At 41.9% G+C, this 247792-nt stretch overlaps 4 protein-coding genes, 1 non-coding gene and 1 pseudogene across 14 annotated transcripts; 4 read left to right on the plus strand and 2 right to left on the minus strand.

Moving 5' to 3' along the window:
• The first annotated feature begins 4486 nt into the window (after nucleotides 1–4486).
• On the plus strand, nucleotides 4487–30014 carry GINM1 (glycosylated integral membrane protein 1). Its single transcript, XM_034963062.3, has 8 exons — nucleotides 4487–4826; nucleotides 10564–10623; nucleotides 10786–10882; nucleotides 17101–17252; nucleotides 18117–18273; nucleotides 18880–19010; nucleotides 20728–20891; nucleotides 28993–30014. The coding sequence occupies exons 1-8, from the start codon at nucleotides 4707–4709 to the stop codon at nucleotides 29102–29104; spliced, it is 993 nt and encodes a 330-aa protein (XP_034818953.1). The 5' UTR covers nucleotides 4487–4706; the 3' UTR covers nucleotides 29105–30014.
• A 774-nt stretch (nucleotides 30015–30788) lies between these two features.
• Nucleotides 30789–32902, plus strand: LOC100985732 (small ribosomal subunit protein uS13-like; annotated as a pseudogene).
• Nucleotides 32903–32921: 19 nt separating this feature from the next.
• On the plus strand, nucleotides 32922–33056 carry LOC112440255 (small nucleolar RNA SNORA2/SNORA34 family). Its single transcript, XR_003028430.1, has one exon. It is a non-coding gene; the product is annotated as a small nucleolar RNA SNORA2/SNORA34 family (small nucleolar RNA).
• A 112-nt stretch (nucleotides 33057–33168) lies between these two features.
• Nucleotides 33169–152756, minus strand: LOC100991443 (katanin p60 ATPase-containing subunit A1). 6 transcript variants are annotated; one of them, XM_063605016.1, is made up of 17 exons: nucleotides 152351–152756; nucleotides 136360–136847; nucleotides 129675–129822; nucleotides 121018–122531; nucleotides 117814–118396; nucleotides 114546–114728; nucleotides 114241–114352; nucleotides 76482–76656; nucleotides 70872–71029; nucleotides 61516–61696; nucleotides 43035–43156; nucleotides 41645–41750; nucleotides 39979–40137; nucleotides 36521–36647; nucleotides 35804–35938; nucleotides 35360–35486; nucleotides 33169–33531 (listed from the first exon to the last, which is right to left on the minus strand). In XM_063605016.1, exons 2-17 carry the CDS (start codon nucleotides 136705–136707, stop codon nucleotides 33333–33335), a joined length of 4377 nt encoding a protein of 1458 aa, XP_063461086.1. In that variant the 5' UTR covers nucleotides 136708–136847; nucleotides 152351–152756; the 3' UTR covers nucleotides 33169–33332. The 6 variants fall into 6 exon arrangements, with proteins under 6 accessions (XP_063461086.1, XP_063461087.1, XP_003811568.1 ...); XM_063605017.1 differs by lacking the exon at nucleotides 39979–40137; XM_003811520.4 differs by lacking the exons at nucleotides 114241–114352; nucleotides 114546–114728; nucleotides 117814–118396; ... (2 more) ...; nucleotides 136360–136847; nucleotides 152351–152756 and adding an exon at nucleotides 86564–86706.
• Nucleotides 152757–158850: 6094 nt separating this feature from the next.
• NUP43 (nucleoporin 43) lies at nucleotides 158851–181397 on the minus strand. 2 transcript variants are annotated; one of them, XM_003811518.4, is made up of 8 exons: nucleotides 181202–181397; nucleotides 180766–180888; nucleotides 178463–178540; nucleotides 177208–177388; nucleotides 173464–173599; nucleotides 171044–171195; nucleotides 166166–166288; nucleotides 158851–161731 (listed from the first exon to the last, which is right to left on the minus strand). In XM_003811518.4, the coding sequence occupies exons 1-8, from the start codon at nucleotides 181319–181321 to the stop codon at nucleotides 161502–161504; spliced, it is 1143 nt and encodes a 380-aa protein (XP_003811566.1). In that variant the 5' UTR covers nucleotides 181322–181397; the 3' UTR covers nucleotides 158851–161501. The 2 variants fall into 2 exon arrangements, with proteins under 2 accessions (XP_003811566.1, XP_034818956.1); XM_034963065.3 differs by lacking the exon at nucleotides 158851–161731 and adding an exon at nucleotides 161748–162014 and having other exon boundaries at nucleotides 181202–181396.
• Nucleotides 181398–183532: 2135 nt separating this feature from the next.
• On the plus strand, nucleotides 183533–242660 carry PCMT1 (protein-L-isoaspartate (D-aspartate) O-methyltransferase). 4 transcript variants are annotated; one of them, XM_034963067.3, is made up of 8 exons: nucleotides 183533–184749; nucleotides 205185–205289; nucleotides 207163–207194; nucleotides 222076–222180; nucleotides 225677–225797; nucleotides 228544–228629; nucleotides 234344–234513; nucleotides 241855–242660. In XM_034963067.3, the coding sequence occupies exons 1-8, from the start codon at nucleotides 184521–184523 to the stop codon at nucleotides 241865–241867; spliced, it is 861 nt and encodes a 286-aa protein (XP_034818958.1). In that variant the 5' UTR covers nucleotides 183533–184520; the 3' UTR covers nucleotides 241868–242660. The 4 variants fall into 4 exon arrangements, with proteins under 4 accessions (XP_034818958.1, XP_034818960.1, XP_063461092.1 ...); XM_034963069.3 differs by having other exon boundaries at nucleotides 234344–234568; nucleotides 241855–241992; XM_063605022.1 differs by lacking the exon at nucleotides 234344–234513.
• Nucleotides 242661–247792: the final 5132 nt, after the last annotated feature.

Here is a 247792-nt window from a genome sequence, read left to right on the forward strand (position 1 = left end):
AACCTGAAACCTGATAAGATTTCTTATTCCTTAGGATACTTATTTTAATCTTTTTTTTTTTTTTTCAAGGCGGAGTCTCGCTGTGTCGCCCAGGCTGGAGTACAGTGGCTAGATCTCGGCTCACTGCAAGCTCTGCCTCCCGAGTTCGAGTTCATGCCATTCTCCTGCCTCAGCCTCCTGAGTAGCTGGGACTACAGGCGCCTGCCACCACGCCCGGCTAATTTTTTGTATTTTTAGTAAAGACAGGGTTTCACCGTGTTAGCCAGCATGGTCTCGACCTCCTGACCTCGTGATCTGCCTGCCTCAGCCTCCCAAAGTTCTGGGATTACAGGGGTGAGCCACCGCGCCTGGCCCTTTAATCTTTTATCTTCAGGATTTTTATTAGGGTACCAAATATTAAATTATAGTATGATTTTTAGCATCCTTGAGTACAAACGTCTCTGCAGATTTTCAGGTTGTTGAAACTAGTTAGCTGAGGGAGCAGAGAGCAGGGTCTGCATCTTGGCCCTGGAGCCCCTCTAGCTCCTGTGATGGTGGAGAAGGCATAGCTCTCTTACACTTTACTGTTTCTCCATTTCTCCCAACACAGCTCATATATATATATATATATTTTTTTTTTAAGACGAAGTTTCACTCTTGTTGCCCAGGCTGGAGTGCAATGGCGCGATCTCGGCTCACCGCAACCTCTGCCTCCAGGGTTCAAGCGATTCTCCCGCCCCAGCCTCCCGAGTACCTGGGATTACAGGCATGCGCCACCACGCCCAGCTAATTTTTGTGTTGTTAATAGAGACGGGGTTTCTTGAACTCCCGGCTGGCCTCGAACTCCCGACCTCAGGTGATCCGCCTGCCTCCGCCTCCCAAAGTGCAACCCAGCTCATATTTTTAGAAAGCTAATGAGTGGAATAATTTATAATCATCTCTATAAATGTATATAAATTAACTAAATGCCTTTTGTTTCATTATACTGTGTTGGCTTAGAATGCCAGAGTTTAAAACCACAGCTTCATCATTTACTGTTCTGTAACTCAGAGAAAAACACTTAATTTCTATAAATTTCTGTTTTGTATATAAAAATGGGATAATAAATTGTAATCATGTCATTAGGCTGTTATAAGGTTTAAATAATATACATAAAGCACTTAACACAATTAGCATAATAAATGCTGGCTACTACAATGATAATATTTCTATGAGTTGTTCTTCATATGAGAGGCATCACCCATCATTATGAGCTAATTAAATTCATTCATAAATATATGGACAAGAAAGTTACAGCAAAAGCAGTTTTAAAATATTTTAGGCCAGGCACAGTGGCTCATGACTGTAATCCCAGCACTTTGGGAGGCCGAGGCAGGTGGATCACCTGATTTCAGGAGTTTGAGACCAGCCTGGCCAACGTGGTGAAACCCCGTCTCTATTAAAAATACAAAAATTAGCTGGGCGTGGTGGTGGGCGCCTGTTATCCCAGCTACTTGGGAGGCTGAGGCAGGAGAATCGCTTGAACCTGGGAGGAGGAGGTTGCGTGAGCCGAGATTGTGCCATTGCACCCTAGCCTTGGTGACAAGAATGAAACTCTTGTCTCAAAAAAAAAAAAAAAAAAAAATTTAGGCCAGGCACAATGGCTCATGCCTGTAATCCCAACATTTTGGAAGGCCGAGGCAGGAGGATTGCTTCAGCTCAGGAATTCAAGACCAACCTGGGCAAGCTAGCAAGCCCTCGTCTCCACTTAAAAAAAAAAAAAAATTAGCAGGGCATGGGGGCACGTGCCTACAGTCCCAGGTACTCAGGAGTCTGAGGTAGGAAGATGGCTTCAGCTCAGGAGGTCAAGGCTGCAGTGAGCCATGATCTATCTTGCCATGGCACTCCAGCCTGGGTGTCAAAGCAAGACCCTGTCTCAAAAAAATAAAATATAGTATCTTTGTTTCTTGCTCTCCCTCTTGTCATCTTCTAGGGGTCTTTCAAAAAGTTCAAAAATATGTAGATGACTAACTCTGGAAAATACTGGAGTAGACTGTGTTGTAATAGAAGTGCAGTGACTCACTCACTCCCAGAAACTGGAAACAGATACAAATCAGGTCCCAGATTTCCTTTTGGCATCAAGCCTGCTTTAAATTGCAGAAAAAGATGGACTCAAATTTTGATTGTGGGAATGATGAAAATGACAATGAAATCGGCTACTGAAAAAGGAAATATATCAAGGTTTGGAATCAAAAGGTATTATCTGGTGAAAGAATAAAGACATTTTAATATATACTTTGTTTTCTGTAGTATTAGAAATATTTTAGAATATCTTCTTCTATATGAAAGATTACCTTCAAAGAAGAGAAAGCATCTAATGTGCACAGAACCGCAGTGGGTTGCTGTCAGGCAAGTTGAACTCTTTTTATGATAGAAGATATCAAGTTGACATGAGCTGACTCAAAGGAACATCAAAGTACTCACCGTATTAACATTGACAGATTTATTTGTCGTGTAAGCAACTGCCAAGTTAATTCTGTCTTTTGTTTCTCAGATTAATGTGAAGGCTCAGTAAACCAAGCTGAGTTTTCCAATGGACAAGTGGAACTCAGCCACAAAGCTTGTTTAAAGTTTTGTTGTAACTCATTAGAGTTGTGGTATGGTGCTTTTTCCCCAAATGATGGGGTTTTTTAACATGAAATTCCATAGCGCTCATGGGTGCATGTAGCAAAACAATGGCCCAAAGAGAACCATTTCATACAAAACAGTAAAATTTTTGATTATTAAATAATACTGTCAACCACTTAGACATTATTTGTCCAACAAACCCCCACTGAGGGCTTACTCTAGCAAGCTGTTTGCTTTAAGGTTTGGCCACCCGCTTCCTGGAGCTCACATCTATCTGACGAGACAGATAAACAATAAAGAATAATGGACAGTTAGACCATGGGAAAGGCTTTGTAAGAAAACAGAGAGCCTCAACTTTACCTATTATCTTTTCATATAGACGTACTTTGTAACCTTATATTACTAATTCAAATTATACAGATCCACATGTCATGTTTTCTGACTTCCAGATTCTTTTTTTTTTTTTGGAGACAGAGTCTCGCTCCACCGCGCAGGCTGGAGTGCAATGGCGCGATCTTGGCTCACTGCAACCTTCGCCTCCTGGGTTCAAGCGATTCTCCTGCCTCAGCCTCCCTAGTAGCTGGAATTACAGGTGCGTGCCAGTATGCCTGGATAATTTTTGTATTTTTAGTAGAGATGGGGTTCCACCATGTTGGCCAGGCTATTCTCGAACTCCTGACCTCAAGTGATCCACCCGCCTCGGCCTCCCAAAGTGTTGGAATTACAGGCGTGAGCCACTGCACCCGGCTTCTAGATTCCTTTTTTTTTTTTTTTTTAATAGACTCAGGCGATCCTCCTGCCTGCGTTTGCTGCATAGCTGGGAGTACAGGCACAAATGACCACGCCCATCTCCAAATTCATTTTTAATTCCAGCAGTAGGAAAAAAAGGAAAAGGCCAAGTTTGCAGATGGAACCCAGAAGTGTGTGGGGCTTCGCTGTGAAATCACTTGTAGCTTAACAATGGCGTGGGGAATCTCAGAGTAAGCCCGGAGTTAGTTGAAAGGAGTCTTTAGCCAAAACTTTTATAATTTATTCTGGGGCGGGGCGGGGGGGGCGGTGGCGGTCAGCAGGCCTGTGGGAGGAGGGTGTTCAAAGGAGTAAAGGGGGCTCAAAGAGAGAAATAGATTCTTGTTTCCTTTTTCATGTCAAAAGTTTTATTTCATGTCAAAAGTTTTATTTCAAAGGAAGACTAAATATTACTCTTATTCTGCCTGAATGGCCAAGTTTCCAAGTTTTTCTCAATCAACATGCAATCCTGTTAATCTAAAATGCTTGAATTTCTTGCTACTCTGCTTTACAGGGTTCCGTAACTTTTTTTTTTTTTTTAATCTGAAAGGTGGAAGAAAAGTCTAACACTTTCACTTTAGAGTTACGATACTGACCAAAAAGGCGCTGACAGCCCAGGTGCGCTGGCTTCCAGCTGAGCGCTGTCCCCGCGCCGCCTCCAGGGGTCGGCAGAATGCTGAACAGTAAGCATGGCGCATCCTCAACCTTGGCCCCACAATGAATCACCCGAGAAAATTAAAAAACCACCAGGGCCCAAGCCGCAGCCCAGGCTGGAAAGTGGGGTGTTCAGGAAGACCCCAGTACTTTTTAAAGCTGCCCGGGAGAGTCCCACGTGCAGCCAAGGGTGGGGAATTACCCACTTAATAAAAACTTCCCCTGTAAATGCGATGTTTCATTTTTAATGTATAACAGTTTTCTGAAATATTACCGTTGTTTTCATCGTATAGGTACATGTACATGTGCACACACAGACACATGCATGTGTGTAAATACTAATTTTAAAAATAATGGTTACGAGGACATTTACATCGCTCCAGTTGGAGTCCTGTCCAATCCTGAGGGCGGGTCTAATGAGGGGCCGTACCTTCCAAGACTTCACTCCGCCCCTCGACGCCGCGCGGCGCTGCGCGTGCGCAAACGCCTTTCCCAGGAGAGCCGGATCTCGGAGCGTCCCCGCGCCTCTCCGCGGCCGCCCGGGGAGGGGAGGGCCCGTCCCGCCCCTCCCCGCCTCTCCCCGCCCCTCCCCGTCCCTCCCGCCGAAGCTCCGTCCCGCCCGCGGGCCGGCTCCGCCCTCACCTCCCGGCCGCGGCTGCCCTCTGCCCGGGTTGTCCAAGATGGAGGGCGCTCCACCGGGGTCGCTCGCCCTCCGGCTCCTGCTGTTCGTGGCGCTACCCGCCTCCGGCTGGCTGACGACGGGCGCCCCCGAGCCGCCGCCGCTGTCCGGAGCCCCACAGGTAGGGCAGGGCGGGCCCGGCTGGCCGCTTTACGACTCCGACCCTCCGGGAGGCCCGGGCCGTCCACATTGACGCTTCCCACATCCCACCGGCGGGCAGGGGCGGGGGTCCGGGCCCCCTAAGGAGGTGTGGGGAGAAGCACCCCAGGAAATGGGGGCGGCGTGGGAGGCCGAGGTAAGAGGAAAGGGACCCACTGGGGCTGCGTCGCTGTGAGTGAGCCTCGAGCCACTCCACACCGACTCTCCGGCGGCCCAAGCCGGCGCGCGACCTGACGGGGCTTTGCCGTCGAAGCGCGCGGTTGCCGGTGATCAGGCCTTCGTAATGGCGCCTTCCCGGGGTAGAGCCAGCGCTTGGGCAGGGAATGTTTGTGTGCTCGGGAAGTGTGGAAGTTGCCCACTTCGCGCATTTCCAGGCCACCTGTGCCTGCTCGGCCTGCGATCGCGAGGGTCCGCCGTTCCGAGGCTGCGGGGCTCCGCCGGGCTCAGGTGGGCAGAGGCAGAGACCTGGCCCTCGCGCGACGTAGTGTTTTTGTCGGATGTTGGAGGAGAAGTTCTCACGGCGGGGCGCGATCGGCGGTGTCCGCATCCCCTGGGAACTCAGCCCGGCCTCTGGGGGCGGGGCCCAGCAGTCCGGGTTGGCGAGTCCTGCAGGTGCTTCTGATGCCAGCTGAGGTGGGAGAATCGAGGCATCCTAACATTAAAACGTGACTGATGCTCACCATTCCTGCCGTAGAGTCGTGCCTACCTAGGCCAGTATCAGCCTTTTTTCAGTAGAATGGTAGGGAAAAGTTTGAATATTTTAAAGTGCAAGTGTTCTGAGAATGACAAGAAACTATGTCGGTACACCTCTTCCTAGTCAAGACTTGAATATGAACACTCTAAATACAAAGGCGAAGGGCACGATAAGTGTCACTTTGACCAACAAGGTGAAACCCCGTCTCTACTAAAAATAGAAAAATTAGCCGGGCGTGGTTGCAGGTGCCTGTAGTCCCAGCTACTCGGGAGGCGGAGACAGGAGAATTGCTTGAACCCGGGAGGCAGAGGTTGCAGTGAGCCGAGATCGTGCCACTGCATTCCAGCCTGGGTGAGGGAGCTCAAAACAAAACAAAACAAACAAACAAAAACAAAAAAAACCAAGTGTTAACGTTTTAGGATAATGACATTACCCCACGTGGGTACAAAAATGACTAGCATGTCTCAGTTCTGCAGGGCATTCCAAGAAGCCACGACATTGCCTGCCATAAGAACCACCTATATCTGAAATTATATGTGGACCACAGTTGCATCTGGTTAAACAATAGGAATGTGATGGACAGGCACCAAGGGACCAAATAAAAGTGAAATAGTTCTAAAAAGTTCTGGAAATACGGACATTATTTTCCTATTTTTCAAGTTTTAAAGATTCATAATTGACACCTATGTGTCAAAGAGATGTTTACGTCTATATAATCTGCAAAAAATACATTTTGACTGCAGGCTTAAAATACACTGCATTGTCGGCTGGCTCTTAGTGATGATTTTACTATTTCAGTTCTCCCTTCTTGGGCCTTCATTTCACTTTCAGAAAGTCCAGATCTAAACTCGGAAATTCACATATTAAGCTGGGTGCAGTGGCTCACGCCTGTAATCCCACCTACTGGGGAATCCAAAGCCAGAGGATTGCCTGAGACCAAGAGTTGGGTGTTGGATGATAAGCCTGGTTAACATAGCAAGAGCCTGTCTCAACAACAAAAAGTTTCACAGATTAAATGAGTGCTGAACAACTAGAAAGAGAATCTCATTACCTGGACTGTGTCTGTGGGAAACTGAAGTCCCTTGATCTAAGTCTTCTCAACGTCTTATTGTGAAACATTTCCAATAGGAAAGAATTTCACAGTGGTCCCACATATTGTGTAAGTGCTGTCCAGTAGAACTTTCTGCCTTGATGGTTATGTCTTTTCTCACCTTGTGGGTAGCCACTAGACTGCTGTGGCCACTGAGCACTTGAAATGTGGCCAGTGCCAGTGAGGAACTGTTTTTAAATTTTTATTTAATTTTAATCAATGTAAATGTAAATAGTCACAAGTGATTAGTGTGTACCATATTGAACAGTGCAGAACCAGACTACCCTTAACATTACTAGCTTTATCACATCTGTCCATCCTCGTTTCCAGTCTGATATAAATTAAACTGGTTGAAGTCAGGAAAATTCTGCCTTCTTCCGATGACTCAGATTTATTGGACTATAAGCATTTTTCTGTTTTTATGTATGCAGTTGTCAGAAGTTGAGGTAATACAAGATTGCACATAAGATTGAAAAATAAAAGTCTTTTTTTTTTTTTTGAGACGGAATATCTCGCTCTGTCTCACACAGGCTGGAGTGCAGTGGCGTGATCTCGGCTCACTGCAGCCTCCGCCTCCCAGGTTCAAGTGATTCTCCTATCTCAGCCTCCTGAGTAGCTGGTACTACTGGCGCGTGCCACCACACCTGGCTAGTTTTTGTATTTTTATTTTTATTTTTTTATTTTTTGTTTTTTATTTTTGAGAGAGAGTCTCACTCTGTCTCCCAGGCTGGAGTGCACTGGCATGATCTCAGCTCACTGCAACTTCTGCCTCCTGGGTTCAGGTTCAAGTGATTCTCCTGCCTCAGCTTCCCAAGTAGCTGGGATTACAGGCTCCCGCCACTGCGCCCAGCTAATTTTTTTATGTTTTTAGTAGAGATGGGGTTTCACCATGTTGGCTAGGTTGGTCTCGAACTCCTGACCTCAAGTGATCCACCCGCCTCAGCCTTCCAAAGTGCTGGGATTACAGGTGTGAGCCACTGCGCCCGGTCACTTTTTTTTTTTTTTTTTTTTGACGTGAAGTCTCGCTCTGTCCCCCATCCTGCACAGTGCAGTGGTGCAATCTTGGCTCACTGCAGCCTCTGCCTCCCGGGTTCCAGTGATTCTCCTGCCTCAGCCTCCCAGATAGCTGGGATTACAGGCACGTGCCACCATGCCTGGCTAATTTTTGTATTTTTAGTAGAGACGGGGTTTCACCATGTTGGCTAGCTGGTCTCAAACTCCTGACCTCAGGTGATCCACCCGCCTCAGCCTCCCAAAGTGCTAGGATTACAGGCATGAGCCACCATGCCCGACCGAAAAATAAAAGTCTTTATAGTAAATTCTTCTAATACTAAAATAACTTGGTCACCAAAGAGAGGCATTCGGAGGACACTTACTTTCTTGTATGCATAACTGTATATTTCGCTCAGACGTATTTTAAACCAGCTGTCTATTACCTTTATTCTTAGGAAGACACTTATGTCCCCAGTGGGCACCCTATGAGTAAAGGAATTAGAAGAATTGAAGATTTTTAGGGAGAAACTTTTCAGTGTCCCCAAGCACTTTTTAAGTATATGCAACCCTGGCTTACGAGCCTGAACTTCCAGTTCAATCAGAAGTTCTCAAGAACAATAAATATGACCTGGCTCTGAACTCCTGGCCAGGGGGCAGTAAGGAGTGTGATTCCCTTTTGCAGTGAAATCATTCAGAAAGACCAGAAAATAATTTTGTTGTACTTGGTTCTCTGGAAAATATAGTGTGCTTGTGTCTGTTAATTGTCTTTTTCAAACTCTGTAATTTTACTAGGTAGGTGATATATATATATATATATATATATATATATATATATATATAAAGTTCAGTAAGTTGCTAACAATATAGTGTATGTTCACTGCTAAAAGGCAGAAGCTATAAAATGGTTTCCTAGAACAACATTGGAGGCTTACTTCTGGGCTGTTAGAAGAATAATAGTTTATAATTAATACATTCTCTAGTTTGCAAAGGAGATCCATATGACTTGAATTTGGACACAAAACAATGTAGCTATCAATCTCATAGCTCATCGAATGTGGATTTGTTTTAGATGCACTATTGGTTCTAACCCTCTAGATCAAGGTGGGCCAGGAAAAAGCTGGCTAGTTCTGAGGAATTTCTAGTTGGAAAGCTTCCTAGGCTCCTAGTTGGGAAGTGAACCAAAGTCACCCTAAATGTATGTTGTTGGTCTTGTGTGGTATGAATCCTCTTTCACAAATTATTCCTGGAATCAGCTCGACCTCATGAAATTTCATCAGTCTTATTTTCTCATTTGTGGGAAATTATATATAAAGTATTTAGGATACTCAGGGCCAGCAGATATACTTGTATATTCTTTTTGATGTTTATGAACAGTTTTCCTATTTTCTAAGTTAATACAACCTCAAAGAAAAAGTATTTGAGAGTATTGTTTTTATTCCAGAATAACAATGTCTATTTGTGAATAAACTTAGGAAAGAATTTGATTTAGAAATGACAGATTGTAGTTCCTGTGGTCAGTGGTAAATACTTCTTAAAATAGTGCTTGCTTCTGTATATAAAGCATGTCATCTTCAATATTTGTGTATACTGCTTTTGATAATACCTTGAGAGGCAATAAAATTGGAGCATTACAGATGCTTGTATAAGAAACACACTCAAGAAAGGGTCAGTGCAACTTTGGTCAGGTGCGGTGGCTCACGCCTGTAATCCCAGCACTTTGGGAGGCCGAGGTGGGTGGATCACAAGGTGGGGAGTTCGCAACCAGCCTGACCAACGTGGTGAAACCCCCGTCTCTACTAAAAATACAAAAATTAGCCAGGTGTGGTGATGCATGCCTGTAATCCCAGCTACTCAGAAGGCTGAGGCAGGAGAATCGCTTGAACCCGGGAGGCGGAGATTGCAGTGAGCCAAGATCGCCACTGCACTCTAGCCTGGGCAACAGAGCGAGACTCCCTCTCAAAAAAAAAAAAAGTCATTGCAACTTTATTTATAAAAGCAAAAAAGTTGGAAACAACTCAGATGTCCGTGGGTAGTAGAATAAATAAGTAAATTGGTAGTCAGAGATGGACTACTGTGATTACAGCTATGTGCATCAACAGTATCAACTACAGTTACGGAAGAATACATGTGTACTGTTATCCCACTTACATAAAGCTCAGAAACAGATAAAACTAAGCAACATATTGTTTAGAGAGAGAGACACAGGTAGTAAAACTATAAAGAAAAGCAAGAAATGATTCAAATGGAATTGGGTATAGGATTCCTTCTGGGGGGATAGAGGGCAATCATGCAGAGCCTGCCAAGGCAGGGGTAATATTTTATATTTTATCCTCGGTGGTACTTACAGGAGTGCTCATCTTTTAAACTCTATATTTGCATATTATATACTCATGTGATACTTTTCACAAGTAAATAGAAAAAGTATATATTATAAAAAATTAGACCGGGCGCGGTGACTCACGCCTGTAATTCCAGCACTTTGGGAGGCCGAGGAGGGCGGATCACGAGATCAGGAGTTCAAGACCATCCTGGCCAACATGGTGAAACCCCATCTCTACTAAAAATACAAACATTAGCTGGGTGTGGTGGTGCATGCCTGTAATCCCAGCTACTCGGGAGGCTGAGGCAGGAGAATTGCTTGAACCCAGGAGATGGAGATTGCAGTGAGCCCAGATCGCGGTACTGCACTCCAGCCTGGCGACAAAGTGAGACTCTCAAAAAATAAATAATAAATAAATAAATAATTGGAATTGTAAATAAGGGTGGAAAAATGGCTATAAAATGGAAAAGATGGTCTTTTAAACTCTCTGAATGCTATTATAAGTGATTGTACAATAGACACAATTGGAGGGAAAAGAGAAAGCCACGTTGTTCTCAATCTGAGATGCACACCTTCCAATTTACACAATACTTGTTTTACAGGACGGCATCAGAATTAATGTAACTACACTGAAAGATGATGGGGACATATCTAAACAGCAGGTTTGTCTCCTTTTCTGGTTTTAATATATAATTTAGCTAAGTGCTATGCAGCTTATTTGATTTTTTAACTTGCACGTCTCATTTAGTTAATCTTTTTTGACTTGAAGAGTTTGCTATTGTTTATAAATATTGGAATTAATGTATATGCTGCTTTATTTTAAGGTTGTTCTTAACATAACCTATGAGAGTGGACAGGTGTATGTAAACGACTTACCTGTAAATAGTGGTGTAACCCGAATAAGCTGTCAGACTTTGATAGGTGAGTATTACTAAATTACTTCCATAATTGCTCTGTTTTTTTGTGTGTTTGTTGTTGTTGTTGTTATTGTTATTGTTTGTTTTTTGAGACAGTCTTGCTCTGTCACCCAGGCTGGAGTGCAATGGTGCGATCTCAGCTCACTGCAACCTCTACCTAGGTTCAAATGATTCTCATTCCTCAGCCTCCAAAGTAGCTGGGACTGCAGGCATGTGCCACCATACCCGGCTAATTTTTGTAATTTTAGTAGAGACAGGGTTTCGCCATGTTGGCCAGGCTGGTCTTGATTGAACTCCTAGCCTCAAACCATTTACCCTCCTTGCCTCTCAAAGTGCTGGGATTACAGATGTGAGCCCCTGTGCCTGGCATGTTCTGTTTTTAATAATACTAAATTAGCAAAACAATTTTTGGATGTTATATAGTTCCATTTTAAAGTAAAAATAGGCTGGGCGCAGTGGCTCACGCCTGTAATCCCAACACTTTGGGAGGCCGAGGTGGGCAGATCACGAGAGGTCAGGAGTTTGAGACCAAACTGGCCAACATGGTGAAACCCCATCTCTACTGAAAATGTGGTGTGTGCGCCTGTAATCCCAGCTACTCAGGAGGCTGAGGCAGGAGAATCGTTTGAACCCAGGAGGTGGAGGCTGCTGTGAGCTGAGATCACGCCACTGCACTCTAGCCTGAGCAACAGAGCAAGGCTCCGTCACAAAAAAAATAAAAATAAAGTAAAAATATACATCACTGAAGCAAGAGGATCACTTGATCCCAGGAGTTTGAGGCTGCAGTGAGCTATAATCATGCCACTGCACTCCAGCATGGGTGACAGAGCAAGACCCCATCTCTAAAACACACACACAGATCATTATCAGAATGTACAATAACACTAATGTGTTTAAAACTCTGTTCTTGTTTTATATTGGCTGCTTCTCGCATATTCACTATTTTCCATAAGATCAGCATTGATGAAACTGTATTTCTGGTAAGTAGATAACGATGTAAGAATGTGCATAGAGGCGGGGCATGGCGGCTCTAGCACTTTGGGAGGCTGAGGCGGGTGAACTGCCTGAGCCCTGAGTTCGAGACCAGCCCGGGCAACATGGTAAAACCTTGTCTCTGCAAAAAATACAAAAATAAATTAGCTGGGTGTGGTGGTGTGTGCCTGTAGTCCCAGCTACTCCTGAGAGGTGGGAGGATCGCCACTGTACTCCAGCCTGGGCAACAAAGTAAGACCCTGGCTCAAAAAAAAAAAAAAAAAATGTGCATAAAGGTAGTAAATGGGATAGCAAGAGCCAAGAAAATGAATTGTCTGATTATCTAGTATTCAGTTTCTTCTACCCTTATGTCAGTAGAACATTTTCTTAGTTGTTTAAAGGTAAGCAGGTATGTTGCATTGGAATATGCCATATTATTTGGATGAAATAGCAAATACAAAGAATATACATAGGATTTTTTTTTTTTTTTTTTGAGATGGAGTTTTTGCTCTTGTTGTCCAGGCTGGAATGCAGTGGCGCGATCTCGGCTCCCTGCAACCTCCTCCTCCCGGGTTCAAGTGATTCTCCTGCCTCAGCCTCCCGAGTAGCTTGGATTATAGGTGCCCGCCACCATGCCCGGCTGATTTTTGTATTTTTAGTAGAGATGGGGTTTCACCATATTGGTCAAGGCCGGTCTCGAACTCCTGACCTCAGGTGATCCGCCTGCCTCGGCCTCCCAAAGTGCTGGGATTACAGGCGTGAGCCACCGTGCCCGGCCCACTTGTTGTTTCTGTCAGTCTGTCTTTTAGTTGGGATTTTAACTTATTTACATTAATAAAATTACTGATACATTTGGATTTAAATCCTCCATCTTGTTTCCTCTTTGACCCAACTGTTCTGTGTTTCTTTTTCTTCCCCCTTTGCCTTCTTCTAGGTTAATTATTTTTGGTATCTTAGTTCCCTTCTGTCTTGGTTTTACGTAATTTTACTATTCTTTTAGTGGTTACCCTTGCTATCAATAGATTAGTACTTTTGGCTGGGCATGGTTGCTCATGCCTGTATTCCCAGCCCTTTGGGAGGCCAAAGCTGGAGGGTCACTTCAGTCTGGGAGTCCGAGACCAGCCTGGGCAACATAGGGAAACCTATGAGCCCAGTGTGGTGGTGCAGGCTTGTTTTCCCAGCTACTTAGGAGGCTGAGGTGAAAGGATCCCTTGAGCTCAGGAGATAGAGGCTGCAGTAAGCTGTGATTATACCACTGTAGTCCATCCTGGGTGACAGAGTGAGACCCTGTCTCAAAAAATGAATTTAAAAAATAAAAATAAATAAATTTGTACTTTTATCACTTCCCAAACAATGCAAGAACCTTAGAACACTTAAATTCCATTTATTCCCTTTTTGCCTTTGGGTTATTATTATATATTTTAACTCTTTGTGTTCTTAAACCCCATGTGACATAATTATTGTTTTATGTAGTCCAATATTCATGTGTGTTTACCATCATAGTTACCTTTTTCATTGCTCTTTATTCCTTCCTATCTGTGCTCCACTCTATATCATTTGGTTGGAATTTCAAGTTCCAAAATTATTTCTTCTATCCCTATTTCTCTGTACATTCTGCAACTCCTGCCTTGCCCTCACACACATGCATTGTGCCCTGGTTGTCGTTTTCCTTCGGCCTAAAGAATTCCCTTTGGTATTTCTTTCAGTACAGGTTTGTTAGCAGTGAATGGTCTGAGGTTTTATTTGTCTGAAAACATCTCTTTGCCTTCATTTTAGAAGGCTATTTTTGCTGGCTGTGGAAGCATAGCTTAGCATTTTTGTTTTAACATTTAAACACTTCATTTTCTCCCCTGCTGGGTGAGACTGCTAGACACTTTGTCGAGCTTTTTTGCCTCCTAGTCGTTGCTTTCTACTCAGCTTTTCAACCTCTCCACCTGTTCTGTCTGGGAGTTGGCAAATGCCTTTGGGGGAAGAAATCACACAGGATATTGTACTCACCTCAGGGAGCTCTTTTCTTGGCCCTTCAAGTGCTGGCTGTCTTTAGCTTCTGATGCCTCTACACAGATGTAGGTTTTGTGTGTATGTGTGGGTGTGTATTTTTTACATCTTTTCTAGCAGTTCTTTGCAAGTGGTTCATTGCAAGAGGGTTGGTGTGCTGCAAGCTGATCCATGGTAGCTAAGAAAGGAAGTGCTAGTACTACTGAAATAATAATTCTTTTGTTGTTGTATTTACTGGGAATTGGACGTGGAATACAGCCTGTCTCCTCTCTTATGGCCATCTTTTAGTCATCCCAGTCATTGCACTGAGTTTGTTTCTATGATAACTGAAATAAATGCTCATCTTACCCAGTTACAGCAAGAATCTTCAAAACATTAAATGCAGCAACAACAACAAATCTTCTTTAATTCTTTAAAGAAACTTTTTCTTTAGTTGGTGTATTTGTTTATTGCTGCATAACAGTTTAACCCAGAAATCAGTGGCCTAAGACAATATTTATTATTTCATAGTTTCTGTAGGTCGAGAATCTGTGCTTGGCTTAGCGGGGTCCTGTGGTTCTCAAAAGGCTGCCATCACGTCAGGGCTCAGCTGGGAAAAATCTGCTTCCCAGCTCACTCATGTGGTTGTTGGCAGGAGTCAGTTCCTTCTGAGCTCTTGAACTGAGGCCTCAGTTCCTCACCAGATGTTGGTTGAAGGTCTTCCTCAGTTCCTTGTCACACGAAGCTCCCCATAGAGCATCTCACAACGTGGCAACTAGCTTCATCATTGAGAGGACAAGAGAGACTGCCAGTAAGAAAAAGAGTACTAGCAAGACAGAAGTCATAGCCATTAATAATCTAATTGTGACAGTAACATTCCATCACTTGGGCTATGCTCTGTTTGTTAGAAACGAGTCACTAGGCTGTGTGCATTGGCTCATGCCTGTAATCCCAGCTATTTGGGAGGCTAAGGCTGGAGGATCACTTGAGGCCAGGAGTTCAAGACCAGCCTAGGCAAGATAGCAAGGCTGTCTCTTTCAAAAGAACAAAAAAAGAAAAAAAAAATCATTCATAGATCGATAGATAGATAGGTAACTAACTGACTAGTCACTAGGTCCAGCCCACTTGAGGGAGGAATTGCAGAAATGTCTGACTCCTTAGAGGCAAGGGTCATTGAGGGGCATTTTTGAAAGCCGCCTACCACAGTAAGGAAGTCAATATGAAGGGCTTTGTTGTTTTTTATTTAATTTTACGCTGTATTAGAGGTACTGTATGAGGCTCTTCTCACATTGCTATAAAGAAATACCTGAGACTGGGTAATTTATAAAGAAAAGAGGTTTAATTGGCTCATGGTTCTGCAGGCTGTACAGGAAGCATGGCACCAGCATCTGCTCAGCTTCTAAGGAGGCGTCAGGAAGCTTTTACTCATGGTGGAAGGCAAAGGGGGAGCCAGTATCTCACATGGCAGAGCAGGAGCAAGACAGAGCGAGAGTGGCAGTGGGGTGCCGTAACCCCAAGCCATGAGGGATCTGCCCCCATGGCCCAAACATCTCCCACCAGGCCCCGCCTCCAACATTGGGAATTACATCTCAACATGAGATTTGCGGGGAACATCCAAACTATATCAGGTACCAAATTTGCAGGCTGAAGAATTGCCACTTGGGTGTATTTTTATGACTGCATTTTCTCACCCATTGAGTCTCCTGTACCTTAGTCTTTGGGCTTACGGACATGCTGACACAGCGCCTGCTGTTCCACGAAGGAGACCCACGGGTGGTAATGGTCAGTTAAAACACGGGGATGGACCATGAGAGAGGGGGTACCTTTGACAGTGGTGCTTTTCAAAGGGCATGAAGGATTAGGCACACTAGAGAGAGGAGCAGCGAGGGGCCAGATGAGGAGCCTGAGGAAGACCAGTGAGAGGACCGGGAACTTCACAGAAGTGCCACTAAAGGTGTGTGAGCAGGAGGCTGTGGACTGAAAACCACGTCACAGTGAGACGAGCCTGGCATGTTGTCTGAATGGTTTGGAGGCGGGGACTAAAGCAGGGGAGAATAGGTAGGTATATCTTGTAATAGTAAGTAGTTAATGAACTAGATATTGAGATATTCCAGACAAAGGAAGTAGCCCTATAGATGCACAGAATCAGACTAAACAGCTGGGTGTGCATTCAGATTGTATATCTGGATTCCTGTTTGGCAAAAATCTTCAGATTATTTGAGGGATAGAAATAAAATGCTCCATCTGTGACAGGTGCATTGGTGTATGTTGTTTTATCTTTTTCGATAGCACTTGTACCTTAATAGAGTAGCTGTTGGCTCTGTAAACCAGCTGCAGCTACTACACCCCGTTTCTACTGGAGCAGGAGTAGAGGTTTCCTAGCTAGAGAAGAACATGGACAATAGCTAGTCCTACCCCATTATCGATTACCAGAGAGAAATGACAGGCCTCCCCCACCCTCTTTCCCCATTCCTGCTCTCTCTAATAGTAATGAGTCACTAATCGGGGAAAGGATTGATAAAAAAAACTCAATGTTCTTACTGCTTGGGCATCTTCTCTCACAGGATTTTGTGGATGGATGAATGTATGTGCTTATTATGTTAAAACATGGGATTGGCTGTATCTTCTGGCTGGCTTTATAGTTGTGCCATGTTGGTTCCTCATTGCCAACCTGTATAAAAGAATAGGAAAGATGGGCCAGGCGTGGTCGTTCATGCCTGTAATCCCAGCACTTTGGGCAGCCGAGGTGGGTGAATCACTTGAGGTCAGGAGTTAGCAAGACCAGCCCGGCCAATATGGTGAAACCCTGTCTCTGCTAAAAATACAAAAAAACAGCTGAGCATGGTGGTGCAAGCCTGTAAACCCAGCTACTTGGGAGGCTGAGGCAGGAGAATCCCTTGAACCCAGGAGGCAAAGGTTGCAGTGAGCCAAGGTGGCACCACTGCACTCCAGCCTGGGCGACAGAGCAAGACTCCATCTCAAAAAAAAAAAAAAAAAAGAATGGGAAAGATGTTGCTAGTGTGGTATTTCATACAAAGTCTAAAGATCAACACATTTTACCCTTTCAAATGAGTGTAAGCAGTCATAAAGATTTGTCAGATTGTCTTTGTTTTTAATAAATCTGAAACAGCATTGAGGTCAGGGATGAAGAAAGCCAAAGAAATTGGTTTACAACTGTCTTGTTCCATGTAAATGTCATCAAAATAATCAAACTCAGTAACAGATTTGGTGGTAATTTTTGTTCAAAGGTGTCACTACTTTTTTTTTTTATAGTGAAGAATGAAAATCTTGAAAATTTGGAGGAAAAAGAATATTTTGGAATTGTCAGTGTAAGGATTTTAGTTCATGAGTGGCCTATGACATCTGGTTCCAGTTTGCAACTAATTGTCATTCAAGAAGAGGTAGTAGAGATTGATGGAAAACAAGTAAGATAGTATGTTTATTAATTGGGAATTAAATGATATTTAGATTTGTGCTAGATATTATGCATGTGTTCAGTTATTTTATTTGTTTCCGACTTGATAAGGAAGGTGCCTAATGTTGCCTATATCCAATTATTTAGAATTTTTGTATATTTATTTTAGCATTTGAAATGTATTTTTAAAATTTCCCATATTCATACATGTTTGTATCACTTTAAAATGTACAGACATTATTAAATAGAAAGTAAGCAAAGAGATTCAATTTGGCTCATAGTTCTGCTACCATTTCCTCTATGGTAAATGAAGTCTCTGTGTGTAAATGAAGTAGAATCGAGATTAAGCTTATAATAGTAAGTGCTAAAGCAGGACAGGAATATTATTAAAGTTGCAAGTTAAGTGCCCCAAAGTGGGAGTACGGGGAAATAAATAGTAATTGTTAGCTGGGCATGGTGGCTCACACCTGTAATCCCAGCACTTTGGGAGGCCAAGGTGGACGAATCACCTGAGGTCAGGAGTTCTAGACCAGCCTGACCAACATGGAGAAACCTTGTCTCTACTAAAAATACAAAGTTAGCTGGGCATGGTGGCGCATGCCTGTAATCCTAGCTACTCGGGAGGCTGAGGCAGGAGAATCGCTTGAACCCAGAAGGCGGAGGTTGCGGCAAGCTGAGATCGCACCATTGCACTCCAGCCTGGGCAACAACAAGAGCGAAACTCCATCTCAAAAAAAAAAAAAAAAAAAAAGAGTAATTGTCTGAATAGGACACATGTTTTAGTTATATAAATCTGGGAGGAAAATTTGCTTTTAAATTTTTATGGGGCTGTGCTACTATTTAAAATAAAGAATAATTATATTTTCTTTCACAGGTTCAGCAAAAGGATGTCACTGAAATTGATATTTTAGTTAAGAACCGGGGAGTACTCAGACATTCAAACTATACCCTCCCTTTGGAAGAAAGCATGCTCTACTCTATTTCTCGAGACAGTGACATTTTATTTACCCTTCCTAACCTCTCCAAAAAAGGTAACTTAAAAGACCATTATTTAAAGTATTAAGGAGATTATTTATTTAGTTGGTAGCTCTATATACTCTTAAACTTTGTTATTTTTTACACTGTTTGCAAAAGTTGCTATTTATCTTTAATAGTTAATATGTTTGGAAATGAGCTTGTTTAAAAAAATGCTTCATAACATGTATTGCTTCATATGTCCATTTAAGGACTTTAGGACTCTATTTTGAGCATTAGTAGAATGTGATCAGTGCTGGTTGCATAGTGACATTTTTCAGTAATTACTCACTCTTACTCTGGGTACTGATCACAAAATATGTAATAAGACTATTGTAAAGGTTCATTCAGAGGAAGAACTATTCATTTTTTCACAGAAACATAGAACTTCTAAAATTTTGGCTTTCTATGTGACAGAATCATAACTGCTTTAGCTCCTTATACGTGTCTTAGTTTATAGTTCTCTTCTGACATTTAAATCAGTGAACATTCAGATGTGTTAATTTTTTCTCCCATGGTAAAATATGTGTTCTTACTGTCCTAAATGCTATTGGTATCGTAATCTTAGGACTAGTAGGATAAGACACCAGCATTTTGGTAATGTTGCTCTTTCTCCTGGGTAGAAAGTGTTAGTTCACTGCAAACCACTAGCCAGTATCTTATCAGGAATGTGGAAACCACTGTAGATGAAGATGTTTTACCTGGCAAGTTACCTGAAACTCCTCTCAGAGCAGAGCCGCCATCTTCATATAAGGTAAATCAAGTATTTGGTGTTATCATAAGCATTCATGGTTAAGATGAAGAAAATCGACCCTAGCATTTAAAATGGAGTGGAAATCCTGAAGAATGGAACTGTAGAGCATTGGTGATAATGGACTCATCTTGGTCTTAATGTGATATTTTTAGTATTCCTATTTTCCTCTTCGAGCTTTGTTTAATAATATTGTAGTCAGATCATGATTATCAAGGTGCTGGATTTCATTTGGTTGGAATTATAAATTCCACAGTTATTTCTCATATCCAGATTTCTGTGTTTATTCTGAACCCGCTACCTCGCATACACACATGTGCATTGTGCCCCCAGGATCTTGCCCAGTGATTCAGCTCAGGTGGTTGAGAATATACTTCCTAGAGTCAGCCTGCCCAGGTTTGAAACCTGGTTCTGCCGCTGACTAGTTGTGTGATCTTGAACAAATTTTTTCTTTTTCTTTGAGATGGAGTCTCACTCTGTCACTTAGGCTGGAGTGCAGTGGTGTGATCTCGGCTTACTCCTCCACCTCCTGGGTTCAAGTGATTCTCCCACCTCAGCCTCCTGAGTAGCTGGGATTACAGGCACACGCTACCACGCCCAGCTAATTTTTGTATTTTTAGTAGAGATGGAGTTTCACCATGTTGGCCAGGCTGGTCTCAAACTCCTGACTTCAAGTGATCCGCCCATCTTGGCCTCCCAAAGTGTTGGGATTATAGGCATGAGCCACCATCCCCGGCCGATAATTACTCTTTATTTCCCCGTACTCCCACTTTGGGGCACTTAATCTCTCTACCCTCAGTTTCTTTATCTGTACAATGGGGCACCCACTTAATCTGAATAGCAGTGTAAAGTAGTATCTCATGAAGTTGTTACAAGGATTAAATAAGTTGGGTACTACATATAAATATGCATTGGCACCTACTAATTTCTCAGGTGTTACCTGTGACATTTATGCTGCTTACCAGGAATATATCCATGGGTTCAGAGAGTATCCCGATATCTCTCTGTATATTAAGTAGACCCCCTACCCAAAATTCATTTTAAATGAGCAGGGTCTATGGTTGGTATTAAAGGAGTAGTAGTTCTCACTGAAGGTCAGGCTTGCATATTTGAGGTCACTTCAGCAGTCTGGACTGTAGCACCTTTACCCTGTCTACCTCACCTCCCTTAGCAGCTCAGCCCCAGAGCAGACTGTCTTCATAGTCCGTGCCATCAGTGCCGACCTTAAGTTCTGCTCTCGCTCTTAAAGTATAGAAACATGTTTTGTACACAGTGAACTTCCCATGTATTCTAAAATTTTCTAATATGTTTGTCTTTCTCTTCCTTCTCTTGTGCTCTAGGTACTGGAAACAGTTGACTCTGCTCCATTTCGTTTATAATGGACTAGCCTAACGAATCTCTTGTCAATTAGCAATTATTTTCACTTGATTTGTAGTTAGAAAACAATATAAATAATTTTACAGGCTATTAACATTTTTGTGCTTGTATTGTTAGAACATAATTTTTAAAGTTGTAAGTAACTTCATTGAGGTACATTCTAAAATAAAATCACCATTTAAAATATACAATTAGTTTTGACAAATGTAGTCACCCATGTAACTACCAGCACAATCAAAATATAGAATATTTTTATCATCCCAAAGCTAAAACATTAAAAAATTTAAAGTTTATTCTTAGAGATCGATGCAACTTGCATATCTAATCGAAATTCCTTTTTCAGGTAATGTGTCAGTGGATGGAAAAGTTTAGGAAAGATCTGTGTAGGTTCTGGAGCAGTGTTTTCCCAGTATTCTTTCAGTTTTTGAACATCATGGTGGTTGGAATTACAGGAGCAGCTGTGGTAATAACCATCTTAAAGGTGTTTTTCCCGGTTTCTGAATACAAGTAAGTATTTCTTATTTTTGAAATGTTAGTATTTTTAATGATTAAAAAGTGAGACATATTTGCTATGTTTTAGAATAGAAAATATAAAAATTAGAAAGGGTAAGACAAATGGGAGGGAAAATAACACCTACTGTTTTTCTAGCTCATCTTCCAATGTTAGCAAAATTGAAACACATTTATTGAATAGCTATTGTGATCAAGACATTCTTGGAGAGATTCAGATGTAAGTAAGACAAACTCTGCTAAAAACTTAAAATCTAGTAGCAGAGGAAGGAAACAAATACATATAATGGAAAATGCAACTGTATGATCAGAGGTGAACAAAACCCGAGGACTTCATGATGTATTTTCAACCCCAGAGTATCAGTTTAAAATGTAGTTAATTTCAGTAGACAAGCAGGATATTCATTGCAGCATTGTTTGTAATAGAAAATAAAAGCAAAATAGGCTGGGCACGGTGGCTCATGGCTGTAATCCCAGCACTTTGGGAGTCCAAGGCAGGTGGATCATGAGGTCAAGAGATCGAGACCATGCTGGCCAACATGGTGAAACCCCATCTCTACTAAAAATAAAAAAAAATTAGCCTGGACCTGGTGGCTCATGCCTGTAATCCTGGCACTTTGGGAGGCCGAGGCGGGCGGATCACAAGGTCAGGAATTTGAGACCAGCCTGGCCAATATGATGAAACCCTGTCTCTACTAAAAATACAAAAATTAGCCAGCCGTGGTGGCAGGCGCCTGTAGTCCCAGTTACTCAGGAGGCTGAGGCAGGAGAATCACTTGAACCCGGGAGGCAGAGGTTGCAGTGAGCCGAGATTGCACCACTGCACTCCAGTCTGGGCGACAGAGTGAGACTTCATCTCAAAAAATAAAAATAAAAACTAGCTGGGTGTGTGGCACCCATCTGTAGTCCCAGCTTCTCGGGAGGCTGAGGCAGGAGAATCGCTTGAACCTGGAAGGCGGAGGTTGTGGTGAGCCGAGATCGCGCCATTGCACTCCAGCCTGGGAAACGAGCAAAACTCCCTCTCAAAAAAAAAAAAAAAAAAAGTAAAAGCAAAATAAAAGCCCTCTTAACTGTATATCAGTGAGGTCTAATGAGATTTTCTCTGGCTGAATAAGTCCAAAATCTATTATGTGGGGGGAAATATGGCAAAGCAGTATGATCACATTTAGGTAAAACAAAAGTATTATGTGTATATAAATGCATAGAAAATTTCTGGAATGAGAAAACAAATTATCTCTAATGAGTGGGAATGAGAGCAGAGGTGGAGAGACTGACTTTGACTTCCTTTTGTATATTTTTTAGTCAATTATAAAATTTAAAATGAATTATTGTTAGTATTTTTTCAAGTTAAATCAGTCGTTTTATTTTATTTTATTTTATTTATTTATTGAGATGGAATGTCACTCCATCACCCAGGCTGGAGTGCAGTGGCATGATCTTGGCTCACTGCAACCTCTGCCTCCTGGGTTCAAGTGATTCTCCTGCCTCAGCCTCCCGAGTAGCTGGGATTACAGGCATGCGCCACCTTGCTTGGCTAATTTTTGTATTTTTAGTAGAGACGGGGTTTTTCCACGTTGGCCCAGCTGGTCTCGAACTCCTGACCTCAGGTGGATCAGGTGGGTCACGCCTCGGCCTCCCAAAATGCTGGGATTACAGGCGTGAGCCACTGCACCTGGCCCATTAGTCATTTTAATTATCTTAACAGAAACAAATCTCAATGCAGATGACCACAGTTCTTGGCTTAGCTACATTGCATTATACTGTTATGTAACAGGATTTTTGGAAAAGAAGACCTAATTTGAACATTTACTTTTCCACTTGCTTGTTGTGAGGTCTTTGAACCTCCGACTTCTTCAGGTGTAATGATGAACTAATGCCTCCCTTGAAGGATTGTTGAAAGTCAAAGTCATGAAGCAAGCAAAGCACCTGCAGAGTAAAGAAATATTAGTTGCCCCTCCCACCTCTTAGTTTACATTTCCACTGAATTGGCATTCCCATTCCTTTCTGATATAGAAATATCCTTATCCAAAATGCTTAGAACCAAAAGTGTTTCAGATTTCAGATTTTTTTGGAATTTTTGAACATTTGCATTATACTTACTGGTTGAGCATCCTCAATCCAAAATCCAAAATGCTCTTGGGAGCATTTCCTTTGCATATATGGAAATATATATATAATACTTGTATATATTTTATATAAATATTTATAAATGTATATATATAGAGAGAGAGAGAGAGAGAGACATGGGGATCTTGCTATGTTGGCTAGGTTGGTCTTGAACTCTTGGCCTCAAGTTGTCCTCCTGCCTTGGCCTCCCAAAGTGCTAGGATTACAGGTGTGAACCACTGTGCCTGGCCAAGCATTTTCTTTAAGTATCATGTTGGCACTCAAAAAGTTTTGGATTTTGGAGCATTTTGGATTTTGGATTAGGGATGCTTGACCTGTAATAAAAATTCTATAGTTTAACAGATTTCTTTCCCCTTTGGCTGCCAGGAAGTTCCAAACTTTTTTGAACTTTATTATGTATACCTGCATAGAAAACGGTGTTGTAATGTTTTTCTTTTTCTTTTGCCATTGTTTTGTTATGGGTTTCTCTGCAGGAACAGATGCAATATAAAATTAAAAACCAAATTTGCAGTTGTACTGCAGATACTTCCTGGTAGAAAAGGATTTAATACAGAACTATAGAGAGCAATGAACTGAAAGTATCCCTTCTCTGTTCTTCAATTCTTATTCTACCTAGAGGTAGTCATTGTCAACTGAGTTGACATTTTAATCCAAATTCTATGTATTAAGGTAAATGTACACTAGATAATCATAATTATTTATCAACTCAGATTGTTAATTGTTCTACATTGCATTTTTCACTTAAGACACAGGTTTCCCAAACTTTCTTGGTTTACAGTATCCTTAGTGTGCCAGTAAATTTTTTTAATGCCCCTATACTTAGGCCAAAAGACAAATTTAAAGATTTTTATTTTTATTTTTATTTTTTATTTTTTATTTATTTTGAGACAGAGTCTCACTCTGTCACCCAGGCTGAAGTGCAGTGGCACAATCTCGGCTTGCTGCAAGCTCCACCTCCCGGGTTCATGCCATTCTCCTGCCTCAGCCTCCCAAGTAGCTGGGACTACAGGCGCCCACCACCACGCCCAGCTAATTTTTTGTATGTTTAGTAGAGACGAGGTTTCACTGTGTTAGCCAGGATGGTCTTGATCTCCTGACCTCGTGAGCCCCCTGCCTTGGCCTCCCAAAGTGCTGGGATTACAGGCGTGAGCCACCGCGCCCAGCAATTTTGTTCTTAAATTACTAATTTAAGAAATACTAATGGGATGTGAGTGCCTATAGAGCACTACACAATACCTCATATCTTGGCATCAGACTGGAAATTGGCATCCTCATTTCTTGTTCAGTGTTAAGTTTTGTACAGTATTTGCTTTTTATCATAGTAACCACCTGTGTTAAGCCATTTTGTGTTGCTTATAAAGTAATACCTGGGCTGGTTACTTTATAAAGAAAAGAGGTTATTTATTTAGCTCATGGTTCTGCAAGAACCGTGTAGGCTGTACAAGAAGCATGGTGCTGCCATCAGCTGGGCTTCTGGTGAGGTCCTCAGGCTGCTTCCACTCAGCAGCATCGCAAGGCAAAGCATGTGCAGAGATCACATATCAAGAAAGGAAGCAAGAGGAACAGCAGGGGGGTGTCAGGCTCTTTTTAACAACCAGGTCTCCAGGGAATGAATAATGAGAACTCATTCCCTTCCCCTCCAGAGAGGGCATTAATCTGTTCATGAAGGATCTGTCCTCATGGCCCAAACACTTCCTATTAGGCCACACCTCCAACATAGGGGATTAAATTTTAACATGAGGTTTGGAGGGGAAAAACTTTCCAAATCTAGCACCACCAAAACCCAGCTTTGGAAAGATTGACTTCATTGAATGTTTTGCAATCTAATGTTAAAAGCATGAAGTAACCTCAAGGTAATATTACACATGAAGTCTCTTGAAAATTTATATTATTCTGTGGTGCCTCTGTGAGTTTGCTCACCAACCCAGGGACCTCAGTGCAGTTTGGGAACCATAGACCTAAGATCTTTTCTTATCACTACATATATTCTTTTTTGTCCCCTTAGTTATTTTAATTCTATTTTATTTTTTATTACTTATTTTTGAGACAAGGTCTCACCTTGACACCCAGGCTGGAATGCAGTGGCTCAGTCGTGGCTCACTGCAGCCTCAATCTCCCAAGACTCAAGTGATCCTCTCATCTCAGCCTCCTGAGTAGCTAGGACTAAGGTGTGTGTCACCATGCCCAGCTAATTTTTTAAATTTATTTTTTGTAGAGGCCAGGTTGGCCCAGGCTGGTCTCAAACTCCTGGGGTCAAGCAGTCCTTCCACCTTGGCTTCCCAAAGTTCTGGGATTACAGGCATCAGCCACCATGCCCAGCCCTTAATATTATTTTTAACTGACATGTCATAATTATGTATAGCTTACCTATTCTTTTTATGGCTGCATAGTTCTAAAGGAGATAGGAAAAACCAAAGCATAGGAAAAATACTTTGGTTTTTCCTACTCTGACACTCTGGAGTACTTCACGTTTGGGCACCAATACGTGTGTGGGGATTTTTCACCACCAATAACCGATTCTCCAGTGGACACCAGCTGGGTGTCCTCTAATTCAGTTCAGTTCTGACACTTTCCACCTGGACACAGCGTCAGATCCCACAGGCTAAGGGCTGAGTTCCACAAGACTGCCCCCCTTCAGATGCCAGTTGTAAGCCCCAGGTTGTGATGTGTGATTCTGACCAGCTGGGTATAAAGAGGTTGCCATGACTTCCTCTTTGGGTTTGATTAATTTGCTTGGGATGTCTTTGGGGCGGCTCACAGATCTCAGGGAAACACCTCCACTTACTGGTTTATTACAAAGGAAACATGAAGAGGCAGATGGAAGAAGTGCATAGGGCAAGACATGGGGAGGGGGAGAGGGGTTCAGAGCTTCCCTGCCCTCCCTAGGTGCACCTCTATCCAGGTCCCATACCTCTGTGTGTTCAGCTATCCAGAAGCTCTCCAAAGCTAGTCCTTTTGGGTTCTTTTGCAGGTTTCATCACACAGGCATGATTGATTACATCATTGGTCACTGGTGATCAACTCAACCTTCAGTACCCCATTCCCTTCCCCAAGGTTGGGGGATGGGACTGATCTCATGGTTGATACCCCTGGCAACCAGCTCCCCTGTTGAGGCTATCCAGGATCCCCCAGCCATCAGTCATCATTAGCATCCAAAAGATACTTACCACTTTGGAGATTTAAGGATTTTAGGAGCTGTTCCAGGAAGCCAGAGGAACTTACAAGTCATAATATCACAGGTGTTCCACAGTATAGATATACCTTAGTATAACCATTCCTCTAACATTTAGGTAATTTCCAATTTCATGTTAATCCCAATAATGTTCTAGTATACATCCTTGCACATATATTTCTTTGCACCTGTGTATTTATGTAGAATAGATTCCTAAAAGTAAAATTACTGTGTCACAAGTAATTGTATTAACTCCTTACAACCTGATGATAATCTTTTTTGGTTTTGCTACTAAAAATGTAATTCATCTTAATTTGCATTTTCATCTTACTAGCATCTTTGCTAGTTTAGGTCTGGGTGGGTTCAACATCTTTGTGATAATTGGCTATATATGATTCTCTCATGACTTGCTTACGTAGAGCCTTTGGCCATTTTTCAATTGTGTTGGCATTTTGTAACTATTAGTATATAGGAGCTCTTTTGTCTGTTATACATATGTAATGCACATTGCAGATTTTTTTACTAATCCCAGCCTATCGTTTGTCTTTTGCTTATTTATGGTATCTCATCATACAAAAGCTTTAAATTCAAGGCCTAAGTAATTCATGTTATTCCTTTACAGCATGTAGGGTTTTTATTTTGCCTACTAAGTAGGCCAGACTTTCCTATCTTAAAATTATGGGGCCTTTTTTGTTTGTTTTTTGTTTTTTAAAGACAGGGTTTTGTTCTGTTGCCCAGGCTGGAGTACAGTGGCAGTGCTATCAAGGCCCACTGCAGCCTTGACCTCCTGGGTTCAAGCGATCCTCCTGCCTCAGCCTCCCAAGTAGCTGGGACTACAGGCACTTGCCACCATCCCTGGCTAATTCGTTGTTGTTGTTGTTGTTGTTGTTGTTGTTGAGACACAGTCTTGCTCTGTTGCCCTGGCTGGAGTGCAGTGGTGTGATCTTGGCTTGCTGCAACCTCCACCTCCTGGTTTCAAGCAATTCTCATGCCTGAGCCTCCTGAATAGCTTGAGATTACAGGCGCCCGCCACCATGCCTGGCCAATTTTTGTATTTTTAGTAGAGATGGGTTTCACCATGTTGGCCAGGATGGTCTCGAACTCCTGACCTCAAGTGACCCACCCGTCTCGGCCTCCCAAAGTGCTGGGATTGCAGGCGTGAGCCACCGTGCCCAGCCATTTTTAAAAAAAAAAATTTATTTTGTGTAGAGACAGGGTCTCACTTTGTTGCCCAGGCTGGACTCCTTGGGCCCAAGCAGTCCTCCTGCTTCAGCCTCCAAAGGTGCTGGGATTACTAAGGGCATGAGCCACTGTGCCCAGCCATTATATTTTCTTAAAATTTATTTATTTATTTATTTATATATTTGAGACAGAGTCTCGCTTTGTTGCCCAGGCTAGAGTGCAGTGGCACAATCTCTGCTCACTGCAACCTCCACTTCCTGGGGTCAAGAGATTCTCCTGCCTCAGCCTCCCGAGTAGCTGGGATTACAGGCGTGCACCACCACAGCTGGCTAATTTATGTAATTTTTAGTAGAGACAGGGTTTCACCATGTTGGCCAGGCTGGCCTCGAACTCCTGACCTCAGGTGATCCACCCACCTCAGCCTCCCAAAGTGCTGGGATTACAGGCATGAGCCACTGCACCCGGCCAAAATTTATTTTTTAGCATTACTTTTCTGTATACTTTTAAAGCTAGAGTTCTCATTTTGTTTCCCAGACAGAGGCCATTTTTCCATTAGTAATTTCTCATTGACTTAGAATGTTACCTTATTATAAACTAAATTTCCATATATGTTAGTCTTTTTCTGGACTATTTTCTGTCCTAGTGATCTATTTGTCTATTCCTGTGCCAGTAGCACAGTTTTAATTACTCTCATGTTTTGTTTTTGTTTTTGAGACAGGGGCTAACTTTGTCACCCAGGCGGCAGTGCAGTGGCACGATCTCGGCTCACTGCAACCTCCACCTCCCGGGTTCAAGTGATCCTCCCACCTCAGCCTCCTGAATAGCTAGCTGGGACTGCAGGTGTCCCATGCCCAGCTAATTTTTTCTATTTTTAGTAGAGATGGGGTTTCGCCATGTTTCCCAGGCTGATCTTGAACTCCTGGGCTCAAGTGATCTGCCCGCCTTGGCCTCCCAAAGTGCTGGGATTATAGGTGTGAGCCCCTACACCTGGCCTACTATCATGTTTTAATAAAACCTTTGAGAGCTACTTAAGACAACTTTGTCTTCTCCCCATTGTTCTTTTAAAAAAAATCTTATGGCTGTTCTTGCAGTTACTCCCCTGTGAACTTTAGAATCTGTTTGGTTCTATAAACAACTAACCCCCGTTGATGTTCTTATTAGAATAACACTGAATTTACAATGCAGGGTCCTAGATTCAATCCAAAGACGTACTCTCTGGTCAGGGATTTTAAGTAACAAAAAGAGCAACACTATCTAAAGACCTAAGGTTGTGTTGTGGTGGTGAGTATTGTTTAGAGAGAGGCTTAGGCTTAGGCTTTTTGCTCAGCCTGGGTGTATCTAGGAACCTAACTCTGCCTTGGAGATCTATACTTACCCTATTCTTCCCTAAAATAGGAAATAATGAACTTCCTCGATGCCTTTCTATTCTCTCAGCCAGTTTGGTTAAAGTGACTTTGGGCTCAGTTTGTACAACCACTATGAATTTTTAAATAGAATGTAGCAAAAGCACCTAACCTTAGGTGTATATTATAACCTTGAAGTAGCCTTTTCTCACTATCAAACTACAGGCAGAGGAAACATTTAATTTTGATAGTAATTAATCACTTTCTATTTCAGAGGAATTCTTCAGTTGGATAAAGTGGACGTCATACCTGTGACAGCTATCAACTTATATCCAGATGGTCCAGAGAAAACAGCTGAAAACCTTGAAGATAAAACATGTATTTAAAACGCCATCTCATATCATGGACTCCGAAGTAGCCTGTTGCCTCCAAATTTGCCACTTGAATATAATTTTCTTTAAATCGTTAAGAATCAGTTTATACACTAGAGAAATTGCTAAACTCTAAGACTGCCTGAAAATTGACCTTTACAGTGCCAAGTTAAAGTTTACCTTATTCTCGGCCGGGTGCAGTGGCTCATGCCTGTAATCCCAGGACTTTGGGAGGCCAAGGCGGGCAGATCACGAGGTCAGATCAAGACCATCCTGCCAACATGGTGAAACCCTGTCTCTACTAAAAAAAATAAAAAAATTAGCCGGGTGTGGCGGTGCACGCCTGTAGTCCCAGCTACTTGGGAGGCTGAGGCAGGAGAATTGCTTGAACCCGGGAGGCGGAGGCTGCAGTGAGCCAAGATCACGCCACTGCACTCCAGCCTGGGTGACAGAGCGAGACTCTGTTTCAAAAAAAAAAAAGTTGACCTTATTCTCTAAAAGGGCTGGCTATTCATATGATGAATTGTTAAGGAAAACTTAAAGTGGAAGAGAACACATGTGAAGAGACTTTGAAATTATCAAAAGAAAAAAAAAAGACCAGACAAAATCTCATGTGCCAATAACTTTTCAAGGTGCCTTTGTTAAGGAAATTATATCCACTTAATTACTATAATATATAAGACTTTATGAAAAGCACTTTATAAAATTCTAATTTAAAAGGTCAAGAACTTAACACTTATTTTTTTATTCAGTACAGTGTGCCTTTATATTAAGTATGTGACTCAGTATAAAATCACTGAAGTGTATCATGATTTGATTGTATCCTGTACCAAGACTACTTACCTTGAATGCTCCAAGATTTAAAAGTAGTATGACATGTTCTCACTCTAAAATAAACTTTTTTTTTTTTTTTTTGAGGAAAAAAGTATAGCCGTTTTGGTTACACTGATATAAAACCTTTGCCCAGGTAAGAATGGCTGAGATGCAGGAGTAGGTATACTTTCATTTACACTGGCTGAAACCATGGCTCAAATTGAATGAGTCCATTGATGTCATGAGTTAGACTGTGCCCTTGGTCTTGTGGTTCTAGATATAGTGCTGTTTACCCTAAAAGTGTTTTATTACCTTTTTTTAACCATCACTCATATTGACATATTAATATTTCACAATGTGAACGAGTACATATAACTCATCTCTATGTGATACTTTTTTGAGATGGAGTCTGGCTCTGTTGCCTAGGCTGGAGTGCAGTGGCGCAATCTCGGCTCACTGCAAGCTCCGTCTCCTGAGTTCATGCCATTCTCCTGCCTCAGCCTCCCGAGTAGCTGGGACTACAGGCGCCCGCTACTATGCCCGGCTAATTTTTTGTATTTTTAGTAGAGATGGGGTTTCACCATGTTAGCCAGGATGGTCTCGATCTCCTGACCTTGTGATCCGCCCACCTTGGCCTCCCAAAGTGCTGGGATTACAGGCATGAGCCACCACGCCTGGCCCTCTATGTGATACTTTGTTGTTTCATTAAAAAATATTTTTACTGGCCGGGCACAGTGGCTCATGCCTGTAATCCCAGCACTTTGGGAGGCCGAGGTGGGCAGATCACGAGGTCAGGAGATCGAGACCATCCTGGCCAACACGGTGAAACCTCGTCTCTACTAAAAAAATAAAAATACAAAAAATTAGCCGGGCGTGGTGGGGGGGGCACCTGTAGGCCCAGCTACTCGGGAGGCTGAGGCAGGAGAATTGGTGTGAACCCGGGAGACAGAGCTTGTAGTGAGCCGAGATCACACCACTGCACTCCAGCCTGGGCGACAGAGCAAGGCTCTGTCACAAACAAACAAACAAAATATATATATATACTGCAACCCATCATTTTGAAAACTGCAACCCATCATTTTGAAAACGCTATCCAAGAAAGTAATGGTTGTTTTTTGTTTGTTTGTTTTTTTGAGATGGAGTTTCACTCTTGTTGCCTAGGCTGGAGTACAATGGTGTGATCTTAGCTCACTGCAACCTCCGCCTCCCAAGTTCAAGCAATTCTGCCTCAGCCTCCTGAGTAGCTGGGATTACAGACTCCCACCACCATGCCCGGCTAATTTTTGTATTTTTAGTAGAGATGGGGGTTTCACTGTGTTGGGCAGGCTGGTCTCAAACTCCTGACCTCAGGTAATCCACCCACCTAGACCTCCCAAAATGCTGGAATTACAGGCGTGAGCCACCATGCCCGGCCATGGTTGGTTTTTTTGAGACCACTTTATATTTAGGCCAAATAGGTATGTGTGTGATGGGGGTGGAGAGGATGACAAGTAGAATGAAGGAGTGATGTTTCACTTTGCCAGACTTTAAATTAGTTACATTGCATGGAGCTCTATTATGTAATACTCTCTCCATACTGCTGAAAAAAATAATCTGCAACTTACAATTTGATCCTTGAGTTACCAACCAGTAACACTTGTTCTTTACACCCTTTCTCATTCCCTAAGTCATTAGAAAGTACCAATTCTAACTCCAAATGATGACATGGTCTTATTTTATCTATTAACCATAAGCTTACAGATTCTAGTGAAGAAAAAACTTTAGGAGGCTACATGGTCTATTGGAGAGTGTAGGCTCTGCAGTCAGAAGATCCCTATCCAGGCTTCTGTCTTTCTCAATAAGACTTGGGACCACAGCAAGGTCCGCAATCTCCTGAGGCTCTGTTTTCTATGGTTGGGATAACATGGTAAGTTATTTTCTTCTAAGTAGTCACACATGGAAATCTTATCTAAAATTTTATACCATTAACTTTTATTTCACTTATTAACTCATACCATTAATACTTTAGCTATGTTTAGTATGCATGAGTTAATGAGTGATTAGAGTACTATGAGCAGCACAGGTTTAGAAATGCCTATTTGCCTATAGTGCAGCCTCTTATATAGGCAAAATAAAAGTCAAGTAAGAATTTAATTTTTTCTTTTTAAAATGCAAAGTAAAATGTGTCTTTAAAACTCTCCCAGGAGGTGAAGGGAAGCTGCCATAACACCAGGTGGGAAGGAAGACATACTGGGCTTGGCTCATGCTTTAATTAGCTACTGTGTAAAAATGTTCAGGGATTTTCAGTTATCCACTGGCACCCAGAGGCAATGGGTAAGGTTAACTGGAGCTAGAGCCAATATTTTTTTCTTCCTAGAAGGAGTAACAGCAGCAAACAGTAGGAGAGAAGATGCCAAGTTAGAAGTGCATATAGCTCTCTTCCACAGGAGGCCTACATGCCGCCACTTGTGCTGCCGCCATGTCTCTAGTGATCCCTGAAAAGTCCCAGCATATTTTGCCGAGTACTCAACACCAACATTGATGGGTGGCGGAAAATAGCCTTTGCCATCACTGCCATTAAGGGTGTGGGCCGAAGATATGCTCATGTGGTGTTGAGGAAAGCAGACATTGACCTCACCAAGAGGGCGGGAGACCTCACCAAGAGGGCGGGAGAACTCACTGAGGATGAGGTGGAACATGTGATCACCATTATGCAGAATCCACACTAGTACAAGATGCCAGCCTGGTTCTTGAACAGACAGAAGGATGTAAAGGATGGAAAATATAGCCAGGTCCTAGCCAATGGTCTGGACAACAAGCTCTGTGAAGACCTGGAGCGACTGAAAAAGATTCGGGCCCCTAGAGGGCTGCGTCACTTCTGGGGCCTTCGTGTCCGAGGCCAGCACACCAAGACCACAGGCTGCCGTGGCCGCACCATGGGTGTGTCTAAGAAGAAGTTAAGTCTGTAGGCCTTGTCTGTTAATAAATAGTTTATATACCAAAAAAAAAAAAAAAAAAGTGCATATAAAGTCAGCTTTCCTAGGCCCTGAATCAAGAAACGTGATGGTTTGCCATTGTAGCTATTGGTTTCAAACAAGAGCCAAGATTGATGCCTTTCTTATGGTCTGTTGGCTAATCCCAGTATGAATGGCCAGTTCAGCTAGAAGAAACAGTCTTGAAAAAAATAGAAAAAGCAAAGGAAAAAAAAGAAAAGACAGCTTTCCAAGCTAAGTAACATTTGTGGTCAGTGAAATAATAGAAATCTAGTAATGCTAAAGTAAAACAAATTTTCAGCTTAAAAATATTGCCTTTATTCAGAATCATAAGGGTTTTAAAAAAAAAAATCTTACCATTATGAAAGTTAAAAAAAATATAGCACTCAGTACAATGAATTACTGCATTTAATATTCAAACACTTAAGGCACATTTCTCACAGTTTACATGTGAGAATTTAGCATGATCCAAACTCAAATATCCATTTCTCGTATCTTTCAATGTCTGCAGCAGACACTGACTTAGAAACCTTTTTTAAAGCCATCTCGAAATCCTCCATAGTTGTAGGCATGTGCATTTCTTCTTTGGAAAGATTTCGGATTTCCTCTGGAGTCAAACCTTCAATGCGCCTTCTCATTGCCATCAAGGATGCATCCCTAGGTTTTAAGTTAAAAACAACAACAACACACACAATGTTACTTTGGTTAAATGAAAACCTGTTAATAGAAAAATTTTCAACTGATCTGTTGTAGCATTCTCTAATTATATTACATATATATGTAGTATTGTATAGAAACTTATTGGAATACAAAGCCTGTTGTGATTGATTTTTAAGCAGTTAAATCTTCTGTAATGAAAAAGGATGCTAATTTAAATAATTAATACTGAATATAAAATCCCAGAAAAAGTAAAAGTGGGGTTAAAGCTAGCAATTTGAATTTCATTATAACTATTCAATAAAATGAAGAATAAGCATCACAGAGTCAGAAGAGAAACTGTTAACAAGAAAATTAAATATTTTCTCCATGTAGAGGAAAAGCTAGGTAAGTTCAGGGTTTCTCCTTTTCTCATTTGTGTTAAAAAAAAAAAAAAAAAAAAACTTCAGATTCAAACAGCTCTTGCCTTTTACCAAGTTTTATCCTTAATAGCAGCCACCATTTATGCAAAGGGATAGCAATATAGCTGTTTGATGTATACACTTTAGCTTTAATCCTCAGAACCCTGTGTGGTATGCTCACTTTAGAGAGGAGGAAATGAGCGCAGTCAAGCCCCTGGTTAATTAAGTGTCTCTACTAATACTTAGATTAGGACAAAACCTACTTGAACCAGCTGGATTAAAGACATTCTTTTTTTCTTTTTACTGCTATTCTGTCACATTTAGGATAAGTTCACTGAGAATGAGACTGTATTCTGTGCATATGCCAAGTCAATATATTTCACAATCATTTCGTATTTTATAATATAGTGAACAAAGGCACCAACAATTTATTTAATCCAAGACAATTACTGATTTTCTATTTTACACAATTTATCCTAACATTAGCTTCTTGAACTTGTAGCTTTCAAATGAACTGTAGACTCTTCACTGACATGAAAGATACCAGATATCTTACCAGCACCTGCTAACACCAACAAAACCAGAATTTGTGACCCTGACTACAAAATGTATGTGGGGCCGGGCATGGTGGCTCACGCCTGTAATCTTAGCATTTTGGGAGGCTGAGGCAGGCGGATCACTTGAGGTCAGGAGTTCGACACCAGCCTGGCCAACATGGTGAAACACCGTCTCTACTAAAAATACAAAAATTAGCCGGGTGTGGTGGTGCATGCCTGTAATCCCAGCTACTCGGGAGGCTGAGGCACAAGAATCACTTGAACCCAGGAGGCAAAGGTTGCAGTGAGCTGAGATCAGACCACTGCACTTCAGCCTGGGTGACAGAGCGAGACTCCGTCTCAAAAAACAAAACAAAACTGGAATGTGGGTCTTTATTCATCTTTTTTTTTTTTCCTTTGGACACAGGGTCTTGCTTTGTTGCCCAGGCTGGGGTGCAGTGGCACAATCATGGCTCACTGCAGCCTCAAACTCCTGGGCTCAAGCGATCCTCCTGCCTCAGCTTCCTGAGCAGGTGGGAACCACCATGCCCAGCTAATTTTTAAATTTTTTTTCATGGATATGAGGTCTTGCTATGTTACCCAGGCCAGTCAAACTCCTGGGCTCAAGTGATCTCCCACTTGGCCTCCCAAAGTGCTGAGATTACAGGCGTGAGCCACCACCAAGATATTGATCTGTCTTAATTCAGCATAAAAACTTCACGTCAGAGGATCACTTGAGCCCAGGAGTTTCAGGCTGCAGTAAGCTGTGACTGCGCCTCTACTCTCCAGTCTAGGCAACAGAGCGAGACTGTGTCTCAAAAAACAAAACCAAAAAACTTCATACTAGAAGTTTATGCTTACAAAAACCTATGCTTCCATGATAATTCATACCTGCACACGTTGGTAATGTCCGCACCTGAATAACCTTCCATGTTTTCTGCTATACTTGCAAGGTCAACATCATCAGCCAATTCCAGCTCACGTAGACTTATTCGTAATAGCTCCTCCCTGCCTTTTGCTAATGGTAGAAACAAATTTTAAAATGTAAGCCTGCAGCATAAACATAGTATACTATTGTCTCAAATCTTCTTTGTGTGAGATGTTGTCTTCCAGTAAGAATTGGATCTCTAAGAAGAGATAATTAAGTAAAGAGCCATTCTTTACTTTTTAATTCCTTACTATTTAGTGTTAAGGCATATAGCCAAACTAGTACTGTAAAGGAAGATACTCCTCATGTATCTCTTCCAGAAAGTTAGTTAATAACAAATTTTAAATTCTCTAAACAAAACTACACGAAAGTTAACAGGCTTTCTGACAAGATTGAAAGGAAGATACCTGATGGCAAAGGAATATAGATTCGTTTCTCAAGGCGTCGTCTTAAAGCCTCATCTATATCCCAGGGAAAATTAGTAGCTGCCAGAACCATAACCATTTTGGAAGGGTCATCATTTTCAGAAGCACCTCCAACACCTAAAATAAGGGTAAGGAGAGAGTGAAAAAGATATTAAGTTGGATTATACCAAATGAAGCTCAGCTATTTAAAGATCAACAACTATTTAGTACAACAATACAAGGAAGCACAGTCTTAAGGCCTCCTTAAGACTTAGGTTAACTGGTACCTATGTGAATTTGTAATCCAAAGAAAATGAGTTCTGTAGTATGCAAATATATGACTCAAAATAGATTTAATCGAAAAGCCAGATCTCAAATACATAACAATTTTAAATCTTTTTCAAAGCATACATAAACTCTAAGGCCAATTTATCTGCATTTATTTTTATTTCAATTTCATAGCTAAAGTACGATAGTTGTATATACCAAAAGGGTGCCCTGTGGGTGGCCATTAATTCTGACTTGTCACCACTGTCAGTGTACCAAATCTATTACTATCACTATCAGGAACTACTTGCCACCCCCTCTAGTCCATCTGAAATTAAGAATACCTATTAAAAGCTTGGGTTAGCACTATGAGTAAAGTTTGACCCACTGGAACTGGAGACACCACACCTAACAACCTCCCGTCCCTGTTCAACTAAAGCTAAACACAGATACCATCCATCTGAACCAGCAGCTCCGCTTTCACCCTTCTGCTTGCTTCATGTTCTTCAGAAGTCCCTCGGCGGCTACAGATGGAGTCTATCTCATCAATAAATATGGTGGCTGGAGAATAAAATCGAGCCTAAAGGAAGAAACCACGCAATATCAAGCTATTAAGTTATTATTTCATTTTAAAATAATCTACAGATTAGCAGTCAGAAAATAGCTGAGGGAGGCTGGGCACAGTGGCTCACACCTGTAATCCCAACACTGGGAGGGTGAGGCAGGAGGATGGATTGAGCCCAAGAGTTCGAGACCAGCCTGGGCAACATAGCAAGACTCCATCTCTACAGAAAATTAAAATATTAGTTGAGTGTGGTTACACGTGTCTGAGTCCCAGCTACTCAGGAGGCTAGGTGAGAGGATCCCTTGAGCCCAGGAGTTCAAGGCTGCAGTGAGCTATGATCACACCACACCACTGTATTCCAGACTGGGTGACAGAGTGAGAACCTTTCTCTAAAACAAGAGGAAAGAAAGAAAACAACAAAACAGCTAAGGAGCCTGCCACACTGTGCATCTTTCTCTCACGCTAATACTGGGGAGATGGGATAGAATTAGAACAGCTAAAATATGGCTTCTAATGAACCGTTTTTTATTTATTTATTTTTTTTTAAGAGGCAAGGTCTTGCTCTGTCATCCAGGCTGGAGTGCAGTGATATGATTTTGGCTCACTTCAACCTTGAGCTCCTGGGCTCAAGCAATCTTCTCACCTCAACCTCCCGAGTAGCTAGGACTACAGGTGTGTGCCACCACACCAGGCTTATTTTTATATTTTTGGTAGAGATGGTGTCTTATTATGTTGCCCAGGCTGGTCTCAAACTCCTAGACTCAAGCAATCTTCCTGCCTCGGCCTCCCAAAATGCTAGGATTACAATGAGCCACTGTACCTAGTGGGATAATTTCATCTTTAAAGAGAGTCAATACTTGGGTCTTTATGTATAAATATTTTTGTACTTTTTCAACAAATGGAGAGAGGGAAAGAGTGAACTTCATCATCATTAAAACATCCAAGAAAATTCTCAACTAAAATTTTAGGAACCATCTATCAAAAGCACCTACATCAACAAAAATTAAATTTCAGTCTGTTGCCACACCAAGCAAAAGTGACTAGACTGATTGTTCCCACATACTGAGGGTATGTAGAATGATCTGACTTCAAGTAAAGGCTATGTGTCCTGGGTTTAGCTGGCCCAGGAAGGTACGGTAGAGGACACCAATTGGTTCTCCCTGCACAGCACACTTCTGGTAAGAGAAGCCTCTTTTTCATTTGCAAATCATCCCTTTCTTTCTTTCCTTCCTTCCCTCTCTCTCTCTCTCTCTCCTCTCTCCTCTCTCTCTCTCCTCTCTCTGCTCTCTCTCTCCTCTCTCTGTCCTCTCTCCTCTCTCTCTCTCTCTCTCTCTCTCTCCTCTCTCCTCTCTCTCTCACTGCAACCTCTGCCACCCCGGTTCAAGCAATTCTCCTGCCTCAGCCTCCCAAGTAGCTGGGATTACAGGTGCACCCCACCACACCTGGCTAATTTTTGTATTTTTAGTAGAGACGGGGTTTCATCATGTTGGCCAGGCTGGTCTCGAACTCCTGACCTCAAGTGATCTGCCCGCCTCAACCTCCCAAAGTGCGGGGATTACAGGCATGAGCCACCATGCCGGGCCTCTCTCATTCCTATTCCACTACTTCAAAAGAGGCTAACTTTACTTGGAACCCCAGGGGTTTTATTCAGGCCTGGCCAATCAGAGCACTCCAATTCTCTGACCAAAAACAAGGAGTTTCCGCATAGGTATGAAACTCAAAACAGGCCAAATATTAATCTTTGGACTTTTGCTGGAACTATGACAAAATGAGGGCTAACTTTGCTGAGAGTTCATTACCCTAAGGACAATAAAAATAAGGCTTGAAAGCTGAGTGCAGTGGTACACGCCTGAAGTCCCAGCTACTTGGGATGCTGAGAGAGGAGGATGCAGTATGCTATGATTGTGCCTGTGAATAACCACTGCACTACAACCTGTGCAATATAGTGAGAGCTTAAAAAAAAAAAAAAAAAAAAAAAGCTGAACACAATGGCTCTTGCCTGTAATCCCAGCACTTTATGGGGTCTAGGCAAGAGGAGTGTTAGGCCAGGAGTTCTAGACTGCCTGGGCAACGTAGTGAGACTTCATCTCTACAAAAAAATCAAAAAAGGCCAGGCGCAGTGGCTCATACCTATAATCCTAACATTTTGGGAGGCCAAGGTAGGCAGATCACCTGAGGTCAGGAGTTCAAGACCAGCCTGGTCAACATGGCAAAACCTCATCTCTACTAAAAATACAAAAATTAGCCAGGCATGGTAGTGCACATGTGTAGTCCCAGCTACTCAGGAGGCTAAGGTGGGAGGATCGCTTGAGGCTAGGAGGTGAAGGCTGCTGTGAGCCGAGATTGCAACACTGCACTCCAGCCTAGGTGACAGAATGAGACCCTGTCTAACAAAATAGAATTCATGTCTTGACCAGGATTGGTGACCCATGCCTGTAAATCTAGCACTTTGGGAGTCTGAAGCAAGAGGATCACTTGAACCCAGGAGTTCAAGATCAGCCTGGGCAACACAGCAAGACCCCATCTGTAGAAAAAAAAAAAAAAATGAGCTGAGTGTGGTGGCTCATGTCCATCGTCCCAGCTGCTTGGGAGGCTTAGACGGGAGGAGCACTTGAGCCTGGGAGGTCACGGATGCAGCGAGTTGTGATCATGCTCCTGCATACCAGCCTAGGCAAGACTGAGAACCCATTTCAAAAAAAAGAAGATTCACGTCTTTGTCACTAATAGCATAACTCTATCCTAATTACATAAAACTATTCTGTTTCTTAGAGGCAAGAGTGAGGTAATCAGTGAAGCTTAACAAAGTCTGAAGTTTAAAAGGCGGTGGAATTCAATCTAAACACTCTACCAGAACTTGTTGAATTACATTTCTTCTATTGGTACTCTGATTTGTATTGGTGGAAGAAAGAACCTAATCCAAAGATTAGGTCATTAAAATGAAGGCATTTGGTGCAGTTAATAGATCGGAGGTGACCTAAGTTCCACAATAAATTATGATTCTCACCTTTTGGCATCATTGTTACAATACTGTGGTTATCATATTATAACTAAACCTATTGATTTAAAAAACATAATTTCAGATTCCTACAGAAGATTAGTAATGCAGATCCCATAATGTGAGCATGCCCCAAAACTGGTAGATTTGGATCTACATCTGGAGAAAAAGAGACAAAGAGAAACTCTAATTATTCATGTTTGTAAAGAAAGCTAGCTTTAAGGGCATAGGACTCATACTCTGGGCAAAATGGCATCCTGCCTAACTATTCCATATACTGGAGATAGTTACTGCTCACTTTCTCCCCTTTTAGAGAGGTAAAGAATCATTAGAGCTGTCTCAAACATTCACCATTTCAAACAGAAGACGAACAAGCTTCTCAGATTCTCCTCTGTATTTGGAAGTCAAAGTTGATGAAGAGACATTGAAGAATGTTGTCTTGCATTCTGTAGCTACTGCTTTAGCAAGGAGCGTCTTCCCTGTGCCAGGTGGGCCGACCATCAGTACTCCCTGTTGCAAATATAATAGCCTCAGCAGAGGATTTATCTGCCATTGTTCTAATTCATAAAAGTGTCATTACTAAGTAGCAAATTTCGACCAACTTATATATAATGTCAAGAAAAATAAAAGACAGATAAACAGGAGGATACTTTGTCACAAATTTACTCTTCCCATTAAAAAAGAAGATAACCATATTATGAAAAATTTGGAACTCAAAGATGAGAAAAAGTAGTTTATAATATCAACACCCTAACAGAGGTACCATTAGCATCTGGATTTATATCCTGATTGTCCTTTTGCTCAGACAAATTAGGTTGTTTAAAAATATAACTTATTCGGCCAGCCATGGTGGCTCACACCTGTAATCCCAGCACTTTGAGAGGCCGAGGCAGGCAGATCACGAGGTCAGGAGATCGGGACCATCCTGGCCAACATGGTGAAGCCCCGTTTCTACTAAAATACAAAAAAAGTTAGCTGGGCGTGGTGGTACATGCCTGTAATCCCAGCTACTCGGGAGGCTGAGGCAGGGGAATCACTTCAACCCGTTAGGCGGAGATTGCAGTGAGGCAAGATCGCACTGCACTCCAGCCTGGCGACAGAGTGAGACTCCGTCTCAAAACAAAACAAACAAAATACATATATATATAATTTATTCAAAGTATATCTATCATTTTGTATCTTGCTTATCACTTAATGTATAAAGGATTTTTACAACTATTCATACATGCAGAGTTACCTATCAGTGTGTTTTCCAAATCCAAGAAAAGCTTTTTTGATGGTCTTTTTTTAGATCAGCCCATGACTTTAAAAAGTATTTATCACATGCAGATATTTCTCATTAATTTATTGAGAACAATCCCCAAAATACAGGTTACAATCATGCAACATGACATATAAAATGGAGTGTTTTTGCATTAGCTGACTAGGTCATATTTGCAAATATGAGCTCATTCTAAATGGGGTGAATTCTAATTTTTTTTTTTTTTTGAGACAGAGTTTCGCTCTTGTTGCCCAGGCTGGAGTGCAATGGCGTGATCTCAGCTCACCACAACCTCCACCTCCCAGGTTCAGGCAATTCTCCTGCCTCAGCCTCCCGGATAGCTGGGATTACAGGCATGCACAACCACGCCCGGCTAGTTTTGTATTTTTAGTAGAGACGGGGTTTCTCCATGTTGGTCAGGCTGGTCTCGAACTCCTGACCTCAGGTGATCCGCCCGCCTCGGCCTCCTAAAGTGCTGGGATTACAGGCGTGAGCCACCACGCCCGGCCAAATTCTAAATTTTAATGCTGTGTATTCAACTTTCCAAAGATCACATTGTATGTATTTCTTATTCTAGGAATCATGCAATAGCTTCTGGTCTAACAAAATTCTCAGTAGCACAATATATACCTTTTAATTTAAACATTTCCTGACTCCACTTTCTCCCTCCACTTTTCCCAATATAGATAAATATTGGCTCTCTGTATCAACATGCTGCCATTTACTTTGACAATGCCATCACAGTAATAAACTTACTTTCCATGGTCTCCTAATGCCCTTAAAGAATTCGGGCATCCACATTGGTAACACTACAGCTTCCTTAAGCAACTTTTTAGCTTCTACTAAATCAGCGATATCATCCCTGAAAGAGAAGACATTTTATTAACAACCCTTTAGATGATACATGTCTATGCAGTCACTCTTGAGAACCACTGGAAGCACATGATGTTGCACTGCTGACAGAATGGTGAGCCTCTCTCTGAGCCCGGGTGAACTAATGCACTGTGATGAGGCCCACCATGTCAACCAGCAGATATATAAAGAGCACAACCTTTTCTTCAGTTATCGGCGGTTGACAGTTTTTAGCCTGGATCACGAGAACATAGTCTACAGGCACACTCTTCAGGGTTATGTGTCATCTCATTTTAAACTCCTGCTCTTATGGTCCTCATTCCATAATCTCCATGATTTAGAAACAATGAGCCCATGTTTTTTAAAACTAAAAAAAAGCATAAAGAATAAAAATCGTATAAAGCAGAGACAGGCTACAACATAGCTGCTTTGCCTCCAGCTTTATTAAGAGGTAGATGCCAAGGTTAAAGAGTATCACAGAGATTACTATAAAGTCATCTCCAACCACTAGAATACCTACTACTACTGCTACATGTGGCAATTTCTGTTAAAAAAAGTATTTTCATTGTATAAAATATTAATGTCCCCAATATTTTTTAATATCATTCAAACCCATACCTAATAATCATTAAGGTTTTAACAGAAAACCTTAAAAACTTTTGTGGAAAAGTTAACTTTTATAACTCATTGTAATACATTACAGATCTTTGATTACATGTAATATTAATCAAGTTGAGAACCACTGCTCTAAAAGAAAATAAAAGCAACATTTCTAGGATGCTATAGATAATAAGCAACACACATACATACAAATCATTGCCTTGGCCAGGTGCAAAGGCTCATGACTGTAATCCTAGCACTTTGGGAGGCTGAGGCAGGAGGATCACTTGAACCCAGGAGCTCAAGACCAGCCTGATCAAGACTCCATCTCTACAAAACATTTTTTAAAATTAGCTAGATGTGGTGGTGTGCACCTGTGGTCCTAGCTACTTGGAAAGCTGTGGCAGGAGGATCACTTGAGTCTAGGAGTTTGAGCCTGCAGTGAGCTATGATTGAGCCACTGTCCTCCAGCCTGGGCAATAAAGTGAGACCCTGTCTCTAAAAAACAAAAACAAAAACCTCAAACTCTCAGACAAAAATTGGAATAGGCTCCATGCAGGGAAGTCATGCTCACGCTGCACATACTCCGGCTCTGTCCTCAAGCTCTGCTCTTCAGTACATGCTCACATTTGCTCCATTTTCCATTCCAAATAGCATCACCAGCACCCAATTATTTGGTTGTGATATAACTTACCATCGAACATTGGGATTCTGGGAAATTATATCTCTTTCCAAAGCTTCTACTAAGTCTTTATCATATCCGGTACTATCAAATTTATTTGTCTCTGGTTCTGTTACTGCAGCAGGTGATTTGTTCTACATGAAGAGAAAAAAACAAGCGCTTTTGATTCATTTATTTTGTTTCTGTGAGTCGGAAACACAGATTGGACTCAAGTGACATCCTTTAAAAAGCTAATACATCATTTGGCCAGGCGCAGTGGCTCACACCTGTAATCCCAATACTTTGGGAGGCCAAGATGGGTGGATCACGAGGTCAGGAAATCGAGACCATCCTGGCTAACAGGGTGAAACCCCATCTCTACTAAAAATACAAAAAATTAGCCAGGCATGGTGGCGGCACCTGTAGTCCCAGCTACTCGGGAGGCTGAGGCAGGAGAACAGTGTGAACCCGGGAGGCAGAGCTTGCAGTGAGCCAAGATCATGCTACTGCACTCCAGCCTGGGTGACAGACCGAGACACCAACTCAAAAAAAAAAAAAAGGCTAATAATAATAATACAATAACAAGGATAGGACCAAAGACTCTAAGTCATCCTTCTACATCAACATTGGTTTGATACATCAAAAGTATCAAAGAAAAATAAAAATGACCATGCATATGAACTGGCTAGCATAAAAAAATTAATACTGAGATAAATGTGGTCGCAAGTGAATATCAGATATACACAAAATGTATTTCAATCCTTTAGAGGAGATAAGATTAAAGACAGATGGCTTATTTAGCCAAGACTATGGCTCAATCTTTAAACACCTACTTGTCCCTCATCAGTGCTCCTAAAAATATCCCTTTTCATTATTCCCACTACCCTCCAAAAGACACATCTCAGTCCTTACATGGGATTCCTCTCATCCTCTGTGATGACAGTCATTAGGGCCACGGTTCCCAAACTATGTACTCAATACCCAGGACACAATGGCAAACTCATGAGGTATTGTGGGATAGTTTAAATTTTTGAAAGAAACACAGCAACATCTGTTGAACACTGTGTGGACTACTAGCTAGAGGTAGTTCACGATTCCTACATAAGACTGCTATACTCCTCTTCAATAATGCTTTATTTATTTATTTATTTATTTATTTATTTATTTATTTATTTTTGAGCTAGAGTCTCACTCTGTCGCCCAGGCTAGAGTGTAGTAGCGTGATCTTGGCTCATTGCAACCTCCACCTCCTGGGTTCAAGCAATTCTCCTGTCTCAGCCTTCTGAGTAGGATGACAGGTGTGCACCACCACGCCCGGCTAATTATTTTTAGTGGAGATGGGGTTTCAGCACGTTGGCCATGCTAGTCTTGAACTGCTGACCTCAAGTGATCCGCCCACCTTGGCCTCCCAAAGTGCTGGGATTACAGGTGTGAGCCACCGTGTCCGGCCTGAATAATGCCATATTTTTGTGAAGCTGGGTTTTGGGCAGTTGCTGTGATAAGATGTACAGAGAGAAAATCAATGTGGAAGAGGAATGAGGGTAGAATGTCCATTCTGACTGCAGGGTTTGAGAAACTGTGTAACAGGGCCCAATAGGTGTTAAATTGCTAGAACATAAACTGTTTGAACCTAACTTCTTCATAAATGGATAGGTATTTTTCATAAGTGGATGGGCATCCTGGCCTAGAGATGCTATATAAAAATTACTAAGATACTTATGAATATTATAGGCCAAGAAAATTTATGAAGCCCTGCATTAGGGTAAATAAACATTTTTTCTGCCGTACTAAGATTGTTACCCAATTCCCATAACATTTTTTTTGCACGTAACATGATGATTCCTTTGCCAACTGGTGCTGTCTAATGCCATTATTAATGTCCAGACTTAACCAATATTTATGATATTCAAAATGTTAACCTAGATGGCCAAATAAGCATCAGTTCCACAATGTGTGTATTGAGCCTCCAATATTAGCATAAAAGATTCAAGGAAGGAACTGTGTAACTTTTTTTTTTTTTTTTTTTTTGAGATGGAGTTTCATTCTTGTTGCCCAGGCTGGAGTGCAGTGGCACGATCTTGGCTCACTGCAACCTCTGCTTCCCAGGTTCAAGCAATTCTCCTGCCTCAGCCTTCCGAGTAGCTGGGATTACAGACATGTACCACCATGCCTGGCTAACTTTTTATATTTTTAGTAGAGATGGGGTTTCACCATGTCGGCTAGGCTGGTCTTGAACTCCTGACCTCAGGTGATTTGCCCACCTCAGCCTCCCAAAGTGCTGGGATTACAGGGGTGAGCCACCACACCCGGCCAGAACTGTGTAACATTTAAAAGAGAAGAAGATAATCTTTTCTTCAAAGTATTTATAAAGTTGTTACTCATTTACAGATATTTAACAAGTATCTGTTCTGTGTTAGCAGCTATGGAGAACAGGAAAAGGACATTGTACCTGACTATCAGGAACATATACTGTAAGCCAGGGAAGATACAAATATAAGGCATTTTCTCTTTCTCTTTCTTTTCTCCCATAGAACACAGTACTAAGGGAATGTTCGCAGACAAAGCAAAACAAATTTAAGTAGGCAGAAAAAAGAAACAGTGTTGTAATAGGCCAGCCAAAGGAAGCTGTGGAACTTCAAATGCTGACATATTTAACAGGATTTTACTTAATTAGTTGAAGTAGTACAATTTCTTTTAGATATACATCTATCTAATAATTTGCTCCTGGCCAGGTGCAGTGGCTCATGCCTATAATTCTAGCACTTAGGCTGAGGGGGGTGGATCAGTTGAGGCCAGGAGTTCGAGATCAGGCTGGCCAACATGGTGAAACCCCCTCTCTACTAAAAATACAAAAATATTAGCTGGGCATAGTGGTACATGCCTGTAGTCCCAGCTACTCAAGAGGCTGAGAGGAGAATCGCTTGAACCCAGGAGGCGGAGGTTACACTGAGCTGAGACTGCACTACTGCACTCCAGCCTGGGCAACAGAACAAGACTCCATCTCAAATAAAAACAAACAATAACTTGTTCTAAGTGAAAACAGTAACTAGTAGGAAGTGGAAAAAAACAGTTGAGGGATTCAAAGGGACCTAGACTCCTTTTTTCATGCTCAAAATAAAGTTTCAGATAGACGGATTAATCAGGACATAAGTCCTTGGGTTTAAAACTAGTTCTTTTGCTGGGCTCAGTGGCTCACGCCTGTAATCCCAGCACTTTGGGAGGCAGAGGCAGGCAGATCACCTTAGGTCAGTAGTTCGAGACCAGCCTGGCCAACATGATGAAACCCCGTCTCTACTAACAATACAAAAATTAGCCAGGTGTGATGGCTCACACCTGTAATCCCAGCTGCTCGGGAGGCTGAGGCAGGAGAATCGCTTGAACCTGGGAGGCAGAAGTTGCAGTAAGCCAAGATCAGGCCACTGCACTCCAGCCTGGGCGACAGAGTGAGACTCCGTCTCAAAAAAAAAAAAACAAAAACTAGTTCTTTTAAAGCTGGCAAAATTATAAATACAAAACCCATTACCTCAATTAAAAGAGTTAATTAAAAATGACAGCTGGGTTCTCATTTCCAGGAAAATGGAGCATACTTTTCAGCATTTCTTCTGCTAAGCAGAGCTAAAACCCTTGGGTATTATACATACCACAAACACAGGAGGACTCTGAAAGGTGCAAAGAAGCCAGCAGAGCCACTGAGGAACTCAAACATGGTGTGAGTTCCCTGGGTTTTCTTTCTTTCAAATATCCAAACTTGGGGCTGAAGAGCCGGCAACCTGGATACGCCAATTTGAACAAACAAAAACACCCCAACAGAAGCTTGCTCTTTCTAGGCAAAGGACCAAGGAAGGGGCAGTCTAGCAAGACAGAGCTTTTAGACAGTAACACTCTACTCCAGTCAAGCACCACCAAAGACCTGTGGCCCCGGCCCCACCCAGGGCAGCAAAGGCAGGGTGGAAGGCCTAGGACTTTCTACTTCTGGAAGCCTACAGTGAATTACCTCAAACCCCCACCAGGGTAGAATCAGAGGCTAAATAAGAAGCTGAAACTTTCATTCCCAAAAATGAAATGAACAAGAGCCCCTGCATGTTCTCTCCCCCACCCCTCCCCACCACAGTCACTGGACATCATAGAGGGAACCTGGACTTCCACTCCCCAACCACAGTGTCCCTGGAGAGCGTGTGGAGAACTTCCACCGCAGCTCAGCAGTAATGAGAAGGCCTCTGCCCCTAGGCAGGTGCTGACAGAGGCTGGCTGGGGAACCTGAACTTCCATCCCCACCTGGCAGCAGTGGCACCCCAATCTCTCTGCCAGAGCAATGTTAGGAAAAATCAGCTAAACAGAAGGTTTAAATAAGATCTAGAGTCTCATGATATAATATGAAAATGTCCAGGTTTCAACAGAAAATTCCTCATACCAAGAACCATGAAAATCTCAAATTAAATGTAAAGAGACAATGAACAGATGCCAAGACCAAAATGACAGTGATGTTAGTTTCCTGACAGATTTTAAAGCCTTTTACATGCTTCAATAATTATGAATGTACTTGAAAGATTATGAAGAAAAATAGCTTCAGAAACAAATAGAACACCCCAAAGACTCCATGCCAACACACATTATACTTTAATTTCTGAAAACCAAAGACACAGAAAAAATTGAAAGCAATGAAAGAATATCAACAGCTTGCTTATAGGGAAAAACAATTCAGATGAAAGCAGATTTCTTCTCAGAAAAGCAAGCCAGAGGAAGTAGCATAATATTTTTTAAGGAAAAAAAAAAAGTATTTTTTTCAAGAAAAAAACTGAGGCCAGGTGTGGTGGCCCACGCCTATAATCTTAGCACTTTCGGAGGCCAAGGTGGCAAGACTGCTTGAGCTCAAGACTTCAAGAACCAGCTTGGGCAATAAAATAAGATCCTGTCTCGGCCAGGCATGGTGGCTCAGGCCTGTAATCCCAGCATTTTGGGACGCCGAGGCTGGTGGGTCACGAGGTCAGGAGTTTGAGACCAGCCTGGCCAACACAGTGAAACCCCGTCTCTACTAAAAATACAAAAATTAGCTGGGCATGGTCGTGGGCACCTGTAATCCTAGCTACTCGGGAGGCTGAGGCAGGAGAATCACTTGAACCCCGGAGGCACAAGTTGCAGTAAGCTGAGATCGTGCCACTGCACTTCAGCCTGGGCGACAGAGCTAGACTCCATCTCAAAAAAAAAAAAAAAAAAAAAATAGGCCAGGTGCGGTGGCTCATGTCTGTAATCCCAGCACTTTGGGAGGCCGAGGCAGGCGAATCACCTGAGGTCGGAGTTGGAGACCAGCCTGACCAACATGGAGAAACCCTGTCTCTACTAAAAATACAAAATTAGCTGGGTGTGGTAGCACATGCCTGTAATCCCAGCTACTCGGGAGGCTGAGGCAGGAGAATCACTTGAATCCGGGAGGTGAAGGTTGTAGTGAGCCGAGATCACGCCATTGCACTCCAGCCTGGGCAACAAGAGCAAAACTCCGTCTCAAAAAAAAAAAAAAAAAAAAAGAAATCCTGTCTCTACAAAATAAAAATTAAAAAATTAGCCAGGTGTGGTAGCACACATCTGTAGTCCCAGCTACTTGGGAGACTGAGTCAGGAAGATCCCTTGAGCCGAAGGAGTTCAAGGTTGCATTGAGCTATGATCAGTGCCACTGCACTCCAGCCTGGGCAACAGAGATCCTATCTCAAAAAAAAAAAAAAAAAAATCAGCAAGGATATAGAGCTCAATAACACCACCATCCAAAGGATCCGACAGACATTTATAGAAAATTCCACCTAACCACAGCAAAATACATACTCTTTTCAAGTGTTCACAGAACATATACCAAAACAGACCATATCTTAAGCCAAAAACAAACTTAGACAAGTTTAAAAAAATTGAAATTATATGAAGTATATTCTCAAAGCACAAAAGATTCAAACTAGAAATCAGTAACAGGAAGAAAACAAGAAAATCTCCACACAATTGGAAACTAAACAGCATGGTACTAAATAATCCAGGTCAAAGAGGAAGTCTCAATGGCTATCAAAGAACACACTGACCTGAAGAAAAATAAAGATACAACTTATCAAAATTTCTGGGACACAGTTAAAGCAGTGCTGAGAGGGCAATTTAGAGCACTAAATGCATATGTTAGGCAAGAAAAAAAGTCTCAGGCTGGGCATGGTGGCTCACACCTGTAATCCCAGCACTTTGGGATCACACCACTGCACTCCAGCCTGGGTGATAAGAGTGAGACTCCGCAGCAGGTGGATCACCTGAGGTCAGGAATTTGAGACCAGCTTGGCCAACGTGGCAAAACCCCGTCTCTTCTAAAAATACAAAAACTAGCCGGGCGTGGTGTTCCACGCCTATAGTCTCAGTTACTTGGGAGACTGAGGCAGAATTGCTTCAACCTGGGAGGTGGTGGTTGCAGTGAGCCAAGACTGCACCACTGTACTCCAGCCGAGGCAACAGAGCAAGATTCCGTCTCAGAAACAAACAAAAAAGTCTCAAGTAATCATTTAAGCTTTTACCTCATGAATGTAGAAAAGAACAAAATAAACTCAAAGCTAAAAAGGAAAATAATAGGCCAGGTGCAGTGGCTCACGCCTGTAATCTCAGCACTTTGGGAGGCCAAGGCAGGAGGGATTGCCTGAGATCAGGAGTTCGAGACCAGCCTACCCACCACAGCGAAACCCTGTCTCTACTAAAAATACAAAAATTAGCTGAGCGTGGTGGCAGGGGCCTGTAATCTCAGCTACTCAGGAGGCTGAGGCAGGAGAATCACTTGAACCTGGGAGGCGGAGGTTGCAGTGAGCTGAGATGGCGCCATCGTACTCCAGCCTGGGCAACAAGAGCAAAACTGTGTCTCAAAAAAAAGAAAAAAGAAAAAAGAAAAAAAAAGATATTGATAAGAGCAAAAAGCAATAAAGTTAAAAACAGAATAACTATAGAGAAAATTCAATGAAACAAAGGAGTCTTTTAAAAAGATTAAAAATTGACAAACCTCTAGCAATACTAACAATGCAAAAAGGACAGAGAACACGTATTACTGGTATAAGGAATGAAAAAGGAGCTATCATTATAGACCTGCAAGCACTTAAAGAATAAGGAATATGGCCAGGCATGGTGGCTTATGCCTGTAATCCCAGCACTTTGGGAGGTCAAGGTGGGTGGATCACGAGGTCAGGAGATCGAGACCATCCTGGCTAACATGGTGAAACCCCGTCACTGCTAAAAATACAAAAAATTAGTCGGGCGTGGTGGCGGGCACCTGTAGTCCCAGCTACTCAGGGAGGCTGAGGCAGGAGAATGGTGTGAACCCAGGAGGCGGAGCTTGCAGTGAGCCAAGATCATGCCACTGCACTCCAGCCTGGGCGACAAAGCGAGACTCCATCTCAAAAAAAAAAAAAAAAAGCATAAGGAATCCTACAAAAATGCTACATACATAAATTTGACAACTTGGATTAAATGGACTAATTCTTTGAAAATCACAAACTACCACAACTCACCTAATAAAAGAAGATAATCTGAACAGTACCATAACTATTAATGAAGGTGATTCATAGTTTTAAAGAAATATTCAAGCCCAGGTAGTTTCATTGTAGAAACATTTAAAAAAGAATTAAGGCCCGGCGTGGTGGCTCACCCCTATAATCCCAGCACTTTGGGAGGCCGAGGCAGGAGGATCACCTGAGGTCAGGAGTTCAAGATCAGCCTGACCAACATGGTGAAACTCTGTCTCTACTAAAAATACAAAAAAATTAGCCAGGCGTGGTGGCACGCATCTGTAACCCCAGCTACTCGTGAAGCTGAAGCACGAGAATCTATTGAACCCAGGAGGCAGAGGTTGCAGTGAGCCAAGATCGCGCCACTGCACTCCAGCCTGGGTGACAGAGTGAGACCCTGTCTCAAAAAAAATTTTTTTAAAAGAATTAAATCAATTCTATACAACCTCTTCCAGAGCACAGAAGGAAAATTTCTCAATTCATTTTATAAAAGGCTATATTACCCTGATACTGAAATCAGATGAAGACAGTTCCAAAAAACAAAACAAAGGAAAAACTATAGACCAGTATCATTCATGAATATACAGATGCAAAAATTGTTAACAAAATATTACCAAATAGAATTCAGCAAGATATAAAAAGAATTACATACCATGACCAAGTGAGAATTATTCCAGGGACATAAGACTAGTTCAATGTTCAAAAATTAATCAATATAATCCACTATATTAAGAGACTAAAGAAAAAGACCCATGTGATCATGCAACAAACGCAGAAAAGCATGTGCTAAAACTGAATACCCATCCAGGACAGAAGCTCTCAGAAAAATAGAATTTAAAGGGAATATCCTCAACCTGATAAAGAGTATCCACAAAACCATCCTGGCTAACACGGTGAAACCTCATCTCTACTAAAAATACAAAAAATTAGCTGGGCGTGGTGGCGGGCGCCTGTAGTCCCAGCTACTCGGCAGGCTGAGGCAGGAGAATGGCGTGAACCCGGGAGGCGGAGCTTGCAGTGAGTGGGGATCACGCCACTGCACTCCAGCCTGGGCAACAGAGCGAGACTCTGTCTCAAAAAAAAAAAAAAAAAAAAAAAAAAAAAAAAACATCTACAAAAACACCTACAGCTAACATTATACTCTCTGTGATGAAACATTGAATTCTTTCCTCCTAAAATCAGGAACAGGAACACAGCAAGGACATCTACTTTGTCACTCTTAAATATCTGACATAGTACTGGAAGTTCTAGCCAATGCAATAAGGTAAGAAGAGGAAATAAAAGGCATAGAAATCCAAAAATACAGAAATATTTGCAGATAACATAATTGTCCACACAGAAAATACTAAGGAATCTACAAAAATTCTCCTAGAATGAACAATTCTAGCATAGTATTAAGGTGACAAGATAGAAGATAAACATATAAAAATCAATTACTGGGACAGGATCGTGGAAGACTGACAGAGTAGGAAGCATCAAGAATCTGTATCTCCACCTAAACAAAAACTGCACCTGCAGAATCTGTTTGATGCAACTATTTAGGAACTCTGGAGTCTATTGGGAGGACTGCAACTTCCAGGGGGAAACCTGGATAGTAAATGACAAATTATGGTTAATTCTGGTTAATTTCAGCCCAGCTACTGCTATGGTTTTAATGTGTCCCTCCAAAAGCAAGGTGTTGAAACTCAGTAGCTAATGTGCTAGTATTAAAAGTTGGGCCTTTGAGAGGGGATTATGCCACAAGGGTTCCTTCCTCATGAATGGGATTAAGGCCCTTACAAAGAGGTATCACACAGCATTTGGATTTCCTGCTCTTATTCCTTCAGCCATGTGAGAACAAAGTGTTCCTCTACTCCAGAGGATGCAGCCTTCACCAAACAACTGAACATGCCAGCACCCTGATCTTGGACTTCCTAACCTCCAGAACTGTGAGGGAAAAAAATCCTGTTCTTTATAGATTACCCAGTCTGTGGTATTCTGTGATAGCAGCACAAAATGGAATAAACAACTCAGCCCGTAGGCCCTTAGTAGGCAACTGTACACGTGCTCCTGGAGTAGTCTGCAGGCAGTTCACAGGAGCCAGGATGGTCAAAAAGGACCCTGTCCTCCAAAAACTAGGTATGTGTGTTTTGATTGCCGAATGCAGCTTCTGACCTTGCAGTCACAGGGGGCAGCTATGGTTGCACCCCTCCTCCCATTGTTGCAAGCCCTTCCCCTTCAGGCTGAAGCAACTTCAGGAGAGTTAAAGGGCCACCGACCTTTTATTTCCCCCATCCCCTTCATTTTTCTCTTTTTTCCTTTCTGGGGAAATAGACATTCAAAGTCTAGGAAATTCAAAAGTAACCACACACGGGAATTTTTAAAGTCTCTGTGAGTCACACATGGTTGGCTCATGCTTGTAATCCCAGTATTTTGAGACGCTGAAATGCAAGGATTGCTTAAGGCCAGGATTTGAGACAAGCCTGGGCAACGCAGTGAGACCCTGTCTCTACAAAAAAGATGAAAACATCAGCCAGGCTTGGAGGTGTACACCTGTAGTCCCAGCTACTCAGGAAGCTAAGGTGGGAGGATTGCTTGAGCCCAGAAACTTGAGTCTACAAGTAGCTACGATCCTGCCACCATATACCAGCCTGAGAAACATGGAGAACACAAAGAAAACAGCTATAAAATATACAAATATACACAAAAGAAAATGAGAAGGGAATTAAAACATTTCACTGCAAAAACTCAACTAAATGGCCTAGCGCAGTGGCTCACGCCTGTAATCCCAATACTTTGGGAGGTGAGGCGGGTGGATCACTTGAGGTCAAGAGTTCGAGACCAGCCTGACCAACATGGTGAAACTGTCTCTACTAAAAATACAAAAATTAGCCAGGTGTGGTGACACATATCTGTAATTCCAGCTATGCAGGAGGCTGATGCAAGAGAATCGCTTGAACCTGGGAGGCTGAGGTTGCAGTAAGCTGAGATTGTGTCACTGCACTCCAGGCTGGGTGACAGAGCAAGACTCTGTCTCAAAAAAAAAAAAAAAAAAAAAAAAAAAATCAACTAAACACAAAAGAAGACAGTAGTGTAGAAAATTATTTTTTTGTTTTGATTTTTTTTTTTTTTTTTGAGATGGAGTTTTGCTCTGTCGTCCAGGCTGGGGGTGCAATGGTGCAATCTTGGCTCACTGCAACCTCTGCCTCCCGGGTTCAAGAGATTCTCATGCCTCGGCCTCCTGAGTAGCTGGGATTACAGGTGCCCGCCACCATGCCTGGCCGATTTTTTGTATTTTAGTAGAAACGGGCTTTCACCATCTTGTCCATGCTGGTCTCGAACTCCTGAGCTCAGGCAATCTGCCTGTCTTGGCCTCCCAAAGTGCTAGGATTACAGGCATGAGCACCATCCCCAGCCAGTAATGTAGAAAATTAAGGAAAAAGACAGATAGGCATATAAAGACTGAAATAACAGAAGTCCCTCCTTATCAGTAATTGGCTTAAATGGATTAAAACCTCCCATCAAAAGACAAACTGGCAGAATGGACAAAAAACTGACAGGGTGTGCACCTATAGTCTCATCTACCTGGGAGGCTGGGTAGGGGGGCGGATCACTGGAACTCAGGAGTTTGAGGCTTTAGTGCATTATGATATAGTACACTTTGAATATTTACTGTACTCCAGCCTGGGCAACACAGTCAGATCCTGTCTCTAAAATTAATTAATAAAATAAATTTTAAAATAAAAAAACATGAACCAACTATATGTTGTCTACAAGAGACACTTTAGATCTAGACACACAAATAGGTTAAAAGTGCAAGAATGAAAAAAGATACTCCACACAAACAGTAACCTAAAGATAGCAGGGACGGCTATAAATAAGCCTGTCACAAAAAGACAAATGCCATATGATCCACTTACATAAGTAGTCGAATTCACAGAGAGAGGAAGTAGAATGGTGGTTGCCAGGGGCTGCAGGGAGGGTGAATGGTGAGTTATTGTTTAAGGAGTACAGAGTTTCAGCTTTGCAAGATGAAGAGATCTGAAAATGAATGGTTGTGATGGCTGCGTAGCAATGTTGATACGCTTAGTACAACAACATCTGCACTGTACACTTAAAAACCGTTAAAATGGTAAATTTTATGTTATGTGCATTTTACTATATGCAAAAAAGTCAACTATATTATTGGGAAAAATGTCAACTATATGACTGGGAAAATGCAAATCAATACCACAATGAGATACTACTTCACACCCAATTACATGGTTATTATCAAAGAAACCCGAAAATAACAAGCATTGATGAGGATGTAGAGAAACTGTAATCCTGGTAGGAATATAAAATGGTGCAGCCACTGTGGAAAACAGTTTTGTCATTCTTCAAAAAATTAAAAATGAGGCTGGATGCAGTGGCTTATGCCTGTAATCCCAGCACTTTTGGAGGCCAAGGCGGGCAGATCATCTGAGGTCAAGAGTTCAAGACCAGCCTGGCCAACATGGTGAAACCCCATCTCTACTAAAAAAATTAGTCGGGCCTGGTGGCGGGTGCCCGTAATCCCAGACACTTGGGAGGCTGAGGCAGGAGAATCACTTGAACCCGGCAAGCGGAGGGTGCGGTGAGCCAAGATTGCGCCACTGCACTCCAGCCTGGGAAACAGAGCAAGACTCTGTCTTAAAAAAAAAATTAAAAATGGAATTACCATATGACCCAGCAAATCCACTTCTTGTATATATCCAAAAATCTTAAAAGCAGGGTCTTGGAGAAATATCTGTGCACTCATATTCAAAGCAGCATTATTCACAAAAGCCAAACAGTGAGAGCAACCCAAGTGTACATCAACAAATGAATGATAAACAAAGCATGAAATATATATGCAATGGAATAGCACTCAGCCTTAAAGAGGAAGGAAATTTTGACATACTACAACATGGCAAAATCCCTAAAACACTATGCTAAGTAAAACGAGTAAGTCAAAAAGGGGAAAATACTGTATGATTCCACTCAGATGAGGTACCTCGAATAGTCAAATTCATAGAGAAACAGAATGGTGGTTACCAAGGTCTGGGATGAAGGGGAGAATGATAAGAATGATGACTTTAATGGGTGTAGTGTTTCAGTTTTGAAAAATAAATAATGTTCTGTGGATAGACAGTAGTGATGATTCCACAACTAGTGGAACATGTGAATGTACTACTTAATACCACTGAACTGCACACTTGAAATATTTTAAATGGTAAATTTTATGTTATGTATATTTTACCACAACTTTTAAAAAATAAATAATTTTTAAAATTCAGTTGAATTTCTATAGCTTAACAATTAACATACAGACTGAAATTAAAAATACATAACTGTTTACAATCATTACAAAAATGAAATACTTAGGTGTAAAATCTAACAAGACATATATATGACATGTGCTAAAAACCATAAAACACTGGCCAGGCGCAGTGGCTCACGCCTGTAATCCCAACACTTTGGGAGGCCGAGGCGGGCGGATCACGAGGTCGAGATCGAGACTATCCTGATCAACATGGTGAAACCCTGTCTCCACTACAAATACAAAATATTGCCAGGCGAGGTGGCTCACGCCTGTAATCCCAGCACTTTGGGAGGCCGAGGCAGGTGGATCACCTAAGGTCAGGAGTTCGAAACCAGCCTGACCAATATGGTGAAACCCCGTCTCTACTAAAAAACACAAAAATTAGCTGGGCATGGTGGCCTGCGCCTGTAGTCTCAGCTACTTGGGAGTCTGAGGCAGGAGAATCGCTTGAACCTGAGAGGTGGAGGTTGCAGTGAGCCAAGATCGTGCCACTGCACTCCAGCCAGGGCGACAGAGTGAAACTCTTGTCTCCAAAAATAAATAAATAAATAAATAAATAAATAAATAAATAAATAAATAAATAATAAAATAAATAAATAAATAAATAAATAAATAAAATTAGCTGGGCATGGTGGCACGTGCCTACAGTCCCAGCTACTCGGCAGGCTGAGGCAGGAGGATCGCTTGAACCTGGGAGGCGGAGGTTGCAGTGAGCTGAGATCGCACCACTGCACTCCAGCCTGGTGACAGAGCAAGACTCCATCTCAGAAAAAAAAAAAAAAGAAAAAGAAAGAAAGAAAAAAAATTGGTTGGGCACAGTGGCTCACTCCTGTAATACCAGCACTTTGGGAGGTTGAGACGGGCGGATCATCTGAGGTCAGGATTTCAGACCAGCCTGGCCAACATGGTGAAACCCCGTCTCTACTAAAAATACAAAAATTAGCCGGGCGTGGTAGTGGGCGCCTATAACCCCAGCTACTCAGGAGGCTGAGCAGGGACAATTGCTTGAATCCGGGAGGTGGAGGTTGCAGTGAGCCAAGATCCTGCCACTGCACTCCAGACTGGGTGATAGAGCGAGACTTCGTCTCAAAAAAAAAAAAAAAAAAAAAAGAAATAGAAAAGGAGAACCACAAAAGACTCCAAAGAGATCCTGAGCAAAAGGAACAAAGTTGGAGACATCACACTACTTGACCCTAAACTGCAATGCTCTAGTAACCAAAACAGCATGGTACTGGCATAAAAACAGACATACAGACCAATGGAACAGAATAGAGAATCCAGAAATCCATGTATTTACAGCCAACTGATTTTCAACAAAAGCACCAAGAACATACACTGGAGCAAGTGCAGTGTTTTTAATAAGTGGTGCTGAGAAAACTAGATATCCATTTGCAGAAATAAGGAGCTAGACCCCCTAACTCTTACCATATAATAAATTAAAGATATAAACGTTTACACCTGAAACTATGAAATTATTAGAAGATGACGTAGGAGAAATGCTTCAGGACATTGGTCTGGGCCAAGATTTTGGGAAGACCTCAAAAGCACAGGCAACAAAAGCAAAACTAAACAAATGTGATTATATAAAACTAAAATGCTTCTGCACAGTAAAGGCAACAATTAAAAGAATAAAGAGGCAACCTGTAGAATGGGAGAAAATATTTGCAAACTATTCATCTGACAAGGGATTAATATCCAGAATATACAAAGAACTCAAACAAGAGCAAAAACCCCCCCACAAATAATCCAATTAAAAAATGGGTAAATGAATTGGAATAGACATCTCTCAAAAGAAGACATATAAATGGCCAAGAGGCATATGAAAAAAAAAATCCTCAATGTCACTAATCATCAGGGAATTGCAAATCAAAACCACCATGAGATACCATCTTGCCCTAATTAGGATGGGTGTAAGCAAAAAGACAAAAACTGCTGGGTGTGGTGGCTCACACCTGTAATCACAGCACTCTGGGAGGCTGAGGCAGGTGGACTGCCTGAGCTCAGGGGTTCGAGACCAGACTGGGCAACATGGTGAAACCCCGTCTCTACTAAAATACAAAAAATTAGCTAGGCGTGGTAGCGTGTGCCTGTAGTTGCAGCTACTCAGGAGGCTGAGGCATGAGAACTGCTTGAACCTGAGAGGCGGAGGTTGTAGTTAGCCAAGATGATGCCACTGCACTCCAGCCTGGGCAACAGAGTGAGACTGTCTCCAAAAAAAAAAAAAAAAGACAAAAACTAACAAATGCTGGTGAGGATTTAGAGAAAGAATTCATATACAAAGTTCTTGGAAATGTAAGATAATATAGCCACTATGAACAGTATGGAGGTTCCTCATGGGAGGAATAGGATTAATGAACATACGAGTGCAGATATGTCTGACATGTTCATTTCCCTTCCTTTGGATATACCCGGCATCAGGATTGCTAGATTATATGGTAGTTCTAGTTTTTGTTTTTTAAGGAACTGCCATACTATTATAAACACTATTCACAATAGCCAAGACATGGAATCAACCTAAGTTCCTATCGACAGATGAATGAATAAAGAAACTGTGGCATGCATATACATATATATATAGTATATATATATATATGGTGAAATACTACGTAACCACAAAAAAGAATGAAATTCTGTCATTCATGGCAACATGGATGAGTTTGGAGGATATCATGTTAAGAGAAATAAAGCAAGCACAGAAAGATAAATAACACATGTTCTCACTCATGACGAAGCTAAAAAAGTTGATCTCATAGACGTACAGAGTAGAATAATGGTTACTAGAGGCTGGGATGGGTAGGGGAAGGTGGGTTTATCAGACATTGGTTAACAAATACAAAAGTACAGCCAGATAGGTGGAATGAATCCTAGTGTTCTATAGTGCTATAGGGTGACTGCAATTACTATTATTTTTTAATTTTTTTGAGACAGAGTCTCACTTTGTCTCCCAGGCTGGAGTGCAGTGGCGCGATCTTGGCTCACTCCGCCTCCCAGGCTCAAGCAATCCTCCTGCATCAACCTCCCAAGTAGCTAGGATTACAGGTGTGTGCCACCACCCCGGCTAATTTTTTTTGTATTTTTAGTAGAGACAGGGTTTCACCATGCTGGCCAGGCTGGTCTCGAATTCCTGACCTCAAGTGATCTGCCCGCCTTGGCCTCCCAAAGTGATGGGATTACAGGAGTGAGCCAACATGCCCAGCCAGGTGACTGTAATTAAAAACAACTTATGGTACATTTTCAAATAACTAGAAGAACAGATTTTGAATATTCCCAACACAAAGAAATGATAAATGTTTGAGGTGATGGATATGTTAATTACTCTGATTTGATCATTACCCATTGTATATGTGTATTGAATTATCACAGTGTACCCCATAAATATGTATGATTATTATGTGTCAAATTAAAAATAACAAACAAAAATTTTTAAAAACCAAAGCAACATCTACACTCAGCTTTTATAATTAATATAGAAGCAATACTGGCATTAGAAAATTATGATTTTGCAGTCAGTGCAGAAATAGCTGATTCAGACAAGAATCACTGGGTGCTAAAACTAGCAGATGAGATATTGATGAGAAACAGAGTATTTACATAGTCTCAAAGTACTTCCCACAAATTATTACAAGGGTCAAATGGTAAGTTTATTGTGGAGAGACCAAGCAGACACCACCTAACCAAGCAATCCAACTTATCACCAGTAATAGGACAAACAGAAATCCTATGCCTTCTTTTTTTTTTTTTTTTTGAGACGGAGTCTCACTCAGTCTCCCAGGCTGGAGTGCAGTGGCGTGATCTTAGGTCACTGCAAGCTCCACCTCCCGGGTTCAAGCCATTGTCCTGCCTCAGCCTCCCCAGTAGCTGGGACTACAGGCGCCTGCCACCTCGCCTGGCTAATTTTTTTGTATTTTTAGTAGAGACGGGGATTCACCGTGTTAGCCAGGATGGTCTCGATCTCCTGACCTCGTGATCCGCCCAACTCGGCCTCCCAAAGTGCTGGGATTACAGGCGTGAGCCACCGCGCCCGGCCCTGTGCCTTCTTATATGATACACTGAGAGAAAAAAACCATCATACCAATGGTATGCCTGCCAAAAATGAATAATTTTTTTTTTTGAGACTGAGTCTCGCTCTGTTGGTCAGGCTAGACTGCAGTGGTGTGATCTCAGCTCACTGCAACCTCTGCCTCCCGGGTTCAAGTGATTCTCTGGCCTCAGCCTCCCCAGTAGCTGGGATTATAGGTGCCTGCCAACATGTCCGGCTAATTTTTGTATTTTTAGTAGAGACAGGGTTTCACCATGTTGGCCAGGCTAGTCTAGAGCTCCTGGCCTCAAGTGATTCACCCGCCTCAGCCTCCCAAAGTGCTGGGATTACAGGCATGAGCCACCATGCCCGGCCAAAAAAAAAAAAATGAATAATCTTAATCTAATCCTGAGGAAGTATCAGGCAAGCCCAAACTGAGGAATATTCCACAAAATAACTGGCCTGAATTCTTCAAAAATTCCAGTCCAAGAAAGGCAAAAGCTGAGATGTCTGTATTAAAAGGGACTAAAGAAACATGATAACTAAATTCGATGTGTGCTTCTACATTGTAATCTGACCTAGCGGGGACAGAAGGGGGAAAATCTCTATATGACATTATTGGGATAATTGGCAAAATTTTATAAAGGTCTGTGGATTAGATGAACAGTACTATAACAATGTAAAATTTACAGCTTTTGATAACTGTGTTTTGTTTTGTTTTGTTTTTTTTCTCAAGACGGAGTCTCGCTCTGTCGCCCAGGCTGGAGTGCAGTGGCGCGGTCTCGGCTCACTGCAAGCTCCGCCTCTCGGGTTCACACCATTCTCCTGCCTCAGCCTCCTGAGTAGCTGGGACTACAGGCGCCCACCACCACGGCTAATTTTTAGTAGAGATGGGGTTTCACTGTGTTAGCCGATAATTGTGTTGTTTTTACGTAAAAGAATGTCTTAGTACTCAGGATATACATTCTGAAATATTGAAGGTTAAAGGAGCATTATATATACAACTTAGTCTCAAATGGTTCAGGAAAAGGGTATACAGAGAAATAAAATGATAAGTCAAAAGGGGCATAATATTAATAATTGGTAAAACTAGGTAAAGTATATATGGAAGTTCCTTATACCATTCCTGCAAATTGTCTGCTAGTCTGAAATTATATCAAAATATAAAGTTACCGAAAAAAGCCAAAATATTTGTTGAATTGCAAGTGGGGAAAATCCCAGCCTAGATGTAGTATAACTAAGGTTTTATTATAGCGCTGGCAAACTGATGACTACAGCTTATTGAAATTTGGGCTGGGCACAATGGCTCACACCTGTAATCCCAGCACCTTGGGAGGCCTGGCAGGGGGGCGGGGGGTGGGGCGCGCAGATAACCTGAGGTAAAGAGTTCGAGACTAGCCTGGCCAACTTGCTGAAGCCCCATCTTTACTAATAATACAAAAATTAGCTCGATGTGGTGGCGCCCACTTGTAATCCCTGCCACTCGGAAGGCTGAGGTATGAGAATTGCTTGAACCCAGGAGGTGGAAGTTGCAGTGAGCCAAGATCATGCCACTGCACCCCAGCCTGGGCGACAGAGTGAGACTGTCTCAAAAAAGGAAAAAAAGAAAAAATAAATAAATTTGTACAGTCTTCATTTTTACGGTTCAAAAATAACTTTCATTTATAAAAATCAATTAACATTTACCTTTTCCTCTCTTCCTTTATTCTGTTCTTTCTTTTCACGACAACGAACAGCTTTCCCTCTGTCATTGTGAACATTCTGTGCAGATGAACGGTGAACTCTGACAGTTGTACTTGGACGATTACCATGTGATTTAGGGTCACTGTACTGAGAAGATTGGCGTTTTCTAGGTCCTGGTGAGGGTCTAATCAAACAAAAACTCATTAATATCATAATCAACTCCACATATGGATGAACACACATACTGTGTAAGTTAGAGTCTATGAACTAAAGAAGCCAATGCAACAACTGAACACAAGACACGACTGAATAAACTTCAGGATGTTGAAACCTAAGATCTAAAATTTAAATCTGGGCGAGGCGCGGTGGCTCACACCTGCAACCCTAGCATTTTGGGAGGCCAAGGTGGGTGGATCACTTGAGGTCAGGAGTTCAAGACCAGCCTGGCCAACATGTTGATACCCCGTTCTACTAAAAATACAAAAAATTAGCCAGGCGTGGTGGTGTGCACCTGTAATCCCAGCCACTCGGGAGGCTGAGGCAGGACAATCGTTTGAACCTGGGAGGTGGAGACTGGAGTGAGCCAAGATCATGCCACTGTACTCTATCCTGGGCAACAGAATGAGACTCCGTTTCAAAAAAATAAAAATAAAATAAAATTTAAATCTGACATATCTGTTGGTGATTTAATTAAAGGAATGCAGTATAGTTATATTACAGAAATAATGGAGGGGAAGTAATGGTCACCTCTACTTAGAAAGGAAATTGTTGTATATCAAAGATGAATGCATCTGATTGTTGGAAACTGAAAAAAAATTATCAGAGAAGAGAGTTTTATCGAGACAACCAGAATACAATACAAGTATTCAATTCACATTTATCCAATGGTATGTATGTAATTTGGTACCATTTATTTAGAATATACAGATTGAGTATCCCTTATTCAAAATTTTGGGGACCAGAAGTGTTTTGAATTTTGGATTTTTTCAGATTTTGGAATATTTCCATATACATACCAGCTGAGCATCTCTAATCTGAAAATCCACAATCTAAAATGTCCCAATGAGCACTTCCTTTGAGCATGACCTTTGAGTGTCATGTTGGTGCTCAAAAAGTTTCAGTTTTTGAAACATTTTGAATTTTCGGATCAGGGAAGCTCAATCTATACCATAATTTTTGTGTTTTAATTAATAAAATTTAATCATTTTCCCATTTAAAAAACTGATAAAGCACTAGCTATGAACAGTTACTAGAACTCATGTTCAGTGCTTTACATTTACATACATCACCTCATTTCACCTTTATGTATTTATTTTTTATTATTATTATTTTTTGAGACAAGGTCTTGCTCTGTCACTGCAGCCTTGACCTCCTAAGCTCAAGCAATCCTCCCACCTCAGCCTCCCGAGTAGGAAGGACTACAGCCACATGGCACCACACAAGGCTAATTTTTGTATTTTGTAGAGACAAGGTCTCACTATGTTGCCTAGGCTAGTATCAAACCCCTGGGCTCAATCGATCCTCCCACCTTGACCTCCCAAAGAGCTGGGACTACAGGCGTGAGCCCCTGTGTTGGTCCTCATTTCATCCTTATTTCTATAACAGAATTCAGACTTCTCAAATATCTGTTAGGCTCCTACTCTGCTCCCAGATTTGGTTGCAGCCATTTACAAGGGGGAAAACAAACAAACAAAAAAGGAGTCCTATTCTCAAATAAACCACAGTATAGTTAAACAGACAGAAGCTATGTAAAGCTAGGCACGTATACTAGATGGTGTGAAACAGACCTAGCACCATGGCAATGGGAATGGCCTCATGAAGACAGAAAAGAAACTGGGACTGGAAATGCAGGAGTTGAACTAAACAAGAGGGTACAATTATAGACAGAACATCAATAAAGAAAAGCAAAGAAACAAAAATGAGCTTAATCCATGTAAAGGATAATAAAGACACCAGTCTAACACATAATGCTGAACATTAAGCGATAATACTGAGCAGAAATGGTTCGGTCCATAGAAGATATGAATACCAGTTCAAGAGGCTTAGCTTTTAGCTAACTGCCAACAAGGATCCACTGAAAACATTTTAGAAAGATTAGTCTAATACTGAACATGATATACTGATAGAGAAAACACAGAAAGCAGTGAGATGTTTGTGATTACAAATATCACTGAGATACGAGATGAGGGCCTAGTTTAAGGGAGTAACAATGAGAAGAGTCTCAGAGACACTCTATTAGTAAAGACACTTCAGGCCGGGCACGGTGGCTCACAATCCCAGCAATTTGGGAGGCTGAAGTGGGTAGATCATGTGAGGCCAGGAGTTCGAGACCAGCCTGGCCAACATGGCAAAACTCCATCTCTACTAAAAATACAAAAAATTAGCTGGGTGTGGGGGCACGCACTGGTAATCCCAGCTACTCAGGAGGCTGAGGCAAAAGAATCACTTGAACCCGGGAGGCAGAGGTTGCAGTCAGCCGAGATTGCACCACTGCACTCCAGCCTGGGAAACAGACCACGACTGTCTCAAAAAGAAAGAAAAGACACTCCTAGGCTGGGCGCGGGGGCTCACGCCTGTAATTCCAGTACTGTGGGAGGCCGAGGCAGGTGGATCACCTGAGGTCAGGAGTTCAAGACCAGCCTGGCCAACATGGCGAAACCCCGTCTCTACTAAAAATACAAAAATTAGATGGGCATGGTGCTGTGGACCTGTAATCTCAGCTACTTGGGAGGCTGAGGCATGAAAATCGCTTGAACCCAGGAGGCAGAGGTTGCAGTGAGCCGAGCTCACGCCACTGCACTCCAGCCTGGGTGACAGAGCGAGACTCCATCTCAAAAAAAAAAAAAAAAAAAAAAAAAGACACTCCCAGATGTGGAAAGTTGAGAATGAGAATTTGGGAGGATGATAACACCAAACTAACGTGTATGTGAAGCAATGATGGGGGTTCAATTTTGGATTCAGGAAGTATTTCTGTGTATGTATTTTTCCCTTTGCTAGAGAAATAATACAAAATAGACACTGACATATAATAAAGTATAGTTGGCCTTCCATATCTGCAGATTCCACAATGTGGAGTCGACCAATTGCCAATGAAAAACATTTTGAAAATAAAGATGGTTGAGTCAGTACTGAACATGTACAAACCTTTTTTTGTCATTATTCTCTATATAATATAGTGAAACAACTATTTATATAACATTTACTTTTACATACAATGTTACATATAACATTGTATTAGGTGTTACAAGTAATCTAAATATGATTTAAAGCATACAGAAGGATGTGTGCAGGGTATGTGCAAATATACATCATCTGGCTGGACGCAGTGGCTCACGCCTGTAATCTCAGCATTTTGGGAGGCCGAGGCAGGTGGATCACCCAAGGTCAGAAGTTCGAGAACAGCCTGTCCAACATGGTAAAACCCCGTCTCTACTAAAAATACAAAAATTAGCCTGGCCTGGTGGCAGGCGCCTATAATCCCAGTTACTTGGAAAGCTGAGGTGGAAGAATCACTTGAACCCGGGAGGCGGAGGTTGCAGTGAGCTGAGGTCATGCCACTGCACTCCAGCCTGGGCAACAGAGTGAGACTCCATCTTAAAAAATAATAATAATAATTTCAACAACAACCCTTACTGTCATAGACTTACATACGTGTGTGTGTATAAGCGGTGCATCAAACAGTACAGCAGGTAATATTAAGTGCTATCAAGAAGAATAAAGAAGGGGGCCAGGCATGGTGGCTCATGCCTGTAATCCCAGCACTTTGAGGCTGAGGCAGGTGGATCATTTGAGGTCAGGAGTTTGAAACCCGTCTGGCCAACATGGAGAAACCCCATCTCTACTAAAAATACAAAAATTTGGCTGGCCGTGGTGGCTCACACATGTGATCCCAGTACTTTGGGAGGCCAAGGCAGGTGGATCACTTGAGGTCAGGAGTTCAAGACCAGGCGGACAGATCACTTGAGGTCAGGAGTTCGAGACTAGCCTGGCAAATATGGTGAAACCCTGTCTACTAAAAATACAAAAAAATTAGCTGGGCATGGTGGTGCATGCCTGTAATCCCAGCTACTTGGGAGGCTGCAGTAAGCCAAGATTACACCACTGCATTCCAGCCTGGACGACAGAATGAGACTCCATCTCAAAAAAAAAAAAAAAAAAATTGCTGGGTAATTATTCCAGCTACTCAGGAAGCTGAGGCATTAGAATTGCCTGGACCCAGGAGGTGGAGGCTACAGTGAGCTGAGATGCACTATTGCATTCCAGCCTGGGTGACAGAGTGAGACTCTGTCTCAAAAAGAAAAAGAAGGGAAAGGGGCTACAGGATCATCGGGGGTGGTTTTTAGGTGGCAAAGTCAGAGACAGACTTTCTGAGGTGACAACTGAGTAGAGACCTAAATGAAAGAAGGGAACAGGTCATTCAGCACTGGAGCTGAGGGAAAGGCAGGTGAAAGGAGTGAAGCATTTGTGGGCTGGGCTTGTTCAAGGCCACAGCACAGTGCCTGAGGGAGAGAGCTGTAAGAACTTAGGTTCCAGAGGCTGTGGGGAACCAGGTCTCATAGGGCTTGAAAGACATGAAAACTCTGGGTTTTATTCTGTGAGATGGGAAGATATTTGAGGGACATCAGCTGACATTTGAAAAGAATGTCACATCTAGTGGCATTTAAGCTATGTCTAACCTTTTCTATATAAGGCTTTAATGAACCTCCTTGTACTCACATTTTTTTTTTTTGAAACGGAGTGTCTGTCGCCCAGGCTGGAGTGCAGTGGCGCAATCTCGGCTCACTGCAAGCTCCGCCTCCTAGGTTCACGCCATTCTCCTGCCTCAGCCTCCAGAGTAGCTGGGACTACAGGTGCCTGTCACCATGCCCGGCTAATTTTTTTTTTTTTTTTTTTTTGTATTTTTAGTAGAGACGGGGTTTCACTGTGTTAGGCAGAATGGTTTTGAACTCCCGACCTTGGCATCCGCCCACCTCGACCTCCCAAAGTGCTGGGATTACAGGCGTGAGCCACCGTGCCTGGCCTGTACTCACATTTTTTGTGTACAATTCTAGAAGAGAATACTGGATCAGTTGAATCTGTTCTTTAATGGTACTAAAATTTAGCTGATCATAAGGTTAGGATCACCAACATAGGTGAAGAAAGAATGACTCTCGGCCGGGAGCATAGGCTCACGCCTGTAATCCCAGCACTTTGGGAGGCCAAGGCAGGTGGATCACGAGGTCAGGAGTTCGAGATCAGCCTGGCCAACAAGGTGAAACCCCGTCTCTACTAATAATACAAAAATTAGCCGGGCATGGTGGCACACACCTGTAGTCCCAGCTACATGGGAGGCTGAGGCAGGAGAATTGCTTGAACCTGAGAGGCAGAGGTTGCAGTGAGCTGAGATTGTGCCACTGCACTCCAGCCTGGGCAACAGAGCGAGACTCCATCTCAAAAAAAAAAAAAAGAAAAAAAAAAGAATGACCCTCTTAAGCATGAGTACAAATAAAGACTAATAGAAAAATAAAAAGAATCTTAAAAGATGCCCAGTTAAGGGAGCAAGTAAAATAAATTATAGGAAGAAACAGATGCCACAAATAAAGTCAAAGAGGAAAACTTACCAGTAATCTAGAGCATTCAAAATCAGGAACAGAAAACGATACTGAAGAAAGCGAGAAGCAATAAGAAGGAACACCATTTAGGGCTTAACTTCCCACCACCCCTCAGAGGAAATCCTCCCTCTCTGCTTGTGAGACTGAGGTGACCAAATACTTCATTAAATTCAGAATCAACTGATTTCCCACTGGGAACATCTATTTGTTGGAAAGATCTTACCAATAACTGAGAGGAGTTATAGGACTGTTAGAGGCTGAATGTTTGTGTCCTCCCCAAAATTCATATGTTAAAGCCCCAGTGCGCAATATGAATATTAGGAGTAAGGAAGTAAGTAAGAGTCCCTGATGTGAAAGAGCTCACTTACTCTCTCTGTCATGTGAGCACACAGAGAGAAGGTGGCTGTCTGCTCAGGAAGAGAGCCCTCACCTGGAACCAAATTGGCCACATCTTGATCTTGGACTTCCCGGCCTCCAGAAGTGTGAGAAACAAATGTATGTTGTTTAAGCCACCCAGTGTATGGTATTTTGTTGTGGTAGCCCAAGCAGACTAATACAAGACCCAAGTGATGATTCTCCAGAAGGAGAAAAGAGCAAGTAAATAAGAATAAAACAAATTAACAGACAAAAGCAAAAACACAACTTGACTCATCTATTAGTTCTACTTCTGAAATTAGGGGAAAAAATTATAAATGTGGAAAAATTTTTACTCACAACTATTCAGTGCAACTTTATTTATAATAATGAAAAAAGAAGGGAAAAAACATTAAGAGCATGGTTAACTATATAGGTTACATACCAGTCAGAACAGTGGCAAATAACTCTTAAAAAACTGCAGAGAAAAAGATCTGACATGGTATATAAATCATAAATGTTTAAAATATGAAGAGCAAATTACTTAACCTATCTTAGCTTATCCTCATCAGAAATTGGGGCTAAAAAAATTAGTACCTACCTTCTAAGGTGGTTTTGAGAATTAAATAATACATGTAAAACAACAAACACAGTACCTGGCACACAGTAATATGCAATGATTGTTGACTATTATTAGGATTTTTCTTAAAAGAGGGTACAATGTTGTAAATTATGGATATAGCACACCTACAACTATGAAAATAATGCATAAAAGACCAGAAGGAAACAAACTAGGATGACTATGTGATTTTCCCCCTACTTCAATGAATTTTTCTATTTTTCTTTAATGAGCTACTGTGTTTTAGTGAACTATTATGTACTATAACAAGAAATGTAATTATGTGAAAGTGCTTATGAGGCAAGGGAAAAATTTAGTAAATATCCAAAGGATATCAGGAGTCAGTAACAGAACATTAGTACAGTCCTTTTATGTGGAGATTAAGAAAATAAAAGTTGTGGCTGGGTGCGGTGGCTCACGCCTGTAATCCCAACATTTTGGGAGGCCAAGGCGAGTGGATCACCTGAGGTCAGGAGTTCAAGACCAGCCTGGCCAACACGGTGAAACCCCGTCTCTACTAAAAATACAAAAATTAGCCGGGCGTGGTGGCACGTGCCTGTAATTCCAGCTACTTGGGAGGCAGAGACAGGAGAATTGCTTGAACCGGGAGGCGGAAGTTGCAGTGAGCCGAGATCGCGCCACTGCACTCCAGCCTGGGCGACAGAGCAAGACTCTGTCTCAAAAAAAAATAAAAATAAAAATAAAAGTGGCTAAGAAATAATCAGTACTCATTAATTGATTTTAAATGTCAAGAACATGATGGTATGGGTCTTCTGAAAATGTGACCTATGGACCACCGACGTCAGAATCACCGGTAGATTCTTGAGTTCTACCTGCTATCTACCATATCAGACTCTCTGGGAGTGATGCCCCTAAATCCACCTTTTTAATTAGAGATTGTTAGGACTGCTACAGCAGAGAGTGCCAGCTTTGTAATCATTATTATAAAACACAATATATCTAGGTTCAAATCCTAGCTCTACCAGTTATCAGTTTTGTGATAGTGGGGAAAAGTTACCCAACCTTATTGTACCTCAGCTGTCTTATCTGAAATACAGGGAAAATATGACTTATTTGGAAGGCTTATTGCAATAAAATAACACCTATAGCCTAAAATAGTTCAGGACACTGTAGGTGTATAATGCAGTACCTGTATTATAAAATACAACCAGGCCGGGCGTGGTGGCTCACGCCTGTAATCCCAGCACTTTAGGAGGCCAAGGTGGGTGAATCACGAGGTCAGGAGTTCGAGACCAGTCTGGCCAACATGGTGAAACCCTGTCTCTACTAAAAATACAAAAAATTAGCTGGGCATGATGGCAGGTGCCTGTAATTCCAGCTACTTGGGGGGTTGAGGCAGGAGAATTGCTTGAACTCAGGAGGCAGAGGCTGCAGTGAGCCGAGATCATGCCACTGCACTCCAGCCCAGGTGACAGAGTGAGACTCCGTCTCAAAAAACAAATAAATAAAATAAAATAAAATGTAACCAAGGCTGGTCCGAATGTAGTGAGTTATCTCAATTGATTGTTCACAGTCAGTTACAGATCAAACTCCTTGTTCTATTCTTCCCCTCCTTCTCACTACTGCACTTAACTAGTCTTAAAAACAACAAAAAAAAAAACAAGTAATCAGAGTTGCAATGACAAAATGTTAAAACTGAAAACAATCTGAGCAACATCTTAATGCAAGGTTAACGGGCAATGAACCTGGGAAGTCATAAGTGTTCTTTCTAGAAAGGCATGACACAGTCAATATTTAAATCTATAATACAAACTAGGAAATCTATTATGTAAGTGAAATAGATAACATCCACCTGCACACTTGTCAGTTGAAAAATGTGCAATAAAACTATGCATGATTGGCTAGTTACAGTATTTCAGTAAATATCAGTATCACTAGTTGTTCATTTGCTGGCACTTGGTAGTAGGAAGTTGGGGAAAAAAAGCCAGAGAAAACCCTAAAATTCAGAACATTTTATTTTTACTGTTCTCTATGAATTAAAAAGCCCATTTTTTCAATTTTAGCAAATTTAGAAAAATTTTCCATTTTTCATTATAGCTTGATGAAAAGAAGTATTCTGTGATCCCTGTTTGAGAACCACTGTTAGTCTAACTTCCTCTCTTTGCGTAAGAAAAATCTGAGGCCTGGCTGGGCACGGTGGCTCAGGCCTGTAATCCCAGCACTTTGGGAGGCTGAGGCAGGTGGATCACGAGGTGAGGAGAACGAGACCAGCCTGGCCAACATGGTGAAACCCCGCCTCTACTAAAATACAGGTGGTGTGTGCCTGTAGTCCCAGCTGCTCAGGAGGCTGAGGCAGGGAAGTCACTTGAACCCGGGAGGCGGAGATTGCAGCGAGCCGAGATCGTGCCACTGCACTCCAGCCTCGTGACAGAGTGAGACTCTGTCTAAAAAAAAAAAAAAAGAAAAAAAAAGAAAAATCTGAGGCCTAAAAAGGTTCTATTATTTTCCCAAAGCTACAGAGAGTGGCAAAGACAGACACAGAGCTTGGATATTTCAATTCCTAACCCCATTCTCCTTCCACAAGATAACACTGTCTCTACCACTGTAAGGTCATTCACAAAAGCATATTTTTAAATTATTCCTACCTAAATCTTATTTTTTGAAATAGGTCAAAAAGGCACAAGGTTCAAGACCAGTGAGTTATAAAAGAGAGAACGTTCAGTAAAGAAAACTCCCTCCCATTCCTGTCTCTCAGCCACCCCATCCTCCTTCTAGATATAATCAATGCTATAAGCTTCTTGGGATAACTGGTTTCTTAAAAGGTTTCCACTTACCTTCGTTCAACAGGTACAGGCATGGACCAGACTTCTCCCTCAGAAGCTGGAAGGTCATGCTGTGCCGCTTTCAAGGGAGTGCTGTCTAGTTTAAAGCTCTCTAGTGTTTTCATGATATCTTTAACATGTTTAGCTTCCACATTTATTTCCTGCCAAACCTGATTTCAAAGAAGAAGATGGATGTTTAAATTTCTATAATATATCACTGTCAAAATTAAATGAGGGCCATTTACTAGAGATGTTACAAAACTCCATTTTGATATCAGATATCCAGTAAACCACATCAAGATATTCTATCAAAATGTTAATAACAGTTTATTAAATTTATGTTTTCAATTGCAATTTTTTTTTTTTTTTTTTTTTTTTTGGAGATGGAGTCTCACTCTGTCGCCCAGGCTGGAGTGCAGTGGCGTGATCACTCTTGGCTCATTGCAAGCTCTGCTTCCTGGGTTCAGGCCATTCTCCTGCCTCAGCCTCCCGAGTAGCTGGGACTACAGGCGCCCGCCACCACGCCTGGCTAATTTTGTGTATTTTTAGTAGAGACAGGGTTTCACCATGTTAGCCAGGATGGTCTTGATCTCCTGACCTCGTGATCCACCCGCCTAGGCCTCCCAAAATGCTGGGATTACAGGCGTGAGCCACCGCGCCCGGCCCTCAATTGCAAAATTAATTCTGATAAAATGAATTAAAACATCCAGGATAGGAAACATCCATGCCTGTAATCCCAGCACTTTAGGGAGGCTGAGGCAGATGGATCACTTGAGCTCAGGAGTTTGAGACAAGCCTGGCCAACATGGTAAAAACCCCATCTCTACTAAAAATACAAAAAGTTAGCCAGGCATGGGGGCAGGCGCCTACAGGCCCAGCTACCTGGGAGGCTGAGGCAGGGGAATCTCTTGAGCCCAGGAGGTGGAGGTTGCAGAAAGCCAAGATCACGCCACTGCACTCCAGCCTGGGCAACATAGCAAGAATCTGTCTCAAAAAAATAAAAAATAAAAAATAAATCCAGGCTAACTAAATCATACTACTAATTTATATTCTCATTTAAATTGCATAGCCGGGTGTGGTGGCACATGCACGTAATCCCAGCTACTCGGGAGGCTGAGGCAGGAGAATCTCTTGAACCTGGGAGGCGGAGGTTGCGGCGAGCCGGAGATCACACCATTGCACTCCAGCCTGGGCAACAAGAGTGAAACTCCGGCTCAAATAAATAAATAAATAAATAAATTGCATAACAGGCTGGGTGCGGTGGCTCACACCTGTAATCTCAACACTTTGGGAGGCCAAGGAGGGCAGATCACCTGAGGTCAGGCATTCAAGACCAGCCTGGCCAACATGTTGAAACCCCATCTCTATTAAAAATACAAAAATTAGCTGGGTGTGGTAGCGGGCACCTGGAATCTCAGCTACTTGGGAGGCCGAGCCACAACAATCGCTTGAACCCAGGAGGCGGAAGTTGCAGTGAGCCGAGATCACGTCATTGCACTCCTGCCTCGGCAACAGAGCAAGACTCCATCTCAAAAAAATAAAGTAAAATAAAATAAAATAAATTGCATAACAAATTGAAAAGTTAGGCATAACTTTAAAGTTCTACAAGAATAATTAGCTGGGCATGGTGGCCCATGCCTGTAGTCCTGCCTACTTTAGAGGCTGAGGTGAGAGAATTGCTTGAGCCCAAGGGGGAAAAAAAAACCATCAAAGCACGACTTGTGAAAGTTTCATTTTTGTCAAACTTTTATTTTTATGTTTTAGAGACAAGGTTTCATTCTGTTGCCCAGGCTGTACTACAGTGACACGATCATAGCTCACCATAACCTCAAACTCCTGGGTTCAAGCCATCCTCTCACCTCAGCTTCTCAAAGTGCTGGGATTACAGGTGTGAGCCACCATGCCCAGCCCTACTTTGATAATTTTTATTCTGTTTAATTAACTTTTTAAATGCTGATTAATCCCAATTACCCTGATTTGATCATTAGATATCGTATACAGGAATCAAAATATAATGTGTATGCCCAAGATATGTACAACTATTATATATCAGTAAATAATTTCTAAAAAATCAATACAACACTGATCAGAATATACTAATTTTATGGCTAATGGGTCACAACCTACAGACTAAAATAGATCTCAATTCATATGCAACCAAGGTATTTTTTTAAAAGCAGTCTTTTTTTTTTTTTTTCAAATATTTTTTAGAGACAGGGTCTCATTCTGTCATCCAGTCTGGAATGCAGTAAAATGGCCCTAGTTTTGAGAGTAAGGCTCCACCTCAAAAATAAAAGAGAAAAGGAATCTTGACGCAATTTAAAAACTAATCTTGGGCAACATAACAATAACCCATCTCTAAAAAATATATAAGCCAGGCATGTTGGTTTGTGCCTGTGGCCCCAGCTACTCTGGAGGCTGGGTGGGAGGATTGCTTGAGCCTGGGAAGTTAAGGCTGCAGTGAGCCATGATTGCACCACCATACTCCAGCCTGGGGAACAGACCGAGACTCTGCCTCCAAAAAACCCTCAAAAACCTATATATAGTTTTGATTCAACTGTATTATAGTAATGGGTCTTAACTCAGCCTAAAAACTATATATGGCGATGGTTGTACATTATATATGTATTTAATGCCACTGAACTGTATACTTAAAAATGGCCAAGGCCAAGTGCAGTGGCTCACGTCTGTAATCTCAGTACTTTGGGAGGCTGAGGAGGGCAGATCACCTGAGGTCAGGAGTTCCAGACCAGCCTAGCCAACATGGCAAAAACCCCGTCTCTACTAAAAGTACAAAAAAATTAGCTGGGTGTGGTGGCACACACCTGTAATTCCAGCTACTCGGGAGGCTGAGGAAGGAGAATCACTTGACCCCAGGAGGCAGAGGTTGCAATGAGCCGAGATTGCGCCACTGCACTACAGCCTGGGCAACAGAGTGAGACTCCGTCTCAAAACAAACAAACAAACAAAAAACAGTAAAGTGTTATGTATATTTTACCACAATAAGAAAATGGTAGGCCAGGCATGGTGGCTCATGCCTGCAATCCCAGCACTTTGGGAGGCCGAGGCAAGCAGATCACCTGAGGTCAGGAGTTTGAGACCAGCTGGCTACATGGTGAAACCCCGTCTCTACTAAAAATACAAAAATTAGCTGGGTGTGGTGGTGGGCTCCTGTAATCCCAGCTACTCGGGAGTCTGAGGCAGAAGAATCGCTTGAACCCGGGAGGTGGAGGTTGCAGTGAGCTGAGACCGCGCCATTGCACTCCAGCCTGGGCAACAAGTGAGAAACTCCATCTCAAAAGAAAACAAACCAGAAAATGGTAAAAAATAAAAATAAAAAAAAAACTATATATATAATATTGAAATGAAATTTAAGATGATAATGTTTTGCTTTATAACTTAAATGATTTAATCTTAAGTACCTTTAAACAAAAGCTTAGACTTAAGTAAAAGTCTTTGGCCTAACAACAAAAGATCTAAAAAGTCCTTCACTGACAAACTTAAGACTCCTTATGAAATAAAATATTTACTAGGCCGAGCATGGTGACTCATGCCTATAATCCTAGGAATTTGGGAGGCGGAGCCAAGAGGATCATTTGATCCCAGGAGTTCAAGACCAGCCTGAACAACATAGTGAGATGCCATGTCTGTAAAAAATAAATAAATAAAAGATAAATAAAATAAAATAGTTGCCCCTTCTGGTAATTACATGGATATGGTAAAGGATATGGAGGGACAGATATAGGAAAATAGATGAAGTTCAAAGAGATGGGCTGTTTCTCTCAAAAAAATTAAGGACAAATATTGAACAATATTTAAAAAGCAGCTCAGCAGAATCTGAGGTATAATATTCTATCTAGAAGACCACCTCAAAAAGACTATTACTTTCATTTTTTTTTTTTGAGACAGAGTCTTGCTCTGTTGCCAGGCTGGAGTGCAATGGTGCGATCTCGGCTCACTGCAACCTCCGCCTTCTGATATCAAGTGATTCTCCCACCTCAGCCTCCCAAGTAGCTGACATTACAGATGCCCGCCACTATACCCAGCTAATTTTTTTGTATTTTAGTAGAGATGGGGTTTCACCATGTTGGTCAGGCTGGTCTCGAACTCCTGACCTCAGGTGATCTGCCCACCTCAGCCTCCCAAAGTGCTGGGATTACAGGCGTGAGCCACCATGCCCCGCAAGACTTATTTTCTTAACCTTTTTTTCCTCTTTGACATAGTTGAGCCTTGTTATAAATACCACCCTCCACTGGACCTGTAAGTTCTACAATTTCCAATTTTAAATTTCTGTTAGTCCTCAGTAACTGAAGTTTCTCAATGGGATTCAACATAATCTGCTTCATAAAGTTCTATTATACAAGGAATATGAGGCCAGGCATGGTGGCTCACACCTGTAATCCCAGCACTTAGGGAGGCTGAGGTGGAAGGATCACTTTAGCCTAAGAGTTTGAGACCAGCCTGGCAAACATAGGGAGATCCCATCTCTACCAAAAATTGAAAAATTAGCAGGTCACAGTGGGGCACACCTGTGGTTCCACCCACTCAGGAGGCTGAGGTGGGAGGATTGTTTGAGCCTGGGAGGTCAAGGCTGTAGAGACTGCACTCCCTCCTGGGCAAGAGAGCAAGACCCTCTCTCAAGAAGTTTTTTAAAAAATATGGTACCTGTGAGATTCACAAGCCATTTACAGTTTCGACAATGGCTTAATAAAGTCTACTCTATTTTTACGAAGTAAAAATCTGATCGAAAAATGTCAAAACCATTGTTTTAAAAAACTCTTGGCTAGGCGTGGTGGCTCATGCCTGTAATCCTAGCACTTTGGGAGGTCAAGGTGGGCAGATCACCTGAGGTCAGGAGTTCAACACCAGCCTGGCCAACATGGTGAAAGCCCGTCTCTACCAAAAATACAAAAATTAGCTGGGTGTGGAGGCAGGCGCCTGTAATCCCAGCTACTCGGGAGGCTTGAACCTGGGAGGTGAAGGTTGCAGTGAGCCGAGATCGTGCCACTGCACTCCACCCTGGATGACAAGAGCAAAACTCTGTCTCGAGGAAAAAAAAAACAAAAAAAACCCCTCTTATTAGATTCCAGCAATTAGAATTAAGTAGAACTCATAATACTGCTGATGGTGAAAGTGGATTATTATTAATATAATAAAGTTTCAAGTAATATTATATAGAAATCTGTGTAATAACTCACATACTCATGTTTTGTTTTGTTTTTTATTTTTGAGACAAGGTCTAGCTCTGTTGCCCAGGCTGGAGTGTAGTGGTACAAGCATAGCTCACTGCAGCCTCAATCTCCCAGGCTCAAGTGATCCTCCCACCTCAACCTCCCTAGTAGCTAGGACTACAGGCACACACCACCACATCTGGCTAATTTTTTTATTTTTGTAGAGATGAAGTCTTGCTATGTTGTCTAGGCTGGACTTGAACTCCTGGCCTCAAGTGATCCTTCTGCTTTGGCTTTCCAAAGTGCTAGGACTACAGGAGTGAGCCACTGTGTACTGTGCTCGGTAGTCATATAGTCTTAACATGTAACTACATACAGCATTGACATCTGATCTAAATTTTCTCTTCCGAGTACTTAAGCCATTAAAACATACAGCAGCCATTACTCTCACCTGTTGCCATTTCTGCTGGAGGTATGTATCTTTGACTGAGTACAGATACTTGTTCATTTGGTCAAGAACTCCCTGATAATAGACCATCGCAGAGTCATAGTTTCCCAGCAATGCATATTCACGAGCCAATTTTACATTCTCACTAATCATAAGAAGACTCATGTTCAACTGTAAGCTAAAAAGAAGAAAAAAAAGAAACACTTTAGGTTTACATGTCTCTTAAAAATAAGTATAGTTATTAAAAAATACTTTCCAGGGCTCCCTCAAGAAACAATCACACATACCACACTTCCCATCTCTATATGTGTGCTCATGCTATTTCACTCCTTCAAAGAAAGTTTTTTTTGTTTTGTTTTTTTTTTTGAGACGGAGTCTCGCTCTGTGGCCCCGGCTGGAGCGCAATGGCATGATCTCGGCTCACTGCAACTTCTGCCTCCCGGGTTCAAGCAATTCTCCCACCTCAGCCTCCCAAGTAGTTGGGATTACAGGCACCCACCGTCATGCCCGGCTAATTTTTTTTGTATTTTTGTAGAGATGGGGTTTCACCATGTTGGCCAGGTTGGTCTCGAACTCCTGACCTCAGGTGATCTGCCCGCCTCGGCCTCCCAAAGTGCTGGGATTACAGGCATGAGCCACCGTGCCCAGCCTCAAAGAAATATTTTATTTAGGAGGCTAAGGCAGGCAGCTCACTTCAGGCCAGGAGTTCAAGACCAGCCTGGCCAATATGGCGAAACCCTGTCTCTACTAAAATGTAAAAACTAGCTGGCCGTGGTGGCACATGCCTATAGTCCCAGCTACTTGGGAGGCTGAGACACAAGAATTGCTTGAACCAGGGTAGCAGAGGTTGCAGTAGGCCAAGATCGCGCCACTGTACTCCAGCCTGGGAGATGGAGCAAGACTCTGTTTAACAAAACAAAACAAAAAACAGGCCAGGTGCGGTGGCTCACACCTGTAATCCCAACACTTTGGGAGGCTGAGGTGGGTGGATCACGAGGTCAGGAGATCAAGACCATCCTGGCCAACATGGTGAAACTCGGTCTCTACTAAAAATACAAAAATTAGCTGGGCATGGTGGCACGTGCCTGTAATCACAGCTACTCAGGAGGCTGAGGCAGGAGAATCACTTGAACCAGGGAGTCGGAAGCTGCAGTGAGCCGAGATCGCACCACAGCACTCCAGCCTGGCAACAGCATGAGACTCTGTCTCAAAAAATAAAAAATAAAATAAAAAAAATTTAAAACATTGTTTTAAAAGAGTTCCCACATTCAAACCCTCCCTATTGTCAAAGCCCAGCTCAGATGGCAGTTTTCCTAGTATGTCTACCCCCTGAACTCCTCAGTTCAAAATAAACTCTCCCTCCTCTAAAGTCCCCTTGCACTTTACTGTGACTTTCATCCCAAGACACTTGTCTACTTCAAATTACAGTTTCTATATATGTCTTATCTCTAGTAGACTGTTATCTGACAGTAGGATTTGCATCTGAAAGGTGTGAGACTATATGATCCTTGCATGACACACATTTTATTAAACATCTGCAGAATAAATAGTGAATATTAGATACATTTTTTGAAGCAGTGTGGATTAGCAGAAGGCGTATGTATTTTGAAGTTAGAAAAATCTTGGCTAGAATTATAATTGTGCCACCTTAATCAAGTCCCTTAACTTTTTTCTAAGCCTGTTTTAATATCTGTGGAACTGCCATAGCAACTACTTTCAGGAGTTATGCTATAAACAATAAATGGCTATTTAAAGTACTAAGCATACTACTTGACAAATAGTAGGTCTTCAATAAATGTTAAATGTGTCTGCCATGAAACTTTCTATATATGAGAACCTAATCCAACCTTTGAACCTAGGAGTTCAAGACCAGCCTGGGCAACACGGCAAAACCCCATCTCTACAAAAAATACAAAAATTAGCAGAGCATGGTGGTGTGTGCCTGTAGTCCCAGCTACTCAGGAGGCTGAGGTGGGAGGATTACCTGAGCCTGGGGAGGTCAAAGCTGCAGTAAGCCGAGATAGTGCCACTGTACTCCCGCCTGGGCAACAGAGACAGAGTGAGACTGTGTCTCAAGAAAACATTTAAAAAAGACAAAAAAGCTCCAGGCCCAGATGATTTCTGTAAGTATGGTGGGGTTTTTTTTGGGGTTTTTTTGGGTTTTGTTTTTGTTTTTTTGAGATGGAGTCTTACTGTGTTGCCAGGCTGGAGTGCAGTGGTGCAATCTCGGCTCACTGCAACCTCTGCCTCCCGGGTTCAAGCGATTCCCCTGCCTCAGCCTCCAGAGTGGCTGGGACTACAGCCATGCATCCACCACGCCCGGCTAAATTTTTGTATTTTAGTAGAGATAGGGTTTCACCATGTTGGCCAGGTTGGTCTGGATCTTGGGACCTCGTGATCCGCCCGCCTCGGCCTCCCAAAGTGCTGGGATTACAGGCGTGAGCTACCATGCCTGGCCTCAGGTATTTTTGTTGTTGTTGTTTTTGTTTTTGTTTTTTTGAGACGGAGTTTTGCTCTTGTTGCCCAGGCTGGAGTGCAATGGTGCAATCTCGGCTCACCACAACCTCCGCCTCTCGGGTTCAAGCGATTCTCCTGACTCAGGCTCCTGAGTAGCTGGGATTACAGGCATGTGCCAACATGCCTGGCTAATTTTGTATTTTTAGTAGAGACAGGGTTTCTCCATTTTGGTCACGCTGGTCTCGAACTCCCGATCTCGGGTGATCTGCCCACCTCGGCCTCCCAAAGTGCTGGGATTACAGGTGTGAGCCACCGCACCTGGTCTGGCCTCGGGTTTTTTTTTTTTGAGATGGAGTCTCACTCTGTCACCCAGGCTGGAGTGCGGTAGCATGTTCTCGGCTCACTGCAAGCTCCGCCTCCCGGGTTCATGCCATTCTCCTGCCTTAGCCTCCCGAGTAGCTGGGACTACAGGCGCCCACCACCACGCCCGGCTAATTTTTTGTATTTTTAGTAGAGATGGGGTTTCACCATGTTCGCCAGGATGGTCTTAATCTCCTGACCTCAGGATCTACCCGCCTCGGCCTCCCAGAGTGCTGGGATTACAGGCGTGAGCCACAGCGCCTGGCCTGCCTCGGGGTTTTTTTTTAACCAAACTTCTAAACAGAAATAATTCCAACCACATAAAAGTTGATCCAGAAAACAAGAGAAAAGCTGAGCAACTCTTTTTTATGTGGCTGAAATCATCTCAACTGAATAAGAACACAAGACCCATTTCACTTATGAACATGGAAATCCTAATATTAGTTTACCTACAATGCATCAACACACACACCACATGATCAAGAAGGGTTTATCCCAGAAATGCATGGATGACTTAAGATCAGAAAATCTATCATTGTAATTCTTCACATTAATGGACAAAAGTACCTCACAAGAAAATGAGGACAGAGCATAAAGGACAATTCACAGAAGGGAAACCCAAACAGCTAACAAGCACAGACAGGAGTGACCAATAAATACAAACTGAAGCCATGAGAAACCTCTTTTTATTCTTTTATTTTTTATTTTTTTGGAGACAGAGTCTCACTCTGTTGCCCAGGCTGGAGTGCAGTGGTGTGATCTCGGCTCACTGCAACCTCTGCCTCCCAGGTTCAAGCAATTCTCCTGCCTCGGCCTCCCGAGTAGCTAGGACTACAGGCGCTCACCACCATGCCCAGCTAATTTTTGTATTTTTAGTAGAGATGGGATTTCACCATGTTGGCCAGGATGGTCTCAATCTCTTGACCTTGTGATCCGCCCACCTGGGCCTCCCAAAGTGCTGGGATTACAGGCATGAGCCTATGCGCCTGGCCGAGAGACCTCTTTTATTTATCAGACTCAAAAAAGCAATGATACTAAGTATTGGCAAGGATTTGGGAAAAAGGAAATCTTTACATCAATTTGCAGGAACAAACTGGCATAGTCATTTTGGAGTGCAATCTGGCAGTACTTGGGGAAATTATGTATGCATGTATATGTATATACACACACACATACACACACATATATATGTATATATACACCCCATGACCCAGCAATCCCACTCTTGTGTAAATCTTCCAGAGAAAGTCTCACACAGATCCACAAAGGAACTTGGTTTTGGACATTAATGACAGAAATCTTTGAGAAATCAAGTAGAGTCAATCTATTTATTCCCTGCTAGGGGAAATATGGTGGATACAGACCACATGGTACCATGTAGCAGACAGAAGCAATGAATAAAATTTACATATAGCAACATGGATGGATCATCAAAATACAGGGTTGGCTAAAAAAAAGGTCTCAGACATAGAACAAGATCTAAATCCCAATGTCATTTTATAAATTAAAAATACATATGCTATATAAAATACTCATTTTTAAAGGATGCATACATATCCAAGAAAGTACCTTAAATATATTAGAGAGTCTATGGAAGGTGAGGAGGAAAATATGTGAGTGGAGAAATTGCTTATGACAAGTAGGAGAGAAACAAAAAATAAATATAACAAAAGAAGGGCCTTATATCCATGGATAATCATAGGGAGCCTCTAAGATGGCACTCAATGACCTTTGCCTCTTGGTATCTGTACCCTTATATAATTACTACCCCTTGAATGTGTGCCTGTAACAAATAACATAATACCATTTCCGAGATTAGACTATGACTTGCATCTTGCTTGCTGTCTCTTGCTGGCCCCACTCAAATGGAATACCAGCTCCACGCAGTGAGCTGCCCGGGCAGAGGCTCATGTGGCAAAGAGCTGAGGCAGGATCCAGGCCAACTATCAGTGAGGAACTGAGACCCTCAGTCCACCAGCCCCTGAGGAACTGAATCCTGCCAACAACCATGTGAGTGAGATCAGAAGTGAATCTTTCCTCACTAGAGCCTTGAGATGACTACAGGCCTGGCCAATACCTGATCACAGCTCTGAGAAACACCCTGAATCTAAGGCATCCAGCTAAGTCATGCCCAAATTCCTGACCCAGTGAAACAGTGAAAGAGATAAAAAATGTCTGTTGTTTTAAGTCACCAAGTTTTGGCATAATCTGTTATGAAGCAATATAGCTATGAACTAAGGTCTATGAGTAACTCAAGACTGGGCATCTGAGCTCCAAAAGAAAAGGAATAAAATCCTATCACCTAAATCTTGCCTCCCTGGATTCATGACCACTGATCATATTCTATCTTAATAAAAGCCTAAAGGCCAAGGACCATATCTCTCTGTTATTTACTGATACATCTCTAGCACCTAGAACCATGTCCTCAAATGTAGATCTCAATCAACCTTTGAATGACTGAATACAGCCTAGTTGTTGTCCTTTTTTTTTTTTTTGAGACAGGGTCTCACTCTGCAGCCCAGGCTGGAGTGCAGTGGTGCCATTACAGCTCACTGCAGCCTTGATCTTCTGGGCTCAACTGATCCTGAGTAGCTGGGACCACAGATGTGTACCACCACACCCAGCTAATATATATATATATATTTTTTGGTATGTTTTGTAGAGATGGGGATTTCACCATGTTGTCCAGGCTGGTCTTGAACTCCTGGGCTCAAGCGATCAGCCCACCTTAGCCTCCCAAAGTGCTAGGATTACAGGCGTGAGCCACCATGCCTGGCCAGGTTTTTGTTGTAACTACCAAGAGTTCGTAACCTTGTCCAGTTCCTGACCCTCAGCATGGTCACATTCCTTGATCCTCAGCTCATCCCTTCCAAGCTGGGATTACAGCTTGATTCTTGTGTGATTACTTCTGCCCTGAAGCCATCCATGCCCTACAGAGACACCTAGTCTGGGCAAGGGTGTTAGAAAAGTATAATTGGGGCCCGCTGCTAAGAGTATATAGTTGTTCTAGATGAGCTTGGATGTCAAAAGCCTCTCATGTCTTTTGACATGAAAGCCTCTCATGTCTTTTGACATGAAAGCCTCTCTCCCTCTTTTCCTTAATAGTCTCCCTGGAGATCTTTCTTCCCATTTTCCCACTAAAAAAATCTAAAATAGTCAGGCATGGTGGTTCACGTCTGTAATCCTAGTACTTTGGGGTGCCAAGGTGGGAGGATTGCTTGAGCCCAGGAGTTCAAGACCAGCCTGGCCAACATAGTGAAACCCTGTCTCTACAAAAAATACAAAAAATTAGCTGGGCATGATAGGGCGCACCTGTAGTCCCAGCTACCAGGAGGTTGAGGTGGGAGGATCACCCGAGCCCAGGAGGTCAAAGCTGCAATGAGCTGTGATCACACCACTGCACTCTAGCCTGGGTAAGAGAGTAAGGCTCTGTATCAAAAAAATAAAATAAAATAAAAATAAATTTAAATTAAGTTGTTACTTATATATAGGTGGTCCTCGTTTTTCTCTTGAGGGCCATGATTCAACGGCCCAAAACTCATACAAGTCCCTCCAAGCCTTCTTTAAAGGTTCCATGTTTTGAACTCTTTCTAGTCAGATAAAATTCTTTAGAAGCCAATGAATTGATATTTTCTAACAAACATGAATGTAAAGTCTAATCCAAGGCCACATTAACAAATGACTTGAAAAATCCCTGATTATCAAAGAAACAATGTGCTTGCTGAAAATAGTATTAAAGCACTCTTAGTTCCCTAATTGTTAGCCGAAAATAATTTTCCCCATTCCCTTATTACTCTCTAAGCCCAAAACATCCTTCTCGAATGTCATAACTGTAAATTTATGAAATTATCCCAATTTTCAACAATATATCTTTATCATTGCTAAAATTCCACTGCAGGAAGACTAGAAACTGGCTGTATTAAGCACAATATCTGGCAATATTTGAAGAATTGAATCCATTTGAAATAAAAAGCTGGCCGGGCGCAGTGGCTCACGCCTGTAATCCCAGCACTTTGGGAGGCCGAGGCAGGCGGATCACCAGGTCAGATCGAGATCATCCTGGCTAACACAGTGAAACCCCATCTCTACTAAAAATACAAAAAACTAGCCGGGCGTGGTGGCCAGCGCCTGTAGTCCCAGCTACTCGGGAGGCTGAGGCAGGAGAATGGCATGAACCGGGAGGCAGAGTGTGCAAGTGAGCCAAGCTCGCACCACTGCACTCCAGCCTGGGCGACAGAGCAAGACTCCATCTCAAAAAACAAAAAACAAAAAAAAAAAAGAAAGAAAAAAAAGCTGACTGACTCAGTGTAAGCACTATGAACTATAAACACAATCTATTGGTTCAACATTAATAGAACACTTACAAAGATGAGATTGCCCCAAAATTCAGGCTCTTGGTTACACAGATTATTAGAGAGAAGGATAACCATACACTATGCCTGCTTTATTCACAGCAAGCTTTTCCTTTACATTATTCTAACAGAACCACCCGTTTGCTTACATGCCTTGAGTATTTATGAGTTAGCTAATGACTAAATTAACTTACTTAGCGTAAGCAAGATGCAATGTGAAATTTTAACTCAAGTGACAGAATCAAATTTTTAAAAATACTGAAATCGCAATTTTACAGCAAATTTTCTAGCAATATAGTATGTGATGCAGTGCTGTGTCTCCACAAAGAAAGTTTTTTTTTTTTCTCCTCTAGGATTAGGAAAAAGAAGTGATCACAGAGACTGAAAAAGAACAGGTAAAATATCGAAATATCTGAGTTCTAAGATTCTTATTCTCTCTCTAAACAACAAATACAGGGCCCTGCCTATTTCACACCTAAAGAGGATACCTTACCCATTTAATTTTTAAAGGACTCAGGCTGGGCTCCACTTATTTGCAGTTTTTTTTAAACATAATGTGCATGGGTCATTCATTCAAGAAATATTAAAGGAACACCAACTAAGTTGCAAGGAATTGCACTGAAGACAAAAATAAGACAGAATTAGACCTTGAAATCCTTGAAGTTTAATAGAAGGGATATCACCTTATTTATTCTAGGTGGGTTTTCTTTGCTTAGTAAGAGAAGACAAACATAGAATATTATTAAACACAGACTAAAAAATCAGCAGCAATGTTGGAAGGCTGATAATGTTTTTTAAATACCTATCTGTAAAATTTACTTCCTAAAACAAAAAGATCACGAAGCCCAATCATGCATCTTCCTGAAGGCATTTCAGTAAAGCAAGTGTATATGACTTCAAAAGTGGCCATACATTGGTAAGTAATTTTCAGAATGTTCATCTCTGGGATATGAAAGAAACCACATGCTAATTTACAGTCAGCCACTGATGATTATGAATAAGCACAATAAATGAATGACCCATGACCAATTACAGCATGGCATACATTTTTCTTACCTTTATAACCATCATATGATAAATACTTAAGCACAAGAAAGTTACCACTATTTTTTAAAAACACCAAAAAGCAACCTGTTCAGAAAAAAAGTACATATAAAGTCCACTCTATTTGTACAGAAAACTTTCAGTTTACCCTAAACAAACAAATCAGTGAGTATAATTATTAAAACGTAATTTAAAAGTCATATTCAAGCCCTATCGATAAACGCCACAAGCAAAAGCTATTTAGCATGTTATCAACACTGACCATATTTATGTGATAATGCTATCTTTTTTAAACAGTCAAGTGGCTAAAAAAACCCAAACTATTGTTAACAGAAATTCAACAATGTTGTTAATAGAGTGAATTCAACAAGATTCTCTAATCCTCAATATTTGTCAGCATCTTGATACCAGTTTCAAAATGAGGTGGAGAATCCCTTGTGGACTACATAGCATGCCTATTACCTATAAAAATGTAAACGCTTCTTGAATAACCAACGCTATAAAGAAGCTTTATATAGCTTTTCATAGTCTAGGAATGTTGGAAAGTTGATCACTACTGCGTGTTTTTTTTTTTAAAGGTATTTACAGGCCACAACTTGTTAATGTTAATACAAAACAAAGTTTTGCTCCTATTTCTTGGTATAAGAACAAAAACCGGCCGGGTGCAGTGGCTCACGTCTGTAATCCCAACACTTTGGGAGGCCTAGGCGGGCGGATCACAATGTCTGGAAATCGAGACCAGCCTGGCCAACATGGTGAAACCCCATCTCTACTAAAATGCAAAAAATTTGCCGCGCGTGGTGGAGCGCGCCTGTAGTCCCAGCTACTCAAGGAGGCTGAGGCAGGGGAATCGCTTGAACCCGGGAGGCGGAGGTTGCAGTGAGCCGAGATTGCGCCACTGCACTCCAGCCTGGCGACAGAGCAAGACTCCGTCTCAAAAAAAAAAAAAGAACAAAACCCAGCTCTTTTGGAAAAGAAAATAGGGCTTTATACTGAGACATTTAAGCCCGTAAAAACATTTCAAGAATCTGTCTTAACATCTACTAAGGTGATTATCATTGTGATTACGTGACAAAGATCTACTGCACCCATTCTAAAACATCGGGAATGTTTTCAGCAATAACTAGAGGTCTAATTTCAAAGAGGAAGACGTAAATTAGTGCTTTCAAGAGAAAAGAGCATCACTGTGCTGTTGGAAGTTAGTAACTAATATAAAAGCGGCCCTTCGCGGTTATAACAGGAAACTATTTTTGATTAAATAAGAGCTTGAGATTATCCACTGTAAGGCACTTCAGGATCTACGTTTATCTCTAACTTTTTCATCACATTTGTATGAAACAACTGTTTCGAGGGAAAACTTTTCTAAAAGGTACCAACTCTAAACCAAAAGGCCCACAGGCCTTCCAGAGGACGCCGGGCTCTAGAATAAATAAGAAATAACATCCCCAACAATATCACTCGAACCTAACAAATTTTAAGAAAAGAAGTTGCCTCCCAATGTCATGGCCATCGGGATTTTTACCTGTGAGGGTTTCGGGGTGGGGGGCGTGAGCGGGTTCGGGAGAGAACCAGTCGAAAAATCGAAGAACTAAAAACTCTCGGCTGGTGACTTCGCTAACGACACAGATCAAAAGATGGGATCGACAGGAGCCCCCGAAAAGTCCTCCGCCTGACAGGATTCCTCAGGTAGGGGGACTGTCACCTAAGCCAAGTTATCGTGGACAACAGCAAGGACCTAACACCTCAGCTCAGGCACAGGCAGGCTCACGGAGGGTTGCGCGGCGGGTTCTCGCTGTGGGCCCCCCGAGTCCCTCACCAGCCCGGCCCTGGAAAATCGGGGGTCCCCAGAGCACCGCCAGAGTGAAAACTCACCTGCGGCGGCCCAAGCTTCTCGGGAAACCGCCCAACGCCAGGCACAGGGGATTGGCCGAGTGGAGGTCCCGGCAGCGAGGAAGGAGGGCCTGACCCAGTCCAGCCCACTTTGCTCTCCGCTCACGGCCCCAGTACTGCCCAGTTCAATCGTCAACACCACCTGCCGGCGCGGCTCCTGCTCGCCGAGAATTTGAAGACAAACCCGCCAGGGTCACTTCCGGTGCCGGGGACGACCTCGGCGACTCTGGCGCACGCGGGGCGACGCCCCGGGAGCGAGGTCGCTGGGCGGGAGCGGCGGAAGAGGGTGTGGCCGGGCCCGGGGGCGCGCGTGCGCATTCTGGCACCGCCTCCTCCCAGCGGACGCGGCGGAGACCAGGGATAGTATAGACCTTGGTGTAGATGGTATTATAGTACTACCTCGCGCGCCTCTGTACCTTGTTCAGGTGCTTGCTCACTTTCCCTCCCACTTGATTTTCACCACACTCACACACACACCGAGGTCAGGTGTCTATTTTAGAGGTGAATGTCCAGGATCAAGCAATTCGTTTATGACAAATCCTGTTTTAGAACCTAGTATTCAGAATTCCCCAGCTGGGCTCCATGTCATGACATAACAATAGGGAGGAGGTAAACAAAGATTCTCGGACACACTGCTAGTGGGATTTTATTTTCTTGATTTTTTAATCACGGTTTTAATATGACCAGACAAGGAAAATGATGCTATTTCATGACTTACAGATATGTACTGCACAGGGCTTCCTCCAGTCTCAATCTCCACCCTCTGCCATCACTTGAGGCAGAATAGGGCACTTATCACACATTCCTTTAAAAACGCAAGGTGATTAAGTTTCTAACATTAAAGCATCCCGACTGGGCACAGTGGCTCATCCCTGTAATCCCAGCACTTTGGGAGGCTGAGGCGGGAGAATAGCTTGAGCCGGGAGTTCAAGACCAGCCTGGGCAATATAGTGAGACCCCCGTCTCTACAAAAAGTACAAAAATTGGCTGGACATGGTGGCGCACGCCTGAAGTCGCAACTACTCAGGAGGCTGACACAAGAAGATCACTTGAGCCCAGGAGTTGGAGGCTGCAGTGGGCCATGATGGCGCCATTGCACTCCAGTCTGGGAGACTAAGTGAGGCCCTATCTCTAAAAAAATAAAAGCACCCCAGTCATCTAACATAGACATGTAGAAGCAATTCAGGGGAAATACATCCATTCAGTCAACAAATGTTTACTCAGCAACTACTATGTGTGAGGCAGTGTTGGCACTGGGTATACAGTGGTCACAAAATAGAATGTTTCATGGGGCTTAAAGTCTTGTAACATCTCAACTGAGGGGAAAATAATAGTTTCACTGTAGTAAATATGAACTCTATTGTAATAGGGAACAGGAAACTATATTTAGTATATATTTTTGGAATCAAAACCAATTCAGGGAGGTACAGATTAATTACCCTAATTCAACCTTCATCCTTTATGTGAGTTCAAAGGTATGCTAATTTATAAAGCCAATTTACAGTTAAAAAACATCTCAAAGGCCACAAAATGAATACATATTGTATGATTCCATTTATAAGAAATTCTAGGCCAGGCACGGTGGCTCACACCTGTAATCCCAGCACTTTGGGAGGCCGAGACGGGTGGGTCACTTGAGGTCAGGCGTTTGAGACCAGCCTGGCCAACATGGTGAAACCCCGTCTCTACTAAAAATACAAATATTAGCTGGGTCTGGTGGCGCACACCTGTAATCTCAGCTACTTGGGTGGCTGAGGCACGAGAATCGCTTGAACCCAGGAGGCAGAGGCTGCAGTGAGCCAAGATTGCGCCATTGCACTCCAGCCTGGGTGACAGAGCAAGACTCTGTCTCAAAAAAAAAAGAAAAAGAAAATAAATTTTAGAACAGGCAAAACTAATCTATAATAATAGCTGATCAGTGGTTGGCTGCCTGAGGCTGTATTCAGGAGGAGGGGGAGAAGAAATAGATTGCCAAAAGTCCCCAGGAAATGTTTAAGGTGATGGAAAGGAAATGTTCTGTTAGGGTAGTGCTTACACAGGTGTAAACATTTATTAAAATTCATCAACAGTACACAAACTGGGCACATTTTATTACGTGTACGTACGCGTATTATATATGAAGATTTTTTGGGTTTTTGTTGTTTTGTTGTTTTGAGACAGAGTGTAGCTCTGTCGCCCAAGCTGGAGTGTAGTGGTGCGATCTCGGCTCACTGCAACCTCCACCTCCCAGGTTGAAGCCTCACCCTCCCCGAGTAGCTGGGATTACAGGTGCCCGCCACCATGCCCAGCTAATTTTTGTATTTTTAGTAGAGACGGGGTTTCACTGTGTTGGCCAGTCTGGTCTCGAACTCCTGACCTCATGATCTGCCCGCCTCAGCCTCCCAAAGTGCTGGGATTACAAGTGTGAGCCACCGCTCCTGGCTGAAGACTTTTTTTAGGTGGAAAGACAAACCTCCAGAGAGTGGCTTACATTCACTACTTCCATTTCTTTACTAGCTGTACTAGTCAAGCGTGAGTGGGTTATGCTGTAGCAACCTCTAAGTCACAAAGGCTTCAACAACAGCATTTTTTTCTTATCTACTTTTTATGTTCATAGCTTGAGTGGATGCAGGCAGTGGGACCCTTGGCAGTGAAAAAAAGAAAGGGAAATAAATTGCACAGCCTCTGCCTGGATGTGAAACTTGCTGCTCTGCCTACATATTTTTGGCCAGAGCAAGTCACTGGTCAAGCCTGACTTCAAAGAAATGCAGGTGTTCATCTCTGCATTGTGCCTTGAAGAAGCAGAATATTTGTGTACCACTCTCATGACTAGGAGTCATTTCTTCTTTTACAGTGTGGCTTCTACAACCACCATCCTTCTAAAATGATTGTATCCAAACTGTGACTCAGAAAATCTGAGATTATATTTTCCTGGTGAATGGTCAGATTAATTTGGCAGAATCACAGGACACACAAAAAGAAGTTGGGGAAAAGAGGTAGAAAGATAGGTGCCAGCTAAAGAGTTTAAACTTTATTCAGTAGACAAAAGGGGACCCATTGAAAGGTATCAAATGAAGACATAAGTTATATAGCAAATAGGAGGATTAATTTGACAGCTAAACGTAGGAAGTTTTGGAGGGGAGAGAGAATAGATTGGGGGACTGTTGCAAGAGGTACTGTGACCCCTGGAATTACACAGAAGGGGAATGGCCATGAAGACCTTCTTCACATTATATATTTGTTTCTCTTGCTCCAGTGAGTAAACTTAATGAAGTCAGATACTTTGTCCATTTGAGTAGAGCAATGTCTGGCATATTGTAGGTGTTAATTAGATATTTGTAGAATAAATAAAATAATTTCAAAGAATTTGAGGGCCAAGTGTGGTGGCTCACGCCTGTAATCGCAGCACTTTGGGAAGCCAAGGCAGGAGGATCACCTGAGGTCAGGAGTTTGAGACCAGCCTGGCCAAAATGTCAAAACCCCATCTCTACTAAAAACACATAAATTAGTGGGTGTTCTGGTGGGCGCCTGTAGTCCCAGCTACTCGGGAGGCTGAGGCAGGAGAATCACTTGAACCCAGAAATGGAGGTTGCCGTGAGCAGAGATTGCACCACTGCACTCCAGCCTGGGCAACAGAGCAAGACTCTGTCTCAAAAAATAAATACATAAAAGAATTTGAGACACTTTTTACATTTCATGAGAGAAATTGGAAAGGACTTTTAGGACCAGTTTATTAACTTCACTCACGTGGTTGATGCATCTGGCATTCCTCTTCTATACTTCAAACATTTGAGCCATCTCCTGGGATACAGTATGTATAAGGCTAGAAAAATCTAACCATAAGTAAGATTTACTGAATTTTTAGATTATGTCACACCATAGCTGCAGTAACAGACTGGGACAGATTCACCAGTGTTCTTCACTAACCTTATACACATTCTTCCTAAACAACAGCTTCCATCACTGATCTGCTAATACCAGGCTGTTGAATGCTACCAAGAAAATCACATCTCTGTGAAGATTGACGTGCCATAATTTCATGTCTCTCTAACCCAGCCGAAACACTTTTCTGCCTGTCTCACTTCAGTTATGTCTCACTCTTCCCATCAGTTCAGACTTTCATTTTTTGAAACAGGGTCTTGCTCTGTCCCCCAGGCTGGAGTGCAGTGGCAGGATCTCGGCTCACCACAGCCTTGACCCACTAGGCTCAAGCCATCCTCCTGTCTCAGCCTCCTGAGTAGCTAGAACTACGGGCACATGCCACCAAGCCCAGAACATTTTTAAATTTTTTGTAGAGACAAGGTCTCACCATGTTGCCCAGGCTGGTCTCGAACTCCTGGGTTCAGATGATCTTCCCACTGCAGCCTCCCAAAGTGCTGGGATTACAGATGTGAGCCAGTGCACCCAACCTATTTCAGACTTTTACCCCAGAAAGGCAGCTACCCAGCCCTTTCTGCCCTTTCAGTGAATTACTATGCCTCCAACCTCAAAGAAATAGAAGCTATCAGAAATTCTCTCAACTTGGGCCAGGCACGGTGGTTCAGGCCTGTAATCTCAGCACTTTGGGAGGTCGAGGTGGGTGGATCACCTGAGGTCAGGAGTTCAAGACCAGGCTGTCCAACATGGTGAAACCCTATCTCTACTAAAAATACAAAAATTAGCTGGGCATGGTGGCACGTGCCTATAATCCCAGCTACTTGGGAGGCTGAGGCAGGCGAATTGCTTGAACCCAGGAGGCAGAGCTTTCAGTGAACCGAGATCACACCACTGCACTCCAGCCTGGGCAACATAGCAAGACCGTGTCTCAAAGAATAATAATTAAAAAAAAAAAGAAATTCTCTCAGCTTGCTCACTGCGGCAGAGACTGGATGCCAAATACCCATTCTCATAACAGAACCTGGTTGATAAAATCAGACCACCTGGAATGACTATTTCCCAGACACTCTTGCTGCTAGATGTGACCATGGATCTAACTTCTGGCAGTGAAAGTGTGTGTAGAACTTTTAGGAAGGCATCTTTAAAAGGAGAAGCCATAGAAATCTCCCTCCACCCCTCCCCCTCTCTTTTCACCAGGTGAGAACAAGGAAAAGAAGGCTGGGCGCAGTGGCTCACATCTGTAATCCCAACACTTTGGAAGGCTGAGGTGGGTGGATTGCTTGAGCCCAGGAGTTTGAGACCAGCCTGGGCAATATGATAAAAACCTCATTTCCACTAAAAACACAAAAATTAGCTGGACGTGGTGGCGGGCACCTGTAATCCCAGCTACTCTGGAGGCTGAGGCACAAGAATTGCTTGAATCTGGGAGGCGGAGGTTGCAGTGAGCCATCGTGCCGCTGCACTCCAGCCTGGGAGACAGAGCAAGACGCAATATAAAAAAAAACCCGAAAAACAAAGAAACAAACAAACAAAAAAACCACACACACCCAAGGTGTAGAGAACATAAGCAGCCACTACTAACCAGAGCAAACTTTAGGTTGACAAGGACAGTAGAATTGAACAGATGAAGTGTGGGCTGACTTTGTGGAGCTGCCATACCAGAAGTGGACTGCCAACTTCAGACATTATATGTCTAAGGTATGGCTGTTTTGGGTTTTATGTGCAGCTGAGCTTAACCTAAATTAATACTCTTACCCTCCAACTTACAAACTTCTTTGCCTCACATCTGCCTTTTGGTTTTTGCCTCACGTCCCAATGAATGTGTATATTCCTTTGTCTAAATCCAGTTCTTCTACTTGGACTTAAAGTTTTGAGTTGTTTTTTTAATTCCATTTTATGTTATATATTTGGATAGGCAATGCATTCACATGATGCAAAATCAAATGATATAAAGGGTTATATAGTGAGAAGTATTTCTACGATTCTTGTCACCCTACAAATCCATTTTACCATTCCCAGAGGCAATCGAAGATACCAAATTCAGGGCTGGGCGTGGTGGCTCACGCCTGTAATCCCCAGCACTTTGGGAGGCCCAGGCAGGTGGATCACCTAAGGTCAGGAGTTTGAGACCAGCCTGGCCAACATGGTGAAACCCCATCTCTACTAAAAAATATAAAAATTAGCCAGGGGTGGTGGCGGACACCTGTAATCCCAGATACTTGGGAGGCTGAGGAAGGAGAATCACTTGAACCCAGGAGGTGGAGGTTGCAGTGAGCCAAGATCACACCATTGCACTCCAGCCTGGGCAACAAAGTGAGACTCTGTCTCAAAAAAAAAGGATACCAAATTCGTTCATTACCTTTCAGAGATATTATTTTAGTATGCACTCGATTGGAAGAAATGGTGGCTGAACATAAAAAAGAATGAGTTAATGTCCTTTGCAGGGACATGGATGAAGCTGGAAGCCATCATTCTTAGCAAACTAACACAGGAACAGAAAACCAAACACCGCATGTTCTCACTCACAAGTAGGAATTGAATAATGAGAACACGGGTGCACAGGAAGGGGAACATCACACACCGGGGCCTGTCAGGGGGTTGAGGGCTAGGGGAGGGATAGCATTAGGAGAAATACCTAATGTAGATGACGAGTTGATGGGTGCAGCAAACTACCACGGTACATGTATAACTATGTAACAAACCTGCACGTTCTGCACATGTATCCCAGAACTTAAGTATAATTTAAAAAAGGATGGAAAAAAAAAGAAGAAAGAAATGGTGGCTAAAAAAAATCTTGCATTAATGAAAACCATTGCTCCACAGACTTAAGAAGCTCAATGAACCCCAAGCACAAGAAAAATAAACAAAATGACACCAGGCACATCGTAATTAAGTTGCTTAACATGGGCGACAGAAAACCCTTAAAAGTGAATATTGGTTCAAATATCACAGACTCTCAAAACTCACACCAAATTTTAGTAGATTTTCTTGAGTAATCTTCCCTCCCCTCCCTTCTCCTCCTCTCTGCTCACTTCTCTTCTCCTTTTGGAGTCTCTCTCTGTCTCCCAGGCTGGAGTGCAGTGGTGATCTCGGCTCACTGCAACCTCTGCCTCCGGGATTCAAGTGATTCTCCTGCCTCAGCCTCCTGAGTAGCTAGGACTACAGGCATGCACCACCACACCTGCTAATTTTTGTATTTTTAGTAGAGACGGGGTTTCACCATGTTGGCCAGCCTGATCTCAAACTCCTGACCTCAAGTGATCTGCCTACCTCAGCCTCCCAAAGTGTTGGGATTACAGGCGTGAGCCACCGCACCCAGCCTTCCCTACATATTTGATTCATGATTCAGCCAAAGATTTGGGCCTTTCTCAGGCAAGATGTCATAAAAACAGAATACTCATCTAGTGCCCTTCCTCTCTTCCAAGGATCAGCTCCGTTCCAGAATTTGCCTGGTTTTGTTCCATTCCAATATCTTTTGGTAGTTGGGTATTTTCCCCCAGACTTTATAGTTGTTAGCTGTCATACAGTAAATCCATTAGGATCTGATTGGTTGTATTAGAAGCAGAATCTGGAATTACCTTTTAAGGTCATTTTGGTTGACAGGTTGGATAATAAACTTGAGGTACCAGAATAAAGTAAGACTCGTGTTAGAAAATTATTACATTAATTCAGGCTGATGAGGACCTTAACCAAATTAGTTAACAACAAGAATAAAGATGATGAATTAGAGAAAAACCTAAGAGGTAAAGTAACTGAATTTTATGGTTGAGTCCATAGGAGATGGCCAAAGTACAAAATGACTTTGTTAAATTGTTCTGCAAATCAGATTATACACTAATACAAATTGCATGCTGTATTACTTAAGGTATAGGCTCAGCAGCAGTAACAAATGGATATTATAGATATAATTTGATTTTTCTCCCCTCTCTCACATTCTGCAGTCAGTCCAGACTAGAAAGATGACCCTGCTTCACACAGTCTCTCAGGTAATCAGATTGTATTCATTTGGTTGATTCACCATCACTAGAGTGTTTGTTTTTTGTTTTTTTTTTTTTGAGATGGAGTCTCGCTCTGTTGCCCAGGCTGGAGTGTAGTGGCGTGATCTAGGCTCATTGCAACCTCTGCCTCCTGGGTTCAAGCGATTCTCCTGCCTCAGCCTCCAGAGTAGCTGGGACTACAGGCGTGCACCACTACGCCCAGCTAATTTTTGTATTTTTAGTAGAGACGGGTTTCACCATGTTAGTTGGCCAGGATGGTCTCAATCTCTTGACCTCGTGATCCGCCCGCCTTGGCCTCCCAAAGTGCTGGGATTACAGGCGTGAGCCACTGCACCCAGCCACTAGAGTGTTTTTCTAATTTTCATGGTCAATATAAAGTCACCACTATGTACGTGTTCCATCCTGTGGGAAGAGGTAAAAAGCAAGTGGTGGGCAAGCAATGTCAACTTTAATTATATGTATAATTTGCACATACCACGTCTGCTCATATCCCAATGGCCAAAACCTAGTCATGTGCCCAAAACTAATTACAAGGGAATAGGAGAAACATGGACTCTACTGGGGTAGTCAAAACTTAGAAAGGGATATTGGCTCTATTAGTAAAAGGAAAAATGGGAGAGTGGATACTGGGGAGCAAGAGTGGCCTCTGTCATTTGTCAACCCCTCTGTGAACTAGGTATTCATGAGAGTCTTTTTTTTCTCCTGCAGAATAAATTTAACCCTTCCTCAAGGGAAACAACCCAAAGTTCCATTCATAGCCTAAACTGGACAATAACTGTCTGTTTGGCAACCTCCCTCTACTCTTCACATACACAAGCAGATGTGCACGTGTGTGTGTGTGTGTGTAGCAAAGTATAGTCACAATTTTAAGTACACCAAATGTGGGCCCACAATGTAGCACAATAAATCATAGGAATAATGCAATTTGTGTCAGCTGTACAACAACCTTATGTAGAACAAATACAAACTTACAAGGGAGTGCAAACAAGAGGATAAAAGAAGATCTAATGATGGTAATGCTTGAAAAGAGGATGAAAAACAGTACTTGTTTATCCATATAAAGTTGATATAATATATAATATCAACATATATATTTTGACACTGGTTCAGGTCTGTAATCCCAATACTTTGGGAGGCAGAGGCGGGAGGATTGCTTGCATCCAGGAGTTTGAGATCAGACTGGGCAACTTAGCAAGACTCCATCTCTACAAATATAAAAATAAAAAATTAGCTGCGTGTGGTGGCACACTCCTGTAGTCCTAGCTACTTGGGAGACAAAAGCAGGAGGACAGCTTGAGCCCAGAGTTCGAGGTTAAAGTGAGCTTTGATCTTGCCACTGCACTCCAGCCTGGGTGACAGAGCAAGACCATCTCTAAGAAATAAAACAAACAAAAAGGATTATAAAGGAAAACAGATTAACCAACAATTTTACATTTAAAAAATTATATACCATAATCAAATGGTACTAAATGTAGAATTTAATCATTAAATTCTAAGCTTGTAATCTAATGGAAGCCTTTAACAGGAAATATTGTACTTATATTGGACAAAATGAAAAGATTTAAATGAAAACATTTGACATTTACATGATACTCAGTTTGCCTTAACCTAAGTACTATCATTAGTTATTTTAATTCCAAAGCATCAAAATTTTAATCATAACTTTCTCAGAGAATAAAAAGATTTACATAAATTTTTGAATCAGAAAACAACATAGTTAAGCAGTGTAAAAATTAGCTTTCCGCACATAATTGAAAGATTTGAATTTTTTTTATTATCCCAGCAAACATTACACTAGAGAAAATGATTGGGAAAATACAAATAAGTTCATTAAAAACACAGGCTGATTATTCATATCTATTACATTCAGAATTATGCGAAACAGTTATATTGCAAAGCTGTAATTCTTTTTCTAACAAAGCATGATTTTATAAAACTTTAATGTTGCCACTGATTCAATTTTAATACAAAATACTTATATACACAATACAATATAAAAGTAAACTGTGTAGTGCCTTCCACAAAGGGATATATTAAGGCGCTTTACAAATATACCAATATTTTGACCCAAATTACTTTTTGCTTTAGATTAAAACAGGCTAAATGTTCCACTTTAAATACCAAAGGGATGTTTATTAAAAATTTTTTATCTAAAATACCTTGGGTAACAGCAGCAGCAATGTCTAAAAATCCTCCCACTGTATTCTCTAATTTCTAACACATTAAGTCAGAATAAAACAATTCCACTCACAGTTTTGCACTTTGCAACAGCAGAAGGTAATAACTTTTTAAAAAAGTCAATCTCAGAGTGACTTTTTAGTCATACATTCTATAGTTTCTATTACAAATAAGAAGGTAGAAAAGATACAGCAGTAGGGCCTGCCTTGTGATGTCACTGGACAATACATAACAGTATCTACAATTACATAATTATAGAACACATCTTATAAATACTATTGATATGCATAAAAAGGGTAAGTATAATAAAGACAGCAAGTTTTTAATAAGAAAATTATTTTAAAAGAAAACATATAGAACCAATGTTTTCACTCCATTTCAATGGAAAGCATCTATATTTTTAACATTGTTTTTCTCATCTTTTTGGTCAGGAAGCACCAGATTCTATACTGGAAGAAGTAGATGTAGTTTTGGAATAAGATAGCTGATAAGTATATCCAAACTGTTAAAATTGCTGATACCAAAGGCATGTATACTGCTTCAGATAAATGCAAAAAGCTTATAGTATCAGAGGAAATTTTAAAAGAATACACATTTGCGCCAGGCGCGGTGGGTCACGTCTGTAATCCCAGCACTTTGGGAGGCTGAGATGGGCATATAACTGGAGCCCAGGAATTCCACACCAACCTGGGCAACATGGTGAAACCCCATCTCTACTAAAGATACAAAAATTAGCTGGGCTTGGTGGCGCATGCCCAGCTACTTGGGAGGCTGAGGCGGGAGGACTGCGTGAGCCCCCAAGGTTGAGGATGCAGTGAGCTGTGAAGCGCCACTGCCCTCCAGCCTGGGTGACAGAGTGAGACCCTGTCTCAAAACAAAAAACAAAAAAAGAATACAAAATTTGTAGTGTCTGTTACATTTCAGCAATAGGGAGAATACAGATTTTGTGGGAAGGGAAGGGGGAGGAGACAGCACCTTAGTTTTCCTACAACATAAATGTAACAAAGTTATTTTCTACTGTATTGCACCTTAGTCCAAAAGTAAAACAACTAATGAAAATTTAAATAAATCAGACTGAAAAAGCCCAAAGAGTAAGAGGAATACCTTATAAATGTGAGTACCCACCTAAAAATTCTTGAACTACTTTGTTTTGCATAGGATTTTATGGGACTAACCAAATGTTCCATGAACCATGAGGTGAAGACTGCGATTTCATGATAGTACATTGTTTTACAATTCTGATTAGAAATCCTTCAGAAATATTTCTGTATCAAGCTTGTAATGAGCCTAACATTTCAGTCCCCTCCAAATGACATATTAAAACAACTTAATGTACCAGCAAGAGAGGCATTCATAAGGTCACCTTATATCACATGCTACAGACCTTTTCCATCACAAATTATCAGCTTATATAAGATGTGCTGAGTAGTGATTGGTAAGTTAAAAACAAAGTTCTTAGTTTAATGTATCAATTTTCTCATGGCACAGAGGTCCATAACCTACAGCCTGTGATAGGTTTCAATATGTCCAAAATCCCTTGAAACTGCATGCAACATTGTATGTGTATGTGTTGTTGTTTTTTTTTTCTAGGAAGAGTCCACAGCTTCCTTCAGATTCTCAAAAGAACCACTAACCCCAAAAGACCCACGATAACACAGTAGTGGGTTTTCAGGCTGAGCTCTGAAAGGACCACCTGTAGAAAGGTGGGAAGTGTGGGCTAATAAGTGTTCTTTGCCCTGACTCTCCAATTCAACTGCAACAGCTCTGCCTTTAATTTTACTACATATACGGTTTCAATTAGCTTTTATGCGAAGAAAGCTAAAAGTATGAAAATCACTAAAATTATGCCTCCAATCTACAAATAGTAACTTTTGATAAAAACAATCCCTTATCAGTGGAGCTTAAGAAAAGGAAATAAAATACAACACAAATTTTACTATGGTCAAAATAGAGCCTTTTTCCCCTTCCTAAAAGATAAGCTACATGTATTTTGGTATGAAACCTTAATCTTCCTTAGAACCTAAGCGTTATACATAATAGGCATGTTGAACGCATTATTGAACCTTAAATAAATTAGGAGGACTTGAATTTTCTACTAAGACCACTCTGTAAACTTTCCTAATTATTAATGGCCATCTTAAGAGTTAATTTTTTCACCAATTAATCTGCCCTTAGGTAAAATATTGCCAGATAGCCAGATTTTCCTTTGCCAATAACAATCTGTATATGCAGCACTGTTCTGAAAGAGGAAACAGGTAACATTGATGATATAATCAAAATAGTTACTATACAGGAAAAGTATATGAAAATTAAAATAATTATCTGCTTAGGATGGTGAGAAATATTTTAGCTTTTAGTATTGAACATTTCAATTTATGGCAGCTTTGTTCCCTTTTAAAATTGGAAGCAGCATCAAAAATACCAATATGGAAAAAAAGCTAGTAGTGCTTTGGCTTCTTTTAAAGCCAGTAATTCTTGAGAAATAAATGCAAGAAGATTAAATAGATTAAATATTCCACGGGGCGGGGGGTGGGGGGGAAGATAAATGCATTATTTTTCCTTCTGACAAACATATTAATATTTTTTCAACCCTGTATTCCTTAGTTTCAGGATGTGAATTATACAGATTATCATTAGCCTAGGAACACTCACCAACACGATGGCTTAATTTCTCTAGCTTATTTTCTACCAAAAACAAGGTTATGAGGGGAAAAAAGAGCTCTGTAAAATACGGGGTATGTTTCATATTTGGTTAAAGCAAGATAAAACTAAAACTGTCTTTCAAAAAAATTTCAAAAACTCTTGTATTTTAAAATTATTTAGCATATATACAAATAGATACCAGGTTTCTCCTTTTAAACAAAGCACTACTTATTTTAAGTACTTTAAGTACCAAGAACTGACTATAATATTCAGTTCATAATTTACTTTCCTTATAACAATTTTTTTCTAAATACTGATTTAAATGGCTGGAATAAATTAACATTTTAAAAGGATTTCCCATAATTTAGGAAAATAAAATATTGTACACAGAGCACACATATATAGCTCTGTCATATTTGCATAATTTTACTCTCAGAACCTCAAAACACCTCGCATTTCAGGCCCTTCTACAAATCCTCATTACATTTATTTACTAGTGTGTTAAACATATACTAGATCGCGATTTTTAATCTCTGAGCCTGTGTTTTGATCATCTTCATCCGACTGCTGCTCTGAGCCTTGTGAATTAATGTATTCATATTCAATAGGCTTCGGATAATTATATGGGTAGCCATTGTCATCAAAAAACCTTCGGAAGGTAAATTCATAGAATGCATGTTCAGGATGCTTTCCATTTTTATACCATCCATTGAGAGTGTCATTTACATTTTCTTCCTCGTTATCATCACTCCATAATTTATCAGGATCAACAGGATCAAAATTTGATGTATCTGTTGGGTGTGTGATTTTAGGAATGTATGAAGCAGATTGCTGTCTCAGGTCACTGGAGAAATCAATTGTTTTAAAAAATGGATGAGCTTTTATTTCATCAGCACCATTCTTGCCTAAGCGATCTTCGGGTCCTCGGCAAAGTTTAATAATAAGATCAGAAGCTTCAGGACTGAGTTTAGCTTGTGGTGGAATGTGAAGAGATGTTTGCCAGTTGATAACCTTTAAAGATTTTTTAAAATTAGGGGGAAGAGATAAATTAGAAAAATAATGATTTCCTTCAAGTTTTATACCAAAAGTCTCACTGGGCTATTTTTGTATTTTAAATAAATTACATGATATTTTGCTGGAAAATAATTTTTTCTCCTATCCCATCCTCTCCAGGCAACTTCTACTCACATTATAAGACTCACTGTCAGTTTTAATCTCCCCTAGTAAACCTTTTTGCCTATGGTAGAAGTGACTACTTCTACTCTGCCTCCCCTGTACCATATATTTATTTCTATCATATTTCTAATAGCTTGTGGTACCTATTTATGTTTATGTCCTACTGAAATATATCCATGAAGGCTAGGGATTATGTTTTAGTGGTCTTTGTATCTCCTAGTGCTCAGTAAATTGCCTGGCACATACTTAATACATGTTTGATAAAACTTTTTCTGGTGCCAAGCGTGGTGGCTTTTGCCTGTAATCCCAGCACCCTGGGAGGCGGAGGTGGGAGGACTGCTTGAAGCCGGGAAGATTCAAGACAAACCTGGGCAACAAAGCGAGACCCCCTCTCTACAAAAAAACTTTAAAAATTAGCCAGGTATGGTGGCATGCATCTGTAGTCCTAGCTACTCAGGAGGTTGAAGCAGAAGGATTCCTGGAGCCCAGGAGTTTGAGGCTGCAGTGAGCCATGACTGCACCACTGCACTCCAGCCTGTGTGACAGAGCGAGACACTGTCTCCAAAAAAAAAAAAAAAAGAAAAATCTCTGGTTATGAATAAAATGAAATGATGAAGAAAGGAATGCCAAGTGAAGCCGGACTACCTAAGACTACCTAGTCTCTCCCGCTGAACTCTTGGAGGCAGGGGAATTGGTATACAACTCCAAGTACGATATTAAATGGATTTGGGGCAAACTCTGTTAAGTGGTAGAATGCATTGTCATTTAACCAAGTTTAGATACCTTCAACTTGGGCAGGCACTGTGGCTCACACCTGTAATCCTAGCACTTTGGGAGGCCGAGGTAGATGAATTGCTTGAGCCCAGAAGTTCAAGACCAGCCTGGGCAACATGGTGAAACCCCATATCTACAAAAAATACAAAAGTTAGCCAGGTTGGTGGTGTACACCTGTGGTCCCAGCTACTTGAGGTGGGAGGATGACCTGAGCCCAGGGAGGTCGAGGCTAGAGTGAGCCGTGATTGTGCCACTGCACTCCAGCCTGGGCAACAGAGCAAGACCCTGTCTCAAAAGAGGGAAAAAAAATCTTCAGCTTGTCGCATGGTAGGCAGTCAATAAATATTTGTTAAAAAGCTGAATAAATGAACAGTATAATCTTCCTTATTCGTAGAGGAGCTAGTCAGCTACTATAGAGGGAAGAAAAATATACTCCCTCTTCTATTATTTGTTCCTTTTAAAGTCTTATCCCAGATTAGAAAATGGAGAGGCTTCAACTAATAATAGAATATTTTAAAAACCCTTTTTGGAAAAAAAAAATGATACAGTTAATAATAGTTATTTATGCTTCCAGTTTCATCACTTATTTCAAACAGGAGAAATAAAAAATATATACAATGAGATGAACAATTTTTTTTTTTTTTTTGAAACAGTCTCGCTCTGTCGCCCAGGATGGAGTGCAGTGGCGTGATCTCGGTTCATTGCAACCTCTGCCTCCTGGTTTCAAGCGATTCTCCTGCCTCAGCCTCCTGAGTAGCTGGGATTACAGGTGCCCGCCACCTCACACAGCTAATTTTTTTGTATTTTTAGTAGAGACGGGGTTTCACCATGTTGGCCTGGCTGGTTTCAAACTCCTGACCTCAAGTGATCTGTCCACCTTGGCCTCCCAAAGTGCTAGAATTACAGGTGTGAGTCACTGTGCCTGGCCAAGTTTAATATTTTTTATTTTAAGGTATATTTAGGATTTTTTAGTTTAAGGCAAAAAAAAAAAAAAAGAGCACAGCAAAAGATTCAGATAATTCAAAGATGGATGAATAAAATTATATAAACTGAAGCACAGAGAGAAAACATGTAGAATAAAAGAAAGAATAAAGCATAAGAGAAATGGAGGACAGTATCAAAGGAATAGCAAATGTATAATCATTAGAGTCTCAAAAGGTGAGAAGAAAGCAAAATAAATCTTTGAAGGGATAATGACAGAGAATTTCCCCAAATCGATGAAAGTCATTAATGTACATTTCAAGAAACTGAGTGAATCTCAACCAAGAAAAATACAAAGAAAACTACACATAGGCACACCATGGTCAAACTGAAGAAAACCAAAGTTAAAGAGAAGAAAACCCTAAAAGCAACCAGAGAGGTCCCAGTTTTGAGGAAGATGTACTACATATACTCTCCTGTCTCCCTCCCACAGAAGGCAGCTATAAAACCTGGTCAGGATGCAGGAAGCAGCTACTTCAAGATCCTGAAAAGTAAATAATAACAGGTAGATTAGGGGAGAAGATGTAAATTTGAAGTACCATTAAACCGGGTAACCATTTAAAAAAAATTATTTTTTTAAAAAATTAATTCTCACTATGTTGTCCACGCTGGTCTTGAACTCCTAGCCTCAAGCAATCCTCCCACCTCAGCCTCCCGAGTAACTGGGACTACAGGCCTCTGCCAGCACACCCAGCTCCATTTTTTTGTCTCTAGTAGTCTGCAGGCTGGACTCAAGGTAGCCCAAAACTTGGAAGAAGCTGAGCACAGAGAGCTCTAGGAGAATTCCCTCTAGTTCAGGCTCAGGGAGTAGAAAAGGAGTTTCCTGGTAGCAACGGAGGTGGCAATAAGAGCCAGTATGCACCTAAAACTGACAGCCAAACCTTCCTCTCCAATTGTAAATAAAATAACAAAGCATGGGGCTGGGTGCAGTGGCTCACGCCTGTAATCCCAGCACTTTGGGAGGCCGAGGCGGGTGATCACTTGAGGTCAGGAGTTCGAGACCAGCTTGGCCAAAATGGTGAAGCCCCATCTCTATTAAAATACAAAAATTAGTGGGGTGTGGTGGTGCATACCTGTAATCCCAGCTACTCCGGGAGGCTGAGGCAGGAGAATCACTTGAACCCAGGTGGCAGAGGTTGCAGTGAGCCAAGATTGTGCCACTGCACTCCAGCCTGGGTGACAGAGTGAGACAATATCTCATAAATATATAAATTAATAAAGCATGGGGTCCCAAGAAGATGGGTTGAATCTCTGTTGCTCGTTTTCTCTCTGTGTCCTTTTGCCACCTTGTCCTGGATTCAGATGCAGTTATGAGATATTGGCAGAGTTGGATAAGTAAAGCCTCACTTTCTGGTCAGAGAACTAAATAGGGAGCCCCAGGGAACAGGAAAGTACTGGGGACATCACAGAGAGGGAGGAGATTGGGCAAGTGACCCCATTAAGTTGCTTATGAACTGCTGGGCTCCCCCTCCAAACTGTAACTATGTGGATCTAATCCTAAGGAGCATACCAAAGACTTTGAGAACTGAACTAAGGAAAAGACCACAGCCTACAAAGAGATCTTTCTGCCTAGAAAGGAAAAGCCTTTGAAACTGACATTGAAATCAAAAAAGACTGGTTGGAACTCGTGGCCTGAACCCAACCGGGTTTAATGCTTGTCAAAACAAGGTCAAAATTCTCCATAAGATCCAGAATCTCGGCTGGGCGCGGTGGCTCACGCTGTAATCCCAGCACTTTGGGAGGCCAAGGTAGGCAGATCACCTGAGGTCAGGAGTTTGAGACCAGCCTGGCCAACAGAGTGAAACCCCGTCTCTACTAAAAATACAAAAAGTAGCTGGGCATGGTAGCACACGCCTGTAGTCCTAGCTACCTGGGAGGCTGAGGCAGGACAGTCGCTTGAACCTGGGTGGTGTAGTGAGCCGAGATCGCACCACTGTACTCACTCCAGCCTGGGTGACAGAGGAGACTCCGTCTCCAAAAAAAAAAAAAAAATGTCCAGGATACAATCCAAATTAACTTAGTATACAAACAAACAAACAAAAAACAAAAACAGAAAATTTCAACATAGAAAAAGTCAGTATTGATATGACATAGATGCTAGAATTTTCTGACAAAAACTTGAAAGTAGCCATTATAGGCCGGGTGCGGTGGCTCATGCCTGTAATCCCAGCACTTTGGGAGGCTGAGGCAGGCAGATCACAAGGTCAGGAGTTCGAGATCAGCCTGGCCAATGCGGTGAAACCCCGTCTCTACTAAAAACACAAAAAAATTACCCGGGTGTGGTGGCGAGCAACTGTAGTCCCAGCTACTTGGGAGGCTGAGGCGGGACAATTGCTTGAACCCGGGAGGCGGTGGCGGAGGCTGCAGTGAGCCGAGATAGTGCCACTGCACCCCAGCCTGGGCAACAGGGCAAGACTCTGTCTCAAAAAAAAAAAAAAGTAGCCATTATAAAAATGCTCCAGGTTGGGCATGGTGGCTCACACCTGTAATCCCAGCACTTTGGGAGGCCAAGGTGGGCAGATCACGAGGTCATGAGATCGAGACCATCCTGGCTAACACAGTGAAACCCCACCTCTACTAAAAATACAAAAAATTAGCCGGGCGTGGTGGTGGGCGCCTGTAGTCCCAACTACTCCCGGGAGGCTGAGGCAGGAGGATGGTGTAAACCCAGGAGGCGGAGCTTGCAGTGAGCAGAGATTGAGCCACTGCACTCCAGCCTGGGCAACAGAGTGAGACTCTGTCTCAAAAAAAAAAAAAATGCTCCAAATAAGGATGAACACTCATGAAATGAAAGATAGGTCTCAGCAAAGAAATTGAAGATATAAAGTATCAAAAAGAAATTTTATAATGGAAAAATAACCAAAATAAAAAACTCAATGGATAGTCTCAATAGCAGAGTGAAGATGTCAGAGGAAAAAAAATCAGTGAACTTGAAGATAGGTTGATACTGGCTGTGCACGGTGGTGTCACTCCTGTAATCCCAGCACTTTGGGAGGCCGAGGCAGGTGGATCACTTGAGGCCATAAGCTGGAGACCAGCCTGGCCAACATGGTGAGAACCCTGTCTTACTAAAAATACAGAAAATTAGCTGGGTGTGGTGGTGTGCCTATAGTCCCAGCGACTCAGGAGGCTGAGGTGGAAGGATCACTTGAACCAGGAGCTTGAGCTGGAGGTTGCAGTGAGCTGAAATCATGCCTCTGCACTCCAGCCTGGGCAACAAAACAAGACTGTATCTCAAAAAAAAAAAAAAAAAGGAGGTGGATACTAATTATGCAATTCAATCAACTGCTCATTCTGAACAGCAGAAAAAACAAAAACTTAAAATATAAGTAGAACTTCAGGAATCTGTGGGACCACACCAAAAGGCCTAACATTCCTGTGATTAACATCACAAAAGAAAATGTGTGGTACAGATAAATATTTGAAGACATGATGGCTGAACACACCCCAAATTTGATCAAACACATAAACCTACAGATTTAAGATGCGTGGTGAATACCAAACGGAATAAAGCCTGAGAAATCCATGCCCAGACATATCATAATTACGATACAGAAAAAAAATTATTGAAAGCAACTAGAGAAACATAATGCATTATTTGAGAGATCTGAATAATTGCAGATGTCTCATCAAATTATGAACGACAGAAAGAAGTAGACATTTTAAAGTGCTGTAAGAACTAAAACCCAGAATTTTGTATCAAGTGATAATACATATATTTTTTGAGATGGAGTCTCGGTCTGTCGCCCCGGCTGGAGTGCAGTGGTGTCATCTTGTCTCCCTGCAACCTCCGCCTCCTGGGTTCAAGCAATTCTCCTGCCTCAGCTTCCCAAGTAGCTGGGATTACAGGTGCACGCCACCAGCCCAGATAATTTTTATATTTTAGTAGAGACGGGGTTTCAACATGTTGGCCAGGCTGGTCTCAAACTCCTGACCTCAGGTGATCCACCTGCCTTGGCCTCCCAAAGTGCTGGGATTACAGGCATGAGCCACTGCGCCCGGCCTCAAGTGATAATATTCTAAGGAAGGCAAAATAAAGACATTCTCATATGAAGAGAAATTAAGAGACTCTGTTGTCAACACACTTGCTCTAAAGTATCTGCTTTAGGAAGTTGTTCAGATGGAAGAGACATGATATAGAAGGAATCTTGAAACACCAGGAAAGCATGAAGAGCAAGGAAAACGCTAAATATCCAGGTAAACATAAATGACTATTCTTCTCATCTTGATTTTTTTTTTTTTTTTTTAAGAGACAGGGTCTCATTCTGTTGCTCAGGCTACAGCATAGTGGTATGATTATAGCTCACTGCAGCCTCAAACTCCTGGGCTCAAGTGATCCTCCTGTGTCTGGAGTAGCTGGGACCACAGGCATGTGCCACCATCCACCATGCCCAGCTATTTTTTTTTTTTTTTGGTAGAGACACTGTCTATGATTTGTTACTCACGCTGGTCTTGAATTCCTGACTTCAAGTAATCCTCTTGTGTCAGCCTCCCAAAGTGCTGGGATTGCAGGCATAAGCCACTGCATTCAGCCTGTCACCTTGAGTTCTTTAAAAGAACTTGATGGTTGAAAGCAAAATTGTTACATTGTTGGATGAGGTAGGTTTTGAGACAGGGTCACATTTTGTTGCCCAGGCTGGTGTGCAGTGGTACACTCTTAGCTCTTACTACAGCCTTGACCTCCTGGACTTAAGGGATCCTCCCACTTACTGGTGCCCCCGCCCCAAGTAGCTGGGACTGTAGGCATGTACTGCCACACACCAGCATGCTAGGCTAATTAAAAAAATTTTTTTGTAGAGACAGGGTCTTACTATGTTGCCCAGGCCGATCTCAAACTCCTGGGTTCCAGTGTTCTTCCTGCTGTGGCCTTCCAAAGCGCTGGGATTACAGGTGTGAGCCACCATACCTGGCTGGATGAGGATTGATTGATTGATTGATTGATTGATTGAGACGGAGTCTCTCTGTTGCCCAGGCTGGAGTGCAGTGGCGCCATCTCGGCTCACTTCAAGCTCTGCCTCCCAGGTTCACGCCATTCTCCTGCCTCAGCCTCCTGAGTAGCTGGGACTACAGGCACCTGCCACCACACCCAGCTAATTTTTTGTACTTTTAGTAGAGACGGGGTTTCACCGTGTTAGCCAGGATGGTCTCGATCTCCTGACCTCATGATCTACCTGCTTTGGCCTCCCCAAGTGCTGGGATTACAGGTGTGAGCCACCGTGCCTGGCTGGATGAGGTTTTAAGCGTATGTAGATGTAATGTATAAAGTAACTACAAGCCAGGTGCAGGCTCATGCTTGCAATCCCAACATTTTGGGAGGCCAACGTGGGAGGACTGCTTCAGCCCAGAAGTTCAAGACCAGCCTGGGCAACATAGTGACTAGTCTTGATTACAAAATAATAATAAAATTAGCCAAGTGTGATGGCATGTGCCTGTAAATCCAGGCTACTTGGGAGGATGACACGGGAGAATCTTGAACCCAGGAGGCAGAGGTTGCAGTGAGCTGAGATCACGACCCTGCACTCCAGCGTGGGCGACAGAGCAAGACCTTGTCAAAAAGAAAAAAGAAGAAAAATCAAATAACTACAACATAAATAGTAGAGAATAAAGGGACCTATATGGCAGTATGGTTCTACATTGAACTTGAAGTGGTAAAGTATAAATTCTAGGTAGATAGTGAAAACTTAGGCTGGGCGTGATGGCTCATGCCTGTAATCCCAACACTTTGGGAGGCCGAGGCAGGTGGATCACTTGAGGTCAGGAGTTCGAGACCAGCCTGGCCAACACAGTGAAACCCCGTCTCTACTAAAAATACAAAAATTAGCCAGGTGTCGGGGAGGGCACCTGTAATCCCAGCTACTCAGGAGGCTGAGGCAGGAGAATCGCTTGAACCTGGGAGGTGGAGGTTGCAGTGAGATGAGGTTGTACCACTACACTCCAGCCTGGGCAATAGAGTGAAATTTCATCTCAAAAAAAAAAAAAAAAAGAAAAGAAAAGAAAACTTAATATATATTTTGTAGTCACTAGAGCAACCACAAACAAAAACCATACAAAGAGATAATAGTAAAAAACACAGTAGAAGGAGACATCACAGAAAATAGCAGAGTAGGAAGCATCAGAGGTCCACCCTTCCCTAAAAATAATTAAACTGGAAAAAGACTATCAGGATAAACTATTTTGGAACTTGGAACCTGATCAGATACTTACAGCAGCCAGGAGAGTGCTTCATGAAGGGAGAGGCTGCTAAAATTTGGTTCAGACAGCAGCGTGTGTGAACCCACTACATCTACCATTCCTCAGTCCTGCAGCAGTCATGAAAACCACAGCTTGCCTTCCTGGAGCAGCTCGTTAGTGCCAAGGTGGGCAGTAAGAACTCTGCCCTCCAAAAATTTGAGGTTGTCCATCTTGGTTGGTGTTAGTGATTCCCTGAGGGACTAGCACAGATGCCTGCCTTTCTTTGACCTGCTCTGGCAGATTTAAAGAGACAGAGATCCATTTCTTTTTTTGACCCAGACATTTAAAGAAACATGTCAGGTCACTGGCTTGGGTTATTTGTTTCCTTACTGTTGAGTTTTGAGGGTTCTTTATATATTATAGATTAAAAAAACCTTTCTTAGCTATGTGATTTGTAAATATTTTCTCCCAGCCTGTAGCTTGTCTTTTCTCTTGACTGTTATCTGTGGTAGAGGGAAAGTTCTTAGTTTTGATGAATTTTTTTTTCTGTGGGTCATGATTCTGGGGTCATTTCTAGGAACTCTTTACCTAACTCCAGCCCACAGAGATTTTCTCCTATGTTTTCTTCTAAAAGTACTATAGCTTTAAGCTTTATCTATATATATGTGACTCAATTCGAGTTAATCTTTGTAAAGGTGTGAGGTCACTTGAGGTTCAGTTGCTTTTTTTTTGTTTGTTTGTTTGTTTTGAGACAGAGTCTCGCTCTGTCGTCCCAGGCTGGAGTGCAGTGGCATGATCTTGGCTCACTGCAAGCTCTGCCTCCTGGGTTCAAGAGATTCTCCTGCCTCAGGCTCCCAAGTAGCTGGGATTACAGGCATGCACCACCACACTTGGCTAATTTTTGTAGTTTTAGCAGAGACGGGGTTTCGCCATGTTGACTAGGCTGGTCTCAAACCCCTAACCTCAGGTGATCCACCTGCCTTGGCCTCCCAAAGTGCTAGGATTACAGGCGTGAGCCACCGCACCTGGCCTGATGTTCAGTTTTTTTGTATACGGCTGACCAGTTTTTTCAATACCATTTGTTGGAAAACTATCATTTTTCCATTTGCACCTTTGTCAAAGATCAAATGGCCATAGTGGTGTGGTCTTATGTCTGCATTCTATATTCTGTTCCATTGATCTAAGTGTGTATCCTTTTGCCACTATCTTACTGTCTACATTATTGAAGCTTCACAGTACATTTTAAAATCAGGTAGTTGAACCCTCCAACTTTTCTTGTTAAAAATCGATTTTGCTATTCTACTTTCTTTGTCCATCCATATAAATTTTAAAATTGACTCACCTATATCTACAAAAAATCCTGTTGAGATTTTGACTGGAGGTGAGTTAAACCTACACATTAATTACAGGAGAAGTTACAGCTTTACTACATTAACTCTTCCAATCAATGAACATGGTATGTGTCTCCACTTATTTAGATCTATGATTTCTTTCTTTTTTTTCTGAGACAGAGTCTCACTCTGTTGCCCAGGCTGGAGTACAGTGGCACTGTACGGGCTCACTGCAACCTCTTCCTCCCGGATTCAAGCTATTTTCGTCTCCACCTCCCGAGTAGCTGGGATTACAGGTGTGTGCAGCCACACCCAGCTAATTTTTTTTTTGTATTTTTAGTAGAGATGGGGTTTCGCCAAGTTGGCCAGGCTGGTCTCAAACTCCTGACCTCAAGTGATCCGCCCACCTGACCTCCCAAAGTGCTGGGATTACAGGCGTGAGCCACCATACCTGGCCAAGTTCTATGATTTCTTTTCTTTTCTTTTCTTTTTTTTTTTTTTTTTTGACATGGAGTCTCGCTCTGTCACCCAGGCTGGAGTGCAGTGGCACAATCTCAGCTCACTGCAATCTTTACCTCCCAGGTTCAAGTGATTCTCCTCCCTCAGCCTCCTGAGTAGCTGGAGTTTATAGGTGCCTGCCATCATGCCTGGCTAATTTTTTATTTTTAGTAGAGACAGGGTTTCACAATTTGGCCAGCCTGGTCTCAAACTCCTGACCTCAGGTGATCTGCCTGCCCTGGCCTCCCAAAGTGCTGGGATTACAGGTGTGAGTCACCATGCCCAGCCTATGATTTCTTTCAGTAGCAATTTGCACACAAATCTTGCTCATGTTCTAGATTTATAACAAAGTATTTTATGTCAGAGGAGCTATTGTGAATGGTATTGTTTTTAAATTTTAGTTTCCAGTTTTCATTGCTTAAATATAGAAATAGATGGATTTTGGCCGGGCGCAGTGGCTCACGCCTGTAATCCCAGCACTTTGGGAGGCCGAGGCGGGTGGACCACCTGAGGTCAGGAGTTCAAGAGCAGCCTGACCAACATGGTAAAACCCGGTCTTTACTAAAAATACAAAATTAACTGGGATGGTGGCGCATGCCTGTAGTCCCAGCTACTCAGGAGACTGAGGCAGGAGGCTCACTTGAACCCAGGAGGCAGAGGTTGCAGTGAGCCAAGATAGCACCATTGCACTCCAGTCTGGGCAACAAGAGTGAAACTCTGTTTCAAAAAAAAAAAAAACCAAAAAACAACAACAAAGAAATGGATAGATTTTATGTGTTATTCTTGTACTTTACACCTATAGATTCCCTGGGATTTTCTATATAGAAAATTATATCATTTTTGAATAGGGGAAGTTTTTATTTTTTCCTTCTTCCTTTTCTTTTTCTTTTCTTTTTTTTTTTTTTGAGATAGGATCTTACTCTATTACCCAGGCTGGAGTGCAGTGGTATAATCATGGCTCACTGCAGCCTTGACCTCCCCAGGCTCAGGTGATCCTCCCACCTCAGTCTCGTGAGTAGCTGGGACTACAGGTGCACACTGCCATGCTTGGCTAATTTTTCTATTTTTTTTGTAGAGAGACGGTTGCGCCATGTTGCCCAGGCTGGTCTCCAATTCTTGGCTCAAGCAATCCACCCGCCTTGGCTTACCAAAGTGCTAGGATTACAGGCATGAGCTACCGCGCCCAGCCCTTTTATTTCTTTTCATTGCTGTATTATGCTGGCTGAGATTCCAGAACACAGAATTGATGAGAATGGACATTCCTGCCTTGTTCTCAACCTTAGGGAGAAAGCATACAATTTTTTTTCTCTCTCTCATACACCTACACACAAATATACTTATATTCAAATGAAGACAAAATAAAGATAATTTCAGACATACCTGAGACAAACCTGAGAGAATGCCTTATCAGCAGACCTATACTATAAAAAATCCTAAAAGAAGTTTTAAAATGTAAAACCATTTCTTTTTTTTCCTTTTTTTTTTTTTTTGAGATACAGTCTCACTCTGTCGCCCAGGCTGGAGTGCAATGGCGCGATCTCGGCTCACTGCAACCTCTGCCTCCCAGGTTCAAGGAGTTCTCCTGCCTCAGGGCCTCCGTATAGCTGGGACTACAGGTACCAGCCACCATGCACGTCTAATTTTTGTATTTTTAGTAGAGACGGGGTTTCACCATGTTGGTCAGGCTGGTCTTGAACTCCCGACTTCAGGTGATCCACCCGCCTCAGCCTCCCAAAGTGCTGGGATTACAGGCATGAGCCACCACACCCGGCTAATGTAAAACCATTTCTATATTAAATGCAATGACTGAAGAAGTTATAGCTTAAGAAAGGTGGAAATCAAAGAAACGATGGAATCTCAGGAAACTCTCAAAGAATAATTTTTTTTTTTTTTTTAGACAGAGTTTTGCTCTTATTGCCCAGGCTGGAGTGCAATGGTGTGATCTCAGCTCACTGCAACCTCTGCCTCCTGGGTTCAAGCAATCCCCGTGCCTCAGCCTCCCAAGTAGCTGGGATTACAGGGGCGCGCCACCACACCCAGCTAATATTTGTATTGTTAGTAGAGACGGGGTTTCACCATGTTGGCCAGGCTGGTCTCAAACTCCTGACCTCAGGTGATCCACCTGCCTTGGCCTCCCAAAATGCTGGGATTATAATAGGTGTGAGCCACCACACCCAGCCAAATTTTTTATTTTTTGAGATGGGATCTCACTCTGTCACCTAGGCTGGAGTGCAGTGGCACAAATATGGCTCACTGCAACGTCTCCTAGGCTCCAGTGACCCTCCAACCTTAGCCTCCCAAGTAGCTAGGACCACAAATATGCATTACCATGCCTGGCTAAGTTTTTTGTATTTTTTGTACAGAGGGGGTTTCACCATGTTGCCCAGGCTGGTCTCAAACTCCTGGGCTCAAGTGATCTGTCTGCCACGACCTTGCAAAGTGTTGGGATTACAGGTGTGAACCACTGCACCCATCCCAGCACTTTGGGAGGCTGAGGTGGGTGGATCACTTCAGCCCAGGAGTTTGAGACCAGCCTGGGCAACATGGCAAAACCCTGTATCTACAAAAAATACAAAAAAAAATGCACCTGCGGTCCCATCTACCCAGGAGGCTGAGATAGGTCATTTGAGCCAGGAGACAGAGGTTGCATGAGAGGAGATCACGCCACTGCATTACACCCTAGGTGAAATGTTTTGACCTTATCTCAAAATAAATAAAGTGCTGGGATTACAGACATGAGCCATCATGTCTGGCCCTCAAAGAATAATTAAGAATGATCAGGAGGCCGAGGCGGGCAGATCACGAGTTCAGGAGATTGAGACCATCCTGGCCAACACGGTGAAACCTCGTCTCTACTAAAAATACAAAAACTAGCTGGGTATGATGGCGCGTGCCTGTAATCCCAGCTACTCGGGAGGCTGAGGCACGAGAATGGCTTGAACCCAGGAGGCAGAAGTTGTAGTGAACTGAGATCACGCCACTGCACTCTAGCCTGATGACAGAGCAAGACTCTGTATCAAAAAAAAAAAAAAAAGAGAATGACCAAGAGTTAATTAGACTTCAGAAAGGAGGAAGGGTTATAGAAGAGAGAGATGGAAGTAGGACATTCCAGACAGAGGGAACGGTATGAACAGAGGGCAAATTTCAACTTTAACCCACGGACAATCACTAAAGAGTATTAAATCAGACAGTGTATGGTCATAATTGTGGGTAACTTCTCATTTAAGTGCCAGAGGTATTTTCAAGTGGGGATATAAACATTTGTTTGTAGTTTGCATAGAAGGAGACAAGGCCAGGAGGCAGTAGGTGACAAAGAGTAAACTGGACTAAATCTTCAAAATGGACTAAAGACCTTTTTGTTTTGTTTTGTTTTGTTTGAGGAGTTTTGCTCTTTCACCCAGGGTGGAGTGCGATGGCAAGATCTTGGCTCACTGCAACCTCTGCCTTCTGAGTTCAAGGGATTTTCCCGCCTCAGCTTCCCAAGTAGCTGGGATTACAGGCGCCCGCCACCACACCCCGCTAATTTTTGTATTTTCAGTAGAGACGGGGTTTCGCCATGTTGGCCAGGCTGATCTCAAACTCCTGACCTCAGGTGATCCACCCGCCTACACCTCCCAAAGTGGTAGGATTACAGGCATGAGCCACCGTGCCTGGTCTAAAGACCTTTTTGAGAATGATATATGATATATGAGTATGGTGTATGAGTGAGGGGGGATACAAGATTATGGGGATATGGCATCATGGAGACTGGAGTTCACGCATGCAATTCTGGTGAGTTCCTATACCCTTACAAGTTCATTCTTTTCCTTTTTTAAATTAAAAAATATTTGTTTGTAGAGATGTGGTCTCACATTGTTGCCAGGCTGATCTTGAACTCCTAGGCTCAAGTAATCCTCCTGCCTCAGCCTCCCAAAGAACTGGCATTATGGGTGTGAGCCACTGCACCCGGCCCAAGTTCATTCTTTAACTCCAGACTAAAATGCTCTAAGTACTAATAAATAAAAGTCAATGATGTAGCAACTTTGTGAGAATTCTTTTGATATAGATGCCATACCTTACCTTCATTTGTGTTTCTAATGGTGTTTGTGCCAAGAAAGGAGGTTGTCCCACCAACATTTCAAAAAGAATAACACCAACACTCCACCAATCACACAACTGTGTGTATCCTAAAATAAGATAACAAAGTTATTTATAAGCACTTTAAAAATGCTCAGGATACAATAAAAATTAACATTAAATCACCAATTTATACTTTAAAATTAATACTTTTATTATAAGCCTGAAAAATAAGGCATATTCTAGTGTCGTTTTGGCTGGTCTAAAGGCCTACTGAGAATATATATGAAAGAAGTGCTTTACCTGTTCGTAGCAACACTTCAGGTGCAATATAATTGGGAGTCCCAACCAAAGAATGTGCTAGACATCGCTGGTGCTGGCGTGCAGCTCTCCGCTCTAATGGCTTCAGTCTGTCTCCACATCGACAGCTTGAGGGATCCCCCCATTCATTACTGAAATCCATGCTATCTTGCCGTGGATGGTCACCTGCACAACAAAAGAATAAGTAAATAAAGTCAACAAGGACAACAGTAAACCTAAAGTCTATTTAATCTTCTGACATCGTGGTTTAGGGTTAACAACATTCTCCCTTGTGACAAACTAAGACACAATGTATGCCAAATCACTGATGGTGTTTATTACCAATTAGAGCCTATTTTCTGAGATGTCAATAGGAAGGATTTTACACTTAAAAAAAATTAGCCTAAGATTTAGTAATTTATGCAACGTTAAATAACAACAACATGAGTCATGGGGAGATTAAGAGTTTGTTATTTAGCCCACTCCCTGTTACTACTCTGGACAAACTTTCAAACAAATTAGATCTATCTTTCATTCAATAAATGACAGTGATAATAAGACAAAGCTCTGGTTACATTCTAGTAGGAAAAGAAACAAAACAAACAATTACACATATAAGGAACAGTGACATACCCTACACAGAGAATCAACACAGGGTGATGTAACAAATGTGACTGGATAGCTACATAAGACTGAATGGCTAGGGAAGACCAGTTAAGAAGGTGACTTCAGCTAAACCGTAAAAAAACAAGAAGGACTCAACCATTTATAAATCAGGATTAGGTATTCCACACAGAAATAACAGCAACAGAGAGAAGACCAGCACAGCTGATAAAGGGGAGAACTGTAGGAAATGGGGCAAGAACTGTAAGAAATGCGGCAGGAATATACGTGGGTTTTGCAAGCAATAGAAATGGTCTGCCTTTTACCTCAAGTAAAGTGAGAAGATATTGCAGAGTTCGAAGCAAGAAGATAACAGTATCTGATTTTATGCTTAAAAAAAAAAGTTCTTTATGGGTCATGTGAAGTTTGAAAGGCCTATTTGAAATCCATGTGAAGATAGCCAGGAAGCAGCTGGATAGAGAAATTACGAATTTCAGAGAAAGGCCATTTCTGGAGAGAGAGATTTGGAATTCATTGACATATAGATGGCATGAAGTCACCTAGAATATAAGAAATTAACCTAACTGTAATATTTATCTGGGATGTTTGATTAAAATGATTTCCCTTTGGGAGGCCAGGGAGGGTGGATCACGAGGTCAAGAGATTGAGACCATCCTGGCCAACATGGTGAAACCCCATCTCTACTAAAAATACAAAAATTAGCTGGGTGTGGTGGAGCACACCTGTAATTCCAGCTACTTGGGAGGCTGGAGCAGGAGAATCGCTTGAGCCCAGGAGATGGAGGTTGCAGTGGGCCGAGATCGCGCCACTGCACTCCAGCCTGGCAACAGACCAAAACTCCGTCTCAAAAAAAAAACAAACAGGCCGGGCGTGGTCGCTCACGCCTGTAATCCCAGCCACTTTGGGAGGCGGAGGCAGGCGGATCATGAGGTCAGGAGATTGAGACCGTCCTGGCTAACACGGTGAAACCTGGTCTCTACTAAAAATACAAAAAAAAAAAAAAAAAAAAAATAGCCGGGCGTGGTTGCCGGCGGCTGTAGTCCCAACTACTTGGGAAGCTGAGGCAAGAGAATGGCGTGAACCCGGGAGGCAGAGCTAGCAGTGAGCCGAGATTGCGCCACTGCACTCCAGCATGGGCAACAGAGCGAGACTCCGTCTCAAAAACAAACAAACAAAAAACAACAAAAAGATTTCTATGCCCCAGTGAAGATTTTTGATCAAAAGATGGGAATAGAGCCTAGGAATCATATTTTTAAGAAGTTTTCCAGGTAATAATTCAGTCGAATCTGGGAAGACACTAAATTCTACTATGTCGTACATTAAAGTAGGTTCAATTGTCTCAGTTCTACCCATTTTAATGTCAATCTACTTGTGTTCACAGAAGCACAGGAGGCTAATAATACTTACCTCAGAGAATTGTTGTGAGCATATTGGAATATATGGTTAAGCACCTAGTACATAGTATTTAACAAATGTTAGATTGACTTACACTTCCATTAGCGCTTGGAGGGATCTTGGTGAGGCAGTGTGGTGTAGTAGAAATAACATGGGCCCTGAAATCAGACAAACCTGGGTTCAAAGCCTAGCCCTTACACTTGATTTCTGTCTGACCTTGGGCAAGTTACTTCATCTAACTAGGTCTCAGTTTCTTCATCCTGCCTCACAGTGACATTGTGAGGATAAAATAGGATCAAGGATCATAAAGTGTTTAGGGTTATATAAGTTATGTAACAGTCATGTAATGAAATCCTAAATAGTAGTGAAAATAAATGTTACAAGCAATAACATGGAGGAACCTCAAACAAGTCAACACAAAGAATATATATAGATTATATTTAAATAAAGGTTAGAGTAGGCAAAATGAAATAATATATTATTTAGAGATATACACATTTGTGATAAAAGGATCGATAAAAGTAAAGAACCGATTATAAAGTTCTGAAATAATAATTATCTTTGTGGAGGAGAAAAGGGGAAGTGATTGTTTAGGGGCTTCTAAAGTACTGATAATCTAGTTCTTTAACTGAATGTTGGATATGAGGATTCATTAAAAAATTATTTTAAAAATGTTTTTGGCCAGGCGCAGGGGCTCACACCTATAATCTCAGCACTTTGGGTGGCTGAGACAGGTGGATCACCTGAGGTCAGGAGTTCGAGATCAGCCTGGCCAACATGGTGAAACCCCATCTCTATTAAAAATACAAAAATTAGCCGGGCGTACTGGCGGGTGCTTATAATCCCAGCTACTCGGGAGGCTGAGGCAGGAGAATCACTTGAACCCAGGAGGGGGATATTGCAGTGAGCCAAGATCGTGCCACTGCACTCCAGCCTGGGCGACAGAGTGAGACTCCATCAAAAAAAAAAAAAAAAAAAAAAAAAAAAGTTGTTTGTCTGGCATATTTTCAAATAAAATGTAAAAGGTGTGACTCAAAAATGTTAATAATATTTAGAAACAATCAAGTCTAGCACATTCTTTCATTTCATAAGTCTAAGAGCCTAAAGGATTCACCCAAGTTTATCCAACAGAATCAAGACCTGACCCACATCTTCTGGCTCTCATCCAGTGATGATACCATCTTATATTTTACTACATCAATAAATTACATTATTATGAACAAACTAAAACAAATTTTATGAGTTTACTTACCACTCTGATAGTACTTAGAATCGTGTGTCCATCTGAAGCCAGTGCAGAGGCCAAAGTCAGTCAATTTAATATGACCATCACGATCAATCAAAATATTATCAGGTTTAATATCTCTATGAATAAAACCCATTTTATGAACACTTTCAACTGCACAGGTAAGTTCTGCTATGTAGAATCGTGCCAGATTTTCTGGAAAGATGCCCATTCTAATTAATAGGCTCATCATATCACCCCCAGGAATGTAGTCCATTACAAAGTATAAATTGTCCTTATCTTGGAATGAATAATATAGACGAACTACCCATTCATTGTCAGCTTCAGCCAGGATATCTCTCTCAGCTTTAACATGAGCGACTTGATTTCGAAGAAGAACATCTTTCTTTCGAAGAGTTTTTGTTGCATACAAAGCCTTAGTATCTACTTTTCTTGCTAGACAGACTTCACCAAATGCTCCTATTCCTAGTGTCTTTATCTTCACAAACATAGACTTGTCCATTTTAGCCCTTTTAAGACGGATGTAATTAGATTCTTTTTGGCAAAGCATCTTTCTCATTTGATCCTGGGCATCTTGAGATAATCCAACCTAGGCAAATAAACTAGATGTTAAATAAGAATTATCTTCTTCAATATTGAATATTAAGAAATAGCTTGGGAAAAATTCAGGCATATATTTAAAGGTTAAATGCATAATTTTTAATAAAGCATGTTAGAAATCTAGAAAACATTTCAAAGGAAATTAATGATCAAAAGTGCAGCCTAAGGGGTAGTTAAAAGGATATTCAAAGTGAGTACATATGCAAATTCAGCTGTGGAGCGCAAGAAGAGGGTACCAGATGAGTAAGCTTTCTACGCTTCTCTAATGCACTCCGAAAAAAAAAAAAAAAGGTTCTCAATGTGCAACAAACATCTGTTAACATGTTAACATGCATATTCATTTATCTCTCTGTATATGCTTCTCTTGGTGGAATGCCTAGGCCTCAAATATTCTTCCTATTTTGTCTTTCATGAAAAAAAATTCTTCCACTCCAGGCTCATTTATTCTAAAAAATTAATGTATCAAAGAACAACAAAACAATGCCTTTTCTAACCCACCAATCCTTTCCCTATTCTCAATAAATATACAACAGTCATTAATAATCTTTCCTTTTCTATTTTTCAGGGCATCAGAGTAAAGGTGCGACTCACAGTCTACCACTAACACAAATTGCAAAGGGTTTCTCCTACTTCGAAAAGAACAACCTGGTTGTTTACAAGATATCCTTTGGATACTTAGGAATACTTCAGTGTGACTCATGAAAATATCAAAAAATAGATTAAAAACAAAAACTAACTTCTAAGTATTATAGATATGGAATGCCTGGATTTAGAAGGGAGAAACATTTTGGCTAATTAATAAAGAATTAATTAAAGGGTTTAAATAGAAAAGAAATCCAGTTGGAAAAGTGGGGTCTAATTCTAGAAATACAAGACTAAAATAGAGCAACCACATGCTTCTGTTAGGATTCACATTTGCATGCAAAATCTTTTAAGAAGGATGGCATGCCAGACTTAGTTCAGAACTGTTTCTCTTAAAATCTTACTTGCCTACACAGTAATGGAGACTACAGAAGTCAGCAAAGCTTCCAACACCATAAAAGTTTAAATCAGCTATTAGTGAAAGTGAAGAGGAAAAAGGAAAAATAAACTAAGAAAATACACATAGGCAGACTTTAGTAAGAAATCCTAAGAACTAAAATATGGATAAGTCATAGAAATTATTATGGTATTTCTCATTTAATAAAATATAAAATAGAAATAACAATACTGTAAAATCAGATTTGTTAAAATCATTTTAAAAGAATGGTTCAAGTATATAAAGGTGTTTAATCACAAGGTTAAGCCTCTTGGATTGTGAGTGACAGATGTAAGATTAGGAGTCAAATCTTTGAACTCTAAGCATACGATAAAAACAATAATGGCCAGGCACAGTGGCTGATGCCTGTAATCCCAGTGCTTTGGGAGGCAGACGCGGGTGGGTCACGGCGTCAAGAGATCAAGACCGTCCTGGCCAACACGGTGAAACCCCGCCTCTACTAAAAATAAAAAATTAGCTCAGCGTGCTGACGGGTGCCTGTAGTCCCAGCTAGTGGGGAGGCTGAGGCAGGAGAACTGCTTGAACCCGGGAGGCGGAGGTTGCAGTGAGCCGAGATGGCGCCACTGCACTCCAGCCTGGCGACAGAGTGAGATGTCGTCTCAAAAAAAAAAAAATGATGATCGTACTACCTTAATATCTAGAGATCTATGTGGAATGACAACACAGATTAAAGTGTGTTTACTTACTCTGATCTCCCTTTTAGTATAGTTTCACTAAATAATTTTAGCACATTTTTCTCCAGTATATTATAAAAATGAAATGAGAAGGGAGATATAACTGAAGGAAACTTCTTTACACTTTTTAACAAGATATATGTGATGAAAAACCTATAAACTCCAAATTTTCTAAAAGTAAATGTTTTATAAGTATATCAAGAGATGAGACCCACATATTTCTTTTTTCTTTTTTTTTTTTTTTTTTTGAGACGGAGTCTCACTCTGTCGCCCACACTGGAGTGCAGTGGCGCGATCTCGGCTCACTGCAACCTCCGCCTCCCGGGTTCACGCCGTTCTCCTGCCTCAGCCTTCCGAGTAGCTGGGACTACAGGCGCCCGCCACCATGCCCAGCTAATTTTTTTTGGTATTTTTAGTAGAGACGGGGTTTCACTGTGTTAGGCATGATGGTCTCGATCTCCTGACTTCATGATCTGCCTGCCTCAGCCTTCCAAAGTGCTTTGATTACAGGCGTGAGCCCCCATGCCCCAGCCTGAGACCCACATATTTCTAGTTTATTTTTAAATGTTGTAAGATATTGTATGAAGCCTAGAAGACAACCCTTCCTCCAATTTTCATATAAAGGTATTATGTACACCTAAACTGTATACCGCAAATTATATTTTTCTTAATTTACACGAGATTTTATTATAGGAAATTCTGAATAAATCTTGAAATACTAAAATAAAATGCTACAATCAAAAGTACTTTAATATTTATTCACTTTTAAATTCCGTAACTGATAATATATTTTATTTAGCTATAAAAAGAAAGAAAAATACTGGACACAATATTTTAAAATAAACACCAAGCAAACAGATGATTAAGTATAAAAATAGACATTTTTAAAGGTTTTACCCGCATCATTTCATTCTCTAATTGTTTTTTACGATGTAGACGCTGCTGATGAGATTTGAGTACATTTTCTACATGTTGCTCCATAAAGAATTTAAATGCTTGAGGAGAATAACTTTGAATACGAGATTCCCTTCGCTCTTCATCTTTCTTGTTTTTCCTAACAGTAATGGGTGAAGTTGTAATCTGTTTCTTTTCTTTATCCCCACTATCAACATTTTCATAACTCTTTTCACTCTCATCTTCCTTGGGCAAGCTTGGCTGATCCTCTTTGCTAGACTTACTGATTGACTCGTATGGAGGAACAGATGGGTTTTGGTGCAGCAGATGTTTTGGGTAGGGTGGTGGTGGTCCTTGATAGTTTGGAGCTTCAGCAACAGGTGGCATCACAGTCACATTTGAAGCAGTTCCCTCAGGAAAAGGACTGGGTTGAACAGTTTGAATTGGCTGTGGTATCCAAGAAGGGTGTGTAGGTGCTAAAGCAGTCTGTAGCTCTGGTTTTAATACACGCATACTTTTCACAGGCTGTTGAATAGGAGCTGGTGTAATTGCAGTGACTGTTGTAGCGGAAGGCTGAGAATTAGCAGAGTGACTTGCTCTATTTCCTAATGGGTTATTAAAAGAATTTGACCTCACTGGTATGTTAGGTTGCCATGTAGGGATTTCATGTCCATTGCTCGGGGATGACTGGGCTGGAGCAGAAGATGACTGAGGCCAATTTGTTTGCAGTCCAGGTACACTAATGTTATATAGTTCCATGTTATGACTATTTCTGTTTGGCACCATCATAGACTGAGGAATATTTCCATTTGTATATGATGAAGGAGCAGCAGATCCCCCTGTTTGTAAAGCAGAAGGGCTTTGTCCATTAGCTGCTGTCAGAGGATATGGAGGTGGTGGCTGCCGATTCACAGTGCCAGCAGGGACAACATTTTGGTGTATCATGAAATCAGTTTGTCCGGTACCATTCTGCATTCCAGGTCTCCCTGATGGAAAGTTAAATTTGCTAGAACTCTGCATGATGATTGGTTGTCTGCCAACAGGAACAGAACTAATGCCTCTCTGTCCTTGATTAGGAGGATTCATGGGGGAAGTGTTGAGAGGTGGTGGAGGATAGCCCTCTTGCCATGCCCCAGGTGGGACAGGAGAGATTCGGGAGATTACGTATTCCATGTTTCCAGAATAGCGCTTTGTTTGAGAGTTTGGTTCCCATGAAGGGGGAGGTGGAGTTGTACCTCTTGGAGGGGGAGTCTGGCCTCTTGGAGGTGGTGGAGGAGTAACACTCCTTACTTGAGGTGGTGGTGGGGGGTTCACTCTCTGTCCGTTGCTAGGGTGAGCTTGAACAAATGCTGATATACCAGATCCAGACAAAGGTCTTCCTACATCTGTCTGTGAGTTGGGACTCTCAGAATGATAGGCCACACTTTCTCCTAGTGGCGGGCCATGCCTCTGAGGAACTAAGGATTCTTTAGAACCTTTCCAGCTCTGTTTGCGGTTAACTGATTGTTGCACATTCCCTATGGTTATAAGAGAGATAAAGAGAAAAAAGAACCATGTTTTTAACCTCTAATTTTTGAAAACCTTAGCTTGCAATTCTGATATTACAAATGATACTCAATTCTCTTTCAAGAATTATAAAAATATAAAAAAGTTCAAGTGATCTCTTGTACAAAATGGTGACTGTAGTTAATAACAACGTATTGTACTCCTGAAAATTGCTGAGAGTAAATTTGAAGTATTCTCACTACAAAAAAATGATGTGAGGTAAAAATACATGTTATTTAGCTCAATTTAGCAAAAAAAGAAAAAAAGAGTTATAAAAATAAAATTTCACTAAGTGGTTTCCTTTTACCTTTTAGAATTTTATTTTTGACCAGGCGTGGTGGCTCACGCCTGTAATCCCAGCACTTTGGGAGGCTGAGGTAGGCAGATCACTTGAGGCCAGGAGTTCAAGACCAGCCTGGCCAACATGGTGAAACTCCATTTCTACTAAAAATACAAAAAAATTAGCCAGGTGTGGTGGTGTGCACCTGTAGTCCCAGCCACTCGGGAGGCTGAGGCAGGAGAATTGCATGAACCAAGAAGGCCAACACTGCAGTGAACTGAGATCGTGCCACTGCACTCCAGCCTGGGTGACAGTGCAAGACTCCATCTCAAAAAATATATATATATTTTTTTGAAGAGATATAATTTCATATATATGCATGTATATTTGTAGATAAATTATTAGAGGTAGCATTATTAGGCCAAAGGGCGTATCTATTTGTAATTTTCATAGCTACTACTGATTTTAAATATATTTTAATATATATCTATATTTTTAAATTGAGACAAAGTCTCACTCTGTCACCCAGGCTGGAGTGCAGTGGCACAGACTCACTGCAACCTCCGTCTCCCGGGTTCAAGTAATTCTCCTTCCTCAGCCTCCTGAGTAGCTGGGTCTACAGGTGCACGCCACCACGCCCAGCTAACTTTTGTATTTTTAGTAGAGACGGGGTTTCGCCATGTTAGCGAGGCTGGTCTTAAACTCCCGACCTCAAGTGATCTGCCCTCCTAAGCCTTCCAAAATGCTGGGATTACAGGTGTGAGCCACTGCACCTGGCCTTTTAATATGGTTTTTAAAACAGAAAAAGATAGTAGGCTATAATTAGCTGAATATTAAATAAGGTATAGATTTTACAGAAACTGTCTTTAACGGAATTTCCAAATCAATAAAACAAGCAAAAAAAAAATACAATACCAAAAAAAGAGAAGTATTTAAAATAGAATAGTCCAGCCACTTAGGAAAAATATACAAGATACACTGGTATAAAGACAATACATATATACATTCTAGAAAGACTAAAGGTTTAAATATTAAAGATGAAATCATGTAAGCACTAGAAAAAAACAAAAGACCATTCAATAATATTGGGGTACCTCTTGCGAATGTCTTCCCAGGCATGACAAAAGTAGAGATCTAAATACAAACACTCATTACCATTAAAAACAAAACAAAAAAGAATACTAATAAATTGGAAAGGTCAACATCATCCTGGGCAAAAATATATCTAACAATATATCTGAGAAAAAAAGTGGTAAAATGTGGTAAATGTTCATAATGTTCAGTTTAACACTCCCTTTCATCTAGGCTGGACAGCATTTTGGGTCTACATTCTCGAAGCAGGAGCCAGATGAAAAGCAAGTGAGTAAATAATGTTTGGGGAACATTATCATTCCGGATAAACTGGACAAGTCCTCTGGCCATCAGGCTCTTTCTCACTTTCCTCAGAGGCCAGCTGAGGCCAAATACACCATGTCACTCATTCAGCTTTTAGAGTATACAGTCACCCCTGTTGTTCTGCGCCTCCCACAGAGCTCTCCATGTTCTTCCACTTCCCGAACCTTTCCACCACGCCCTCCGGATCCACTCGGCTCCACAGCCAGCAAATGTGCCTTATCAGTAACCTCTCCTCCAAGCTTTCCTGCCACCTCCTTGAAGCTGGTTTTCTTCTGCTGATACTACTTTCCTTTCAGTCCTTTGAAATTAAGGTTTTCTTTAAAAATAACCTGGCCTAAAGATGGGGTTCTAACATTTGTTCTTACAGGTTGATATTATTCCTTTTAAAAAGCCAGCTCTTTTGAACTTCATGCTATGTGGGAGGCCACACTAATTCCTCTCACCTAATGAGCTCCTGCCTATTTGCTCTATTTCATTCAGCCACAGCTTCAGCATTCAGTCTACCCTAAGCCCTGCCTTCATCCTGTAACCTCAATATCCACGAGGATAAACCATCTATTGCCCTCATATCTCAGCTTCTTGACGTCCCCTCTTCCACTCCACATCAAGTATCATTCTCATGATTGTATTTCAAACTTTGGTATTACTCATATCTGCTCTCGTTTCAGAATAACTACTTTAAGGTTTATACGCTTATACTCCCAGACCACAACTACTTCTTCTGTTTACTCCTACTGCAAAAGTTTTTAAACTTTATTAAGTAGCAACCTCACCAAGATCTCCAAGATTTTTTTTTTTTTTTTTTTTTTTGAGACAGAGACTTGCTCTGTCGCCCAGGCTGGAGCGCGGTGGCATGATCTCGGCTCAGCGAAACCTCTGCCTCCTGGGTTTAAGCGATTCTCCTGCCTCAGCCCCCTGTGTAGCTGGGATTACAGGCAGGTGCCACCACACCCAGCTAATTTTTGTATTTTCAGTAGAAATGGGGTTTCTGATTGTGAAACGCTGAAAGTTGCAGCCTCAACTTTCTGGGTACAAGCAATCCCCCCAACTCAGCCTCCTGAGTAGGTGGGACTACAGGCACATGTCACCAAACCTGGATAATTTTTTGTAGAGCCAGGGTTTCACCATGATGCTCAGGCTGGTCTAAAACTTCTGAGCTCAAGTGATCCTCCTGCCTCAGTCTCCCAAAGTGCTGTGATCACAAGCGTGAGCTACCATGTGTGGCACTTAAATTTTCATTTTCTAATAATTTATTGTATGTTATAAAATTATGAATTGAAGTCATGATGAACTGGAAATTTGAAAAATCACCATAGATGGTTTGAGAAGCACTACTCTTGCTAACATCTTCACTCTCTCCTCCAGAAACACTTCTTGAAGGTATACCTTGTTTTTTTTACTACTACATATCCTATTTAGTCCTCAAGCCACTCCAATCTGAATTATGCTCCCATGACATGACAAGTTACCTCATTTGCTGAACCCCCAATCCATATGCTGAAGTCCTAACCACCAGTACCAAAAGATGTGACTGTATTTGGTAATTAAGATTAAATTAGGTCATTAGGGTGGGTCCTAATGCAGTATGACCTGTATCCCTGTAAGAGAAAATTTGGACATGGAGATGGAGACCCCAGACACATGCACATGCAGAGGGACAAACATATGAGAACACAGCAAGGCGGCAGCCATCTGCAAGCCAAGGAGAATGGCCTCAGAAGAAACTAGACCTGCAAGTAACTAATCTTGGACTTCTAGTCTCCAGCACTCAAATAAATCTTCATTGTTTAAGCCACCCAGTCTGTGTTATTTTGTTATGGCAGCCCTAGCAAACTAATACACCATGTCACTAAAGTCAACAAGATTTTTTTTAGCTCTCATCTTGGTCAGTATCTCTTTCTTAGCAGTATTTGGCATTTTGACCACTCCCTCCCCTTCTTGAAACATTCTCTTACTGTGGCTTCCAAAACACTGAAAACCTTATTGGTTTTCTTCCTTTTCACCTATTTCTTCTCTGTCCCCTTTGCAGGTTTACCCCTTCCTACTAGCTATTAAATAATAAGCTTGGTTGCAGGCCATCTTATTATTTTGTCTATGTAACATCCCTTAGGTGACCTATTTCATACGTATGACTCATACATACATACCCAGCTCCCTACTTGACATCTTCACTTGGAAAACTATAGCCAGATTTATGATCTTTCCCACCCAATTCCATTCTCTCTTAACATTCCCTTTCTTAATGTAGGGTATTATCATCCGTCTATTTTTCTAAGCCAAAAACCTAAGTTATCCCCTTCTACCATCACGCACCATATGTAATCTATTACCAAGTCCTTGTCAATTTTACCACTCCCATCCCTCTTAATTCATTTATTTTCTTCACTGCTATCGCCCAAGCCCAAATTACCCTCACAAACTACTGTGTTTCCTATCACACCTGTCCTCATATCTATCCTCGCTCCTCTCTAACCCATTCTCATCCATTGCAGCCATCTTTCTGAAATACAAATCTAATAATGTTATTACCCTGCTTGAAACACTTCTATACCTTTCTGCTGCTCTTAGCATAAAATTAATAAACAGTTCTGCAGTCAGGCCCCTATGGACTTTTCCAGTCACATTTCACAATCCTGTGTTCAGTGCTCCAAGCATTTTCATTTTTTTGTGGCATCAGAATCTGCCAAAGCAGCCACGCAAAGGGACACTCACTAAACCCATTCCCATTAACTCTGTACTTCTTCAGATATCAGCTTTATTATCAGTTTGTTAGGAAGGGTTTTTCTGAACTTCTTGATGTGGTTAAAAAAAAATCCCACTATTATATGAGTCCACAGTACCATGTAACTCTCCTCTTTTCATTCACACCATATATAGCTGTAATTCTACATGTATCTGGGTGATTATTTAATCTCCCTTACTAGGTAAGCTCCACAAAAGGGTAAGAACTTACCCAATGCAGAACAAAGAGCCTGAAACAGTGGTTGACCAATAAAAATTTGTTGAATAGGAAGAATGACTACAGCCCTCTTATAAATCAATTCTTTTTCTTTTTCTTTTTCTTTTTTTTTTTGAGACGGAGTTTCGATCTTGTTGCCCAGGCTGGAGTGCAATGGTGTGATCTCAGCTTACCGCAACCTCCGCCTCCTGGGTTCAAACAATTCTCCTGCCTGAGCCTCTCAAGTAGCTGAGATTAGAGACACGTGCCACCACACCCAGCTAATTTTGTATTTTTAGTAGAGACGAGGTTTCTTCATGTTGGTCTGGCTGGTCTCTAACTCCCGACCTCAGGTGATCTGCCCGCCTTGGCCTCCCAAAGTGCTGGGATTACAGGCATAAGCCACTGCACCAGGACACAAAGACAGGCCAGGTGCGGTGGCTCACGCCTATAATCCCAGCACTTCGGGAGGCTGAGGCAGGCAGATAACAAGGTCAGGAGTTCGAGACCAGCCTGATCTACATGGTGAAACCCTATCTCTACTAAAAATACAAAAATTAGCCAAGCATGGTGGTGTGCACCTGTAACCCCAGCTACTCTGGAGGCTGACGCTGGAGAACTGCTTGAACCCGGGAGGCGGAGGTTGGGAGGTGGAGGTTGCAGTAAGCCAAGATTGTGCCACTGCACTCCAGCCTGGGTGACAAGACTCTGTCTCAAAGAGAAAAAAAAAAAAAAAATTAAAAGAGGTAAAGTGGCAATGAAAAATAACCAATAGGCCGGGCACGGTGGCTCATACATGTAATCCCAGCACTTTGGGAGGCCAAGGCAGGCAGATCACGAGGTCAGGAGTTCAAGACCAGCATGGCCAAGATGGTGAAACCCCATCTCTACTAAAAATACAAAAATTAGCTGGGCACGGTGGCAGGTGCCTATAATCCCAGCTACTACTCAGGCTGCGGCAGGAGAATCACTTGAACCCAGGGGGTGGAGGTTGCAGTGAGCCAAGATTGCGCCACTGCACTCTGGCCTGGGTGACAGAGTGAGACTCCATCTCAAAAACAAACAAACAAACAAACACCAAAACCAATAAACAAATGCAGTGATCAAAGAAATGCAAACGTAAAATAAGATAGTGTTTCCATAACCATTAAACAGACAAAAATAATAATACTGAGGCTTTACAAACATAGGCATTCTCATAGTAAATGGATAGGGAGAATATAAATTGGTACTACTAGCTGGGCGCGGTGGCTCACGCCTGTAATCCCAGTACTTTGGGAGGCTGAGACAGGCAGATCACTTGAGGTCAGGAGTTCAAGACCAGTCTGGCCAACATGGTGAAACCCCGTCTCTACTAAAAATACAAAAAATTAGCCAGGCATGGTGGCGGGCACCTGTAATCCCAGCTACTTGTGGGCTGGGGCAGGAGAACTGCTTGAACCTGGGATGCAGAGGTTGCAGTGAGCTGAGAACATGCCACTGTACTCCAGCCTGGGCAACAGAGCGAAACTCCATCTCAAAAAAATAAAAAAATAAAATAATAAATTGGTACTATCTTTCTAGACAGCAATATCTATGAAAAGCCTTAACGTTTTTTAAGTTTTCTAAAACTTACTTTTAGGAAATCATTAGGTATGTACAAAGATTTAGCTATAAGGGTAATTACTGCAGTGCTGTCTATAATGGCAAATAATAAAGGAAATAAAGCCGATGCCCAAAAATGGGAGATTAGTTAAATGAAGTATGTGATACATCTTTTTTGTTGGTTTGTTTGTTTTGAGACAGGGTCTGGCTCTGTTGCCCAGGCTGGAGTGCAGTGGCAGGATCACCCGGGCTTAGGTAAGCCTCCCGCATCAGTCTCCCACAGTATTGAGCTTATAGGTGTAAGCCACTGCAGTCAGCAAATAAGTCTATTTTAATGTGGCTAGTAAAATTATTCTGTAGAACATTTAATAACAAGTAAAATTGTACATGGTATATTAAGTGAAAAAAGTAGGTTTTAGTATGTTCCCATTTTTTGCTTAAACAACAAGAATCAAAATACGCACAGATAAACCTATTCTGGTTTCCCACAGGAAAAAAGACTGGGAAACAAAATACACCAAAATATTGTTATTAACAGCGATGTTTGTATTTGCTTTCTAAATATTCTATGTTGATCATATTTTACTCCCATAATATGAAAAAAATATATAAAAAGAAAAAAGAGTAGTCTGAATGATGGGATTTGGAGGGAAAATAGACATATTTCAGCTGCAGTATTACCAATCAAATAGATCTCAATCTAGACTGCTGCTTACCAGAATTATCTATTAACTTTTAAATGTGAGGACCCCATCCTTAAATTCATTTTGGTATAACATTATAATGTTATCTTAATTTGAGACTTTCATTTACTGGGATGCTTTTACAATTTCTAAGAAGGAAGATTTGATAGACTTCAGTATTTTTAAACTACACAGTAAAAGAAGAGATGAGAAAATAAAATATTTGATTAATCACCTGGTTTCATGCTGGCATTAATAGGTCTGGCAGCTGCTGCAGCCATCTGCTCTCGTCGAGGATCTTGGTAACTCATTTTACTAATGAATTCAATTGCTGCTTCTATACTTCTGTTGTTAGTTTTCTGAAGAGCTTGTATAACCATATCCTGATATGAAGTTTAAAAAAAAAAGAAACAAAATTTAAATCTTACAATAATACAAGGGAAAGAACACTATGAGTTCCACTAGAGAAATCCATAATTATGAAGAACACGGCCCCAAACCATGATATTAATGTTCTGTTTGTAGCTATTAAAAACCCCGCACAAAATCTCAACTTAAACAGGCAGGGTGCAGTGGCTCAAGCCACTTTGGGAGGCCGAGGTGGTCAGATCACTTAAGACCAGGAGTTCAAGACCAGCCTGACCAACATGGTAAAAAACCCAGTCTCTGCAAAAAAACACAAAAATTAGCTGGGTGTGCTGGCGCACGCTTGTAATTCCAGCTACTCAGGAGGCTGAGACATGAGAATTGTTTGAACCTGGGAGGTGGATGTTGCAGCAAGCTGAGATGATCACTGTATTGCAGCCTGGGCAACAGAGCGAGATGCTGTCTTGGAAAAAAAAAAAAAAGAAAGAAAACAAAACCCTCAAATCTTCCAAATGTTTCTTTAGCATTTTCATCTTTATGTAACATATTTCTATTTCCTCCTAGGATTAACGTCTTTTTTTAAAGTATTTTTAAATTTTTATTTTTTTCAACACACCATTGTTGGCTTGAATTAGGATTAACAACTTCTTTGGGTACAATCATAGCAACATGATTCTGATTACTTCTAATTCTTTTTACTTTTTTTTTTTTTCTGAGATGGAATTTCACTCTTGTTGCTCAAGTTGGAGTGCAATGGTGCGATCTTGGCTCACTAGCAACCTCCACCTCCTGGGCTCAAGCGATTCTCCTGCCTCAGCCTCCCAAGTAGCTGGGATTACAGGCACGCTCTACCAGGCCCGGCTTATTTTTTATACTTTTAGTAGAGACAGCATTTTACCATGTTGGCCAGGCTGGTCTCAAACTCCTGACCTCAGGTGATCCACCCACCTCGGCCTCCCAAAGTGCTGGGATTACAGGTGTGAGCCACTGCTCCCAGCTTCCTAATTCTTATATAAACAATCAGAGACTATCAGATTGTTAAAAAGGTAGCAATCAAAATATCAGAAACAACTCTTTTGGGCTGAGTGCGGTGGCTCACACCTGTAATCCCAGCACTTTGGGAGGCTGAGGCGGATAGATCACCTGAGGTCAGGAGCTCCAGACCAGCCTGACCAACATGGTAAAACCCCATCTCTACTAAAAATATAAAATTGTCTGGGTGTAGTGGTACGTGTCTATAATCCCAGCTGTTTAGGAGGCTGAGTCAGGAGAACCCAGGAGGTGGAGGCTGCAGTGAGTACAGATCACGTCACTGCACTCCAGCCTGGGCAACAAGAGTAAAACTCCGCCTAAAAAAAAAAAAAAGAACTACTTTTTTATATGAGTATCTTGGTATTTTATTAAGCACATTGCCATTGTGTATAGTAGCTCTGGCTCTTCTCCTCTTAGAGATTACGTTTTCAGAGAACTATATTACAGGAATACAAATATAAGACAAAAGAAGATACTTAGACTATATATGATTATGTGATAAAGACTTTAGGAGGCTATATAGTACGATGAAAAAAATAGAGGATTTGGAATCAGATGTGAGTTTGAGTTCCAGCAGCTCTGTAAAGTAGAGTGACACCTGGCAAGTTATTTCACATTTCAGAGGCTCAGTGTCTTTGCCTGTAATAGGCTCATAGGGTTGATGTGAGGATTAAATAAGAAAACATGTAAAGTACCAAGCACAGTGCCTGGAGCTAAAATGTTGGCTGCTCTCTTCCACTCCTTGTACTTTATGTTTTATGTAAACATAAATCACTCACTATCATGCAGAAAGTATGCTGACATGCATTTTTCAAGAGGGAGGCAACTACTTACTTGTCCTAGAGGATTCAGTATTTCAAACGACATTTTTAAATGAGAAATGGCTTAGTAAGACTAATGGGTGAACAGGCTACTGACAGATGATCCTCCTATATGAAATGATAAGAGAAGAATGTGAGACCAACCAAAGAAAGGATGTGGTAAGAACTTATTGCCTACCTAAGGTCATTTCTCCTTTTCTTGGAAAAAGTTACTGATTTTGTTGGAAGCAGCAAGGGTTGCCATAAAAATTTTGCCATGCCTGCCTTATCTAGGTACTGGTCCTTCCTCGACCCCGTTTCCTAGGCAACAGATACGACACCTGTGCTAGAGCATGTTGCCACCAAGAAGTAAAATTTAAGATATTCATAAGAGTCCTAGGCTCTGAAATCTTTAAGACGTTGAGCTAATCGTAATTAACTGAATCACTATCTTGCTAAAAGCATTATTATTTAGATTTTTGTTAAAACCAAATATGTGTAAATGTAAAATAATAGAAATCACCCATTAAAATTCATCAGGGAGTGTTTAATTTTAAAACTGGTTAAGTCAAGTGAACTCTATATGTATTTATGCTATTATTACACAGCAGTAACACCTCCATTGGTAAGAAAATTAGCACCCACTACCCTTTTCCAATATTGTGGGAATCATTTTTCTTTTCTTTTTTTTGTTTTTGAGACGGAGACTCGCTGTCGCCTGGGGTTGGAGTGCAGTGGCGTGATCTCAGCTCACTACAATCTCCACCTCCTGGGTTCAAGCAGTTCTCCTGCCTCAGCCTCCAGAGAAGCTGGCATTTACAGGCGCCCAAAAACACGCCTGGCTAATTTACATTTTTTAGTAAATATATAAAAGGTTTTGCCTTGTTGGCCAGGTTGGTCTCGAACTCCTGACCTCAAGTGATCTACCCACCTTGGCCTCCTGAAGTGCTGGCATTACCGGTGTGAGCCACCACACCCGGCCCATATTCTTGTTAAATGCACTAGAATTTCAGCCTTGTGATTTTGGTGATTACTATGCTAACCTTTATATTTTAATATTTATTGCTATGTTTTACAATATTTCTTACAGCTGTAAAAACATCAACCAAGCATTCATTAAGTGGAGGTGTTGGTGCCAGTGTGAAAAAGAATGCTCAAATCAGTAACTTTGGAATGGGAGTCTTTTTTTTTTTTTTTTTCCCATTAGAGACAGGGTCTTGCTCTGTTGCCCAGGCTGGAGTGCAGTGGTGCAACCACAACTCATTGCAGTCCCAATCTCCTGGGTTTGAGTGATCCTCCCACCTCACCCTCCTAAGTGGTTGGGGACTACAAGAACATGCCTGATTTTTAACTTTTTTTTGTAGAGACAGGGTCTCACTATGTTGCCCAGGCTGGACTTGAACTCCTGGCCTCAAGCAATCCTCCTGCTTTGGCATCCCAGAGCACTGGAATTACAAGTGTGAACCATCACACCCAGCCAGAAGTCTTTTTTTTTTTTTTGAGGCAGAGTCTCACTCTGTCGCCCAGGCTGGAGTGCAATGGTGTGATCTCGGCCCACTGCAACCTCCGCCTCCCAGGTTCAAGTGATGATTCTCCTACCTCAGCCACCCAAGCAGCTGGGACTACAGGCATGTGCCACTAGGCCCAGCTAATGTTTTTTTTTTCGTATATTTTGTAGAGTTGGAGTTTCACCATATTGGCCAGGCTGGTCTCGAACGCCTGGCCTCAAGTGATCCACCCGCCTTGGCCTCCCAAAGTGCTAGGATACAGGCGTGAGCCACCATGCCTAGCCAGAAGTCTTATGTGATAAGAAAATATGTCCACATAATTATGCCTTTGTTTTTCATGCTTATAAGCAAAAATATACCCCAGTGATTGTATTATGTGCTCCAAGAATGCATCAATCCTATTTAACATTTATTCCTATGAGAAAATTAATCTTGAAATATTTGAGCTTTTCATTTTACAGGGTCACCAGAAATACATTCTCAAAAAAAAAAAAAGGCACTATCTTGAACTTGGCATAGCTAATAAAAAGAGTAGGTTAGGGTTTCTGAAATGATAAAAAAGAATGAAGTGAAAACTAGATAATAATTTTGAAATACCAAGTTAGGATCCTGAACAAGATAAACTCTACAATATAATAGGATGCTACCAGAATGAGTGATTCAAGGAAGTAGAAGTGGACTGCCAGAATCTTTATATCACCATTGGTATAAATAATACCATACTTCTGCACTGTCTGGGAAGTGAGGTGCACCTCTGCCCAGTCACCTCACAGTCTGGGAAGTGAAGAGCGCCTCTGCCTGGCCGCTGTGCAATCCTCCAAGTGTGAAGTGACACCCTTGTGTGTGATCTTTCTGCCCTCCCCAAGTTTGCATTTTGACATTAAAGTTTACTTTTTAATTAAAAAATAAAATAAAATAAAATAAAATAAATAAATAACACCATACTTCATTATTTGGACAAACAGGGAATGATAAATGTCTAAATACTTTCAATAAAGCAATCTTGTGACAATTTGAAATGTGTAATTACAATAAAGCTATCATTTGTGTAGTAGCACTTCAATGAAAAAAAGCACAAACATATCTTTGTAATACAAACCAATTATTGTTTTTATTACCAATAATGAATAGAGCATTGACCAATGCCTTAGATTTCTTAAAACTGTCTTTATTAGAAAGAACTTTTAATTACCTTAAAGGTATAGGCCATGTCACTATCCTGACTGATGGGTGGGGTGCACACATAGTAAGAGCTCCATAAATACATAATACTGGGTGACTTATCTGACATAACACATTACCACTCGGGGCCTTTATAGCTATGTGATTTCATAACTTCTCTTTGCTTAGCAATATGTAAAAGGAAAGAATAAGATCAATAATTATTCTTTGCCTTTTGGCTAAGGGATTAGGAAGAAAGTGCTTGGGACAATCTCCACTCAAGCCATTTCTTTAATCCTCCAAATACTAACGAGGAAAACATTATCCCAGGTCCTTCCCTCCTCCTCCTCTCTCTATTTCCTGGTCCAAATCCAGTATTTTTAGAACACTTAAGTATAAAAATGATAGAAAATAATATTAATCAAATAAGTAAATAGAATGTACCAGAAATAAAATTTCTTATTTTCAGCTGGGTGTGGTGGCTCATGCCTGTAATCCCAGCACTTTGGGAGGCCAAGGTGGGCGGATCACGAGGTCAGGAGTTCGAGACCAGCCTGGCCAACATGGTGAAACCCCATCTCTACTAAAAATACAAAAATTAGCCAGGCGTCGTGGTGGGCGCCTATAGTCCCAGCTACTCGGGAGGCTGAGGCAGAAGAATTGCTTGAACCCGGGAGGCAGAGGTTGCAGAGAGCTGAGATCGCGCCACTGCACTCCAGTTTGGGTGACTGAGCAAGGCTCCGTCTCAAAAAATATAAAAAATAAAACTTTTTTTTCCTTCTGGTTTAGTTGTAAATCTCCCTTTTCAAATCCTTTACTACAATGCATACTTAGGTTCTCATTTTTTAAATTAAATACAGATATATATGGAAATTCGGCCACCAAAAAAACACACAAAACAACAAAAAACAAACAGTGAAGGAATTTTAAAGAGTAGTTATCTTTATACAGTGAAGCTAAATATAATTTTCAGTTTCTTCTTTACACTTTTAAATTGTTAACAGAAAATAGATAATATTTTTGCAATCAGAAAAAACATTACTATAATTTTGAAAAATGTAATTAACTGTTTTTTTGAGATAGAGTTTCCCTCTTGTTGACCAGGCTGGAGTGCAATGGCGCGATCTCGGCTCGCTGTAACCTCTGCCTCCCGGGTTCAAGAGATTATCCTGCCTCAGCCTCCCAAGTAGCTGGGATTACAGGCATGTGCCACCATGCCCAGCTAATTTTATATCTTTAGTAGAGACAGGGTTTCACCATGTTGGTTAGGCTGGTCTGGAACTCTTGACCTCAGATGATCCACCCACCTTGGCTTCCCAAAGGGCTGGGATTACAGGTGTGAGCCACTGCACCCGGCCTGGCCTAACTTTTGATTATTCACATTTAGTTAAATTTTACATTGCCCATCTAAAATGACTCCTGACACCTAAAATATTCATGCTTACAAGGTATGTTATCATAAGAAGCAAATTCTATTAATAACCTAAATGAAATGATTAAATATATGGGTTATGAAAAAACTTTAAAATGAATTCTGAAGAGAAATATTAAAGACTTGGCAGTTAGCCTGAAGTGAAATTTTGTTAGTTTTTGTGAATTTAAGATTTGGGCCTGAGAACACAACTGCTTACACAAACTCGTAACTATAATTCTTTCTCCCTACTATAAAGTTAAATTTCATATCCTTGGAACTATCATTTCCCCAACAGCCACTTAGTTCACCAAGCTTGTATTTCACACAAACAGATGTCCTTCCCCTACCCTCACCTATGGCTTTCTTCAACTGCACTTCCATTCTGACTTCATGATCTGGCCTTTTAAATTCCAGAAACTCCAGAATTTAGTGATACATATCACAGAAGAAACTAAAGAAATAATATTATTTTTAATAGTAATTAATGGAATTATAAACATAACATTCTTTGCTGATAGAATACATAAATGTGTATACAGGGTTAAATTCTCCCAAAGGAAACATTGTGGCATGTTATCACCCAAAAAGTGTTATGTAGCATAAGGTAAGAAGAATCCTTTCGTCTTTAAACATTCTTACCTCATCAAATCCAGCAGCTTGCAAGTCTTGAAGCATCTGTGGATTAACTTCTGAAGTACTCCGAGAAGAATTTGTTTCATTTGCAAATGGAAGCAGAGAGTTTCGAATTTCCTGCAAGGCTTTATGATGCGTCCCAAATTTGGGTGGATTTCTGACTTGTCGAGGATCTTCGGTTGACATTTTACTCATGTTATGCTCAGCCTTAGCAGCATCAGATGGTTTAGATAAATTCCTAAGGGATTCCCGAATTTCTTGTAACATCTGCCGGCTACTGCCAGTATAGTTACTGGCAGGAAAGGTCTTAGGCCTCATTTGTCTATATCCTTCTGGCTTTTCACTCCTCTTCATGAAAACATCTATATATGTAGCCCACACGAAGGACTTCTTTATTTGATAGATCCAGAGCTTTCTTCTGAGCAAAAGTGAAAATGATCCTTCAAGGAAGTCCCCAGGACTGTTAAAATTCTTTACAATATAAATAATTAACTCTATAAAAGAAAGAAAGAAAGGAAAGCTATAAAGTGGTTAATAAAGCAGTACCATGTATTAGAGGAAAAGTCCATTGATACAGGGGTTAAGAGATTCAGGTTATAGTTCTGACTCCATTAAGGATTACTCCGGGTTCAGGACAAGTTACTTAATCTCTCCATGCCTACTTCCTAGCCTATAACCTAGATTTACCTCAAATCATAGCTATGATGATTTAAAGAAAAAAAAAAAGTTCCTTAGTAAGCATACCAAGCATTTATACAAATGCCAGGGATTATTAAGTGAACAATAAGACAGGTAACCTCTTATTAACAACTTCACCTAGAGGATCAAATTTTAAATTTTACAAATCAGACTTCAAGATTTCTTTAGAAGGGTATTGTTGCTTTAAATTTATTTTTATTTTTTTATTTTTATTTTTTGAGATGGAGTCTCACTCTGTCACCCAGACTGGAGTGCAGTGGCGCGATCTTGCCTCACTGTAAACTCTGCCTCCTGGGTTCAAGCAATTCTCCTGCCTCAGCCTCCCCAATAGCTGGGATTACAGGCACCCGCCACCACGCCCAGCTAACTTTTTTTGTATTTTTAGTAGAGAGGGGGTTTCGCCATGTTGGCCAGGCTGGTCTTGAACTCCTGACCTCATGATCCACCCACCTCAGCCTCCCAAAGTGCTGGGATTACAGGTGTGAGCCACCGCACCCAGCCTTTTTTTTTTTGAGACAGAATCTTGCTCTACCACCCAGGCTAGAGTGCAGGAGTGTAGTGGTGCGACCTTGGCTCACTGCAACCTCCGCCTCTCAGGTTCAAGTGATTCTCATGCCTCAGCATCCCAAGTAGCTGTGATTACAGGTGTCTGCCACCACGCCCAGCTAATTTTTGTATCGTTTAGTAGAGATGGGGTTTCACTACGTTGGCCAGGCTGGTCTCGAACTCCTGGCCTCAAGTGATTCACCTGCCTTGGCCTCCCAAAGTGCTGGGATTGCAGGCTTGAGCCACTGCAATCCTCCACTTTAAAAAGATTTTTAAACCACTATTCCAGAAGGTCCCTTTATGCTTCAAAAACAGATGCCTGAGTTTATTTTCCAAGCTATGAACTAGGACTCTGATATGGTTTGGATCTGTGTCCCCACCAAATCTCATGTCGAACTTTAGTCCCCACTTTTGAAGGTGGGGTCTGGTGGGAGATGGTTGGATCTTGTGGATGAATCTCATGAATGGCTTAGCTGGATATACAGTACTTCTCTGAGTACTAGAAAAGCACAGCACTTGTAATGGAAAGCAGCAACAAAAAATGAGATTCAAGTACTTGTTCAGGGGCCAGGCATGGTGGCTCAGGCCTATAATCACAGCACTTGGGAGGCCAAGAAGGGAGGACTGCTTGAGCTCAGGAATTTGAGACCAACCTGGGCAACATAGGGAGACCCTGTCTACATTAAAAAAAAAAAATTACTTGTTCTGTTAATTAGTAGCAATGTGGACTTGGGCATTTAATTCTCTGAAACTGACTCCTGAGACATAAAGTGGTTATCAACATCTAATAAATTGAACTAGGATTAAGAGGAACAATGCAACACAAGTAAAGGAATATACACACAAGTATGTGAAGATGTAGGCTGTTCCTCGCAACATCATTTATAACAGCAAAAGTTGACACCAGTCCAGATGTTCATCAGTGGAGGATTGTTCAAGTAATTCATAGTACATTTATATAATATACATCTAAGTCAAAAAGAATGATGCAGTTCTTTTTTTTCTGAGATGGAGTTTCGCTCTTGTTCCCCAGGCTGGAGTGCAATGGCACGATCTTGGCTCACTGCAACCTCTACCTCCCGGGTTCAAGTGATTCTCCTGCCTCAGCCTCCCGAATAGCTGGGATTACAGGCATGCACCACCATGCCCAGTTAATTTTGTATTTTTAGTAGAGACGGGATTTATCCATGTTGGTCAGGCTGGTCTAGGACTCCCGACCTCAGGTGATCCACCCACCTCAGCCTCCCAAAGTGCTGGGATTACAGGCGTGAGCCACTGTGGCCGGCAGAATGATATAGTTCTATATAATGTACAGACATAAACAGATAAGCAAATGTATCCTAAGCAAAAAAAGCAAATTCACCATACTGTATACAAAACTAACCTATTTTCTGTTCTAAAATTAGATTACAATTTATTGCTGTGAAAATATGCTAAAAAAACACTTTAAATGGGTAAACTTAGGGTTTTTTTTTTTTTTGAGACAGGGTCTCCTTCTGTTGCTCAGGCTGGAGTACAGTGGTTTGATCACAGCTCACTGCAGCCTCAACCTCCTGTGCTCATCCTTCTGCCTAAGCCTCCCAAGTAGCTGGGAATGCAGGAACATGCCACCCTGTCCAGCTAATTTGTTAATTTTTTGTAAAACAAAGTCTCCCTATGTTGCTCAGGCTGGTCTTGAACTCCTGGGTTCAAGTGCTCAGGTAAGCCTCCTGCCTCAGCCTCCCAAAGTGGTGGGATTATAGGCATGAGCCACCCCACCTAGCCTGAGTAAACTTTATAGTATATAAATTGTATGTTAATAAAGCTGTTAAAAATATACCCATTTTTAATTTTTTAAAATTTATATTTATAGAAATTAATTATATATACACACACACACATATTTGCAGCAGGCCTGAGACATGACGAAGCCCTGCAGCAGCCACTAGAGGTAGTCTCCTGATGACTTCACCTCATAAATCAGTGCTCTCATGGCACAATTGCTAAATTAGCTATGAATCAATCAAACTCTATTAAAGCAGCTCACATTTCTCCACTTTGAAAAAAAAAAAGATGAACTTTTTCATTGCCTGAAAATTGCACATATTCTATCTATAACATAATAATACATGAATAATATAATTATTTTGTAAATGAAATTAGGATGGACATACCATGTGCTTTTTATGAAGGAAGCTGGTCCCTAAAGCATTTTCTTTTCTAAGCTTTCCCAAAATATTAATTTAATAGCTTACTAATGAGTTTTTCTAAGCTTAACATTTAGCTCGCCAGTCTAAAGTTTGCAGAATTCACCTCTGGCCCTTTCTAAAAGTGAAGATACTTTCTATATTAGGTCTTCTGAAACCTACCATTTCTCCATGATCAAGGATTAACACTGTTGTGGAATCTTACCTGTCAGTTCTTTTAGTATCTGGATTGCAATTCATTTATAGGATCTAGGTATTCTTTCAATATCTCACTTATTTTGGGTTTCAACTCTAAGTTAATCATCACTTTATTATTATTGTTATTTTACCATTTCCAAGATCATTCTGACAGAGAGAGAGAGAGAAAAAAAAAAAAAGAAAAGAAACATAGTTTTGCTTCTGTCAAAATATTTGCTTCCATTTCCCTATAATGGGACCTGGTCACCAGTAGGTAGTGCAAAAATATTTGAACTTACAAATGCAGGTAACTTGCCCCTTCTTTCTGCTGTTAAAAAAATACAGCATGCATCCTTATTGAAAAATTCAAGTATTTATATAAATATATACAGTAGAAAAAAATAGAAGTCCCTCATAATTCACCTTCCTCAAGAGTGAGAATCACTGTAGTGGGCTGAATAATTGCCTCTCAAAAGATATTCCTGAGCCAGGCACGGTGGCTCACTCCTATAATCCCAGCACTTTGGGAGGCCAAGGCGGGTGGATCACCTGAGGTCGAGAGTTTGAGACCAGCCTGACCAACATGGAGAAACCCCGTCTCTACTAAAAATACAAAATTAGCTGGGTGTGGTGGCACATGCCTGTAATCTCAGCTACCCGGGAGGCTAAGGCAGAAGAATCGCTTGAACCCGGGAGGTGGAGGTTGTGGTGAGCCAAGATCGTGCCATTGCACTCCAGCCTGGGCAACAAGAGCGAAACCCGGTCTCAAAAAAAAAAAAAAAAAAAAAAAAAAAAAAAAAAAAAAAGATATTCCTGGCTTATGCCTGTAATCCCAACACTTTGGGAGGCCAAAGTGGGAGGATCACTTGAGCTCAGTAGTTCAAGACCAGCCTGGGTGGGCAACATGGCAAAACCCCATCTCCACAAATACTACAAAAAATGAGCTGAGTGTGGCAGTGTGTGTGACTAGTACCAGCTGCTCAGGTGACTGAGGTGGGAGATCACTTGAGCCCAGGAGGTAGAGGCTACAGTGAGCCATGACTGTACCACTGCACTCCAGCCTAGGAGAGACAGTGAGACCCTGTCTCAAAAAAAAAAAAAAAAAAAAAGATATTCCCCTTCCTAATCTTCTCTGGAACTTGTAAATGTTATCTTATTTGGAAAAAGGGATGTTGCAGATGTGATTAAGGATTCTGAGATTAAGTTATTGTCATGGATTAACAGAGTAAGTCCCACATGCAATTACAAGTGTCCTTTTGAGAGGCAGAAGGAGGTCTGATTCACACAGAAAAAGGAAGGCAATGTGATGATGAAGTCAGAAGCCAAGGATGACAGCAGCCAACAGAAGCTGGAAGTGGCAAGGGACAGCTTCTCTCCTAGAGCCTCTGGAAGAAAACTGGCCTTGCTAATGCCTTGATTTTTTAGACGTCTGGCCTCCAGAACTGTGAGAGGATAAATTTATGTTGTTTTAAGCCACCAGGTTTATAGTGATTTGTTACATAAGACACAGGAAACTAATAATAATCACTATTAATACTGAATATTCTAACATATACTACTATTAACCAAAATGGGATCATAATACACAAAATTGGACATCTCTCTTTTTTTTTTTTGAAGATGGAGTCTCGCTCTGTCACCCAGGCTGGAGTGCAGTGGGGTGATCTTGGCTCACTGCAACCTCTGCCTCCCTGGTTCAAGCAATTCTCCTGCCTCAGCCTCCTGAGTAGCCGAGATCACAGGTGTGCACCACCACGCCAGGCTAATTTTTGTATTTCTAGTAGAGATGGGGTTTCACCATGTAGGTCAGGCTGGTCTCGAACTCCTGACCTCGTGATCTGCCCGCCTCGGCCTCCCAAAGTGCTGGGATTACAGGTATGAGCCACTGTGCCCGGCCGGACATCTCATTCTTTTACATAATCATGGGGAATTATGAGAAGACAATGGGGTCTGGGGGTTTACGCCTGTAATCCCAATACTTTCAGAGGCCCAGGTGGGAGGATCACTTGAGGCAAGGAGTTCAAGACAAGAAGAGAATGTATTGTTGCCCAAATTTATCTTATCTTACTTTTCCCCCCCATAACATTTCATGAGATTTACATTCCATGTAGTATACATTAGAAAACGCTGGACCAGAGAAATTCATTCTCTAGTCCTATACTCTGATGTAACTCCTAACATTGAGTGCACAAAGGTCAGAGAAAGGACTGAGTTCTGGTATATGTGTAACAATGTGTTTTAGGTTTAAATAACTGAAAACTTATTTTAAGCATATTTCTATCATCTACATGTTGAAAATACTTGTGGATAAAATAAATAATGTCTGGAATTTATTTCAAAATAATTTGGTTGTGTGCTGAAGGGGTTGGGGATATAAATGAGACAAAAGTCTTCATTTGTTGAAAACTGTTGTAGCTGAGTAATGGGTATATGAGGGTTCACTGTACTAGTCTCTTTCTTCTTCTTATTTATTTTTTAGAGACAGGGGCTCACCATGTTGCCCAGGCTAGTCTTGAACTCCTGGCATCAAGCAATCCTACTGCCTTGGCCTTTCTCTTTACTTTTGTGTATTCTTGAAGTTTTCCAAAATAGAGAGTTAAAAAAGAAAAAAAAAAGGAAAGGAAATGACTGGATCCTAGAATGGCTCTGCTACAAATTCTTATTTAAATACATGCAATTAAAATACACAGGATTCATTTTAAAGAAACTATTATTTCCATCAAACAATATCACTTCATTTATCAGGGGAAATAACAGAAGCATTACATTTGAATATTCATTTCAATTTTAATTGTACAAGACCAGCCTGGTCAATATGGTGAAACCCCGTCTCTACTAAAAACACAAAAATTAGCCGAGCGTGGTGGCAGGCACCTGTAGTCCCAGCTACTCGGAAGGCTGAGGCAGGAGAATCGCTTGAACCACAGAGGCAGAGGTTGCAGTGAGCGGAGACTGCACCACTGCACTCCAGCCTGGGCGACAGAGCGAGACTGGATCTCAAAAAAAAAAAAAAAAAAAAATTTCAATTGTAAGATCATCTAAATCTTCTGATTTCAAAAACGCTGAAATGGAGGAATTGTGTATATCTTTAGCCAATTGCTTTTGGTAAATATATTGTGGCAGAGACTATATTCACATACAGTACTCGACTCCATTTCCCAGATTTGGCCAAAGCTGGATGAGCAGATGTAACATATCTCAATTCTGGACTGAGGCAGTTAAAAGTCACTTTGCTTCGGTTTTCCTGCTTTAATGACAATGTAGGTTACATTCTGAGATGGTGGCTTGACAATATGGAAGGAAGGTGGATCCCTAAGCCACTGGATGGAGAACCCTACTGACTCCCACTGAACTCTGAGCAAGAGAAACATTTCTGTTGTGTTAAGCCATTGATATTTGGGGATTTGTTACCACAAAACAGCCTAATAACATTGTGAAAATAGACAAAGACTGCCCAAATGGAAACAAACAAAGGCTATTTAATCAGATCTTACTATATAGGTAGGGAGTCAGCCACTGTCAACTTGTGCTTGGCAAAGATTCAAAGGCAAGCAGGGGAGTGGGAAATCTTTATACTAAAAAAAGGGGGAAGACTTCAGGTATGCTCTGATTGTAGGTTGTTGGCATGGGAAACTGGAGGTGGGCTAACTGATGTAAACCAAAAATAAAATTCTAAGTCCTTCAACCATCTGAATGAACCCCTCCTCCCAGCCAAGAGCATTTGAAAGTTAACCTGAAAAACTAGTTCCAGCCATGATGGGAAGCAGAGTTTGGCCATACCTCATTATTCCCTCCTCCCTTTTGGAATTCAGGCACAGCTGACCAGCATTAACATTAAAACAAATCTTAAGACTGACAAAACAGACTCTCTGTAGCAATAAGATACCCAATTCCAGCCTGACTCTAGCATAGTATCACATGACAGATGGCAGGCCCTGAAAGAAATCCAAGTATTTGACCCCAAATTATGTTTCTTTGCCATATCTTCAAACAGTCCTGCAAAGCTGTCTCTTGTGGGGAAAATCTACATTCTGAAGTTAATTCCCTTCCTTTCTCAGGCCTTTTGCCTGATCCAGGAGAGAATCAACCCTGATAAGAAACATTTACAATGTATTATCTCTGAAGCTTGCCACCTGGAGGCTTCCTTTACATAATGGGAACTTTGGTCTCCACAACCCCTTACCTTGACTCAGACATTCCTTCCTATTGATTCTATCTGCATAATGGGAACCCTGGTCTCCACAACCCCTTATCTTTTTTTTTTTTTTTTTTTTTTAGATGGAGTCTCACTCTGTTGCCCAGGCTGGAATGCAGTGGCTTGATCTTGGCTCACCACAATCTCCGCCTCCCGGGTTCAAGTGATTCTCCTGCCTCAGCCTCCTGAGTAGCTGGGATTACAGGCATGCGCTACCATGCCTCGCTAATTTTTGTATTTTTAGTAGAGATGGGGTTTCACTATGTTGGCCAAGCTGGTCTTGAACTCCTGACCTCGTGATCCACCTGCCTCGGCCTCCCAAGGTGTTGGGATTACAGGCGTGAGCCACTGTGCCTGCCCACAACCCCTTATCTTAACCTAGATACTCCCTTCTATTGATTCTAGGTCTTTAGACAGTAACAACTCTTTCGACCAACTGCCAATCAGAAAATCTGTGAATCTACCTATGACCTGGAAGCCATCTGCTTCAAGGTGTCTTCCTTTCTGGACCTAACCAATGTACATCTTACATATACTGATTGATGTCTTATGTCTCCCTAAAATGTATAAAACCAAGCTGTAGTCTGATCACCTTGGGCACATGTTCTCAGGAGCTCCTGAGGGCTGTGTCATGGGGCAATGGCCATTCATATTTGGCTTAGAATAGATCTCTTAAAATATTTTACAGTTTGACTCTTCGTCGACACTGGAAGCGGGGTATCCTATGTGGTTGATTTGGGAAGCATATTTGGCTTTCTCTGAGTCGTCCCGAATTGGAAGAAGGCACAAAAATTAGGGAAGCTGGTAATTACTGACCAAGTCCTGACTGGGCCTATTGCTACATAGGTCATGGGTCAGAGTTCTAGTTTTATATATGATCTGGCCATTGTCCATCTGTATATTCAGTGTTTCATTATCCTAATACAGAAAACTGGTACCTGGAAGTGAGGTGCTGCTACAATAAAAACCTATGCAGTCCTGCCTTAGTGATACTGCCTTAGTGGTCAGATTGAGGGCTGAGAGGAAACAGATACCGGAGGCTGGAAAGATGGAGGATCATGTTTTATAGTGGCAAAATATCTGGTAAAGCTGTTGCCTATAATAACTTTTCACACAACTACAAGGTCAGTGAACATACAAAGAGGCTACTGACCTTGTAGTGTTATAAGAGTTTGGTAAAGAGGATTTTGGAAGTGAGTATTGGCTGCTATTAGATATTTGGCAAGTATTATAAGTAAATGATGAGTTCAAGAAGGAAGTAGTAGATTTGAAAGCAAAAACAGAAGAGAATAGAAAAAGTTCAGAAATTTAAAGCCTTGAAGGATTGGAAAAGCAGCTTGTACCTAGACCCCTAGAGGCAGGATTAAAAGACTGAGCACAGATGCCCACTGAAACCCCTTAGCTAACTAGTGCTTCTGTGGTTAAGACCATATTATAGACATAGCCTTCCCATCAAACCTAATAGCCTCAAACAACCAAATGAGAGGAGGAGGAATAGACGCTCTTAAATCTTTGGATGAGTTTACCAATACATGTGAACTTCGACTGTGGTTACTGACACATAGAACGGATGGAAACCAAACAGATCGGAAGAGGCTTACTAACTTTAAAGAAACTGTTTTGTTAAAAAAAAAAAAAAAATCTTTTGGCCGGGCGCGGTGCCTCATGCCTGTAATTCCAGCACTTTGGGAGGCCGAGACAGGCGGATCACGAGGTCAGGAGTTTGAGACCAGCCTGGCCAATAAGGTGAAACCTCGTCTCTACTAAAAAATACAAAAATTAGCTGGGCGTGGTGGCATGTGCCTGTAGTCCCAGCTACTCAGGAGGCTGAGGCAGAAGAATTGCTTGAACCTGGGAGGCGGAGGTTGCAGTGAGCGGAGATTGTGCCACTGCACTCTAGCCTGGGTGACAGGGTGAGACTCCATCTCAAAAAACAAAAAGAAATTTTTTTTTCTTAAATCATCTCAAGTTCATATTAAAAAAATCTTCTTGTGTATTCAAAATTTAAAACCCTTGGGTCCCCGACTTCTATGAGCAAGAAGCTAGTGATTTGTACGTTCCAAAGGGAAGGTACAACACACACTTCACAGGTGGTCAAGGATGATCATTAAAACAATGGATGGGAGAGTTCCTTCCAAATAAATCAGGGTCCAATCTCCCCTACCTCCAGGCCCAGTTGCTTACACAGAATCTGCCTAGGAGATTTCAGATTATAGATCAGCATTTGCTGCTTATCTCCCATTATTCTCTTTTTCTAGGAAGAGCGCTTACTGCGGCCCTTGTGTACTGCGGTGAGTGAGTAAGGGGAAAAGAAAAGGAAGGGAGATAGAGAGGAGACACAGTGAGTGACAGAGAGAGAGAGAGTGCGCACACACGCAGCACACAGGACACATTACTTCACAGGTCCCTGGACCAAGAGGAACTATATCTGGACCTGATTAAGAGAATATTGGGCATGTGGATAATAGGACCCATGAATCTTGCCTCTGTCACTAATCAGGGCCCAATTTCTTAGCAAAAGAATAACATAATACCGTGAACATCTTTCCACAGTTAGGTGTCATGTTTCTTTTATTTATTTATTTATTTATTTATTTATTTATTTATAGATGGAGTTTCGCTCGTTGCCCAGGCTGGAGTGCAATGGCGTGATCTCGGCTCACCGCAACCTCCACCTCCCGGGTTCAAGCAATTCTCCTGCCTCAGCCTCCCAAGCAGCTGGGATTACAGGCCATGTGCCACCACACCCGGTTAATTTTCTATTTTTAGTAGAGACGGAGTTTCTCCATGTTGGTCAGGCTGGTCTCGAACTCCCGACCTCAGGTGACCGCCCACCTTGGCCTCCCAAAGTGCTGGGATTACAGGTGTGAGCCACTGCGCCCAGCCATATTTTATCTTCTATTCTCTCTTTTCTTTTTGAATAGAGATGAGGGTCTCGCTATGTTGACGAGGCTGGTCTCAAACTCCTGGCCTCAAGCGATCCTCCCATCTTAGCCTCCCAAAGTGCTGGGATTACAGGTGTGAGCCACCATGCCCGGCCAGTATCATGTTTGTTTGATTCTAAGCATGCTTTTCTACATTTTAATATTTCTAAAAGTTAGGGCCGGGTGCAGTGGCTCATGCCTGTAATTCCAAAACTTTTGGAGGCTGAGGTGGGCGGATCTCTTGAGCCCAGGTGTTTGAGACTAGCCTGGGAAACAAAGTGAGACCCTAACTCTACAAAAAATAGAAAAAATCAGCCAATTACGTTGGTGTGCACCTGCAGTCCCAGCTACTGGAGAGACTGAGGTGGGTGGATCAATTGAGCCCAGGAGGTCGAGGCTGCAGTGAGCTGTGATTGTGCCACTACACTCCAGCCTGGGCATCAGAGCAAAACTCTGTCCCAGAAAAAATAAATAAATAAATTGAGTACATCTTAAGATCAACCCTTGGGCCCCCAACTTCTATGAGCAATAAGCTAGCTGAGAAAGATGTGTACCTTCCAAAGAGAGAATACTCACCCAACACATACTTCACAGGTGGCCGAGTATGATAATGAAAACAATGGATGAGAGTTCCTTCCAAATAAATCAAGGTCCAATCTCCCCTCCAAAGCAGAGAAGTTCTAGAGTAGCAGTCATTGCACATGCCTAACTTAACCATACATAAAAGTCGAAATCTCTGTTACCTCAATTGTATTATTTTCTTTTTTTTTTTTTTGAGACAGAGTCTCCCTCTGTTGCCCAGGCTGGAGTGCAATGGTGCCATCTCGGCTCACTGCAACCTCTGCCTCCCGGGTTCAAGCAATTCTTCTGCCTCAGCCTCCCAAGTAGCTGCGATTACAGGCGCCCACCACCACACCCGGCTAATTTTTTGTATTTTTAGTAGAGATGGGGTTTCTCCATGTTGCCCAGGCTGGTCTCGAATGCCTGACCTTGGGTGATCCACCCGCCTTGGCCTCTCAAAGTGCTGCGATTACAGGTGTGAGCCACCATACCCGGATAATTGTAATATTTTCATTGGCAGCACCATATATGATGCTCAAAATGTTTTTTCTTTTTTTCTGTTTTGTTTTTGTTTTTTTGAGAAGGAGTTTCTCTCTTGTTGCCCAGGTTGGAGTGCAATGGCGTGATCTCAGCTGACTGCAACCTCTGCCTCCCGGGTTCAAGCAATTCTCCTGCCTCAGCCTCCCAAGTAGCTGGAATTATAGGCATGTGCCACCATGTGTGGCTAATTTTTGTATTTTTAGTAGAGACGGGGTTTCACCATGTTGGCCAGGGTGGTCTTGAACTCCTAACCTCAGGTGATCCACCTGCCTCGGCCTCCCAAAGTGCTGGGATTATATAGGCATGAACCACCGCGCACGGCTTCTTTTTTTCTTTTATCATTATTACTTTTTTTTTCTGTGAGACTGTCTCACTCTGTTGCCCAGGCTGGAGTGCAGTGTCGTATTCTGGCTCACTGCAACCTCTGCTTTCCAAGTTCAAATGATTCTCATGACTCAGCCTCCGGAGTAGCTGGGACTACAGGTACCCACCACCACACCTGGCTAATTTTTGTATTTTTAGTAGAGACAGGGGTTTGCCATGTTGGCCAGGTTGGTCTTGAACTCCTGACCTCATGTGATCCACACACCTCAGCCTCCCAAAGTGCTGGGATTACAAGCATGAGCTACCACGCCCAGCTATTATTATTTTTGTAAATAGAGATGGAGATCTTGCTAGGTTGCCCAGGCTGGTCTCAAACTCCTGAATTCAAGTGTTCCTCCTGCCTCAGCCTCTCAAAATATTGGGATGATACCACGCCTGGTCCACAAAATGTTCTGAAAGATTCCATTGTGACATAGTATTGTGCACTCAAACTGTCATTCAATAGACAATGCAATTAAAGGCATAAGTAATTATTAAATTCAAGCAAGATCACAGAATTTTCAAAGGTAAGACAGACTCAAAAGTCTGCGAAAACTTTTGGAGTTATCTTCAGAAGAAGCTGTTTAATTTCCAGCAATAGGTAATTCAATTAAGAAGAAGAAAAAAAAACTAAGTAAGCAAAAAGGAAACGAAAGCAAAACCCCAGTATTCTTCAATATACCTTAAAATTATACACACAATCATAAAGACAATATAGGTTAAGATAATTAACTAGCATTATGAAAAGCAGCCTGTTATCATGATGTTGCATTAACTAACCGAAGTAATTCAGAAGAATCCTAGATTCTGAATGTGAATAAGGCTGAGACTCAAACTTTATTGTGACAGACGAAAATGGTATACAATTGAATGAATAAATGTATGCTATTATTAATAAAAGCTTTATGTTTACTTTCTTCCTGCTAAAAAATTGCTACTAAATAGATGGCTTATCTTAGATTTAGTGGTATTTCAGAATTGATAAAGTATGATAGTTCAACCTTATTCCTTTAAATACCGATATTGAATTTCATCATGTAGATGTACTATTTTTTATTTATTTATTATTTCTTTATTTCTTTATTTATTTTTGAGACAGTCTCACTCTGTCGCAGGCTGGAGTGCCGTGGTGCCATCTCAGCTCGCTGCAACCTCCGTCTCTCCGGTTCAAGTGATTCTCCTGCCTCAGCCTTACAAGTAGCTGGGACTACACACGCGCGCTACCACACCGAGCTAATTTTTGTATTTTTAGTAGAGATGGGGTTTCACCATGTTGGCCAGGCTGGTCTCGAACTCCAGACCTCAGGTAATCCGCCCTCCTTGGCCTCCCAAAGTGCTGGTTACAGGCGTGAGCCACTGCGCCGGGCTAGATGTACTATTACTTATAAATCCCTGACTGATGGACATTTAGGTTGTTCCTCATTTTTTTGCTAATGTAAAATAATACTGCAAACTGGTAACTTCAATTATACTGGTAATATTCTTGTTCTGAGTTCAGGTGGTAAGTTCATGGATGTTCATTTTATTATGCCTCATAGTTTAATAAAATGAACATGTGTATAATATACATATAGCATATTCCTTGCACATAACGAAATTAGTTAATAAAAAAAATTGCTGCAATAAAAATTCTTGTGCACACATTGCTGAGCATTTTTCTTAAAATAAATTCCCAGAAGTGGAATTGCTGGATCAAAGAGAATACATATTTAAAATTCTGATACTTATTGTCAGAATGCCTTCTAGAAAGTTATACTAATCTTATAATCCCCACAACAAGGTATGGTTAATACTGGCATTACTAAATCTCAACAATCTTTGCTGCTATGACATGTGAAAATTCAAATTATTACTAGGCAAAAAGAATTTTAAAAATAATTCTTCAAAGCAAAACTGCTTACCTTTTTAACCCACACTACGATGGGGCCAGATTCGTCTTAATAAACAATTCTGATCATGTCACCTACCTACCCCATAACTTTCAATGACTTTAACCTCATGGTTAAAGTAAGAGCTCTGGAATCAAACTGCCTGGGTATGACAGATCGCCATTTTTTTTTTTTTTAAAGTTCAGACCCTCATCAAAAATACAAACATCAACAAACAAGTATCATTGATTAGTTTGTCCAACTTAGGAAAAAAAAAATGATACCATTACATAAGATTTCAAAGTGTTAACTTGGGTTGAATTAAGTTTATCAGAAAGGTACCCTGGCTGGGTGCAGTAGTGCACCTGTAGTCCCAGCTACTTGAGAGGCTGTGGTGGGAGGATTGCTCGAGTCCAGGAGTTGGAATCCAGCGCAGGCAACATAGCGAGTTCCCATCTTTAAAGGAAACTGCATACTGTCATTTTCTTCAGTTCACTTTCTAATAATTGTCAGATCAAAAGTGAAAGCAACGCTGTATCTTCATGCTGAAAAATGATTGCTGTTCCTACATGGCGAAAATGTTATTCAATGACTAAATAACTTTTGTGATGTATAACAATCTCCCATTGATGTAAATAAAACATCTAAAATAACCAAATAACCAGGGTTAGAACAGTTCCAAGACTATTTATATAGAACAAGGACTTGCAATAAAAACAAAACAAAAATAAAAACGACCTACACAATGAAAGCCAGATATTATACATTAAAAATGCAGTAGAAGTATTTTTTGGTGAGCAGCAAGGCATATTCCATCAATATTTAGGCATAGAATGTGCCATTCCAAGCATGGACCATGATCTAGTTTCTTGCAGTAGCAGCCAATTGGACTAACACAATGCTACTTCTTTTACTGTTCAATCAAATTCCTCCACTGCCTTAGGGAATCAACTACCCCATTTTACCGTCAGAGATAAGCTTTGTTTTCGTAGCACAGAACATTCATTCCAATTATAATGTCCTACCTTTTCTTCCTCATGGAGGAAATTTGATAAAAAATTTTAACCTTCAATAAATAATTCATAAAGTTCAAACAAGTTTCATGATCGCTAACATTCAAATCCATTTCCAAAACTGGAGTTATACAATATTACTTCTGTGCATGAGATTATACTTATTGTTCACTAGATTTATGAATAACTTCTGGTGGATGATACATGTTTTAAAAGCCGTATTAACATATGAGTTGACAAACATTAAATTTTGTTCCCTTAGAAATTGACAGAGAAGTCAGAATGGGGATAAATCAAGTCATCTGAGAGGCATTCATTGAGCTACAAGCTATTTCAGGTTATAAAAAACACTGTTCCCTTAATTGTCGTTCCTTCATTTGCTGTATTTATATACACACTCCTACTCCATAAAGACCTCTCCATCTCTCCCACCTCTTCCAACTATGAACAGTAACCTAAAATCACACTGAACTAGACGTAAGAGACTCCCAGGATTTCTCTAAGGTATACCCAGGATCAAGGCCCTCTGGGATCCAAAGAACTGTAGCTCTTTTACTGCAATTTTCCTTCAGAACCACCTTTCCCGTTCCTTCCCTCCGGGACACCGCCGACTCGCGTGTTGGGGGTGGGGTGGGAGACAGGCCGCCAGAAAGACAGGCTCTACCCAGCCAAACCTGCACCTCCGAGGCCGAAAAGCCTGGGGCTCTTCCTGCAGCACCGGGCGCGGCCAACCCTCGCTTCCCCAGGGCAGGGCTCAGCTCGGGTCAATGCAACCAGCCAAGTCAGGCCCGGAGCGGGCCGGCTCTGCCCGCCAGTCCAAACCTCTGGACCCTCGCCAGCGGGGATGGGCGTGGGCCCCGGCGGCCACCGCCCCGCCAACTCGAGCACTGGAGGAGCGCACCCGCTACGCCAGCCCCGGACCTACCTGGAGGGGAGAGCAGAGCTCCTGGACAGCGGCCACGGGCCTGAGGGCGGACGCTGAGGCGGCCAGAGTCCGTCCCAGCAACCCCAAGTATCCCTAGTGGGGCAGAGCGGGGAGACGAACGGGTGGGCTGCCGCGGGCCAGCGCGGCCCGTCCCAGGGGTCGCGAGGACCTGGCTCTCCCCTTAACACCAGGCCACCGCCGCCGCCGCCATTTTGCCTTCCACTCAGTGTCGCCGCCGCCGCCGCACTCCGCTGCAGGTTTCCCGGATGTGGGCATTTCCCGGCGTCGCTTGCGCGGGGGCCGAGGACTGGGGGCTTTTGCCCGCCCGGCTGCTGCGAGGGAGCGCGCAGCCTGCGGCCTCCGGGCTTCGTTGCGTCGCCCGCAGCTCTGATCGTTCGTGAGCGTCGCCCCACGTCGCTCCCGCCTGCCCCTGCCCATACGACTCGCCCGCGCCCGTGGGTTAAGGCTGTCTCCCGCCCAGCCTACTTGGTTGATTCAATCCTTTTCCCCATTGATCTATTTCTCTGGACCGAGTAGGGATGTGCATTTCACGGAGCTACGTTCTCAGAAGGGAACAACTGTGAGTTGCTCTGGGAAACCTCCCTGTGGACCTCAGAATTCGAGATTTTTGGCGCTTTGAAATAAAATTTTATTCTTGCTTAGCGTTCTTTCCCCGAACAAGCCGCTGAGCTTCCAGCATCTGTATTTTCTGAATCCGGCAGATAAGAAATGCTTGAGCCAGGACCGATTGATTAGCAGCGGTTTAGAGATCTTATCTGTCAACCGCATCCGTAGAAGGAGGTCGTTATTGCCATAATTGGAATAACGGTGACGGTGTGACAAGAGGTTTTACTTCTGGTTAAGCTGAATGTAAAGTGTGGGATGGGATCGTTGGGTTTGATGTATAAGGTACCGTCCACCCTTTGTGAAGATCGCCTTTGCCAGTTTTTCCTCTAGGAAATATACAGTTAGGGTTTTCAAGTACCTTCTTTCGTAATTTTTCTACTACAGAGTATAAAAAAATTAAAGACATCTTTTTCTGACGTTAAAGTAATAACTGGCTACTTACAGTATCTAGAAATCCAAATGTGAAAACCCGTTAAAAGATTATGTTCCGGACGGAGGCGGTGTCTCACGCCTGTAATCCCAGCACTTTGGGAGGCCGAGGCGGGCGGATCACGAGGTCAGGAGATCGAGAACATCCTGCCTAACACGGTGAAACCCCGTCTCTGCTAAAAAATCCAAAAAAATTTGCCCGGCGTGGTGGCGGGCGCCTGTAGTCCTAGCTACTCGGGAGGCTGAGGCAGGAGAATGGCATGAACCCGGGAGGCGGAGCTTGCATTGAGCCGAGATCGCGCCACAGCACTCCAGCCTGGACGACAGAGCGAGACTCCGTCTCAAAAAAAAAAAAAAAAAAAAAAAAAAAGATTATGTTCCAAGAACATTTGGTTGAAAGTCTATTTTCTACAAGCACAGAGTTTGTAGAAGGCAGACAATGTGACCCAAGGTGGGTCACTAAAGAGCCCCAGGGCTTACTTTCTTCAACGTAAGGGTGCCCCATAAAGTCCTTTTCAGCCCTAAAATTATATGAATTATAGGAATCTAATATGTCCACAGGTCTGCTTGCCCTATCCAAAAGGATTATGCATCTGGAAGGGCAGACTGCCCCCAGAATCCTGTCATGTCTGTCATCAACCCATGGTACTTAAGCTCCTCAATGCTCTCTAAACCTAAAGGAAAGTATCTCCACAAACTCTAGTCTTTGGGGAAATTCCTAGATAATTCAGGGAGCTGAGTAAATTGCTCTGTGTAGGACTAGGAGGCTTACTCCTGTGAAGTAGGGCGAGAGATAAAAGAGCAGGGAAAGCAGAGGTGGAATGATCAGGAAGAGAACTGACGAGATGAAAAGCGTTGGGGACTGTAGGTGCGGAGAGTGATGATGGTTGGGGAAATACTTACTGTGGGTGCTGGATGTGTGGGAATGGTGATACCTGCCATCACATTTGCAGGTTTTTATATTATTGTGATGGAAGATCTTGGTCCAGTTTCAGCCTACTCAATTCTTCAGTGCTTCAATGGAAATGGGGCTTTTTTGTTTTTAGCAATAGATGTAGAATCCGATTTCATGCTTGTGTGACCTTAGAAAGGAATTAGGGGGCAGTGTACATGAAAGAAGTCTGGAGACCAGTGTGGCCCTGAGAACATAAACCCTTCCAGAAATTCATACGATCTTAGGGGAAGACACCAGACTATGTGCCACCCACTCTTAAGGAATGGGGAGTTGTGCTCCATCTTCTTGAAAGTGGAGAATCCAGCCAGACTCTGTCCCCCACAAATAAATAAATAAAATAAATAAAGTGGAGAATTCAAATAAATTATTTGACATTCTGCAGATTTATCCCTTCTCCTTCATTTATTTATTCAAACATTTATTGGCCGGGTGTGGTGGCTCACACCTATAATCCTAGCACTTTGGGAGGCCGAGGCAGGCGGATCACTTGAGGTCAGGAGTTCCAGACCAGCCTGGCCAACATGGTGAAACCTCGTCTCTACTAAAAATAAAAAAAATTGGCTGGGCGTGGTGGGCGCATGCCTATAGTCCCAGCTACTTGGGAGGCTGAGGCAGGAGAATCGCTTGAACTTGGGAGGTGGAGGTTGCAGTGAGCCGAGACTGTGCTACTGCACTCCAGTCTGGGTGACAGAGCAAGACTCTGTCTTACAAAGAAAAGAAAACAAAAAGCAAAAACATAAACAAAACAAAAACCCTTTATGTCAGTATGGCCTCATGGATATTTATTTTATGCTTTGGGTATTTATTTTGTTGCTCAAGTTGTTTCAGTTTTGGCCACTGGAGCTCTTTCAGTTGGCGTGTGTGTTTGTGTGTATGTGTGTGTGTGTGTGTGTGTTTTAAAGAACTTTCTGCCCAGTTTGGTGGCTCACCCCTTTAATCCCAGCACTTTTTAATCCCAGTACTTCTGGAGGCTGAGGCAGGAGGATCACTTGGGCCCAAGAGTTCAAGACCAGCCTGGGTAACATAGCAAGACCTCATCTCTATAAATCAGCCAGGTGTGGTGGTACACAACTGTAGTCCCAGCTACTCAGGAGGCTGAGGCAGAAGGATCGCCTGAGCTCAGGAGGCCGAGGCTGCAGTGAGCCGAGATCTAGCCACTGCACTCCAGCCTGGGTGACAAAGCAAGATCTCACCTAAAAAAAAAAAAAAAAAAAAAAAGAACTTTCTTCTTTTCTGGCAGTACAAGATGTTCCAAAATCTTTTTTTTTTTTTTTTTTTTTTTTAGATGGGGTCTCACTGTGTCACCCTGGTTGAAGTACAGTGACATGATTATGGCTCACTGCAGCCTCAACCCCCAGGACTCAGGTGATGCCTCAGCATCCAAGTAGCTTGGGATTACAGGCGCAGGCCACCATGTCCAACTTTTTTTTTTTTTTGAGACCAAGTTTCTCTTGTTGCCCAGGCTGGAGTACAGTGGCGCCATCTCTGCTCACCGCAACCTCCGCCTGCTGGGTTCAAGCAATTCTTCTGCCTCAGCCTCCCTGAGAAGCTGGGATTACAGGCATGCGCCACCATGCCTGGCTAATTTTGTATTTTTAGTACAGAAGGGGTTTCTCCATGTTGGTCAAGCTGGTCTTGAACTCCCGACCTCAGATGATCTGCCCATCTTGGCCTCCCAAAGTGCTGGCATTACAGGCGTGAGCCACCGCGCCTGGCACGCCTAATTTTTGTATTTTTTGTCGAGACCAGGTCTCCCTATGTCACCCAGGCTGGCCTTGAACTCCTGAGCTCAAGCGATCCGCCCGCCTTGGCCTCCCAAAGTGCGGGATTACAAGCTTGAGCCGCCGCACCCAGTTCTCCAAGATATCTTGTATATTTCTTGCCCCGGTTCAGGGATCACCATTCCTCCAAGGATCCCTGGTTCCTTTTATTGGAATATGGTATAAGAAACCAAATCTGGGTGCTAGGTGTATGCCTTGCTACTGGTGTATCATGGATTCTAAGACTTCTCTGGCTAAGATTTTTTAGTTTATTCTACCCCTATAGAGGGGTAAAAACTCTTCTGATTTTTTGCAGCTACAAATTTTTAAAAAAATACTTTAATTAAATTTAAATTAATATAATTTAGTTTTGAGTCGTGCTGTGTCACCCAGGCTAGAATGCAATGGTGCAATCTCGGCTCACTCACTGCACCTCTGCCTCCCAGGCTCAAGCAATCCTCCTGGCTCAGCCTCCCAAGTAGCTGGGATTACAGGCATGCGCCAATATGCCTGGCTAATTTTCTTTCTTTTTTTTTTTTAGTAGAGGTGGGGTTTCACCATGTTGGTCAGGCTGGTCTCGAACTTCCCACCCCAGGTGATCTGCCTGCCTCAGCCTCCCAAAGTGCTGGAATTACAGGTGTGAGCCACCGTGCCCAGACCCATTTTTTCTTGTTTTGAGATGGAGTCTTGCTGTGTTGCCAGGCTGGAGTGCAGTGGCACGATCTCCGCTCACTGCAACCTCCGCCTCCTGGGTTCAAGCAATTCTCCTGCCTCAGCCTCCTGAGTAGCTGGGACTACAGGTGCCTGCCACCAGGCCAGGCTAATTTTTGTGTTTTTAGTAGAGACGGGGTTTCGCCATGTTGGTCTTGAACACCTGATCTCAGGTGATCCACCCCCCTTGGCCTCCCAAAGTGCTGGGATTACAGGCGTGAGCCACTGCACCTGGCCAGACCTTCTATTAGTCTGAGCTAGATACTATTGACACCATAAGCTTAACTAAAGGCTCAATATAAACTATATACTGTTGAATTTAGTATGCTTCTTGGACAAGAGTCTAGAGTGGATTATTAAAAGGATGTTTCCACAATACAATTAAATAAAAGTACTATTCACAAAGGACCAGGAATTTTTCAATTATGCCAAATTTTTGATGGTATAACTACAGCACATTTTCTCACAATAACCTTGGAAATAAGATAAATGGAATGAAATGTCAATAAATTAGGTTGTTTTATAAATATTTCAGTAACTGTAGCCAAATACCAAAGATTCATGTTTCATTGATAATTGAGAAGACTCCAGCAGTGGGCCTAAAAACTTCATTTCATTTAACATCTTTCTGGCTGGGCATGGTGGCTCTTGCCTGTAATCCTAGCACTTCGGGAGGCCAAGGCAAGTAGATTGCTTGAGCCCAGGAGTTCAAGACCAGCCTGGGCAATATAGTGAAACACCATCTCAATAAAAATTGCAAAAATTAGTCAGGCTTGGTGGTACATGCCTGCAGTCCCAGATACTTGGGAGACCGAGGTGGAAGGATCACTTGGGCCCAGGATATCGAGGCTGTAGTGAGCTGGGGATCACACCACTGCACTCCAGCCTGGGTGACAGAGTGAAATCCTGTCTCAAACATCTTTCTTAATCAATGGGATGAAAGTGGAGAGAGCATGCTGGGCTAATTATGGAGAAAATAATAGCTTCTACAAAAGATTCAAAGAAAATAGTTAGTCCTTTCCTATACTGAAATGAAATTTTTCTTAGAACAAGAAAGGCCCATATTAAGGATTAAAAACCATTTGTATTAACTTCCGAATATAGGAAGTGTGGCTTAGGAGTATCACATGTGAACACTTCAGAAAGCTGACACAGCATTACGAAGGAATATCATTCCTATTAACAGGATGGCAAGATTTCTGTCATAATCACCAAGGTAGACAATATATGAAAAAGTGTTTATCTTGGAAGTCACACTTAAAAGGCCTCTGGCCGAGCACGATGGCTCATGCCTATAATCCCAGCACTTCTGGAGGTGGAGGAGGGTGGATCACTTGAGGTCAGGAGTTCAAGACCAGCCTGGCCAACATGGTGAAACCCTGTCTCTACTAAAAATACAAAAAATTAGCTGGGCGCACACCTGTAATCCCTGCTACTCGGGAGGCTGAAACAGGAGAATTGCTTGAACCTGGGAGGCGGAGGTTGCAGTGAGCTGAGATCATGCCATTGCACTCCTGCCTGGGCGACAGAGCGAGACTTAAAGTCTCAAAAAAAAAAAAAAAAAAAAAAAAAAAAAAAGGCCTTTGACAAAGAGGAGTAATTTTTAAAGGGAAAACAAGATTGTGAAAACAAGGTCAATTAACAGTGACTCATTGCTTACTATGGTTCAGATACTGTTAAACACTGTTACACGAAGACATGGGCGCTGTTCTTGATCTTGTGGCCCAGTAGGGGGAGACAGGCTCCTTAACACACTGCTTTGCGCACAATTTAAGTTCTGCACAATGGGCTTTTGAAGCAGAGTGCAATTTAGTCCGGATTGCTGGAGGCCAGTAAAAGCTGTCTGGAGAAAATGACACCTAGGAGTCTTGAAGGATAAGAAGGATTTAGCCAAAAATGGAAAGAAAGAGAAGGAAACCTTCACTGGAGAGACTATAATAATCAATTTTGAATATTTGAATATGTGATGAGAGGAATTTTGTGTGTGTGGCTCCCAAGATAAGACAGATAGAAGCAAATTTCAGTTCAGTATATGAAAATTCATTTATTTAGTGAAACCCTACATTAAAGCATCCCAACACAAAGCAGATTCGAACATAACAACTGGTGACTGGCTCATCTCACAGGCTCACATCATCAGTGTGTTAACATACAATAGGACTGTACCCTTTTACAGGATTGAGTGTTTTGGATCCCACTCACACACTAAAACCCTGCCATAAAGTTGTATCAATTAGGGCTGTTCAAATGTGAAACTGTATTGGAAAATGGGAAACTTTATCTCCTTATATATGTATATTTTTTGAGATGGCGTTTTGCTCTTTTGCCCAGGCTGGAGTGAAGTGGCACGATCTTGGGTCACTGCAACCTCTGCCTCCCGGGTTTGAGCAATTCTCCTGCCTCAGCCTCCCAAGTAGCTGGGATTATAGATGCCTGCCACCATGCCTGGTTAATTTTTTTTTGCATTTTTAGTGGAGACGGGGTTTCGCCATGTTGGCCAGGCTGATCTCGAACTCTTGACCTCAGGTGCTTCACCCACCTCGGCCTCCCAAAGTGCTAGCATTACAGGCGTGAGCCACCATGCCTGGCCACCATATGTTTTTAAGTATAGGTTGGATGATAATTTGTTGGGAATACCATAGAAGGGATGATGAAATTTAGGCTGGAGATGATCACCAAGGTACTTTCTATCTCTAAGATCCTGCAACCCTTGAAAGACACTCTATTTGACAGTTTCATGAATAAAGACAGTGACAATGAACAAATTCATAAATTACGGTGTTATATTACATAAAGCTTAGTTTCTTATTAAAATTGGCAAAACTTGTCAATTGGCATGAAATGTAATGCTGTTAAAATATACTTTCTCTTATGGTTACAAATACTAAGTGGCTCACGCCTGTAATCCCAGCACTTTGGGAGGCCGAGGCGGGCTGATTACCTGTGGTCAGGAGTTCGAGACCAGCCCTGGCCAACATGGTGAAACCCTGTCGTCTCTACTAATACAAAAATCAGCCGGGAGCGGTGGCTCAAGCCTGTAATCCCAGCATTTTGGGAGGCTGAGGCAGGTGGATCACGAGGTCAGTTCAATACCAGCCTGGCCAACACAGTGAAACCCCATCTCTACTAAAAATACAAAAATTAGCTGGGTGTGGTGGTGAGCACCTGTAATCCCAGCTACTCGGGAGGCTGAGGCAGGAGAATTGCTTGAACCTAAGAGACGGAGGTTGCAGTGAGCTGAGATCATGCCATTTCACTCCAGCCTCAGCAACAAGAGCAAAACTCCATCTCAAAAAATATATATATTTATTAGGACAGAAAAGCAAAACCTTACCATAATTCCATAACTATGATTATTGGAATTACAAAGTAAATGAACACTTCAATTGTCTAATAGCAGTGATTTGTCATTAAGGTCTCAGGTCAATAATACATTTAAAATCTAACAAAGTTTGGAAAGATAGTATCATTAAATTATCTTAAAACACTACATTAGTTCATTATTATCCCTGCAGACAAGGATAAAGATGGTTGGTAACACCATAGGTGGCTAAAACAAAGTAAAAGGATCAAAATGGCAAAATTCTTTACTCTGATCATATCACTTGATTAATCACACTTTTATCTATCACATTTTTAGTTTGGAAATAGTTTGCTTATCAATATAGAATTCTACTTTATTGCACAATGTCCAGTTTGGCAACTTTCAGCTATGCTGTGAAGCTAAACAAAAGCAAAGTTGGGTCTAACAAGCTGAAAGAGTTCTGCTCAAAAACCTATTCTGAAAAAGGAACTTCTCAAAACATTTTCACGTTAAAAAAATTTCAGGCCAGGTGCAGTGGCTCACACCTGTAATCACAGCACTTTGGGAGGTCGAGGCGGGTGGATCATGAGGTCAAGAGATCGAGACCATCCTGGCCAACATGGTGAAACTCTGTCTCTACTAAAAATACAAAAATTAGCTGGGCGTGGTGGCACACACCTGTAGTTCCAGCTACTCAGGAGACTGAGGCAGGAGAATTGCTTGAACCTGGGAGGTGGAGGTTGCAGTGAGCCGAGATTGCACCACCGCACTCCAGCAGAGCAAGACTCTGCCTCAAAAAAAAAAAAAAAAAAAATTGAACACAGCTACACATCTTTGTCATTTTTGCTCTACTCAATTCTTTCTGAAAAAGTTTATTATTATTAAGGAAATAAAGTGTGGAAGGATCATAGGAAATACTTGCAATAAAAAGAATAATCATTAACATTGGCAACTGCCACTAGGAAGGCGTATATGCCACATACTACTGATAAAAATTGTAGGAACCCATTGGTAGTTCCCATAACCACCATTGATGTGTTAATTCCCACAACATCAAAAATAAAGAATTAGTTCCACAAGCTGTCTGTCAATAATACTCTGAAGGCAACCTATTCATCAGCACCAGAATCCCACTGATTTTCTTCCACATGTTCACAATCTTTTGCCATCAGTCATCTATCGGATTCTACAACTGTTTGGGAGTGTCAGGCTAACAAAAGTCAAAACTGGGCATTGACATTAATGGTAGTTTACTGATGTTTCCCCTGCAAATCTCGTATTTTCTGATAATAAAATTTTGCACAGAAGTTGGATTTCAAAAGGCTAATTGTATGTTCTATCTGAAATCTTATAATTATAGTACTTCTATGAAAAAAGATGTCTAGTAACATAAATTGCTTCTGCATCGGTTCCACAAACAAGACAAGGACCTAAAACATCCAAACTGTTCACAGACAGAGACCTACTGGGAAGTAAGCTTGTGATTTCAATTCGGTCTTTTGCAGGATCAGTGCTGAGCCAGGAGCTAATGACAGACTGGTGAACATTAGCTTGGTTACTAATGCTATGAGACAAAAAAGTACTGCTTCTTCCTCCTGGGAGAAAAAAAGAAAAGGAAGAAATCTTTCAAGGTGATTTTTATATTAGTAAACATTCAAACTTCTACTGATATTTAGAAAGGTGATGATATCAATGTGTTTAATTCTCAGAATAATAGGCTAATAATTCCATTATTATACATCACCACTTTGGACCAAAGGCTTATTCAGTGATATTAAATATTCAAATTTCCATGGGATAATATGGATACCAAACTTGAAGTCTTCAGGAAAAGCAGGTGATTTCAACTGACTTTCTGTTCATCTTTTAATGGAAAGTCTCAGAAAGGTAGCAAAACGGCCAGCATACAAGTTGAATAAGGAAAGAAAAAAAAGAAACCAAAAATGTAGGTAATACATGGAAATATAAACTCTTGGGTAATAACAAAATAAAATGATCATGAGAAAGAATTTCTAGACATATTTCTAGATGAACATTTCTAGAAATATATTTCTAAATATATATTTGTTACTATATTTCTTAAAATATAATCGCCTTACCTCAAATCTTTCATTCTTATGCTTTTTAGATAAATGTTCTTACAAGCAGATTAGAACACTACTAGATTATAAGGTTTTATCTCTAACAGCGCACTGTACTTACTATAGAATAAAGTGAGGCAGAGGCAGTATATTTCAATTTTAGTCACTATTCGCAACTTACTTTCCTCTCAACTTGCTGTCATATCAAATAAGTACAAATTTAATTCACTCAACAAATGACTGAGTACCTACTATGTGCCAGGCTCTGTGCTAAGTGCTCTGTGCCAAGTCCCTATGTCTTGAAGCTTAAAGATTAGTACATTTAAAATCTTGCTGATCCTTTAAAATATGGCTGAACTTCCTTCTCTAAGAAAACTTTGAAGACAACGTCTACTTCATGTTTTTCTCTTTCCTTGAACCCTCAGCACTTGTATGTACCATTAATTTACTACTTTATAACAATCCTTATATCCTAATTGAACTATCCATGCCTCTGTCCATGACTAAATATGTCTTAAGAGCAGGATGCATATTTTATATGTTTTACTTTTTCACAGTGTCTAATACTGTGCCTTGCAATAGTAGACACAGAATAAAGTTTTATTTCCAGTCTAACCAAGGTTCCTTAAAAGTAAACTTGCAAGTTCAAGACTGTGCAGTTAGGGGAGGAAGGAAGTAAAAACGAAGTACATACTTAGTTAATCCTTAGATGAAACTGTTTGTTTCTCTGTAGATGAAGTTATAGCATGGACATGCATGCATGCTCCACACATGCTCTCCGCTCCAGAATTTTTCTGGAGAAGTTTTAGAATTTTTTTCCCCTTAGTTTTTCTGTTTATCTTTTACTGCCCCTACATTTTACATTGCTCTTGGACGCTGTAAAGATTAACACATTATTCAAGCCACTGTGATAAGACTCCTTCCTCATCTCCCTGTTTTCCACTTTTCTCCTCCCCCTCCCATAAGTCTAAAGTCCTTATCATGGGCTACAAAGTCCCAGGGCTCCTCAGCCACCAGTCCTTATCTCCCACCACTGTACCCTGCTGCCTGAGCTCCAACCGTGGTGTCCTTGCAGTTCTCTGCCTGTCTCAGGCCCTCAGCATTTGCTGTTTCCTCTGCCTGGAATGCTTTCATGTCACTTATGCCTTCACTTCTCTTAAGTCTCTGCTCAAATGTTCCTTCTGCCAAGTGGCCTCTTCTGACTCTCACTAGAGTAGCTCCCCTCACCCCTGTCTTTATTCTTTATCCTCCTACTCTGCTGTATTCTTCTTCATGGTAATTAGCAGTGTATTTGGCCATGTTATTTTCCTTTTTCTTTTCTTTTTTTTTTGAGATGGGAGTCTTGCTCTGTTGCCCAGGCTGGAGTGCAGTGGCGTGACCTTGGCTCACTGCAACCTCCAACTCCCGGGTTCAAGCAATTCTCCTGCCTCAGCCTCCAGAGTAGCTGGGATTACAGGCACCCACCACCAAGTTTGGCTAATTTTTGTATTTTTAGTAGACACAGGGTTTCACCATGTTGGACCAGGCTGGTCTTGAACTCCTGGCCTCAGGTCATCTGCCCACCTCGGCCTCCCAAATTGCTGGGATTACAGGTGTGAGCCACCGCGCCCGGCCTCCTTTTCCACTTTGCTGTGCTCCACTATATACTGTAGGAGGTGGAAGTTGGTAAACTCCACTTTCCAGGCTGCTTTGCCATCTGCCATCCAGATGGGCCTTGCCAATAGCAGGTATTAATGGTGGGTGACTGGAAGGCGGAGGGGAGAAGCAGCTCCTTCCTGCTCCAGGTTTCTGGCAACAACACTGGTGGTAGTTTCAGCCTGGTTGAGGGAGCGCCTTTTCTCCTAATTCAGAACAAACTTTTACAGCATTTTCAACAGTGAAGTAGCAGGGGTACTAACAATTACTATTTCTGGGTGTTCCCTTTTCTTCCTATTTGTTCTCCCAGCACCCCTCCTATTACCTTTTGTTTTCCCAGCCCTTCTAACACATGTGAGACCAATTCCTTCTACATCTAAGGTAGTTTCTGACATTCTAATTGGACTCTTACTGATACATTATCTATTTTTTAACTGTCTACTAGAATATTTGCTCTATGCGTTTCGACATTTCGTTCTGCTCACTGTTACATGTCCTAACACCTAGAAGAATGCCTACCACATGGTAGGCATTCAGTAAATATTTCTGAATAAATGAATAAGCAAAAGAACTTTGGAACCACAGACAAACCCTCAAAAACAGGAAACTTGGAAAATGCAAAAACACATAAACGCCGATTACAAGTGCATGGTCTTTGGCTGACCATAACCTACAACTGACTGTAATGAGGAAGCATGCCCTTTTTTTTTTTTTTTGAGACGGAGTTTCGCTCTTGCTATCCAGGCTGGAGTGCAATGGTGCGATCTCGGCTCACTGAAACCTCTGTCTCCTGGGTAAAAGCAATTCTCCTGCCTCAGCCTCCTGAATAGCTAGGATTACAGGCATGAGCCACCACACCCGGCTAATTCTGTATTTTTAGTAGAGACGGGGTTTCTCCATGTTGGTCAGGCTGGTCTCGAACTCCCAAACTCAGGTGATCCACCTGCCTTGGCCTCCCAAAGTGCTGGGATTACAGGCGTGAGCCACCACACCCGGCCTGAGAACAGGCCATTTAACTTGAGAAGAAACCAGTACCCTCAGTTACATCAAATATCAACTTTTTTCTTGCCATTCACACAAACTTGGCAATGCAATATGAAAGATTTGCCAGTGTCTATGCTATGGCATGAGGGTCCAGGTTAATGGCACTCACAAAGGAGAACCTTGGCTGTCTCAAGTGAGCCAGCTTACAGCATTTCTAGCCATCATCCATACAGTAGTAAGTAACTTGACAGTCAGATTTCAAGCCCTGTGATACTCAAATTTACTCTGAGGCAAGAGAATAAAAATGTTTTGCCATTAAGTAAAAAATACGAGGATGTCTAATTCGGTATTTAAAAGTTTAAAATGGCTGGGTACAGCCAGCTCATGCTTATAATTGCAATACCTCGGGAGGCCCAGGCAGGAGGATTGCTTGAGCTCAGGAGTTTGAGAGCAGCCTGGGCAGCATAGTGAGAGCTCATCTCTACAAAAAAATTAAAAAAAAAAAAAATTAGCTGGTTGTGGTTGCAAGCATCTCTGGTCTTAGCTATTTGGGAGGCTGGGGCAGGAGGACCACTTAAGCCCAGGACGGCGAGGATGTAGCGAGCTGTGATCATGCCACTGCAGTCCAGCCTGCATGTCAGAGTGAGATGCTGTCTCAAACAAAACAAAACAAAATAAAAGTATGATAAAATTACACATAACAGGCTGGGCACAGTGGCTCATGCCTGTAATCCCAGCACTTTGGGGAGGTTGAGGTGGTCAGATCACTTGAGGCCAGGAGTTTGAGACCAGCCTGGCCAACATAGCAAAACCCCATCTCTACTAAAAATACAAAAAAATTAGCCAGTTGTGGTGGCACACACCTGTAATCCCAGCTACTAGGGAAGCTAAGGCACAAGAAAAGCTTGAACCTGAGAGGCAGAGGTTGCAGTGAGCTGAGACTGCACCACTACACTCCATTCTGGGTGACTGAGTAAGACTCTGTCTCAAAAAAAAGGCCAGGTGTGGTGGCTCACTCCTGTAATCTCAGCACTTTGGGAGGCTAAGGCAGGCGGATCATTTGAGGTCAGGAGTTCGAGACCAGCCTGGCCAACATGGTGAAACCCCATCTCCACTAAAAATACAAAAAAATTAGCCGGGCACGGTGGTGCATGACTAGTAGTCCCGGCTACTCGGGAGGCTGAGGCACGAGAATTGCTTGAACCCAGGAGGCGGAGGTTGCAGTGAGCTGAGATGGTGCCACTGCATTCCAGCCTGGGTGATAGAGTGAGACTCTGTCTTAAAAAAAAAAAAAAAGTACACATAACAGTATTCATTAAAAAGTTTTACCTTGGTGAAAGAGTGACGACTTTTCAGGTACATCTGTGGAAGCATCCCAGTGCCAGAGGGATCCATCTTCAGAGCAGGTAAAAAGATGTTCTGGGTTGGATGGGTGAAAGTGAACTTCCCACACTAAGAGACAAGAATCAATAAGCTCATTCCTGTGCAGATTCACTGAACAAATAACATTAAACCCCCATCTCTAGGCATCATCTTCCATTATCCTCCATCACATACCTTCGAGCCTCAAGTCTGTCATAAAAATTAAAGGCTTCAGAATTAAAGAAAAGACATAATGTAACTTTCCAATGGCTATAACACATAGAAAGGAAAAAGAACACTTTAGGAGGCTAAGGCGGGTGGATCACCTGAGGTCAGGACCAGCCTGGGCAACATGGTGAAACACCATCTCTACTAAAAATACAAAAGTTAGCCAGGCGTGGTGGCGCATGCTTGTAGTCCCAGCTACTTAGGAGGCTGAGACAGGAAAATCACTTGAACCTGGGAGGCGGAGGTTGCAGTGAGCCGAGCTCGCACCACTGCACTCCAGCCTGGGCGACAAAGTGAGACACTGTCTGAGAAAAAAAAAAAAAAAAAAAAAAGAAAGGAAAAAGAAGCCAACTAAATTTGCGTACTGGGCAAGGAAATAAATGAAAATAGTAGCCAGGCACAGTGGCTCATGCTTGTAATCCTAACACTTTGGGAGGCCAAGGCGGGTGGATCACTTGAGGTCAGGAGTTCAAGACCAGCCTGGCCAACATGGTGAAACTCCGTCTCTACTAAAAATACTAAAAATTAGCCAGGCATGGTGGTGGGTGCCTATAATCCCAGCTACTCAGGAGGCTGAGGCAGGAGAATCGCTTGAACCCGGGAGGCAGAGGTTGCAGTGAGCCAACATCACACCATTGCACTCCAGTCTGGGCAACAAGAGCGAGACTCTGTCTCAAGGAAAAAAAAAAAATGTCCAGGCGCAGTGGCTCATGCCTGTAATCCTACCACTTTGGGAGGCCGAGGTGAGTGGATCACCTGAGATCTGGAGTTCAAGACCAGCTAACCAACATGGTGAAACCCCATCTCTACCAAAAATACAAAAAATTAGCCCGGCGTGGTGGCAGGTGCCTGTAATCCCAGCTACTTGGGAGGGTGAGGTAGGAGAATTGCTTGAACCCGGGAGGCAAGGTTGCAGTGAGCTGAGATTGCATCACTGCACTCCAGCCTGGGCAAAAAGAGCAAAACTACGTCTCAAAAAAAAGAAAAGAAAATCATTGCTAAAACATTTAACCCTATTACTTTATGAAAAAGCTTATTTGATTTTATTTTTATTTTTTTAAATAGAGACAGGGTTTTGCTATGTTGTCTACCTTGGTCTTCTACTCCTGGCGTCAAGCAATCCTCCTGCCTCAGCCTCCTAAAAGTGCTGGAATTACAGGTGTGTGCCCAGCTAGGAATGACTGTCTTTTACGGAAAAGTTTTTTTTTTAATTGGTAAGTTGTCTTATTTTTCAATTCCTGTGTCATTAATATATGAAGATTATATTATTGGAAAAACTGAGAAAGATCCTAATGAAATATAAAAATGAATTTCTAAGAGGCAATATCCAATATTGGTTAATGCCAAGATTCTGAATACTTCTGGTCTTTATCACAGAAATAGCAACTGACTTCTAACAAACCAAAATTTGGAAATGTTCCAAGAATTTGGATCCAGTTTCAGATGGAGAGCTTTTTATTTTTTATTTGTTGATTATTTATCAAGAGAAACTATTTCTTAGCCCACATATGTATGCTTCATACTTTAGGAACATAGGTCAGTGACAAACTTCTATATAATTCAACTCAAAGAAATTCTCTCTCTCTTTTTGAAATAGGGTCTTGCTCTGGCGCCCAGGCTGGAGTGCAGAATGGCATGGTCATGGCTCACTGCAGCCTTGACCTCCAAGGCTTAAGCAATCCGCCTATCTCAGCCTCCTGAGTAGCTAGGACTACAGGTATGTATCACCATACCTGGCTAACTTTTGTATTTTTAACAGACATGGGGTTTCTCCATGTTGCCCAGGCTGGTCTCAAACAACTGGGCTCAAGAGATCTGTTTGCCTTGGACTCCCAAAGTGCTAAAATTACAGGCATGAACTACCGTGCCCAGCCCCAAAGAAATTCTATATATTCCAAAATCACTTTCAATTCTGAAAGATACCAGTCTTCCTCATTTCCTCAAAATCTGTTTTTTTTTTTTTTTTTTTGAGACGGAGTTTCACTCTTGTTGCCCAGGCTGGAGTGCAATGGTGCGATCTTGGCTCACCACAACCTCTGCCTCCCAGGTTCAAGTGACTGTCCTGCCTCTGCCTCCCTAGTAGCTGGGATTACAGGCATGTGCCACCACGCCCGGCTAATTTTGTATTTTTAGTAGCGACGGGCTTTCTCCATGTTGGTCAGGCTGGTCTCGAACTCCTGACCTCAGGTGATCCACCTGCCTCGGCCTCCCAAAGTGCTGGGATTACAAGCATAAGCCACCGCCCCCGGCCATCATTTCCTCAAAATCTTTTATGGAATCATAATTTCTATAGAAATCTAATAATAAAAAAAATTAGCTAGGTGTAGTGGCATATACCTGTAGTCCCAGCTACTCAGAAGGGCAAGGCAAGAGGATCACTTGACCCCAGGAGGTTGAGGCTTAAGTGAGGTACCATGCCACTGCACTCCAGCCTGGGCAACATATTGAGACCCTGTCTCTACAAAAAATAAAAAATTAGCCGGGTGTAGTGGGGGTGCGTGCCTGTAGCCTCAGCTACTCGGGAGGCTGAGGTGGGAGGACTGATTGAGCCAGGGAGGCAAGGCTGAGGCTGCAGTGGGCTGTGATCATGCCACTGCATTCCAACCTGGGTGAGAGAGACCCCATTTAAAAAAAAATATATAGGGCCGGGCGCAGTGGCTCACACCTGTAATCCCAGCACTTTGGGATGCCAAGGCAGGCAGATAACCTGAGGTCAGGAGTTTGAGACCAGCCTGGCCAACATGGTGAAACCCCATTCCTACTAAAAATACAAAAATTAGCTAGGCATGGTGGCACATGCCTTTAGTCCCAGCTACTAGGGAGGCTGAGGCAGAAGAATGGCTTGAACCCAGGAGGCAGAGGTTTCAGTGAACTGCGATTGTGCCACTGCACTCCAGCCTGGGCGACAGAGCAAGACTCTGTCTCAAAAAAAAAAAAAAAAAAAAGGATAATCCATTCTGGCATGATATCAAAGACAGAGTGAGAAAATGAAAAATTTCTGTCCGGCTAAATCATCTCCACCAGAATCAAAAGAAAAAAAAAAGCTTATAAATCTATTGTTCATGTTAAAAAAAATGATGTGATGCAACAATAAATTGAGGAGCACAACATTTATTAACAAATATGACAAAGAGCCTGCATTTGCATGGGAAAAGGGCATTCTTGCACACTTCACTATGGCATATAAAATGGTATGATTTTTATCACCTTTTTTCAGGGAGTGGGGTCTCACTATATTGTCCAGGCTGGAGTGCATAGGTGCAATCATAATGCACTACAGCCTTGAATTCCTGGACTCAAGCAATCCTCCTGCCTCGGCCTCCTAAGAAGCTGGTGCATGCCACTCACCTGGATTAAACTAGTATTATTAACTTTTTAAAGAGGTTATGTTGCCTAAGCTGGCCTCAAACTCTCAGGCTCAAGCAATCTTCCTGCCTCAGGCTCCTGAGTAGGAGGAGCCTGGAACTACAGGCATGTGCCAATGTGCCTGGCTTAAACTGGTATTATTTTTGTGTAGAAAAATCTGTCAATGCGCTATGCAAAATGTTTGGCCTAGCAATTCTACTTCTAAAAAATTATCCTAAGAAAATAAGTACATAAGGCTGGGCATGGGCATAATGGCTATGCCCAGCACTTTGGGAGAATCGTGTAAGTCCAGGAGTTCAAGGCTGCAATGAGCTATGATCACACCACTACTGCACTCTGGCCTAGGCAACAGAGAGAGACCCTGTCTCAAAAAAAAAAAAAAAAAAAAAAAAAAAACACACACACAGAGATAAATATCTAAGGATTCTAACTACAGTTTTGGATGTAAGAATTAAACCTGTGGTTGATGTGGTGGCTCATAACTCATACCTGTAATCTCAGCACTTCCTGAGAATCACTTGAGCCCAGGAGTTTGAGACCAGCCTGGGCAATAAAGTGAAACCCCATATCTACAAAAAAACAAACAAACAACAACAAAAAATCAGCTAGGCATGGTGACACACACCTATAGTCCTATCTACTTGGGAGGCTGATGCCGGAGGATCACCTGAGCCCTGGAAGTCAAGGCTGCAGTGAGCCGTGACTGCACCACTGCACTCCAGCCTGGGCGACAGAGCCAGACCCTGTCTCTTAAAAAAAAAAAAAAAAAAAAAAAAAGCCAGGCATGGCGGCTCATGCCTGTAATCCCAGCACTTTGGGAGGCCGAGCTGGGCGGATCACCTCAGGTCAGGAGTTCAAGACCAGCCTGACCAACATGGAGAAACCCAGTCTCTACTAAAAATATAAAATTAGCCAGGTGTGGTGGTGCATGCCTGTAATCCCAGCTACTCGGGAGGCTGAGGCAGGAGAATCGCTTGAACCCAGGAGGCAGAGGTTGCGGTGGGCCAAGATAGCGCCATTGCACTCCAGTCTGGGCAACAAGGGTGAAGCTCTGTCTCCAAAAAAACAAAAACAAATGTTAAAGAACTTAAATGTCGAGTAAAAAGAAATTAAATAACTATTTAAATTTACACAATTCAGTCATTAAAAGCTATGATGTAAAATGATCCACATGTATCATTATGGAAAGGTGCTTATTATATGTCATATAACTCACCCAATATAAACTTTCTGTATCTTCACAATACTTACTTTCAGCTTCATGAGCCTTCAGCAGAGATACAGGCATAGTACCTTGTCTAACATCCCAAATACTCAACATTCCATCTTGGCCACCAGTAGCTACAACATGCTGTTGGTTGGGATGTCTATCAACACAGTGGAGTGGCACTCGGTCACCAGTCCTTTTGTGGGAGATAACAATGACGTCAAAATCAAATAAAGTATAATTTATCTTTGTGTAACATAGGAAACACGTTTTTTGTTTGTTTTGAGACAAGGCCTCACTTACCCAGGCTGGAATGCAGCGCTGCAATCATTGCTTACTGTAGGCTCAAACTCCCTGGGCTCAGGTATCCTCCCACCTCAGCCTCCTGAGTTGCTGGGAGTACATGTGTGTACCATCATGCCTGGTTAACTTTTTGTATTTTTGTAGAGATGGGGTTTCTCCATGTTGCCCAGGTTGGTCTCAAACTCCCAGGCTCCAGTGATCTAGCCACCCTGGCCTCCCAGAGTGCTGGGATGACTGGTAACTGTGCCCAGCCTGTTTTTTTTTGTTTATTTTTTAAGAGACCAGACTCAGTGGCTCACACCTGTAATCCCAGCACTTTGGGAGGCCAAGGCAGGTGGATGACTTGAGGTTCAAGACCAACCAGGCCAAAATGGCGAAACCCCATCTCTACTAAAAATACAAAAACTAGCCAGGCATGGTGGCACATGCCTGTAGTTCCAGCTACTTGGGAGGCTGAGGCATGAGAATCGCTTGAACCCGGTAGGCAGAAGTTGCAGTGAGCCAAGATCATGCCACTGCACTCCAGCCTGGGTGACAGAGTAAGACTCTGTCTCAAAGAAAAAAAAAAAAAAAAAGAGAGACAGGGTCTTGTCTTGTCACCCAGGCTACAGTGCAATGGCCTATCTACAGCTTGCTGCAAGCTGGGCTCAAAAGAGCCTTTTGCCTCAGCCTCCCAAGTAGCTAGGACTACAGGCACATGCTACCGTGCCAGGCTATTTTAAGAAATTTTGGTAGAGATGGGGTCTCACTGTGTTGCCCTAGCTGGTCTCAAACTTCTCACCGCAGATAATCCTTCCAAAATGTTGGGATTACAGGCATGAGTCACCATGCTCAGCCAAGAAACATGTTTTATATGGTAACTAAGTGACAACTTAGTGGCTGGAGCTACTGGCTGAATCTTTTTTTTATTTGAGACAGAGTTTTGTTCTTGTTGCCCAGGCTGGAGTGCAATGGCATGATCTTGGCTCACTGCAAACTCTGCCTCCCAGGTTCAAGTGATTCTCCTGCAAACTCTGGCTCCCAGGTTCAAGTGATTCTCCTGCAAACTCTGGCTCCCAGGTTCAAGTGATTCTCCTGCAAACTCTGCCTCCCAGGTTCAAGTGATTCTCCTGCAAACTCTGCCTCCCAGGTTCAAGTGATTCTCCTGCAAACTCTGCCTCCCAGGTTCAAGTGATTCTCCTGCAAACTCTGGCTCCCAGGTTCAAGTGATTCTCCTGCAAACTCTGGCTCCCAGGTTCAAGTGATTCTCCTGCAAACTCTGCCTCCCAGGTTCAAGTGATTCTCCTGCAAACTCTGGCTCCCAGGTTCAAGTGATTCTCCTGCCTCAGCCTCCTGAGTAGCTGGGTCTATAGGCACGTGCCACCATGCCTGGCTAGTTTTTGTATTTTTAGTAGAGACGGGGTTTCACCGTGTTGGCCAGGCTGGTATTGAACTCCTGACCTCAAGTGATCTGCCTGCCTCGGCCTCCCAAAGTGCTGGGATTACAAGCATGAGCAACCACTCCCAGCCTGGCTGAATCTTAATGATACCAAAAAAAATGAACTAAATTAGATATATTTCTAAATAGTACAATTTTGAAATAATTCAAGGCCACAATTATTCATTTTCACTTCAATTTGGAGACATGGAATGAAAGACAATCCGATGGTAAGATGTACAAATCACATTTCCACTTGTTAAATTATTTAAAAACTCATACATCAATTATATACTAAATATTATTTATCATCTTATTTAATGCTTAGTTTATGTAACTATTTTTTCAGTGTGACACATTCTATTTTCTTATGAGAGAACGTTGTACACCTACAAAGGGGGATTTCTGCTCAGAAAAAATATTTGGAATTATATTTTTCCCCCAATCATTACATCTGGAGTATATTTTATCCATTAAACAATCATTGAAAGAGCAGAAATAAGTTCTCCATGAAATAATACAAACTTCAAAGAGTAAAGGCTCTGAATCACTATAACAAATAATTACTAAATGAAGCATAGTAGTATCAACCCCGTCAAGTTATGCTTGCTCTACCAAATTTTAATCAGGGATCTCCCTCTTAAAATGCAATTAAAATTCAATATGGCTTAAAGCCAGTAGCTATAAACAACCTAACACATTAATTTGTGGATTACATTACTGAAATTACAAATCAACACTTACAGTGACAATATCTGAGAAGGCTCATTTCCTTGTTGTCTGAAATCCCATATTTTCAACTGTCCAATTGAATTTACAGTAAGAATCTCAGGAGTTCGAAGAAAGGTTACAGCATGGAGTGTACTACTATCTGCATTGTCTAAAAATTTAAAAAATGGTAGTATGTGTTAATGAGTCCCCTTTTTTTTCCAAGAAAATCTTAAATCACACTCCTTTCATGGATTGATATATTACAATTTCCAGTAACTTATAATTTAAATTTCTATAGAAAAATGCATGGTTAATGTATATGTTTAAATGGATTCTCTTTGGATGGGAAAAATATTTACTCACAGGACATCTGAACTGTTTTCTGTTTCTTTCTTTTTTTTTTTGCTCGTTGCCCAGGCTGGACTGCAATGGCGCGATCTCGGCTCACCGCAATCTCCACCTCTCGGATTCAAGCTATTCTCCTGCCTCAGCCTCCCAAGTAGCTGGGATTACAGAAATGTGCCACCACACCCAGCTAATTTTGTATGTTTAGTAGAGACTGGGTTTCTCCATGTTGGTCAGGCTGGTCTCGAACTCTCGACCTCAGGTGATCCACCAGCCTTGGCCTCCCAAAATGCTGGGATTACAGGCGTGAGCCACCACGCCTGGCCTACTGTTTTTTCTTTTTGTTTTTTGAGATGGATCTTGCTCTGTCACCCAGGCTAGAGGGCAGTGGCGTACTCTGGGCTCACTACAACCTCCGCCTCCCAGGTTCAAGCGATTCTCTTGCCTCGGCCTCTCTAGTACCTGGGATTACAGGTACATGCCACCATGCCTGGCTAATTTTTGTATTTTTAGTAGAGACGGAGTTTCACCATGTTGGCCAGGCTGGTCTCGAACTCCTGAGCTCAGGTGATCCGCCTCACTCAGCCTCCCAAAGTGCTAGGATTACAGGCATGAGCCACCAGGCCCAGCCTTGAACTGTTTTCTAAACGGAAGGCTGAGTTTTCATACATTTCTTTTTAACTCTTAAGATTGTTACCCTGCATTTCTGAGAGAGTTGTTCAAGCTCCTCTAAACCCAATCTTACTTCCCACTAGTCCCTGACCTAGAACTTCCATTCTACTGAGCCAAACTCCAGTGCTTCCTACAGAGCTCATTCTAACCTTGTATTATTCTGCAGACTCATCCCAAATCTACTCATTTTCACCCTCATCAACTCTCGCCCTCTCCATGAAGTCACTCCTTATTGTCATAATGGTCCTTTTTGTTGATTTCCTAGTGTTTAGAACTTATGCCTCATAATTTAACATATACTTCATGGACTTTAGTTTGTGCCACTCCTCTACACTGCCACCAGGCAATGGTCATTAATTAACAAATAAGTAATGTCGCCCAGTGCAGTGGGTCATGTCTGTAATCTCAGCACTTCAGGAGGCCGAGGTGGGCAGACCACTTGAGCCCAGGAGTTTGACATCAGCCTGGGCAACATGGTGAAACCTCGTTTCTACAAAAATTAGCTGGGCATGGTGGTGTGCATCTGTAGTCCCACATCCCTGGAAGGCTGAGGTGGGAGGATCGCTTGAACCTGGGAGGCAGAGGTTGCAATGAGCTGGGATCATGCCACTGCACTCCAGCCTGGGTGACAGAGCAAGACCCTGTCTCAAACAAAAAAAAAAAAAAAAAGTAATGCAACTTAACTCAGAAATGAAAATCATAATAAACAACACAAAAGGCCAGGTACAATGGCTCACGCCTGTAATCCCAGCACTTTGGGAGGCCGAGGCAGGCGAATGACAAAGTCAAGAAATCAAGACCATCCTGGCCAACATGTTGAAAGCCCGTCTCTACTAAAAATACAAAAATTAGGTGGGTGTGGTGGCATGCGCCTGTAGTCCCAGCTCCTCGGGAGGCTGAGGCTGGAGAATCGCGTGAACCCGGGAGGTGGAGGTTGCAGTGAGCTAAGGTTGTGCCACTGCACTCCAGCCTGGTGACAGAGCGTGACTCCATCTAAACAAACAAACAAACAAAACACACACACACAAAATGGATTCATGGGCTCAATTCCTAGAGATTCTGATTTAAAAGGTCTAGAGTGGTCGACAGTTAAAAAATTTCCTCAGAGAAGTCTGGCTGAAGCATAGTTCAGAACCAATACACTTAGTTTTCCACCTAAAAGATGTAACTTCTGTGATTTTGCATTACAGACTCTTTGCAATCTAGCCCCAGCTTACTCCTCTCTTGCTTCATCTTTCATCTCTCCTAAATAAATATCTAAAGTCGGGTCAAACTATACTTTTTGTCATTCTCTGAATGTCTTTATCCTGCCTCTGGCCTATTCCCTTTGTCTAGCACGCCATCTTTTATTATTACTTATGGTCTAGAACCTAGAAAAACTATTAATTACTACCTGCTTCCAGATGTTTTATCTGATAATGCCCTCTCACCAAAAAAAAAAAAAAGGTTTCTGTTTCCTCTAGTCAGTCATTCATACTGGTCTCATCAACATACTGTCTTGACAAAGGGATCCTGCCTTGCGTTGAGTGTGCACATGTGTACATATATTTTATATTTTTTTGAGACAGAGTCTTGCTCTGTCACCCAGGCTGGAGTGCGGTGGCATGATCTCGGCTCACTGCAGCCTCTCAGTCTCTCAGGTTCAAGCGATTCTCATGCCTCAGCCTCCCAAGCAGCTGGGATTACAGGCCTGTGCCACCATGCCCAGCTAATTTTTGTATTTTTAGTAGAGATGGGGTTTTGCAATATTGGCCAGGCTGGTCTCAAACTCTTGGCCTCAAATGATCTGCTCGCCTTTGCCTCCTAAGGTGCTGGGATTATAGGCGTCAGCCACTGTACCCGGCCACATATTTTTATATCCCTCAATCACTTAACATTGTGTTTACTTTTTTTTTTTAGATGAAGTCTCTCTCTGTCACAAGGCTAGCGTGCAGTGGTGTAATCTTGGCTCACTGCAAACTCTGCCCCCCGGGTTTAAGCGATTCTCCTGCCTCAGCCTCCCGAGTAGCTGGGACTACAGATGCACACCACCTCACCCAGCTAATTTTTGTTATTTTCAGTAGAGACGGATTTTCACCACGTTGGCCAGGATGATCTCGATCTCTTGACCTCGTGATCCGCCTGACTCACCCTCCCAAAGTGCTGGGGTAACAGGCATGAGCCACCGTGCCTGGCAGTATTTACTTAGTATATGGTAAGTGCTCAATTACTCTGATGGATGAAAGGAATACAATGATTTTTCTTTTTTTGAAACAGGGTCTCCCTCTGTCGCCCAGGTGGGACTGCAGAGTGCCATCATAGCTCACCACAACCTCCGCCTCTCAGGTTCAAGCGATTCTCCTGCCTCAGCCTCCTGAGTAGCTGGGATTACAGGTATGCGCCACCACGCCTGGCTAACTTTTCTTTTTTTTTTTTAAACAGAGTTTCACTCTTGTTGCCCAGGCTGGAGTGCAATGGTGCGATCTCTGCTCACTGCAACCTCCGCCTCCCAGGTTCAAGTGATTCTCCTGCCTCAGCCTCCCAAGTAGCTGGGATTACAGGCATGTGCCACCATGCCCAGCAAATTCTGTAGTTTTAGTAGAGACGGTGTTTCTCCATGTTGGTCAGGCTGGTCTCGGACTCCCGACCTCAGGTGATCCACCTGCCTCGGCCTCCCAAAGTGCTGCAATTGCCGGGGTAAGCCACCACACCCAGCCTAACTTTTGTATTTTTAGAAGAGACTAGGTTTCGCCATGTTGGCCAGGCTGGGATTTTTCTTACCTATGGTTCTTACAGCTTCCTTGTGATCAGCTCTGAAGAGATTTATTCGACCATCCTCTCCAACTGTAACGATTTCTGGGTTGTTGCACACAACACCTGTACATGGTGCACTGCTATAGGAAGGACTGCCAGGGCCTGTGTGGTAGTGAGCTGTAGTCCACTGCTGGTTGACTGACAGAGTCTAGGCATCAGAAATGAAGATACTATTAAAGCAAAGTACTAAGGAATTAGCACTTCTTCCCAACAAGAGTATCTTTAAATTCTGACTCACACCCTTCTACAAGAATAAACCTCTCCTTTTTCCTTTAGAATAATGAAATCTAGAAACTACTGCCATCAAAGTTCTATATACACTGAATTAGATACAAAAGGAATATTGTTTAATAATGCCCCACATTTATCTCAAACTACAGTAATGACTTTTAGGGATCAAGCAGTTGGATGTTCAAAAGCAACTCTTTGTATTCTTATGGGAATTAACCTACATCTAAAATATACATATCTGGCCCACGGCTGTCGCTCATGCCTGTAATCCTAGCACTTTGTGAGGCCAAGGCAGGCAGATCATCTGAGATCAGGAGATCGAGACCAGCCTGGCCAATATGGCAAAATCCCGTCTCTACTAAAAATACAAAAATTTGCTAGGTGTGGTGGCACGCGCCTGTAATCCCAGCTACTTGGAAGGCTGAGGTGTGAGAACTGCTTGAACCAGAGAGATGCAGGTTGCAGTGAGCAGAGATCGCACCACTGCACTCCAGCCTGGGTGACAGAGAGAGACTCTGTCTCAAAAAAAAAAAAATAATAAATAAAATAAAATAAAATAAATAAAATATTAACCTCTATAGCTTTTTCTAAATGACTCAAAAAAACCCTTAACATGAACTGGGACTTATATTAACTAGGCATGTCTATTAGAAAAGGTTACCTTTGGCTGGGCGTGGTGGCTCACACCTGTAATCCCAGCACTTTGGGAGGCCGAAGAGGGTTAATCACCTGAGGTCAGGTGAGATCAGCCTGACCAACATGGAGAAACCCCATCTCTACTAAAAATATAAAATTAGCCGGGCGTGGTGGCACGTGCCTGTAATCCCAGCTACTTGGGAGGCTGAGGCAGGAGAATCACTTGAACTCAGAAGGTGGAGCCTTGGCTGCGGTGAGCCAAGATTGCGCCACTGCACTCCAGTGCGCGGGCAACAAGAGCAAAACTCCGTCTCAAAAAAAAAAAAAAATCACTTTTCAAACTAAAGTTCTTTACCTGGTTATTTGGATGGTGAAGGAAAACTGTTACACATCCTGTTGATGAAGCAGCGACAATTCTTTCCTGGTCAAAAAACTAAAGAGAAAATTTCTGCTTGTTAAAGATTCAGAAATATTAGCAGGGAGGAAGTCCATTTGTTTATTTAACTCAATTAGTAGCAAATCTTATAACAATTTTAAAAAGCAAAGAGCCTATGAATGCTAAGGAAATAAAATGTGTTAATGAAGCTGAAAGGCCAAACTGCCATACAAAGTATTTTCATGAATAAACAATATTTTTTCCTAGACACATTCACCCACAATTGATTTAATTTGGGACCAACACAATAAAACCTTAGGAAAATATTATTCCTGGCTGGGTGCAGTGGCTCACGCCTGTAATCCCAGCATTTTGGGAGGCCTAGGTGGACGGATCACTTGAGCTCAGGAGTTCAAGACCAGCCTGCGCAAGATGGCGAGGACTCGTCTCTACAAAAATGAGTTGGGGTTGTAGGGAAGTGGAGGTTGCAGTGAGCCAAGATTGAGCCCCTGCATTCCAGCCTAGTTGACAGAGCAAGACTCAGTTTCAAAAAAAGAATAAAAATTTTAAAAAAGAAAAGCCAGGCACAGTGGCTGACGCCTGTAATCCCAGCACTTTGGGAGGCTGAGGCAGGCGGATCACGAGGTCAGGAGTTCGAGACCAGCCTGGCCAATACGTTGAAACCTCATCTCTACTAAAAATACAAAAATTAGCTGGGCGTGGTGGCATGTGCCTGTACTCCCAGCTACTCAGGAGGCTGAGGCAGAAGAATCACTTGAACCCACGAGGTGGGGTTGCAGTGAGCCGAGATCGAGCCACTGCACTCCAGCCTGGGTGACAGAGCAAGACTCGTCATAAAAAAGAAAAAAAAAAAAAAAAAGGAAAGGAAAATATCATCTGGGCATGGTGGCTCACACCTGTAATCCCAGCACTTTGGGAGGCCAAGCCGGGTGGACCACGAGGTCATGAGTTCACGACCAGCCTGGCCAACATGGTGAAACTCCATCTCTACTAAAAATACAAAAATTAGCCAGGCATGGTGGCATGTGCCTGTTGTCCCAGCTACTCGGGAGGCTGAGGCAGGAGAATTGCTTGAACCCAGGAGGCAGAAGTTGCAGTAAGCTGAGCTCTCGCCACTGCACTCCAGCTCGGGTGACAGTATGAGACTTCGTCTCCAAAAAAAAAAAAAAATGTATCTTTCCTAGAGCTAGATAGCTTTCTTTTTTATTTTATTTATTTATTTATTTATTTATTTTTTGAGACAGAGTTTCGCTCTTGTTGCCCAAGCTGGCGCACTCTCGGCTCACTGCAACCTCTGCGCCCGGGTTCAAGCGATTCTCCTGCCTCAGACTCCCGAGTAGCTGGGATTACAAGCGCGCACCAGGGCTAGGTAGCTTTCTATGGAAAATGCAGGGGCTCTCCACACCAGGATTTGAAAACTTAATTTCGGCCGGGCGCCATGGCTCACTCCTGTAATCCCAGCACTTTGGGAGGCCGAGGCAGGCAAATCACCAGGTCAGGAAATAGAGACCATCCTGGTTAATATGGTGAAACCCCGTCTCTATTAAAAATACAAAAAATTAGCCGGGTATGGTGGCTTGCGCCTGTAGTCCCAGCTACCCGGGAGGCTGAGGCAGGAGAATCGCTTGAATCCGGGAAGCGGAGGTTGTAGTGAGCTCAGATCATGCCACTGTACTCCAGCCTGGGTGACAGAGCAAGACTCCATCTTAAAAAAAAAAAGAAAAAAAAGAAAACTCAATTTCATCCCCACCACTCATTACTGGTTTTGAGACTTTGGCCAAGTTAAGTTCACTAAATCGTGGTAAATCTTTAAAACGGGAGCACTAATCTCTACTTAGGGAGTTGTTATGAGAATTCAAAAAACAAAATGATGTTATCCCCCTGCACAGTATCTGTCACATAGTACATGCTCAAGATATATTAGTCTCAATTTTCTCATTGAGAAAAACAAAGTAAAACAAAGTAACGATACTTGATTCACTGGCATGCAACAATAATTAATTTTTGTAAAGCTCCCCAAACGGTATTTAGCACATAGTCGACAGTCAATTAATAAAAAAGTATGATTAAATCTACATCCCCTTTCCCAGTCCTTTTTCTGCCACTAAATGGCTAAATGATGTTGGGCAAATCATAACTTACAGAGCAGTCAGTTTTCTGTAAACGAGGGGTGACACCAGACAACTTTTACGATGCTCTGCTTGTTTAAATGTATTACTCAGGACTTTCAAAGTTAGCTTTTGGATGCTACACAGATTTACCTGTAAATCCATTACATCACCATGGTGTCTGATATCACACAATAACTGATGGTCTCCTTCAAACCCTCCATCAGAGTCCAAGTTTCCAAAATCTCCAATAGACCACAGTGAAATATAATTTTCCTGTAAAACAGAAAGTTTTGTCTTGAGATGACATAAACGTCAACTCTCGGAAAATAAAAGTTGTGCTCCCGTCCGGAAATGTTGCTCCAAAACATCTCAAATGGTATGGTGAGTTTAAAACACAACGAGATACGAGGCTCAGGCATGCCATCACCGGCTCTGAGCTACGGAGCAACCGCGCCTGAGACAGGGGTCCGGGGGACCTAAAAGTGCGAGAAGAACCAGAAGGTGGGAGTTGGCGCGCGGGAGGCCAGGGGTCAGCTCAACCGGAGAGAGGGAGGAGGTAGGGGCTCGTCCCTATCAGCGGCGATACCTCATTGTCCCAAGATCCTGTAGCGAACGTCTCCGCGGTCTGTAAACTTCCCGGAGGCAGCGGTCGCCAGCGGGTTTTGCTGATTTTCTGAGACACAAACTTCGCATAAATTTCCTCCATGCCGAAAGCAGCCGCAGCAGGTACTGCAAAAAGCAAGCACAGTGCGCGCCTCTCAGCCCCGCCTCTTCCCGCGGAACCCTGATTGGATGGGACTTTAGGACGGAGACGGTGGCTGCAGAGAGTCAATTCTCGTCGATAGCCAGTCTGGGCACAGTCAGTACCTAGACTGAGAGGCCCACCCATCTCACAGAGCAGCTCTGAGCAAAGGCAAGAGCGCTTTGGCCTTTGAGCAGTAGGACTTGCTCCTAATCTGCAATGTCAGTATTTTCTTGTGTTCAATAATTGTGCAGTGTAAAATTTAAGTGCAGTAGAAACCACCTTGAAACCACACCTAAGCAGTTGCAGGTCACTGCGCATAGAAAACGATTCAAAAATCCTTAAATACTCGTGGAAGTACCTCGAATAAAGTGCCAACCTACTATCCTAAACCTCTCCCTCTTGTCTCCCAAACAAATACTTTGCTTCAAAGTTAATACACACTGTCAGAGCCTGGAGTTGGAATTCTGAAAGACTCCAGTTTTAGTTTTGATGCCAATTGCCTAGCTTTGGTCAATTCAATTACGTGCATGATTAAGAATGAAGTTTGTGATACCTATTGTCAACGGCCCAGGAATCAGTTTTCTAGGTTCCTTCTGTGCTTTTGGTTACACCTATAATATTCTTCCCTTCCTCTTTACTCCTCAGAATCCTGCCTATCCTTCAAGGATCTGTTCTTTCCTTTACCATTTCCTGACGACCCCAGCCAATGTTGATCTAAATCAACACCATTTTTTTTTCTTTTTTAAGACAGGGTCTCTGTGGCCCAAGCTGGAGTGCAGTGGTACAATCTCAGCTCACTGCAACCTCTGCCTCCACCTCCCAGGTTCAAGTGATTCTCCCACCTTAGCTTCCAGGGTAGCTGGGACTACAGGTGTGCGCCACCATGCCTGGCTAATTTTTTTTTTTTTTTGTAGAGATGGGATTTCACCATATTGGCCAGGCTGGTCTCGAACTCTTGACCTCAGGTGATCCAACTGCCTTGTCCTCCCAAAGTGCTGGGATTACAGGCGTGAGCTAGCATTTGATATCTAGACCACTAATGACATATATTTTGGATATATCTTATGTTAGTTTTCTCTAGATGCATATTCCTCCCCCATTAGAATGTAAATCCTACTGAATACAAGAGATATGACTTATTCAACTAAAAAATGAAGCTCTTTTACACTATAGGTATTCATAACTGTATGTTGGTTATTTCTTTAAAAAGGGCCATTATGCTACTGTTGTTTTTATGTGATATTGGTAGTCCTACTTCACAGGGACAGTTTACGGAAGCACTGCATGTAAATGCAATCCATCTGGGTCAGCTTTAGAGTTACCAGTTTCCTATCAAGGATTTGACTTTTTTCTTTTCTCCAAATGGAAGATCATCAAGAAACTGTAGAAAGATGAAATGGAAAATATTAAGTGGGTTACAGTCCCAAATCAACAATTTTATTCATGTTTAATACTGAAGTAAAGAACACGTTTTGGCCAGGCACGGTGGCTCACGCCTGTAATCCCAGCACTTTGGGAGGCCAAGGCAGGCAGATCACGAGGTCAGGAGTTCAAGACCAGCCTGGTCAACATGGTGAAACCCTGTCTCTACTAAAAATACAAAAATATTGGCTGGGCATGGTGGTGCGTGCCTGTAATTCCAGCTACTCGGGAGGCTGCGGCAGAATTGCTTGAACCGGGACCTGGGAGGTGGAGGTTGCAATGAGCCAAGATCATGCCACTGCATTCCAGCCTGGGCTACAGAGTGAGACTCCGTCTCAATCAAAAGCAAAAAAAAACAAAAAGAAACCAGTTTTGCCTGTAGTTTCATTTATGGTCACATAATCCCAGAAAATAGGTAGTGTTGATTTTGGATTGGAAGCAGGCCAGTGTCACATTTTACAAAATCGGATAAGAACTAGAATTTGAAAATTGTGCTGATATAGTGGCACAGATGTCTTAGCTTTGTTTCCTTCTAAAAGATTACTGGAGGCCGGGCGCTGTGGCTCATGCCTGTAATCCCAGCACTTTGGGAGGCCGAGGCGGGCGGATCATAAGGTCAGGAGATCGAGACCATCCTGGCTAACACGGTGAAACCCTGTCTCTACTAAAAATACAAAAAATTAGCCGGGCGTGGTGGCGGGTGCCTGTAGTCCCAGCTACTCGGGAGGCTGAGGCAGGAGAATGGCCTGAACCCGGGAGGCGGAGCTTGCAGTGAGCCGAGATCGCGCCACTGCACTCCAGTCTGGGCGACAGAGCGAGACTCCGTCTCAAAAAAAAAAAAAAAAGTTACTGGACTAGATGATGGCTGGATTCTGTCAGTCTCAGGTCTAATTAGGAGTCAGCTATTTGGACGCGACAAGCAATGTTCTCAGTGAGCTTCTCACTCATGGTCTTGCAGAGCTGAGAGCAATAAAGCCACGGTGGAATTTGTGAGGCTTAATTAGGTGGAAATGCACACTTACGTCGGGAGAATAACACGTTCACCAAAGGACACAGTGGTATTTTTTAACCAATCGCAACTCTGTACGTTGGTATTATTCTAAGGGAGCAAAGCTTTGCCCCAACCCCCACCCCCATGTCCTGGTACTCTTCCACTCTCTGAGAGCTTTAGAACCGGGGTTCCAAAGTCTCTGCTTAGCCTAACAGTGACGTGCTTGTCACAAAGCCAGAGGCCGGTGTACTCGGGTTAGAGAGGGCCTTTGTCGTTGGGTTTTATTCTTATTGTATTATTCGGGCTCCACCGACCCAAATATTAGTCAACTGGGTTGGGCGAGGTAGGACGGATGAAGCCCACCGTCTAACAATCTGGACATCTATAGGAGCAGATCCGCCGCTTGAAACAGCTGACCCAGCGACGACTGCGGAACCACTAGCAGCGTCTGCACAGATCGACCCCGCCATCCCGCCGTCCCGCTCGGTGACTGGAGACGCAGCCGGGAACGCGACTGATCAGGCTACCGAGCCGGGCCGCAGGGCGAAAGCGGTGCGGTCCGAGGCCTTAGAAAGGGACACGCAGCAGCGGCAGTGGCGCTGACTCAGCCCGGCCTCCCTGCAGTCCCCTGGCAGCGGTAGCAGCCACAGGGGCGGGCGGCTGGGCCACACGCCTCCCCCGCCCTCGGCCCCACCCGGCCGCACCCTAAGCCGCGCGGCATCGCAGAGCGCATGCGTGCCGCGGGGGATGCCGGGAGCGCGCAGTGGCGGCAGCGGCGGCGACGGCAGTAACAGCGGCAGCTACAGCGGGGACGCGAGCGGGGCGGTGACGGTGTGGGAGGTGGTCTCACTCTTGGGAAAACTGCTGGGCACCGTCGTCGCGCTGAAGGTGGTTCTGTACCTGCTCCGAGTGTGCTTAGCGATGGCCTGGAAATCCGGCGGCGCCAGCCACTCGGAGCTGATCCACAATCTCCGCAGTAAGTGCCACCTCCGCCCGTTGTAGGGCAGCTGGGGCAGGCTGGGCCTGGACCGGGTCCCCCTGGGCCGTCCGGAACGTTTTGTCTGTCCCCGCGCGCCTGTTGGAGGGCTTCGGCGCAGAGTTGCCCCGGTAGTCCCGAACGGCGTGCGCTTGCAGTCGCCTCCCTCGGGACCTGTCACTCGTCGACGACGTGGACTGGAAGGGGAGAGAAAGAGCCAGGGGCCGCTGCTGGTGGGGGCAGGGGCAGTCGTCTCCCTGCAGGCCCTGGGGGAGGGAGTGCAGTACAGGTGGTGCTGCTGTCACTCAGGTCCGCGTCCGGGTCCGGCTTGTGAGGGGCGTGCCTTCGGGGTGGGAGCGTGTGGGCTAGGCCTTATGGAGAGTGGGCTGGCGCTCAGGAGACCCCACCCTCGTCCCCTGCATTTTTCTCACCTTCCTCCTCCATAATCAACCTCGCTGCAAGCTTTCCCTCTTATGCAGCCTCCCCCGCCCTCCGTTTTTTCCCCTGGAGGGAGATGCCACCGTCTGATACAGGCGAGGGGAGGAAGATGAGAGTATTGCCATTGCAGATGCTGGGAGAAATTTCTCGGGCGGCTGTCCAGTGGAAAGCTCCGTGCGGGGCGGAGAAAGAACAGGGGATGCTGTTCCTGAGAGACTTGTATTTCAGGAGCCTTTGCAGGTCCTGGATCAGCAGAGGGTTGTGTCTGATGTTCTTTTTTCAGGGCTACCATAGGCTTTAAAAACCTTATGTGGAGTTTCTTTATATCACTCTCCTTAGTTACTGTATTCCTTCTTCTGATGATAATTTTAGGATAGGATGAGTGCTGTGTCACTTTCTTTTTTTAAATCGAAATGTAGCGTCCCCGTTTTGTTGGGAGACTACAAGGGCCGCAGTCTATAATAAACTCACTGGTCAGAATTTATAGCATTCTTCGCTACTATGCAGTAATCATATCTTGTCACATGGTATTTTTAATTGTCCTGTGTTACTTAGCTTTTCATGTGTTTGTCTTATTTCTCAACTCGATTTGTAATTTCCTTAACGGCTGGCACCATTAAAAAAATTTTTTTTTGGCCGGGCTCATTGGCTCACGCCTGTAATGCCAGCACTTTGGGAGGCCGAGGCGGGTGGATTACCTGAGTTCAGGAGTTCGAGACCAGCCAGGCCGACATGGTGAAACCCCATCTCTACTAAAAATACAAAAATTAGCCGGGCGTGGTGGTGCCTGCCTGTAATCCCAGCTACTTGTGAGGCTGAGGCAGGAGAATCGCGTGAACCCGGGACGGGGAGGTTGCAGTGAGCCAAGATCTTGCCACTGCACTCCAGCCTGGGCAACAAGGGCGGAAACTCCGCCTCAAAAAAAAAATTTTTTTTTTGAATTTTCTCTAAGAATTTAATAGTCATCCCTTTTTTTCATAAATGCCCATTAAATGTCCGTTATATGCCTAAATCTATGCTAGACAGACAAAGGTAATTGAGAGAAATTAGGAGTACTGTTTGGCACATGGTTGGTACTTTTTTTTTTTTTTTTTTGAGACAGAGACTCCCTCTGTAGCCCAGACTGGAGTGCAATGGCGCGGTCTTAACTCACTGCAACCTCCGCCTCCCAGGTTCAAACAATTGTCCTGTCTCAGCCTCCTGAGTGGCTGGGACTACAGGCGCCTGCCAGCACGCCTGGCTAATTTTTGTATTTTTAGTAGAGAAGGGGTTTCACTATGTTGGCCAGGCTGATGTCGAACTCCTGACTTCATGATCCGCCTACCTCGGCCTCCCAAAGTGCTGGGATTATAGGCGTGAGCCACCGCGCCAGGCCAGTACTTGATATATTAGTCATTTTGGATTTTTTTTTGGTGGGGGGACAATACTTAATGTGGAAACTGAGTCTTTAGTGTTTGGTAAGAGAGAATGTTGATTTTTTTTTTTTTTTAGACAGGGTTTCACTGTCACCCAGGTTGGAGTGCAGTGGTGTGAGCTCGGCTCACTGCAACCCCTGCTTTCTGTGCTCAAGCGATTTTCCCACTTCAGCCTCCTGAGTACAGTGGTGCCACCATACCAGGCTAATTTTTTAGGGTTTTTTTTTTTTTTTTTTGGTAGTTTATGAGATGGGGTCTTTGCTGTGTTGCCCAGGCTGGTCTTGAACTCCTGGACTCAAGCAATTTGTTGGACTCAGGCTCCCAAAATTTTGGGATTACAAGAGTGAGCCACCGCACCTGGCCATGGTGAATGTTTAGATGTCAACATTTTTTTTTTTTTTTTGAGACAGAGTTTTGCTCTTGTTTCCCAAGCTGGAGTGCAATGGCGTGATCTTGGCTCACTGCAACCTCTGCCTCCTGGGTTCAAGCGATTCTTCTGCCTCAGCCTCCCGAGTAGCTGGGATTACAGGCACCCACTACCACGCCTGGCTAATTTTTAGTAGAAATGGGGTTTCACCATGTTGGCCAGGCTGGTCTCAAACTCTTGACCTAAGGTGATCTGCCTGCCTCGGCCTCCCAAAGTGCTTGAATTACAGGTGTGAGCCACCACGCCCAGCCTAGATGTCAATATTTTGTCAAGCATTGTCAGGTTCATTTTATGGAATGATGCTTGATTGGAAATGGACATTTATGTGCTACAACAGTAGTATGAAGTATGATTTGGGTTCTCATGGATGGCACATAAGCTCAATATGTTGTAAATATTTTTACGAAATCCCTTAACATGATCTCAGTGCCTTCTATTGCAGTATATGTACCTGAAACATTTTGTACACAAATTGTGATTAAGTAATTTTCCACCGGTAGGTTATCATAGTAGGCACTTGGCTGTGGCAGAAATTTGTAATCAATTAGGCTCTTAAAGTCTCTCCTTTTTTGGGCCAAATTTGTGGTAAGCCAAGACTAGATAGATCTTTTCCCGGTGGTTTCATAATCACTTTAATGTATTGCATTACTGTTCTTAGCTGAAATTTCTAAGGATGTTTTTCTGTCAGGAAATTTAATAAGGAATATTTAATATACATAGATGTTGATTTTGCAAATAGTTTTATACTAGATTTATGATTGGTAAGAGGAAATTAGAGTAGAATAGTTGTTTAGCCTCTTTTGTAACACTTGTGCAACTTTAGTTTCAACTTCTTGCTGAGGTAATTCTAGCTAATAGATTTCTTTTTATTAGCTTATTATAAAAGTAATACTTGCTCATGTGAAAATTGTAATTGACATAAAATTTGAAAATATTGCCTTCCTTCCTCATTATTCTGTGTATATTCTTCCTAAATTAAAGGCTTTTAATTGAAATCTTAGAAAAATATAAAAATGTGATTGTGTTGATGTTGAAATGAAAAGGGGCCTGCTTACTAGAAGGGGAAGGAAATTACATTTTTAATGGTTTTTTTTTTTTTTGAGACAGAGTTTCACTCTTATTGCCCAGGCTGGAGTGCAATGGCGCGATCTCAGCTCACCACAACCTCTGCTTCCCAGGTTCAAGCAATTCTCTGGCCTCAGCCTCCCGAGTAGCTGGGATTACAGGCAGGCGCCACCACACCCAGCTAATTTTGTATTTTTAGTAGAGACAAGGTTTCTCCATGTTGGTCAGCTGGTCTTGAATTCCCAACCTCAGGTGATCCGCCTGCCTCAGCCTCCCAAAGTGCTGGGATTACAGGCATGATCCACCACACCTGGCCAATAGTTGTTTTGTTTTGTTTTTAAGAAATGAAGCTTAATATAATTTTTTAAGAATATTTTGTTTTCCTTTTGTATTAAAATCTATCATAATAGGACTGTGGTTGTATGATTTCATAGTTGATGCATCATTTATAGAATATTTCAGATTGTAATGGTAGATTTCTTATGTCATGGCTTATATTATAACCACTCTTAAGTAACTTAGAACAGTGACTAAAACTTGAGCATGCTTCAAAATCTCCTGAATCACCTGGAGAGCTTTTCAAAACACAGATTGCCGGAGCTTGAGAATTTGTATTTCTAACAGATTTGTAAGTGGTGCCACTGCTGGTCCAGGGACCACATTTTGAGAACCAGTGACATGGAGAATTGAAAATTATAAGGTTGAATTCTGCCAGCATTTCAGCTAAATCAGTTTTATGCTTTAGAATAATGTTTTAGAAAAAGTCTATAGCAGTCTTGCCCTATAGAGTGCTTGGTGATGTTCTCTATATTGTCCAGTGTGGTAGCTACTAGCTACATGTGGCATTTAACATTTGAAATGTGGACAACTGAAGAACCGAAATTCGATTTTTTAAAAAATTAACTTAATGAAATAACCACATGTATCCAGTAGTTACCATATTGGACAGCACAGGTCTCTAGAAATGAAAAAATACAATTATTTTATGATTATGGACTGGTAATGTGCTCGTGAAACAAATTAGCTTAATTTAAAACTGTGAGCCTGCTTAATCCAGGGAATGTGACTATTTAAATAATGTTTATATTAGAGTTTACTTCCTACTCGTATTGAGATAATTTCAAGCCATGGTAAAATTTAGGAAGATAGCCAGAGTAGGTGAGGTGATGTTCTGGAGCAGGGGTATTTAAACCAGAGGGTTTGTGGGAGGTTAACTTAATGGATAGGCTTCAAATGCTATAGAGTAGTCCCTCCCTTATCCCATGGTTTTGCTTTCTGAAGTTTCAGTTACCCCAAGTCAACTGAGGTCTGAAAATATTAAATGGGAAATTCCTGAAACAAGCAATTCATAAGTTTTAAATTGTGTGCTGTTTTGAGTAGCGTGAGGAACTCTCTGGACGTCCCACTTGATCCTGCCCGTGACATGAATCATCCCTTTGTTCAGCATATCTATGCTGTCTACACTACCTGCCCGTTTGTCACTTAGTAGCCTATTTGGTTAGCAGTGGCTGTCATAGTATCACAGGGCTTGTGTCCAAATAATCCTTATTTTACTTAATAATGGACCCAAAGTGCAAGAATAATGGTGCTGGCATGTAATTATACTTGTTCTATTTTATTCATTATTTTTGTTAATTTCTTAATTGTGCCTAATTTATAAACTAAACTTTATTATAGGTATGTTACGTATAGGAAGAAAACAACATACAGATGGTCCCTGACTTAACAGTGGTTTGACTTACAAGTTTTTTACTTTACTGGATGTAAACCTGTCATAAGGGACATAAACCTGTTATAAGTTAAGGAAGGCCGAGTGCAGTGGCTCACACCTGTAATCTCAGAACTTTGGGAGGCTGAGTCAGGAGGATCGCTTCAGTCCAGGAGTTTGAGACCAGCCTAGGCAACATAGTGAAAATAACATTTGTCATTTTCTGTACAAAAAATAAACAAAATTAGCTGGGCATTATGGTGCATGCCTGTAGTCTCAGCTACATGAGCTACGTGGGAGGCTGAGATGGGAGGATCACTTGAGCCCGAGAGGTTGAGGGTGCAGTAAGCCAAGATCATGCCACTGCACTCAAGCCTGGGTGATGGAGCAATACCTTGTCTCAAAAAAAAAAAAAATGTTGAGTATCTGTATGGGCTGTATGGGCTTTGGTATTGTATGCGGTTTCAGGCATCTATTAAGGGTCTTGGACCGTATTTCCTGGGGGTAAAGGGAAACTACTGTACTGACCACTGAAAGCAATTGTTCTTTTATCTATTTTTATTTGTAAAAATAATTCAGTCCATTCCCCTAATGATCAATTGTTTCTACTTATGTTTCTTTTGCATTCTTGATTTTGTCATTTTACATATATAATGTTTATGGAATTTGTCATTTAGTCAGCTGATATTTTAGTGCTTTCTATATGACAGGCACTGGGGATACAGCAGTGAACAAAACAAACATCCACTCCCTCTTGTAGCTTCTAATGGGAGCAGCCAAGTATAGTATGTCACATGATAAGTGACAAAGTAGGGAGGGAGGACAGAGTGTGTGGGGCAGTAGGTTTATAGTTGTAGAGAAGGCCTCAGTAAGGTATCATTAGACCAAAGATTTGCTGGAGGAGTAGACACATATCACGCAGGTAGACTTGGGATAAGCATTCCAGGCAGAAGAAATAGCGAATTCCAGATTTGGATTTAGGATCTGGGAGAAAAGATTGGAGGCAAGGATCCAACACCAAGGTTTTAGGCCTTGGCAACTGGAATGATTTGCCATTTTCTAAATTGGAAATGGTGAGTGAGTGAGCAGCCACGTTTATTCTGTGAGGAGGGGACTGTGGGAGATCAGATTATTTTGAGGAATGCTTTTCTTATAAGACATTTAAGTCGAGATTTTTAGTAGGCATTTGAATATGCAAGAATTATGATGATTTATAGTTTTTATATCCTAAAAGCATTTACTTTTGTAAATAATGAAATTATTTTCTAATTCTATCTACAGCACCAGTTCTTAGCCACTAGTAGGTGTTGCTAGTAGAAAAGAGCATTTATTCTTACCCTTTTTTTTTTTTTGAGACAGAGCCTCTTTCTGTCGCCCAAGCTGGAGTGCCGTGGCGTGATCTTAGCTCACTGCAACCTCTGTTTCCTGGGTTCAAGTGACTCCTCCATCTCAGCCTCCCGAGTAACTGGGACTACAGATGCACACCACCATGACTGGCTTTTTTTTTTTTTTTTTTTTTTTTTTGGTAGAGACGGGGTTTTGTCATGTTGCCCAGGCAGGTCTCAAACCCCTGGGCTCAAGTGATCCACCCGCCTCAGTCTCCAATATTGCTGGGATTATAGGCATGAGCCCCTGCGCCCAGCCAGCATTTACTCTTAATATTCCACTACTTTTGTATGCACATGGGAAAAATAGAACCAGCTGGTAAAATCCTAAGAAATTGGAGCCTCAAAGTCCAGAGGCCTTCTCATTTTGACTTATTTCAAGCCAGTCTTATGGATAGGTACTAGTAAGTAAACTTGAAATCCTATGTATATATTTAAATTTAAATTATATAAAAATAAATAAAATTGGCCAGGCGTGGTGGCTTATGCCTGTAATCCTAGCACTTTGGGAGGCCGAGGTGGGTGGATCACCTGAGGTCAGGGGTACGAGACCAGCCTGGCCAACAATGCGAAAACCCGTCTCTACTAAAAATACAAAAATTAGCTGGGCATGGTGACAGGAGCCTATAATCCCAGCTACTCGGAGGCTGAAGCAGGAGAATCGCTTGAACCCGGGGAGTGGAGTTTGCAGTGACCTGAGATCGCTCCATTGTACCCCAGCCTGGGTGAAAGAGCGAAACTGCCTCAAAATAAAAACATAAATAAATAAAATTAAAAATTTATATCTTTAGTCATATTAGCCACATTTCAAGAGCTCAGTAGCCACATGGAGCTAGTGCCCACCCCGTTGGACAGTGCAGATAGGGAATAGATCTGCCATCACTGAAGGTTCTTTTGGATTGCAGTAGATCTTGATGCTTGGCTGTATTACATTCTGGTTAATGAGATCTTAGGCTGTAGGAGGGGAAAGATTCGATTGTGCTGTTACAAAAATATTTTTATTAATATTATATTTAGCTTTGGTTAAATGCTTTCAGGGTGGCAGTGTAAAACTAAAGATTATTGGATAAGAGTGATGAAGATAACAAGAGGATCAGCATCTTACATGGTGCTTTGAAGGGATGGAGGTGGTTTGGTTTAGCAAAACCTTTAGGGAGCAGTGGTGTTTAAATTTGAAGAAATGTCATGTAGTAGAGGGTCAAACCAGGACAAATGGGAGGCAGATTTTGGCTCATTATAAGTAAGTATTCACAAAGCTATCCTAACAATCAAAAAGTTGGCTTTGAAAAAGTGTTTTCTGTCACCAAATATGTTGAAGCAAAGAATGGTTGACCATTTCACTGTAAGGGATATTGTAGAAGGGATTTTGTCATCAGATTTGAATATACACTAGATCTCTAAGGACCCTTCCAAATCCAAGATTCTGTGATTTTTTTTCCCCAGTGGTCCCTTGTACCTAGATTTTATGATTTAAAAAATATTTTATTTTATTTTTTGAGACAGAGTCTCACTCTGTTGCCTAAGCTGGAATGCAGTGGTGTGATCTTGGCTCACTGCAACCTCTGCCTCTCCGGTTTAAGTGATTCTCGTGTCTTAGCCTCCCGAGTAGCTGGGACTTACAGGCACGTGCCACCATACCCAGCTAATTTTTGTACTTTTAGTAGAGATGGGGTTTCACCATGTTGGCCAGGATGGCCTCGAACTCCTGACCTCAAGTGATCCACCCGACTTGGCCTCCCAAAGTGCTAGGATTACAGGAGTGAGCCACTGCACCCAACCAATTTTTTTCTTTCTTTCTTTCTTTTTTTTTTTTTCTGAGACAGAGTCTTGCTCTGTCGTCCAGGCTGGAGTGCAGTGGCACAACCTCAGCTCACTGCAACCTCCGCCTCCCCGGTTCAAGCAATTCTCCTGCCTCAGCCTCCTGAGTAGCTAGGATTACAGGCATATGCTACCACGCCTGGCTAATTTTTGTATTTTTAGTAGAGGCGAGGTTTCACCATGTTGGCCAGGCTGGTCTCAAACTCCTGACTTTGTGATCTGCCCACCTCGGCCTCCCAAAGTGCTGGGATTACAAGCGTTAGCCACTGCGCCTGGCCCAATTTTTTTCTTTTTTTTAATAGTGTTATGGATTGCATGAAATTACTTGTGGAGTGTATGTGTTTTAGTAGCCAGCTACAGAAGTTTAACATTAACTTCTAATGTTACCTGCATTTTAGGTTTTGTATAACATTGTAGTTTGTTAGAGATGTAAAGGAATCCAAGGAACATATCCTTTGAGAAATAACATCTAAATACTATGTATCAATTAAAAGTTATTAAGGTATAGTGAAAGATCCATTTTATTTTTTTTCCCCATTGGTTGGCAGAGGAAGGTACATATTTTAAAATAATCTCTGGTACTTAGAGAATATGCTTTACCGTAACTTGCCATCACATAAAATTCTTCCTTAATTATATTGTGAATTTTTTTTTTCTTTTTTGAGATGGAGTTTTGCTCTTGTTGCCCAGGCTAGAGTGCAATGGCGCGATCTCGGCTCACGACAACCTCCACCTTGTGGGTTCAAGTGATTCTCCTACCTCAGCCTCCCGAATAGCTGGGATTACAGGCACATGCCACCATGCCCAGCTAGTTTTTGTATTTTTAGTAGAGACAGGGTTTCACCAAGTTGGCCAGGATGGTCTCAATCTCTTGACCTCGTGATCTGCCCGGCTCGGCCTCCCAAAGTGCTGGGATTACAGGCGTGAGCCACCGCGCCCGGCCATGTTGTGAATTTAAAACTAATTCCTTTCACATTTTTTCAGTACAGAAAGTACTTTGGGAGTGTCTCAGCCTCTACTTAGCATCTATCATGCCTAATCATTCTGAATGGGAAGAAAAAGGTGAAAGTTTTGTTAATTTCTTATTGTTTTTCCAGACATGTTGATAGCAGAGAAGAAATGTGGGGTAGATGGTTAACAGCTATCCAAGTCTTATAAACTAATATAATAAGGTAATATTTCTTTTATTTAGATGTAACCTTGTAACAAGCTTAGAAAGTTTCTATATGACTTGAAATCTATCTGCAGCTTATTTTCTTTCTTTCTTTCTTTCTTTCTTTTTTTTGAGATGGAGTTTTGTTCTTGTTGCCCAGGCTGGAGTGCAATGGCGGGATCTCAGCTCACTGCAACCTCCGCCTCCCTTGTTCAAGTGATTCTCCTGTTTCAGCCTCCCAAGTAGCAGAGATTACGGGCACCTGCCACCACATCTGGCTAATTTTTGTATTTTTAGTAGAGACGGGGTTTCACCATATTGGCCAGGCTGGTCTCAAACTCCTGACCTCAGGTGATCCACCCACCTCGGCCTCCCAAAGTGCTGGGATTACAGGCGTGAGCCACTGTGCCCGGCCTATTTTCTTACCTGTATTTTCAGTGCTTCATACCAACACAGGCCCTCTTTATTTTTTTATTTCTGCCAGAGTTTTCAGCATTTTAGATCATATATCTTAGAATAATCACTGATTCTTTCAGACCGTCATCAGATTAACTCAGCAGTTCTTACAAATGCCTTTCATAGCCATCCCTTTCACCATATTTTCATTGATACCATCCCAGCCCAGGTTCGTAGTTGAAACTTACAAGTAACATACCTGGTGTCTGATTGGTTGTCATACTTTTCATTTTCCCTCCTTTCAGATCCAATCCATTCTACACATTATACTGATTTTTTCCTAGTGTACTGATTTCTGTTATGTCACTTTGCTGCTTAGGCTTCTTAATGCTTACTGTATCAGGTGTAAACACCTTTTGCTTACCTTTCCAGGCCTTTTTAGAGTCTTATATAGCTTACTCCCATGCTCCAACTCCAATCCTGTTCTGCAGGCTGGTCTTATTTGCCTCTTCATATGCCTTGTGCATGAGGGTACATTGTTCAGTTGCTATTAAAAAAGACCAAACCACAATACCTTAAACAAAATAAGTTTCTGTCTCCCATAGCAGTCCAAACAGTTCAAGACTAATATGGTGGTTCCATGGTGCTGAAGACCTAGACTCCTTTCTTGTTGCTCTGCTCTTTCCCTCATCTACAAGGTTAAAGATAGTTTACCTTCACCATTTCCCTCTTCCAGCCAATGGGGAGGTAAGCAGGAGAAAAAGGAAAACACCCATTCCTTTTAAGAGCATGATCTGGGCCAGGTGTAGTGGCTCATGCCTGTAATCCCAGCACTTTGGGAGGTCGAGGTGGGCGGATCACGAGGTCAGGAGATCGAGACCATCTTGGCTAACATTGTGAAACCCTGTCTCTACTAAAAATACAAAAAATAGCTGGGCATGGTGGTGCATGCCTATAGTCCCAGCTACTCGGGAGGCTGAGGCAGGACAATCGCTTGAACCAGGGAGTCGGAGGTTGCAGTGAGCCAAGATCGTACCACTGCACTCCAGCCTGGCACAGAGCAAGACTCCGTCTAAAAAAACAAACAAAACAAAAAGAGCATGTTCTGGAAGTTGTATCCATAATTTCTACGTATGTTCCATTGACAAGAACTTAATTGTAAGGGTTCACATAATCACAGGGAGACTAATTGGGAATGCACCCAAATAATTCTATCACTATATACTGGATTATAGAGGATGCAGGTAAAAAAGTGTGTGTGTGTGTGTGTGTGTGTATATACACACATATATAAAACTGATATAACTATATGAAGGAAGGGGATAGGTTTGTGTTGTGTAAATACTCATCCATCTTGGCAGGAGGTCAGCAGATGATGTCTAAAGTAGATAAAACATGAAATACACACACACACACACACACACACACACACAAAATTTTATCACTATGAAAGTAAAGCAGTCCTTGCTGTATCTTGCTAATTGTAAGGGTGATGTGTGTGTGTGTGTGTGTACATATATATATACACATACATACTATCTATGATAGGAGAATTGAGAATATTAATTTTTAATCAAGTAATATATGTACATATTTAAAAGATACAGAATAAGATGAGCTTATAATGAAAAACAACATTCTTCGCCATTCCCAGACTCATTGCTTAGAGTGAACCACTTTTAACTGTTTTTGGTTCTTGTGATTATCTTCATATCTCTAAATCATATGCTTAAACTGATGTTTCATGTTTTATCTACTTTAGACATCATCTGCTGACCTCCTGCCAAGATGGATGAGTATTTACACAATACAAACCTATCCCCTTCCTTCATATAGTTATATCATAGTTTTTGGTTCCTCTTTTGTGGTTACCTTTGTAACTTTAAGTAATAATAGACTTTAACCTCTGTTTCTTGTTCCATAATTTATAAACTGACACTACCTCTTAACCCATCTACTTGGTAAGAAAGGGTATTAGGGAGTTCCCGCTCTCATTTCCTAATTGATTGACAGTTCTTTTACATTGTCAAAGTTGATAACATTTACATTTTGTTTTGAGCAGTAAATAAATCTTCTGCACCTTATTGTTGATTTCAAAAGTTGAAAATCAGTAGCCATCATTAATATTTATGACTGTATCCATACTTTGCTGAACGATGTAGTGTATTGAGTTTATTCCTTGCCCTTTGTTTCCTATATTACAGACCTTTCTGCTATTGAAGACTGTCAAATGTTTTTCCTTTGTTTTTTAATGCTTCATCAGTTGCTTTAAATCTTGCTACATTTTAGTTTTCCTTATATGTAAATCATAACTCTTGTATAGTGTTTTTGTTTTTTTTCCTGGAATTTGATTTATCCTCTGTGCCCGTTTTCACCCACGCTTCAAGTTGGGAAAAGAAACATATTTTTCTTACCATGACCCTAATTTTTTCAAGGTTTTTATTATTTGGCTGATAGCTTGGATTCTATTGTAGTCTCCTTTTTGAATCCTGTTTTCATTTGGATCAGTTGCATATTTGGACCAACATTAGCCATTATTATAATCATTTAATTAGGGTCTTTAGACCCTAGGGCGGCAAGCAGATCGGGTATGGGTGGCTCTCAAGCTGTTCTCTATTTCAGAAAAGCCTAATGGTAATTGCACATTTACCCCTAATTAGCCTGTACATGCAAAGTAAAACATCAAATTACTTTTCTGTTTGTTAGAAATATTTTAGAGCGCTGGTAATCTATGGTATATATATATCTATGATATATATATACCATAGATTACCAATGACAGAAAAATTATTTAATAACTTAGTAAATATATAATAGTTTGGTTTAAGCATCTTTTAGAACATGGGATCCTGGGCAAAAATAAATAATAAGAAACTTGTGAAAATTTTGGAAACCACCCAGTAATGCCTAAAAAAGCTTTATTCTGAGACGTGATGGGTTCAGCTTTTTAATAAATGGCTGATGGCATGCTATTAATAACAATTTAGAGTTTTTAGTAACTTCCATATGCCTTCATATCTATAGAGCCAAAGAAGCTCACATAAATTTCATAGAAGTATATTATCGAGCTTGAAGGAAGTGATTTCTTTAATTTACTTTGATTTTTAGAATGTGCCTCAAGTAAAATCTTTAAGATGTCACACTTTATCCATCTAGAGAAGAATGAATACAGTGAATATGATGATGGTTTCAAAAATTGATGAATAATTGGCAGTGTTGAGTGAAGCTGCCTAACCTGAAAAAAATAAAGCTTGAGGTAGTCCTGATTTATCTTTATGTAAAAAATGGTTGACTAGATAGAAATTCAATATATTCTTTGTGGCTTCAGAGAATAACCCTAAGAGTTTCATGTGAGTGAATTATGAAAAGGGAGATTTATCTTAATACAGGGAAATTGTCTAATAATCAGAGTGGTCTGAATGAGCTAGTAAGAACCACAATAATGGAACTCTTTTAGAAGAGAATATGGTACCAATTTATGAAGTTAGACTCAATGGCTCCTAAAGCCTCTTGTGACTTTGAAAGTCTATGAATCACCCTCTGGGATTTGAATTAATTTCAGGGGAAATGAACCACTCAAGAATTATTTTGGGAAATGAATTAGTAGAACTCACTAAGCTATTTGAATATGTTAGTAGCAGTATAGTGAAGTGATCATAGAAATCTAACATCTTAATTTGAATAACCCTACCCCTTATTTGCTCTGTTATCTTGGACTACTTAACTAGTCTTTCTAACCTCAATGTTATGATCTGTCAAATGAAATAATAATAGTGCCTACTTTATAGGCTTATTTGAGACAACATAAGATTCTGTTTATTAGTACTGTATCTTTCACATGGTAAACATTAAGCGAATATCACTGCTATTATTACTCTGCTTTTAAAACTTTAAAAAAAAAATGCTTTCAGGCTAGGGACAGGGGCTCACACCTGTAATCTCAGCTGAGGTGGGAGGATCACTTGAGGCCAGAAATTTGAGACCAGCCTGGGCAACATGGCAAGACCCACTCTCTAAAAAAAAACTTTTAAAAATTAGCCCAGTGTGGTGGCATGCACATGTAGGCCTAGGTGTTGGGGTGGCTAAGGCAGGAAGAGCACTGGAACTCAGGAGTCTGAGGTTATAATAAACTATGATGGTGCCACTGCACTCCAGCCTGGGCAACAAAGCCAGACCATATCTCTTTAAAAATTAAAAAATGGGGCCAGGCGCGGTGGCTCAACGCCTTTAATCCCAGCACTTTGGGAGGCCGAGGCGGGTAGATCACGAGATCAGAAGATCGAGACCATCCTGGCTAACACGGTGAAACCCCGTCTCTACTAAAAATACAAAAAATTAGCCAGTCGTGGTGGCGGGCGCCTGTAGTCCCAGCTACTCTGGAGGCTGAGGCAGGAAAACGGCGTGAACCCGGGAGGCGGAGCTTGCAGTGAGCCGAGATCGCGCCACTGCACTCCAGCCTGGCGAGAGTGAGATTCCATCTCTAAATAAATAAATAAATAAATATAAAAAATAAAATAATGCGGCCAGGTGCGGTGGCTCACGCCTGTAATCCTAGCACTTTGGGAGGCCGAGGCGGGCGGATCCACGAGGTCAGGAGATCGAGACCATCCTGGCTAACACGGTGAAACCCCGTCTCTACTAAAAATACAGAAAATTAGCCGGGTGTGGTGGCGGTTGCCTGTAGTCCCAGCTACTTGGGAGGCTGAGGCAGGAGAATGGCGTGAACCCGGGAGGTGGAGCTTGCAGTGAGCCAAGATCGTGCCACTGCACTCCAGCCTGGGAGACAGAGCGAGACTCTGTCTCAAAAAAATGCTTTCAATGTTTTATTCTAATTACCTTTTTGGGTAGCTTGCCTATGCTTCTTCGTGTAGAAATAATATTTTCTATTTGGGTAATTTATCCAAAATTTATATTTTAAAATGGAAAGACCATATAAGTTTGTCTTTGCTAGTTTCTTACTATTTACATTGTTTTCTCTATTTGATGTGCCTTTTTTGCTAATTACATTGTTTTCTCTATTTGATGTGCCTTTTTTGCTAATTTTAAAAAATATTCATTGTTACTTGGAAAGTTTGTATTTATACCCTTTATAGTGTCGTTAATTGACCTTATTTTTTTATTTTTTATTTTTTTGCTAAGCATGATGGCTCATACCTGTAATACCAGCACTTTGGGAGGACGAGGAAGGTGGATCACCTAAGGTCAGGAGTTTGAGACCAGCCTGACCAACATGGTGAAACTCTGCCTGTACTAAAAATACAATATTAGCTGGGTGTGGTGGTGGGCATCTGTAATCCCAGCTACTTAGGAGGCTGAGGCAGGAGAATTGCTTGAACCCGGGAGTGGAGGTTGCCGTGAGTGGAGATCGCGCCACTGAACTCCAGCCTGGGCAACAAGAGTGAAACTCTGTCTCAAAAAAAAAATAAAATTTTTTTGTTTACTATCTGGTTTATCAGTATGAAATGGTATGCTTTGATTCCTTCTATTACCTGTACAGCAGTCAGTGATCTAATTATACTTTCTCTTTTTTCCTCCTCCCATTGTTTTTAGTTGTATTCTTTCTACTTTGTCAGAACATGTAACATTTAAGTGCTATTATTTCACCCATGTTCCTATCCTTATTTCTGTCTTTGCTATACAATTGGGTATGTGTCCTTTGCCAACATATCCCTGGTTATCTCTTGGTTAGATGAAACACATCCTCTAGAAGATTCCTCAGAAAGGGCTTGTGTGTACAGCATTCTCTGAGTTCCTGCATATTCAAAATGGTTTTTTTCCTTCCTATGGCCTTGATATTTGAAGGACAGCTTGGCTGGGTATAAAATCGTTGGCTTACACTTAAAAAAAAATCAGCTTTATTGAGGTATAAGTTATATAAAAATTCACCAGTTGTAAGAATACAATTTGAAAAATGTGACAAACAGAAAGTGTAACCACCAACTTCATTATGATGTGGAACATGGGTCAGCAAACTACAGGCCACAGACAAAATTTGGCCTGCTGCCTGGTTTTATAAATTTTTATTGGAACACAGCCACACTTTCATTTATGTAGTGTTTCTGGCTGTTCTTGCATCACAGTGGTAGTGCTTAGTAGTTGCAACAGAGATTATACGGCTTGCAAATCCTAAAATGTTTACTATTTGGACCTTTACAGTTGTTTGCTGATCTCTGCTATAGAATGTTTCTTTCACCCAAAAAGTTTTCTGGTGTCTCTTTGTAATTAATCTCCTCCCTTCTCCTATCCTCTAGCAACTACAGACGGGCCTTCTACCACTATGGTTTTGGCTTTTCTAGAATGTGTTAAAAATGGAATCATGTAGTCTCCTCGCCTGGCTTCTTTCACTTAGATTAGTGCTTTTGAGATTCATTCAAGCTGAGTGTGGTGGCTCACATCTGTAATCCCAGCACTTTGGGAGGCTGAGGCGGGTGGATCACGAGGTCAGGAGTTCAAGACCAGCCTGGCCAACACAGTGAAACCCTGTCTCTGCTAAAAATACCAAACTTAGCTGGGCGTGGTGGCAGGTGCTTATAATCCCAGCTACTTGGGAGGCTGAGGCAGGAGAATCACTTGAACCCAGGAGGCAGGTTGCAGTGAGCCGAGATCACGCCACTGCACTCCAGCCTGGGCAACAGAGGAAGACTCCTTCTCAAAAAAAAAGAAAAAGAAATTCATTCATGTTGGGTATATCAGTAATTCACTCTTTTTTTTTTTTTTTTTCTGCTGCTCTTCAACTCAGGCTCAAGTGATCCTCCTACCTTGGCCTCCCACAGTGCTGGGATTATAGGCATGAGTCACCGCACCCAGCCGTTCACTCCTTTTTATGGTGACTTGCACTTTCTTTCCTTGAATTTCTTGAAAATGCTGCCTTATTCTTACTTTGCTTTGAATCTTGCTCTTAATTTTTATTTTTATTTATTGAGACAGGGTCTCACTCTGTCACCCAGGCTAGGGTGCAGTGGCATGATCAGGGCATACTGCAGCCTTGACCTCCCAGGCTCAAGCAATCCTCCCACCTCAGTCCCCTGAGTAGCTGGGTCTACAGGTATGCGTCACTACATCCAGCTAATTTTTTAAGTTTTTTGTAGAGATGGGGTCTCTTCATGTTGCCCAGGCTGGTCTCGAACTCCTGGACTCAAGTGATCCACCCACCTTGGCTTTCTAAATTGCTGGGATTCCAGACGTGAGCCACTGCATCTGGCTTGTTTGTTGCTCTTAAGAAATCTGTAGTGACCTAATTTTTTGTTCGTTTGTTTGTTTGTTTTGAGACGAAGTCTTGCTCTGTCACCCAGGCTGGAGTGCAGTGGCGCGATCTTGGCTCACTGCAACCTCCACCTCCCAGGTTCAAGCGATTCTCCTGCCTCAGCCTTCTGAGTAGCTGGGATTACAGGTATGCACCACCACACCCGGCTAATGTTTGTATTTTTAGTAGAGATAGGGTTTCGCCATGTTGGCCAGGCTGGTCTTAAACTCCTGACCTCAGGTGATCCACCCACCTTGGCCTCCCAAAGTGCTGGGATTACAGGCATGAGCCACCATGCCCGACCTGTTTGTTTGTGTTTTGAGACAGGGCCTTACTCTGTTGCCCAGGCTGGAGTACAGTGGCATGATCACAGCTCACTGTAGCCTCAACTTACTGAGCTTAAGTGATCCTGCCACCTCAACCTCCAAGTAGCTGGGACCACAGGCACATGGCACCACACCTGGCTAATTTTCAAATTTTTTTAAAGAAACGGGGTCTCCCTATGTTGCCCAGGCTGGTCTTGAGCTCCTAGGCTTAAGCAATCCTTTTGCCTTGGTCTCCCAAAGTGCTCGGATTACAGGCATGAGCTACCGCACCTGGCCCCTAATTTTTAAAATTCTTATTATAATAGGTGATTTGATCTTTTTGTCTTGAATTTTTTTTTTTTTTTTTTTTTTGAGATGGAGTCTTACCCTGTCACTCAGGCTGGAGCGCAGTGGCATGATCTTGACTCACTGCAACCTCCGCCTCCCAGGCTCAAGTGATCCTCCTACCTTAGCCTCTGAGTAGCTGGGATCACAGACATGCACCACCATGCATGGCTAATTTTTTTTTTTTCTTTTTTAATTTTTTTAAAGACACAGCCTCGCTCTGTTGCTCATGCTTGAGTGCATTGGCACGATCTCGGCTCACTGCAGCCTCCTTCTCCTGGGTTCAAGCGATTCTTGTGCCTCGGCCTCCTTAGGAGCTGGGATTACAGGCATGTGCCACCACGCCCAGCTAATTTTTGTATTTTTAGTAGAGATGGGGTTTCGCCATGTTGGCCCTATTGGTCTTGAACTCCTGACGTCAAGTGATCCGCCTGCCTCAGCCTCCCAAAGTGCTAGGATTACGGACGTTAGCCGCCGCGCCAGCCTGGCTAATTATTTTTGCCTTGATGTTTTGAGAATTTTTTTCCTTTCCTTTAAAATAGTTTCATTAGAATGTATTTTGAAGTTAATTCTTCCTGGTAATATGTTTACTTCCTGGCACGTTTTCTTAGAGTATAGTTTTAAATACTGGTTTTCTTTAATCAGCAGAAATGTTTTTATTTGCATTTAGTTTTCTTTTTACATTAGATTTGAATGGCATTGGTTTGATTGGTTTTTTTCTTTTTCCTACTTTTAGGCATTTTGTGGACAGAGTTCATTGTGTACCCCCTCCTGTTAGTATAGCATCCTGCACCTTCTTTAATGGATGATGATATTGGTAGTGGGGAGGAAAAGGGGAGTTAGCACCTATTTGTGCAGGATTCTTTTTTTTTTTTTTTTTTTTTTTTTTTTTTTTTTTTGAGACTGAGTCTTACTCTGTCACGCAGGCTGGAGTTCAGTGGCATGATCTCGGCTCACTGCAACCTCAGCCTCCGGGTTCAAGCAGTTCTCCTGTCTCAGCCTCCTGAGTAGCTGGGATTACAGGGGTGCGCCACCACACCTGGCTAATTTTTGTATTTTTAGTAGAGATGGGGTTTCACCATGTTGGACAGGCTGGTCTCAAACTCCTGACCTTAAGTAATTTGCCCGCCTGGGCCTCCCAAAGTGCTGGAATTACAGGTGTGAGCTACCGTGCCTGGCCTTGAGACAGGGGTCATGCTTTCTCACCCAGGCTGGAGTGCAGTGGTATGATCATACCTCACTATAACCTCAAACTCCTGGGCTCAAGCAATTCTCCCACCTCAGCCTCCTGAGTATTTATGACTACATGGTTGTGCCATGATCCCCAGCTAATTAATTTTTTTTTTTTTTTTTTTTTTTTTGTGGAGACAGGGCCTATGTTGCCTTGCCTGGTCTCAAGCCGCTGGGCTCAAGCTATCCTCCCTGTTGGCCTCCCCAGGCTTTGAGATTACAGGCATGGGCCGCTGCACCCGGCCTTAATCTCAGCTAATTGTTGGGGAAGGCAAATATATATTATTGATCTTGCTTTCCTTCCTGAGAAATTCACGTCTCCTGGCTCTACAACAGTCAACAGTATGGTCTGGTCTTCATTCTGCCTCTGTGACTGCTCATCATCTTTGATGGCTGTTTTCTTTGCATATCTTTTAGATGTTGGCTTTGTCTTCTCTACTTATTCTCTGGCCACTTTGAATTCACTTTGATTGCTTTAGTTGCCATCCATAATAAATAGAAATCTTTATTCTAGATCTCTTTCCTGAGCTCCAGATCCATGTGTCCAGCTGACTACAGAATATCTCCAGTTGTATGATCTGAAGCCCCTAACTTTTTACCCCTTAACTTTGATCCTTCTACAGGATTTCTTAAATTGGTAAATGGCATCAGCGTATCAATGATAACCTCCACTCCCACCCCCAAATCCAGTCAGTCAGGTATATATTACCTACCAAATATAACTCATTATCCTTCTAGTTTTCTGTGTCCTTGCTGTTACTAAAGACCAGGTTGGGCTGGGCACGGTGGCTCACACCTATAATCCAGCTATGGGAGGCTGAGGTGGGTGGATCATGAGGTCAGGAGATAAAGGCCAGCCTGGCTAACACAGTGAAACCCCATCCCTACTAAAAATACAAAAAATTAGCTGGGTGTGGTGGCATGCACCTGTAGTCGCAGCTACTTGGGAGGCTGAGGCAGGAGAATCGCTTGAACCTGGGAGGCGGAGGTTGCAGTGAGCCGAGATCGCACCACTGCACTCCAGCCTGGGCGACACAGCAAGACTCCGTCTCAAAAAAAAAAAAAAAAAAGCCGGGTCCAGTGGCTCACACCTGTAATCCCAGTGCTTTGGGAGGCCGAGGTGGGCAGATCACAAGGTCAGGAGATCGAGACCATCCTGGCTAACATGGTGAAACCATGTTTCTAAAATACAAAAAATTAGCCAGGCGTGGTGGCGGGCGCCTGTAGTCCCAGCTACTCGGGAGGCTGAGGCAGGAGAATAGCGTGAACCCAGGAGGCAGAGCTTGCAGTGAGCTGAGATTGCGCCACTGCACTCCAGCCTGGGTGACAGAGCGAGACTCTGTCTCAGAAAAAAAGAGAAACCAGGTTGCCATTACCTGGGCCATTACAACAACTTCCAATCATTCTCTCTTCCAGTTCAGTCTCTATAGCACAGCTGGTGTAATTATTCTAAAATATCTCTGATCATGTCTCTCTCTTCTGAAAATATTTGCCTCATTTGTTTCAGAAAATGGAATCATCAAGACAGATAAAGTATTTGAAGTGATGCTGGCTACAGACCGCTCCCACTATGCAAAATGTAACCCATACATGGATTCTCCACAATCAATAGGTAAGCTTTAGATTTCTGAAAATATCATAGTTTTCATCATTTACTTTATGATTTTTGGAAGTAGAAAAAGCCTGGGACACAGATATTTATCTATTATTACCTTCTTAATTTGAATTTTATGACTCAGCAAGTTTCATAATCCCAAACATACCTATTTTAATAAAATTATGTATGTTTTTCTGTTTTCTCGAACAATATATAATATGTATAAAGAATTAAAAACATTTTTTGAAATAAAATATTTTAGTGAAAAAAACTTTTGTATTTGGAGACGGAGTCTCATTCTATCATCCAGGCTGGATTGCAGTGGCACAATATCGGCTCACTGCAACCTTCACCTCCTGGGTTCAAGCAGTTTTCCTGCCTTAACCTCCCGAGTAGCTGGGATTACAGGTGCATGCCACCACGCCTGGCTAATTTTTTGTATTTTAGTAGAGATGGGGTTTCAGCGTGTTGCCCAAGCTGGTCTCGGAACTCCTGAGCTCAGGCAAACCACCCGTGTTGGCCTCCCAAAGCACTAGGATTACAGGCATGAGCCACCACACCCTGCCGTAAAAAAAAACTTTTAATGAAAACTTACAGTATTAGCCGAGTGCTGAGTTTTCTTTAGGGGCCTTAGTGTTGACTAAAGATTAGTTTTCAGGTTAGGATTAATTTTTTAAATCAGTATTTAAATCAGTAAGTGTGCTTAAGTTATTAATGACTTCTCTGCTTTATTTGCCCTGATTTTTTGGCTTGTGTTTGTTTTTAGAAAGTCTTGTATTTAACTCCTTCTCCTGAAGCAGGTTTTGCTGAACTGCTGAGCCTTGGCAGTGGGCGCCTTTGAGGCTTAGAAGTGCCTCAGGATTCTGTCAGTCGGCTGCCATGCTATCTTGTTTTGACGCACTATAACAGTCAGCAGAGAAGATCCTGGGGAGCTTCTGAACCCCGAAGGCACCTGCTACCACCGCTCAGTGAAACTTGCTTCAGAGGCAGAAAGAAGCAGGTAAATAAGTTTTGAGAAAGCAACACCAGAAGAAAAGAAACTAAAAGTTAAGAACCACGAAAAGATTGTGTGAATTAACATTAGATGATAAGATAAAGAATAAAATGAAGTATTTTATTGGTCTTTTAAGCTACTTTTTCAGTTATTCTAGTTTTTTTTTAAGTTGACAGAAATATGAAGCAATTTAATTTTGCACAGACTTTGTATACCTATTACATATGAAAACTTATTTTTAAAAAACAATCTGAAGGAAAAACAAGCCAAAAATATATCAACTCTCAACTTACTGAAATTCTTCCTTTCTTAGCTGACTCTACAGGAGAAGAAATTTTTAGCTGCCGTACTTTAGAGGGACTGTTTTACTAGATGAGCACGTTACCCTTTGGCATGATTATATTTTCTAATTTTAACTGCTGGGTGACAGTACTCTAATAGAAGTAAGTTTTATTTTCTTGAGATCATAAAAACTAAAAAAGAATTATTGTGAAAGCCAGGCGTGGTGGCTCACGCCTGTAATCCTAGCACTTTGGGAGGCCGAGGTGGGTGGATCACGAGGTCAGGAGATCGAGACCATCCTGGCTAACACAGTGAAACCCCGTCTTTACTAAAAGTACAAAAAATTAGCTGGGCGTGGTGGCGGGGGCCTGTAGTCCCAGCTACTCAGGAGGCTGAGGCAGTAGAATGGCGTGAACCTGGGAGGCGGAGCTTGCAGTGAGCCAAGATCGCGCCACTGCACTCTAGCCTGGGCGACACAGTGAGACTCCGTCTCAGGAAAAAAAAAAAAAAAGAATTATTGTGAAAAATAACGTATGGATGGTAGAAAAGAAATTATGTGAAATAGTATATTTTTACAGCTGACTGTATCAGTAGTTTCTTCTTCTTTTGCAGGTTTCCAAGCAACAATCAGTGCTCCACACATGGTAAGTTAAGTTTGTTCACTTGGTTACAAATGGATTACATTTTTCTCTATAATCATTTTCTTTAGTAAAAAAGATTTAAAGAAAGTTTTAAATTTTTAGTTGTATCAATTTATCATCTATGAGTTATGTGAATTGGTAATGAACATCATTTTCTTTTTTGAACATCTTATTCTTAATACAGGGTCTGTAGAAGGAGTTTTGTTTTGGTTTTTGAGATGGAGTCTCGCTCTGTCGCCCAGGCTAGAGTGCAGTGGCACAATCTCGGCTCACTGCAACCTCCCACTTCCGGGTTCATGCCATTCTCCTGCCTCAGCCTCCCCAGGAGCTGGGACTACAGGTGCCCACCACGATGCCCGGCTAATTTTTTATATTTTTAGTAGAGACGGGGTTTCACGGTCTTAGCCAGGATGGTCTCGATCTCCTGACCTCGTGATCCGCCTGCCTCGGCCTCCCAAAGTGCTGGGATTACAGGCGTGAGCCACCGTGCTTGGCCCAGAAGGAGCTTTTTAAGGTAGAAACTGGCATATTAAAGTTTTTGGTGGTTGTCAGTATCTGTGACATGTAAAAATTGAACATAAAAGGTTATTTAGTAGACAATTAATGGAGATAATATTTTAAATAGTATAATGGACATTTTATAGAAATCTCAAGTTGAATATTATTTCACATTTTATGTGGAAAATTCATTAGGGAGTGGTTAAGTATAAGAGCCATTCAGCTGCATAGCTCCTTGAGAAGGACTTACTTTGAGTGATCTAGCAGTTTTAATCTGTTGGGAATTTTCTTGGGTTTTATTTTATTTTATTTTATTTTTTTTGAGACAACTTCTTACCTTGTCACCCAGGCTGGAATGCAGTGGTATGATCATCGCAGCTCACTGCAGCCTTGACTCCTGGGCTCATGCAGTCCTCCCACCTCAGCCTCCTAAAGTGCTAGGATTACAGGCATGAGCCACTGTGCCCAACTTTTTCTTAGGGTTTAAATGTCAGTATTTGAATGAGTACTCTTGTTTTATTTTGTAGGAAAGAACAATAGCTTTTCTTTTCTTTTTTTTTTTTTTTTTCCGAGATGGAGTCTCACACTGTTGCCCAGGCTGGTGTGCAGCAGCGCGATCTTGGCTTGCTGCAACCTCCGCCTCCTGGGTTCAAGTGATTCTCCTGCCTCAGCCTCCTGAGTAACTAGCATTACAGGTGCCCGCCACCACACTCAGCTTATTTTTTGTATTTTTAGTAGAGACGGGGCTTCACTGTGTTGGCCAGGCTGGTCTTGAACTCCTGACCTTGTGATCCACCCGCCTCAGCCTCCCAAAGTGCTGGGATTATAGGTGTGAGCCACTGGGCCCAGCCTTTTTTTTTTTTTTTGAGACGGAGTTTCGTTCTTGTGCCCAGGCTGGAGTGCAATGTTGTCATCTCTGCTCACTGCAACCTCCACCTCCTAGGTTCAAGTAATTCTCTTGCCTCAGCCTCCCTAGTAGCTGGGATTACAGGCACCCGCCACCACGCCTGGCTAACTTTTTTTTTTTTTTTTTTTGAGACGGACTCTCACCTGTGGCCCAGGCTGGAGTGCAGTGGCGCCATCTTGGCTCACTGCAAGCTCCGCCTCCTGGGTTCACGCCATTCTCCTGCCTCGCCTCCTGAGTAGCTGGGACTACAGGTGCCCGCCACCATGCCCCGCTAGTTTTTGTATTTTTTGGTAGAGACGGGGTTTCACCATGTTAGCCAGGATGGTCTCGATCTCCTGACCTTGTGATCCGCCCACCTCGGCCTCCCAAAGTGCTGGGATTACAGGCGTGAGCCACCCCGCCCAGCCTTAACTTTCTGTATTTTTAGTAGAGACAGGGTTTCACCTTGTTGGCCAGGCTGGTTTTGAACTCCTGACCTCAGGTGATCCACTCGCCTTTGCCTCCCAAAATGCTGGGATTATAGGCATGAGCCACTGCGCCTGGCCAGAACAATAACTTTTCTGATTCTCTGCAAGTATTTGGGGTTGGAGAAGCTCTTATTTAAACTTAATACTAAAATAAATTCTATATGTATTTATAGCAAATTGATAATTATACTAGAAGAAAAAAGCAGACATTTATAAAAATTGAATAGTAATGTCTTTTTGAAACATGACAGAAAACACAGAAGCTGTTAAAAAAACCTGATACATTTTGAAACTTACATATCTAGGATTTTTGCGGAGAAAAAATGTTATAAGCAAAAATTAAAGAGGAAAAATTGGCTGTGTGTGGTGGCTCACACCTGTGTAATCTCAACACTTCGGGAGGCCGAGGCAGGAATATCGCTTGAAGCCAGGAGTTTGAGACCAGCCTGGGCAACAAAGCAAGACTCTGTCTCTACAAAAAATTTTAAAAATTAGTTGGGTGTGGTGGCAATGTTCCTGTAGTCCTAGCTACAAGGGAGGCCAAGGCAGAAGGATTGTCTGAGTCCAGGAGTTTGAGGCTGCAGTGAGCCATGATTGTGCTACTGCACTCCAGCCTGGTTGACAGAGACCCTCATCTCAATAATAATAATTAACGATTGAGGGAAATATTGTAATACATATGACAGCAAGGGAAAATTTCAATATGTAGACATGTATGCATACATTTGTGTTTGTGTGTATCCTGTTAATAAGTAAAAGACCAGTAAGCCCAAAAGAAAATGTGTAAAGGACAGGACTGATAGTTCATTGTGGCCGGGCGTGGTGGCTCACATCTGTAATCCCAGCACTTTGGGAGGCCAAAGTGGGCGAATCACTAGAGGTTGGGAGTTTGAGACCAGCCTCACTAACATGGAGAAACCCTGTCTCTAGTAAAAATACAAAATTAGCTGGGCGTGGTGGCGCATGCCTGTAATCCCAGCTACTTGGGAGGCTGAGGCAGGAGAATCGCTTGAACCCGGGAGGCAGAGGTTGTGTTGAGCTGAAATTGCGCCATTGCCCTCCAGCCTGGGCAGCAAGAGTGAAACTCTGTCTCAGAAAAGGCTAAGATAGTTCATTGAACAGAAATACAAATGACATTGACATTTAAACAAATGAAAAGATGTCATCTTCACGTATTTAAATTTTTTTTTTTTTTGAGGCAGAGTCTTGCTCTGTTGCCCAGGCTGGAGTGCAGTGGCATGATCTCGGCTCACTGCAAGCTGTGCCTCCTGGGTTCACGCCATTCTCCTGCCTCAGCCTCCCGAGTAGCTGTTTGAGACGGAGTCTCGCTCTGTGGCCCAGGCTGGAGTGCAGTGGCGTGATCTCGGCTTACTGCAACCTCCGCCCCCTGGATTCAAGCAATTCGCGTGCCTTACTCAGCCTTCCTCGTAGCTGGGATTACAGGTGTGCACTACCATGCCCGGCTAATTTTTGTATTTTTAGTAGAGATGGGGTTTCGCCATGTTGGCCAGGCTTGTCTCCTGACCTAACCTCCTGACCTCAAGTGATCTCCTGACCTCAAGTGATCCACCCGCCTTGGCCTCCCAGAGTGCTGGGATTACAGGTGTGAGCCACTGTGCCTGGCCATTAAAATTTTTTTTTGTAGAGACAGGGCCTCACTTTGTTACCCCAGGTTGGTCGTGAACTCCTGGGCTTTAGTGATCCTCTTGCTTTGGCCTTCTAAAATGCTGGATTACGGGCATAAGCCACCATGCCCAGCCTCATCTTCACTTATACTTAGTAAATTGCAAATTAGCACTATAATGAGGTACCAGTTTTCACCTGTCAGATTGTTAGAGATTTAAAAACTTGATACTTTGTATTGGAAATGGAAAACTGGCAGTCACATACTTTTTTTGTGTGGGAGAGTACATTGAATGTTTTTGGAAGACAATTTGGCAGTATCTATCAAAATGTGAAATAAATATAACTTAGATTTCCCAGTTTTATTTCAAGATATTTATCCCATAATATATACATGAGTGCAGAGTGACTTATTTATTGACATCTTATTTATTATAATTACAAAAAGCAATGTCCACAAATGGTGGATGGTTAATAAATTACAGTACAGATGCTCCTTGACTTACATGGGGGTATGTCCTGATAAACCCATCATAAGTTGAAAATACTGTAACTCTAAAATGCATTTAATATACTTAGCCTACCAAACTTCATAGCTTAGCCTTGCCTACCTTAAATGTGCTCAGAACACTTACGTTAGCCTACAGTTGGGCAAAATCAACTAACACAAAGTCTGTTTTATAATAAAATGGTGAATATCACATGTAATTTATTGAATATTGTACTGAAAGTGGAAAATAGAATGCATGTATGGGTACTTGAAGTACAATTTGTACAGAACGTGTATAATTTTTACATCATCGTAAAGTCGAGAAATCATATGTTGAACCACTGTTAAGTCAGGGACCATCTTAACCTCCATGTTGTGGAGTATTGTGAAACTGTTAAATGAAAGAACTCTGCAAGTACAAATATGACAAAGTCTTCAAGAAATACAGTATAATACTTACAGGTGGTTTTTTGGGTGGGAAAAATAAGAATGAAACAGTATAAAAGTTGAGTCCCAAAGGGTATTTAGAATATTCTGTAATGTATGAAAATCACATATGCACACATACATGCACACATATGTTTTTCTTTGGGAATGAAAACTAAAAATAATTTCTTCTAAGATAGGGAATTAGCTTATTTAGGATATATGGGTGGAATTGAGATCTGATTTTCACTCTATGTCCTTGATCTGTTATCAATTCCTTCCGTCCTTTCTTTCTTTCTTTGCTTTCTTTGACTTTCTTTCTTTGTCCTTTCTTTCTCTTTCTTTCTTTTTCTCCTTCCTTCCTTCCTTCTTTCTTTCTTTTCTTCTTTTTTTTTTTTTTCCGCAAAGTCTCACTCTGTTGCCCAGGCTGGAGTGCAGTGGGGTGATCTTGGCTTACTGCAACCTCTGCCTCCCGGATTCAAGTGATTCTCCTGCCTTAGCCTCTCAGATAGCTGGGATTACAGATGTACACCACCACGCCTGGCTAATTTTTGTATTTTTAGTAGAGACAGGGTTTCGTCACGTTGGCCAGGCTGGTCTTGAACTCCTGGCCTCAAGTGATCTGCCTGACTCGGCCTCCCAAAGTGCTGGGATTACAAGCTTGAGCCACTGTATCTGGCGTGTTATCAATTTCTTTATTCCTTTTGCTTAATTTTTTTAAACATTTTAATTTATTATTATTATTATTTTTGAGATGGAGTCTCTCTCTGTCGCCCTGGCTGGAGTGCAGTGGCACAGTCTCAGCTTAGTGAAACTTTTGCCTCCCAGGTTCAAGCAGTTCTCCTGCTTCAGCCTCCTGAGTAGCTAGGATTACAAGTGTGCACCACCACACCCGGCTAATTTTTGTATTTTTAGTAGAGATGGGATTTCACCGTGTTGGCCAGGCTGGTCTCAAACTCCTGACCTCAAGCGATCCACCCTCCTTGGCCTCTCAAAGTGCTGGGATTACAGGCCTGAGCCACTGCGTCTAGCCCTTAATTTTTTAGTTTTTGTTTTTTTTGAGACAGGGTGTTGCTTTGTTGCCCAGGCTGGAGTACAGAAGCATGATGATGGCCCACTGCAGCCGAGACCTGCTGAGCTTAAAAGATCCTCCCACCTTAGCCTCCTGAGTAGCTGGGACTGTAGGCACATACCATCACCCTTTACTTTTTAAAAACATTTTCTGTAGAGATGAGGACTCACTGTGTTGCCCAAGCTAGTTCTGAACCCTGGAGCTCAAGCAATCCTCCCACCTCAGCCTCCCAAAGTGTTAGCATTACAGGCGTGAGCCACTGGGCCTGGCTTTCTTTTTTCTTTAAACCATAGATTAGGAATGACTTTTTTGTATATTACCTATTCAATAAGTGATTAAAAAGAAAAGTTATAGTCTTAAGATAATCTGCAAACAGTTTGAACTACTACTGAAGGGGGAATTAATGAATTTTATAAGTATAATGGTAGAAAAATTTATTCTTTTTCTTGAAGGTAGAACATAATATAGCCCCACCCCACCCCCCCACTCTGGTGCGGGGCCGGGTTGAGAGAGAATATTAACTGCTTATCCCTCCTCTGTGCGCAGAGAGGCTTATCTGTGTTCCATCGTTTTAAATTCCTTGAGGCACAGCGAGTTCTTGCTTCCCTCCCTAGCTCGGCTGTAAAGTCACAAAGTTGATAAGCAATTGCTACAAAAGCATGTATTCCCAAGGATGTAAAACATATGGTGTAACAATGTAAAAGAGTAATTAACTGCCTTTGATCTCGCTTCTGCAAGTACCCTTCCTGCAGCACGTAACTCCCTAACTCCCGCCACAAACTGCTTTAAAGGTGATTGATCCCTTTGTTCAGGGATCAGACTTTCTGGACCCTAGTCCGACTGAGCCAGTGATCACCTTAATAATTAGACACTCTACTGAACTGTGCTCAGTCTCTCCCGTCACTGATTTGTCCCACAACACTACCTAAATGAAAGATTTATACAGAAGCATGAATGTGACTGGGCGGGGTGGCTCACGCCTGTAACCCTAGCATTTTGGGAGGCCGAGGCAGGTGGGTCACCTGAGGTCAGGAGTTTGAGACCAGCCTGGCCAACATGGCAATATCCTGTCTCTACTAAAAATACAAAAATTAGCCACGTGTGGTGGCAGGCGCCTATAATCCCAGCTACTCAGGAGGCTGAGACAAGAGAATCACTTGGACCTGGGGAGGGTGCAGGTTGCAGTGAGCCAAGATCGCACCACTTCACTCCAGCCTGGGCAAAAGATCAAAACTCTGACTCAAAAAAAAAAATGAAGTATGAATGCTAAAAGTCATTTTGGAGAACCAGTATCTAGCATGGTTGGGAAATTGACTGGAGTGGTATGCTTTCAGGTATTAAGGGAAATACTTTGTGATTTTTTTCTTTCCCCTGAAGTTTGGTCTGGGTGTCCAGTTCATTGCTGAACAAAGCATAGCAGTTACTTCATGGCAAAAGATGCATTTTAAAACAACAACACAAAACAGCTTTATTAAGATACAATTCTTGGCTAGGCACAGTACCTTGAGCCTGTAATCCCAGCACTTTGGGAGGCCGAGGCCAGAGGATCACTTGAGCCCAGGAGTTTGAGACCAGCCTGGGCAACATGGTGAGATCCCATCTCTACGAAAAATAAAAAACATTTAGCTGGGTGTGATAGTACGTGCCTGTGGTCCCAGCTATTCTGCAGACTGAGGTGGAAGGATTGCTTGAGCCTGGGAGATGGAGGCTGCAGTGAGTCATGATCACACCACTACGCTCCTGCCTGAGCGACAGATCAAGACCCTGCCTCAGAAAAAAAAAAAAGATATAATTCTTATACTGTAGAATTCATCCCTTTAAAGTGTAGAATTCTGCAGTTTTAGTTTATTCAGAGTTACACAAACATCAGCACCCTCTAATATGAGGTTTTCATCACTGCAGAAAGAAACCTTCCTTATACCCATTAGCAGTCAGATCCCAACCCCTGCTCTGCTCAGGTCCTGGCAACGACTAATCTATTATTTGTTTCTATAGATTTGCCTATTCTAGACATTTCATAGAAATAGAATCATATAATATATTGCCTTTTATGACTGACTTTTTAAATTTAGCATAATGTTTTCAAGATTTATCCCTGTTGTAGTGTGAATCAGTACTTCTCTCCTTTTTATGACTGAATAATATCTGATTATATGGATATACAACATTTATCTATTAACTGTTGAGGGACATTTGGATTGTTTCCAGTGTTTGGCTATTCTAAATAATGCTGCCGTGAACATTTGTGTACACATTTTTGTGTGTTTTCATTTCTCTCGAGTATTTACCTAGGAGTGGAATTACCAGATCATATATGAAAACTCTATGTTTAACATTTCGTGGAACGGCCAAACCGTTTTTCAAAGCAGCTGCACCATTTTACAGTCCCACTAGCAATGTATGAGGGTTCCAGTTTCTCTGCTTCCTTGTTAACATTTGTTATTTTCTTTTTTTAAAAGAATTTTATCCATCCTAGTGACTATGAAGTGGTGTGTCATTGTGGTTTTGATTTGCATTTCCCTAATGATGAATGATGTTGAGCGTCTTTTCATGTGCGTTTTGGCCATTTCTGTATCTTCTTTGGAGAAACATTTATTCAGTCTCTTACCCCTTTCTTGTTTTTTGTTTGTTTGTTTGTTTGTTTAGATAATTAAAACTTTTTTTTTTTTTCTGAGACAGAGTCTCGCTCTGTCACCCGGGCTGGAGTGCAGTGGTGCCATCTCAGCTCACTGCAACCTCCGCCTCCCAGGTTCAAGCAATTCTCCTGCCTCAGCCTCCTGAGTAGGTAGGATTACAGGCATGTACCACCACACCTGGCTAATTTTTGTATTTTTAGTAGAGACAAGGTTTCACCGTGTTGGCCAGGGTGGTCTTGAACTCCTGACCTCGTGATCCACCCACCTCAGCCTCCCAAAGTGTTGGGATTACAGGCATGGGCCACGGCGCCCGGCCAAAAACATTTTTTTAAAGACAGGGTCTTGCTATGTCGCCCAGGCTGGTCTCAAACTCCTGAGCTCAAACAGTCCTCCTGCCTGTGCCTCTCAAAGTGCTGGGATTACAAGCACGAGCCACCATACCTGGCCTCTTGACCATTTCTTAATTGGGTTGTCTTTTCATTGTTAAAACTATATTTTATATAAATGCATTAAAATTTTTAATTGTGTTAAAATACACATAACATAAAATTTACCGTCTTAACCATTTTAAGTGTACCATTTAGTAGTGTTAAGTACATTTACATTGTTATGCAATCAGTCTTCAGAACACTTTTCATCTTGCAAAACTAACACTCTATACTCATTCAATAACAATTTCCCACTTTTCTCATTCTTTCTTTACCTCAGCCCCTGGCAACCACCATTCTATTTTCTGTTTCTATGAATTTGGTTCCTCTAGGTACGTCATATAAGTGGAATCATAAAGTGTTTGTCTTTTTGTGACTGGCTTATTTCACTTAGCATATGTCATAGCTTATGTCAGAATTTTCTCCCAAAACTGATGCATTTTTAATTACTTATATTTTCTGAGCTATCTATGACTGTTAATAAGGAAAACTTGTGTATCTATGTATGTATATAGTCACATGAAACATCTATATGAATGTTTATATATATGCACATAACAGTAAGCATACAGTGCAAGATGTGAATAGGGTAAAATATTTTTAATTGTATTATATGAACAAGCAGTTGTGATCTTGAATCATTTATTGCATAAATCTTAGCAGTATTATAAGACAAGCAGAAAGTGAGGATGCAAAGAGAAATGACATCTACATCTAATGAACCTTAAAATCACAAGCTTGGAATTAACTATAATCCTGGAATATTTTCCAAACCTGTAAAGAAAAATGTGATGCGTGCAGTGGTGAAGAGATTAAAGGCAATCTGTTAAAATGGTATCCTGGTAGCAGTGAGCACACCTGGCATCCAGGTTTGGGATCCTGAATACCACTGCTTACTAAAAGAGTCGAGTGCTCCTTGGAGTAGTGACTGACATCTGTCAAGTGAGGAAGTACTCAAAGGCTGAGGAGGTAATGTCAGAAGGACATACGAGCAGATTTGAAGAGGCTCCCAAAGGCCAAATTGGAGAGAATTTGAGAATCAACAAGAATAATGATGGTAACAGATTATAGCACAGTGAATTGAAAAACAAAAATTCGTGAGTCTATGGAGACTTAAAAAAAAAACAAAAAGAGCAAGACAGGGAAAAAAGTGAAAATGATTTTTTTCAGAAAAACAGAAGAATGTTAATGAATAAATGTGGAAGGAATAATGAAATTTTAAAAATCAGTATTTTGGCTGGGTGCAGTGGCTGATGCCTGTAATCTCAGCACTTCAGGAGGCCGAGCGGGCAGATCCCTTGAGCCCAGGAGTTCAAGACCACCCTGGGCAACAAAGCAAGACCCTGACTCTACAAAAATAAAAATAAAGATCACTGTTTTGTTATCATCAATTAATGAATTAGGCAAAGATTATTAATGAATCTAAAACCATTAGGAGGAAGATTGTTGGAGAACAAAAATACTCATGTAGTCTCAAATTAGTACTCCACATATTATTATTATTATTTTTCAAGTCATAGTCTTGCTGTGTCACCCAGGCTGGATGCAGTGGCGTGATCTCGGCTCACTGCAACCTCCGCCTTCTGGGTTAAAGCAATTCTTCTGCCTCAGCCTCCCAAATAGCTGGGATTACAGGCATGCACCACCATGCCTGGATAATTTCTGTAGTTTTAGTAGAGACGGGGTTTCACCATGTTAGCCAGCCTGGTCTCGAACTCCTGACCTCGTGATCTGCCCACCTCAGCCTCCCAAAGTGCTGGGATAAGAGGCATAAGCCACCACACCCGGCCCACATGTTATTAATTATAAAGAAAAAAATATGCCTTGAAAGTAGAGTGATCTATTGGTGACCACATTTACTGAGTGGTTGAGGTTGACATGTCCAGTGGTGTGGTGGTCCAATATTATATACTTCTTAATGTGATGCTCTTAGGGAGTTGCATAGCAAGACTTGCGTGTGTTCTTGCTAGACGTCTTTGATCTGAATCTAACCCTGAGGAAGCAGACACATCTAGAATGTGGTGCATTATGTGTGGGACAACTGGACAGGACTCTTTTTTTTTCTCCCCCCTGAGACAGTGTCTTGCTCTGTTGCCCAGGCTGGAGTGCAAAGATCATAGTTCACTATAACCTCAAGCTCTTCAGCTCCAGTGATCTTCCTGCCTCTGCCTCCCAAGGAATTGGGACTATAGGCATGTGCCATGACCCACACTCAGATAATTTTTAACTTTTTTGTAGACATACGGTCTCAACTGTGTTATCCAGGCTTATTTCAAACTCCTGGTCTCAAGTTATCCTTCCACTTTGGCCTTTCAAAGCACTCGGATTATAGGTATAAGTCACCATGCCTTGCCAGGACTCCTTAAATGAGTCAGTGTCCTGAAGAACAGAGCAAAGTGGTAGGTGGAGGGAGATAATTGGGGGAACATTCTAGATTGGCAAATGTAATGCATGAACCTTGAATATATTGGGGGAAAAACAGCCATTTAACACATATTTGTGTGTTACCCCTAAAAGGGTTCTGTGGAACATTAAGGACTTTCTGGTTTGAAAGTTTGAAATGTCTTGGATTATGTGAGGCTGTATCTATTCAAGGCCTTCTCTCCATATATAAGTTGGGGGAAAAGATAGCTTTAACTTTTTAAAAATTCTTTTTTTAAACTCCCAAGTGCTTGGAAACCTTAGCTTTAAATAAAAACACAACTTCTTATTATGGAAAATTATGGAAGAGTTCCAGTACCATATATACAAATAAAATAGTATAATGAACCTATAAATCACCCAGCTTTAATAATGACCAACAATTTACTAATCTTGTTTTATTTAACTCTCTCTTTCTCTCTTTTTTTTTTTTTTTTTTTTTTTTGAGGCAGAGTCATGCTGTGTGGCCCAGGCTGGAATGTAGTAGCGCAATCTCAGCTCACTGCGGCCTGCTGTGCTCAAATCATCCTCTCACCTCAGCCTCTCGAGTAGCTGGGACTACAGGTGTGCACCACCACATCCACCTCATTTTTGTATTTTTGTAGAGATGGGTTATCGCTGTGTTGCCCAGGCTGGTCTTGAACTCCTGAACTTAAGCGATCCACCCACCTCGGCCTCCCAAAGACTGGGATTACAGGCTGTGAACCACTGCTCCTAGTGTAACTCTCTCTTTTGCTGAAGTATTTTAAAGCAAATCCCAAACATACATACTATTATTTCATCCCTGGATACTTTATTATAAATCTCAATGACTTTAAAAATAAACTACAATGTCATTATCATACCTAACAATGTTCCTTAATATCTTATGTCTACTCCATGTTCAAAGTTTGCCAGGTGCTTAAAAATTTTTATAGTTAATTCGCTTAAATCAGTATCCACACAGAGTCTATACATTGCATATTTTTGGTCTTGTTTCAGTTTTTTAAAGTATCTTTTAATTTTTAAAGAAAGACCCCTTTCTTTTTTTAAATGCCATTTGTTTATTGACAAAACTAGTTCATTTGTTATATAGAATTTCCCATATTCTGAATTTGGTTAATTGTTTCCTGGTGATGGTTGACTTATTCTTAAAACTTTTTTTTTTCAGGAACACTTCCTAATGGTCCTTCCTGTTGCATCATATCAGGAGGTCCATAACGTCTGGTCATCCACTTTTAGTGATTGGAATTAGTAGTTGTTAATTTTTTTTAATTGTTCCATGGAATAGGGCATTTTCGTTCTATCTTTCTCTTTGGCATTGGCTGTTTTCATTGATAAAATAGTTTTAATTTTTTTTTTTGAGATGGAATCTTGCTCTGTCACCCAGGCTGGAGTGCAGTGGCGCCATCTTGGCTCAGTGCAACATCCACCTCCCTGGTTCAAGCGATTCTCCTGCTTCAGCTTCCCAGTAGCTGGGATTACAGCCGCCACCACGCCCGGCTAATTTTTTGTATTTTTAGCAGAGACGGGGTTTCATCATGTTGGGCAGGCTGGTCTTGAACACCTGACCTTAGGTCATCTGTCCGCCTTGGCCTCTCAAAGTGCTGGGATTACAGGTGTGAGCCACTGAGCCCGGCCCAAATGTTTTTAAATCTTTGACATGGTTTCTGACTTACAGAAATATTATACAGATAGTACAGTTCCTGTATACCTTTGTCCACACAGTCTTACCATTGGTAAAGCAAATCTTACCATTTGCTTTATCATTTATTCTCTCTCCCTTCTTTATCCCCTCTCTCCTCTGTGTGTGTGTGTGTGTATGTGTGTGTATTATATTTCCATTTTTCTGAGCTCTTTGAGGGTAAATTACAGGCATAATGCTCTTTACCTTTAATTTTTTTTGAGATGGAGTCTTGCTCTGTCGCCCAGGCTGGGGTGCAGTGGCACAGTGGCATGTTCTCAGCTCACTGCAAGCTCCGCCTCTCGGGTTCACGCCATTGTCCTGCCTCAGCCTCCCAAGTAACTGGGACTACAGGCGCCCACCACCACGCCCGGCTAATTTTTTGTATTTTTAGTAGAGATGGGGTTTTACTGTGTTAGCCAGGATGGTCTCGATCTCCTGGCCTCGTGATCCTCCCGCCTCGGCCTCCCAAAGTGCTGGGATTACAGGTGTGAGCCACTGCGCCCGGCCAATGCTCTTTACTTTTAAAAATAAGGACATTCTCTTACATACCCATAGTACAATTTTTGAAATCTGGAAGTCAGCATTGATATAACACTATTAGCCAATTTATAGACCTTATTCAGATTTCATCAATTATTCTGATAATATTCCTTATAGGAAAAGAAAATGGTAGATTGTGAGTTTTATTTGATTGTCATGTCTTTTTAGTTTCCTTTAAAGAATGACTGAGAAATGGTTCCTTATTCTTTTATGGCCTTGAAAACCTTGAAAATTTTTACGAATATGGGCCATTTATTTTGTATAATGTCCCTCAATTTGGGTTTGTTTGATGTTTCCTCATAATTCAATATAGGTTATGCATTTTTGCCTGGCATATCCCAGAAATGAAGTATCTTAGCAGAGGCATTTGATGTCAGTGTGTCCCATAATTGTGATATTAACTTTGATCATCTGATTAAGGTAGTGTTGACCAAGTTTTTCCACTGGAAAACTTTTTTCTGAACTCCATTGTAAAATTACTATTTTTCCTTTTGTGATTAATAATTATCGGGGGCAAACCCTTTAAGATTATGTAAATATCCTGTTTATTTTTCAAATGTTAGTCCACTAGTTTTAGCTTCCATTTATGATTTTTACCTGAATCAATCAGTTATTATTGAGATGGCTGCCCAAAGGCTGATTTTCATCATTTTTTCTACGTGTATTCATTATGTATCTATATATTTGTTGGGAACAGTTTTCTCTATTTTTCATTTATATATGTATAGAATGTTGTATTAATTTATCACTATAGATTAATGGATGGGTATTTTTATCAACCAAGATCTGGTAGTAAATGTGTTTACTGCTATTGGATGGATCTGATTTTTTTTTTTTTTTTTTTTTTTGAGATGGAGTCTCGCTCTGTTACAGCCCAGGCTGGAGTGCAGTGGCACGATCTCGGATCACTGCAATCTCCCCCTCCCGGGTTCAAGCAGTTCTCTGCCTCAGCCTCCCGAGTAGCTGGGATTACAGGTGCCTGCCACCATGCCCAGCTAATTTTCTTGTATTTTTAGTAGAGATGGAGTTTCACCATCTTAGCCAGACTGGTCTTGAACTCCCAACCTCATGATCTACCTGCCTCAGCCTCCCAAAGTGCTGGAATGACAGGCCTGAGCCACCACGCCCAGCCTGATCTGATTATTTTTAATAATGAGAATACTGGCTGGGTGTGGTGGCTTATGTATGTCATCCCAGCACTTTGGGAGGCCGAGGTAGGCAGATCACCTGAGGTCGAGAGTTCGAGACCAGCCTGACCAACATGGAGAAACCTTGTCTCTATTAAAAATACAAAATTAGCCTTTGTATTTTTCTATTTGCTTATATATGCAAAGAATCTATTCCTTCCTTTTTGGAAGGAGTCACAAGAAACTAGTAATACTGGTTACCTTTACAGAGTGAAACCTGGATGGTTGGAAGTGGGAGTAGGGTGGAGACTTTTCACTTATAAATCTTTTAATTTTTTTACTGAATTAATTAAAAGTTAAAAATTCACACACTGGAGGTCTAAAATTACTGAAACACGTGATCTGAATGTAAGAATTCTAATCAAACAGTTTACTTAAGTAATACCTGGGCAGATAGCCAAGATAACTTGGTTATCTTGGTAGATGACAATAGTAGAAAAATTGGTAGAAAGTTGGCAACTTTATTTATATACCATGATATGTGTACTTTAGTCTTAATGAATATTTTGTTTTCTTTTGGCAGCATGCATATGCGCTAGAACTTCTATTTGATCAGTTGCATGAAGGAGCTAAAGCTCTTGATGTAGGATCTGGAAGTGGAATCCTTACTGCATGTTTTGCACGTATGGTAAGAGTTTTATTTCTCATTCTGGCCCCAACAGAAGAATATTATATGATTTGGCTGTATGTTTTTTTAACTAGTGGTTTTCGTGTTTATTTGTTTGTTAATTCTATTAGGATAGCAGTTGGAATGAGGGTCACTTAGGATTTTGTTGTTGTTGCAAGTGACAGAACATGCAACCCAAACTGGCAGAGCTAAAAGGGAGTTTATTTAGTTCATATAACAGAAAAGTCTAGGGGTGTACACGGTCTGTTGTGTGGCTGGATTTAGAAGAGCAGATGTTGTTATTGATGATAGGGTTCTCTCTGTTTCTTGATTTGGCTTTACTTTCCTCCACATGTTGGTGTCATTATCCGGTAAGCTCTACCCTTGTAATCACAAGATGGTGGCCAGTAGCTCCCAAACTACCTTCTTCCAAGTTCTGATTTGGCAGAAAAGGATAGAATAAGCCTGGTTTTCTTTTCTTTTCTTTTTTTTCTTCTTAAAAACAGAGGTTTTATTGCATTTGGTCCACAGTTGGTATTTCACCTTATCTCATGGTGCAGGGACCCTGGGTAGGGGACTCTGTACAGTACTTGGTGGGGCATGTGGCTGGGGGAGACAGAGCAGTATAGCTGGTCAGGCCCAGAAGGGGAGAAGGAAGGCTGGGGGCTCCTTAAAACCTACTGAGGGACCAGACGCGGTGGCTCACACCTATAATCCCAGCACTTTGGGAGGCTTAGGCAGGCAGATCACATGAGGCCAGGAGTTCGAGACCAGCCTGGCCAACGTGGTGAAACCCCATCTCTACTAAAAATAGAAAAATTAGCCAGGCATGGTGGAGCACCTGCAGTCCCAGCTACTCAGGAGGCTGAGGCAGGAAAAATCCCTTGAGCCCAGGAGGTGGAGGTGCAGTAAGCCTTGATTGCACCACTGCACTCCAGCCTGGGCAACAACAACAACAACAACAAAAACCTACTGAGGCACAGTGTGGGGGGTGGGGTTAGCATGGAGAGGGGGTCAGGCTTAGCCCCGACAACTCAGAATTCTACTTCCTTGTACGGGCCTCAGTTTCCCCACCGGGCCCTGGGACATGTCTGAGGGTCCCAGGGAAATCCAGTCACTCAGGAGCCTGAGATATTTAGCATCGTAGCTGGGCCCCGTCTCCCAGGGGACTCATTTCCCAGCACCCTCTCCACTGTCCCTGCCCAGAATGAGCCTGGTTTCTAAACATTCCTGCAGATTTACCAGGATGAAGGTAAAACTTCTGCATTAGAAAAAGTGCTCTTAGAAAAATAATGCCTTGTTATACTTCTGCCTTTTCTCATCAGAGTCTTATCTGGTTAATGGTTATCCAGAGTATTAACTGGGGACCCACTATTATATGTTGGAGTAAAGGTTGATCATTGCTTAGATCATCAAATCAGTTTGATTTGAGAAATATTGTGCCTGGAGGACAGATTGGAATATTCTGATCTAGTTAAATTGGGAGTTGTGGATCCACCTTGGACTAGAATCCATGTAACTTGCTATAAATGTATAATCAGCAGACTTACTAGAATGTAAGCTCCAGGGAGTTGGAAATTTTGTCTGCTCTTTTTTATCATGATGGTATCCTAAACATCTAAAACAATGCCTGGCACATAATAAGGACTCATATTTTCTCAGATGTTTTGCTCATTTTGTAGAGGTTAAGTCCTCATTAATGGATGTCAGTGATTTTTTTTAAGGTTAGAAATGCCATTTAATAAATGACTCATTCTCTATACTTGACATGTTTATAGTTTTAGAGGATGTATTCATTTTAAAAAATCATTTGGTTTCTGAGTTATTTTTCATAAAATGGCATTAATGTTTTTCACACATTTACCATGTGTGAAAGTACTTTGTGTTTTAAGCACTAGAGCCTGTGTTCTAAGTGCTACCCCATTTTTATGATGGGGTATATGCCTTTTTCCTCCCCATTTTGTACTGAGGAACCTGATTCATACAAGGAATGATAGGCCGGGTGTGGTGGCTCACGCCTGTAATCCCAGCACTTTGGGAGGCCGAGGCAGGTGGATCACCTGAGGTCTGGAGTTCGAGACCAGCCTGGCCAACATGGTGAAACCCCGTCTCCACTAAAAATACAAAAATTAGCTGGGTGTGGTGGCACACGCCTGTAATCCCAGCTATTTGGGAGGCTGAGGCAGGAGAATTGCTTGAGCCCAGGAGACAGAGGTTGCAGTGAGCTGAGATCACGCCACTGTACTCCAGCCTGGCCAACAAAGCGAGACTTTATCTCAAAAAAAAAAAAAAAAAAAGAAGGAACGGTTAACTTGCCAAGGTATGTATGTATGTAAGTGATGACACTTAGACAAGAACCCAGATAGTTTGACTTCAAAGTCTTTATGTGTTAATTTTTTAAATTTTTATATTTTTTCTTCAAACATTTATACTTAATATTTTAATTTACAAATAAATATGCAAAGAAGGGATTTTTGTTGTTGTTGCTTTTTGTTTGTTTTCTGAGACAGGGTCTCAGTCTGTCATCCAGGCTGGAGTGCAGTGGCACGATCTCAGCTCACTGCAGCCTCTGCCTCCCAGGCTCAAGTGATCCTCACACCACATCAGCCTCCTAAGTAGCTGGGACTTAGGAGGCACATGCCACCACACCTGGCTAGTTTTTGTATTCTTTTGTAGAGATGGGGTTTTGCCATGTTGCTCAGGCTGGTCTCAAACTCCTGGGCTCAAGCAGTCTACCTGCCTCTGCCTCCCAAAGTGCTGGGATTATAGGTGTGAGCCACTGTATATATTTTCATGTTTTCTACTAAAAGCAGTAGAAACAAGTGTAGAAATTCCTTCCCATCAGGCGGGAGGCAGGGTGTGTGGTGGCTCACTCCTGTAATCCCAGCACTTTGGGAGGCCGAGGCGGGCAGATCACGAGGTCAGGAATTTGAGACCAGCCTGACCAACGTGGTGAAACCCTGTCTCTACTAAAAATACAAAAAAATTAGCTGGGCATGGTGGTGCGTGCCTGTAATCTCAGCTACTCAGGAGGCTGAGGCAGGAGAATCGCTTGAACCTGGGAGGCAGAGGTTGCAGTGAGCTGAGATCGTGCCACTGTACTCCAGCCTGGGTGACAGAGCGAGACTTTCTCAAAAAAAAAAAAAAAAATTCCTCCCTGTCAAATTCTTTATGTAACATTTTAATATTTAAAGTTATACTTTAGATGGAATTTAAACAAAAAATTATTGTACTACTATTAAATATTGGTAATTTTCTTCAAAGTTCTAGATTTAATCTAAGAAAGATATAATTTTTCTTAGTATTACGAATTTTATTCAATGAGAGTGATAGTTGAGAAAGTTGTATATATGGTAAATAATTTATGATAAACTGAGTGTTTAGCAATCTATAGAAGCCTTAAGCTATTTTTGTTTTCTCTTTGCAGAATATGACTTTCGATAAGGAAAAACTTCAATAATACTTTAGAAAAACAAATTTAGCCCAATGAGCTACTGAATTGTTTTCTCTTTTCCAGGTTGGATGTACTGGAAAAGTCATAGGAATTGATCACATTAAAGAGCTAGTAGATGACTCAATAAATAATGTCAGGAAGGACGATCCAACACTTCTGTCTTCAGGGAGAGTACAGCTTGTTGGTAAGTATCAGAAAACTTTAAAAATTTCTTCAGAGGATTTTTATTTTCAGAAGATCCAATGCAAGCTAAATAATATTCAGAGGTAATTATTGCATTTTTTTTTACAATCACTTTTAAGTACTAAAAAATAAAAACGATTATTTTTGCTCACCTAGTGAGTATTTTGCAGCCATCTCTTTGTGAGTTTAATTTTGTATTTTCCTATTAACCTCTGAGATTGAATTTTTTGTAATGTGTTTGACCATTAGGATTTTGTCTTTTGTGAAGTACCTGTTCAGATATTGGATTGCTTGTATTTTTGACTTACAGGGCTTCTAGCCCTTTGTCTATATATATAAATACATTTCTTCTCCCATCTGAGGTGTGCCTTTTCACCTTATTGGTACCCTTTTGATAATAGAAATTCTTAATTTTAATGTAGTCAGACTTACCAATTTTTTTCAGTGCTTTCTGTGTCCTTTTTAAGGATACTCTGAGGCCATGAAGATATGTCTCTTATTATTTCTTAGAACCTTTATCATTTTTAGCTTTTCATGTTTAGGTTTTTGATCTTCCTGATGTTGGTTTTTGTGTATGTGTGAGGTAAAGGTGCAGTTATATGTTTTTGTGTATGAATATCCAGTTGTATTCCCCAGACACACTCAGTTTTGTTTAAAAGATAAAATATTGGCCAGGAGCGGTGGCTCACACCTGTAATCCCAGCACTTTGGGAGGAGGCTGAGGTGGGCAGATCATGAGGTCAAGAGTTTGAGACCAGCCTGACCAACATGGTGAAACTCCATCTCTACTAAAAATACAAAAATTAGCTGGGCGTGGTGGCGCACGCCTGTAGTCCCAGCTACTCGGGAGGCTGAGGCAGGAGAATTGCTTGAACCCTAGAGGCGGAGGTTGCAGTAAGCTGAGATCGCACCACTGAACTCCAGTCTGGCGACAGAGCTAGAGTCTGTCTCAAAAAAATAAATAAAATAAAATAAAGGCCCGGGCAGCTCTAGTAGCCACAGCCACCTCTAGAGGGATCTGGCTGAGGAGGAAGTGGAGGTGTTGCTTTCCTTGACCTTTGCCCTGATCCTGTGTGGACACTGAAAGAGGAATACAGGAGTAAACCACACCAATATGAGTCTCATGTTGCCAGTGAGGGACGTGAGAGATCAAGAGATAGACGAAGGTCAAGTGACAGATCACAGGATTCATCTCATGAAAGAACAGAGTCTCAACTCACTTCTTGTATTAAAAATGTTTCTTCTCTGGCTGGATGTGGTGGCTCATGCCTGTAATCCCAGCACTTTGGGAGGCCAAGGCGGGCGGATCACTTGTCAGGAGTTCGAGACCAGCCTGGCCAACATGGTGAAACCCCGTCTCTACTAAAAATACAGAAATAAGCCGGGCATGGTGGCAGGCACCTGTAGTCCTAGCTACTCAGGAGGCTGAGGCAGGAGAATCGCTTGAACCTGGGAGGCGGAGGTTGCAGTGAGCTGAGATCGCGCCGTTGCACTCTAGCCTGGCAGACAAGAGCGAGACTTCGTCTCAAAAAAAAAAAAAAAAAGAAATGTTAACTTCTCCAACACGACAGCACCATGTTGCATGAGAAAAAGATCACAGTTCCTCTCGTCCAAGCAGTCCTTGTTCTCCAAAAGCCTCCCCACATGGTTCCATTAGCAGTACTGGGAACAGCAGTAGAAACAGTAGTCAGTCAAGTTTAGATAATAGCTGTTAAGATATCTGGGGAGATGGTGTTTGTATTTGAGAATGCAAAAGAAGGAGCTCTGAATATAAGAACATATGAACAGATAGCACCAATAGTGAGTAATACTAGATTTGTTGTAGACCCATCCATTTCTACTGCACAGCCAAATACAGTGTTGGGCAGGATATTTGTTTGGATCTGGCCGAGAACATAACTTTACACAACCCAATGAGAAAGGAGAGTATGAAGTAGCAGAGGGAATTGGTTCTACTGTGTTTCAATCTATTCTGGATTACTATAAAATAGGAATTACCTTTTGTCCTGATGGCATAACTGTTCCTGAATTGAGAGAAGCATGGGACTATCTATGTATGTCTTTTGAATGTAGTACTATTAAGGTACTATATCTTAAGTTAACTTAAATAGGTGCTTCTGCCAAAGTATTCCTCCAGTAAAATTCATATAGTTTGCTGCCCATAAGGAGCAAAAAATATTTACCTTGGGCTTATTTGAATGATTAGGATGAGATTTAAAACGGAACTTTTCAGTTCCGTTATCTCCAGTGCCGTTTCGTGCTTTAGAGTGAGTCACGTGCAGGGAGTGTGAACGTCAGAGGTGGTTTATTATCCAGTCTGCCTTATCCTTAATCTGTTCACAGATATTTATTTACTAATGCTTTCGTTCTTAAGAGTTGTGGGATAGAGGCTGGGCGCAGTGTCTCACACCTGTAAACCCAGCACTTTGGGAGGCTGAGGCGGGTGGATCACCTGAGGTCAGGAGTTCAAAAAAAAGAGTTGTGAGATAGGAAAATGAAGTGCTTTTCATTTACTAAATGATTGTTAACTCCAGTTTTTCATCAAAATAAAATTCCATTGTTTTAATGTTTCTGACCAAAAAATAAAATAAAATGAGTTAAAAACAGCAAAAAAGTGAATATCCAGTTGTCCCAGGATCATTTATTGAAAAATCTATCCTTTCTCCATTGTAAACCTCCTGTACTAGAATTCTTCACATTAAGTTTGATCTAAACAGGTTTTTAAAGCATAGCTGTTTTTCTTTCAGTGGGGGATGGAAGAATGGGATATGCTGAAGAAGCCCCTTATGATGCCATTCATGTGGGAGCTGCAGCCCCTGTTGTACCCCAGGCGGTGAGTTGGGATTTTTTCTGTTTGTGTGTTTTTATTCAACTAAAACTCTACAAGACTTAAATAGAAAAGACTTCTAGATGATGTTCAAAATATAATTAGACTTTTATATCATACATTTTGGTTACAATTAGCTGCTACTCTTTTCTTTTTTCATATGCAAACAATTGTATAAATGACATGAAAATTACTAAACCCCAGTTTGTGGCGCTCATATTTGATCCAGGTAAGAACTGGGACAACAGTAGAATTGGGAAAATCCCTCTGGAGTTTATGACCTGATAATCAGGGGTTTTTTTGTTTGTTTTTTGTTTTTTGTTTTTTTTTTGCTTTTGTCAAAAAAGAGTTTTGCTCTTGTCGCCCAGGCTGGAGTGCAGTGGCCCAATTTCAGCTCACTGCAACCTCCGCCTCCCGGGTTCAAGTGATTCTCCTGCCTCAGCCTCCTGAGTAGCTGGGATTACAGGCGCCCACCACCACACCCAGCTAATTTTTGTATTTTTAGTAGAGACGGGGTTTCACCATGTTGGCCAGGCTGGTCTCGAACTCCTGACCTCGGGTGATCTGCCCGCCTCAGCCTCCGAAAGTGCTGGGATTACAGGCGTGAGCCACTGCACCCGGCCAGTTTGATGTTTTTTAAATAGCAGAATATGTAAGGCTGTATTTGGTGTATGGGAGATATGCGAAAGTATTTGCCATACATCATATTCTCACAAAGCTTGTATTCTAGAAGAGATATGTCATATATGTAACTGGGAAATTAGCGATATGATAACATATAATTAACACAGGATATCTATTGGAAGGAAAATAAAATATGCATATGAGGGAGAGAATTGTGCAGTGAGTGGTCAAGGAGACATCACACACGGATGGAACTTGAACTGAATCTTAAGAATAGTAGGATATATGGCCGGGCATGGTGGCTCATGCATGTAACCCCAGCACCTTGGGAGGCCAAGGTGGGAGGATTGCTTGAGCCTAGGAGTTTGAGACCAGTCTGAGTAACATGGCAAGACCCTGTTTAAAAAAAAAAATTAGCCAGGCACAGTGGCGCATATGCCTGTAGCCCCAGCTACTCTGGAGGCTGAGGTGGGAGAATTGCTTGAGCCCAAGCTGTTGAGGCTGCATTGAGCCATGTTTGTGCCATGGCACTGTAGCCTGTGGTCCTAGATTTCTGTTACATATGGCTTTTGCGTAGTTCTTGAGTAGATGACCAGGGGATGAAGGTGACACTGTTTCTTCTGTCTAGTCTCATCCGTTTTTTTTGTAGGCTTAGATCAGTTATGGGAAGATGAAAGTTGTATAATTTGTTCTGGTCATTGACTTGCTGCTTATTGGCCAAGTGACTGGGAAAATGACTTAATTGCTTTGGCCCTGTTGATTATCTGTTTAAAAAAAAAAAGTAGCTCACGCCTGTAATCCCAGCACTTTGGGAGGCTAAGGCAGATGAATCACTTGCGCTCAGAAGTTCGAGACCAGCCTGGGCAACATGGCAAAACCCCATCTCTACAAAAAATACAAAAAATTAGATGTGGCAGGCACTTGTAGTCCCAGCTACTCAAGAGGCTGAGGTGGGAGGATAGCTTGGATTGCGTGAGCCTGAGAGGTTGAGGCTGCAGTGAGCCATGCTTGTACTGCTGCATTCCAACCTGGGTGACAAAGTGAGACCCTGTCTCAAAAAAAAAAAAAAAAAAAAAGGTAGATTGAACCAGTGGTTTTAACACATTTTAACTGAAGTATTAATATAATGTAGAAAATTTTGCAAGTCATAAACGAACAGCTCAATGAATTTGAACGCATGACCAATGGGTTTTTAACTTTTCAAAAAAAAATATTGACAACCTAGAGTGAACAGTTAAAATCTGAAATAGAACTGTGCTTAAATGAGGCGGGTGGGTGCAGGGCCCATTTCTCCCTACTGGGACCCTGAAGTGATCTTGAAAGATATTTCTAGATTTAATTAAATTGAATTTAAATATTGTAGTAATACTTGCAAGTATTATAGGGGTATGTATACATCTGATTTAAGATAGATGTACTGAAGGGGCTTTCTAGTTTTAAGATAGCAGAATGAAGATGTTTATGCCTTCTTTTGGATATCACCCCAAGATAACCAGAAAAACAGAAGCATAAACTCCATACTCAATTAACTAGGAGACTATACCTGCAATCCTGAACTCCACAGTGTGTGAAGATAGAAAGCAGATGGAATAATAGCTGACCCAGGAGGGTAGAGGAAGTAGAAACTAAAGAGACTACAGAGTGAAATATTATGCATACGCAGTTTGCTCTGCAAAACTCTGAAAAGGCTTAGGAATTGGTGGCATCAAGACCTTGAAAATCATAGGTAAAGCATGGGTCTGAAAAGAGGGAATGCTGCTTGAGACTCTGCATGAGGAATAATCAGCACTAATCCCTAAGTAAGAAATTTTCTAAAAACTGGTGGACATAATTCTAACACAAAGAATTTTTAAAATAAGAAAAAAGAACAACCATAGCATTTATATTCAGAATATTAGGGGATAAAGAGAAGATTCTGAAAGCCTCTAGAGGCCAGGTGTGGTGGCTCACACTTCTCAGCAGTTTGGGAGGCCAAGGAAGGAGGATCGCTTGAGGATCTGAGTTTGAGACCAGCCTGGGCAACATAGCGAGACCCCATCTGTACAAAAAAATTTAAAAATTAGCCAGATGTGGCAGCCTGTGCCTGTAGTCCCAGCTACATGGGAGGCTGAGGTGGGAGGATTGCTTGAGCCCAGGAAGTTGAGATTTCAGTGAACCATGATTGCACCACTGTATTCCAGCCTAGGTGACAGAGCAAGACCCTGTCTTTAGAAAAAATAAATAAAAGCTTCTAGAAAAATAAAACAGATCTCCTGTTAAGGACTGGTAATCAGAAAGGCATCAGACTGCAAACAGCATTAGAATTTGTAAGTCAGAGTACCAAACCATCAAATTCTGAGTTGAAAATTATTTCCAACCTTGAATTCTGTATGCACACACATCACCAAGATAGTTTTAGGTTTGCAAATCTCCATCTCTTTCTTTTAATACATTCCATGCACTATTTCACAAAATGCTTCTGAAGGAACTTTCTTAAATGATTAAGATGTCTTAAAATGTCTTAAAATTTAATGTATTAAAATGCCATTTTTGTCATCCAAAAATGAAATGAGGGAAGAGACAGATAGTAGGAAAAACCAAAAGAGGAAACCACATAAGGCATCTTGATCAGGCAGAGGCATGGAAGTTTGTGGGATTGTTACAAAGGGAAGGGCCTGGATGGAAGCTGTGCAGCAGGCCTGGAGAATAACCAGCTCAGATTTGGAGCAAGAGGAGGAAAGGAAACAATGATTGGATACTTCTTGACTCAGCAGCAAATCATAGTTACACAGTCATAACTAGAAATGATTTTAATAAAAAATGATTGGTTGGATTGGGGGAAGGAAGCAGAATGTAGATTAAGGGAGTTCAATCCTTATCTAGCATATGTTTTGAAATATAAAGGTAAATACTAGAAGACATAGCTAAAAGGATTTGAAATGACTGGATTTAGAGAGCAAGGGTGGGGTAGGGAGAGGAAGTCAGCTGTTTTTCATTATAAGCCTTGAAATTGAGAAAAACAAGAAGATAGACTTGCAGACAACCAAAACTTTGATTGAGGGCACCCTTTCCTGAGGTAATAAATATCCAAAGTAAGGTTTCTGGCTGGGCATGGTGGCTCATGCCTGTAATCCCAGTACTTTAAGAGGCCGAGGAGAGCGGATCACTTGAGGTTAGGAGTTCGAGACCAGCCTGGCCAACATGTTGAAAGCCCGTCTCTATTAAAAATACAAAAAAAATTAGTCGGGCTCGGTGCTTGGCACCTGTATTCCCAGCTACTTGGGAGGCTGAGGCATGAGAATTGCTTGAACCCGGGAGGCGGAGGTTGCAGTGAGCCGAGATCGTGCCACTGCACTCCAGCCTGGGTGACAAAGTGAGACTCAGTCTCAAAACAATAAAAAACTACAACAAAAAACAAAACAAAACAAAAAACCAAAGTAAGGTTTCTTCTTTAATGTTTTTTATTAATAGTGATCCGTAAAGCTATATGAAAATGGTAACATGATTTAAAAGTTTTCTGACTGTAAGAGCTTTCATTGAATACTCTTGGTTCTTCATTGACAGGAGTGTCCTCATTCTAACACTGCAGGGACTCCAGCCCTACCTTCCCTCCTTATGGTACCAGTAAACCTCAATTGAATCGTATAACTAGGGTTCCCTTATCCCTTCAGTGATGCCCTAGATTCTACAATAATAGGATAGGGATTCCTTGCTGATTTTCTACACTTCCTCTCCTCCCCTCCTCCTTCCTTCAAACCCACAAAGATTCAAAACAGGCACACAGGCATTAGAATTCTATGCTCTGCCTTTGGCCCGCCAAGAGGATAGTTCTATATTAGTTGGTTCAGTTCAAACATTTTGAGCACTACAGTTGTACCAGGTACTGTGTTAGATGCTAAAGACACAAAGATGAATAAGACACAGTCCCCATCCTCAAGAGCTTGTCGTTTAATAGAGGAGGCTGATAGTTGAGTAATAATATAACAATCAAAGTATGTACAGGGTGAGTATCCCTTCTCCAAAATATTTGGGACCAGAAGTGTTTTGGATTTTGGATTTTTTCAGATTTTTTCACATTTTGGAATATTTACATATACATAATGAGATATCTTGGGAATGGGACCAAGTCTAAACATAAAACTCATTTATGTTATACCTCTTATACACGTAGCCTGAAGGTAATTTTGTATAATAGTTCAAATAATTTTGTGCATGGAATAAAGTTGTGACTGCATTTTGACTGTGACTTGCCACATGAGGTCAGGTGTGAAATTATCTACTTGTGGTGTCATGTTGATGTTCAGAGTTTTGGATTTTGGAGCATTTCCAGTTTCGGGTTTTCAGATTATTGATGCTCAACCTGTATATACTATGTATTTATTTTTAAGACGGAGTCTCGCTCTGTCACCCAGGCTGGAGTGTGGTGGCGTGATCTTGGCTAACTGCAGCCTCCGTCTCTGGGTTCAAGCAATTCTGCCTCAGCCTCCTGAGTAGATAGGACTACAGGCATCCGACACCATGCCTGGCTAATTTTGTACTTTTTTAGTAGAGTTGGGGTTTCACTGTGTTGGCCAGGCTGGTCTTGAACTCGTGACCTCAAGTGATCTGCCCACCTTGGCCTCCCAAAGTGCTGGGATTACAGGCGTGAGCTGCCGTGTCTGGCCTTAATTTGTATATACTAAATAAAGAACGTTTCTGCTTTCTGCCTATGGACACTAAAAGTTGTTTATAATGATGTCAAATGACTATTAATATAAAATCTGGGCCGGGCACAGTAGCTCACGCCTGTAATCCAAGCACTTTGGGAAGCTGAGGTGGGTGGAGTACTTGAGGTCAGGAGTTCGAGACCAGTGTGGCCAATATGGTGAAACCCTGTCTCTACTAAAAATACAAAAATTAGCTGGGCATGGTGGCGTGTGCCTGTAGTCCCAGCTACTTGGGAGACTGAGGTAGGAGAATCACTTGAACCCGCGAGGCAGAGGTTGCAGTGAGCTGAGATCATGTCTTTGCACTCCAGCCTGGGCGACAGAGTGAGACCCTGTCTCAAAAATAAATAAATAAAATAAAATAAAATCTGTAACTTGGTGGTGTATGTGCTTTTTTTTTTCTTCTTTTAGCTAATAGATCAGTTAAAGCCCGGAGGAAGATTGATATTGCCTGTTGGTCCTGCAGGCGGAAACCAAATGTTGGAGCAGTATGACAAGCTACAAGATGGCAGCATCAAAATGAAGCCTCTGATGGGGGTGATATACGTGCCTTTAACAGATAAAGAAAAGCAGTGGTCCAGGTGGAAGTGATTTTATCTTCTGCTCTTTCTTCTTCCACACATGCAAGGTGAAAGGGTGTGGATTTTAAGACATTAGACTACAAGAGCTGTTTTTGGTTGTCACCTTTGTGCTCCTCCATTATAACGTCAGAAATTCATTACATTAAAAATGTGAAAAATGTTGCATGGTCTGCCCTTATTTTGGTTTAATATATATATCTTTGGGAAAGGGAGGGTGAGACTTGGTTGGCACAAAGGCTTTTTTTTTTTTTTTTTTTTTAGAGAGACTTTCAGCTTCAATTCAGTACTTTGTAAGGATTTTTTCTTCATTATCAGCCACTCTGTTTTTATATTTTTTAATTATTTTTATAGCACTGGATGGGCATGGAAACAATGAGTTTGGTCTGTAAAAGAGGCCAGGCGGAGTGGCTCACGCCTGTAATCCCAGCACTTTGGGAGGCCTAGGCGGGCGGATCACTTGAGGTCAGGAGTTTGAGACTAGCCTGGCCAACATGGTGAAACCCCGTCTCTATTAAAAATACAAAATCAGCTGGGCGTGATGGCACAGGCCTGTAATCCCAGCTACTCAGGAGGCTGAGCCAGGAGAATTGCTTAAACCCTGGAGGCGGAGGTTGCAGTGGGCCGAGATTTTGACACTGCACTCCAGCCTGGGAGACAGAGCAAGGCTCTGTCTCAAAAAAAAAAAAAAAAAAAAAAACAAGGGGCCATCATTTCCTGCCCTGTGTATTGTACCAACAAGGAGAAAGAAGGGGAAAGATAACAGTCGTCTCAGTTTTCTAAAATGTCAGGATACCAGAGAGGACATTCTACCTCTCAGCTTGGTTTATCTGTTTCAACCAAATCATAGATACCTGACAGCCCATGCCTATTTTTCATTCAGCCTTGTTTAAGAGTCACCTTCTCCCCATTCTATAGAATAGGCCAGCCACTGTTTAAGCTATTCTGGCTAAATTCCTAGGAAGAGGCAAGGATTCTACAAGTTACCCAATGAGTGCCCAGGTCTCACAAACCCACCCAGAGGCATGCAGCAACTTTCAGCACAACATGGCTTATAAAGAATGTCCACTTTTGTTTTATGTCTCAGCATAATCTGAATATTTTGTTTGAAGCCAAGATTTCTCTTCTCTTTTCCTCCCCTTCCCACTCCCTTCCATGAGAGAGAGTGACATCAGTACATAACAGTGCCATTAGCTCAAATTACTTGAAATTAAATGCCAAAACAAGAACGGCTTTACAGTTTCCTTGTCTTAGAATCTTATTTTTATTTGACATAAAGATTCTTATTTTAAAATAATTAGTTTCTTAATAAGGAAAAGGGGTGATAATAAGTTTAATAGATCTCTCAATTTTGTTTTTATTCTTCACCAATAGCTATTTTCTGTGAATTATAGCGTGGAGCACAGCCACTGAAAAAAAAAAAAAAAAGCATTTTAGTCCAGGCATTTTGGGAGGCTGAGGCGAGCCAATCATCTTAAGTCAGGAGTTTGAGACCAGCCTGGCCAACATGGTGAAACCCTGTCTCTACTAAAAACACAAAAATTAGCTGGGCATGTTGGCTTGCATCTGTAGTCCCAGGCACTCAGGAGGCTGAGGTAGGAGAATTGCTTGAACCCAGGAGGCGGAGGTTGCAGTGAGTCGAGATCACACTACTACATTCTAGCCTGGGTGACAGAACGAGACTCTGTCTCAAAAAAAAAAAAAAAATTAAAAATTAAAATTAAAAAGGCATTTAAAAAATTACTGGTTTTTTCAACTGGAATCAGATGTAGTTATTAACAACTAACTAAAACCTTCCTTCACTTTGCTTCTAGTATGGTTTATACAATTACATAATTGTGAGATTATTGTAGTATAAAAGGGGCAAATATGTTACTGAAATTACTGAAATTTGATAAGAAGAGTTGATTTTCATTAGCAACTTAGAAATTTTTCTTTTTATATACAATAAATATTAGTGTTGAACATCTTGCCTATAATTTAATTATGAAGGAATTATAAAAAGGGAATTTTGTTTTTATGACTAGAGGTAGATTTACAGTGAAGCTAACAAAGCTGAAGCTGCAGAGCCCTTGCTTGTCTAGGTTTTCTCTGACCCTGTTCTTAATTTAATTTAATTAAAAAAAATTTTTTTTTTGAGACGGAGTTCTGCTCTGTTACCCAGGCTGTGTAGAGCAGTGGTGCAATCTCAGCTCACTACAACCTCCGTCTCCCAGGTTCAAGCAATTCTCCTGCCTCAGCTTCCCAAGTAGCTGAGAGTATAGGCGCCCAGCTAAATTTTGTATTTTTAGTAGAGAAGGGGTTTCACCATATTGGCCAGGCTGGTCTCGAACTCCTGACCTCAGGTGATCTGCCCGCCTCGGCCTCCCAAAGTGCTGGGATTACAGGTGTCAGCCACCATGCCTGGCCCTGTTCTTAATTTTATATTATGCATAGTCTTACTGATTTTTTTTTTAACTTCATAAAAAGGTTCCCCTGTTTTCTAATTATATAAACCTTAGGCCCCCACAAAACCTGAATCCACCTTTGATAAAACCAAACTATTTGTATTAAGAAATTTAAAATAGGGCCAGGTATGGTGGCTCATGCCTGTAATCCCAGTGCTTTGGGAGGTTGAGGTGGGAGGATCACTTGAGGCCAGAAGTTCAAGACAAGCCTGGGAAACATAGTGAGACCTCGTATCTACTAAAAATTTAAGAACTAGCCAGGCGTGGTGGTGTGCACCTCTAGTTCTGGCTACTTGGGAGGCTGAGATAAGAGGATCACTTAAGCCCAGAAGCGGCAGTGAGCTGTGATCACCACAGCATTCCAGGCTGGGCAACAGAGCAAGTCCTTATCTTTAAAAAATATATTTAGAATAATTTTTAAATTTATGGACAATTATTCAGTCATCTGCTAAACATTAAATGTATACTTGCTTTTAGGCTGGGCGCAGTGGCTCACGCCTGTAATCCCAGCACTTTGGGAGGCTGAGGTGGGCGGATCACAAGGTCAGGAGATCGAGACCATCCTGGGTAACATGGTGAAACCCCGTCTCTTCTAAAAATACAAAAAAATTAGCCGGGCGTGGTGGCAGGCACCTCTAGTCCCAGCTACTCGGGAGCTGGGAAGGGACAAAAGTCGAGTCAGAAACAGGAAGTGGTTATAGCAATTCAAGGGTGAAATGATGGTCTGCATTAAGGCAGTGGTAGTAAGGATAGAGAGAAGTGGGTGGATAGCTACATCTAAAATACTGTCACTGTTTTCTGGGAATTATCATCTAAAAAGTTCCCTAGTCAACTTCTTGCCAGGCTACGTGATTTCTGTTCTTTCAAACTTTCCGTTTTTGTTTTGTTTTGATACAGTCTCTCTCTCTCACCCAGGCTGGAGTGCAGTGGCATGATCTCTGCTCACTGCAGCCTCAACCTCCTGGGCTCAAGCGATCCCCCCTGCCTCAGCCTCCTGAGTAGCTGGGACCACAGGGTGTGCCACCATACTCAGCTGATTTTCTTGTTTTTTTTGTGTAGACAGGGGGTTTTGCCATGTTGCCCAGGCTGGTCTCGGACTCCTGAGCTCAAGCGTTCCACCCACCTCAGCCTCCCAAAGTGCTGGGATTACAGGCTTGAGCCACCAGCCTCAAACTTTCTTCAGGATTACTTTAACTCATTATAATACTTTCCTAGGAACCTTGTCTTGTGTCTCACCAGCTTTCCACCTTTCTTACTGAGGAATAATCCAGAGCTAATTGCGGTGCTCTGATGAGGGTGAGATCCCATTTTTGCTGAGGAGATGTGGCAGAAACTGTATTTTTAAAAATGAGAATTAGTGGACATGCGGAATTCTAGTACCAAGTAAAGATCCAAACTTTAATGTAGACTTGAGTCTTTTTACACTTGGAAAGATGTCACTTGTAATTTTGGTGGATTAATAGAAGGGGAGACAATGCTAGATCTATAGGCCAGAGACCTAGAATCTGTGGAATTGTGTTCATGACTATGGACATGTAATAGTTGTATTAGTTGCTACAGAAAGTTAATAGTTCTTAAGTATGTATTTTATTTTAAATAAATAATTTATATGTAAAAATATTTTGTTAATCTTCTGGTAAAAGTTTTATTTTTATTTATTTATAGATATTTTTGAGACAGAGTCTTGCTCTGTCACCCAGGCTGGAGTGCAGTGATGTGATCTTGGCTCACTGTACCTCCGCCTCCTGGGTTCAAGTGATTCTCCTGCCTCAGCCTCCCGCATAGCTGGGACTACAGGCACGCACCACGAGGCCCGGCTAATTTTTGTATTTTTAGTAGAGACGGGGTTTCACTGTGTTGACCAGGCTGTTCTCAAACTCCTGACATCAAGTGATCCACCCGCCTCAGCCTCCCAAACTGCTGGAATTACAGGTGTGAGCCACCACACCCAGACTATTTTTGTTTTTAGTAGTCACAAGAGTTAGTGTAATTGGTCCATCTTTAGTTTGTGAAACTGAGGAATGTTCAAGTTTATTATTCCATAAGCTCTTTGTTTATTGATGTCTTCTTAAAGTGCCTTGCATCTATGAAAAAGATGTTAGGAATTGACTGCATTTCCAAGACTGACAGTATTGGTGCTAAGGGATCCAATTGATCCCGTGTTCCATATTCTATATTGTTCCTTTTTAATCTCTTTACATATGTTCCAGTATTGTGACATACATTACATCCTTAAAAGCAGGGATATATTCTGTTACTTTTGGAATTCTTTTTGTCTCTCATAATGCTTCATACAAAGCAAATTGTACAACACTTTTATTACCTTGGAAGATCCATGAAATTATTAGAAAACGTTCATGGATTTTGATTGTTGTTTCCTTATAGTATATCTTTTCATTTATTCTTGGTAAAGAATGTATAAGACTAAATGTTAGTATCATAGAGTTAATAAAATCTAATAATTAAATTATGTATAATTATATACTAGTAGAAATATATACAGTTATTAACCTAATGAATATATTTAGCATAGTATATAGCAATTTTAAAGAGCCTTTCTAAAAATTTAGTACATACTGTTTTTTATTGTAAATGATCTATGCATGTAAGTCAGATAAAGAAATGGTCATACAGAATTTTGAACATTGGGGAAAATTTAATAACTTGAAAGTTACATGGATTTTAGAGTATTAGGCTTCTAAAAAATTGTGCACGCGCTGGCAGCAAGTTTTTGTTTTTCCCTAGCACCCCTAATTTTAAAATTCAGGTCTATAAACCTAATTTCTTTTCTTTTTTTAAAGTATTTTTTAGACAGAGAGGATAGTTGGAAAAATGGTACCTATGTTGTTGGGGGGCATTAATTTATTTACAGTATACTTAATGTCTTGCAGCAGGTAAATTGTAGTAAATTATTATTATTATTATTGTTTTCTGAGATGGAGTCTCACTCTGTCGCCCAGGCTGGAGTGCAGTGGCATGATCTCAGCTCGCTGCAACCTCCGCCTCCCTGGTTTAAGCGATTCTCCTGCCTCAGCCTCCCGAATATCTAGGATTACAGGTGCATGCCACCACACCCGGCTAATTATTTGTATTTTTAGTAGAGACGAGGTTTCACCATGTTAGCCAGGATGGTCTCGATCTCCTGACCTCATGATCCGCCCGCCTTGGCCTCTCAAAGTGCTGGGATTACAGGTGTGAGCCACCGCCCCTGGCCAAATTGTAGTAAATTATTTAAAAATAACAGTATCTTTGGCTTGAGCACGGTGGCTCACACCTGTAATCCCAGCACTTTGGGAGGCTAAGGTGGGCAGATCACTTGAGGTCAGGAGTTTGAGACCAGCCTGACCAACGTGGTGAAACCCTGTCTCTACTAATAATACAAAAAAAATGTAGCCGGTATGGTGGTGCCTGCCTGTAATCCCAGCTACTCGGGAGGCTGAGGCAGGAGAATTGCTGGAACCTGGGAGGCAGAGGTTGCAGTGAGCCATGATCACACCACTGCACTCCAGCCTAGGCGACAGAGCGAGACTCTGTCTCAAAAAAAAAAAAAAAAAAAAAAAAAAGCCAAAACAAGAGAAACAATATCTTCAGTTCATATTCTAAAAAGCAGAAGTGAATTTTACTTTATGAATAGAGCACTTTGCAAATAATTCTTTGTTGACCAAATATTTTAATGCCTGCATGAGTTAAGTAAAAGCTGTTCTATGAGAATTATAATATTGTTATTTGGAAGAATATATTAAGAGGAAGCAGACTTATGATTTGTCATTTAATAGATAATCCAATACTATAGGATAAAGGCAGCTTATTGGAGAAATAATTTTAAAAATATTTTCTTGCACAATTTACAAAATTTAGTTTAAAAAAATTGTCCAGTAATTTACCCCCACTTACTTGTGAAATTATGAGCTCTTTATTTCTTCTTCCCTTCAAATTTATCTTAACAACTTTTTCAAAACTTTTAACTTTAATTTTTATTGCCGACAAGTTGCTAGGATAGTACAAATAACTCCTAAATCTCTTCATCCAGAGTCATCAATTATTATCATTTTTCTACATTTCTTTCCCCTCTTTCTATATATACATATATGTAATTTTTTCCCTTTTTCTTAAGCCACTTGAGACTTAATTATCAATATCATGCTTCTTTACCTCTAAAGTTCTGGTTTTTGTCACTCATATTACCTTCAGCTATGAGGCTTGTGGGCTTCTCTCATGGTTTTATTCATTTTTTCACTTTTAACAGTTTTACTGAGGTATAACTGAGATACCATACAGTTTATTTTAGACTGCATTTTTATTCCTTCCTTCCTCTCACTGGCAGTTGCTGGTACAGTGCTGCACCTGGCTGAGCGGATGGTTTCTTTTGGAGCTGATAAAGCTGCCTTATGAAATCAGCTGACAGGTATATTATACCTACAGATGATGCCTTTTCTCTCAGAGCGCTTGGGTTGAGATTGACCCACTCCACAATTGCTAGTGGACATTCTGAGCAAAAGACCACATTTCTGTCCAATTTTGTGAATGTAACTATTAACTCATTTGAACTCTAAAACACTTAAGTTGTCATTTTACTATAGTGTAAAGATGACCGTAGATCTAAAAGATATTTTTTCTGAATTTTGACATTGAAGGAAGAAATCTATTTTTAGAAATCAAAAATGAAGAACTCACGCCCTTTAGGTTGCATACTTGGTTCTGGAGTGGCATGGAAGATGTTTGGAATGGCTGACCCTCTGTTGCTTTCACTTGGGTTGTTTGCATTTTTATTTTTTAAATATATTGCTTGGTGATCAGCGCATTTTTATTGACTTAACAGTTGTGTCTAAACTATTATAAAGCCAAATTGGGTAGTGTGTAACTCCTACTAATGTATTTCTCTCTTTTTTCCTCACAGGGATGAATTGTAAAAGCAACATCAGCTTGACCAGTATAAAATTACAGTGGATTGCTCATCTCAGTCCTCAAAGCTTTTTGAAAACCAACACCATCACAGCTTGTTTTGGACTTTGTTACACTGTTATTTTCAGCATGAAAATGTGTGTTTTTTTATGGTTTCTGATTCTTCAAAGAGGCACAGAGCCAAATTGGTAGAGGAAGGATGCAAAGTATAAATTTGTGTAATATTACTTTAACATGCCCATATTTTACTTGGAAATATTAAAAGAAAGGGTTCTGTAAAATGGAAAACTTAGTTTGTGAATTGATTTTGAGGAGTGGTTTTTCTTTTCTTGGACACTTAATTCTGTTCTGATATTAATTTATCAGATTGCTTTTGTGCACTGGATAACACCACCATTCACAAGTTAAGATTCTTGGTATTTGGATGTCTGTTAGATGCTACTAAGAAAATAGAGATGAGCTTTCTTTTTAAAGCTTTTGATGTGGTGTCATAGAATAGCATGTTGTAGATACAATCAGCTGCTTTGTTACCTTAAAACTAGGCATTTGTAAATATTAAACCTTAAGATGGCAGGTGATGTCCTGTAAACACTCAGCTGTTCAGATTGGACATAACTGACTTAGTTCTTCCCTTCTCTCTCTCTCAAAATTATAGGAGACTTGTAGTTTAGTGTTGTTTTCTGTTTCTAATTTGCTGCTGATAATGTATATGAACTTAACATGCTGTGTAAGCTGTGTCCTAGTTCTTGAACAGTTTATGCAGTGCTGCTTTGCCAAATAAAGTTAAAAGTAAAAGAGGCATTGGTTGTTTTTGAATATAGAAGGAAGGACAGCAAGTCCACCAGATAGGGAGTGTTTACGATCACGGGAAAAAGACTGTTTCTCTGGTTGTTTCCTTTTGCGAAGTCTGAGTAAGTAATTAGCATTAATCCAACTGTACACTGTAGAATGTGACTGCACTGCTCCAGGGCCAGGACCGTACTTCAGTCGTCATTTCTCTTTGACTCCCTAGCCCAGGGCTTGTCCTGTAGTAGCTATACAGTAAATGCTGGTGAGTGAGTGAGTGGTGAATGAATCGACTTAAAGTCAGGAAAGAACAGGATTGAGGATGAACAGACCAAAACCCATCTCTCACCTATACAAAGATTTATTAATATAATGACTATAGCTGAATTTCTAAGAAGGCAGTAGCACTTTGGGATCTTATTTAAATGTTGTGATTTATAACTTTTATAAGAAGAAGTTCTGGAACTGAGGAAATATAAGCTCCAGAATGAGCAGAATCAGCACTCCCAGCAAAGCCCTTCTACTGGGTGCATGTGTGGGTGCGTAATTCTGGCAAAGAACCTTTGTGGGCATGTGAACACTCCCCCCAGCTCTTGAAAAAAGTCTTAAATATTACTTCTTTACAAATGGCTTTTAGGCTGGGTGTGGTGGCTCATGCCTGTAATCCCAGCACTTTGGGAGGCTGAGATGGGCAGATCACCTGAGGTCAGGAGTTCAAGACCAGCCTGGCCAACATGGTGAAACCCCCTCTACCCCTCTCTACTAAAAATACAAAAATTAGCCGGGCATGGTGGCACACACCTGTAATCCCAGCTACTTGGGAAGCTGAGGCAGGAGAACTGCTTGAACCAGGGAGGCAGAGGTTGCAGTGAGCCAAGATCGCGCCATTGCACTTCAGCCTGGGTGACGAGTGAAACTCTCTCAATAAATAAATAAATAAAATGGCTTTTAAAACTGATGCATCTTTTCACAAGTGCCTCTTCTTGGGTAAGGTCTTAGACACAGGAAACTAGCATTATTTGGTGCCCAAAACTTGAGAGTTTAAATTTATTGTTGGCTTCAGTTTGCTGCTGTTAATTGCTTCCATACTCAGGCCATGAATCCCTGTGGTCCAGGACTAGTCCATTTTAAATAGTTGTAAAGGTCAAATATTCTTTTTTTTTTTTAATTATTTTTTGAGATGGAGTCTCGCTCTGTCACCCAGGCTGGAGTGCAGTGGCGCGATCTCAGCTCACTGCAAGCTCCGCCTCCCGGGTTCACGCCATTCTCCTGCCTCAGCCTCCAGAGTAGCTGGGATTACAGGTGCCCGCCACCACGCCGGCTAATTTTTTGTATTTTTAGTAGAGATGGGGTTTCACTGTGTTAGCCAGGGTGGTCTCGATCTCCTGACCTTGTGATCCCCCCACCTCGGCCTCCCAAAATGCTGGGATTACAGGTGTGAGCCACCACGCCCAGCCAAGGTCAGATATTCTTTACAACTTAAGTTAATTCTTAAATGTATCCACTGGTCTGTGTCTTTCATAGCCATTACCAACATTTTACTATATATGAGTCTCTATGTTTGGTTTTGGGAATAGAAAAGGGCCCTTACTCTCAAAAGTGTGAAGTCTGTTTGAGGAGACAATTATATAAATATGATAAGACAAACTTAAGTGCCACCTGATTAGTACAGACAGTGCTATGCCTTCAGCATTGTTCAAGCACTGCTCTTGGACTTTACATGTTTATGAATTAAAATTGTAGAATGTTGAATAAGCAGGAATGGGCTTTAAGGGAGCATGAATAAATGGGTAGAAACAGAAATAATGGATTTTAGATAGGCCTAAGAGTTTTTTTTTCTGTAAGGTGTGTGTGTGTGTGTGTGTGTGTGTGTGTATGTACAGGTTACAGGCAAGAAAAGTCTCCTTAATCTTTAGTATTCATAATTTCTAAAACATTTCCTTATGTCATTTTCCTTAATAGACATGATTCCTTTACATAATATGAAGGGCAACAATGAAAACATTTCAAAAAGTTTCAGTCTAGTGAGATAGTGTTGAAATGAGATTTTTTCTACAGATTTGGCTTTATTAAAGGCCAAATCAAGCTCTCAAAATTTATGTAATCTTGCCCAAGCATGGTGGCTCAAACTTGCAATCTCAGCACTTTGGGAGGCCAAGCGAGGAGGATTGCTTGAGGCCAGGAGTTCAAGACCAGCTTGAGCAACAAAGTGAGATCTTGTCTCTACAAAAAAACAAAAAAAAAACAAAAATTAGCCAGGCATGGTGATGTGCTCCTGTAGTCCTAGCTACTTGGGGGACTGATGCAGGAGAAGTGCTTGAGCCCAGGAGTTCGAGGCTGTAGTGAGCAAAGCTATAGTGAGCTATGATCGTGCCACTGCACTCCAGCCTGGGCAACGAGTAAGACTCAGTCTCTCCCTCTCTTTTTTAAAAACTCTTTTCCTCCACCCTTCTAATAGAAACCTAAGAAGCCTATCTCTTAAAACAAAAACCACTTATATAATCTAAGCCTGAATTATGAATATCAGCTTTTTATTGAGGGTTTCTTTTTTTTTGAGTGCAATGGTGTGATCTCAGCTTACTGCAACCGTCACCTCCTGGGTTCAAGCAATTCTGCCTCAGCCTCCCAAGTAGCTGAGATTACAGGGAGACACCACCACACCCGGCTAATTTTGTATTTTTTTAGTAGAGATGGGGTTTCACCATGTTGGTCAGGCTGGTCTCGAACTCCTGACCTCAAGTGATCCACCCACCTTGGCCTCCCAAAGTGCTGGGATTACAGGTGTGAGCCACCGCACCTGGTCGAGGGTTTCAACTCTTTTCCAGTCAATAACATTAGAAGAAAATGACATTATGGGGGGAAAATAATCCATTAACATTGTTCATGCAAGTATTTTAAATTCCACTGCCCTAATTTTAAAAACTGCCATTGTTCAAAAAAAAGTTCACTGTGCAGTGGTGCGATCTCGGCTCACTGCAACCTCTACCTCCCGGGTTCAAGTGATTCTCCTGCCTCAGACTTCCACGTCACCATGCCCAGCTAATTTTTTGTATTTTTAGTAGAGATGGGGTTTCACTGGGTTAGCCAAGATGGTCTCCATCTCCTGACCCTGGGATCTGCCTGCCTTGGCCTCCCAAAGTGTTGGGATTACAGGCGTGAGCCACCGTGCCTGGCCCACTGAACTTTTAAAATTGGTATATAATGTACCTCTATTAAAGCATCTTAAAAATTCAATTGATCTAAAATAGACTGACATCTTTGAGTAATAATGCTCATGAATTTTTGAAGCTATTCTTGGTGTGTGATTGTCAGCCAGGAAACAAAGCTGCTTAGTTTTGTTTCATTAGCCAGGTGGGTATTTTTGGTTTTCAGCTAAATGTTAACAAATTTTCAATAGTTTGATATGTTACTAAAATATATGAGTATGGTAACTGAACACTAACATTGTAAATGAACTAATGGATTATTTTTAGTGTTCTAAATGGGGTTCAGAGGCTAATACATTATTTTAGGTAAGTGCTAAAATTCTTCTAGGTATAAATCATTGCCTACAACTTATTGTGTTCTTAAAGAACTGAACAGTAAAACAAATGGGTTCTGATTGGATTTCAGTTGGATCTCTGGATTCCTCTGACCATTTTCCAGAAAGATGAGTGTTGTGTTCTCACTGAACCTAGCACGTGGCTCAAATAGAGGGCTGGTGAAAGAATCCCACTTGAAGAAAACCAGCTGACCCAAGGGGCCAAGGAATGTTTGTGTATTGTAATATGATAAAAAGGAAATCAGGCCGGGTGGGGTGGCTCACGCCTTTAATCCTAGCACTTTGCGAGGCCGAGGTGGGTGGATCACCTGAGGTTAGGAGTTCAAGACCAGCCTGACCAACATGGCGAAAACCCATCTCTACTAAAAATACAAAATTAGCCGGGTGTGGTGGTGGGTGCCTGTAATCCCAGCTACTTGGGAGGTTGAGACAGGAGAATCACTTGAACCCAGGAGGCAGAGGTTGCAATGAGCCAAGATCACGCCACTGCACTCCAGCCTGGGTGACAGAGCCAGACTCTCTCTCTCTCAAAAAAAAGAGGGAATCAAGTCCAATAATTTCCTTATCCTTAATCCTTCTAATATCATTGCTACAATAATGATTGTTGGTTCCCCACTTCTGGCTTCATCTTTCTGGCTTTTTTTTTTTTTTTGAGACAGTCTCTCACTCTTTCTCCAAGCTGGAGTGCAGTGGCGCAATCTCGGCTCACTGCAACCTCTGCCTCCCAGGTTCAAGTGATTCTCCTGCCTCAGCCTCCCAAGTAGCTGGGACTACAGGCGTGCGCCACCACGCTCAGCTAATTTTTGTATTTTTAGTAGAGACAGGGTTTCACCATGTTGGCCAGGATGGTCTCGATCTCTTGACCTCGTGATCCTCCCACCTCAGCCTCCCAAAGTGCTGGGATTACAGGCGTGAGCCACCACGCCCAGCCCCAGCTTCATCTTTTTAACTGACTTTGTGTTGTTTCAGCCAGGAATCTCTGTGAAACGGCCCTTTGCTTGCTGGGAGAGAAAATAGAGTAAAATCTAACTTTCAGTTCCCATATAGTGCCGTGCTGTGCTAGGGGGCCCTCAGAACCTCTGAGGCATGCTTCTGTCTGTCCCTCCTCTCACCCCCGTTTTTCCTCATCTTTCCACCTCCCTGGCAGAAAAAAAAGTTAAAGCTGTGGTCTCACAGATTGCAGTTCATGGTTCTGATTTCTTTTTCTATACACAAATCTCTAGATCATATATTTACAGATTTATCAAGATCTCTAGTTTCATCTGTAGAACTGTTTTGTTTATATGTAAGAACTCTTTTGATTCATTTGGATTTTGAGTATTTGGTCATATGAAATGACTATGAAAATGAAAGAGCACCTTTAAAAAAGAAAAAGCCCATACACTATTTTCCTGAGCTTTTTTTCTTTTTTTTGAGATGGAGTCTCACACTGTTGCCTGGGCTAGAGTGCAGTGGCACTATCTTGGCTCGCTGCAGCCTCTGCTTCCTGGGTTCAAGCGATTCTCCTACCTCAGCCTCCCGAGTAGCTGGGACTACAGGCGTGTGCCAGCACGCCCAGCTAATTTTTTTAGTAGCGACGGGGTTTCACTATGTTGGCCAGGCTGGT

The sequence above is a fragment of the Pan paniscus genome, chromosome 5 (genome assembly GCF_029289425.2).
Source record: "Pan paniscus chromosome 5, NHGRI_mPanPan1-v2.0_pri, whole genome shotgun sequence".
Classification (NCBI taxonomy): Eukaryota; Metazoa; Chordata; class Mammalia; order Primates; family Hominidae; genus Pan; species Pan paniscus.

Bases quoted from the DNA above. Each gene is read 5' to 3' on its own strand.
- GINM1 (XM_034963062.3), top strand. From the start codon at position 4,707: ATGGAGGGCGCTCCACCGGGGTCGCTCGCCCTCCGGCTCCTGCTGTTC. The intron at 4,827-10,563 runs GTAGGGCAGGGC...CTTGTTTTACAG, and splicing joins CGCTGTCCGGAGCCCCACAG to GACGGCATCAGAATTAATGT. The intron at 17,253-18,116 runs GTAAGATAGTAT...TTTCTTTCACAG, and splicing joins TAGAGATTGATGGAAAACAA to GTTCAGCAAAAGGATGTCAC.
- LOC100991443 (XM_063605016.1), bottom strand. From the start codon at position 136,707: ATGAAGAGGAGTGAAAAGCCAGAAGGATATAGACAAATGAGGCCTAAG. The intron at 118,397-121,017 runs GTAAAACCTTTA...TTATTTGCCTAG, and splicing joins TAGAGAATGAAATGATGCGG to GTTGGATTATCTCAAGATGC. The intron at 114,353-114,545 runs GTAAAGCACTTC...ATCTTATTTTAG, and splicing joins TGAAGTGTTGCTACGAACAG to GATACACACAGTTGTGTGAT.
- NUP43 (XM_003811518.4), bottom strand. From the start codon at position 181,321: ATGGAGGAAATTTATGCGAAGTTTGTGTCTCAGAAAATCAGCAAAACC. The intron at 180,889-181,201 runs GTATCGCCGCTG...TCTGTTTTACAG, and splicing joins CAGGATCTTGGGACAATGAG to GAAAATTATATTTCACTGTG. The intron at 166,289-171,043 runs GTAAGTATTGTG...CTTGTCTCTTAG, and splicing joins GAAGGCTCATGAAGCTGAAA to TGTGGGAAGTTCACTTTCAC.
- PCMT1 (XM_034963067.3), top strand. From the start codon at position 184,521: ATGCCGGGAGCGCGCAGTGGCGGCAGCGGCGGCGACGGCAGTAACAGC. The intron at 205,290-207,162 runs GTAAGCTTTAGA...CTTCTTTTGCAG, and splicing joins GGATTCTCCACAATCAATAG to GTTTCCAAGCAACAATCAGT. The intron at 222,181-225,676 runs GTAAGAGTTTTA...TCTCTTTTCCAG, and splicing joins CTGCATGTTTTGCACGTATG to GTTGGATGTACTGGAAAAGT.